Consider the following 288,358-nt stretch of genomic DNA (forward strand, 5'->3'; position numbering starts at 1 on the left):
GTTCTTTGGTTTTCAAACTCCATAATTCCCATTGTCTACTACAAATTATGGATTATATCCTTGATATATTTTCATATAAGCTCCCTCGTTTCATAGCTAGGAGTAACATGACAACATGCTTGGGGTCAAAAAATTGCTTACTATGAGAGATTTTCATATCCTCTTCCAAAATAGAACAAAAAGGAAAGACATTGATAATTTTTCTCCAATGCATGAACGGAGCTTAGAAAAACATATCATGATCTAGCATAGACATCTTCTTGGATTGACATGTACACCACTAAGGGCTTGTTTGGCTGTAAGAAATTTTGAATGCGACATTCATGTAATTTGGAATAAGCTCTCTTTTGGTATTCGTGCATTCTTAAAATAAGTTTTGGAATATCATTTGGACCTGTTTGGTTGACCTGGAAGAGTGGTCGAAATATGCATATTCTATGTTTGGTTGCAACAATAGAAATAGGAATTGGAATAAGTTTTGTTTTAAAATTTTAATAATTAAATTATTATTTTTAGTTTGGTAAAATTTTAAATAAACAAGATTTTCTATTTATAATTTTTTATTAATTTTTTAAAAGAAAAATTATTTTAATTAACTTTTATTTTATTTTTTAAATTGACTTTATAAGTGAAAGATACACCACAACCTTCGAATTTATGGAAATTCAAAGGACATATTATATTGTATATTATAAACTTAATTCTAAATTAAATCAAATTATTTAATGAGTAGAAGATCAAAACTAAAATCATTTTATTTTTATATATATTAAAGAAAATAAAAATACAAATAAGTCGAGATTACTAATATAATATTTAAATGATATTTCAACATAGTTTTAATTATAAGACTAAACACAAGATTTATTTTTAAAGATAATTTTATGAAAGTTTAGAAAATATATCAAATCTAATATTAGTCTTTTTTGTCATTAAACAAAAACACATATTAAATGTTAAATAATGTTGACCTAGTTTATATATTATTATGAAGAGAGAAAATAGTCAAAAAATGCATTTGAGTGGAAAAATACAATCAAACGACAAAGTCACGAACCCAATAACCCATCAAATTGGATTTATAAAAAACTGGAATAAGAACAAGCTATTCTTATTCCATCTTTTTTTAGAAATTCCATTATGCTCATTTTCAGGTCAAATTAGGATAGGCAAATTCTAATTCCAATTTTGTATTTTGCAAACAAACGTCAAATTGGCGAATGTGGGCATTTAGATTTTTCCATTCCCACCTAATTCCTGCAACCAAATGGGGCTTAAGTGCTTTAAAAATGATTTTGTGAAGCTAAGATGCCACATGACACACTAAATCTTCTTGAAAGATATTCTTTAGATGTCTAATAACTATTTGTGTTAGAAAATATCATTGATCGCTAAGAGGCTCACACCTAAATAAGGGCAGTCAAGAAGTTTCATAGTTACATGACAAATTGCACCTTGTGAAACAACCTTTGAAATTTTAGAAGTCGTCTCTTCATATCAATGGGTTGTAAGAAAAAGGAGAAGGGGACTTCCTTAAAATAAAACTACTAAGAGGGGTGGTGCACCAATGGAATTTTTTTACAATACTTCAAACCTTCCTAAAAGATTTTAAAGCAACTTTTTGGAGAATGTATGTCTTTTGGAGAAGAAAGACATGATAATCTATTATATTTTAATCTTCAAAAATTGAATCACAAGAACCATATATTATACTTCAATCCAATTATGAGAACCATAAAAATTTTACTTTAATCCTCATAACTTGAATAACAGGAACTATAAATCAATGCACTAAATGAACTTTAATCACAACTTTCATCAAATAGAATATTTGATAGAAAAACATAATAGAACAATTTGCAATTCAAAAAAAAATCAAGAATAAATATGTCTATGTAAAGTGAGTAGGGGAAGAGATCCAATAATTGTTTAGGCTAACTTTGGGCATCTAAATCTCCTAAGCTGTAAGTCAAATTGTGCCAATTCTTTTGGTGTACCTCTGTAGGTGATTGAAGAGCTTAAAGCTAAGGTTTTAACGCTTGAGTGTTTATGTATCTCTCTATTAAGGTCGTGGAGTGTAGAGTGGTTGAAAAGTATCACTTTAAAACACTTGTCCAATACCCGTTATGTTCATCACTCAATAGTTGCTCACCAAAAAAATAGTATGTGTGACATAAATGAACCAATCGGCAACCAAAAAAGCTAAAAATGATCAACTATTAATACATATGTATCGACTAGTACTACATGAATTATTATTTTTAGAATTTTTAAAAACAATAAGGGCCCGTTTGGTGAGCAGAATAGGAATACATATTCTGCAATACGTATTCTGGAATAGAACGTATTCCTGTTCTTCGTTTGGTTCAGCCAATATTTGATGGGAATTCGCAGACCCAAAAATTTATGTTTTCTAAAATAAAAAAAAAATGGAATAGGAATACGTATTCCAATACCACCTATTTTGGTGAAATTGCAAAACTCCATTTTTGGGCAAAAAATGAAATACGTATTCCATTTTTACTTCGTATTCCAATCCCATTTTGGTGCATCCAAATAAAAAATTCAAAATTTTTGAAATACGTATTCCTATTCCACTCACCAAACGGGCCCTAATTGAAGAATATTTCTGAAAATGAGATTGAACAAAATCAACCCCCTTGAAAAGAGGACTTAGAAAATAAAAAATATCCACCACCTATTCCTAAGATGAGGATGGCATGAAAAAGGTCAGACTTCTATACCCTTGACCACTTACGTACCCGAAAGATGGAGTGTAACACGTTTACATACATGATAGTAGACCCCACAAAGTGAAGAGAGCAGGGTAATTCCATAGTTAGGGGCTACCAGGGATAGAGCTAAGCTTCAAATTCCCGCGATATATAAAGAGTTGACAATAGAGCTGTGTATTGTTCACGAGTGCCTGAAACTGACCATCCTGGAGATGGAAGTACTTACCAGAGGATAAATATTGTGTGCGAATCCCAAAATTAAAAAGCGAGAAGGTTAAAAAATTTCGCTTTAAAGGGCTCCATACAAGCATCCGTAATGTGCGGAATTTCAATCCAGCAATGCCCGTAGGAGAATGGCCAAGATGAGGAAGTTTCCGAAAGTGTTGTATAGGATCTATGGTAACCGTATTCAAACGCTGCGGGAGCTTATTCTACAGCTCCTGGACACCTCTTTCAGTAATGCACACTGTGAATGCGGACGCTTCAAATACTGTCCAAAATGCGATCCTTCAGGTTACCTTTTAAGAGATGAAGACCACGCGGAGTATTGGAAATTGCTGGACTGCAGCTGCGGAGTGGTCTCGAACCCGGCACCTCTGCCTCATTCGTTTACGCTCGAAAACAGATGGACACAGCAGCAGGTATTTAATTTCATCGCAATATTTATCCGAGGGCTTGCATGAACCTTCCCATGTTTTTTAAAATTTGAAAATTAATGTAGTGGGGTGATTGTACGGGCATTTGTCGAGAAAGTGATTGATTTAAGGCCAATTCTCTGTTCTTTAACAACCAAGGTTTCCAGTTTTCAAAGGTCTTGTTATTTGTTGGCCTCGAGTCATTTTGAATTTATCAAGTCAGTGAAACGAAGGAAACAAAAGTTAATCTTGAAATGTGCTCAGCAAAAGGGCATATAGTTCATTTAAATTTAAAATGTCTTTCTTAAAACTGGAAGTATTTTTGTATTTGATGAATCGTCAACACCGAGTTTCTGCACCTCACATAGTTTAAGAAGTCCAATATTTTTTGCACAATGGCCCAATTGGGCACGCAATCCAGTAGGATGATTCCTCTTGAGATGAGACTATCAAGGTTTTTGCTGTTCTCAGGTTTAGGGTAATTACTCCCGAGTTTAAATGTAATTCCACGTAAGTGGCATTGCCTGGGTTACAGCAATTGCGGTGTATCCCCTTGTTGAGGGACTCTCCACAGCCGAACCCAGCTGCGGTGTAACCCAGCACTAGCACCTAAAATGCAGCAAGAATTGACGAAGCTAAAAGATAGTGGAATTATCAAACCTATTAGACATTCCATATGTGTCATAAACCCAGTGCCCATAAGAAAGAATAATGGTGACATAAGATGAAATATCTCGAACTAGGATATTTCAAATCTGATTTGGGTTTTCATTGTTCAATATTGCCATGTTTTGCTTCATTTCATTACAAAATAATGACATGCAAAATATAAACTAAACATGCAAAGGAAATGATATAGATTTCCAAGGAAATAAGCATTTACAAACACAAATAAAACATGCATGGCTGTTACATCAAATATATTGTTTAGACAACGCCAGAACATGCATAATTTTTTCTCCAAAACGTGTTTTAAACCAGTGCTACACTAGTACGGGGGTACTTTGGGATGACGGGACGAGTTTCTGGGACGTGGGGAAAATAGGCCTCATTTTTGGGATGGTGGGAGGACGGCCAGGGGATGGCGGAAAGGGGAGGACGGGCCAGAGAGGGGTATTGTATGGTATACATATAGAACTTGAAATGCTAGTTACGGAATGATGTTTAAATAGTTCACTAGAACAAACCAAATTAAAATACTTGAACATAGAAAAATTGCAACATGAATTAGAACCATTGACATTCAACATAGTAACGTTTTACATACCTAATAGTAACATTCAAAAATCAAAATTCAAATAGAAACTCAAGTACACATCCCAGCGGTGGCATGGTTGCGGTATGGCGGAGGTGGGGTTGCTTGGGTACTCAAGTACCCGGTGTAGGGACGTCTCGGGGACGGGTACTTCAAGGTTTGGGAGGGGGGTGTGAGTCTCCGGGCTACACTGTTTTAAACAGTAGAAATTTGCTCAATGATGAACCTAGAGTGAGTCCAACCTCTCTGTTGGAGTTTGTAGGTGCGATAGAGATCTTTATCTCTAGAAATATGGACGTTATTATCGTTATGGTCACCTTCAGGTGAAGAGGACACTTATGTTTAAATTGTAATGTTAAAGATAAAGACATATGTCATTTTGAAAATTCGAGGAGTTCTATTTGAAAGTAAAGAAATATGTTTTTGGAAATTAGAGAGACCTTCGGTTGTAATGTGAAGTGTCTTTCTTCTTGTTATATATATATCGCATCAAGCGAAGGACATTGTACATTTGAATTTTTATGATCAATAAAATGATATTTTGTTGTGTGGCTGGGTTTTTCCTTCATTCTAAAAGGGTTTTCCTAGGATATTTCTGGTGTTGATGTTTTCTATTTCAGTTATTCCTTATTGCTGTTTATCTCTGTTTTGTTGGGCTAAATCCAACACTCTCAAGAAGTGTTGGGTTTCCGTCCAACCTAAGAATATTTAAGGGTTTCCATCCTTTAAAATAAAATAAAAATAAATTCTAACAGAATCATTTCCAGAAACAACTTACAATTTGATGGATTTATGTCTTTAATGAAGAAATTAAATAGTTACATTGGCCTGGGGGATGCGGGATGAGGGGACAAAGGGGCCTCAATTTAGGGATGACGATGAGGGATGGGGGGTATATAGTATATACTATACATATGATACTTAAAATGCTCATTATTGAAAGATGTATAACTGTATATGACATAAATTTGAAGTATAAGTTCATCAAAATCACTATTGCTAGTTTAATTTTACATTGCATTGAACATTGAACAATGAACAATAAAAGAGATCTAAGTTCTAACTTCTAACTTGTATCAAATAAATTATATAATCAAAGATTGAAGATTCAAATTCAAAGGTCATAGATATCTATTATCAATTTAGCAAAAGTATGAATATCATTATCTCTTCAGTCATTCAATGTCACCATAAACTTAATTACATCAAGTAGCATCAACCATGATATGATCACAATGTTCAATGTTCAATGTTTCAAACTTAACATATCCAAGTCTCAGTATAAAAATCAAGTACAAACTACAAAATCAAAAGACAAAATGTTAAGTACTCAAGGTCCAAGGGCTGCCAAAATGTAGTAGAGGCTGCCTAGAGGCCTCTAATCATCCATGTCAAGCTGAGGCTCAGGCTCAACAAACTCATCATTTGAACTCTTGACCTCTTCAAGGGTAAGAGTCGTGAGAGAAACACCAACCAACCTTGCATCAGAAGTATCTGCATCCTCATTAGCTTGTGATGGCTCCTCTGGTTCTACATCCCATTGTGCTGTAGGGCTCTCCTTGTACACACGTGTCTTGCGATCTTTGGTACACAAGGCACAATGTACATCCACTAGCTGTCCTGTTTTCTTAGAGGTAAGGCTATTTCTCTTAAGAGAGTGGATGGAGCTATAAGTAGACCGGTTCCTCTTAGAAGCTGAAGAACTAAACACCTAAGATAGAAAATAAATGACCAGTATGAAAATAAAAAATATTGAACTTTAAAAGTGAAATTGAAAGTGAAAAGTAAAGGTTCTAAAGTTGAAAAACAAGAAACTTGAGACATGAGACAAATGGCTAGTGTGGTAGTTATTGATTTGGGTCCATGAGAATTCTACCAGTAGTTATTGATTTGGGTCCATGAGAATTCTACACGTGTCTTGCGATCTTTGGTACACAAGGCATAATGTACATCCACTAGCTGTCTTGCTTTCTCAGAGGTAAGGCTATTTCTCTTAAGAGAGTGGATGGAGCTATAAGTAGACTGGTTCCTCTTAGAAGTTGAAGAACTAAACACCTAAGATAGCAAATAAATGACTAGTATGAAAATAAAAAAAATTGAACTTCATAACTAAAAGTAAAAGTGAAATCGAAAGTGAAAAGTAAAGGTTCTAAAGTTGAAAAACAAGAAACTTGAGACATGAGCCAAATGGCTAGTGTGGTAGTTATTGATTTGGGTCCATGAGAATTCCACCACAAAATAGGATCCTCTTGTGCCATTGTTTTTATGTCAGCCTTTTCTCTAGCTAGATAGCCCCTAAGAGTAGGAAATTTGGTCCACTCAATGCGAACCTTCCCTACTGTTTCAATGTCATACATCCTATCAATGCACTTGAAGAATCCTTCCTTCACATGAAATTCAAATTTTAAAATTAGTAAATTAAAAAATTAAATATTCATAACTGTACTAACTTCTAACTTTTAAGTTCTAAATTTCTAAGACATGAAGATGATTGCATTGATTGGAATTACAATTGCATGATATTTGATAAATTATTAAAATTATTAAATTGATAATAGATTACCTCATCATCATTTAGTAGTGTAACTCTCCTAGGCCTAGGCATGTACCACTTCGGATTCAGTGCATAAGCAACCATGTGTAAGGGAGTGTTGAGGCTATCCCATCTACGATAAATAATAGGCCGAATGTGCGCAATGTAAAATATGTAAAATGCTAAATTAGGGTCGCTCTCTTGCACAACTGCCCTTAGCTGGCCAAGCATAGCATTAATGCACTCGTACACCTCTCCAAGGGTAGCTACATCCCCATCCCCATATTTGATGGCATGGAAAACATCTGCACATCTTTGGGGTCACTCAATACTCCCTTAATCCAGACAGTCTTCCCCATGTCCTTTAGTGCATTGTTCATGGCATGCACAAAACATGGAGTCCACCAAATATGTTTGTAAGCTATCTCAACAAGTTTCCCTGTAGCTCTACACATAGGTGTTGCATCTGTCACTACATGGACCACATTTTGTGGCCCAACCTCCTCAATAACATCCCAAAGAATATTAAACTGAAAATCAACATCCTTATAATGCTCTGAACAATCAATAGCTTTGAGAAAAAATGGCCCCTTTGTGCATGTAATGATGATATTGATGAGTGGAGGGTTCCTAATGTCAGTCCATCCATCCATGATGCTACTACAACCATACTCTTCCCAAACTGGCTTCACGTTCTCCTTCACTATACCAATCTTAGCATACTCTTTATCCAAGATTGTAGTTTGCAATTTGTGCTCACCTGGTCGTACAGATGACGACCCTCCTCCCCTTGCCACCACCTGCATCATCTCCTTATAATAAGGAGACAATGTCACATGATGAGGTATGTCATTCGAAAAAAGAAATATACCAATGACATCCTCTATTTCCTCTCTCAGGCAGGCATTAAATAAATCAGCAGTGGGGTTACTTTCGGATGACACCTTTCTTTTCCCCTTGCTAGATTATGCTTCAGGCATAACACTAGATGTAGGAGGACCCAAGGCTGCCCCTCCAAATAATGTAGCTCTTTACTGTGGTCTAGGAGTAGAAAAATGTGGCCGCCCTTGCTCATAAGCCTGTTGAAGACTCTGAACTTGTTCCCTACTTGTCAAGGTGGTAGGTACCTGTTGCCAGACTTTCAGTCCCCCTTATTTAAGCTTCTAGCTTGGAGTCAAATCAATGAAAATGTCTTTAAGTCCAAGGCTAGGTTTCCCCTTGGTAGATCTCTTCTCATCAATTGCCTTAAGCTTGCTTTGTGCGAGATGTCGAGAATTCCTTGCTTTGTCTTCTCCCTCGATCCTACATGTGGAATTCTTGCAAATCAAGTGCGCATTCACCTTTAGTAGTCATAGGTTGGGAGGGATCGTTGTAGAGTGTCTTCCCATAATGAGAAGAAAGCTATAATCAGTTGGATAATTTAATTGTATCCAAGTATGTTCAAACCAAAAAATCACCTGGTCACCTGCTTCTTCGTCGGAAGCAAAGCTCATTCAGTGAGTTTTCGAAACACAAAGAAAGGTGGCATCCAAAAGTGTAGTTTTGAAGGAATGAGGAGCAAAAATGTAAGAAGAACATAATTTTGAAGCAAAGAGGTCCCTAACATTACCTAGAAATGAAGGACTTAGTTTTTGCACTAAGTCGGAAATCCACCTTGTGACCACGCCTCCGCCAGTGGAGTATCTCGGAACCCATCTTTCTAACAGAGGAAATGGTACTCCATTTTTGGTGATGTGAATGAAGAACATGCTTATAGGGTCCTATATAAGGATGCTCAAAGGGAGAAATAGTTCCTAAGTGAAGAGATGCTAAGTAGATGAAGCCGTCGAAAACAAGCACTACTGGTTCCACCATTTTTTCGAAAGCATGGAGTCAGGTCTATTCTATGAAGCAAATGGTTTGAATTTACATTTTGAAGGTGCCTAGAGGGATCCTTAACCACAACAAACCATTTATGAAGTGCTGAAATGCTAAAGTGACAAGATTTTCCCTTTGTTAGAAAATCACCTCTGCAAGTGTGACTCTGACCGATAGAGCACCCCGGCAGGCACTTTTTTGAAAGTGCAAACATGCATCATTTTATCAAGTATGCATATGAAATTTTGCATTCTAAGGATTTTTGAAGAGATGCTGAGCGACAAGGAACCTTCTATAAGGTGTCTCAAAGGCAGAAAGGGTTGGTCAGAAATTGGCCATATTCAGTGCACTGCAGTTCTTGGAGTACATGCGACCCTAGTTTTCTGAAACAGTGGATTTGATTTGGTGCTTGATGTATATATATGAAGATTTTACTTCCTAAAAGTATTTAAAGGAGTCTTGCGCTAAAGGATCATTCAGATAAGAAAAATTCAGTCAAGTAAGAACATTGTTAGAGTTTTACCTCCGTGACTACCCCATCTCTGGAAGCGCACCTCGAGTGCCTCCTTTTCAAAAAGTAAAGTCATTTCTTTAGTGGTTCCTCAATTACAAGAAGCGAATACTTTTGAAGACGCCCATTTTATTGTTCTCAAAGGGAAAGTAACCAATCATAAAGGATATTCGAAATAGATGGAAGTGAACTTCTCCAGTTTTGGAAAAGCACCCCATGGATCACTTCTCTGACGGGCTAGGTTAAAATGCATTCTTCAATAGCAGTTGGGTTACGAAATAGAAAATTCTTTTAGAGGTGTTGCTATTTTGCTTCCCAAGCCACCCAAAGAGTAAAAAGGCCTAAGTTTGAAGGTTGTGAAAAAGTGAGAAATGAAGTTCTCCATTATCGAAATAGAAGCCCGAAGGCCACGATCCCAATAAAGGCAAAATGTTAAGTTGTTAAACTTGTTGGGAAAGCAACGAGAGTGCTTCTCCCTTGAAATAACTAAAAGGAGCATTTTGTGGAAAAGAGAAGGTAAAGCTTATTATCTGGCTTGATTAAAAGCATTGGTTTTCTTGTAAGTCAGATTCTCCCATGATGAGTTTCTCCTCCGAAGGCTTGAATATAATGGAGAATAGGAAAAATGTTTTCTCCATTACTCCAGAGTTTAAAGGCCAGATCTTATAAAATCTCTTGTACAACCTCCTATTAAAATCAAATTTGATACAAATGGCATCTAATAGAGTTGTTAACTCACTGAATTTATTGTAAATATGATTGTTATGCCCCTAAAGGTTGTTTCTGGCTTAACTCTCCACTCTTCATTCATGTGACATAGGAAATTCGAAGCCCAACGATTGGATTCAAATTCAATAAGATTGGATTCTCACTTGTTTTAGTTCTTCATGTTACAATGGGCACAATTTCATGCTAAGTGCGATTTCTCTTGCTCTGTGTGATTATATATAGCTAATGGTTGGGAGAATTGGTGGTGATGATTGTTTGCCTGGTCTTGAGAGTGAGTTAAAGAATTATATAGATACATATTTTAGATTCTACAATCTCAGAGACTTGTATAGAAGATTGAATGCCCTGCCTATTCATCCCATCACTCAGAAACTCAAGGAGAGTGGCTTAGTTGAAGCTGTTGGATTCCCAATGGTTGTTCAAGCTCCAAAATTGGTTCGAGAATGTATTGCAAGATATGATGCAAAGACTAAGCAAATCATGATGCTTGATGAATCTGTCCTCACATTCGATAGAGGTCTAATGCAGAGTGCTTTCGGGATCCCATCCAGAGACGTGTACTGTGATATTGATTTTGGGTCATCCACCTCCATGTTCAACGAGAAAAAGACCATGAGGTGAGAAGATATATTGGCGACTTGGTTCCAGTCACCTAAAAATAAGAAGAGTAAGCTTCCTAAGACTTTGTTTGGAACTAGCTCGAAGAGAGAAATCATGGACATTCTGGCTCTGCTGTTGAGACTAAAAGGATATGAGGTGGTCCTCAATTTTATTGAGCACCATTTCTTTCTGGTGCAAGCAGTTTGTGTTGATGGAGAATATATTGACTGGGCTTAAATTGTATGTGATGAGCTTACTAGTTGGATGAATCAAGCCAAGGCATTCAGGCAGTTCTGTATTTCTTCCTATCTTATATATGCTTTGGTGACCCACCACTTGTGGCCAGGCTTGCCGTGCATAGAGGATTATGATGAAACAACAAAGGTCTATGACTTTTATCCATGTCCGCAACTTGAAAGGAGTTATGAGGAGTTTGTAAAGGCGAACAATGCCTTTACTATGAGGTTGTGCATAGAGCTAAAAGGATGCCCTGAGAGGAGATTTTCGCCAGAGGCTATTTCAATAGTGACCCAATTTGGATGCTGTTTTATTCAATTCCCGACCTTCTCCTACATTAGAATTGGCGGATTCGATGGCTTCCTATGGAGATTGCCAAGGTATCTATAAGATAAAATTGTGTTAATTGAATTGTGTAAGCAAATATTGGAAGTCAATACTTTGTGCAGAGCTATTAAGAAAGCGGAAATCCCTTTCCCGGTTGTTACAGGATCATACTCATGTGCATCGAGGTTAGATGCAAAGAATCTGATCACTAAGAATGAGAAGATCGTAATTGAGGAAAACAAGCTTGAAGAATATAGTGAAGTTGAAAGAGATTTAAATGTTCATGTGTAACATGCTTGCCAGAGAAGTACTTTTTTCTGCTCTTCCTGAAAATGAGTATAGTCATGTAAAATCTTTGATGTTATCTTGTCAAATTTGAAAAGCTTTGGAATCTACTTTTGAAGGTGATAAACATGCTAAAAGGATAAAACTACAAAATGGGATATGCCTATTTCAAGAAGCTAAAATGATGGAAGATGAATCTGTATGAAGTTATATTGGTAGAATATCAGAAATTGTTGCAGGAATCAAGGCTTGTGAAGAAAGTAAAGAAGAAGATGAGATCATATGGAAAATGTTTAAGACTTTGACATCACCATTCAAGCAGACAATGAAGATGATTGAGCAAGTGATACCTTGTACTGAGAAGTTCACTAGAGAGACTCTTCTTTGAAGATTGGAAGTAACAGAAATAAATTTGAGATAGTTTTGAGATTTGCCTAGATCGGAGACTGCCTTTAGTGTACCAAGTGTTTGACCTACCCTATTTAGGAGTGCAAGCACCAGTGGAGATTATGCTAGCAAGAGTAGATCAAGATCTGAAGAAGACAGAAAGATTGAAGAAAGAATTGCCCTACTTGTGAGAAGAGAACCATATGGCAAGAAAATCTTTAAATGTTGGACTTTTGATGAATTTGGTCTTTATGCTTCTAAATGTCCTAAAAGAGTAAAGAAGTACAAAAAGAATTTCAAGTCTAGAAAGCCTAGAGAATGTTTCTATGCAAATGATGATGATGAACTAGATGAAAGAGTTTTGAGTGAAAGTGATGATGAGTTAGGATTTGTTGCTCTAAAAGAAGAAAGTCCTGAAAAATAAGTTAGAGAAGAAAGAGCTTAAGTGTCACAAGTTGAGAAGAAAGTTGATTGGATCATAGATAGTGGTTGTTCACATCATATGACTGGTGACATGAATAAATTTGTTGAGTTCAATAGTTATGATGAAGGAATCGTCAGAGTTGGAAACAATGCAACCTGTCACATAAAGGGAATAGGATCTATTACTCTTGATAGAAAGACCAACACTAGTGATGTTTACTTTGTGGATGGATTTAAACATAATCTTTTGAGTGTTGGACAACTAGTTGACAAAGGATATCAGTTGCAATTCACAGAGAAGACATGCGTTATTAAGGATAAGGATGGTAAGATGATTGGTACTAGTACAAGATCCAGAGGTAATGTTTTTCAGTTGAACCCTACCAAGATGACATGTTTAGTTGCTAAGGTTGATAATAGTTGGTTATGGCATAGAAGGTTTTGTCACATAAACTTTGATAATATTGTGAAAGCAAGCACTACATTTGTAGTAAGAGATTTGCCTCAAATTATGAAGCATACTAACGTTGTATGCAAGGAATGTGTTATGGTTAAACAGAAGAAAAGTTCCTTTCCTAGCAAGAAGTTCACTACAACAACGAGGTTGGAGATTTACACATATTTACTACAGAGACAAGAGGATTCTATGGTGAAAGGTATTTCATGATTCTTGTTGATGATTTTACTAGGATGATGTGGGTAGCATTTCTTAAAGAAAAGTCTAAAGCATTTGAGAAGTTTAAGCTGTTCAAGAATAGAGTTGAGAATGAATCTGGAATGAAAAGATTAAATGTCGAAGATCTGATAGAGGTGGAGAATTTACTTCAAATGAGTTCAACAGTTTTTGTGAAGTGAATGGTATTAAGAGACAACTTTCAGCCCCTAAAACACTTGAGCAGAATGGTATAGCTGAGAGAAAAAATGGGTTTGTAACAGAAGCAACAAGAGCTATGATGTTTGAAAATGATGTACCAAAGACATTTTGGAGAGAAGCAATAAACACATCAATGTATATGATGAATAGAGTACATATTAGAAAAGGTACAAGCAAGACTGCTGATGAGTTATGGTTTGGACATGCAAGATCAGTGAAGTATTTTTTAATTTTTGGAAGTAAGTGTTACATTACGAGAGATGATGATATTGGTAAGTATGATTCAAGAAGTGATGAAGGTATGTTTTGCCAGACTTTCAATCTCCCCCGTTTTTTTAAAAGCTTCTAGCTTGGAGTCAATACAATGCAAATATTTCAAATGTCCAAGGCCAAGTTTCCCCCTTAGGTGCTTTCTTCTCATTAGTTTCATCTTTGTCGTCACCTTGTGGGATTTCGGGATTTCACTACTTTGCCTTCTTCCCTGACACTTTGCTGCGAGATTCATGAAAATCAAGTGCATATTGGTCTTAGGTGACTTGGGATTGGATGGGAGTGTTGAGCATTTTCCCATGATGAGAAGAAAGTTAAAATCTCAAACTGGACCATCAAAAGTTGCAAAAGATTGCTCCTTTCAGAGTTTCACCAGTTCATTTGCTCCTCTATTGGAAGCGAAGCCCATACAGTGAGTTTTTGATACACGAAGACAAATTGTATCTAGAAGCGAGATCTTGAAGGAATCTGGAGCCAAAATGATAGAGTAGCGGGTTTGAAGTAAGCAAGTCCCTAACAGTACCCAAAAATGAAGGATGACTTAGTTTTAGCACTAAGTCGGAAAAGCACCTCCATCACTACGCCCCCGCTCAAGGGGTAATTTGAGAACCATTTTTTTGATAGAGGGAAATTAAACACATTTTTGGCAAAGGTAATGGAGAATATGTGTATAAGGATGCCATGTTATGTTGCTCGAAGAGGATTCACTGTCCTAAGGCTTCCTCAAGATGGAGAAGAAGTGAAGTCGGAATCAAGCCCTTTCGGGTGCACAATGAAGTTAATTCTCTCATTTTCCGAAAGCACATTCTATGAAGTATGAAGGTGAATTTCTACGTCATGAAGATGTTTGGAGCAATTTCAAGCAAGGAAGAACTATTGGCGAAGTGCCCCAGAGCTATAAATGACAAACTCTTCCTTCGTCAGGAAATCACCCCTGCAAGTGCGATTTCGAACAGTATAGCACCCCCAGAAGGCACTTTTTTGAAAGTACAGATCTTGCTTGTATTATGGAGTATGGATGTTGAATTTTGCGTCCTAATAATGTTTCAAGACATATAGAGCAAAAATGAGTCATTTTTGGAATGTCTCAAAGCCAAAGTTGACAATGTCGGAAATTGGTCGTTTCTAGTACACAGTGGCCCTTTGGAGCACTTGCGAACCTCATTTTCCGAAATAAGCATTCAATGAAGTGTATAAAGGACGCATCGAAAGTCAACACTTCTTGGAGGTGTGTAGAGGCATCCTGAGCGAGAAAGAACAATCTTTTGAGTGTCTCGAAGATAGGAATAACAATTTCAGAGTTTGGTCATCTTCAGTACGCTAGAGTACTTGCGACCTCCTTTTTTTGAAAGAGCACATTTGATCAAATGCATGAGGTATGGATATGAAGATTTCATCCTTTGAAGGTGCTTAGAGTAGGATCAAGCTAGGAATCCATTCAGATGAGCGAGTTTCAGTTAAGCTTGAGCCGTATCGGGGTTGCATCATTTTAGCTACTCCTCCACTGGAGGAGCACCTTATAAGCTACTTCTTTGACAAAGCATACTTGGAGTATACCTTTTGATAGTGGGAATGACTATTCTTTTAGAGATTCTCATACCATGCTTCTCCAAGTAAAAGTGCTTAAGTATTAAAGGATTTTGGAAGAATAGAAAACAAACTTCTCCCCACTCGGATAAGAGGCCCGAAGGCCACGATCTCGACAAAAGTAAAATGTTAAGTATTTAAGCTTTTTGGGAAAGCAGTGAAAATGCTACCCCTCCAAAATAACTAAATGGGAGTGTTGCGGAAAAGTAGAGGTAGACCTCCTTCCTGACTAAGCCAAAAGATATTGTTTTCTTAAGACTCTGATTCTAAGCTACTCCTCCAAAAGCCAATGTAAAGAAGAAGAATAAAAAATGCTCATTTTTCGTTACGCTAAAGCTTAAGGGCTAAAACCCATTCTACAACTCCCTGTTAATGGTAGATTTGATATGGAATGGAGCCGTTAACCCACTAAGCTAAATGCAAATCCGATCGTTGCACCATTAAAAAATAAATTTGAGTTAAGGGGCTGTTTTTCACTCGTGTGACGCGGGAAATGCAATGCCCAACGTTCAAATTCGAATTCAATAAGATCACATTGTTGGTAAGTTCACTTCTTCATCTTGCAACAGGCACAATTTCATGTTAAGTGCAAATTTCTCGTTCTGTGTACTATAAAGCCAATGACAGGGAGAATTGGTGGTACTGATAGATTCCCAGGTCTTGAAAGTGAGCTAAAAAGCTATACAAACACGTTTTTTAGATTTTTCAATCTCAGAGATTTGTATAGAAGACTCAATGCCCAACCCATTCATCCCATCACTCCAAAGCTAAAAGAAAGTGGGCTAGTAGAGGCTGTTGGTTTTCCAATGGCCGTCCAGGAACCAGAGCTCATTAAGGAGTGCATAACTAGATATAACCTAGCACCGAAGCAAATTATGATGCTAGAGAACTCTGTCTTGCTCACATTCAACAGAGGTTTAATGCAGAGTGCACTCGAGATTCCAAAAAGGACTAAATTTTGTGACATAGATTTCGGGTTGAACACCTCCATGTTCAACGAAAAGAAGACTTTGAGGTGAGGAGACATTCTGACAACATGGTTTTATCCACCAAAGAGCATGAAGAGTATGCTTCCCACGAACTTGTTTGGAACTAGTCTCAAGAGGGAATTGTAGACATTCTAGCCTTTTTACTAAGACTAAAAGGTTATGAGGAAGTTCTAAATTTTATGGAGCACCATTTCTTCCTGGTGCAAGCAATCTGTTTGGATGGTCAATTCATCAATTGGCCCCAGATTATTTGTGAACTCACCAGCTGGATGGGCTTGGCCAAAGCATTAAGCAATTCTATGTCTTCCTATCTCATATATGTCTTGGCAACACATCATCTGTGGCTTGGTTTGCTATTAATGAGAGATTTTGATGAGTCCACAAAAGTTTATGACTACTACCCCTACTTGCAGTTGGAGAAGAGTTATGAGGAGTTTGTAAAAGTGAATGATGCCTTCACCATGAGGCTATGCAGAGAGCTTCAAGGATGCCCAGAGAAGATTCTCATCAGAAGCCATTTCAGTAGTCACTCAATTTGGGTGTTGTTTCATTCAATTTCCAGCTTTCTCCTACATCAGAATCAATGGATTCGATGGATTCCCATGGAGGTTACCAAGGTACCCTGGAGATAAGATAATGTTAATTGAGTTATGTAGACAAGTGCTAGAAGTTAATACCTTGTGTTCAACAGTTAAGAAAGTAGGAATCCCTTTCTCAATTGTCATAGGAATATATTCATGTGCATCTAGATCTGATGCAAGGAATTTGTTAAAGGCCTTTGAGGGAAAATATAACATGAAGGATCACAGAGTGATAAGGCCTTTGTTTGATCCTGTGAATTATGTAAGGGACAGTCTTCAATTTGGTTCTAGTTTCAAGCGTGTGCTTGATATTGAAGATTACTGGGCTGATTGCTACATTGAAGTCCAAACTCGGGAAAGGTTTTGGTCGAGGCTCACAATTGAGCAAGTGAAGTTATACAAGGTCAACATTGATGTTAGTGATGTTGAAGATGATGGCTCTCATTTGCGGTCCTCTACTTATGAAAGAGGGATCAAACACAAACCTATTTTGTCTACTCCACCTGAAGGTCCAGTAATTGACAATATGGAGATTCTCATGGATGGAATCATAAAAAGGACTGATAAGTGGGTAGAGTGGACGATAGCTAGAAGAAAGAGAATGGGAGCTACGGGTTCATCTGTAGGTGTATGTGGAGGAGCTCAAATGACTTCAACACCTACTTCTACCACTGCAACTACCACTTCTGCATCCATGGGTCCTTCTTAATCAGTTGGTGGAGGAGGAGACCAGCCTCCAGAAAAGAATGTTCAAGTTACTCCTACTTATGGAGGAGGCTCTCTGCTAGACACTAGAAACGTTGGAGATACAAAGGCAAAGAAAGAAAAAGAGAAAGAAAAGGAACAATTGGCAGCCAAGGATTCCTCTACAATTCCATTCATTAACCTTGATGGGGATAGCAACCAGCCATGCGGTGGTCTTGATGGAGATCAACAAGTTAAAGAGACTCCATGGCAACAAGAAGAAGAAGGAGCAATTGATCAAGGTAATCCACCCCCTCACTCTGTAACTAAGACTGTAACGTTTCCTTTCTCTAGCAAGAAGGAGACTCCTCCAGTTGCGAGGAAGTTGTTTGATCCCTCGACACTACAATTTGCACTTAATGTCCTCACAACCAACTCTTGGTTGGAGGATACTATCGAGAGAAAGAAGAGAAGGATAGAGGACAATGCCCCATCTAAGAATCTCATAGCTCAGGCTATGCAATCACAACCCCTATCCTAGAAGGCTAAGAAGCAAAAGACATTAGCAACTCTTGCTACTGATGTCAATATAGGGCATATGATCATGGAGATAACAAAACCTTAGGAGGGAATAACTAAGGAGTTAGCCCTTGAAGACTTCCAAGTAAAGACACATGATATGGGACCTCCAATTCATGATACCATGCTCAATGTATGGAAGTACTCCAATGTCAAAACTATGCTTGGGCCCCTTGCCATTGTACCAGCACATAGTGCTCCATTGAGCACCTTTGACCCTACTGCAAAGGAAAATAAGAACCTATTGGTGAAGCCACTGTAGGAGAGACATTTTGGTCAAATAGGCTACACATGGACTAAAGACTTGAAGGCCCGAGGTCCTCCTTTAATTGAGAACTTTGCAAATCTAGTGTTAGATGTGATTACACTGAGAGAGGCTATATTGAAGCACCAAGTCTCAATGCAAGCAGAAGCTGAGAATTTAACGCAGGAATTGACCCTGTTACAGGAGGTGCTCGATATGAAGACTGATGTTGTCATCAGTCATGGCATTCTAAGGACAAGAAAAGAGCCATTGCACCATTGGAAACAATCAGTGGAGTTCAAGAAGGAGAACTCGCAGAAATCAGAGCAAGAACTAAAAAATGTATGCGGATTAGTGACAAAGGTGATTGAAAAGATATACGTGTACCTAAAAGATTTGCACATTGAATCCTAGTGGCTCCAAATAAGTAGCTGGTGGACATTGGGCTGATGAAGTCAAAATACTTAGAATTCATTGAAGAAACAATTAGTCCCACCAATTTCCAAGACTCGAAGATTTCAGAGCTCATTGCAATTGATGGCGTTCTGAAGCAAGCATTAGCCAAGCTCCAATCCAAGGTCACCACAATAGAGGAAATAACAAAAGACCATGACTATTGGGTAGTCAGATATGACATCTACATACCAGGTGTCAAACAGTTGAAAATAGTGTTGGATGCCATGAAAGCACACCAGGCTAAAACTATAACGCCCAAGAAGAAAAACTGACACATCCACAAGCGTTACAGTGTCTTCTCATGATGCTTCTTCAATCTAATTTTTGACAAGTGTCTCTTTGTCTCTCTTTGTCTCTCTTTGTCTATTGTAGCCATTTTTGGCAATTCCCCTCGTATGTATGTTGTAAAGGATGACAGTTAGTCAATACTAATTTTGGGCTATGCCTTTGCGAATGCTCTGGATTGTAATCATGAATGTAACTGGCCAAATCTCTAAGGGGGCCCATAAATGTAATTTTGAATGATGAATAAAGGATCGACAAATTTTGGTGTGAACAAACCCCTGTAGTTGTGACTACTGAGTGATACTTTGCATTTGCACTAAGATTTTGCTGTTCATGTTAGTTCAGATATGCATGATAATGGAATGCAATTATTGATGAATATGTTAAGTGATAATAATTTGTGTTGTTATCTACCTAACAATTGGTAATCTGAGCATTGCTATCTTTTTCAGTTATTTTTCATTTCCCCTGTTCTTGTATAAGTTAGATTAATTTGCATGTTCATTTCTGTGTAAGGAGTTGGGATATGGTTAATGAGAAGTTGTTAAGTTTTAAAAGTAATCTGAGTGTTGCTATAAGCTTAGTAACTCGGGCAATCTGACTGAGTGTTGTCTTGTCATTAGTTATATTTCTATCTCCCTTGCAGTTTGCATTAGTTAGTGTAGTTGAGCATATAGATGATAAAATAGATCGCATTTAGGAGTTAGAGGACAAGAATTGAAAAGCGGTTTACATGCATTCATAGTTGTCAGTGTTGTGGGCTATTATATTCATCAATTCACCTAAGTTTCTTGAGGCTTTGGGTGACTTAGTAATTTCCTCTCTTGCTCTCAGGTTAAGAGCATACCCCAAGTTAGAAGTACGATCGAATTCATTGCAAATCTTTACAGAGGGGAGCTGTATCCTTAAAAACTCAGAGGGCTGTGATATTAACTATATGCTGACCCATTTGTTGATTATAGCTTGTTATTCCACCACATTGGGCACATAAAGAGTCAAGGTATAAACCAAATATTGGAAGGACAAACTGTTAACCAATAGTATGTTCCTTGGTTATTCATTGAAAAGAAAAGCTTATAGATGTTTTAATTAGAGGATTAAGACTATTGTTGAGAGCGCAAATGTTAAAGTGGATGAGAAGTTTGGAGTTCAAGAAAGAATAGTTGATTACAATTCTATGAAGAGGCTAATCCTAAAACTAACCAAGAAAATGTTGAATTGTTTTATGAAACTGACAATGATTTGCAGAATGAGATTCAAGTTGTGGAACAGAGAGAGGAACCATGATTTGAACCTAGAGCAGAAGCAAGAGTTGAAACAGTAACACCAAACAAGAATTTGACAAAGAATCACGCTACTGAACAAATTATTGGAAGCAAGATAGAGGAGTTATGACAAGAAACAAGTACAAGTATTGATGAAGCTTGCAAAGATGATCATTGGATTCAAGCAATGAAGGAAGAATTAGAGCAGATTGAGAAGAATAACACTTGGGAATTGGTTCCAAGACCTAAAGACAAGAATATCATTGGAACTTAATGGATTTTCAAAAATAAGATGAATGAACAAGGTGAAGTTGTGAGAAGCAAAGCAAGACTGGTATGCAAAGGATATTCACAACGAGAAGGTATAGATCATGAGGAGACATTTGCATGTGTTGCCCGAATTGAAGTAGTAAGAATGTTTTTGGCTAATGCAGTTAATAAGAAATTCAAAGTGTATCAGATGGATGTGAAGTCAATGTTTCTGAACGTTGAGTTAGAAGAAGTTTACATTAGCGGCCTGAAGGTTTTCCTTTGACATAAGGAGATATGGTATGTAAGTTGAAGAAAGCATTGTATGGACTAAAACAAGCACCTAGAGCCTGGTATGCAAGATTAGACAAGCATCTTGTAAAGTTGGGATTTATTAAAGGTAATGCAGATAGTAACCTGTATTTGAAAAAAGATGATAATGGTTTATTGATTATTGTGGTATTTTTTTGATGACATAATCTTTTGAGGTAATGATGAAGGAAGTGAAGCATTTACAATAGATGTGAAGAAATAATTAGATGATCATGATTGGTGAGATGAAATATTTCTTGGGTTTACAAATTGTGCAGAATGATGAAAGTATTTTCATTTCTTTGACTAAGTATTTGAAAGACTTGTTGAGAAGATTTGGTTTAGAGAGTTGTAAGCCTGTTGGTACACCTATGATAAATGTTCACAAGCTATTTAGTGAAGATGAGATTGTTAAATTTTGTAGCTTGGATAGAGATCTTTATCTCTCGAAATTTGGACGTTATTACCGTTATTGTTATCTTCAGCTAAAAAGGACACTTAAGGTTAATTTGTAATATTAAATGTAAATGACGTGTCATTCACATGCATTGGGGCATGAATATTCGAAGAGTTGTAATTAACTATAGGAGTTATGAGAATCTCAAGAGACCTTCGGTTATAATGTGAAGAGTCTCTCCTATTGTTATATAATCGCCTCAAGCAAAGGATATTGTACACTTGAACATTTCATTATCAATAAAGATATTTTTGTGTTATGTGGCTGGGTTTTTCCCTTCATTACCAAAGGGTTTTCCCAGGATATTTATGGTGTTCTTTGTTTCAGTTTTGTCTCTTTTATTGCTAGTTATCTTCACGAATTTTTGTGCTCTAGATTTAACATGGTATCTGAGCTAGCTTAGATAACAACTTAGAAAGGTTAATGTACTTTTCTTTATTGTGTCTTCAAATCTTCATTGGCCAGATTGAAAGTTTTATGGGTTCTTGCATGGTGTTTTGAATGAAAGACAACATAAGCTAATAGGTCAAACTTGTGAGGCGTGCCGCTATCAATTGATGAGGCTATCAAATGACAGTAATGCCAAGGTGCTTTTGCAAAATCCATGCTATCAATTTTTTTTGTGTGCATGGTGATTGCTTCTTTTGAATGTTTACCTTAATCATGATCACATAGTTATGTGAAAACATATATTTCGTATTGGTAATTTAACTTATTAAATATGGATTTGAAGTTGCAGGATCACCTGTTTTATTGGTTTGCGTCAATGAATATGAAATTATCATTCTGAGTCTTTGATAATCTTTGATAGCTATCGGTGGTTTCCTTGTTCAGATCTCCCTTTGGAATCTATGTGTGTTTATTTTTATTTTTTGGCTCGAAGTTCTATTTTTTTCGCTTTCCACCTTGTTCTTTTTCACGAGATCCTACGTGCTCAAATTTTCATTCTAGTGTTTACCATATTGTGTTTCTTGTTTCCTTCGAGCATCATTTATTTACATGTTTTCCATCATGGTTTGTGTCACATCAGTTCTTGCTATTTTGAATTCTTTTAGCTTAATTTGTATAAATTTTATTAATGACTCTTCATCGGGTTAGTTAAGACTTCGCATGTTGAATGCGCTATATTCATTCTCTCTAATACTGAAGGGTCACACCTTCAGTCTAAATAACCATAGTCATCATTGTGTAATGGTTACACTATGAACTATCCAGGTTAGAGACGTTTTTGTTTGCACGGGTTAGAGATGAAGAGCAATCGATGTCAGTTTCGCTCCATAATGTTTGCATCGATTCATCTTTCGTCTCCATCAAGCACTTCACTTCTCTGTCTTGTCAACTGATATAGTCGATATATATTTCTTTTGGTTCTGCTCTTTTACGTCATTCTTATCGGGCATACTTGGACTCCACTCAGATTCTGATGTGTATGATCAATGTGGTAACGTTGGGCTGTTCGACTTTATTGTTTTTGTTTTGTTTTGATATGTACATTTTTTTCTTTTATTGCCGCCTTCATCAGGACTAATTCCATCATGTCATCTCTTGTTTGCTCATAACTGTTGTGAATTATCAAATTTCTCCATGTACACGCCAAGCTTTCTTGTTTGTGTATTAAAAGCTAGTTGTCTCAAATATCTCTTTGTATGTTGAGCTTCAAACATAAGTGGTGAATTTAGATGACAAGTGCGACTGGAGTATCTGCTTTTCAGGTCAATTATCTCTGGTCTCTGACGTTCCCATCATCGCAATGCGAATTGATATTTTGATAAGAAATATTATTTTTCATCTGGGTATTCTTTCTGCGATCAATTTTGTTGTAAATAGCAACTGATTTGTGTTATGAGGCCCTTTTTTGATCACTAAGAAATGGCTTCTTCCCTCATCACATGCAATTTGATCGCACCCTCTTCGTGTGTTTCATCCATAATTGGCGCCACAAGGTCCCGGGTTCAAATTACACATGGATGGTAAAACAGTCCACCCGATTCATGATTCTGCAATGAGGGCTTTTGCGGTGCCATTCTTTGATGAAAGGCTTATCAGGAGGAAAAGAGGGGTGTGCCTGGCTTATCACTCTTTGATATTGAATGTTGCAGTGTACAATGTGGCAATGTTCATCAATGATTGTCTCAAGGATTCAGGACGGGACAATTGTATCATTAGGTTTCTGGGAAGGATCTCATTCCAACCCCTCAAGGAGAATTCTTTGTTTGGTCCATTTACCTCAATTTTGGAGAAAATGGGAGATTATTAGTTTAAGAGGGAAGTTGTATTTCTTGGTGCACAAACTGGTCTGCAGTACATACGTTGAGTATATCTGTATTCAACTGCTCATACTGGAATCACAATCTGCCTTCTCTGAGAGTTGTTTAGCTGTCAACTTCTTATAGTCAAACTGAAGCTTGCATGATATGTTTGGAAATAAGGAAGATGGATGTAATAGGATTTTGTTTTGAGAATGTTTATTCACAGGTAAGTTTTTTTTTTGCATGTTCTTTTGTGATTTTTGCTGAGTCTTCAAATTTTGATAAAATGATCAATATTGAGAAGTAGTTTATGAGTATTTTGTGAAAAGCTCTTTTATCTAAATTTTGTGATATCTGATTTTGATTTTTTCAGCGACCTCTGCAAATATTAGGTCGAGCTATTCTAGGATGGATATTTGAGGAATCCATTTTTGGCAATAAGAGGACTGCCCTAGCTGAAAGGAGAATCACTCAGATTATTCATTTGGGATTATATTGAAATTTTCTGAAGAAATTTATTCAAGAAGATAAATATCTTTTGATAACATGCATGATGTTTTTCTTGCAATTTATTTTTGAGCTGTCCTTTCACTAGGAATAGTGAATATTCTAATATTGATTTCTATTAGAATTGTCATTAATATATACTTTCATTGTAGGAGAAAAGCAATGATTAAGAGCGAGATGTTTTAGCTTCAGAGGGAGGCTTCATAATTAAGAGGGAGTACTTATGGAATCCCCATCACTCTCATAGATGCTTGTGATGCTTGTGGTATTTATAAAATTTGAGACTTAAATGGAATCAAGTCTTAGTTTGTTAGTGTCGCTCGAATAAATGAGATTGTAAGATCAGCTATGATAACTCTTTCACTATGTGGTAGTGAACATCATGTTGAGAGAGTCCATGATGTCATCATGTTGAGAGATTCCATGATGGGAGTTGGATGTCATGTTGAGAGATTCCATGATAGTTCACGTTGAGAGACTCTGTGAATAAAGGCTTAGCTATGAGTCTTACAAATCTTTTTATGTTGAGTGATTCCATGAATATGAGTAATTGTTATTGTAACGCTTGACCAAGGGATCCAAAAGAAATAACCTAAAGTTTTATTAAGTTTGCCAAACATTTTTTTTTTTAAAACAAGAAGAATAACATACACATCATACATGAAGTAGCGGAAGCAATAACATACAATCATCTATAAGCATACGTAGCAGGTTACATTCCTTAAGGATCCCATGACGTTGAGTCACATTTAAATTTAACTAATACTAACTCTAACAACTACCACATCCATATGAAAGAATAATTAAAAGTCTAATCTCCATTTAAATAATATACCTTTGTTTCGAATGCCTCTTGGAAATAAAATTCGGAATGCTCAATCATCCACTGTACATGTCACAAGGTATGAAAGGCTAAAAGAATATACATATGTAGAACTAGAAATACATCCTCCTCCTCAGATCTATGATACAAGTACAATAAAATAAATGAAACCATCCATCATAAAAGATATAAACATCCATCATAAGATATAATCATCCATCATAATGATACAAAGATAGAATGAAAGGAAATGCAAACAAGGAAATTCCAGCCATTGTAGCAATGGACGGATCTCAATGGTAAGAGTAAAAAGCACTACCACCCGACCACGTGGAACCTAAATGGCCCACTCCCACCGCACTGAGGAGATAGTCTCAAGTCCCAAACAGGATATCAAACTAAATATCAAAACTAATCTCTAAGTCTAGGAAATCTTAAAAGTATTCTATCTCAAGGGTTCCAATATAAATTGACATCTAATCCCAGAGGCACACAAGACACGTAGGAAACCTACTATGTAAGTGGGCAAATGTCATTGCACGAATCATGCTAGAGTTACCCTGGCAGTCTCTTGGGACCCCGGCCCCCTAGTGATCCCTATGTGGCCACTAGTATCCTCTCGTATTGACAAGGCATTCTACGGATGTAAGGTCGCAACCAAGCGTTCTCTCTACTCCCATCCTAGTCTGTACTAGCACTCGAGGCATGGGCGAGAACATACAAAGACTCTTATTAGGTTCATTTTATTCCCATTTAGTGTAGTGTTTTCACTTATTAAACAACTTACAATGGGTTACCCTGGCAACCACTTAGGGCCCCGACCCCCATTGCAAGCCACTTCCCAACATTACATATAGATTACCTACCTTAAGCTCATAAAAGCACAAGTCAATATTACCTTAGTCCTATACAAGTGATTGGAAAGCATCAAAAGATAACTCATAATAACACATTAGTTCTCTATGAGCAACTGGAAAGCATCCCAAGAATACTGATCGAAGACTCAAAATGGTTAAGTCAAATATGTCATAACATGACATCACCAAGAAAAAAACAAACACCAAACACCTCAGCTTCACACATGAACACTGGAAAGCAATAACAATCAGTAGATCAATACACGTCATAGAGCATACTAGACACATTACCATGGTTGGGTTTAAAAGATCGAGATCAAATCAGCATAGCATCACAATCACATAACTCCCAAGCCTCTGGTAACATCCTAGGACTGCTCAACAATCTAGTCAACCCAAAACCAAAACACAAACAACAAACAAACAACAGTGTTGGTTGTAGTTTGGTTTAGTCTTGAAAACACACAGTTTCAGTTTATAGTAAGGTTTCAATTTTCGTTTCAGTATAAGTTTTCAAGTAGATAAGAATTATAGTTCTACCCTCGCAATTAAACCCATTCTTTTTCTTATAATTAATATCATAACATGGCTTAAAAGTAATAATAACCATCTATTAAATTATTAAAATAATAATAATTGTTGATTATTAAATAAAATAACCCCAATTTCGTTAATCATCAAATTATTAAATATTAATAACAATAAATATAATTAATATCATTAATTGATATTTATCATTAATTCAAGTTAATTCCAATAATAATTTAAATTATTGAATTAATAATAATTAATTAATTAATACCAATCTATTAACAAAATTCTTTAATAAATAATATTTGTTAATCATTACTTAATTTAATAATTAATAATAAAACAATGGATAAAATTGTTTAATAAATAATATTTACTAAACATTAATTAATTAAATAATTAATAATAAAATTATTAATTAAAAATTATTAATAATTAAGAAATTAAAATAAACTAAATTTAATTTAATTTATATTAAAAAACAATTAAATTTTTTTTTTTTGAAATGCACAATGTATAGTGTTTAAAGCTTGCCAGCTGGCCTTAAATGGCTACCGCTGTGTGGCCATCTGCGGCCACAGACGGCCTGTTGTCACAGGCAGTAGTTATTACTGCTGTTGCATACAACAGTACGTTTGCGTATGCAGAGGTATAGGACGCTGCGGGGGAAAAAGGTAAGGGGGTTGGGGGGTTGGTGGCCCCTGCCCACTGTATCATTTATTTTTTTAAATTTATAAATTTTGTTATATAAAACCAACATACCCCTCCAAAAATCATTTAATAAATTTTTTTTTTTTTTGATTGAATTCTTAGCAATTCTCTGATAGAGAAAATACGGAAAACCAATCAAATCTTCGATATAAATTTTCTATTCCATTCAAACCCTTCCCGTTTAAAACTAATTTGTAAAATTACTGAATGAGAATAATAATAGTAGTTAGCATTTATTTAAAAATGAACTCTAAATATATTATTATTAAATTACATAAATATTATCATGTTCTAATATTATTCTTATAACTTTCATCTTTAAATTTAATTCTTTTTATTTAATTAATTTCTCAATTAATTAAATATTAAAAATATCATAATAATTTTTCATTAAATTAAATCATTAATTTAATCTTTTAATTTGATTTAATTAATAGAGAAATCACCAAGGACTCATAAAACAAAATACGAAAACCCAACAAAGAAAAAGATATACAGAATCAAACTAAAGGGTTATAATCACGAATTAACGTCATTTGACGCATTCGGAAGGTAAACAACTCAGATACTTGTCTTCATTTTCTAGGACAAATGGCTTAAAGGTTTAGGATTTGGACTTAAGAATTTTCTCCCCTCTCTTACCATTGAGATAATGTGATAGGGTACGCTATCCTAACAATTCAGGGAAGTCGATACCCGGTACCTGCAACCTGCATAAAAACCACGCATGTACAAACACTATTCTAAGCTAAATAGAGGATGGCAGGAAGTGGTGCATCGTGTAGATCCCGATTAGCAGGTGACTATGACTCCCTTCATTAACTACATCAGAAATGCCATACATAAAGAAAACATATACGCACACCATACACATGCAATATGGGATAAGTATCCATAAGAAAACACATATGATAATCCATCTAACTAATCATCATCAACAATTGAAAACATTGTAATAATCATCATGCATACATAAAGTATGAAGTACCAAGTAATCTCATCGTATAATCAATTGAATGTAAAACAATATCTAATAATCTCAAAACAATACTACTAATAATCAAGCATAAAATTGGCTTAAAAGAGTTCGACAATAATAGCAAAAATGTAAACTAGGGGTGGGCACTACAGTTATAGGTTTTCATGTTGAGTGATTCCATGAATACGAGTAATTATTATAGGTTTTCATGGTGAGTGATTCCATGAATATGACTCATTGTTATAGGTTTTCATGTCGAGTAACTCCATGAATTATGTTTTGAATTCGTATGATTAGAACTTATCATTGACATTTTTTGGTTGCAACTTTGTGTGACTATTCAGCTAAAGATCTTTCTTTTGCTAAGAGGGAGTGTTAAATTTTGTAGCTGCAATAAAGATCTTTATCTCTCGAAATCTGGGCATTATTACCATTATTGTCATCTTCAGTTGGAAAGGACACTTAAGGTTAATTTGTAATATTAAATGTAAATGACACGTGTCATTCACATGCATTGAGGCATGAATATTTGAAGAGTTGTAATTAATTATAGGAGTTATGAGAATCTCAAGAGACCTTTGGTTATAATGTGAAGAGTCTCTCCTTTTGTTAATTTAATCGCATCAAGCAAAGGATCTTGCACACTTGAACATTTCATTATCAATAAAGATACTTTTGTGTTGTGTGGCTAGGTTTTTCCTTCATTACCGAAGGGTTTTCCCAGGATATTTCTAGTGTTTTTTGCTTTAGTTTAGTCTCTTTTATTGCTGGTTATCTTCATGAATTTCTGTGCTCTAGATTTAACAGAGACACCTATAGTTGAGCAACAGAAGTATAGATCTATGATTGGACGTCTGTAGTATTTGACACACTAAAAGATCCCCAATACTGGAGGTCTTGGAAATTGCTGTTTGTTTCACAATTTGAGTCTTTGGCTAGCATTTGGCATCTCTGGAAGACTTTGCTCAAATTTTTTTTTTTTTTGTTTTTGTTTTTTAGCTGGTTTTTCAATTGTTTTTGAATTTTTGAAGATATATGCAAAAATAAAAGATAACTAACAAACAAATCTGAACTACATATAATAAACAACATTGATTATTGAAAATACTTGACAATCTGGAAATGCCTCAAACCGTACTAGGCATAATAATCAGAGTTCTGCATTCGAATAGAAAGATTGTCAATGTTGATTGCTGCTGCCCACAAATGGAGTTGACGCCAATTGCGAAAGGATTTTACAATTGCAAATGATGATACTTTGCAGTTCTCAAACCCTTGTATGCACTTTCCAGTCAATGATGTGGCCTAATAATGTAGAATGATGCCCAAACACTAACCTTCCTGCCTCAAATATAGATGCCTTAGCTGCAAATAATGACCGTCCAACTCAAAATGGGTCCCCCACAAATGCAAAGCTGTCTAGGAAGAAATCAATTGCTCCTCTGATCTCATTGTTCCCAATTCTCAGAATTCAATCACCCAAGGACTTGTTGAGGTTTGCATCCCAACAATCCAGACTTGAGGGTTTTGTCCCAAGCCACAAAATCGCTCTCTCAGAGCGATTCCAAATATCATAAGCTTCAAAATGTCAAAAGATGCTCCGCAACTATTCTCTCATTTCCTTATATCTCCTCCCAAATGCAAATTGAACCCTAGAGGAGAAATATGCTTTGCACTTTATAATAAAATAATATTTTCCCAAATAAAGGCATCCAACTATAGGAAAAAATTACTTTATTAAAATATTATAACTCAGGGCACCAAAAGTTCTCCGGATAGTGAAAATAGGTTATAATAATTCGAGACCTTTCCAACAAGCTATAACACAGGCATATCTGACCAAATGAGGCAATTATCCCCTTATTGCTCCAAAATGGCTATATAAATAGCCTTATTATAATTTATTTAATAGCTAACTTAGGAAATATTTAAATATATTAAAATATTTCCCATATAGTCTCTGATAGCCCAAAACAACTAACCAAGCATGAAATTGACCCTGCCACTTGTCTGTGGTAGTCCCATCCCTAAAATCTAGGGATGCTCCTAGAAACTAGGGAACATGCCCTACCCTCCTAAAACTGAAACCAAGGAATGGTCCCGTGGAGCCTCAAATTTGGAAACCATCACAACCTCCTAAAAATTAGGGAATTCCCCTAAAATCAAGGAACTGCTCCCAACTGGCCCACAAATTGCATGAAACACCAAATCCGGTCATTGAATATTCGGTGTGTCTCTATCCACCACTGCTAGGCTACGAGACACCAATAATAGGCTAACTCACATGTCTCTGCTATACAGGCTAAGGAGGGGACATGACACACACACAAGCCTGATATAGATAATGCAGTTGGTATAGTAGCAAGATTTCAAGCTTATCGTAAGGAATCACATTATGCAGTAGTAAAAAGAATTTTCAGATATTGTAGGGTAAACTTGATTTTGGACTGTGGTATGACAAATCAAATGACTTTACTTTATGTGTATACATTGATGCGGATTGGGCAAGCAACGTGGATGATAGAAAAAGTACAAGTGGTGGAGCATTTTTTCTTGGAGGAAGATTGGTTTTTTGGCTGAGCAAGAAACAAGATTGTATTTCGCAGAGTACTGTAGAAGCAGAGTATGTTGTAGCAGCAAACAATTGCAATCAGATAATTTGGATGAAGCAAATATTGAAGGATATTGGGATAGAGTTTTCAGAACCTGTTATCATTTATTGTGATAACACAAGTATAGTGAGTATGTCAAAGAATCATATGTTACACTCGAAGACAAATCACATATCTATTAAGTATCACTTTTTGGGAGAGAAAGTTGTAGAGAAGGAAATCAGATTGGAGTATATAAACACGGAAGAGCATATTGAAGATATATTTACAAAACCTTTACCTAAGGATACATTTGAGTATTTGAGAGGTATGCTTGGGGTTATGCCCCAATCTACTTTTGAGTAATTGATGTAGAGAGTTGCATTAGTCCAGTGGTAACAGAGCACTACTTTATTATTTGGATTGAATGCTTGATGCTTCCTCTATGGGGGAGTATCTATGTTTGATCTGAGTCATGAAGAACTTTGGGTAGTTAGCATTTCAACAATGTCTTTGGACACTTGAGCTGATTGAAGATATTGATTAGAAAATTGACATAATGATGCCTTTGTCATTGATGTCAATGGGGGAGAGAATACATGAAAAACATCTCCTATGAATGGGGGAGGGAATGAACTCCTAAGTATGGGGGAGATGATGTATAAAAATTTGATGAGGAAGAGATATGTCAATGGGGGAGATGCGTTGACTGCAAGATTTGATTGATGAAGAGGATTTGGAAAGATGATTGATGAAGAGGGTTTGAAAGATGAAAGCAGCAATAATAGAGTTGTATTTGGTATTCATGGAATTTAGATGTTTTTCATCTATGTTGCCATCAATGCCAAAGGGGGAGATTGTTAGCATGAATGTTGATAATATTTCTATGTGGAGTATCCTACATTGCTAGAGCACTTGAGAGATTGTTACAGTGGTTACATGTTGCATTTATGACTGTGTTTGTCATTGATGTCAACATATTGGCAATCTTGAGAAGACTAGTAGAATAGCAGACAAAGATTGAGGCCCCATAGTAAGAAGGTGGCAGATGAGGTTATGCGAAGTTGAGGATGTGTTCTAAAGAGCGTAGTGATGATTTGGTTAAGAGCGCATGTGGAAAGTCGAAGATTGGTGACAAACATTCGTGATTTATTGAATATTGTGTTTTGACAGAGTTCTTGAGAAGCAGTTTGTGATGTTTGGATTATGTCTCCTAACAGAAATAGAATCTGGATAAGCGTAGTTAGACAGAGGTCGAAGACATGCTGAAGATGGCGTGGTTGATTGCGCTAAGTCAGATGTTGCATGTGTGAAAAGATTGAGAAGACCGTGAGTCAAATTTTTTTATAATTATGGAAATGTGATGTAATGTGTATTAATGTGGCCCTATATTGTAATTATAAATTGAGAAATGCTCAAGGCTGACTCAATAATGTAATTTAGGACCTTGTATAAATGAAGGCTTGTTTCCTTGGTTGTAAGATGTGATTTTGTGTAATCATATACGAAGTATAATGCGAGTAAGTGCTCTAAGGGATTTGTTATGTGATGCGAGTAAGCGGATTTGGTATTGAGATTTGAGAAGTATTTGGTGCAGAAGAGGTACGGTAAGAGGATAGAGAAAGAGTATGAGTTGCTGAGATCAATTGTATTTGGTATTATTCTGCAAGGGATAATACAAAGATCAGTTGGATAGTGAGTTTGGCGGTCTTGCCCCTTAAGCTATTTGGACAATGGGTCCTTCTGCCTTCTACAACTGCTATCAGGGTTGGCACAACTCCTAACAAGGTTGGAATCTCCTCACAGAGATTCAAAGTCTCCTAACTGGGATTGGTATGTACTAAATGTAATTCATTGACTCTTAACCGGGTCCATCCTTTTAAAAGGAACTTATATATTTTATATATTAGTACATCATTTTGTGGGTACCATCCTCACCGGGGTTTTCCCTGTAATCAAGGGTTTCCCTAGTTAACATATATGGTGTTATTGTGTATGGTTATCTTCTTATGGTTGTTGTTTATATTGATCACATGTTTGAAAATTAATAAGGTTAATAAAAGTTTTTTTGATCAAATAACTGATTCACTCCCCCCCAGTTATCCTGGTGGACTTCACTTTCTAACAACGATCATATCCAGTGATATCCCAACATTTTTGAAAGAATTTAGGGTTAAAACCGTCTAGTCCCGGGGCTTTATCCGTATTCATTTGAAAAACTACAACCCTAACTTCTTTAAAGGTAATAGGTTTATTAAGATTTTTATTGTCTTTCTTAGTTATAAGGTTTGGGATGGAAGAAAGCATTTTAGTTTGCACTTCTAAGTTAAAGAGTGGTCCTTCTCGTTGTAAATGTTAAGGAAGAAATTAACAATTTCACTAGATGTCTTCTGGTTTCTTGAAAACTTTGGCTTTACAATTTTTTTATAGAAATCCTATTAGCTACTCTTTTGAATTTTGTACTATTGTGGAAAAACTTAGTATTTCTATCCCCTTATGAGAGCCAAGTTTCTTTGGACTTCTGTTTCCATAAAATTTCTTCCTTAGATAGGACTTCTTCCAGATTTGGAAGCAATTGTTTTTCTTTTAGGAAATGCTCATTGTCCATACCTTCTTGAATATTGTTGTTGTTTAAATTTGCTAATTCTTCTTCAATTGCTAATTTGTCATCAAATATATTGTTAAAGTGCCCCTTATTCCAGGTAATTAATTTAAACTTTGTGTTTAAGTTTGGATATAAATTTGAACATCTTAGAGCCATCCACTTCATACTCATCCCACCAAGATTTGACCAAATTGAAGAAATCCTTATGTTCCAATCACATATTTTCAAATCTGAATGGATATTTAGCTTCAGATATAGATTCAGAAATATCGAGTCGGATTGGAAAATGATTAGATCCAAAATGATTAAGAATATCTGATTCAAGAATGAAATCAAAGTTAGCTCGGTTACCTTTGAGCAAAAATTTGTCTAATTTCTTAAAAATGTTGCTAAAATCCTTCGTTTTATTTGTCCAAGTGTATATACCATTTTTAGTTATAATTTTAGATAGGTTATTAGTAGTTATCCATTGACTAAAGTCTTTTTGTGCTTGAGAAATAAAATTACTTCCACCTTTCTTCTCTGAAGCGTCCGATATAGCATTGAAGTCACCCCCTATGATAAAATGCTCGAATGGGTCCTAGGATAATAAGGAGTTAATATGGTTCCAAACCGAAGTCTTATCCTTAGTACAAGTAGGGCTATATACATTAGTTATTGTAAAGAAAAGATTGCTATGAAAACTTCTAACTTTAGCACTAATCCAATTTTGTCCATTGGTGATATTTGACAAATTTATCCTTCTTGGATCCCAAAACATAGCAAGTCCCCCAAATGCACCCTCTGATTCAACCCAGGTAGAGTCCCAAAACCCTACTTTTTTACTAAATTTGAGATATTCTTCCTTGTTCATTTTAGTTTCTTGAATTAGGATTAAATATGATTCAAAAGTTTTAAGGCTCCTTCTTAGGAGTCGCTGTTTTTTAGGGGCATTTAGTCCCCTAACATTCCATATGGAGATATTCATTGAGGGTTGGAAGGACCCTTCCCCCTCCTAGCATTGATTAAATTGGTTATTTTTGGCTGATTTTCCGCCATTTTGTCTTTCTTCCTAAGTTCTGATAGAGACTTCCTACCTTTCTTCTTATGGTGTTTAACTATTTTTGGGTGTTCAAGACCATCCATCAAAGCAACAATGCTTAAATTTTTTGAATGTAAATTATGATTTATCCAAAGTAGAATGGTTAGAGGGAAACAAAAGTAATAGTGTTAACCAAATTCCCATATACGAAATTCATCACCCCAGAGTCAGGAACTATGCCTTGATCTTGGCTTTCACCTAATAAACATTGATCTATGTAGGGAATATCATGAACATCTGAATTTGGATCTGGATCTGCAAGGGAAGAGGAGAATAAAACATCCGAATCTAATTGGGAATCCACCCCTAATTCCTTAGTCCACTCTATAATTTCCTTAGGTTGGTTAGTTAAGGTTGTAGGATCAGACTTAGTGGGAGAAAAGATACTTGCTTCCTCAATTTGGGAATGAAATTGATGCCAAGAGAAGATTTCTTCGCAAACTTCCTCATGTGCCAACATCAAATCTTTCATTAGGTTATTAAGGATTGACATTATTTTCAACTTTGTTTATAAAGTTGTTAATATCGTCCATGCTTTTGAATTTTGGGCTCTTATCATTTAAATCCTTATCAACCAACTCCACATCTTGAACAGTGGGAATTTCCATTTCAAATCGACCAAAGGGAGGAATTACAGACACGTTTTTGTCCAAAGTTGGAAACTCTGAAGTAAAAAGGGGTTGATCCTTGTTGAAGATAGGGGAGTGTCCAGGGATAGGGTTAATAGTCTGAACAGGAGAAGTGTGAAAGTTAACTTCCTTTATATCCTTTGACAAAGGGGAGTTAAGAAGGGAAACCCCCTTGACTTAGAAATTCAAAACCTACCTCAATGTCAAGATAGACAAAGTTATAATGAACATCATAGAATTCTCTACTGAGTGGATCTTATTGATTTATTGTTCGTGTTGCAAATAAGTAATCATCTTCATAGCCTAGGTTGATTATACGGTTGCGATCAAATAAAAGAATTGCTTACTGCCTTTCTTTTTGTTTGGAGGATATCATAATTTACCATCTAAATCAAAGGTGCCCATTACATCCCAATTTTTTGACCTAATTTAAAATATAGCCATTGAGGTTCACATGAAGTCAGTCGACTGTTAAATTTGGTATAATCTTGTGAAATGGTAAGATGGTTAGTCGTTATAATTTCATGTGAAAATAACATTCTAGTTGATTATTTATCACGAATTCATGAAATTGAAAAGGCAGCTAGCCGTTATGATTATTTATAACTTGTTATGATAATATGATTTAATTGCGGAGAATTTCCTTGCAGGAAACACGTTGAAAGGGTGGAAGCATTGTTAGAAAAAATTAGGCATAGGAGCATCACCATTACTGAGAAAATGGGTTGAGGACCTAGCGACTTGAACATCATGATACAATCGATAAAACTGCATGAGCTATTTAAATAAATAATTTGAGGAACATAAAATAACTGAGTTAAAACATAAAAACATGCCTCAAGGGATTTTAATTGATCTTTCATCATATCATTATAATAAATATTTATATACTTTCATATAAATATAAAAATGAAATGACACTATTATATTATAATAATTTAATAAAGTGATGTCGCCCCCTTAATATATTTACATGTACTTATATAAATATAAAATTATAATAATATTCAAAATATAATAACATTCGAATTATAATAATATTCGAATAATAACCTTCCAACTCTTTTTCCATCTTTTATTCCTTTCTTTGTTTGTAACCGATTCAACACTTGGCAAATTTGAATTGACGAATAATCTTTTATGTTACGGAAGCCAAAAAGTCTCGACTTATTCTTTATATTGAAGCCATGAGAAGAAGGCATGATCTTTTTTCAAAATAACTGACTACTCTATTTTGGCTACGTCTTCCAGTATTCATTTCTGCCTTCCCATAATACCCGTTCTTATATTTCATGTGTCGACTTTCTTTGCTAATACGAATCTGCACTCATCTTCTCATGATTTCATACCAATTGGACATTCTGCTGGAGATTCGTGAGTGTTATTTGAAGCCGTGTGTAGTAGACGTATATTATATATTCACACCCGAACTTCTCTCTATTCAAGCAGCTTGTTTTATACACCTTGCTGTACAAGTATTTTTGGCTGAGAATAAAAGATCATATGCATCATGGTAACGCCTTCAAGCAACTGGAGGGAAACTGATTTCAAATCAATATGCAAGTTTTCAGGCAACTTCGAATTCTTATCCGGTCATGAGTTATCATTTCAGATTATGATATTCCAACGTTTAATTCAATTACTAAAGCATCCAGCTAGGCTCACAAGACTCTTTTCCTTCCAGATTTATTTCAAAGTTACACTATGAGTTTGCTGCATACTCCATATCCTTTGTTATCAATCCTCTTCTTTAACTTTAATAGTTTCCAGAATCATCATTTGAAGAGTCGAATAGTATCTTTTATGGGAGAGTTTTCCAAATGCAATAAAACCTGAAATAAAAAGTACAATAACATCGAATTTCATAGCAGCTAGTTTCAGCATTTATCATGATGATATCTTCTTTGATATATTGTTTGAATTTATAGATTGAACATCTTTTAATTTAGCCTTGTTCATGGCAAGTGATAACCAAGTAACCATAGTAAGGATCCATAAATCATTAGGCCAATAGATATTAGAATTAAACAATCAATTCTGCAATCTTTAAAGAATAAAATCTCTCAAATCATAGATTGTGATAAGCTGGAACGTATGTTAATTATAAAACAATTGAGAATCAATAGAAAGAACTGGTTGTTCTGAGAAACTCTGAACACCTTGGACTCACTCCGCTGTATAGCCAAGGAAAAGGGTGAAGAGGTGAGAAAAAAATCAGTTTTAACATGAAACAGAATCAGTTATGATATAACAATGTTTATCATTTTGTTAAAAGGAAACATTTAATAGCTCATGTATGATATTGTTTATTGTATTCTCCTGCTGTCAAATCGAGTGGTGTGTTTAGATACTAGGATGCTCAGTGGATGACAAGATGTTCCATGTTTATTACGGGTAGGGAGGGCCTTTCTTGTTAGAGATTGTGTGGTGATAAGTTATGGTCTGAGGTTGGGTGGTTAAGCCCCTGACAATGTTTCACCTCTCCTCAAGTTGTCGGACGTGCAACAGACAAAGATAAGCTATGCATTCAATTGTTTGACGAAAACAAGTATTTTTACTTTTGTGAAGTATATGCATGGAGGTAAGATTAATTGAGTTAAATCATCATTGCAGTTATTTTATACTTAGTTGCAAGAGATAGATTTATCCGATGGATTGTTATTTCAGTCTTTCATTTATATGAACATTGAATATGAGCATATCTTCTAATCTTATGTCATTGCCACAATTAAGCAATTGGAAGGAAATGAATGATACAGTGGTATCTGAAGCCCTAATTGATTTAGTGGTATCTGAATCCCTAATTGATACAGTGGTATCTGATGCCCTAAATGATCCAATAGTAATTAAAGCCCTAAGTGATACAGTTGTATTTGAAGCCCTAAATGATCCAATCATAATCGATGCCCTAATTGATATAGTGGTATGTGATGCCCTAATTTTATATAGTGGTATTTAATGGTAATCGTCATTTGATTTTGATATAGCGGTATTGGATGGTAGTCGTCATTTGATAATGTTATAGTGGTATTTGTGGACTAACTTGGGTGGTTGTAGAAGTATCCCTAGATTGATTTTGATCTCGAATTCCATGGTATGTAGATTTTAAATTCCATAGTAGATTCATTTGATGGTGTTTTTAATTTTTAGTTATGAAATTTTGTTTAACTGATTTTAACTATAGATCTCGTTCACATAAACATGACTGACATAACTGTCTTCTTGTGAAAATGAAGTAACAACTGTATTTATTTGGATATGTTAGTTTTTAACTTAAGACCCCGGAAAACTGGTTGTTACAGTGCCTGTCTCAAAATGCATTCCTAGGGCTTACTCATCACATGGCAATCCCTATCAATGGATCTTAGTTTTGATTTTCTTGAAATTTTGTGAGTTATGTGATTTTTTCATATATCGCTATAGCTACAGCGATGAAGCATCAAGCATTGATACATATTGTAGTGATAATAGCAGGGTCATTTTCAAAGTTGGGCAAGATATCGCTATAACATATAGCGATCAAGTCCATCGCTATGTGGAGAGGATATATTGCTAATATAGTGATGAGCGATAAAGAGAAGTATATCGCTATGACTTTCAGCGATCATCGATAGCTGAAGAAATGAGGTTTTGGTTTTGGTGATTAGCAATGAATTGGGTGATATCACTATATCATATAGCGATAGATGCTTTCAGTGACCAAAGAAAAGGAGTTTGTGTTGCAATGATTAGTGATAAGATTGGTTGATCACTATGTGCTACAACGATAAAGCAATATGATAACAACAGGGATCGCTATTTCCTATAGCGATAGATGGAAGTTGATCGCGGATTGCACTTGGAGAATTATGAACACAGTGATAAGCGATGGGCATTTGTTTATTGCTATGTATTATAGTGATAGGATGAAAACTTGCCACAAAGACTAAGCCTGTGATCGCTAAACTCTATAGCGACAACACCTATTAGAGGTCGCAAGTAGGGGATTTCAAATATAGTGATGAGCAATAGGGTTATTGCTATTGCAATAGCGATAAGTGTGGAAAGACAGCGATCAAAGGTGTGTGTATTTTTCACAAAAAGTCACAACGATCAAATATTTGAAAAATACTTTATGAACTGAGGAAGTAATGATAGGAAGTGACCGCTGACAATTTGTGCTATACTACAATGATCAAAAACTTAATGGCTTCGATTCATGCAGGGAAATAAATGCACGAGCACACAAGGCGTTTTGTACTAAAGAGGTAATCATTCCTTATTCCGAATTCAGAGAATTTCATAAGAGTTGTAAGGTTTTCTGTTAGTGCACAGAGTTTGCAGCGATTTGATTCAGAAAGAATTTTCAAAGAAGCATTGAGAGTTCTAGTTTGGCACCAAAGAGGAAAGTTGAGAAAGTGAAAAATAAAACTGAGAAGAAACAAAGAACGGAAGATGAAGTTCCTCCTAGAAAGCTAAATGAGGACTTGATTGAACAGATGGATTTTGTTGGGCCCAAGTCCAGAAGGAGTAAGTTTGCCTCTCTTGACAAATTGGAAGACAAATATAGTGAGGTAGGAGATGTTTGGATGAGGACGAGGGATCATGAACTATTCACATACCATTATGTTAGAAGGAATCATAAAGCACGTATTTGTCATCCATGGGAGATGAATTTAGGAAAACTGACTGTGTCCAACGTATTCATGAATGTTGAATTGCTGAAGGTTATCATCAGTAAGTATAATGCTGATGATGGGTGTATCTATGAGAATAAGGGAGAGAAATTTATGAAGATTTCAATTGATTCCTTGAATGAGGTTTTCAAATTAACGGATGTTCTCACAAAGAAATTGTCATTTACTGAGTTGAAGAATGAATATGAGAGGTCAAATATATCCTATATGCAATGGAAGCTAATGTTACACAAGATTGTCAAGGAACCATTGACTGCAGCAGACGAACCTCCATGTAACATTAATATGTTCAAGACATACCTTGATATGACATATTAATCTTGTGGGCAAGTAGGAGGAATGAGAGTTCCAGACCTAATTGAGATTGGACCCATGGTGTTAGTATCTGATATTCAAATGTTGGAGCCTAGGCTCTACGAGTATGCTGAATATGTTGATAATATTCATTCTTGTTTTGTTAATTTCAATGATGTTGAATGCCCTACTTTCAGACGTCATTCTTTACTCATGCATATGGTTTTGTATTATGGTCAATTAAGAAATTTATGGCATGAAAATTTGAAATTAAATGTGTACGAAACAAATGGTGAGGAAAGGCTAGTTCAAATGTGGACTTCAATATGGGATTATAGATACAGTGCATCTTGCTACCTCACTTTTGAGGATTATTTTGTCTAGCCCTTATATATTTTGTTTGGGCATCAAGCTTTCCTTTCCATCAGCCCTGACATTAAGAAGTTTTTAAGACCTAAGGATAATGGATTGGGGAGAAGATCAAACACAATTGGCGTGATTGGTACTCATATGATTATTTTACATGTTTTAGAGTTTTTGGGTTTGAGGGTAAGCCATACAAATTGCCAGTCTTAGTATCTGATAGGATTGCTTACTTGGAGATTGTAAGGCAAATTTTAGAGTCAAGCAAGCAACATTTTGGAGGGAAACAAAGGAAGCAAACTTTTCTCCCTGCCACTTTGTCTTTTGGAAATTTTACAATTTGTGCAACCAAATCATATGATAAAATTGGAAAAAAATTGCAGAATGAATATCATATGTACATTATGGACCCATGGAATCATTATGATCCTGAAGGTTATATCCATGCTTGTGGAAAGTCACAAAAATTGAGTGACTATGTCCATCATAGCATTGAAGATGAAGAAAATTTCAAGAATATGGAGTGGTTAGAAGTTTAGCAAAAGTTGTAGGAACAAAACAGAGAGCTGGAAGAGAAAAGACAACAAGAATTAAAACAATTAAAAAATGACTTAGAGAATTTGCCAAATTCCCCCGTTCCAGTGACTCGAACTTTAGATAGGCTAGAGATTCAAGTATTGGAGTACGATGTCCAGGTACTTGACATAGTAGATATTGAAAAAGATGAAAGAATCCTTGAATCTAGCAGGTTTGTAAATGATGATGATTATGTTAAATCAAAAGAGTTTATATATGTTCTATACAATTACAGAGGCAAGATATTAAGGCAGACTGTTCAACACATCACTCTAGAAAATGAAGAGTTGATAGCTAGCCTGAAAGAAGATATCAAAAAAGAAGCGGAGAATATGACTCCAGCTAGAGGGACTCCAGCTAGAGGGAGACAATTGCTTAATGAAGCAGGAATCATGGTTTGACTTGGGTGGGATATAAGTGCATCCTACGTATTTGATAACTTAATTAAATCTGGAAAGAAAGATATGAAATTAGATGTGCAAGGTGTAAAGGATGTGATCATTGGTTCTAAATTTGTGAAAAATGAAAGGTCTATGCTGTTATGGGCTTTCTATCCTCCAAAGAAGAGGCCATAGATTATTGATATTGATCAAGCCTTTAAACACTTGATGACATTGAAAGTGGGGGTAACAGACCCTAACAAATTAGCAACTATGCAAGTAAATATGGCCCTGTTTAATCAAGCACAAATGAAACAGGTGACATTTGAGCGAGATAATTGGAGAGCAATGTATGAGAGCTTGCTGAAAACAGGAAGGCCACAGACTCAACCTATGATTCAATTGCCTAATGATGCCTTAAAGATTGAGTTGAAGAAACTGCAGGAGGAAAATAAAAGGCTCAAGAATATCTCTTTGATAAGAAAGGAAATATTTGGTTCCATATTAAAAAATTGTTTCAAAATTTTGTTAACCAAGTTAGGGCAAGTTTGGGACTTATACAATTGATACAAGCCCTTGGTTCTCCAACATAATGGAATATATAAAAAGCTTGTCAAATAAAAGAATGATCTTGTAGAGGATGAAGGCATTGGAGAGTGCAATGTCCCCGTTTTGGTTGACATCGTTTTGCGTGCCGAATCAGTCTATCACGGACCCTCGTAGACTGGTGGTTGTGATGAGAGGGTCATTCTGGCGTTTATTTGAGGATTGGATGGCTTATTATGCTCTTGGATGTATTATTTTATCATTACTTTTTTTATATGCGGCCTACATGTTATAATTTTAAGTTGAGTTGCACTTTTTATTTTATAAAGTTATTTAGTTATAAAAGTGCATTATAATGAGTTTTTATAATGGATGCTTCTAGAAGTTCTTAGTAACTTCTTAGAAAAGTGAATAAATAGAGGGCTTGGCCTCTCATTTGCATGGATGGGATTTGATAATTCAACTACATTCTCTTTGAGCATTTGTGGCACCATCCAGGTCTGCAAATATTCAGCATAATCTTTGAGAACGATACCTCTCAAGAGATTGCATAACTGAGGAAGTGAAAGACCTTCTGAAGGGTTGCACTTTGGAAGTGGTATTCAACCATTTCAAGTTGAGCTTAATTTGTATACTCAGACTACCTGAGGGTTTGATTTCTTCGAAAAAAGCAGAACCGAAAAAAAGCAGGCCGAAAAAGCAAAGCGAAAAAGCAAATCCGAAAAAAAGAGCAAGTAGAAAAGCGCAGAATCGAAAAAGCAATCCGAAAAAGTAGGTCCGAAAAAGCAGCTCAAAAAAGCAATACGAAAAAGTAGATCCGAAAAAGCAATTCGAAAAAGCATTTCAAGTTGAGCTCCATTGAGTTTTCAGACTAGGGTTGAAAGTGAACATCTCTAGAGTCATTTTGGTGAAAAGATTGCATCATATTTGTTAGAAGGGTTTTGTAAAGTCTGGGACAATATTTATGCACAAATTTGATGCAGAACTGGTCATTTTCAAAGATCAGATTGGGAGCATATTTGGAGTCATAAATTCATCATACCTGGTTGAAATTCAAGCTGCCAATTTCTTTGCATTCCTAAGACCTGGGCGATTCAACCTATGCTTGATTTAGCACCATTTGGAGAAGGAAACAATCTATACTAAAATCAAACGGGGCCGTACAGGTACGATTGTACTTGCAAACTGTACAGTTGTTGGATTTGGGACAGATTAAGGTTGCAGCCTGATCACTGTATCTTCAGCATATAGACAACATTGTTGCATCATTCCCAGGTTCTTCTTTTAATTACAATTATCTGAATATATGTTGTATATGAGAGTTAAATGGATAAAGTCACTGCTGTATATGCGAGATGCATTTGTAAATGTCAATTGTTGTTCATGTGACAAGAAAGACTATGAATTTTGTCTCTGTTTGTACCCAGCTGCATAGGACATTGGTATATCTTGGATAGTGACACAAAAAGCATGTTTAATCCTTTGTAATCAGTCATGACAGTGCACTGTTAATTTAGTAGAAGACCATAAATTATTGGTAATCTGAAGTTGTAATTGATTGTAAGAGCAGCAACATCTTAATTGAATGCGTATATATATATTGGCACTGTTTGGGTATCATAGAGTAGGGTTAACAAATATTTCTTTCAGCATTTTATATCTCAGCAGTGTAGTTGATTGCTTGCCAAGTGTTTGATGAAATTGCTTAGCACATATTCAGTGTGTTACATTGCACAGTTCAGACTACATGCCAAGTGTTTGACGTAATTGCATAGTTCAGTGTTAGTAGTTTCTAGTGACCTTTGAGTAAGGGTCATTACAGAGAGGCAAATAAATTGATATATGATCATAATATATACACCTAGGAGTTTAAGAGTACTTTTAAGTTATTTGAAGATTTGGTAACAGAGCATAGAGTTCTATCTTGGCATGATGCAGATGGATAGACAATTGAGTGGGAAAGGTGGATAGGGATTTTCCATGCGATGTAGGAAAAGGCCTTGGGAGCAGCGAAGAATGACGATCTGGAGATGGCAAGGACCAACGAGCAGATTGAATGGATGATCGAGATGGAGATCAGGGCTTGCGAGGTGGTTGCTGACACAGACTTGCTCGAGGATGACAAATATCAGGAGCACATAGGATAGTGCAATGATTTTATTGAGGAATCGACATCAAATTCATCTCAATGAATAGTTTTCTCTTATAAAACTTGTTTTGCTTAATCAACAGTTGTTATTAGTTGGCTGATTATGATAGATTTTGTAAACAAAGGGTCAAGCCTTTTCATTTGTAACCAACTTGCTGTTTATAATTGTAAAGACCAAATTTTGATATGGACCATCATCATCATATATTTTTCATACATATATTTTATAGAGGAAGTTGATCCTTTTTACTTTGGATTGTGTCATCTGTATACACCAGCAACACATGTATTTGTGGTGAAATATTTCAACTTCAATACAAGGGTTTCATGAGCTTGATTGATTTTTTGGTGATATCATTTCTATCTCATACATTTTGTTTCCTTCGATCAAATCTCAAGTTTTCTTTAATTGATTTTTCAGTTGATTAAATGCAGCAAGTTGTTTCAGTATTTGTAAAACAATAATATTGTATTAATCGATCAATCTACATTATTATCTTATTGGGCTCTTCAGGGGATATAAATTCAATAAAGTGATAGCAATCTATCTTGAAGGGGTTTATTGTCTGTCTCTGAGAGTTACTTTAAACATTTTGAGTGATTGATAGAAAAATGATAGACTCCATCGATTAAGGCACTGGTCTTCGATTATTGTATTTAAATCTTCATGCTGATTGTAGAAAGGACATACATCCAAGTGACAAAGGTCGTCAAAATCCATTATACATTTATATATTACACCAACAAATATTTATGAACTTTTTAAATTCCTAAACACCCAAGTCTCACGAATTATCTGCTCTAAAAAGCCTCTAGGGTGTGAGGTATAGGTCTACCAGCCTTGGTTTTGCAGAGCCAGAATTGTAGAGGTTTGCATTCATTTGGAGTGGAACCTGTCAATTGGCAAATTGCTATGAGTTCCATAATTGGATCATCATTCCATAGGGAACCTAATTTGCTAATTTGGGCACCAACATACCACTAAATTCTCTCAATAAATCCCCTATCTTTTCAAGAATAGAAACATTCATTAATTCAATTGGAAAATTCATAAAATTGATACCTCAAAATGCCAAATCTATGGGGATTTTTAATAGATCAAAATCGGTCCTCTATTCAATAAAGGAAATGGAGAAACCTTTGATTATGAAAGATAACCATGATTAAAATTTATCCTTTATTTCTTTATTCAGACATTCTACAAAAATGAAACCATTTAGAAGCTCAGTAGTACACACCTCTCCTTTGTAGTGATTTGAAAGCCAAGAAGCCAGATTTAAATGGGAAAATAAAGTACCTTGCTAGAATGCCTCTAGTCCCAAATCGTGATAGTCTCACCATAGTCTCTCTGTTGTCTGATTGCTGATGATCAAATATTCAATACTTATGTCTTTAACAGGAATATAAGAAGGGCACAAGAATTGTTTTTCAGTTTATCCGCAAGGAGATTTTGCCTTATAGCCTTATCTCTATTTGTTAGGGTTTCATGATACAATCTCTCAGATTTAAAATATTTTGTCTTGTGAAAGTACAAACCCATTGGGCAAAAAAATTGGGGATTTTTGTTTTCATGTGTTAAAAAGCTGGGATGATCTTGATTAGATTTCCTGTGCTTGCGATGCTTGACCAAAATCCACCCTTCATCGTTGATGTTGGAAGATTGTCCAACTAGGTTTTCTGCATCAAAAACCTTTGGGATGTTGCCTTAAAAATCATTTGAGAAGTTATCCAGAGTTACGGAATTGAGTGGAGCCTTTCTTTGAAAAGCATATTTAGTCCTTTGAAAGTGAGCTGCTCTTCTCTTTTCCATGCAGACCATCTTGCATATTGCCGAATTCGCCGATCGACAATTGTATATATGAATTAGTAATATGTGATTAATACTAAATATTGTATTGGTATTATATTTATTGGAAAAATAAAACAAAAGATTTTAAACAGAGAGAAGGAACTTCTAGCTTAATTTTATTGAACAATAGATGCAAATTTATACAATAGCTTGACTCAACAACATTTCTAAATGACTGCTAATTAGAATGACAACAAACTACTTCATGATTGACAACACACACATAAACTTGACCGCTAATTGAAACTTATGGACACCTAACTCAACACATCTACAATAAGAACTTGATTCAAATTAAAATTCTTTCTCACACCTAAACTAGACTAATGCTGCTAGCAACTCAACAAGGTTTGCCACATGTGCAACAATTATTATTGACTACTATTGGAACATTAACTCCAACACCCCCCCTTAATGTGACAACTAAAGGAAACATTATGTAGAAATTATACTTTGAAAATATGTCACAGAGGAGTAAGAGTTTCTCATAGTTATGCAACTATCATCCTGCTTCGAAACACCATTGGACACACCATCTCCACATGAAATATCTCATAAAGGATGCCAAGCTTCTAGACTTTTAGATCGCTCCGAACTATTGGACATGCCATCTCTACATGGAATGCTTTATAACCCTCGTAAAGGTATAGCTTCTCCAATCCTATAGCACCTCAAACTATTTGAGCATCCATCTAACCTCTACTACATTCTTTCTTATTTTCAGAGCATAGACTTCTTCAAAATAAAACAAGATCTTCATTTTCAATGCTATCATCATCACTAATAACATCAGGCGATTCAGCATGAACAACTATATTTGCTGATCCTTTAATTTTACCTTTGAGAAGGTCATTTGCACATATTTTACAATTCATTGCAATATGTCCTACCTTTTTGCAATAGAAACATTCAATTTCATTCTCATCATACATTCTCTTTCACATATTGTTCTTTGAGTATAATGCATGAACGAGTTGAGTATTTTCTCTTGAATCTCCTATAACTGTTCTCTTTTCTTCAACCAAGAGTGCTGAAATCACCTCTTCTAAAGTCTGTGAAGACATTTGACTAAGAGTAAAAACAACATTGCTATATTTTGAAGCCAAACTATCTAGCAAGATAGCTTCAGCATCATATTTATCAATTACAACAAGCAAGTTGTTTGATTAGAGATCTCAAATTACTAATGTGATTAGACATAGTACTATCATCAGCCATTTTAAAACTAAATAGCTGCAACTTTAAAGAAAATTTTGCATTTGTTGTTTTTGCTCCAAACTACTTACTTAGTCCATCCCAAATTCGTTTAGATGATTTATCTAAATCAACATGATGTAGTTCTGAATTTGAAAGAGCAAAACCAATAATAGACTTAGCTTTCTCATCTCTGCTTTCCGAATCAATCTTCTTTTTAGCATTTGTAGGTACTATTTCAGTTCCATTAACGATGTCCCACAAACTTTTATTCATCAGCTGCATTTGCATTTTCACTTTCCATGTGTGAAAATTTTGACCATTATATTTTTCTACAAGTGTATCCATTTTCAGAATTTTTAAAATAAAAATATGAAGATGCCTTCCAATGTTGCACAACAACAAAATCTGCAGTAGCACAAGGTTTACATTCTCACAGCAGCAACTTCTTTTGAAACAGAGATGGCTTTGATACTATACTGGACAATTAGAACAAAAGATTTTAAACAGAGAGAAGAAACTTCTAGCTTAATTTTATTGAACAACAGATGCAAATTTATTCAATAGCTTGACTCAACAACATTCCTAAATGACTGCTAATTAGAATGATAACAAACTACTTCATGATTGACAACACACACATAAACTTGACAGCTAACTGAAACTTATGGACACCTAACTCAACACATCTATAATAAGAACTTGATTCAAATTAAACTCTTTGACTCACACCTAAACTAGACTAATGTAGCTAGCAACTCAACAAGGTTTGCCACATGTGCAACAATTATTATTGACTACTGTTGGAACATTAACTCCAAGAATATTTGTTTATTGTCAAATAATATTATATCGTTTTAATATACTATACTATAATTAATTTAATTTATTATTTCAAAGTAGGAACATCACAAGGAATCTTGAGGTTGTCTCATTTGATCACACAATTAGGTTATGAGCATACTTATTCAAGAGAGGATTGGATATTTAGTGTTTCACTTCGAAATACTAAGTATTCGATTCTGCATGTTGTAGTGGAACAAAACTCACATCAACACTTCTAGTCTCTGATTGTATAGCCAACATCACTTGTCTTTGGGTTTCCCTTTGAGGTCCCGTCAAAATTTATTTTCAGCCATCCTTGCTCCAGTTGAGTCCATTTCAAATAAATTCTTTTCCAGCTATAAGGGATTATTTGCTCTTGGCCCCTGAACGGGCCACTCGAGAAATAAATTATTCTTCATTATGACAACCAATTTTTTAAAATTTGTATTCTTTTATTCTTTATTTCTTTGCACACAAAAAAATGGGGGAGTACACTCTATTCCATTTGACTGCTAGTTCAAAGCAGACAGTGTGAGCTGCAATATTTTGCAGCTTGCCTAAACAGCAGGCATCTTTTCAAAGTCTGTTCGACCCACTAAATTCATCAAGATTAAAGATAAGGTTGATGTGGTTTGTTATGTGATCATAAAGGTAGGGTATTATAATATATGTATGAACGTACTTGGAAACGAGTGTTATGAGATAGTTGATATTCATCAATCTTCTTACACTTATGAGTCTGTTGAATACAATAAATGGAATGCAGATTTGAGCATAGTTTGAAGTATTGCTGACTCCCCCTATTCCCCCCCCCCCCCCCTCTCTCTCTCTCTCTCTCATTTGGTGTTAGGTTCTATTTCTTCCATTATAATTATCATGTTCAGATAAAAAATTAAGTTAGAAAAATACGATAGGATGATAATCGACATTCTGTACAAACTTTCAAAAAAATTTAAATCCATACATTAATTGGAAATGTACATTACTTCGCTTATGTTATCTTCGGTTAAGCATATGAAGTTTAAACATTAAAGAATTATGGAACATTTCCCTTACGTAAATCACAAAAATAATTTATATTCTAGACATAGCATTGAGATAACCTTTTGGTTTCAGATAATTGAGAGGGCTATAGAACTTCAATTTCGCCAAGCAGCAAGGCCTCTCAATGTAATTTGTTTCGGTTATGGACAGGTAAATGATCTACAACCACCCTATTTATAGCAGGCTAGCATAATCTGTTTCAACTGCTGAAAGTATTTCTGTTACAAATTTAAGTGCTAGTCTAGTAAAACTATTGATTGCTTGAGCTGAATTTATCTACAAACATGTTGGATTGCTTTAAGTCATTTGTTAAAAAATGTTGAAGGCATATCTATGAAATTTTAGTAGGTTGGAGGAGCAATTTCATGTCACACTTTTTCTTTCAAACTTTTGTTTCTATTAGGTTACTTGACAAGCAAAGTGGTTTAATGGTTTATAATTCAGCTTCATCCAAGTCACGCTGAAATGGCTTCTACATCTACACTTTATGGTTTAGAATCGACTAATTCCAACTCCGCTATAAAAATTCTCAATTCTGAAGCTTGGGTGGCTCTTTTATCTAGGGTAAGAAATCACATTTTTAAATTTAAAACTTAGATTATTAATTTGTGTTCTTACTTTATCTGTTCTATATTATTATATTCTTTGTGTGAATTATTTTCTAAATGCATCTATGATCTTGGCCTGCACAGTGATTGATCTTTCTAAATTAATTTTAATTCCTTTGGCAATCTATATAGCACCTCCATGAGGCAATTTTATGTACCATCAGACTGTATGTTTGTTATCCATAGGATATACTCTTGTAAGTTCCTTTGTGCATAGTTGACATCATTAAGAAATAACTAATTTAAAATGCAGGTGGGAGATATGTTCATGCTTCATTTGCTTATGTGCCTGTCAATATTTTATCCTCTTCCCAGTAATTCCTATGTGCAAATTGTGGGAGTTCCAATCAGCAGCTTGGTTTCATCCTCTCAGTCTCATGAATTACTGCAAATTGAGCCTGTATGCCATGATGCCACTGAAACAGGCAAAAATTCTGGTTAGTTTAACTGTTTTTACCGTTTTTGGTCTTTCTATTATCTTTTCATCTGTTTATCTGCAAGGTTACATTAGTTGTAACTATCCAGTGTCACATTAGTTGTAGGCAAGGAATATTTGAATGCTAGTTTTGGGATATACCACTTTCAGTTGGTTCAAAATTCTCATAATGGCCTATCCATTCTTATACTGCTAATTAGTTACTTTATTAAAGTGTATTTGCATTCTTGATGCTTCTGGCTGAAAAATGGACACACAATCACAATCCAGGAGCATCAAGAATACTATTATGGATTGTGGAAACCTACTAGCTGTGAGTGTATTTGCATGTTTATACCATATGCCTTGATGGACAATGAATTTTTTTTTTTTTTTTTTTTCCATTTTGTAATGTACTTTTACAGGTAATTTAATATAACTTGCCTTTCAATATATATTACATATATTAGCATTCTAATCTGTACTTTTTAGTGCAACACAAAAAATAAATAAATGTGCTATAGGTCCACTCCTTCAATTATAATGTGAAACTTAGTAGTGTACCTTTTCGGTCCATTCCAACATTATTGAAAAGTTCAATTTTTTTGGGAAAGTGCCAAATCTTTATTGGAAATAAATTTTCCAGATGCAATTATAATATTTGGAAGCTCTGCACACATCATAGAGAAGTTTGTTATTTGGAAAGCACAGATTTTTATAATGTTTGATATCGTGAAAGCTTAAGAATATTATGGGGAGGTTGGAATTCATATTTTGTCTGTTTTGTTTTTTCTGTAACTTTGGTGTTTGTGTGGAAAATAATTAAATGTTAAGTTGGTCTAAAGTGAAAAAATAATGACAACTTATGTAAATACTTGGCTCCAACATTTGGCAAAGTTTTGCAATTTTTTCAATGTTTAATGGATAGGCATATTGTCAAATATTTCATATGCTGTCTCAAAGAAGTGATTTCTGATTTCAATTTTTGTGATGATTGATTGAAGATATTTGCAATCCAATACTCCAATATAACATTCGTAAATGTAATATTCATTAACAACATGAGTACCAATTTCAAATAAGCAACTGATTGATAATAATCTGCTCTAATAATGTGAAGAAGTAAAGAGGTAAATAAAAGGCTTTATTTAAGAGCTGATAACGGTGATTAATGAGAAGACACCAAAATCCTTCAGATTGACCCAGCAGTTCCTTGGCAAGCTGATAGTGATCTCTTCCCACTTGCACAGCACCTATAAAAACTTCCCAATTGCGCATGGCCCTTCAAAGTGAGTTATTGTTTCATAGTTAACTGTTACATCTACTTGATTAAGTGCAGAAGTGCTGGATTTTAAGGTGAAATACAGAGTTTACAACCTTTCAACTCCCTTGCAATTAGAACAGGACTATTTGTGCAAGCCCACAAACACCTTGCGCGAATGCAACATGAAGATATAGATAGAAAATTCTCATTAGGACTCCATGCCATTTATAGATTGATGCCCTTATGCTCAGAAATTCCTAGTGCTTCAAACGTCTTTTGATTTAAAGGCTATGGCAGACTCCTTTAAGATGACAACTTCCCTCGTTTTTTATAGCTCTGCCAAAATCTGGCAACTTGGATTTGACTTCCATATATAGTGCTAACATCACGAGGGTCCTACATGTGCCCTATTTGATCTAATGATATTCATCTTCGAGACCTTTCCTACCTTTGAATGGAGCGATTAAATGTAGACTGGCCTTTTTTGCGATCACTTGATACAATAAATTCCTCATGCCTAACATTAATTATTTTCACTCCAATGTACAAGGAGGTAGATGCCTTTAATTTCTAATGATTAATTTCAAGGGCCACAACTATGTAAAATTCCCACTGGTTGGTATAATCGCATGATCCTCTTCAGAAATGAATTGGTTTTCTTCTAAAGATCACAAATAGTGCATTTGTGAAACCTGAATTTAACATGTACTCCACAAATTTATCATTAGCTTTGCTAATCTGTGATGTCTCCAGAGTGGGCCCCTAATGGAAGGTGACGTAGGTCTGTTCGTGCAGTTTGTCGCCACCACGTGTCCGGGGTCCTCACTAGCGAGGCTGTCCTAGGGTTGCCCTCTTAACGCGGAGAGGTGCCGTTTACTAATAGTCCGGGCTTTTGGTGCAATGACCTGTACCAATAGGCCAGTGGATTGATCAAATTGTGGAGATTGAATGCTGAAGATGATATGATGAAAGTGCAACTCCAACTGAAACTCCAAACCAGCAATTAAGCACAAGTGAAAGGACTGAAATATCCTTCCCACAGCTGCAATAATTCAGGTGATCTTTCACACCCTCAAAATTGCGTACCAATTGAGAGTTTTCGTTCTCAATGGCCAATTGTGACTACTTGCAGAAACCCTAGGCTCCACAACGCACATCAGCAAAAAGAAATAATAAATCTCAATGATAGGCAATGAGCCCTCAATGCCTATTTATTCTTTTTTCCTTGATAGGTCGGCCTCCCTTTTTAATTTTTCTCCGCTTCTTCCAGCAACCTCTAGAAGATTTTTTTTATTTAATTTATAAAGTTACCTTGTAATATATATTTTTTAATTGATAACTTTATAATTAATTCCTCCAAAAAAATGGGACATTATAGGTCCGCCCCTCCTAAAATTGCTTGGCCTCAAGCAATCTTAATGCTGGATGTTGCAAAATCGCTTCTCCCTCCCAAGTAGCATCTTCAATAGGTAAATCTTTCCACTTAACTAGATACTCTTTGATTACTCTCCTACGAAGCTGCTTCTCTCTACTATCCAGAATGGATTTTGGCACTAAGATCAATTTCCCCTCATCATCCAAGAGAGGTAATACTGCAGAAGGCATCACATTCTGACCCAATGCCTTTTTGAGGCGTGATACATGAAACACATTGTGCACTCTACTATCTGTGAGAAGCTCCAACTCATAAGCCACCTCACCAACTCGTTTGATGATCTTGAATGGTCCATAATAGCGTGGCTTGAGTTTCTCTGTACCACTCTTCTTGAGAGTGGACTGCTTATATGGCTGCAACACGAGGTAAACCATATCATTTACCTCAAAACTACGCTCAGTCCTCTTCTTGTCTGCATACTGTTTTTGCTAGTTCTGAGCTCTAGCAATGTTGTCTCTGAGTGTAGCAACTATATCCTTACTTTCCTGTAATAGTTCACCTGCATGGGGTACTTGACTGTCTCCCAACAACAAATCTAAGAAACTAGGTGCCTCATAACCGTAAAGTGCCATGAAGGGTGTCATTTGTATAGTCATATGATATGTAGTATTGTAACAATACTCACAGAGATATATCCATCTGACCCAAGCTCGCTGTTGCTCTGCCACATAATTCCTCAAATACCCTTCCACACATTTGTTTACAATCTTTGTTTGACCATCAGTTTGTGGGTGATAACTGGTACTAGGTGTAAGCTCAGTGCCGCACAACCGAAATATCTCTTGCCAAAAGTGACTCATGAAGCGGCTGTCCCTGTCACTCACAATGCTCCGAGGCATACCGTGTAATCTAAAATCTCCCTGAAGAAGACCTTTGCTACCTGAGTTGCTGAGTATGTAGTAGTGATAAGGAAGAAGTGAGCATATTTTGTCAGCCTATCCACCACCACATAGATACAATCGCGCCTTTGGGCCCTGGGCAAGCCCGTAATAAAATCCATGGAGATGCACTCCCACTTCCTGTCAGGAATAGGAAGTGGCTGTAGGAGCCCTGCTGGATAAGTGTGCTCTTGTTTGTTCTGCTGGCAAACATGACACTCACGCACATACTGCAAAACATTAGCCTTAAGTCCCTTCCAAGTGAACCGTTCCTGTACTAACCTGTAAGTCTTGAAATACCCAGGATGGCTTGCTGTAGCTGAATTATGGAATGCTCTCAAAATCAACTGCTTCACTTTCGATCTTGGGACTAAGTAAATCCTGTTCTTGTAAATGATCAAATCATCTATGAGAGTGTATCTGGTGTCGATTGTTGTCCCCTCCACTATAGCAAAGGCCCACATGTCTTTGGCATATTTTGCTACAATCAAGTGTCGCCAATCCTTTGATATCTGAATCATAGAAGTGATGTGCGGCCTACGGGATAAAGCATCTGCAACAATATTTTGTGTCCTCTTAACATATGTGATATCAAAATCATATGATTGTAACTTACCCACTTCTGCTGACAATCATTCAGGGCCTGCTGTCCCGAAAAGTGCTTCAAACTATTATGATCAGTTTTAATACAAAATTTGCTGCCCACAAGATACTGTCTGAATTTGGCCATGGCATGCATGATGGCCAACATCTCCTTATCATATATGCTGAATGATCTCGCAGCCCCTCTGAGTTTCCTACTCTCATAAGCTATAGGATGCTTGTCCTGCATGAGTACAACACCAACTTCCTCTCTAGAAGTATCACATTGAAGCCCAAATGGCTTTGTGAAATCAGGTAATGCTAATACTGGGCAGGTAGTTATTATTTCCTTGAACTGCATAAAACACTCCTGTGCCTCCCGAGTCCACACAAATGCCCCTTTCTTCAGCAAATCTATCATGGGCACTGCATGTCGTGAGTAGCCACTAACAAACCTGTGATAGAATCCACATAGACCAAGGAACCCTCTTAACTATGTAAGGTTCTCTGGTGGTGGCCAATCAACAATAGCACCGATCTTTTCAGGATCCATTCGCACTCCTTCCACACTAATGATGTGTCCAAGATACAACAATTTTGTCATCCCCAAATCACATTTGGACTCCTTGGCATACAAGGACTCACTCTGTAAAATGCTTAATACTGTCTCCAAGTCCTCTAAATGTTCCTGCCATGTCCTGCTATAGATCAAAATATCATCAAAGAACACTAGCACAAATTTTCTCAACTGATGGTGGAAGACCTTGTTCATGGTGGACTGAAAAGTGGCAGGTGCATTAGTCAAACCAAAAGGCATGACTACAAACTCGAAATGCCCGTAATGACATCTAAAAGCAGTTTTTTCAATATCCTGCTCTCGAACTCTGATCTGGTGATAGCCTGATCTCAAATCAATTTTTGTGAAATAACAAGCCCCATGCAATTCGTCTATCAACTCATCGATGTGTGGGATGGGATACTTGTTCTTTATAGTTCTTTTATTCAACACCCTGTAATCAATACACATTCGTAGAGTACCATCCTTCTTTTTTACCAAAACAACAGAAGATGCAAAGGGTGACTTACTTGGTCTGATGTGTCCCATTGCTAGCAACTCGTTGATGGTCCTCTCGATCTCATCTTTGAGTCGTTTTGGGTGCCGGTATGGTGTGATCATGACAGGCTTAGCACCTTCCTCCAACTCGATAATGTGCTCAATACCTCTGTCTGGTGGCCTGCCTGATGGAATCTCACTGAATACCTTCCCATACTTGATTCTCAATTTCTGAATATCTGGATGATATTCAGTCTTATGTTGCCCCTCCTGGGTAGGCATCAAAGCGCATATTGCCGCCCACTCTATGTTATTATGTTTGGCTAATCTCTCCAACCACCTAAATGAGATAGTCCTGACATCACCATTACGGATAGCCTTCAGCACATGAGTCCTGCCATCCACCACGAATCGTATCTCCATATCCTCCAATCTCAGGGTAACCTCCTTCAAAGAATGTAGCCATTGCATCCCAAGTACTATGTCCATGTCACCCATGTTGACCACTTGATAGTCCGCCTTAAACTCATAGTTGTTCAGGCGCAAAGGTAGATCTCGCACCGTCCTATCACAACGAAGAGTATATCCATCAGCTACCTTAACTCTTAGTCCCTCGAACTCCTCAGTAATGAGTCCACGCCTCTCCACAAATCGTGCATCAATGAAATTATGCGTGGCACCTGTATCCAACAGAGTAATAATCTTTTGTCCTGCCAAGACTCCTCGAAATCTGAAAGATCCCTCTCTTTGAATACTAGACAGACGTACCTCCTGTAAATGTATCTCTGGAGCCTCTTTTTTCTCAGCACTATCTACCTCTTGTTCACCCTCTGCCTCATCAAGATCCTCATCATGGTGCTCTGAGATATCTGAATCTGAACCTTCGTAATAAGCCCACATCACCCGGTTAATCATGACCAAACTCATAGGAACCTTTGCAAAAGAAGCATAGCTTCTTCCTACGCAGGTCATTAAGTGTTTCCTTATCCCAAGCTGCAGCTAGCTTGTCTTTTGAGTCACTAACCTTCTCTTTACCCTTGCTGAATTCCCCTTTGTTATCTCTAAATGATGAAGAACTCTTTGAACTAAACCGGTTTGCTGGAGCTACAAGTTCCATACTGCAGGCTTTCTTCATGGCTTCCTGTAATGTAGGAGGATCAAAGGCCTTTACCCACCCCTTGAGTGGTTCAGTTAATCCCTCTGTGAATAAAATAACTAGCCTCCTTTCTGAAATGTCAGGCACCATCACTGCAAGCTTTTGGAAGTCATTGATAAATTGTTCTAAGCCTCCTGACTGTCTCAATTGGGCTAACTCTCGGAAATAAACTTTAGGATTTTTTTTATCAAACCTTTCTATCAATCTATCCACAAACTCCTGATAAGTGGTTACCTGATTGTGTTGCAATGTGATCATGCCATGTGTCCACCAATCATGTGCTGCCCCATCTAAGTGTAAAGTGGCATACTTGAGTGCTTCAAATTGTGTCATTGTCTTCAAAGATAGGAAAGTATCCACCTTATGAATCTAAGCACGAGTAGTCATTTTTCCACTGCCATCAAATGTGGGTAATACCAACTTGTTGGTGACCTGTTGCAACTCACTGTGTTTATCTACTTGCTTCTGCCTGCCAACTCTATAGTTCAGGTACTTGTCAAATGTCCATCCATCCTGTACATATTCTGGTAATGAATCCTACTCATTCCTCGCTTGTCGGAGTTCATCTACAATATCTGTTACCATGGCATCAGGTGTGTGTGCTGGAGTTTCTTCTCTGAATGTAGGACATGTGGGTCTGTCAGCTGTTCCAGGCCGTGTCCTATGTTGTGATCTTGCTATGCTCCTATCATCCTGGTCATTATTATGATTATTCCTCCTATTTTCCCCAATCAAATGTTGCATCATAACCATCATTGCCTGTGTACTTGCCTCTATTGACTGTAGAAGCCTCTCCTGTTGCTGTAAAGTCTCACCATCTCACACACTTCTGGATGGGCTTTGAGAATGTCTCCCAGCCATATTCTCAGTTATGTTGGTTCTTTTGTAAACTAAATTAAATGGTGGCCGGGTAACCCTATCAGGCTGGCAGGAAACCACTCTGATACCACTGTAATGACCCGTACCAACAGGCCACTGGATTGATCAAATGGTGGAGATTGAATGTTGAAGATGATATGATGAAAGTGCAACTCCAACTAAAACTCCAAACCATCAATTAAGCACAAGTGAAAGGACTGAAATATCCTTCCCATAGCTGCAATAATTCAGGTGATCTTTCGCACCCTCAAAATTGCGTACCAATTGAGAGTTTTCATTCTCAATGGCCAATTGTGACTACTTGTAGAAACCCTAGGCTCCACAACGCACATCAGCAAAAAGAAATAATAAATCTCGATGATAGGCAATGAGCCCTCAATGCCTATTTATTCTTTTTTCCTTGATAGGTTGGCCTCCCTTTTTAATTTTTCTCCGCTTTTAATTTTTCTCCGCTTCTTCCAGCAACCTCTAGAAGATTTTTTTTATTTAATTTATAAAGTTACCTTGTAATATATATTTTTTAATTGATAACTTCATAATTAATTCCTCCAAAAAAATGGGACATTACATAATCTTGATAAATTTCCAATTTGAGGAATTTTGCAAACTCGGAAAGAAATAAACCGATTTAATTCTATAAATTTTCAAACCCTCAGCAGAATGAGAACTTCTGGATGAAAGCCTTAAAACAATATTGGAGGGTTTTTGCCCCAAAATCCCAAATCTTCAGCATGTTGTCAATTCTTGGCTAGAACTGCACTGTTTTTCAGGTTTTCATCCCTCTTGTGAGAAATTTGGCCACAGGCATAAATCTCCAAGAGAGAAGATAAACACATTGCAGAATGAATCCTTTTGCCTCAACCTTCTTTTATAATGTTCTATAGAACCTTCTAGAATTCTAAGATCACTTAAAATAATTTTTTAAAAATTCTTTTTCAGAAATGAATTGGTTTTCTTTTAAAGATCACATCTAGTGCATTTGTCAAACCTAAATTTTTCGTGTACTCCACAAATTTATCATTAGCTTGCTAATCTCGAGAAATTTTCAATTTGTGGAATTCTGCAAAATTAACCGATTTAATTCTACAATTTTCCAAACCTTCAGCACAATGAGAACTTCTGGATGGAAGCCTTCAAACAATATTTGAGGGTTTTTGTTCCCACATCCCAAATCTTCAGCATGTTGTCGTTTCCTTGCTAGAAGCACATTGCTTTTCAGGTTTTCATCCCTCTTGTGAGAAATTTGGCCATAGGCATAAATCTCCAAAAGAGAAGATAAACACTGCAGAATGAATCCTTTTGCCTAAACCTTCTTTTATTATGTTCTATAGAACCTTCTGAAATTATAAGATCACTTAAAATAATTTTTTTTTGATGGGCAATGGGACGAAGCCGAGATTAATTAATATTAGTTGTTGAGCTTGAGTAGACTCAAACCCAAGACCTCCCAGATTAGAGGCTCACAACTTACTGTTGTGTTTAGTTGTTGCCTCACTTCAAATAAAATATTATTCTTTAAAACCCATTCAATTTAATAATGAAATACTTGTTGCTTTTTATTAAGAAATATAAAATTATTTTGAGCAATTAAATATTAAATTGTTAAATTAATTAGATTGCTCGTAAAGGGAACATCATAGTCCTCCCTTCCTAGAATGAGTGACCTCTCAAGAAATCTTGGTGCTTCACTTCTGTGAGCATTGCCTAGATCCAATGAGTGCTAAGTGTTCCATTTATTATCATGAGAGATGGATTCATGTTGAATCACTACTCATGAAATATGGGTCAATGAGTTTGACTTGAAAACTACACAGTTAAATCTGTAATGTCCCCGTCATAAAATAAATGTATTTAATTAATCTGTAACGGACCGATTGTTTTAATTTATCTTGGACCCATATTTATTTTGTCTTCGTAGTTTGTGTCGCCATCAGCGATCTTTGTGTACCCTCAGAAAGTTTCCCGATGGGTATTTAAGCACAACTTGTAGGTAGTTTGTAGGGATGCTTTTTGGATTATATCTCTCTGTACTGCGGATTCCTGTTGGAGTTCGGCATTGTTCGCTATTTCGGAAGTGAAAGATCTTCCCTATTTGGCTTGTGCGGTTTTGGTGGGATTCATCCCTCACCCTATTCTATTGGTGTTTGTGTCTGTGTAGCTGGCAAATTGGAGATTCAATTGTATGTGAAAATATCAGCAATCTGTTGGTGAATCTTTTGGCTTTGCATTTGCAATTTGTTTGTCATATTCTGCATTTCAAGTAATATTGTCAATTTATCTTGCATCTTCCATCTCCATCTAAGCACGTGGGGCATTTCAGACATCCTGTACACCTTTCTGTATGGCTCCTTGGGCCATCTGCATACCACCTCCGTACACCTTATTTTTCACCCATTGTACGGCTAGCTTAGTCACCGTACGGCCAAAAAATCTCACTCACTGTACGGTAAGCTTCCCTCACAATACAAATTCCTCCTTGCAACATCTCGTATAGTTCCTGATCTCTCGTACGATCATTTCACTATTCCGTACGGCCTTTCTTGGTGTACCGTATGGCTTCTCTTGCTTGCTAACTGGCAACGTACGGACTTAGTCTGTGTTCTATCCAGGCAAGGTAATCCGTATTGTCTCCACTACATGCTTGCACGATACAGCCTCCACAACCAACAGCTATTCTATACGGACTTCACCTCCAAACACCCTATTGTACGACATTTCACCTGTGGATTTTTGGACTGCCTGTAGACATCACCGTACAGATCTGTCAATAGGAGTTAGAAAGGGCATCAGAACGTTACAAAATCCTGGCAGCAATATCACAATTTGACTTGCTGTGGAAATTATCTCCGACTTATCAATTGATGAGCTTAAGGGGCTTTCTAATGAATGGTTCATAAGGCACAACACTTGGTGATGGTTTTGCAAATGGGGTTGCAAGCAGAGTGGGTTTAACCATGTAGGAAACTCTATAGATAAGCACGCTTAAGCTGGAGTAATATTGGGATGGGTGACCTCTCGGGAAGTCCTTGTGCTTTATCTCTGTATTCCTTCGGACATTCATTTTCCTCTTCTTTCTCACCTTCATCGACCCTTAACATATTACAGCTCGGAAAGAGTTCGTAGTCCTCTATCTGCCAATGGAGTAGGCCGTTCACTGAGTCCAAGTCATCATCATTAGACTCTCCTTCCAATCTCAATACTCCCTCTTCATTAAGTTCCATTCTCTTATTCCCCTCGTCATCCCCTCCACCTTCGCCTTCAGAATCCGATGACGCTGCCTTCTCACCTACCATTTGTGTGTGCAGGTCAATTATAAATCTTTTGCCTCCGTGCTCCATTGATAGGGTATTCTTCTTCTAGTCATGCTTAACCCTTGCTTGTACAAGCATTCCTCGGCCCAAAATGGCATCATGTCCTCTCCTCTTCAGCGGGATGACGAAATCGAGTAGGAACGACTGTGTTCCAATAGTCACTGGTTGTGTCATTAGGATCCCGAGAGGTTTAATGCCGTGTTAGTAATTGGAACGTAGGTGGTCACAACGTTGGCTGTCCCAACTTCTTCCAGGTATCTTTTGGTAAGATGTTTACCCCGGAACCTCCGTCCACAATTGTGTTTGAGAGGACCGTTCCTAATATACCCATCTCTATGACTGCCAGATGCTGTCCAGATGTGAGTGCTAGTTGCATTGGGTCCGCTGCACTTGCTCCACTTTCCTTCTCCCTTCTGTGTTCTGGTAATTTAGCAGTTGGAGCGATGTTTGTGAGTGCCGATCGAAGTTGAGGCATTGTGAGCAACAGATTGTTTATTTTGACTAGTACTTCAGTTTGTAATATCTGCCTTATAATGTTCTGTTCTGCGCAGTTCCTCATAGAGGTACCCATAGTATCCTTTATTTGTGCTTTTTCTGCCTGCATCTGTTGAAACTAGAGCCCAGAAATCCATGAAAATAATGAGACATAATAAAGAGACAAAACTAGAAAAGAGAACACTAGAAATATCTTGGGAAAACCCTTCGAGAATGAAGGGAAAAACCCAGCCACACAACAAAATATATCTTTATTGATAATAAAAGTTCAAGTGTACAATGCTTATTGCTTGATGCGAATATATAACAATAGAAGAGACTCTTCATATTCTAACCGAAGATCTCGAGTTTCTCTTAACTCCTATAATTAAATATGACTCTTCGAATATTCATGCCTCAATGCATGTGAATGACACATGTCAATTACATTTATAATATTACAAATTAAACTTTAAGTGTCCTTCTCAGCTGAAGGTGACAATAACGATAATAACGTTCATATTTCCAGAGATAAAGATCTCTATCACAGCTACCATCTTCAACACTCCCTCTTAGCCAGAGAGAGATCTTTAGCTGAACAATCACACAAGACTGCAACCAAAATGTTAATGATGAAATCTTATCCCATATATCCTATAAGATTCATGAATAACAATCAATCACATTCATTGAATTGCTCAACATGAAACTTTGTAACATTTAATCTCATTCATGGAATCTCTCAACATGAAAAACCTGTAACAATCACTCAACATGAAAAGATTTGCAAGACTCACAGCTAAGCCTTTGTTCACAAACTCTCTCAACGTGAACTATAATGGAATCTCTCAATATGACATCAACTCCTATCACAGAATCTCTCAACATGATGACATCATGGACTCTCTCAACATGATGTTCACTATTGCATAGTGAAAGAGTTATCATAGCTGAGCTTACAATCTCATTTATTCACACAAAAATAGAAACATGCATAAAACAAGACTTAGTTCCATTTAAGTCTCAAATTTTACAGATATCACAATCATCACAATCATAAATGAGAATAAAGGGGATTCCATAGACACTCCCTCTTAACTATGAAGCCTTCCTCTGAAGCACAAGTTCCCTCCGAGCTTTGTATCTGAATGCAATAATATATCTTTGAAAATATCTCCATCTCAACCTATTGTTTTTTCTTGTTGCATTCTCTGCAACCATGAGAGATAAAAGATCAATCACTATTTATAATCAACATTTATAAATACTGAATGGTAACCACTCTAGTTTTTGTCTATAATAGAACTTAAAAAAAAACATAAGCAATTCATGTAATACTTATCTCTGCAACCTGTACCCATATAGAGTTTACACATATTAAGATCAAGTTCACTTATTATCATAGTCTTTTTGCTTCTTCTGTTTTAAATTTCTATTATCGGGAATAAGCCGATACAAGACTCTTTCTCACTTTTACTTTTGAATAATATAAAATTTGCTCCTCTAACCAAACTGCATGCTCTATTTGATTCAAATATCTAGTTCTCAGAAACCGCTTCATGAAAACCTGCTTAACGTTTCTTCCAAATTTTCTCTGTTATTCCCTTCATTGTGCTTTCTGAGCATGGGAAGGTTATATACGCCCACAAGCAGAAGATTCACACTAACAACAACTGCAACAATTATTTTAAGAGTCGATCTGTTACAAACTCTAGAAGCATTACAACACCCGATATTATGTTCTTTAGTATCGCCTTTGGCTACCCCATCGCTATTTTGTTTTCCCATTGTTTTGCGTTCAGAGTTACCAATGCTCACGTGAGGGCCAAGCCCCCAGGAGGTCATGCTCTGGCTTGAAGCTGAGAAAAAATGCCTCCAGTTACAATTCCTTTCTGGATATAAAAAAAATCACAGGACCAAACACCCAATGCTGAAAAATTGCCACAAGAGACTCTTCACGAGCACTCACTTCAAATCATTTAGAACATGTGAGGGCTTCAAGATTGATGCTTCTGTCTCAATCCCATGCTTAGCACTTGAAAAATGACACAAACGATAAACGCAAATAAATCTTCTCAAGAAGAAAATAACAGAAGAAGCTAGGGACAACAGAACACGACATGCAAAAATTCCTAGAAACCGATTGAGATTATCATGAACACATTTAATGTATGATGAGGAGACACGACGAAGAGGAGACAATAGCATATCGACATTACAACTGAAATGCCACACGTAAGCTTAATGGACGGTGATACCATAAAAGGTAGTTACGAAGATGAAAAAGTTCCCAATAAAAATAAATAAACTGACATAACATGATCCCTTACAATTAAAAAATTGAAGACCTGTGAAAAAAGAAAAACCCGACGGTAACAAAAGACAATAAATCTAACCGATTGCGATAATATCTTGAAACATGAACAAACTACGATAAATACATTTTGTGTTTAAATAAAAACAATGCCGAGATGGCAACACCAACGAAATCACATGATCTAGATAGTGAATTTTTTTCCTATTGAAACCAAGACTACTGCAACGAGTTCAGTACCAAAATCTTGAAGCTGCAAAAGACCGTGGTACAAAGAACATGGAACCTGTGCATGATTCCTCTCTAGATATCCAACTATTAGAAGCTTAGAAATATCTAGAGATTAGAAGCTGTTAGAACTAAAGCCAAAAGTCAACTGCACAAAAGTTAATGAAGGTGAAGTAGTACAAAGCATTCGAACAAAAATATCATGAGATTCATTCAGAAATAATTTTTAAAAAAAAGCAGGATCATCACAAATAGACAATCTATATAAAATTTAACACTTCTATATAGATGATATCATGGCTCTGATACCATGTTGAAACTAGAGAGCCCAGAAATCCATGAAAATAATCAGACATAATAAAGAGACAAAACTGGAAAAGAGAACACCAGAAATATCTTGGGAAAACCTTCTGAGAATGAAGGGAAAAACCCAGCCACACAACAAAATATATCTTTATTGATAATAAAAGTTCAAGTGTACAATGCTTATCGCTTGATGTGAATATATAACAATAGAAGAGACTCTTCATATTCTAACCGAAGATCTCTTGAGTTTCTCTTAACTCCTATAATTAAATATGACTCTTCGAATATTCATGCCTCAATGCATGTGAATGACATATGTCATTTACATTTATAATATTACAAATTAAACTTTAAGTGTCCTTCTCAGCTGAAGATGACAATAACGATAATAACATTCATATTTCCAGAGATAAAGATCTCTATCCTAGCTACCATCTTCAACAGTATCCCCTTCTTAATTTTTGCCTGTGCTTCTTCCAGTCTCTTCTTTTCCTCCGTCTGGTCTGGGTACATTTTTGCATGTTTCCGTGTGATTGCCAAAACTTCCTCTTCGTCTGTCCTGATGCTGATCAAATTTATTCCAAATTTTGATTTCGGGCACTGAGTATCTTTATGATCTCTAGGACCGCACCATCTACATAACAACTTTGGTGTGTTTGTTGATGTACAGTTTCGTGCAAAGTGGCCCCACAAATTGCATGCTCGGCATTGAACCATCGAGCAGCCGTTTGCATCATATTGAATTTGGTTGCGGCTCCCATTATTATTGTTGGTATTATTGTTTTGCCCTCTTCTATTAGTTCTGTACCCATCCGAAGTGACACCGTCATTGCTGGTGTTTCCGCTCCCTCCCGACGTGGAAGTCCCCTGTGTTAGGAGCACTTGTTGATGCCCTCTTGTTTTCATATTGAAGGGGCATTCTTTTTGTGGAATGTCCCATAATTTGACAGATATCACAGAATTGGTTTTTTGGGCAGGATCCCTTCGTGTGACCTTCTGTCTTGCATTCTGTGCACCATAGCTCATTTCCCTTCGTCTCTTTCTGCATATTCTTAAATTCCTTCATCATTTTGATCATATCCTTCTGGAGAGCTCGGACCTTCTTACTGTCATTTTCGTCACCACTGCTATCTTCTTCTGAAGACGATTTATCTAAGTTGGATGGGCTACTTTTCTTCTTCTTTTTCGTTTTCTGTTCACTCTCTAAGTCCATCGCCCGATTGTATGCTTCGGTGTATGATGATGGTGGCACAATCTTCATTTTCCTCTTTAACTCTAGGCATAGTGCTTAATTAACCATCTCTTTTTCAGCCCCTCTGCCGGCTTACTTTCCATTTTATTTACTAATTCTTTTAGTTTTTTGGCATATATATGGACTATTTCATTTTTCCCTTGCTTTGTGGTGTAAATTTCTGCTACGATCTCATTGTCATCTCGCAGCAATTGAAACTCGGTGATAGACTCCTTTTTAATTGCTGCCTAGGAAGTTAATTTTTGAGGATCGGCATCGACAAACCAATCAATTGCTACACCCCTTAGGGTTGCTGGAAATTGTTGGACCAATTCATCTGTGTTGGTTACGCCATTCGCTGTCCAAATTGTTTTGCATGTCTTACAGTGTCTGATTGGATCAGTCGTTCCATCACTATTAAACTTTGGCAATTTTTCCTTTGGTCCAACCATTACTATTCGAGTTTGAGGTATTTGTTGTGTACCCGCGCTATTTTGCACTCCCGCATTGTTTTGCTCTCCTGTGCTGTTCTACACACCCGCGCTGTTTTGCACACCTGCATTGTTGCAGACAGTTGTCTTATTTCCCATAGCCGTGTTATTTGGTGAAAAAGGGTCTTCGTTAAGTGAAGTTGTCTGTTCCGAAAGTGTATTGTGGACGAAAAGTTCACTCCATGCTCGTGCTCCTTCGGCACTCCAAGCTGTGCGAGTTAATTCCCTTCCGTCTAGATTCTCTTCCCTTAGCGTATACAGGTTAAGAAATTCCTCCCTTGTTTCTTTCTCCAAATCCAACTGCTGTTGAGTGTCTTCCAACGATTCTTCGGTGCTTTGGTGTCCATCCGCAATCTGTTGAAACCTTCGTTTGCGCTCGGCCTGTTGTGCCTAAATTAAATTCCCTTGCGCAGTGCATATTTCATCTTTTTCCTTTAGCTTATTCTTATTTTTGTTAAGCTGATTCAATATTAGTCTTTATTCCTCTGCCTTTGTTCCAGGTCCATGGGGCAATGATGCCAAATGTTTACTGTATGGGGTAAATAGTTTAATGCATACAGACAATAGACAAGAACATGTAACACAAAAATATTCCCTTTATTATTCGCATGTATGCAAAAGATACTACAATATTCGATATGCTTCCTTACAATGACGATTACAAAATCCATTCCGAATGGTGTACACATACCTTTCCGAAGGGGTGACTCAACCGTCACGTGCCCATTCGGATACTATTCTACCCGTTGGCTACAATATAGATTTTATCGACAATAGTGGAAATTATCTCCTACTTATCAATTGATGAGCTTAAGGGGCTTTCTAATGAATGGTTCATAAGGCACAACACTCGGTGAAGGTTTTGCAAATGGGGTTGTAAGCAGAGTGGCTTTAACCATGGAGAAAACTCCATAGTTAAGCGTGAAAAAGCTGGAGTAGTACTGGGATGGGCGACCTCCCAAGAAATTCTGGTGCTTCACCTCTGTGAGCATCACCTAGGTCCAATGAGTGCTAAGTGTTCCATTTATTATCATGAGAGATGGATTCATGTTGAATCACTACTAATGAAATATGGGTCAATGAGTTTCACTCAAAAACTACACATTTGAATCCTGATAGCAATATCAGAACTTGACTTGCTGTGGAAATTATCTCCTACTTATCATAATGAATAGTGTCACACAAAAAAATAAAATATCAAAACCAATAACATGCAATACATTTCAAAGTAAAGACTTCAATCTAGTACAAGGTAAAGAGTTCCCCAATTGAACAGCCAGGTTGTCCAGATACAAGTTTCTATATCCTCTATTTAAGTGAATTTGGTGGCTATTTAGACACCAGTTGCAGGACTTTTATAACAATTCAAGGAAGTTTGAAATACTATTGAAGCATTTAGCACACACTACCTTCAAATCAGCACGCACTTCTTTGAAGTATTTGAAATATTACGCTAGGAAATGTGACAACAAAGAAACAAAGAAGAAACAAGAACCGTAACGAATACTCAAAACACTGGAAGACAAGGAAGTTGTGTCACAGTATTATATTTGTTATCAAATGACAAGGAAAATATTAGAATCTAGATGCATGTCTAGAAAACTAAGCAGTGAATGATTGAATTCATTTCTAAATGGGAAGAAAAGAAAAATTAGAGATCAAATCTAGTATGAAGCTGTAGAGTCCATCAGTAGGGACATTTGTAAAAAGAGTGACACAAGATAAAATGCACCAGGCCACCACAAAGCAGCCCACAACACAGAACTAGAAGAATAAAAACTAATGCACACTTTCTTTATTACATTTGTTTATAGATGCGTACAATGTGGACTTAATTATATTAATCTGCCTGCCCTTCTCTTCATGCTACGCTCTTTCTCAATTGGAAGTGTCGTCGGTAGAAATTGTGTATCAGCCGACGGGTCCCTTCGGAAAGGAAATTGTGTATTAGCCGATGGGTTCCTTCGGAACGGTTCTTGTTATGTGGCCGACGGGTCCCTTCGGAAAGGTTTTTGTTATGTAGCGACATGTTGTATGTGGCCGACGGACTCCTTCGGGAATGTTCTTCGGAAAGTATTTATAACCCCTTCGCGAAGCATTGTAATCATCTTATGAATGAAGCATAATGTAATGTTCTGGCATATGCGAATAATAATAAGAAGAGTTCTGCTGTTCGTGTTCGTGTTCATTATCTGTGTGCAATTCTTAATTAACCTATGTGGTAAACAGGAAGCTCCATCATTGCCTCCTGATTCCAATCAGCAGCACAAAGATTCAAAAGGTGTGAACATTTGACATGGAAGGTAAAGCCATTTTGATTTTGTTAATAGGATTGGTTTCTCATCATACAGTTTTGAAAATAGTAATGAATTTATCTTTTATGTGTCTGGTTTACCTTTGTTTACATGCATTCTTTCATTGTTTTCCATGTCTGATTTTTCGAGAGCCCTCTTTGCCTACTTTGCCTATTTTCAATTTTAAAGTTACAGACAATGATGACGTCTATGAGAGTAATGTGTTGTCTTTGTTTAGAGGCAAATTTCAGAACTGCTGCAGTGTGAGGTAGAAGGCTGTAGAAGCAGAGCTTCCGACTGTACATGACAGTAAAAATTGCAGGTGGCTACTTGTTTTGTAATGCTGGATTACCTTACAGCTGAGTATGCATAGGGATCTTCTAGTTAAATAATCGCAACAGTTTGTTATGTAGAATGACATTTCTACATACAGCATACAGCCAAGACTACAATGGTTTCTGAGGTGAACTATAGAATTGTGGAAGCTTATAATATTAAAAGACAATTCATTACATTCTGTCCACAATGACAGAGGTTGCCTTTTGGCTTCACCATGGCAATGAGCTGATAGTAATATATAACGAGACTGTCGCAATGTAATGCAAGAGAAGAGAAAACTATAAACATTATACAATCATAATGAAAGGAACATCAATTAAAGGTATCTATTCATAATAGCTAAAGCTTCTACGGTTGCAATAGTGTGATAAAGTCAAAATAATGAAAGGAACCAAGAAGCAACACGATTGCTATAAATTATGATTCATTTGCATTGCTTCAAAAAGATGGTAAGTTCATAGTCTCAAAAAATAGGAGCTCCCATATCAAATATGAACCACTGCATAGATGTGATTATTCTTACAATAAACACAACCTTCTTAAAGTGAAGTGTTGGGATATCACTGAAATCCTCCAAACTTACATACTCTTCCTTCTCCACTCATCTCTAAGAACCCCCATGCTTTTGTAGGTTCAGAAGTAAAAGTATCATATGCCACAATTAGAGTCTCCCGACTAAGTACAGGTATGGCTTTGAGGGCTGCAAATGCAGCCGCTATATCTTGCTTAGTTTCCCCTATATCAACTTTGACAAGGTGCGCCTCCCTCATGCCCGTACGTATGTCTTGGATACTTTAACATATGACATCCAAAGAAGTAGCTATGCTTGCCTTCCTCTTCGTTGGCCTCCTTGATGATGATGATGGTGTGGAAGGATATTGTCTACCGGATGCACTAGAATCATTTGGATGAAGGAACTCTTCATCAAATTCAGGAGTGCCATCCATAGGCATAATGAAGACCCCAACATCCTCAAGATCAACTGACTGATCAAAAGGGTGCCCATCTTTGGTCTCTTGGGCTGTTCTAGCTACAGATCCGTCAACCATGTCATTCCCAACAATGACTGCCAAGTCATTGAAATAGAGGAATGGTTGCCTCTTGTACACTCGCATTTTTAAAATCCTTTCTCTACATGAAGGAAAAATTAAGGAATTAGATATTTGTCTTTCATTACAATTGATTAATAGATATTTTACTTACATAAAATCATTTTAAAGTACATTACTTTCAACAACTCATCCCATACACTGTCATCAGCGTCAATGCATTGAGTACTCTTATTCCATGTGAAACCGCTTGTATTTCTCAAGTCTTTCATCATTTGATAACCTACCTTCTTGTTTTTAACTTATTCTTGAAGTTGTCTCTTACTAGATTCATCTTCATTTCTTCATTAAACCTCCTTTTGATGATGGTCCAAGCTTCTGTCCAAAACCCCCCTAAAACTTTTCTTCCTAATAGGACTGGCTCAAGGAGTATATCTAATAGTTCCCACTCCATCTTTTGTGTCCAAACAACTTTGGGTTGTCTAGGCAAAGCAGCAGCAGCAGTCACACGTACCTCATCATCAATGCTCATCAAGAGATTGGTGAATGACATTTTCAGCAATCAAGTGGTAGCTGCAAAACTTCCAAGCAACTATCAAAAATGTCACCTTCACCTTCACAATATATTAATTCGAGCCTGATGACAGTAAATTACTTTTTTATACATATAGATAAATAGTTTCGTAGGACTATGAAAGGCTACACCTATAATACGTGACACAATTTGATAATTGGAAAAAAAAAAGCTAACTTCAGCAGCTGCTTTGCCAGAGAAGCTATTATCAGGGGAACAAATAAATCCCGATGACAGTAAATGACAACATTTTCTGCAATTAATATTCTTCAACATATAGTGCTGCAGTTATCAATCCTAACTATACACAGGTTGTTCATAACTTCTTCAACAGGGGATACTGAAAATGTATGATTATAGCAATTTTATTTTACCATTCTAAAACAGAGAACACACACTTTGCATTGTAGTAGAATGTGTAAGTTGCAATGTCTATACTCGACCCATCATCAATAAAAGGTTAAAGCCAATGCTTGATAATAAGCTATACTCAATGTGCACAAGCCTATTCAAAACACTATACTAACTAAACACACATGTTTGCTACTGCTACTGCATTGATAGTAAATAGCACACGTACCAATTTTTAATTCATCTGAACCTACAGAAAGAATATCTAAGAACAAGAAACATCTGAACTGGAGAACCCTTTCACGAATGAAATTTATTCAAATGGTAATACTTTCTCGTCTCCAATCTTATAAGCCAACTGAAAAAGAATTTAAAATAGCATCTAAAATCAAGAACTATACTAACTAAAATTGACAGTAACTTTTCATGAATAAAAATCTTCAATCAGTACTGCAATGATACATCTTTATAGACAATAATGCCGACATACCAATTTGACATTAAGTCTATAATATTACTTGCCATTCAACATATAGTTTAAAGAACTTTAGCATAATGTTAATAACTTAATACTATTGAACGAAAGTAACGTTTGAAAGATATCATGTCTAGCTTTGAACGAGAGTATTGTTTCATGACAAAAAAGTCTGCTAGAATGGTGTCCACACTTTACAAGAAAATTAATATACGTGTAGATCTTTTAATTTCGTTCAATTTGATGTTCTCAAATGATTGATGTATGGTGCCTAGTGCAACTAAGCCAGAGATATGACACTGTAAATTGTTGTGACTATTAACACAAAAACCCACATGAATATTTCTCAGGCACCCAGACCTACCCATAAATAGTCTATTGAGCATATTCTTGTTGCAGACCTGGTTGGTCTCATTAATAATCCGCACTGGAGAAACTCTCCAAGGATCTGCATGACTACTTTTCACGCACCCAGAGCTACCCATAAATGATCTGTTGAGAAGATCCTTGTTACAGACGTGTTGGTTTCATTACAAACTAAAGGTCTGCAATTTTGTTTGGCAGGTGTCATGCCTTGAGAGCTTGCGGTGTCCTCAAAATCTGCAGGCAAAAGATCCACTCAGCCAAGAGTGTGCTTAAGGGGTAAACAGATCTGTAATGGGGAAGAGAAAGTTTGGACTTGGTATGGGAGGATGACATGAATTGGACTGAGGTGTAGCCTCCTAAATAAGAGAAGGTTTGGAACTAAACCAGCCAAAGCCAACAAAGAGGCCAGCAATAGCACAAAGGAGCATTTATCAACTCAATGGAAGACTATCAATATACCAACTCTTTATTGGATTCATATAAACCTCAATAATGGATTGTTCCTAAATCTATTGAACAACAATACAAATCAGTACACAAAAATCCTTGATATTTAGCCAGAGTGATAGAACTGTTAAAAACAACAGGACTGTAACAAGTAATAGTACCACAACAAAAACTCATTAATGTTTAATGCAAAGTGCAAATTAATATTAATGTTTTGTGGTACAACTAAGTGCAAGAGTTGTAGTCTTCCCACATCCTTCGGGCTATTTCATCTCGAAAATTCCTATAACGCCCTGCTGGGAAACCCAAAAGAAATTAATCTAAGGTTTCACCAAGTTCGTCAAACAATTTTTTTATTTATAAAGATAACAATTAAACGACAACAGATATAATATAGCGGAAGCAATAACTCACATACATACAACCATCATAAACAGATTACATCTCTTAAGGGTCCCATGACGTTGAATCACATACATAAATAAGTCTTATTAATCTAAATCCGATACACAACAAATCCACATCAAAGAATTATTGCAAGTACAATTCCAATTCAATAATATATAATTACATAAGATGCCACTTGGCAAAATCAGAATGTATGATCATCCACTGTACAAGTCACAAGGTATGAAAAGCTCAAAGAATATATATCATCAATAAAATACATCATCTCATAAAATCTTTGATAAATCAAGTACAATATAATAGAATATAACCATCCAACAGAAATACATTATCAGAAAGAAAGGAATAACTACACAAGTACATCCAACAATGACATCTAGCTGTCATATCTCAATGTTATAAGAAAAATGCACTACCACCTGACCTCGTGGAACCTAAATGGCCCACTCCCACCGCGTTGAGGAGATAATCTCAAGTCTCATACGTATATCAATCCACAAGTCATAACCAACATCTAGGTTAAGGAAATCCTTATAGCAAACTATCTCAAAGGGTACCAAGACACCAGTATCCTCTAATCCCAGAGGCAACAAAGACACATAGGAAATCTAGTATGCAAGTGGGCAAGTGTCATCGCATGAGCCAACTCTAAGGTTACCTTGGTAGCCTCTTTTGGACTCCGACCCCCTAGTGTCTCTATGCGGCACCAGTATCCTTTCGTATAGACAAGGCATAGTAATGAAGCAAAGTCGCAACCAAGCATCGTCTCTACTCCCATCCTAGCCTGTACTAGCACTCAAGGCATGGGCGAGGAAAAACAATGACTCTTATTAATTCATTTTACTCTCATTTAATGAAATGTTATCATTTATTAAAACAACTTACAATGGGTTACCTAGGCAACCTCTTTAGGGTTCCGACCTCCATTTCAAGCCACTTCCCAACATACACAGATTACCTACCCTAGGCTCATAAAAGTACAACTCATAAAATCACAATTTTTACCACAGTCCTTTGCAAGCAATTGGTGAAAGCACCTAAAGACAAATCACAATATCACCTGTCCTGTATAAGCAACTGGAAAGCACCAAAAGATAAAACACAATAATCACCTCAGTCGTATACAAGCAACTGGAAAGCATCAAAAGATAATTGATCAAAGACTCAAAGGTTACTCCAAGAAAATCATACCATTCACCCAAGAACTGGATAGCGCTAACAAACATTGATCAGAACTCAACAAAGAAAACACGTGACACATCACCATGGTCAGGTATAAAAGATTGTGACCAAAATATAACCATAGCATCATCATTGAACAAAACCCCCAACCCTCTAGTAAACATCTTGATTGGTTAAAGAACTAAGTCAAACCCCTGAACCCAACACTAGTAAACCACACATCACATAAAGTACATAACAATGTAACTTTCATAACTCATTAGGTTTTGAAAACCCAAAAGTTCAATTTTCACTATTGGTTTTCAAGCTTTCATTTTCGTTTTCAAGTATTACAGTTGATAGGGTTTTTTGATTACAACCAAGGTTCACATTTTCGTTTATTCAAGTTTGAGATTTGCTTAACCTATTAATTCAATTCAATTTTACAAAATATATTTACAACTTTATAATTAACTATTATTAAATCATTAATAATAATAATTATCAAAATATCAATAAATAATATTTATATTTATATTAATTTATTAATATCAATATTCATTATACTAAATAATATAATCATTATTAAATAAAATAATAACAATAATTAATAATACTAATATTAATAATATTAAAATCTTTAATAAAATTATTATTAATATATTTTAAAACATAAATTAAAAAAAAATTAAATGCGATTTTAAATCGCTCACCCCTACTCGGGGAGGCCTTTGAATGGCTTGGCTGCTTTGGCAGGCCGCTGCCCTAGCAGCATCCGCTGCCTCGACAATGCTCGCTGCCTTGGCAGTGAGACCTGCCATCGCAGTTGGGGGGGGGGGACTTCATAGCCCTTCTTCTCAATTTTTATATTATTATTTTTTAATATGTTTAAGAAAAAAACATAAACACAATCACCCCCATTAAAATGAAATTTCATGATTTTCCAATTTATATTATGTGATAAAAATGATCACAATAAAATTATTTACTGTAGTAATTTTTGTTAACATATTTTTTTATAATAAATTTACGAAATAGATCTGATATGGAAAACACAAACAACCAATCAAATTTTGGTTTCTTTCCCAAACCCCCATCCCAATTTTAATCAATCAAATTAAGAACCTCTAAAATTTACCAAACAAGGGTTTCCGTAGCAATTAATAGTAAATTTATCGAGGGTTTCAACACGAATATACTCTAAAAACAATTCTATTCAGACATGGAGAAGACAAAGATTTCAAAGAAAGATTTGATGCTAAACAAATGGATGCACGGAGCTTGCAAGCAAATACCCTTTCTTTCGAAAACCCTATTCTCGGAAATTGGCTCCTCCAAATTTGTGTGGAGAAATGAGCTCTTATTTCTTAATAAAGAGCTTTCTCCAATTAGGGTTTTGGTTTTGCAATCATGTGAAACTTTTTCTTTTATTTTTTATTATATTTTAATTTCATGTGCAACCTTTTTGCAATTTAATTAAAATAAACTTTATTGAATTAATTCTCTCTCTCTTTTATTAAATCACAAGATGTCTTTAATTAAATATTTATTAATTTAACTAATAATAATATTTAGAGTTTATTATAAAAATGAAACTCCTAAATAATAATTATTAAATTAAATAAATATAATTGTGCCAAAATTAGAACTTTAATTAAATCTTTTAAATTTAATTTTTCAATTAACTAAATATAATTGAAAAGTGGTTTTTTCTTTATAAAATTTTCATTAAATTAAAATCATAAAAATTATCTTTTAATTTGATTTAATTATAACTGAAAATCACATCAGACCCACAAAACTAAATACAAAAGACCACTATAAAGAACAGAGTACTAAGTCAAACTCAAGGGTCAAAATCATGAATTCATGTCACTTAACGAATTCGGAAGGGTAAATAACTTAGATACCTTTCCTACTTTTTAGGACAATTAGTTTAAGGTTAGGATTTGGACTCGAGAATTATCTCCCCTCTTTTACCATTGAGATACTACGATAGGGCACGCTTATCTTGGCAATTTAGGGAAGTCAATGCCCGGTACCTGCAATCTGCATAAAATCCAAGCACGTACATACACATATAAACTAAACTAAACAGGCAATGGCGAGGAGTGGTGCATCATGTAGATCCCGACTAGCAGGTGACTACAACTCCCTCCCTCAACCACATTAGAAATGTCAATCATAAAGTAAAACATACAAGTACACCATACACATGCAAGTATGAGGTAAGTAACCATAGACATTGCATATAAAACATTCATCTAACTATCATCATGAAATAACCAGAAATCACTGTATACAAACATCATCATCGAAAGAATAACCATGTACACATGAAATAACTGAGTATCAAGTAGTTCATCAAATATGTCAACTGAATATGAAATAACATCTAATCAAATCCGGTAACTAAGTACCACAATCATAAAACATAATAATAAAACTGGCCTAAAAGAGTTTGGCAATAGAACATGAAAGGTAAACTAGGGGTAGGCATTACAATTCCCCCAGTCATCTCTATCTCGCTGATTCATCCCATAAGTCTCAAGAATTGGCACATTTATCGGAGCACGATCATCGTCCTCTTCAAATTCCACTTTGGATGGAACACCATCCTCTACTGTAATGAAATTGTGTAGTATGGCGCATGCTAAAAAATCTTTGTTTGGGTCGTGACATTATAGGATGTTGCATGCTTCAGGATAGGAAACCGTTACTTCAAAATACCAAACGTACGCTCTCACATTCCAAAGAGAGGAGTGTCGGTGGTTATATAACTCTTGGGGAGTGCTGATTGAATTTTCTCTACTAAACTCTTTAAGGTGGTAACACATACAAGGAGGAGCAAGAAACCTTGGTACATTTGAATATCCGACATCAACTATATAGAATTTTCCTACGCAAAATAGAAATAAAGTTATAGTAAAAAAATAGCATAAAAGTATTGATTTAATATAATCACAATATAATCATATAAAAGATGTCATAATATACAAGGGGGAACCTTAAGTGGATCTGCTTTAGAGAAAGCCGAAGCAAACACCCAACTATCTATAGCAGACCCTTCCCTACCAACAAGAACGTACTGAAATTTGTAGTCAAAAGAATAGACACCCAAAACATTCTATGACAAGTTGCCTTTTCTATTGCGATATTTTGCTTGGATGTCCACATCAACAATAACTGGCATATGGGTTCCATCAATAGCACCAATACAATTCTATAATAAGAATTTATTATCAAATACATACTAATGTAATTAAATCTCTACCAACAAAATACATGACAATAGGATATTTACCTTGAAGAAAGGATCAAAACGATCCTTCCCAACAATTTCTGGAGGAGTCGTTGAAGTAGGGGGTAAAAGATAATCTTTATGAAGCGCTAAGATAGCCTTCAAGACCTTGTGGAAGTGCCAACTCCTTGTCTCTTCCGAGTGACCAAAGTTATGGCCAATCTTACGATTCCTTAGATTGTGGCCAAGGGTATCCAGGAACATTACAAGTTGTTTTTGTAATGTTATGTTCACCGTATCTTGAATGCTCCCCTTTTGCCTTAGAATTTTGGCCAAGCGAAAGAAGGCTACTCCACTCATGTGTATCTAGTCATGGGAATCTGTGTTACTGGATTGGATAATACACTTATAAAAAGGACATGCAACTCTTCTTCGCTTACGCCTATGTATTCTAGCTTCTTGGGAAGATGCTACAATGAATACTGCAAGGCTGGAAAGCAAAACAGAAAGCATGTCCATGACCTTGATCTTCCTAAAAATGGCTCCTTGAACTTGTATATCATCAATTTAATCCATCAAATGACCTACAACCACACTATGGAGTTAATGTATTGGCAAACATTTCCCAGCACAATACAAACTAGACAGGGCCAGCACCAAAAAAAGCATAGGCTCAAAGTTGGTGACAATGTGCGGATGTATTTAAATAAGGAGAGGCTTCAAGGGCAAGCTAATTATTATATATCCATTGTACACATCAATATAATTTTTAGGAAATAATTGATTCACTGGAATATTGGACACTTAATCATTGAGAAATTAGGCGAACCTGAATGACTCTACAACAGATCAAAGTCATATCAGTAGTCAAGCCAGAATATTATCATAGATCAATACAATATCAACCAAGAGAACATTTATGTCAAAATCCTATGCATTTCAATATTGATATTATAAAAGACTTGGTTCATCAATTTCAGATTAAAAATTACATCAGAATTCTTGCTTGGAAATGTAATCCCAGCAATTTAAGTAAACATAATTTGTGTTAATATAAAGATATTTGGCAATTGTATTGCTTGATTTCTTTGTCCTCTTACAAGACATTGACTTATCAGAACTTCAAACAGATCTATATAAGAAGAATAGGTCTATTGGAGTATTGATCACTAGAAATAAAGAAAACCCTAAGTAATTGTAGAAGGCTACATTACACCCTAAGGCTATTAATTTTGTAAAGCCATCTATTTGCTATTTGCTTTTATTGATAGCCGTGTACTGCTCATCAAGAGGGTGTGTGGGATTTCCAAGAGGCGGAAGACACCAAGTTAGGAGTAAATGATTTGAATAACCTACTAAAGTTTTCAACCGATTATCTAGGTGATCTGTCATGCACACTTAATCTCCTAGTAGCAAAGCATTCTTGAAGACACAGATTAGCCATACATCATCCAAAACCAGTAAACTACTCTGCTTTAGGCATTGAACAATATAATGAACTTAAGACATTGAACCATATAATTGTCCAAGCTAAGTTGTTATACTATTTGGCAGGCTTGCCCAAAAAATAGTTGCATTTCTCAATCTTCAATATCAGGCATCCTCTGCAGTGAAATAAACAAATTTACTTATCTCCCTTCAAAATGGCCTTAGCCTATTTATTAATAAACACAGTGTGTCCTGCACCCACAAGTCAGAGCCCCTACTAAGCCATGCCAATGTAAGTATGGGTTGCGCAGCATACAGGTAAGTACCTATTCTTTATTTTTTGTAATGGCAAACTTATCATACCCTTTAATTTTACCATTTAGTATTGTCCTCATTTTGATGAGAATGTTTTAGGGCACTAACAAGCATACTTTTATGGAAGATTTAACTTAAAATCTAATCCTTATGCAATTCATTTCGTTCTCACTTTGAGCTGACTTCCTCAGATGAAAATTGATGTTTAGAATGATGTATTTAGTCTACCTGTCATACATCCACACCTACTATCATGCATCAGGTTTGAAATATTAGTTACACTAGTATACCAAGAACAGCAGCTAGTCATTTGAGTAATTGGGAGACAGGATTACACTATCCTACCAATCTATGATTAAATCATCAGATTTTTAAAATATAAAAATATCATCCAGCATAGTTTTTATTATAATATATTTAGCAATTATGAGCAAATAAGATCTCTGGCAACTTCACGATTCTAGCATTTTTTGAAAACAAGATCCATAAAGATCAGCATACAAATGATTTATTTCATGAAGTAGATTGTCAAAACTTGATCCCATCTGTTTGTGGGGAAACCTAGTAGATTGCAATCCAGAAGAGAATTCAATATTTTGACATTTGAGAATGTGGAAGAGAATCCAATATTTTCGGCATTAGGGAGCATGTTGATTCTCTTGATATTCGTAATGTTTTTGGTTTTGGTTGTGGTGTTTTATAAGAAGTGACATTCATAAATTATACATCTAATTCACTATTTCGTAATTTACATTCCTTGCCAGACATTCTGTCAAACAGTTCACTTGACTTGTTTGTGCTTTTGCATTTTGCACAAACCAGTTGCAACTAGAAGATCTAACAAAATGGTTGTTATGGATTCCAATAGTAATTCAAGGCAGATGGACACAAGCTGTTATGCAGAATGGGTGGAGAAAATTGAATGGCTGTCCATAACAGGCACATGGTTATGCATTACCTTTGCTCATTGCAGTGTCTCCCAATGGAATATTCTATTCTGAGATCTTTGTATTGATTCCAAGGACAATGCTACAATGCATATGAAGGAAACAACAAAGAAGAAAAAAGGATAAGGGAGCAGATGGAAAGCAGGGTGAGAGAGGAGGTCCTACAATTAATAAATATATCAGTGTCATGGCACCAGGCCATTGCAGGTACAAGATTTGACAAAATTGTCGTTATGGATGTCAATCCCGTATTCCATATCCCGTATTCTTGCACACAGTCCAGATTGATGCTAAGAAAATTTGCTGAATCTGGCCATCTGCCTATAACATTTGCTTGAAAATTTCAACAAATACATTCTGTTGATCTCCACTAATTGTGTCATTCAATGAAATCACATTATATTGATGTTTTTGATCACAAATAGTTAACTTGTCAATGCTTCCACATTTTGCACAGATGTCTGCTAGAGCATTTCCAACTTCCACAACAGCAACTAGATAGACAAAAATGCATTTTCTGTGCTTAACCATCACAAACTAAGCTATGATTGCTTAGTTAGGTGGCTGGTGTGGGCCCATTCCTACCCCCAAATGTATTTTGTTTTGTCCCATCTGTTCCTGTCCAAATAATCACCATTAACTTTTCTAACACTATTCCCGATTAGAATGACTAACTATTTGGACAGAAACGGACAGCATGGAACAGAACAGCCTTTTGGGAGTGAATTCTGTTGACACCATCTAGATTGAATAGCTAGTGCTACGATTTAGGTGCCTATATGACTGTAAACAATCTCCTCGAATAGCTGATGAGACATCCCATGACTTCAGTGGTCTAAAGCAAATCCCCTTGGGGTATCAGAATACCATATGTGAAAGTCTTACTCTGGAGCATGAACCTAATCTCCCCCCTTGGTTTTTCAAAACTGTTTTCATGATGCAAGTCTTAGTTTTGTAGAAAGAATTCGACTCACAAGATAAAAACTGAAATCTTAAGAGTATCATCAGAATATAAGATAAGAGAGTGCCCTACTCTGCATCAGCAGTCAGCTTCTCTCAGTTTCTTCTGAGAATAATTCGAGGGATCAATAATTGACAGTATTGGAAGAGATGTACAATTTCCAATTTCTTGTAGACTACAACAAAAGATTGAAGGGCAGAACCAGAAATTTAAACTAAAGTCTGAAAATTCCAGGAGAACCATCTCAAGATCCCATAATTGAAAAAGTAAAAGATTGGGATTACTCTCAAACACTGCAAAATTGAATGACCGGAAAGATTATTGCAGCATCAAAATTGAATGACCAGAAAGATTATTACAGCATTTTATGTTCCATAGAACAAAGGCTCAGTTCTAGAGGAGCAGAAGCGATTGGATCTTGAGATGTATGCTATTACTCTCAGTTAAACTGAAGCCTGCCTACAAAGTCGCCAGATCATGAAAGCGGGGTCAAACTCGAAATCTTCAGATATATCTTTCAACTGTTCTTTACATGACTGGTAATATTTGGGTGTCTAGACATGATTCTTGAATTCAATACATAAGACTCAAATTGTTGTATTGCGTGTTAAAAATTGGCGATGACTTTCAGCAATGAGAAGGTACGAGACTTTACTTTTATTAGTTATGATGGTGCATCTTATATGTTAGTTAACAGTCTTTCCCTAGATCTTAAATCATAAAGAGGGAAATTCTTGATAAACCAATTGATTGAATTCCCACCGAATTGCAAGGAATTCTCTGCTTAATATTACTTTGACATGTTATTTGGTGCAGCTACCATTTTTGAAAAGATATTCGTTAATTCCTCCTTCGAGGGAAAATCTTCCCAATGAGTATTTTTCAAGAAAATACTAAAGAGCTTAAACAATCAATTCATAAAAATGAAAAGAGTGTGTGGGCTGAAAAACCATTCAAATTTAACAACAAAGATCATCCACATGATTAATTATTAAACATGAAAGTAACTTAAAATTTATACTTCTTTCTCTTCCCTCGAATTCTTTCAACCTCACAAGATTTTAAATTGTAACGAGACCATGCAAAGCTTTTCACAAATGACTAATCTCCACAAGGACATAAATCATTACAGAATAGACAGCAGTCCCTATTCCAGAGAAAACTTCAAAATATAAAACTGTAGAATTTTATATTACTTGTCACAGCCAAAATTTGCATCAAAGTTCAAAGTGCAGACACCAAAAGTAGTTCTGGTTTCCCATCTACCGAGACTCGCCCCTTTTCAGAAATCAGTTATTACATATATATGCTCCTTGGGGCTGGATAACTGAATCCAAAATCAGCCCGCTAGGAGTAGGTAGTTTTTCAGTTAACTATGCTAACTGCTTGAAACAAACTAAAACAGAGAAACTAAGAGCTAGCTAACATCCAACTAGGAGAGTCTAGGTATCACGGGGCTTTGTCCATGACAGTAGCAATACTTGAGGTAACCGATTGATGAGGCAGGCCAAGATAAGCGATCCTTTGTTTCCAGACTTCCTTCTCTTTCTTTAGCTCCGTGATCTTTTCATCGTGCATCTTCAGGTGTTTCTGGTTGATTATCAGCATGGCTTCAACATGTGCAATGTTAGAAAAATCTTGTCTCACAGGCACTTTCTTTCCCTATAGAGCGATTGGATTTTGAGATGTATGCTATTACTCTCAGTTAAACTAAAGCCTGCCTACAAAGTCTCCAGATCATGAGAGCGAGGTCAAACTTGAAATCGTCAGATTTATCTTTCAATTGTTCTTTAAATGTCTGGTAATAGTTGGGTGTCTAGACATGATTCTTGAATTCAATACATAAGACTCGAATTGTTGTATTGTGTGTTAAAAATTGACGATGACTGTTGAGCGATGAGAAGGTACGAGGCTTTACTTTTATTAGTTATGATGGTGCATCTTATATGTTAGTTAACTGTTTTTCCCTAGATCTTAAATCATAAAGAGGGAAATTCTTGATAAACCAACTGATTGAATTCCCATGGAATCGCAAGGAATTCTCTGCTTAATATTACTTTGACATGTTATTTGGTGCAGCTACCATTTTTGAAAAGATATTCGTTAATTTCTCCTTTGAGGGAAAATCTTCCCAATGAGTATTTTTCAAGAAAATATTGAAAAGCTTAAACAATCAATTCATAAAAATGAACAGAATGTGCAGGCTGAAAATCCATTTAAGTTTAACAACAAAGATCATCCACATGATTAATTATTAAAGATGAAAGTAACTTAAAATTTATTCTTCTTTCTCTTCCCTTGAGTTCTTTCAACCTCACAACAAGATTTTAAACTGTAACGAGACAATGCAAAGCTTTTCGCAAATGACTAATCTCCACAAGGACATAAATCATTATAGAATAGACAACAGTACCTATTCCAGAGAAAACTTCAAAATATAAAACTGTAGAATTTTATATTATCTATCACAACCAAAATTTGCATCAAGTTCAAAGTGCAGACACTCAATCAAAATTAGTTCTGGTTTCCCATCTACCGAGAATCCCCCCTTTTTAGAAATTAGTTATTACATATATATGCTCCTCGGGGCTGGATAATTGAATCCAAAATTACCCCACCAGGAGTAGATAGTTTTTCAATTATCTAACTATGCTAATTGCTTGAAACAAACTAAAATAAAGAAACTAAGAGCTAGCTAACATCCAACTAGGAGAGTCCAGGTATCATGGGGCTTTGTCCACGCCAGTAGCAATCCTTTCGGCTTTCCAATTTTCATACGCAGCAGTAAAGGATGAGATAACCGATTGATGAGGCAGGCCGAGATAAGCGATCCTCTATTTCCAAACTTCCTTCTCTTTCTTTAGCTCCACGATTTTTGCCTCGTGCATCTCCAGGTATTTTTGGTTGATTATCAACATGGCTTCAACATGTGCAATCTTAGAAAAATCTTGTCTCATAGGCACTTTCTTTCCTTGTAGTTCTAGAAATTTCTTTTGTATCTTGATGATGTCTTCTGTAGGCACAATAGAGTTGCTCTCTTCTTTTGCACATTGCTTATGAAACCATTTCAGATTGCCAAGGATTATGTCATCTATGACCTCGAGCCCAGACAATATTTCTTTGATTTCAGCTATCCCCTATGCAATTGCTTCATTTCTCCATTCAATACTTTCCCAGATCACATAGAAAGTTTTATCATCAAGATCGACTACCAAGCACTCAGAGAGAAACTTTTGCAAACCATACTCCTGTATTTCATCAATCCACAATACCTCTTTCACCCAATCACCTTTCTCTTTCTCATATCCTTCAATGTTTGATTCAACCTTCTTGAGAATAGAAGAGGTCTCTTTTCGGGTACCACTCAGAAGATTCACTTGCTTTATTGTTTCATTTTGTACAATTTGAACCCATTCTTCAAATGTCTTAGTAGTAGCCTTGCACTTCTTTAAGTTATCTAAAAACTGTTGATTGGCTGGGGACTTAATGTCAACAATGGCAGACATCTCATTGATTGGCTTTGACTCTGGGTGCAGAATGACATTGATATATTGGGCCATACTTCCCATAGCTTCTTTCATGTCTTGCTTGTCTTTAGCGTCTTTCCACACTTGGTCAGCAATCTATTTGTTAGATACCTCAAATATTTTCATATCCACTGCTATGCTACCTTTCCCCAGGTCTACTTTTGATACTTGATAATCTTGAGGTGTCAGTTCTTCTTGAAGTTTATCCTAAGGAGGTTTGGCCATTTCTGCCAGCCACCGCCCTGTGTTCTTATCAAAGTCGATTCGAGACTCTGTTTTTGCTTTCTTAACTTTAGAAGATCTTCCAAGGCATTTACTTACTAAGTCATCCATTGGCATAGAGAGAGGTACCATACTTCGCTTCCTTTCTATAGAAGTTTCCAATCATTTAGGTTTCACAGGTTCCTTTCCAGGTATGGTAGTGGTACCAATTAGGGCCAAATTATCTATTAATGCACTTCCTCCTTTAGCCATTTTCTGATGGTCTCCTACTGTGTTAGACATATTGGGACCAACGAGTTGTTCTGTTATTGCCTCTGTTTTTGGAGAATCCAAGTCTATTGTGATTCCGCTCTTTGTTCTACTTTGTGCGGCCTTCTTGCTTCTGGTATTTGACCGAGTAGTTCTCTTAGTGTTTACTAGCTGAAGTTGAACGTAAAGTTGAACCTGAGGAACAGATGCTTCAACTTCAGCTTCCTTTTGACCTGTAATAGAATCACCAATGATATAGCTAGAGGAAACAATTAGCTCTTTGGAAAGCTTCCTTTGTCTAACTTTTGAGGGCTTTTTAGGTTTTTTCTGAGTAGACACTAGATTCATCTTTGCTTTCAACCATTTTTTTGTCCTCTTTAAAACACCTGTCATCCAAGAACATAAATCATCTTCCTCTCTTTTGTTCCAATCTAGTTCAGGAATAGGGAGACACTCAATTTGTTCAATATACAGGGGATCAACCACCTCCTCATTAACATCTTCCTCTATGCCATTGGTGTCAATATTAGTTTTGAATGCTTGTATTTGGCCTATAGTCATTCTTGACCACAATCTTTTCCTTCAAACTCATCAGAGCAATTGGTCCAATAGTCTTCTAGGTGAGGAATATGCCTGAGGGAGGACAAATGTTTGAGGTTTTGTTTGGCGAAACCCATGTAATCAAAGTTTTCTTTGTCAAAGTAGGGCTTGAGGCACAGATTGGACATCATCAACTTTGTCAGAATAGCTTGTTTAATATTGGGTCATCTGTAGTGGCCAATCTCTATAGGAAACAGAAAAGAATGAGTTAATATTCTCGGACAAATCTGTAACATTGATGAGTTGCCTACATATTTCAGATAGGATGACATTATCTAGGCAATAATGAGGCAACTTAAAAGGTTCATTAGTGAAGCATTCGACTTTGATATAAGTGAATCTAGGAAACTGGATATAATAACCATAAATCTTAATAGCCTGCATAGATTCTTCAGATATCCTACAATTCTCTTGACCTCGAAGCTCGAAAACCAATCTCCCTAGAAACACATCATTAATTCTCTAGAATTCTTTATAGGGTTCCTTAGCCTGCAAGTTTCTATAATACTGGTAAATAGTCATGTCATTTGTCCAAGGCTCATGTGGGGGACCTTCCCATTCTTTGGACATAGCTAGGATGTAAATAAAAAAGGAGGACATGAAGAATGGACCGAAGTTATTCAAACCCACAAGGCTTGTGTGCAACCCTTCTGCTATCAAGTCTGCTCAATCAATGAATTTCCCTTCAACAATTTTATGAATGAATAGATACATCCAATCATCCTAGTGAAAGGCATGTTCATTTCCTTTTATTCTATTGAGCAGAAAAACCATGTCGGTGATTTCTTTAATAAAATGCTCAATGGTCAGTGGTTTGGGTAATCTTGAGCCTCCTAGTGTTGGTCTTAAAAGCCAGGTTTGTGCTACAATAGAATCATAACCCTTCTTTTTCTCTCCATACAAGTGACCAGCCTCTTCAAATGTCCAAGGCTCGTAAGGTTCTTTGTGAGGAATCTTTAAGGATGAGCTGATTGTAACCCTATCAATTTGGGCCAAAACTTCACCTGTGACTTCTTGATACATCTGGTTTGAGGGTCGTAACGATTCACGCACTCAACAATCAATTTTGGGCATCCTATGATGATCGGGAACGTTGCGGCTTCTACCAAACCATTACTGGCGAGTTTTTGGTATATGGGTCCCCCTTGTGCATTCTTAATTCTTTCTACTAGTTTGGTTAAGTCTACATTGACTAGGAAAGTGTCCCGGATCTCAGATAATGGGCTTAACAAGCAGGGCTTTTCAGGCTTAGAGAGCTTAGGCCGAAAGAGAGTCATGGTTGTTTTACCAAAAGATTGCAAATTCAAATGCTGGAAAGAAACTTAACAAAACCAGGAGCAAGAAAACAAAACATGCAGAGAAGGCCAAATTACGCACTCACCAGTTTCTGCAAAGTGAAGCACACCAGTTCTGTTCTTACCAGCTTGATGTTTTGAGCTCCGACAAGGTAAGATAAACAATTAAACTAGGAAATGGGAGAATTTAAAGAATAAGATTTTGGGAAATCATGGACAAATATGGAGTGTGCGAAATCGTTAACATTAGCATGTGTATTTATTTGACAAGACACCTCAGTTGTTTTCAGTGAATTATCCCCGTCAAATCAGCATGCGATCTTACTTCTAATGATGCCGGACAATCATTACTTTTTACTTTCCTGAAAATAACCTGTACTTTGACACATGCCGCCTAGCTGTTGCATTTATTGCCTTTTATATCTCGGGCATCTGGCAAGAATGTGGGGCTACCTTTTAGAAAAATGAGCTTGTTTTACTTAGCAAATACCTGTGAGAAGAGAACAAGAGAAAACCGTTAGAAAAAGGGGAAACAAAGTGAAGTTGAAGCAGCACTTTCTTGTTTCAACTTCAACTTCTTCCTTGCACAGGACATGTTGGGCTGACGGGATAACCGAAAGGAGGATTTTGCGCTTTCGCGAATGATACTGACTTGAACTTGAAGTTGAAGTAAAGAAGAACAAAGGTTCAAGTTAAACTTCAACTTGGTGAAATTTGGATATAGGTAATAACAGTGGCAAGACAAATATGAGTGGTAACATTATATATATCACTATAATCTATAGTAGAATGTGATGAGCTGTTAGTTTAGCTTAAAGTCTCAATTTTAGTTTGTCTTCGTAGCTGTTCCACAGTGACCGGTGTAGATTACTTTGCAATTTCAAGATGCAGAATTGTGTCAAGAGCTGAAGATAAATGTGAAGAAGGTTACCTGCTACCACAACAAAGCAATTTTTGAATGCCATTTGTGCTGTTAAACAACTGCCCTGCCTCAACAGAATATTATTAATCTTGAAATGTGCAGCCACTGCCATTTGAGGCCGAATTTCTATCCAAGATTGTTGCATGAGAAAATGAACCAGATCTCAGTTCTGTTTCATAGTAACGCTCATCATGGAATGCATTTCTGTCCTTGAATTTGTTCTATGTCGAGAAAACCCATCTAGTCTTCAAGTAATTTTGGTAATTCAAGATATCATATAAATAAAATGGAAGGCATTTTTCCATTCTCTTTTCATAGCTCGTTTGCAGTAGCATATGGTTATAAAATTTTGTCAATTTCAAATTGCTAGGCATTCTTTTCTCATCCGGAAAAATGAAAATGGGCAAGCAATCTCAGGATCCCTGGGAAATTTGAAGAAAACTGGGTAGTTATCGTGGCTTGTAAATGCGTCAATGTTTTTGCAATCACGGGTTTATACTGGTGATTGCAAAAACATTGATGTGTTTTTAAGGCACAATTATGGAAAAAGAAACAAAATCGTAGTATAGGGCTCGACATCACAAATAAACCCTTGAAAATGCAGATGCAATATTGCAGGCAAATACATTAACTGAAAGATTTGTGCTCAAAACCCTGGATCAGACTACAACTACAGAATGGTTTAAAAAATGTAACAGTTACAAAAAAAGTCTGAAAATCATACACACAAATGTTCCAGACAAGAAGCCACGCACTCAGCAAGTTGGAAAAGCCAAGGGAAATGATCTCCCACACACTCAGCAACTAGAAGAAGCCAGTGGAAACGATCAGCAGAAACCTCGTTGCAAACTGTTGAACAGCAAAAATATCAGTGGATTCCAATATGATTAAACCCTACGCACGTAACCACCACGGACCCGACAAATTATATAATTTGGAAAAATCAGATATGGAATAGGAATGGCCTATTCTAATAACTGATATTTTTTGGCATAGACATATGCTCAATTTGGGGGCAAAATTGGAATATGTCTTTCAATTCTCAATTCCAATTTGGTGTACCAGATGGAGAATATAAAACATATTCTAATTCTTTCTTCCTATTCCCTTTGTATTCCATCAACCAAACGGGCCCTTAGTTAATATGTAGTTATCAAGGCATAGACATATGCTCAATTTGGGGGCAAAATTGGAATATGTCTTTCAATTCTCAATTCCGATTTGGCGTACTGGTGGAGAAATAAAACATATTCTTATTCTCTCTTCCTATTCCCATTGTATTCCATCAACCAAATGGGCCCTTAGTTAATATGTGGTTATCAAAGCGAAGATTATTTATTTAACTTTCAGGTTTCCAGACCAAGAGAGCACTGTCTGATCTTCAGAATCGAACTCAATTAGAGGACCTTATTCATAAAGTGATACAACTGACCCATGAAGCAAATGTTTCTAGTTTTTCTTCCTCTTTTAAGGTGTTCAGTGCTAAATTTGAATTTCCACAATTCCATAAGGAACAGGTCTAGCAAGTATGAATAGAATGATTAGTAATTATCAAGGGGCAAATTTAGCCCACATAGTATTTTCACATGATAATGGTTTGGAGAATATGAGAATAAATAATCTAAATCTGATCTTGTTCCTTGCTTTATGGAGGTTTCTACATGCTTTCTTGCATGAAGCTTTGTTGCAAAATTTTCTCTACTGTTGTTTCCTTGTGAAGCATCTTCTCTTTTCATTAGTGAAGCTATTATTGAGAATCAGTCTTAGGGCCTTTGAGTCTTCTTTTAGTGTCCTCAATCTTTTCCTGAAAATTAGAATCTCTGATTGAATAAATAGAAATCCTATATGCTTAGTTAATACGTAGTTATCGAGAGGAAGATTATTGATTTTACTTTGAGTCTTTTTTAAAATTTCAGGTTTCCAGACTAAGAGTTCATTGTCTCATCTGAGGAATCAATCTCAATTAGAGGACCTTAGTCATAAACCTGTGCAATTGATCCATGGAGCAGAAGTTTCCAGTATTCTACCTGTTACAAGTTGTGCTGGGCCCAATTTGAAGTTCCATAATCTCATAAGAAACAGACCATATGGTGATAGAAATTGCAAGGATGCATGTAAAAGGCCATTTACATCAGATCATTGGATAGGTAGGTCCAAGAAAAAGAAAGCTAACGTTGATGAGAGTCCATTGACCCCCAAAAAATTGCTCCATAATTCTTCTGTAGATTACAGATCAGAAAAAAGTGGTCATTTCTCAAAGGGTGCAGTTCCAGCTTTTCACCATGACTTGCATGAGTTAGCAGGGATGAATAAGCTGCCTGAAAGCTATTGTTGTTTGAGCAAAAGGTCACCTGTTCATTTTGGGGCTCATTCTAAATCCAAGTCAGCAGAATATCCATTTGTTCACCTAAAATCACTGGACAAAACAGACAGTGCACATAAATGCTTAAATCAGGAAGATATATCACTGAAAGTACACCACCCTTTGAGCTGTAATATTGCAAGAAGTGGAGGTAGACTGAAAAAACGTTCTAGGATTTTTAGTTGGCAGCGTCGCAAAATATACAAATCTCATGAAAGATCCTTAATCATAGAAAGCAAGGAACAACATAGCAGAGTGAAAGACAAGACAGTTGAAGATTATACGAGAAGTCAGCAACTCCAATCACATCCCTTGGACAATTATGGGAGTTTAAATTGGCTTGGTATAGGTTCGCAATATGCTTCAAAGAAACTTCTAGAAGAAAAGCCTACAAGGACAACTTCAGGTAAAACACATGTTTCTTAGCATGACTTTTTGTTAACTCTAATTTGTTGTAATTGGATATGAAAGAAGATGGTGATCGGGAATAGGATGTGCTTAAACATAATAAAGATAAAAATATTTATCTTTAAAGATAAGCTGGAAATATTGATTGTATTTGTCATGCATCATCTTGCTGTTGTGAAGAAAGAGGACAGTTGATGCCAATCTAAATATTTGTGCCATTCATGATTGTGCTTGTAACTCAAGGAGGAAATGTAGGTTAATCAAAAACATTAAATTGCAGGGAGGAAATGCATTTTTGGTGATTGTAATATGAGATCTCAGAAGGATGATAATTCGTCAGAAGCAATCTATGATTTGCAAACACAAACACACAAGGAAAACCAGCAGATGTTTTCTCTTTATAAGCCGCATGTTTCAGAGAAGCTTTGTTCACAAATAATTGTGAACCCAGTGAATGGAGGAGATGTAAATAAAAATACTATGCTAAATTACCAATGCACACTTTTACGTAACGCTAAAAAGGTAAAGCATCAATTTTTCTCTATAAAGATTCCATTCTCATGAAATTAATTGGATTTTCTCTTCACTTGCTAATATTACGCTTTTTGCAAGTTTGCTCAACAGGTATGATTTTACTTTATCTTTAAATGTAGCCAAAGTTTTCTTTTATTCTGTATTTACTATTTATATATTCAGTGCTAGTTGGATCTAAGCCTGTAGTTGAATGTTAAGTCTGGATGGGAATGTATCGAGGAAGATATAGTTGTTCTCAAATGGGGAATGGAGCTATCAATTTTGATGGTTTGTTATCTACCCTTTTTTCTGCTGAATTATATGCTTGTCGTGTATATCTGTGTGCAATTTGTGAGTATTTTTTTTTGTATTTTTGTCTCCAAAAAGTAATCTGTCAAATAACATTAGTTATTTTAATGGTAGGGAGAAAGATGGAACAAAGCACTAAGTGGCATAACACGCAATTCAAAATATGAGTCAAGATCGAGTTAGTTCAAAACACCAGATGATTTAATTGATTGGAGCTCGACCTAGTGATAACCTTTTATGTAACCTAGCTAGGCTTTGAGATCTGGAATCCAATTAATGAATTTGAAGGTTGTTAAATAATTTGATGCACAAGAATCAACTTACCTTTATGTAATTTTATGAATATAAATTTAAGTTACTTTTGAACAAGTCAAGTCAAATTATTAATTTTTTTCCCTTGTGCCATCCCATTAGGCTATGAGAAATAAAATAATGAGTGAAGGATCTTCATTGAATTTATGCTTTAGAAGGGGACATTATAGTCCTTTTCCAAAATTGCTTTCCTTGAAGCGAAATTGCAAATTTGGATGGTTAAAAATCCACTCACCTTCCCAAGTGTCATCCTTTGTTGAAAGATCCTTTCAGCAGATGAAATATTCTAAAAAGCTTTTTTTCAACAATATAGATAATCCTTGCAGAAATCGCACCATACAGTAATGCATCATTCCATTACATCAATCACCGTATACAAACACTTAAGTCACTCTATATGCCATAGCCATGTGAAAATAAACATAATGGATATTTTATTCATAGAGAAACACAACTCATTGTGGAATTAGTAGAGAGATGGGAAAAGTACGATCAGCTTAAAGGAAAAATGAGGAAATAACAGTCAGGAAATTACATCACTCAAGACCTGGCAACTTAACCATAAAAAAATCAGTTTAGTGTCATAGCTAATAGTGGGTATTGACACCAATTCAAAGATACATAATTAATATTTAATTCTATGGTTAGCATTAATGATTAGTGAGGAATGAGTGAGTGTTTTGATAATGTCCTGAGGTAGACTTATAATACGAAGGGACCCTTGCATGGCAGCCATATAGTATGTTGTAGTTTTATGGGAGACGTCAATGTCAAAAGAATCACATTTCGATTAATAACTGAAAACATAAAAAAACTAATAGATATCATTGAATATAAGACATAGAAGTGAGCAATTGTTTTAACATCCTCAACCAAGACATGGATTCATTCTGATGCTAATCGAGGATTGGTCACAAACTTACAAGAGAGAACCCATATCAACAACAATATGATATGCATTAACTAAATCTGAAGAATGGTAATGAATAATGACCAACATTGGGTAATAGTAAGAGGGATGGTAATAATCAAGAATTCTATTAGTGGTAAGTGATGCAACAATAATAAGGAAAGAAGTTATGGATTATTCATATCCACATGAAGAAATTAAGCATCATTCATTCAGTGATTACTTGATAAAAACTTACTTTTCCTAAATTCAAGTTGAAGTATTCAATTATTCCATTATGAAATAGATTATGTACAGACAGGAAAAAAGTGAACGTAATATATATAACTCAAATTAATGTGAGAACATATCTATATGAGGAATTGTTTATTATGAAAAGAATTATATACCAATTTTAGTGAGAAGAGAGAAGTTAAGATATTGGTCCTACTTTTTCCCAAGCCAAGTAAATTAGGATATTATAAGGAACAATTTTATATTATCAAATATTGTGGACTTAATTCAAGGATTAAATTAAAGCAAGGTTCCAAGTGAATCAAATACAAAGGATAGGAGAATTAAGGGGAAAATGGAAAGGAAGTTTATAAGTTGCAACATTAAGGAACAAATTCATATTCAAATTTGGAATTGTAAAGAAAGTTAATTAAAGTCAAGGAGGACATTACTCATAATCCTTTGTGCTTAAATTCATGATGGATAGGGAGTTTGTACAGGAAAGAGAGTAATTCATTCTCGCTGAGGCAATTCAGTCCCAATATGGGTGAGAACCATGAGGGAGCCTTGGGTAGATTGTTTCTTTCCTCGAGTAGCAGTAATTCTACAATCCATTATGTAATTAAACACATAAGGAGAAAGACAGAGACAAGAAAAAGAATACGAGAATATAACAAGCTACAAACGCAATAACATGAATGAATAGGAATATGAATGAAGCAAGAATTTAGAAAGAACTCTTTTTAAGTATGTAATGGGTAGGGAGTTTGCACAAGGGGAGGAGTAATTCAATCACACTAGGGCAAGAGAATCCTAATATGGATGTAAATTTGAGGGAGTCCCTAGTAAATCGTTCCAAAATCGAGCAATAGTAATTCTACCATCCATTACGAAATTAGCGAGTAGGGAGTTTGCAAAGGGGGAGGCGTAATTCAACCACGTTGGGGCAAGAGAGTGCCAATATGGATGTAAATGAGGGATTCCCAAGTAGATCGTTTCCAAACTCGAGAAGCAGTATTTCTACCATCCACTACAAAATTAAACACACAAGATAAAGTCTACAATTAAGGGAGAACTACTATGGTGCCCAATTGTAGTACTAGCTAAGGAAGTTGCTAAAAGACACATCTTCAAGAAATTTGAGTTCTAAACAAGGGGGAGGAGCATGCTATTCATGGTCAAAGATGATAAAATACTTCTTTAACCTTTGGTCATTTCAAAATATGACAAGGAATCTAACAAAGTTTTAACATGTATACTTTGTGTCTACATTGTGTCTCCATGCATTAATGTGTTTGCTTTGTGTCTTCATGCATTTGTGTGTGTACATTATGTTTGCATTGTGTCTTCATGCGATAATATTCCTACTTCATGTATGCTCCATGTATTCATTTATATGCTCGCATAAGCCATCATATATTAACATGCATACTTTTGCAAGTGTTTAATAGGTATGCAGGAAAGAGGATGAATTTGAGCTATGAATCAGTTAGGATCACATTGATTGCTTGAGGACAAGCAAATTTGAGAGGGGCAAACTTGTCATGTGCTAATTTCAAGCAGGATCTTCATAATAATTAATAATTACTATAAGAAATATGTTGGGTGGATATTTTTCAACCGACAGTTTTTTAAAATCCAATTGCAAAATAGGTAGACCAGCCATAGCGTATGAGAGAAAGTCTCTCCTACCTTAAAGGGAAGGCTCCCCCTTCTCACTTTTCCTTGGATTAACTGAAGGTAAGCAAGAAATTGAGAGATTTGTAAGGGGTGTAACCAATATTCTTTCCTCTTAACTTTTAGGAAAGAATCTACTTACTCGTAGAGCAAATAATGGGCAATATGAAATCTCAACCTACATTTCTATCTAAAAGCTTGAAACGGTGATACATGTTGAGTGGATATTTTGTAACCGACACTTTTGGGTAAAAATCCAGTGGTAAAATAGGATGACCAGCCATAGTGTGTGAGACAAAGTCTCTCCTACCTTAAAGGGAAGGCTCCCCCTTCTCACCGTTCCTTGGATCAACTCAAGGCAAGCAAGAAGTCGAGAGATTTTATAAAATGGGTGTTACCAATATCCTTTCTTCTTAACTTTCAAGAAAGAATCCACTTACTCGTGGAGTGAGTAATGGGCAAGGTGAATCTCTAACTACTCTTCTATCAAGAGCTGGAAACAGTGATACCGATAAACCTTCACTAACTCAAAGGCTAGCTGAAGATGTACCGGTTTGGCTCTCAGTCCGATCGTACTTCTATATGGAGAAACTTTACAATTAGGGCACAAAGACTCCTAAAATTAAGAATACTTAGTTATTTTGCGAATTAAGAAGAAAATATAAGCTATAGACAAAGCTTCTAGCTATACACTTTTACAATTGCTCCTGGTCAAAGCTCTGGCTTCAATTGCTTCTTAACTCTTTTCTATTCAATTTATGAGATACAATTACCAATAATACAAGATAACATGAATCAAAGACAACTTGGATGAATTATAGACAACGCTTACAATTCTCTCAAATAACAGTCTCACTTAATTAAAGTTAAGTCTCAAATGCTCCTTTGTATTCACTTTCTCTCAAAATAGTGCTTACACAAACAAAATTCTGCTGGCACAATTTCTCCAGAGCTCTCTTGCATAAAAGATAACGATGATTTTACATCAAGGGGGCACTTCTTTATATAGGCACGGGAGTTGAGAAAAAGGTGGGGGAAAAAGTGGGAGCAACTCAACCAACTTTGACCTAGTCTAACTACAGAAAATAAAGGGTTACATGCAACTGCACATGCAACTCGCATTACATCTTTTACATACACATGTAACTCGCATTACATGTAATTACACATCTTCATGTAATACATTCTTTTCAATTACAAACATGAAAGAAGAAGAAGAAGATGGTAGAGAGTTGAAACAATCCTGAAGGACCTTGTACTTGACGATGCAATCCCGAATGATCACAGGATCAAAAGTTCCTATACTTTGTACTGCTGCATTCATCTTGATAACTATGACGTTGCGTCTTTTGATAACCTCTAACTTTGATGAATTGTCTGTTGTCATTTGAAAGCTTGATGTAATGCAACTTTTCTCACTCAAGTTGTCGTAAACTCTCCTTTGTAGATCAGCACAAACTGGAGTCTTTGACAATTTGAAAGCCTTCTTGATGATGTCCGGATGTACACTTGGAACAACTTTCCATCAGCACCTTTAACTTTTTTTTTTAAAGTAAAGTGCTTGGTGCATGAGAATGCATGTAAATGGAGATTGCTGATTTCCAAAATGTGGCTTGGGCTTTCAAGATGTCATTGCATGGAAAATGGATTACATGTAAATGCAACATGTAATGGGAGATGGAAGGTGAAATGAGGTGCAAATGCGGGTGGAGGATGCAAAGATGGAAATCATGGAAATGATGCGAAAACATGTATTTGCTCACAAAAGCGCAAATGCATATGAAGGGATAGAAATGGAAAATGGAAGTGAGATAATGAATTTTATAGTCACTTTTGGTAAAAATGAGAAGTCAAAGTATATTGGAAATGAAAATGACATCCTTTTGACTTTTCAAAATGTGACTTTTAGTCAAAATCGAACCTTTTGGATGCAATTACAGGTAAGATATTTCGTGTAATCGTGCTGTGCAAAAGGAAACGAAAATTGAGATGGGTGAAAATGGAAGTGGAAAATGGGATTACATGTATGTGTGGATGGTGAATGAGATGGAAAACATGTAATTGCATTTTGTTGAGTGAGAGATGAAGTGTTGTGACATGGAAATGAAATATGAAAGATGACGATGCTTTTGCATGAAATGAAACAAGAACAAAATTTTGGGAAAAATCTTATAACTTCTCTAAGTGGAGAAAAACTGGCAAGCAAGTACAAAACACAAAATGCAAAAGAAACCACATACCTTCGGAAAATAACTCAAACATGCCAAGATGTAATGCACTTCAAAGCTCAAATTCGAAATTTGGACTTGGGAAAGAACCAAAAACATGAAAATGAATGAAAACTTCATATTTAAAGGGAAAATGCACTTTCCATGGCAAAGATCTTCACAAGTGGCAACCATCTAATAATTTCATGCATAAAATTAGCAAAGATAAGCATGAATTAAATTACAAGAAGGAAGAAGTCCACTTACATGCCAAATATGAAGGAAAAAGATGCTCTTTTGTTTGAAAAATTCTTCAAAAATGGTGAGACCTTTTCGAACCTTGCAAATTTGAATGAGAGAGGGCAGAAAACAAGGAGAATTTCTTGCAAAATGCCAAAACGTGCCCTAAACACTCTCCAACTTCCAATGTTTTTGAAGATTTATGCTCATGGGACGTTTTTAGAAAAAATGTGTTTCACCATGGATTTCCAAGTAAAACGTTTTGGTGTTTAAACACCAAAATATGAACCAAGATGCAATGTAATCACTCAAACAGAGCAAATCGATTCATCCCCATGCAAAAACGTTGGGCAAAAATGAAGATTTTTGGAGTTTTCCACAAAAACGTGCCCTAGATATGAACTCCCAAAAACAATTTTCAGCACATTAAACTCATCTTTGATGAAAGCAAAATGATCACCAAGCAAAATCGCCTTGAATGCAAAAGATTTCGTTCAAATCCATGAAGAAAATCTTGAGTTATGGCCAAAATCGGATTCTTGGGGAGCAAGAACACATTTTCTTCTCAAAATCGTACTTTTCAATGAGCATAACACATTTAAAAATATGTCTCCATGCAAAATCGGACCTTTTGAAGTGCATTAAATGTTTTAAAACATGCTCATGGGCAAAATCGGACCTTTTGAGGTCATATGCATGTTTTAAAGTGTATCTCACCTTTTTGATGCTTAAGCACAAAAACTCTATTTTTCATGTCATTGCATCAAAAAGGTCCACTTTCATGAGCTTTTGATGTAATGGCATGAAAAGTATCCTCAAAAGTGAGCTTTATATGTAATGACATGAAAAGTTTTTACTTTTCATAATTTTTACATGCAATTGCACATAAAAAGTCCACTTTTGAAGCCTTTTAGTCATGTATTTCACTTAAAATTATAAAAATGTCATCAAATGGGTCAAAAATAATATCCATTTATCATATTATTCAATATAATACATAAACATCATTTTAAAGTGACATTTAAATAAGTATTTGATTTTTAAAACCAAAAATTTAAAATGTAACTATATAGTTATATAGTTATTTTAAGTGAAAAATCAAAAAGTAACTCAACTTAAAATTATAACATAAAGTGCACTATAGTCACTTTAAGTTATAAATTTAAAGATAAAGTAACTTAAAAACATAACAAAAATCAAGTATAATGTTATATTTTTCAAAAAGTGAATGTCAAAATGAAAATATAACATCATATTTTTAATTCATGCTGTTGCACCTAAAATGTCCACTTTTGAGGTATTAAAATGGACATAACTTTTGACTGACAACTCTGATTGACCTCTAGGTTAGGTCGAATCGAAGGGAAAAATAAAAGGCATGACATGAGCAAAACCAAAGGACTAAAAAGAAGCAAACACAAACTCAAAAGCAAAGAACAAACTGTGAATGCTTCAAAAATCAAGCAAAGACTTGACAGAAAGCAAAATGGAAAAGACTTGACAAAGGTCTTCAGTAAAACAATTTGATATTTGAATTGAAATGGATCAATCGATTCACATTAAACAATTAAATATCAAATTCGAGCTTAGAGAAACACGAAGCTAGCTTGGAAAAGTTTCGTGCTGTTACCAACATTTTGTGGTGACAAAATGCAGGACAACAGTACGGATAAACCAACACCAACTCAAAGGCTAGTTGAAAGGATACTAGTTTGGCTTTAAGTCTGGTCTTAATCTATTCTATAAGAATAACCTTTACTATTGGGGCTCAAAGACTTCCAAATGTAAAGAATTCTAACTATTTTTGTGAATTGAGAAGGTAATACTAGCTATAGTCAAAGCTCCTAGTCTATGTATAACCACAATCATTCTCAATCAAAGCTTCGAATCCGATTGTTTCTTAACTCTTTATGCTTAGTTATTTAAATCACACAATAATAGCATGAATCAAAGAAGACAAACACAAATGACAGTCAAAGCCTCCAATTTGCATTTATCACAATTGCTTCCAGTCAAAGCTTCAAATTCAATTGCTTCTTATATTCACTTTTCTCCCAAATCATTACTACACGATCAAAGTTATGCTTGCACAAGTTTGGCGGAGCTCTCTTGCATACTGCAAAAGATGATATTTACAATGAGGGGGGCACTACTTATATAGGCAAAGAAGTGAGTAAAAGGAGGGAAAAGTGGGAGCAACTCAACCTACTTTGACCCGATCTAATTGGGTGAGAAGAATTATTGGATTATATGTCTAAAGGACATGTAATCGGATTGCATGCGATTGCATTACATGCATTTGAGTTACATGCGATTGGATTACATCCAATCGATTTTCTACATTTACAAAAGAGAGAACTACACTTGAAGAAAAGATGAAGAAGATGTTGAAACTGTTTATTTTGAATGAATCAATCATGTAGACTATTAGCAAAAGCCTTGTTCTTTGTGATGATCGCGGGATCAAGAATTCCTATATTCTGCACCAATGCATTTTCTTTGATGAGTTTTTAATTGTCATTTGAAAACTTGATGTGATCAAGCTTTTTCCCGTTCAAGTTGTCATGAATTCTCCTTTGTAGATTGACACATTCTGAAGTCGTTGACACTTTGAAAACCTTCTCAATGGTGTCCGGATGTAAACTAGGAACAACTTTCCATCAACACCTTTAACTCATTTTTCTTTGAAGCAAAGTGCTTGGCACATTCCAACACAAACTCAAGTTCTTGGACAACCAATGGGAAAATGGAGACCAATGCTGCTTCCTGAGAATCAAAGCATGTCTTCTTGATGGGATTTTTCTGTTCTTTAAAGAAGTTTTGACATATCTTGAAGAGTGTGTTGTAATATGAAGATGAAAACATCTTCCAATGAGCTTGGATCCATGACAATTTTGGGATTTGAGTTACAATGACGAATCCATGCGGGATAAGTGTTCGAAGTATGGATTTGATACTTATGAAACACATATGATGGCTTCAAATGAACCAAAAAAACATATGTATTTGGATGGAAAGGGCCAAAGTCAGACTTAGAAGGATGGATTGCATGTGGCCAATGATGGGTTTTTGTTGGGATGACCAAGAATGCAAGTTGGGATGTATATGAATGTGTGCAAATGGTGACTTTGGTGTTTAAAAGTGTGACCTTTTGCCAAAATTGGGTTCTCTAGATGTAATTACATTTAAAGTGATTTACATGTAATTGAGTTTGGAGGACGTAATTACATGTAAATGGGTTTGGAGGATGTAATTACATCTATAGGAAATGTATGTAATATGCATTGACATGAAAAGTTGAAAAGTGAAAGGATGTGGATGTACTTGCATTTTTGGCTAGGATTCTTCAACTTTCTTCCAAAAAAGGAAACCAAAACAAGCAAACAAACAAACAAGAAAAAAAAAAACATACCTCTTGCTTTGAGTTAAACTTTGACAAATTTCAAAATGTTCTACACACAATTTCATTTTTGGAGTTTGGAGAAGTTTGAAGCACTTTAAAAGAGAAGATTTCATCATTTTAAAGAAAATTTGCAAAATATATGGCATGACTTTAAACAAATGGACAAAGATAAGCCAAATTATGCAACAAATAGCAAAGCAAGCAAAAAAAGTTAATGTTGAAATCTTCTACTTACTTGAAGCTCAAAGAGCCAAATGTGGAAGATAGAGAAGTTGGAATGAATGACTTTCCTCCGGATTCAAACTTCCCAAACAATTCTTGACTATTTCAAAGCTTGCAAATGTGATCCTCCAAATGCAAATACATGAGGTGCTTTTACATGTAGATGCAAAAACGTGATTCTTGACACCTCCCAATGCAAAACGTTTTTGAGAAACTCATGTATTTGGGACATTTTTGGGTAAAAATGTGCCCTCCAAATGCATGTAAATGAGTCATTTTTGCATGAAAAGGTTAAAAACGTGGATTCCAAATGCATGAGTATGCATTAAAAATAAAAAAACGTGCCCTCTAGATCCAAACGCATGGGTTGGAAACACCATTTTCTGGGTGATTTTGGTAAAAACGTGGCTTCAAAATGCATATATAGTGGTCATTTTTGACTTGTGAATGCAACGACGGCTTCCCTAAATGCTAAAACATGGATCCAAATGCACAAACGTGGCTCTCTAATGGAAAAATGTGGATAGAAATCCAATTTTCTAGGCGTTTTAAACAAAAAATGCCCTAAAAATGCATTTTTTGAGCCGTTTTTGGCTTGAGAATGCAAAATCGTGTTCTCCAATAACATTTACATGCATTAAAATGCCCACACAGACTCTATGGAGGAGTTTACATGTTCAAAATGCATACATTTGAAGGTTGGGAAAGCAAATTGCACTCTCCATGGGCAAACAAATGTTTTAAAATGCATGTAAATGGAGTTGAATTAGCAAATCACACTCTTGCATGTTTTAAAATATGCAATATGTAATATGCTTTGGGTATTTTTGGCCTTGAAATGCAAAATCGTGGACTTGGGATACAATTACATGAGTTTTAAGTGCAAAATCAGATTCTTCAAGACACATCACATGTTAAGTTCATTGGTTGGAAGTGCATTTACATGTAAATGGACTCTTAGAAGTATATTACATATTTCAAATATGAATTTACACGTTTAAAATTGGACTCTAAATATGCATTTGCATATTTACATGTTCTAGTGCAAATCACACTCTTAAGTGAATTATATGTAAAGATGATTTTTCATGCGAAGTGGACTCTAGGAAGTCTATTACATGCATTTCTAGTGCAAATTGCATTCTAGGAATGCATTTGCATAAAACCATGTAAAAGACACGTAAGTTGAGTTTGCACAACTTAAAAGACCAATTAAGCACATGTTTAATTGATTTTTGAGTCAATATTGTTTAATTGGGTCAGAAATAATATTTACATTAAATAGTTTATATAGTATGTGCAAATATTATTCAAAAAGTAATATTTTACTTATATGTTTTAAAATAGAACATAGAGTAACACTCATACATAAATTAAACTATATGGTTAATAAATTCACTTAAGTTAAAAATTTAATAAGCAACTCAACATAATAATGTAACTTAAAGTGCTCTATAGTCACTTTAGCGATAAAGTAACTTTAAAACATAATATAAAGTCAATTTATGTTATATTTTTCAAAAAGTGAATGTCAACATTAAAATATAACATTGATATTTTAAATATGTGATTGTGCCTAGAGAGTCCACTTTTTGGGCACTTAAATGGTCATATCTTTTAACTACTAAATTCAAACTGAGAGCAAGAGATTGGAGAAAACAAAAAGACTAAAGAGAACTAAACACACCAAAAAATGCAAGAAGGACGTTGAAGGCTTCAAAAATAAAACATAGGCTTAATAAAATGAAAAACAAAAAGGACTTGACGAAAGCCTTCAGTGAAAGGATTAATTATATGAATTGGGGTCGATTGGTTGATCAATGTTAGTCAATTAAATAATGAATTATCTCAGAGAAATGCAAAACTAAGTTGAAAAAGTTTCGTATTGTTACTTACATTTTGTTGTAGGACCACAAAATATTAAATTATTAAAATAAGTAATATTAAACATTATTAAATTAAAAAATTAAATATTAAATGATAATATAAAAAATATAATTACATTTGCGATGGAATATACAATTAATATAAAGTATATCGATTGTCCAATAATAGATATAATAGTAAAGTAACTATATAAGCCCAATAAACTATATAAATCCAATAAATAAATATATAAATAAATAAATAATGAATAGTATTCAATTATATCAACAACTTGTATAGATATAATATGATCAATGATATAGTATTATATACTATAATTAATAAAATGAGTAAAAAAAAATATTACATACAGATTTAAATTAACTGAAGGTAATAGTATCTAATATAATCACTAATAATAATTATAATAATAGATTTAATATGAAATGAAGAGGTGGCTATGAATATGAATTCCTTTTAGGACTTATCTTATTAGGCTATATAAATGTGTAATGACCCATTTGTGGTCATTCTAAAAGAACAAAATTCTCATAAGATTTTTTATGTTCTCCCTTGATGAGAGTAACATTCCATTTATATCACCTAATAAGTTAATCCCTAAAAGACATTCCTATTCATAGCCACCTCTTCATTTCATATTAAATCTATTATTTTAATTATTATTAGTGATTATGTTAGATACTATTACATTTGTTGGTGTAAATAAGTATTCACTTATTACACTTACTTAAGTTTACTTAGGTTAATGCATTATTTAATTATATTGCATTATTTTATTTATGAGACACTTAGGAGTTTGCACACCCTTTGAGTTGTCATGTTGACAACACAGGAGTACGCAACTCTATTTAAGTACATGGTGTCTACAACACTGTTTTGCGTGTCCCACCCATGTAGACTTATCCTCACATCATCGCACTAACTTCCGTGCTTAATGGAGGATAATCCATATCTGGTGGACATGTGCTTGGTTGTATGACACATCATGATGCTAACTTCTATGCATTCTAGAAGCTCTCCTGTGGCCTTTATATTCAAGTACTCCTAGTGTACTCTGTGAACCAAGTTATTGAATACATCGTTATTCTGATCATACTCTCTCTCTTTGGTCTACTGTGTGCTTGTGTTTGAGTTCTTAGTTCCTGGGTGAATTTTTCCCTTAGGCAAATTCTTACATGGTATCAGAGCTTGGAGACTTTCTCATCACATAGTCGTTCGAGACCTCTTGCTTGCTTCTTCACCTCAGCTTGCATCCAGAGTGTTGCAGAAATTGGGAGTGTCCAGCATCAGATCTGACCTCTCCATTGCATCCGAAACACTGAACCGGTGAAAATCGGCTATAAGCACGCCTACTTTGGCTCAAAGTCGACCGTGAGGCAAATTTTTTTTGCAAATCGGAACCCGGAGGCCCCGATTTGCAGTATGGGTATGGTCATTTTTGTAGATTTATGAATTTATTTTTGGATCTGCATTTTTCATTTCTTTGTAATTTCCGTCATATTTTCATCAAATTTTCGGAATTTATTTGGCCCTTTCGGGCACACTATAGAGAAATTTTTTTGACAGACTCGGGCAGTGACACCCCGGATCTGTCGTTTGGAGGATATATTTATTTTTCGCAGGTTATATTAGGCGAAATATTTCTCCTTTATAATCCGCAGTTGGGCACACACGGCCGTAATTTTCCGGTGACCCCAACCTCCAAACGTCACCATCGGCGACCGCAAATTACACTCCCAACGGTGGGCGACAGAGTTCTTTTATTTATAACTTGTGGCAGTTCTTTTTAAACTAGTCTGCAGCCCCTCAGCCACTCAATGTGGGATTTTTATTTGTAAACCCGATGCACTGTGATTCTCGCCGGCAAATCTGTATTATCTTTCTGGCCGTCATTGTTTCCAACTTTCTCGGCAACGCTGCTGTCTACATTTTGCCTCGTCTCCATTTTTTCGGCAGTTAGCATCGATTTCGGTTTCCCGGTCGCGCGTTGAGGTTTCTAGCGCATCTCAGATCTGCAATCGCTGCTCCCCACCCGACATCGCAGACAGTGGGATATTTCGTCGGCATTTACTATACCCTGGCTTCGGCTTGGACTTTTCGGACCCCCGACGGCCGCTGCATCTTACAAATTCGGCGACGACATATTTATTCGGCGGCCCGTGCATTAATAACAGAAAACTCCGGCATCGTGTTGACCTTCTCCGGCAGCAAACAGGTTCCCGGCCTCAAATTTTAACTCCCAGCCTGCAGAGTTTGTTACCCGGCGTTGTCTGCAGTCTCCACTTGGCGACTTAACCCGCCCGCTGTGAAACCATTTCGCGGCTGATCTGCAGTTCTTCCGGCAAGAATTTTTTTTCTCCGACGGCGCTTTAAGTCTTCCCACCCAGCTTTGGACACGCGGGCAGCCACATGGACTGCGCTCTGCCACGTTTGGCTGACTCAGTCGCCACGCGTACACTTTGCCTCATCAGCATCAGGAATTGCCACGTTTGCCACGTGGACAGCCTGATCGTCTTTTTTGCTACGTCACTTTTTCCATATGTTTCGTACAATATGGAAATCCCGATCAGCGGTGACTCAACTTGCCACGTTAGCACAAGGAGCGGATTTTTTTGCTGACGTCACCAATTTGCTGTGTTAAATTTGATGGCTGTTTGACCGTCAAACCCAGGCAATTTAAAACTGCAGTGACGGCCGTTTGATCGTCAAATTTAGACTAGCAGTTTCTCCTTCAAACCCCTCTCCAGATTGCTTTTCAGTTTGGCAGCCTGACTTTGCGAGCTCCTAACTTGGACATCCGGACTCCGATTCAAGTGCAACTTTTTTTGAAATCAGGCATAATTTCCTGAATTTTCCAATGGTGGCGTTGTTTTCTGGTTTTGGTGCACAGATTTTGCAGAAATTGCATTTTTTTGGTGATTGTACCTGCATAATCTTGCTTTTTGCAACTTCAGAAGCTCCGCACATCTGGTCACTTTTACAAGTTCCACTTTTTTTGAAAGTGCATATTTTTTCGTCTTTTCCAGATCTGAAGTCAGATTCTAGGGTTGTGTGGATCAATTTCTCACTTTCAGAATTAGGCCTTCTTTGGCATTGTCAAGCTTTGGTTCTTTTCAGAATTGTTGTAAAACTAAGCTACAATGCTTAAGTGATAGATTTCAGCCTCATAAGGTAGTTGTAAAAGCAAAATGAAAAAGTCCACTTTGTTCATTTTGACAAGTGGCCCATTGTAAACACACTACTTATAAAGTGCCAATAGCATCTTTTTTGGGGGGGTCTTTTGATTGAGTGAAAAGGGAGGGTGTACAGTGTTTCTTGTGTCTCTATTTTGTGCTCTTTTCATTTCTGCATCATGGATTTTAAATGTCCTCCTCTAACTTCACACAACTATTCTACATGGAAAGATATTGCATGGAGTAGATTAATGGAAAAAGGATATAGTTTATATGTTGATGGTACAATTACCCAACCTACTGATGCTAAAGAACTCATTGATTGGAAAAGACAAGACCAACAAGCTTTAGCTGTTATCAGAAGTTGTGTACATAGCGATCTTCTCTTCCACATTAAAAATTGTTCAGAATCTAAGGAAGCTTGGGATAAACTTGAACAATTGTATGGTAAAGTGGATGAAGAAAAAGCTTGGATCCTAAAAATTATGACACAATTCAGGATTATATCATCAAAGTCAATGAGTATAGGGCACTTCTTAAAGATTGTGGAAATCCCATAAAGGATGACAGGTTAATTCATCACATCTTGAAGAAGCTACCTTCTGAGTACGCCAACTTTGTTTCGAGTTTTTATACTCATAGGTTAACCATGGGATCTGCTTACCAGAAGCCTTCCTTTGATGGATTTGCAGACATGTTGATTGTTGAACAATCTCACTTGGTGGATTTTGGCCTTCTCAAGTCATCTAAGACCAAAGCCTTAGCAGCTTGTGATGATCACACATCTAGTCAAAGGGGAAAAAGCAACAAGAAGAAGCAGCAGTGGAAGCAAAAAACACAATTTGAGACACAACATGATTCCTCTCAACAAGGCGGTTCTTCTTCAAACAAGAAAGGAAGTAATGACAAGGACAAACTCTTTTGTGCATACTGTAAAAAGCCAAATCATGACGAGCATCATTGCAAACCAAAAAGAATCGATGAGTTAAGAAAATCTACTCAAGAAGAATAAGATTCAAGTGCCAGGTACTTCCAAGGATTCTACTCCTAACTCTTCAAAGTGTAAAGGTCAAGCACTTATGGCCAACACAAGTTCTTCTTCGGAATGGATACTTGACTCAGGTGCCTCTTACCACATGGGTTCTTCAAAGCAAGACTTTTCTTCATTGAAGCAGTCACAGGTACCACACATCTTCGTGGGAGATGATGCTAAAATGGAAGTTAAAGGGAAAGGACATGTGGAAATGGAAGATGGGGAATTCAAAGATGTTCTCCATGTTCCAATTCTAAGCTCTAATCTCTTATCAGTTTACCAAATCACTCACCTTGGAGATGGTCATAAGGTTGAGTTCCTTCCCGATTCAGTGATGGTGCGAAGTCTCAAAGATGATTCATTGGTATCAGTTGGGAAAGTCAATGGTAACAGGAGGCTTTATTCCTTCTCCCATTTTGTGCCTAAGAGTCCTTCTCAAGCCTTGTTAACTCACTCTAATTCAAATAACAACTTATGGCCTGAGCGGTTTGGTCACCTTGACTTCCGCTCTCTTTAGCAACTTTGCTCAAAACACATGGTCAAAGGTCTACCCAACATCAGCTTTTCTAAGGGGGAGTGTTCATCTTGTTCAGTGGATATGCATCTCAAGGAGAAGTATGATAAAGGGAAGTCTTCTCGAGCTCCAGTTGTTCTTCAACTAGTTCACATGGTATTAGGAGGACCGTTTGCAATGACTTCAGTCAGCCAAGGCCGCTACATACTCACATTTGTTGATGACTTTTCCAGATTCACTTGGGTCTTTTTCCTTCATCACAAGAATGAAGTGTTTCAAAAGCTTAAAGACTTCAAGACTCATGTTGAACATAAGTCAAGGAAAGCCATCAAAGTATTAAGGGTGGACAATGAGAACAGATATGTTGACAGAAGACTTAAGAACTTTTGCAAAATTGAGGGGATTGATCTTCAAAACTCACTAGCATTCAGTCCGCACAAGACAAATGTTGCAACTATGAGGATTAGGACTCTCAAGACCATGGCAAGTTGCATGATAAAAGCCAAGTCTCTTGATCCTACACTTGAAGTTGAAGCCATTAACAATGCTACTCACATACTTAATAGGTCTCCTCATCTAGCTTTAGATGGCAAAACTCCTTTTGAGGCATGGTGCGGTAGAAAACCAGTTGTGAGTCACCTTAGAGTCTTTGGTTGTCCAGCATTGGCAAACCTTTCTTCCAGAAATTGCAAGGCACCGGCACCTAGGCCTTGTACCTTTATTGGTTATGAAGACAATGTGAAGGCTTACAGACTTATGGATCCAGAGACTCATGAAATTTTTGTGGAGAAGGATGTTCATTTTGAGGAAAGTTCTCCCAGCTTGTCCTCTACTCCTCTCCGCACTTCATACACAGTGGAAATTGATAGTGACACCAACGATAGTGCTTCAACAGGTTCAGACACGTGGGGTTTTATCGACAGTTGCAGTCAGAGGTCATATCAGTCCAGTCCACGTGCTTATATTGCCATAGTGAAAGGTCCATCACAGCATGGTACATCTTGTCTTCCAGCTCCAACTTCATTTGACTTGGGAGATAGACTTGAGGACACACATCTTCTCATTGAAGATGATTCTTCTACAGTTGTTGCGAGGGCTCACTCTGACCCTCAAGTCCATTCTCTACATGATCAATCTACACAGGTTGGCGTGATTGTGGATACTTATGAACAACAATTAGTGGAGGTCTCTTTGTCAGTCGAGGAGACATATGGTTCAGTGGAACAGGTTCAACAGACATCCTTGCTAGATCTACATTCATTCTTTTCAGCACAGTTGGAAGGGGTGAACTTCAGCATCAGTATAGGGAAACTTGAGCAGGTTTCGGGACCAGCATACATCTTCAGGAGTGTACCTTTGGCTTGGTGTCTTCCTAAGGGGAGGAACAACATTCTGCATTCTTGGACCAACTTCTTCATCGGAGCGGCTTTCACTTGTTGGCATTCTTCTTTTGGGGGGGAAGTCTATTCTGTCTCTCTTCCTTCTCTCATTCTCTTTTGTATATACTGGATGTATGTCGTAATGGGGGGGTCTTGATTACTCCATCCATCGATGCATCCTTATTTATCTCTCTTTTTGGGGGAGGGTTCTTCCCATGAGGTTTTCCCTCTTTCCCCACTTTATGGGAGATTGCATTTTATTATGTACATGGGTACCTAATATGGCCTAGTAGCCGGGACCCATTATGCATCTTCATCCTAGTTTGTAAGCTTAAGGGCATTCCCCTAAGTTGCACTTAAGGGGGGGTGTTGGTGTAAATAAGTATTCACTTATAACATTTACTTAAGTTTACTTAGGTTAATGCATTATTTAATTATATTGCATTATTTTATTTATGAGACACTTAGGAGTTTGCACACCCTTTGAGTTGTCATGTTGACACCACAGGAGTACACAACTCTATTTAATCACATGGTGTCTACAACACTGTTTTGCATGTCTCACCCTTGTAGACTTATCCTCACATCACCGCACTTACTTCCGTGCTTAATGGAGGATAATCCATATCTGGTGGACATGTGCTTGGTTGTATGACACATCATGATGCTAACTTCTATGCATTCTAGAAGCTCTCCTGTGGCCTTTATATTCAGGCACTCTTAGTGTACTCTGTGAACCAAGTTATTGAATACATCGTTATTTTGATCATACTCTCTCTCTTTGGTCTACTGTGTGCTTGTGTTTGAGTTCTTAGTTCTTGGGTGAATTTTGCCCTTAGGCAAATTCTTACAACATTTAATTAATTTATATTTGTATTTTAGTAACATCTTTTTTATTCATTTTATTAATTATAGTATATAATACTATTTATTAATTATAGTATATAATACTATATCATTGATCGTATATATATATATATATATATATATATATATATATATATATATATATATATATATATAAGTTGTTGATATACTTGAATACTATTCATTATTTATTTATTTATTGTTACATCCCAATTTTTGGCCCGATTTGAAATGTTCCTTTATAGTGTTCCTTAAAATTTAAAATTTCATTGAGGATGATGAAATGCAAGGGGGAGGCTATGTTACATCCCAATTTTTGGCTCAATTTAAAAATGTTCATAAAACCGTTGAGGTTTCATGTGAAGTTAGTTGACAAGTTAAATTAGTTATAATCATGTGAATGGTAAGATGGTTAATCATTATAATTTCATGTGAAGATGACATGCTAGTTAATTGTTATGATGCTATTACAATGTTACCTTGAAATCTCCGAAAGTTGGTTATTGATCATGAATTCATGGGAAGTGAAATGGTGGTTAGTCATTATGACGGTTTATGAATAATAACTTGCTATAGTAATTGTGATTATATTGAGGAATATGATATTATTATGGAGAATTTCTCCCTTGTAGGAGCACGTTGAAGGGGGGAGCATTCCCAAAAAGGAATTGGGCATGGGGACTCCACCTATCACTGGGCAAATAGGTATGAGTCTTGAACCACCATGGCTAAGGGTAAACGACTAGGCAAGAAAGAGTCTACGTTGGATGACCATGAGCTAACTAGTTAAATTATATATCACTTGATAATAAAAAGAATCACTAAGCATAAATTCAACTATGAACAAGTTACCTTTTTATCTGAGATTATTGTGGAGCCTCCTGTTATACTTTATATACCAACACCATGATATCAGGATACCTATACTTGCACACACACACACACACACACACACACACGTGTAAATCAATATAATGGTACAAAAGAAATAAATGATTAAATGTACGCACATGTATGTATATGTGTTTGTACAAAAAGAGGTGGCATAGATACCATGATGCCAATATATTTTAAAAATCATTTGGAGGGAGAACCTTTTTCATTATTATTGTTTCTAGTTGATTTTGAGCAATTGCTTATCTTTTCATTGGGCTTATATTTCTCAAATGTTTTTTTCAAAATTTCAAACCCATGGAGTTTATTCATTTTTGAGTTGATGGAAATGTAATTCTTTATGGAACCGATGCCTCGCTATGTGTCCACAACCTCGACCATTCTTGTAAGCAAAAATGCATTTGCAGACTGTTTTATATATCTTCTCCCCATAACTTTGCGAGCATTCTTCCAGATTTAGCTCTGTGATTCAATTCATTCTTTCAGCAATTTTTTATAAGTCATAGTGTGAGCACTACAGTTAGACTCATTTTCAAGCTCCTATATCTTTCAAGAACAAAAGTGTTTGTGGTTTTCAAACTGGCCAAATCTTTTTAGCATCCAACTTCTTCAAATTTCTTTTTTGTCTACCAGACGAGGATAACAATTTATACCCATACAAGGCAATGCACCTCTTTCTAGCTGTACAGTAAGGTTGTGCATTTCTTTATTCTTTTTATGCCACAATAGAAAGATCGAATGATGATATCATAGATGTGAACTTCATATGGTGTCAATGTATTACTGCAAGTAATTTTCTATGCATATGTTCCTTACAAATTTTGTGTATGATATGATGTTTTGAAGCGCCAAAGTACTTTGCTTTGCACATATTGTTTAAATATGGAGGTGTTGGCAATATGCCTTCGAGATAAGTACAATATTTTTTGTACATGAATACGATATCAGAAATGCTAATTGATACTAGAATTGAAACTTTACTCAAGGGATCTCCTAGGAAGTACCCATACGGGACCAGAATGGTCAAGATAAAGGGTGGGAGGAGAGAATATCCTTGCAAAAGCAAAAACAAGATGAATTAGTAATATATATTATATAACAACATTAAATAACTGAGTCGGCTCATGGTAGTCCAATGTATAGATCTTGTTGTCAAGATGAGTAGTGGGTTGATACTCTGACACCAGGATGCTTGGTGGCTGGGTAGTGGTGTGCTAGGTCTAATCCTAAGGTAGGGAGGGCCTTTCTTGGTTGAGATTTTGTGAGGATACATAAGGGTCCACGGTTGGGATGTTAAGCCCTTGGCAATGCTTCTCCTCTCTGCCAGATGCCAAGACTTGCACGAGACAGAGATACAATTTGCATTCAAATATCTTCTGGTAATGGATATATTTTTTCATTATATTTGTATTTAGAAGTTGAAGATGTGTTAGATGGTTAATATTGTTTATTCATATATTTCCTTCAATGCGTAGAAGTTAGTTTCCTCTTCAATGTATTAAGAAATCAGTTAAATTAGTTGATTCTTCAGTTGAACATGAAATGTAACTGCATGCATGAGATAGACTTACTTGAGGGTTGTTATAACTGTCCTTCATTCATGTCAATATAAATATGAACATATCTTTTATTAACATTTAAATTGCCATAATTAGCAATGGGAAAAAGGAGATGTTATAGTGGTTTTGCTGCTCTAAATGGTATGGGTCATTACAATACAATGGTTTAATGTTTTGTGCCCTAAGTGGTATATGTGGACTAACCTGGGTTTTGTAGATGCTGCCCTAGGCTGATTCTGGTTTCAAAACTTAGGTTATTGCAAACTTAAAACATTCAATTTAGGTTTATTTGATTACGCTTTAATTGAAATCAAGATTATTAATTAGTTGTACGGATCAAACTAAATTCTAAATAGCATTATGTTCATAGCCATGGCAGTATCTTGTTTGCTTAATTTGATTTTCAATGTTTAAACCACTTGTACTGATAGAATACTCTTTAAATGGTTAGTTATGATATTTCAGTTAAAACTGATTCCAATCGTTAATCTCTTTCATAAGGACATGTATTTTGATGATATGCTAGTTGTTAGCAAAGACCCAGGAAAAGGGGTTTTTACATTTATTATATTCATTTATCATATTTATTTATTGGATTTATATAGTTATTTTATTATTATATCTATTATTAAAATCTTTAATATACTTTATATTAATTGTTTATATTCCATTATAATTGTAATTATTTTTTTAATATTATCATTTACTATTTAATTTCATTATTTTATTATTTTTTTAATATTACTTATTTTCATAATATTAATATTTTTTATATAATTATAAATTATTATGAAGATCCTACTTGAAATTGGGACATGGCATATATACACGTATGTATGGATGTATGTATGTGACTTTAAGTCATTCAGAGAAATAAAATTAGTGCAAAGCTAGAGTGTTTGATTTATGCATATATGTATTTATGTATGTGTGTGTATGAATATATGTATATGACTTTCAGACATTCAGAGACATAAAATTACTGCAAATCTAGAATGTTTGATATGATATCAATTTGAGGTAGTCCAGATCTAATTGGTTTAAAACAGAGACTTATGGATTGACAAAAAAATTGGTTTCTTATTCTGCTACTCTTCAATTTGATCAGACTTCAGGTTTGCATCAGATTCTCAAAAGATATTTGTTTTTTAGAAAAGGTGTTTAAATATATTGATTCTATATTGTTGGGTTGGTGCTCAAAGACTGAATTGCAATCAGATTGTACAGGCAGAGTATTTGATCAGACTCCAGTTTTGCTTGAGATTCTCAAAAGATGTTTTCTGTTTAGAAAAGGCGTTTAAATCCATTAATTCTATATTGTTGAGTTGGTGCTCTCAGACTGAATTGCAATCAGATTGTACAGGCAGAGAAGTTGTTTATGCCTTGGGTTGGTGTTCTAGAAGTCATTGTAATATTTCTGATTGTGAGGCTGATTAAGATAGTATATCTTAGCAGCATGACTCACCGTGGGTTTTCCCGTGTCAAATTTTGTGCATTGTCTTTGTTATGTGGTGTTTCGTTTGAAGCAGTGTTATGGGACTCGCCGAGTCATGCCAGGACTCTGCGAGTCTGAGGCAGAGTCCATGTTTCCGATGTAGTCTGCCTCTGGACTCGGACTCGGCCGAGTCTTGGCAGAGTCCACGTGGACTCGCTGAGTCCAAGGACTCTGCCGAGTCCTGGGCGAGTCCAGAGCCCAGGACTCATGTTTTTTTTTTTTTAAATTTTTTAAATTTTTTTAAAAATTTTTTTAAAATTTTTTTTAAATTTTTTTTTTTTTAAAAAGATAGAGATTTCCGGAAGATGTTTTTTACAATGTATATGAATTCTGAAAATGATGTGGCATGTCAAGAATCTATTAAGGATTGAATCTTAAATCTTAAATCTTCAACTTTATATTATGTTATTCAATTTTTTCCTTCAAAAGTTCGTTATTATACTTGTATGATTTTCCGAGTCCTGGCTGAGTCTGGTCGCCAAGTCCGAGTCCGAGTCGGATTTTGACTTTCCGAGTCAAAGGCGAGTCCGAGTCCCGTAACACTGGTTTGAAGTCTCAGTTTGGTGGTTGTCAATTTCAGTTAAGTCAAAATCAATTTGTTAAAAAAATTCAATTGATTTGAAGGTTATAAGTTTTATGTATCTTTTAAAATAATTAGCTTTATATAAGAGGAATTTAATGTTGATTTTTTTTTCCTAATTTTTCTGTACCTATTCTGGTATTCCTATTGGCAGCTTTGGTTCTTTCCTCTGAGATGCACGTGTGAGGCTGTTTTTCCTTGTTTACACATCAAGAACAACTGTTCCAGGCTAGTTACATCAAGAAAGAATAAGATCTGTTGTGAACGGCTACAGAGTTTAATATCCTTGCTAGTTTACAGATCAGCTAGGAATCGAGCATTGCTAACATTTTTTGTAGATAGTATCTATATGAGTTGTGAGGGCAATTTGATGCTTGTGAAGGAATGGTGCTTTTTAATTTTTTGATGAGCAAAGCTAATTTGAATAATTCCAAATAGTACAGCTGAGAAATCAGTGGCCATCCTAATCTCTCTTAAAATTCTAAAAGGGGCTCATTGGATATTACAAATGAACAATCAATATATCAAATTGGTAGAGGAGAGTAGTGGGAAGGACCAGCAAATCTAAATGATAACTATCATTCATGAAGTAAGCACTGGGAGGATTGTAAGCATAAAAGCACCCTACTTACCACTCAAATCCTTGACAATTTGATTTGCAAAACTGGCCAATAAATACTATTGAAAGTGAAGGCCATAATTTTCAGTTTCACCTTAATATTAGTTACCATTTGTATTCTAGGTTTTCTTGCATTAAATTCATATCTTGGATACCATGTTAAACAGCTCTTGTGGACAATGCTATTGCAAATGACATTGAAATTGATGTTTTTTATCTGTGTAGTTTTCTTGCAGTTGTGTTTGCTGGTTGATGATACATATGAGACATATGGACAAAGCTAACATTTTGATTAATCGACGGAGTCTTTTCTACAATTCTAAATTTACTCGTCATGGTGGTTTTCCCCCAAATCGTATCCTGGATTTATGTACTTTCAATCTTATTTGTAGACAGCTTACTGTGTCTGTGGTTTTGAAAGGGATTATGTTTTCTTCCTTGATTAATTATTTGATTTTCAAAATGAAATATTGTAGGTAAGAAAAATTTCTTTGAAATAGTGAAGATAAATTCTTCAATGTGATTTCATTTGCCAAATTAATGTCTTTGATCCTTTACCTTCTTTGATGTTTCGTATGATGTACTTTATAGAAATTTCATCTGAATCGAATGCTATACCAATATGACGAAGTTCAAGCTGAACAAATAGCAAGCTTGAGAGGATCAATGCCTCGCAGCCAAGTATCTCGACGTTCCTTCTTTATTGTTTTTAGTGCTTTTTATACACATTTCTGAAATTTATAGACATCCTATCTGTACATAGTGCATTTTATGTTTATTCATTTCAATCTTTTTTAGCTTGCACCGATTATATATGTATGTTTGTATGTGTATATTAAGTTGATAATGGTGTTACTTAAAGTCTTTATCTCCAGAAATGTTCATTCTGATAATATAATGTTATGTATCTTTGCATTAAGGGCTACTAAGTTTTTAAATGATTCATTATGGAATTTCATCAAGACAGTAATGCATTATATATCATATCTATCAGAGCAAATTATATTTCGCATGTGAGCATGTATCCGAACATGTGTGTATTTGATAATGACATTGCTGAATCTCTAGAATGTACAATATGACTTTTTTTGTCACCTTTCTTTGTACTTAGGAACACCAATTTGTTTATTGACTACTATTGCCAACAAATATATAAAATTATGATAGGCAAAATGGAAAATACTGGAGGAAAAATTATTATTCATATCAAATTTGATATTGTCAACCTTAATTTTACTTCAGATATATTGAATGTTGCTACGCCGACAATTTCTGGTGCAAAACAACTTTTGGCTATTATTTTTGGGCTTCCCAATTCATGCTTAAAAGAAAACATCGCCGATAGAGTTGGTGTGTCTGAATCCTTATGCGAGTGAGTTAATTAATTCTTGTGTAGAAATGTTCAGATATCTTCTCCATATATTTACTTTGCCTTGTGTAAGTCAGTGGCAGTGAATCTTTATATATTTCATTTTTGACTAAGTCACCCCAAGTTTTTGGGATGTGGATGGTGGGGATGGATGGATGCATTTTGGGGAGGATGATTTTCCAAGCCATTTTTGGGGATGGCTATCTTAAAAATAGGCAATGTTTAAAATATATAGGGAAATTTTAAATATTCATTTGATAACTTTGATAAAGCATTTATCATATGTATAATAGATTCTTAGCACATAACAACAAATATACTAACAAGTTACAACAAAATGCACAAAGGCTGTAATTCTCACTTTGAATTACAATATAAAAATACAAAAAAAGAAAGTACACTGTTGCTTCCAATTTGCATTACCCAACACTGCATGAGAATTGGAGTCTACCTCTGAGCCACTACCACTATGAGAGACTACCTCATCCAATGGAATCTCGACCAATCTCTCTCATGCCTTATTAACCCGGGTCTCATCTTTGTTGGCTAATTCTTTTGTAAGCCATTGTGACCAAAACTTGTGAAACCGTGACTTTAGAAGTCTCACGAAATTTCTCTCTCTTAACAATAGGGGAGTCTCTCTTCTTACTATAGGTGGCTTCAATAGAAACTTAACTAAAATTAATAAAAAAGGTAGCTCTTTTAATCTATTCCAGTTTTATCAAGAATGATTTTGCAAACAACTTATGAACAACTCAAAAAGCACCTATTGCCACAATATTATCGATGGCTCGGGAGTTGATGTAAGAACAACACCAAAGACACCAATCTACTTCTTTTTGGTGGACAGTTGTAGAGACCCAAAGTCTCCTACACAAAGTCTCTTACTGAATATTCACTAATTAAAATAAAAGTACTTATAACTAAAGCATAGTAACACGGGGACAGACCTCCTCCCCACCCCCCCTTTTTGGCACACGTCTCAGAGACATGAACACACTAGGGACTTAGGGACTCCCTTTCCCCATCCCCAGCAATGCCACCAGATTTCGCCACCTCTGTCGAGGATAGGGGGACCTCCTGATGTTGACTATTTGTTGATTTGACTATTATGTTCAATGTACGATGTTCCAATTCAATGCAATGTTCAAGTATTTATTTTTTTACATCTTTGTATCTTATATTGCAATATATCTTTTCATAACTAGCATTTTAAGCACCACATGTATAATATATACAACCCCTCCCATCCTGTGGCATCAACCCCCTTCATTGTCCCTCCACCGTCCCCAAATTAAGGCCCTTTTGTCCCCCTATACCCCAAGGCGGTGTAACTATGGTTCTAAGTATTTGCAACCACAATCAACTATAACAACCTGCCTTTTGCAACACAAAGTCTTCAAAAAGCTGAAATTGGATGCTCAAGATATCATGAAAGAGAAACCACTAGGTGAAGCAAAGATATCAAGTCTTCATCCAAAATCTTCAACTGTTGGTTGAACGATGTGAGAATCTTATTCAACTTGGTGACAGTCTCCATAACATACTTTAGCACTCTAAATGCATCCGTGATCGCCTGCACACCTTATAACTCCAATTAGCTTCCCTAGTTATCTATTGTACATCTTATAACTCCAATTGGTTGCCCCATTTATCCATGGCCTTGGCCATGCGCCCAATCTGTCCTGCATATCAGATGGATTTCTTTGGAAGAGGAAGCGATTGGATAAACTCGTTGTAAAGAGTTGGTAAACTTCTCAATTGTCTCAAGTAAACAAGCATTTTCCTCATTGAGCTGATTTTTCTTCTCGCACAACTGATCATTCTTCATGGAGAGAACTGCCATTGCAATATGCACATCTTGTTGATAAATGAGCTATGTTTGCTTACCAAGTTCAATTTTCGTGAACTTGTAATCATAAGCTTGAAGTTCTTCTAGTGGTTTGTTAACCAAAGACCCAATAACTTCAACATACTTGTCTTCATTTTGATCTACTACAATTTGGGAAACCGATTTTGCCTTTTTGCTCTTAGGAGGCTTCACCTTGTTGAGTTGCTTAAAACCAACATCCTCTGGAGGAGCTTCTTGCTTGCTTCTTGCTTCATAGTGGATACTGACTCTGATTGAACAACTATTGTGATTATGGAAGAAGTCTCAGTTTGAATAGCCATTAGTGCTTGATTACTCGGTGAAGCCTTAGCCATGAAATGCTCAAATTGTGTGATAGAGGTACCGTGAGTGTCATAGATACATCTGATAGATTAGGAAAAGAATATGCATCAAATACGTTCTCCAAGCTATTTGAATGATCCTCTGAAGTGAATTTTGGAGCAACAGAGGAAATGGACATCATAGATATGTCTACTGGAGGATCCATTGAGGGAACATACACTGCGGAAAAGGAATCCACATTTGTATCAAGTGGAGACATAGGAACCTCATTGGACATTGGGGTGCAAACTCTGGTATTCCAAGCATTACAGATGTGCCTACAAGACAAGGTGCCTCTCAAATAGGTTCCTACTGCATTTCATCTTCATTGACTAGGACTTGGATCCTCTCAGGTTCTGTTATGGCAACTACCTTAGGTGCTTTGACCATGGCCTTGGCCCCTTTGATAGCGGGCTCTGAGATCCCTTTGTTCTCTTATGTAGAAGCACCATCCTTCCCTTTTCCCTAGATTTTAGATTTTAGTATGATTGGATCAATAAGATCAATGTTTTTTCTTGGCTTAATCTTGACACACCTTAGGCCTCTTTTCTTTAGCCATATGTTTGTGTTGGCTAAGATAGGCTGAAATCTATCCTAGCAAGATGTAGTTTCTTTCATTGATCAGGAGGACAATAAGATAGGTAGGCTCTAAACTTGGCTTAGTTTTTAGTATGATTGGATCAATAAGATCAATGTTTTTTCTTGGCTTAATGTTGACACACCGTAGGCCTCTTTTCTTTAGCCATATGTTTGTGTTGGCTAAGATAGGCTGAAATCTATCCTAGCAAGATGTACTTTCTTTCATTGATCAGGAGGACAATAAGGTAGGTAGGCTCTAAACTTGATGCTTACGGTAGTTAGGATCTAGAATATCATCGTCATAATCCTTATCACCATCAAGAATCTGAGCTCGCTTGAACTCTGCAATTTGCCTTAGAGTCAGTCTGTAGTAGTCCATCTTTCTAATCTCTACCTTGGTGCACATGTCCATCAAGATACCCTTAAACCGACGAATGTGTGCAAAGCTTCTTTTCATTTTATTAGTCATACCTTGATAATCAAGGTAGCTTATAGACGTGAACTTCTTAGGGTTATTTCTTGAAGTTTTGTCTCTATGCATTTAGCCTTAGGAACTATAGTCAAAGAGTATCCTTCAATTTGAAGTGGGTTATGCGAAGAAATCCCCACCCCAAGCCTATGTAGATTAGATGGGTACACTTGAACAACATGAGTTATCTTGCAAGTTCCATAATGATGATCCCTATTGACGGGGTAATGAGGAAGTGTGTATGACTCACCTCAGAAATAGCCAGTCCTTAGCTAAGTAAATTAGGAAACTTAAGAAACAACCAACAATATTCATTCATTTTTTGCCAAGCTCCATCTGATGCATAGTTCTTTGGAAGGTCTTTGTCTAACAGGCACATGCATTGCCCAAAGAGAGCATCTTGGACCCTTTTGTAGTGAACTTGACTTGGCCTTTGGGTTAACTACTCATAATATTCCCAAATTGACACTAACGATTTGTTACCCTTAGTCGAGAGACCGGAAAAGGACCCCAAAGAATCTACAGTGTAAACCAGGTATGAATTCATGTAGAAGGTGAGACTCGCATAGATCAAAATCACATAGATAAATTGGCGATAAACTAACTTCTCACTAGAAAGCACATAGCTTTCGAGCTAGAAAACAAAGCCGAGAAGTTTGAAACTTCTCGTTAAGAAGTTGGCAATATATCACCAAGAAGTTGCAAATTTCTCCCGACCACTTACTATTTTCTCTTCCTAGATTCCCTTCTCAAATAAGTTTTGCATTCTATTCATGATTTGGAGGTGGAATTTCCATCTCCACTTGTGGTTTGTTTTCAGCAATTAATATTTTGTTTTGATTCATAAAATCAATCTCCATCATGGATGAAGTGCAAGCTGAAGAATGAGCCTAATTTAATTTCTTTTTCTTGTTTGGAACCTTCTTTCTTCTTGATCTTGCTGAGGTTTTTGCTGTATCTTTTCTTTTATACTTTCAACCTTCAGGTTTCTCAACATTGTGGGTTGTTTCATTGTCATTGGAATAATGTGCTTCCATGTTACCCATCAAATAATAAGGCAATATTCTTTTCCATCAGTTTTTGAATTTTCTGATCTACCCACCAATTGTTATACTTAGTAACTAGCTTCATTAATTTTGTCAAATCTATAAATTTTAGAACTAGACCATTTTTTTGGAGGAAGATCTTCATCATTCTCTTCTTCATAGTATAGATGGATACAATCTCCATCATCTTATAGCTGGTTAGGTGTAGGGAAAAGCTCAAATATCCTGATAAATTTTACAAATATTCTTTAGCACATTCTCCTCATCTCATATTCATCTCAGCTGAATTGGCCTAGGAGTCATCAATTACTACTTTGTGCTTGAATTCTTTTCATTTACCACACCAATTTGGTCGTAGGGATCAAAGTTGGCTTTGGACTTGCTCAAATGAAAAGTTGGCTTGTAGTTTGCTTCAGAGTTTAGAGTCTGACTACATCGTCATTCCACATGAGGATGCGATTTTGTTAATTATTGCATTTTTATATATCTAAATCAGCTTGTTTGGTTTGTTTACTCATTTACTAACTCATCAGATGCATCTACTTATTGAGTTTTGCAAAAAAAAAAAAAAAAGCATTTTTAATTAAATTTATCTCATCTTTAAAATTTCTGATATTATTCGAGAAGTTACCGATTTATCTCCTATATTTGCCGAGAACTTTTTTTTTGGCTCGTTGATGTGACAGAGAACGAGATTTTGAACTATGGATGAGAGTTTTAGTGACTTTGTTTATCCTTCGGGTTAACAAGAACTAATGCATAAGTATAGAACAAGATACTGAACACAAAAATTGTAGATAATTCAAAAGCAACTTATGTATTCATTAACCATTGAATGCAAGGTTACATTTCCAATGCACAACCTATCTTTCCAATGAAGAGGATTCATTCATATAGTACCCAAGGAGGTGCGAGGTGAACCATTGCGCTCCTATAACTTCCCTCGGTTACGCCAAACTATCTAACTACCCAATTTCTTGATAACATCATCCCCACCCAAAAAGAAAGTTGTCTCTGGACAGCAAGATACAAAATGTTCAGAACAAAAAACACAAAATAGGGATGATGTTTTACATTTATACATCAAAGAAAACAATTAAGATACAATAGAGGTGGTGTCCTTGAAACTATGTTGAAGGGTTTAGCCTCGTTTGAAGCTGGTACACCTACTGTATGCGGATGTGCAAATCTGCTCGTAGCTTTGAGTTCTCCATTGCCCCTTTCAACATAACATCTTTTACTTCAGCCTCTTGCTCACATGATACTTAGGCTTCTGCTAACCGTGCCTCTGTGACACACTTCTTTTGTGTGAGCTCAACTAATTGTGTCTCTGCCGCAATCTTATCCCGTGTGACTACATCCAACTGAACCTTCAGCACCTCCCGTTCCTTTGCCCAATCTTCGTGTTCCTTTGTTCAGTCTGTGTTCTGGATAGCAATCTCCTCCCGAGGTCTTTGTGCAGCTACTCTATCTGCCTCCACATGCTGCCAAGCATAGTAAGCGTCCTTATACACATGGACTATCTTGCGCATGATCCTCTCAATGTAGCTACTCACTCCTATTGAATCCTCCTCAATAGTCCATTGCGCCATCATCTCTGACATCTCAATTGTGGGCCATCCTCATGCCTCAAAACAAGTCTGGAAGACTAAGGGGCATCCCATCCTCACATATGACAAAACCTTCTTCATTTCCCTCGTCTTCGACTGTGCCCTGGATGCAATCTGTTGGCCTCGCTCGACCACATCATTAAGAGAAATAATATATGAGAAAACTTCCACATTTTTCTAGAATCATATGACTTCCTCTACCGTGGGTAACTACCTGTTCTGGCTCTTCCACCACAGTTTGCCTCATGGCTTCTGTAGTCTCTCTAAATGGATGTCCTTCGGCTACATTGTCTGTCGTAGCTTCCTTCTCCTTCGCTTCTTCCACATCACCCAACATCGGTATGGCTACCTTGCCCGGTGCAGTATCATCCACTGCCATCACCTAAAGATGGGAATCCTCCCTCATGGGAGACTAAATAGAGGGTCCAAATGTCATAGGTATGAGCTGGAACCCCCGCTCAAGTATTCACTGGCTTGGCTCATTTCTTGATTCAGATTGACAAAATGTTGTTCAATTGAGGCATCTAGGAGTGCATCATCAATAGTGACCATGATATCAGAGTCAATTTCCTCAAGCCAGATCTGTGGCTTTTGCGATGTGCTGCCTTTGATCTCTTGGATCTCTATCTCTTGAGCCATGTCTATAGATGTTCCTATCGGAACTATGTCAACTAAAACTGCATCAATCTGAACTATAGGCATCTCACTCTCTTGCTCTTGAACTGCCACCAAGGCTTCCTCTCTAGTCTCATTCTCGGTTGCCTCTGCAGGAACTGTCTTAGCTATCACCATCTTCTCAGTCTCAGCTACGATGAAAACACTCTCCGTTGTTACAACTGGTGGCGTCATAATCACCGGTGCCTGATTTTGGCCAAACGCAGGGATGGGGATCGTGCTTGTAGTAGGCACCAAGTGCGCTGAATTACACAACATAGAGGGGGTGAATAACGACTGAGGTGCCGACTTTGTCTCTATCTCCTCCTCCTTAGGTTGGTGCTGTCCTCCTTCGAGGCACTCTCACTCTCTATGGTATCTTGTTGTCCACTATCCGTGTCCCCATGTGTATCCATGTAACATACCATTTTTCATATACAAGAAAAAGAGATTAATTCTAGAGATAAACATATCCTTCATAATTGAATGACATAAAATAGCTATATCTGTTACTTCTTGTAGAAGAAAAACTAATGACTATTTCCAATGTACAAGAAATGTAAACAACAATTAAGAAACAATCCTTTTACTAGTTACATGAAAAAAAAACTAATATAACTTCGATAACTACTTCTAACATAATCATTTGATACTATGATGATCATAACTAAATACACTTCAAGGAATAACATGAAAATAAGATAAGAAAACATATACAAGTTCTAGAATCATACAAGTGTCAATATTTGATACTGTGTTGTGCAAGCCTCGGCATTTGGTGAAGAGAAGCATTGGCATAGACTTAACCTCCCAACCGCGGACCTTAACTTATCCCCACACAATCTTAATGAGAAAAGCCTTCCCTACCTTGGTTTTAGGCTTGGGGCACCATGGTCTTGCCATCTGAGCATCTCGGTGTTAGAGTGTTGGCTAAGCAACAAACAAGGTAGTGGATATCCTCCATCAACCTTCCCCTCTGCTAGCAAGCACCTAGACCTTTGGTGATCAAATGCGGCGAGCATGCCTCTACCTACCTTGGCCAAGGATTTAGATGGGTAGTGTATAAGTCCGATCACCCACTGCTCGACTTACCAACTAGAATATTTATACATTTGGACAATCATGAGCTGACCCGACATATACAGTTTTAAATTTTTTATTTGTTCCCATACTGACATTTAAAATTATTTTTGTAGGGGTACTTCTTCTCCTCACCCATTCGTACTTGACCTTTCCTGGTCTAAGGTGTACCCTGAGAGGTTTTAAAAAATACAATGCATTTCAGTATAGAAATCAGAATTCTCTTCTCGAGTCTGGTTCTCATCTCTATGGTATATAGACTATACCACTGTATAATCCAGATCTCATAATTAATATCAGAATAAGCTCTGCATATTTATTTGTTGTTCACAATACACATTTGGCTGTGATTACCAAGCAAAAGTAATATAAGTGAAGAGTGACAATTATCGAGTTTGTACATTCTGTATGACATCCATCACCCAATATACATAATAAAATATGAAAAGAAAAAATAGAGTAGCTCCCATGCTCTCTAATTTATTATTCAAGGCTTTCAGATAATGCCAGTGTTTCTAATCCATGAATTGTGAATGCAAGACATCAATATCATCATTCATTTACAATGATATGTCTGAAAAAAAAGGCTAAATGCATGTAAAAGTGAAACATGGCGGATGGTAGCATGACTTGAGAATTGATATTCACATTGGTGATTGCAGCATGTCACCAAAAGCTTCAGTCACAAACTTGCTTTCTGAACTATGAGCAATCATTGATTATTTTGCAGTACGGGATGCCATAATGCAAAAAAAATGGTGATATATCAATACTGCATATATTTCTTTGATCAGTTTTCAGTGCTTTTATGATTTTGAAAAGAGATAGGTGCGCGAAAGAGGAAGCACCCTTTGGTAGTAGAATGCTCACATATAACACTGCTCGCTCCCTCCGTTACAAGAAAGGGAATCGTGTAGCATGATCGTCCATCGATCATTAGTAACTCCTCATAAATTTTTAAATGAATTTTTACAAGATTATAGCCGATATGTAGGTGGCAATATCTCAATGTCATGGAACCGATCAGGGACATATGAGTATAATTACGCAAGGTTGATATATATACAAAATATATTTATATATTGACATCATGTTATTTGATGTCACCTATGATTGTATGTACACCTATGCCTATGTATATATACATATGTGTGTGTAATTTAAATCTTGTGGCTCTCTCCTTTTTCCTTTCAATATGTTATTTAGACACACATATGTACGTATGTATGGCCATGTGCATATATATGGCCATACATGTAGTTGCAATTATAGGTGTTAAAATACCATGGTGTCAATAAACAGATTCACATACTAACAACAATTTAATGCCACAACAAAATTAAAAGAATGTAACATCTCCCTTCCCAATAATTATTTAAATGTTTACTTGTTTTAAGAACTGATTGTGTAGCTCATGATTGTCCAAGGTACATTCTGTGTTGCCTAGTCGTTAAATCTTTCATCAAGTTGGTTAGAGCTCATATTTGATAATTTGTTGATGGACCTTTTTGTTTTTGGGTGCCCCATTCCTTAAATCTCGTTTAGCAATGCTTCCCCACTTCATCTGCTCATGCATCCAAAATAATATTTCCTTGATAACATATTCCTTCCTTTTAAATCAGGATAGCTAAAAACAACAATAACTCATGTGTCACAATGGTTAACCACCATTACCACTAACATTTATCTTAAAATATAAGCATTCATTTTTAGTTTAAATAGAAATGAACAACTAACAAGTCATTTTCACATGAATCAAAATGGTTAACCGTAACTTCCGTTTCACAAGATCATGGCATTTCAGAGTTTTAACTAACCATTATAACAACTATAATATTATTTTAAAAGATAAAATTTTTGGTGGCCGCCTGGGGTACCAAATGCCTCCATCTCATATTGGGGGGCTCACCAAGTGCCAATGGCCCACCTCGAATCTCCTTGGACAACTTATCGTTTGATACTTGTCTCACTATAGCATCAAAAAGAAATCCAATAGCATAATGCAACATGTTGAACATTTTGTGCTGCAGTGTTATAAACTCGTACATGCACTAAGCTAGCAATGTAGCCCAATCATATATCCCACCTCCCATCAAATTATTCATTAAAGATACATGTGGAAAAGAGATGTCGAATGCATGGTTGGAGCCTATCACCCGACTTTTCACCACATCCTTCAAACACCTCCAATGCTCCTCACAAATAAATGTTTTCTTAATTCCTTTGTGATGTGACAAGCTATATGGAGAGATGCCTTCTCTGAATCTATAAATTCCTCTCGACAAATCATGTTAATGTAAAAATCCTTTGTCTCTAATGACAACTTTGGAGGCTTTAACTCATTCTTATGTCCCTTCTTTGGTAGCTCGAATACCCTACGAAACTCTACTGCGGTGAAGGAAATAACTACCTTATGGTGTAAATACATGACTGCGCTCCTAGAAATTGTGTCAAATGATTCTATCATCTTCCTTAAGGAGTCTTCCAATTTCTTGATGCAAAAGATTGACATTTGTATCACCCAATGAATCTGAGCTCTTCGGAAGTGATCTTTGATCAACCTATTATCTCGAGTGTTGGGACCATCAAACCACCATTTCCTGTAGTCAAGGCTGTTCAGACCTTCAAAAGTGATTGTTTGAGTTGTTATAGGATCTTTTGAAGCATTTGTGGATGCCATCTTTATTCTTGGTCTCACCTTCTTCTTATTGGAATTGGTGCCTCCTGTAATTCACACACCTGAGGACAAGGTTTGGGCATGCATATTTGCGTTCATACTTTGGCTACAAGAATCGTTTGCCTATAATTGTGTTTTCAATGCCTCTTCCTAGGAGACTGCATAATAACTTTATCTTGTTTTGTCCTTTGGAAAAATTGTTAGGGTTGTATGCTCTTGGTCTTCACCTTTAATAACTGTTATACGACTTCCACTTCCCAAGTGCGTCCTTTCCAATGCATCCTTTCTCAAGCGTGCGACTATGCCTTTATTTCACTTGTAACACCTATTCCCTCTTTATGTACCCCTCGATGTACGGTTTTTAGACAGTAGGAGGTGTTGATTGCTGCTAGTCTATGTAACCACACCGATGCTGCTCTCTTGTTGCTTGCACGGCTTTTATGCATCTTTCAACTTCTTAATGATTGCATAATAGTATATTTCCGCAATTCCCTAGCTGTATAGAATGGATTTGTTATCCATGGTGCCCTTGCCTCATCCGCACGATGTCTCCTTGTCTTGCCTACATGGGATGAAGGTTGTATGACAAGATTGTCTCTCCTAATGCGTTTGAGAAAGATGTATGGTGGCGCCGATTTATCCCCGAATCCGCTGTATGACGCACTTTTCATCCCACCTCCCGTACTTCGTTGAACAAAACGTATGGTGCCTTTAGTGGGACAACTTGTTCCTTTGTGAATGCCAACGATGACCATCCTTGTGCCTCAAACTATTGTCGTACGCTATATAGTGTTGAAGTTTTTTTTCCTTTTTGGGTTGGTGGACTACGTTTAATGGATTATACTGTTGTACGACAATATCAGAGTATCTCCAAGATTGCTGTACATTTTCCTCTATTGCCGTATGATGCTCTGATATTGTCGTATGGTACTCTGATATTGCCATACTGTGCACTTCCTCTAATACGTGAAGTTACATGTAACCGGGTGGTCTTAATTTACTTGCAATTTTATTATTATTATTTTTGAAATTTTCAAATATATATATATTTTTAATAATTTTGTCCTAAGCCTAAGGTATTCGACCTTCTAGGGTCCTCGAGTTGGTGATGGTAAATCTTCAAATTCAAACCATTAACTAGGTCCGCAATCTCTCATCCATCGAGAGTTTGCAACTTGATTGACCCATTATCACCAACTTCCCTTATTGTGTATGGTCCCAACCATTTCACTTTGAACTTACCCAACTTAATCTCATTTCTGCCGTTGTACTTGAGCACTAATTGGTTGGTTGAAACCTTGTGCTCTTCAAATGTTTATCGTGCCATGCTGTACGAGGAGTTTGTGTTACCTCTATTGCCTATTGCACCATTAGTCTTCGCTTATCCAACTTGTTCAATCTATATAACCTTTCGCGAAGGCTTTCCATATCACTAAGTCTATTCTCAATTGCTATTCAGAGGTTTGGGACCATAAACTTAGCCAGTACCATAGCTTCTTGCCCGAACTTCAATCAGAATGATGTCTATCCGGTTATCACCTTGTATGTTGTGCGATAGGCTCATAATGTTGATGACAACTTCTCCTAGTCGACCTGCTCTACCTCACATGACTTGTAAATTATGGATACAAGGATCTTATTTGTTGCCTTCGCTTGACCATTAGCTCTGATGTTGTACAGAGTCAAGAGGGAGTGGAAGATTTTAAATTCAGTTTGTTGCAGTTAGATAACATGATTGACAAAGTGACCTTCCCTATCACTAGTCAACTGGATAGAGATGCTATACTGTGTGATGATCTACTCGTAAATAAATTTTGCCGTACTTATGGGCAAGTTGTCTTGTGATGCTGTGCTTCCACTCATTTAGTGAGATACTCCATTACTACCACCACATACCGACATCTCTGAGTCTTGCTTACGTTGAGTGGTCCAACAAAGTCCAAGCCCCATTGTTCAAATAGTTCTTGGGCTTGTGAGGGGTTATGTGGCATAAAATCTCATTTTAGGGGTTTTCCTGCTCATTAGTAAGTGTCCTAGTTAGTTACCCATTCTCTGGCATCACTGTATAGTGTAGGCCACCATAGTACTGCTAGGAGGACTTCTCGTGCCGTTGTGTCTGGTCCCATATGCCCCCCTATCTATCCTTCATGTGCTTCGCAATAGACATTGTGCACTTCCTCTTCCATTACACAGCTTCGTAGTACCTAGTCTAGGCCCATTTTCTATAGGAGTCAAATGATGAGTTGGAATGTTTTGCTTCACAACACAAGCTTTTGTCGCTCTCCTGGCGGCATCTCCCTTACAAACTACAAAGTTGACAGATAATCCCCAAAACTTTTGTACCACTCAGGAAGGATCGAAATCTGAAATAGATGTGCATTAGGAAAGTCATCATTGATACTTTTTGGTGGCTCTCCTGACTTGATTCGAGAAAGTTGGTCTGTGGTAACATGGCTCTTCCCCTATCTTACGACAATGGTGAAAGTGAACTCCTGTAGCAGTGGCAACCATTTGCTTACACTGCCTTGTATAATGGGTTTGTTCACCTTGTACATCAATGCCTAGTGGTCCACGTAGAATGTTAACGTGGCCAACAGAGTGTCTAAACTTTTGTACCACTTATACCATCGGTAGGGCTTCTTGCTTTGTTGTAGTATAATTCTTCTTAGCCTTGGACAACAACCGGATTGCAAAATAGATAGGATGATTTAGGCCAGGATCACCTATTTGTGCGAGAGTTGCACCTATTGCAAAGTTAGACACATCTACATGCACGTGAAATTCTTTATCCCGATTCAGTTATGCCAGGATTGGTGCCCCTAGCATTCAGGTCTTCAACTCTTTAAAAGAAGTGTCTTGCTCTGTACCCCAGACATAGGGTTTCCCTTTTCTTGTTAATCTATCGAGAGGAAACGACACTTGGGCAAAATTCTTTATGAATCATCTATAATAACCAATATGCCTGAGGAATGATTTGATTCCGCTCATATCAGTTGGAGCCTCCACTTCAACTATCGCCCATACCTTATCTAGATCGATCTTTAGTCCCGTCTTACACACAATGTGCCCCAACAACTTGCCCTGAGGGACCATAAATCTGCACTTCTTTGGGTTAAGTGCTAGCTTGGCCCATCGACACCTTTCCATACACTCCCCCAGTGACGCTAAGTGTGCGTCTTGCCCATTAAAAATAGACCAATCGTCCTAGAATGCTCAAAAGGACTCCACAAGCATTTTATCAAAGATACGGAGAATTATTCTCTGGAAGGTTGCTGGTGCATTGCACAATTTGAAGGACATCCAATTATATGCGTTGACTCCATCTGCTACTACGAATGTTTTCAATTTGTCCTCTACAATCGAAATATGTTTATAACTAGAAAACCCATCCATAAATGAATACATTTCGTGCTCTACCACCTCTTCCAGTATTGTGTATGCGAACGGGATTAGAAATAGATCTTTTATAGTAATTGCGTTCAAGCATCGAAAATCAACATAGATTTAGATTTGGTTTGCGTCGTTTTTCATTGATATGACAATGGGCGAGACCCATTCACTTGTCTAGATCTTGAATATTATCCCTGGCTCGAGCATACGTTGGATCTCTTCATCAACCTTGGCAGCATAACTCTTGTTCATTCTGGACGATCTTTTCTGCATAGGTGAGGCTCCAGGTTCTAGAGGGATGCAGTGTACGCATATCTTTGGGGGTATGCCCTTTAGATCCTTATAAGTCCAAGCGAACACATCTTTATATTTTGTGAAGATTTTAAATGCTGCCGCTTTCAGTATAGGATCCCAATTGTCACCAGCTAAAATGTTCGCAGGTTCTCTACGTTAGTGAGATTAGTAACCCGTACAGATGGTTCCTTGTACTTAATTGGCCTTCCAACATCAAAATTGTGGGTGAGACTTTCATTCACCTCGACTTCACCTTCTTTATATTCTCCGAACTCCTATGGAAATACATCCTTCTTAGCGCCTTGGTCAAATTACTCCATCCTTAGCATATAGCTATGAAAAAGTTCATAATCTTCCCTTTGCCAATGGAAGAGGCCGTTCATTGAACTTATATCATCCTTTGAGCATTCTTCTAGTTCCAATACGGCCTCCTTGTTGGGCTCCATTTGATTTCTTCCTTAATCTATCCGACCATGCTCTCCGTTTGACTTGGACTTTGAAGCCGAGGTAATCTCCTCGCTCACCATTTGTGTAGGGAAATTAGTATCAAACTTTCATCCCCCACTTTCCATCGATAATGTATTCTTCTTCCAATTGTGGTTTGCCTTCGCTAACACCAGCCATTCTCTGTCGAGAATGGCCTCATACCCCTTCTTTGGCGGGATCACAATGAAGTCCAATATGAACGGTTGTGTCCCAATGATTACTTGCTGCTCCATGAGCGTCCCAAGGGGTTTTATTCCTTGTTGATCTGCACCAAGTAGGTTGAAGGTGGGGGGCCATAGGGTCGGCTTCCCAAGCATTTTCCATGTCACCTTCGGCAAGACATTTACTCCTGACCCTCCGTCAACTGTAGTGTTCGTCATAGTAGTTCCCAGAACCCCCATTTCAACTACAGTCAGATGTCGGTCATTGTTTATTGCCAATAGCATGGTGTCCAAAGTGGACTCTGGCAATGTAGGTCTATTGTGCAGAACTTGTTTGAGGAGTGGTGTTGGTATTCAATAGCGTCGTTCTTAGTTGAGGTACAGTCTCGAGAAGATCTTTGATTTTGATTGGTACCTAGCTTTGTAATATCTACCTCAATATGTTGTTTTCAGCCTTTGTCCGTCTGGAGGTACTTGCGGCCATATGTGTATCTTTCTTTCCCTTTATAGCCTTCTCAATTTCTTCGTTTGCTTCGTATACCCTTGGCTTCTCCGTACGGGGGTTCAGATACACGACTTGCTTTGCTTGATTCTAGGTGATCACAAGTACCTTATCTTATCTAATATTGAGTAAATTTACGCCCATCTTTGGACAATTGGCACCTTCATGGTCTCTGGGACCACACCATCGACACAATTTCTGAGGTGTGCCATTCTTTGTACAATCTCTGGCAAAGTGACCCCATTGGCTACATGCCCAATATTGAATCATAGGCCAACCCTTGGAATCATACTGTATTCGGCTTCTGTTCTCATTCCCTTCTCTGCATCACCGACAATTGTTATAATATATACTAGATGATGCATTGTTGGTTGGTTGGGTCAGGTTGGTCGTCCTGGAGGTAGATGGTTGCTCTTGGGTAAAGAGCACTTGTTGACTACAGTTCTTCATGTTGTATGGGCATTACTTAGTGGAATGGACCATCGCCTGGTAGATGTCGCAGACTAAATTTTTTGGGCATGATCCCTTCGTGTGCCCCTTCTCTTTGCATTCTGTGCACCATATCTCGCCTTAGTCATTTTGGCCTACGCTCCCTTTTATTGTTTTGGACTCCTTTAACATTCTCTCTATGTCCTTTTGGAGTGCCTAAACGTTTTTGTTTGGTTCATCCTTACTTTCACTACTGTTCCCTTCTGTAACAAACGAATTTTCTGAACTAAAATGATAAAGCTATATTCTGAAATAAGAACAGATATGAAAGCAATACTTCAACCAATTTACCGAGGTGAACATCTTTAATTCCATTTCATGTGAAACTAACTGAATTGACATTCAACTGAAACAACAACCAACTGAAATAACTGATTTCTATCATATCTACTGAAAGAACTTTAATTATTACATTAATTCTATAATATTCGATATTTACAAGAGAGAATAAATGCATTGAAAAGAATGGTAAGAGAACATACAAAATTTAACTGGAGAGTCTCGTAAAGGTTGTGCAAGCCTCGACTTTCAGATAAGAGGAGAAGCATTAGCTTGGGCTTAACCTCCCAACTGCGGACCATATCAATCCCCACACAATCTTTTGATAAGAAAGCCCTCCCTACCTCGGGGCTAGGCTTGGGGCACTATTAGTCTAGCCATTTGAGCAATACCAATGTTTAGAATGTCCTCTTAGCTAAAGACGGACATGTCTGATTAATTGGTGCCACCAATATCATGTGATCTATAGAAGGCAAGCATGCCTTTAATGACCTTGGCCAAGGTTTTTGGATGGGTTCTAATACCCGATCACCACCGCTCGACTTGACAACAGGGTAAATTGAATGGACATGCATGAGCTATTAAATGGTTCTTTAAAAGCAATAAAATTATTATATCAAATCTGATTCTATTTTCTTTTTCTTGCATAACTTTCTTCCACCTCTTCACCCTCTTTCTTGGCCAACCAGCTGGATGAGTCCTGGGTGTCTAATCATAGAGGATATCAATTCATTTGCTGAAACTCAACTGATGGAAAATACAGTACAGTCCTTAAGACTCAAGAACTTCACTTAAGAAACTTCAGAGGATATAACTCAAATCTGAAAGACCAATTGAAACAAAGAGGAAACCATAGCATGACATGTGTTCAGACTTAACATGGTGAAATAACTTGGTGTGCTTGATTGAATGTACTATTCGATAGACTTAAATTACATCAAAACCAAGCATCATTATTTGGAAATCCTTGAAACCATTCTTGCATCTATACTTTTGAATGTAGTACATATACCAAAATAAGATTAGGAAAACTGATCACATAACCTGATCAATGAAAGAAATGGATCTTTTCTTAACTCCGAATGGCCAGCTCTCGTAGTCTGCTTTTCAAATGCGGAATTCAGATTCAAAGACCATTCAAATAACAAGAACAAAAGCTTGGATTTTCTTCAATATTAGTCACAGGAAAAAGGAAAAGAAAAAGGAAGAGGGAATAAAAGTACGAACTACAGAATCGGGTGCTTGGTCTCCAACTTATGTTTGAATATAAAAACATATTGAAATAATATAGAAGGCTTAAAGGAAGCCACGACTCTTGGTAGCAGCTATAAAAAGATAACCAACTTCTTGGTACACCGATTTTAAAAGAAGATGCCAAGTGTACTCCTCGTCTCTTATAGAGACTTATAATTATGAGGAAAGAATTCAAAGGTCTCCTAATCAAAAGAATTATATATATATTTGCACATATAAATGTTATTTTCGGATGGTGACATCATATTATTATTTTATCCAAGGTTATACCTATTAGGATATGCATATCTAACTATGTGTATACTTGAGAGATTATTTTATCTTCATATCCTCTCAAGGTATACGCATATTTATGTATACATATATTAATAGAATTGAGCTTGTATAATTTAATAATATGGTGGCACCATACTCTTATACTTATGTGCACATACATATATGACATTACTCGATGCCCCTAAATCTATCAAACAATTATGAAGAAGCTTCCCAAATATCCTTACTGAGAGCAGGAATGGGGCTGGCTCATCTTTCCCTTGATATAATACCACTGGTGTCTTATGTACTTGCTTCGGCTTCACTTGAAAATCTTTCGGTTGAACTACCTCTTCTACCTTCACTGTTTCCTTATTATTTACCGAGTTTTGGCTCCTTTGAGTCTGTTGTTCCATCGGCGTTGATCCTTGAACCACATAAACTAGTTGAGGCCTTGGCTGTCTATTGAAATTACTAATGTCGCCATATGCAATCTCTTGTGTAGAGTTCTCTATCTCACCGTATGAAATCCCGTGAGATGAATTCATTGTGTTCCCACCTGGAATGTCTTGGATCACATGTACTGAGTTAGGAGGAAGTCTCGATTGAGTATGTGTTATTGCACTTTGAGTGTGAGACCCTTGTGATTTGTTATGCTTCAAACTGTTAAGGAATGTATCTCTAATTTCTGTTACCTTCAACAATTCAAACAAAGGGAGATTGATTTTGATCTTTTTCATCTCATCTGTTACACTTTGTCCTAATTTTTTCAACTCATCATTATTCACGACATTGCTCTCTGTTCTTCCTCTATTTGTTTCTTGTGTTTATTGGACACTTTGTGATCTTTGAACATCCTGATTGTTCTGTTGCACACTTTGTTGAGAACTTTGTTGTCCAGTTCCATTGTTATGGTTGCCTTGTTTGTACTCGGGTGCATCCTTTGAAGGATTTGGTACATTACTTGCATTGGGATGTGGAGGCGTATTGAAATTGTTCAGAGGTATGGAGGACGTGAAAGGTCCATCATTTCTCTTATTGTTTCTTTGATAAAACCTTTCATTGCTAGCCGATTGTTAAAATGTTTGGTTCCCCCCTATTCCTTGAACTAGAACAGTGTCACCCAAAGGTGGGAAAGAAAAATCTGACCCATTGCTATACCCATTTTGATCTATTACCTCACTAACTAGCCCTTTGGATGACTCGGGAGGAAATCTCCCGTGGTGTTCTTCATATGCTTCAAATTTTGGTGGAAATGAAATCTCCTCAAAAATCAAGCATTGATCATATCTTGAGGATGGGACAATTTCATACCCCGTGACCTTAATATCTTCTTGATTGATTGACTCATCTACTATGTTCTGAAATAGGTTAGATGCCCTCTTGAACTTTGCACATCCTAACTCCGAATGTTGATCAATCTCAAGGAATCTGCAATATTTAGACAAGGTAGGCTCAGCTAGAAATATTCTGTCCACAGGCCTACTATCCGCTGAGGCTTGATTATCAAGTGGCGACACCACATTTCCATTGTTTGGGCCTGTGTTCCATGTCCTCTTTTGGTTATATTGATTGTTATATCCTTGATCTTGTGACTGGCCATTACCTTGATGATTGTAATTTTGATTGTTCCTTTGATAACCACCACCTTGGTTGTTTCTTTGATAGTCTTTGTTTTGAAAGTTCCTTTGGTACCAACCCTCTTGATGATTTCTCTGATACCCTCCTTGATAACTTCCACCTCGATTTTGATAATTATTTCCTTGATTGTTCCTTTGGAAGGCTTGGAGTTGATTGTTTTGATTTCTCAAATAAGTAACTTTTGTAAACAACTTCTTGACTTGTTCAATCAATTCTTTTATTTCATCCTTTTCTTCTTGCATTCTCGTGGATGAACTTGCACTTTGCAGATAAACTGGCATTGGTGGTGGTGCCTGAGACAATAGAGGTCCTGGATGTACCACCAGTTGATTTATAGGTGTCCTGTATGTAAGTTGTGGAACTGGATTGTTCGGATACCTAGCACTTGGGGGTTCCATTCCTTGTTGGCCCAGTTGCTTCCCTATTTCAATTGCTTTAGTGTAAGCTCCATTCAACGTTGTGGGAGTGGGATTCGCTATCCTTGTAAACATAGCTGTTTGACTATCTAAGGCATTGTAATATGCTTCCAAAGCACCCGCCTCTTGCATTGCGTAAGGGGCTTGCAATCTCGTGTAAGCCTTGTGGAAACGTTTGTTGAAGGAACTTATTGATTCTTTATCGTGTCTCCTAATGTCCACAAACATCCTATGTAACTCCAATGGTGTGGTGGGCATGCCAAATTTTCCAATAAACGCTTCTCTGAGCTGAACTCGTCCTGTTATAGATGACATCGATAGATTGACGAACTAGTAATAGGGTTCTTCCCCCAATGAGTAAGGGAAAGGCCTACATGCTACATCCTCATGTAGAATCCTTCTGTTGTACAATGCATCTTCAAATACTTTGATATGCTCCTCTGTTGTATGGTTGAGGTCATTTACAAAGAACTTGGAGCAGAATCCCACCGGATTCTTCGGTAAGTCATGATATTGTTGAAACAAAATGGGTGAGGCATTGTTTTGAATCCATGGTCATTGAGCCATCGTTGCTTGATTGACTTGAACTTGAAATAGCTGAATTGAGGAGCTAGCCAAACTTGAAGTATTAGCTACCCAATGATTCCTTGCTTTCCTGTGAAATTGCAACTCAACTAAATCCTCTTCTTGGTGTGATTTAGATCTTAGTACCCTTTGCCTCTTATCTGATTGTAATTTCTCAAACCTTTTGGGGGAGAAAGACCCAATTCTTCTATTTAACTTGACTACAGTTCAGACCTGATTGATTTTCCTAATATAAATTTTCCTCAAGAGCGGGCTAAGCTTATCTTTGTGCTTTCCTTTCTCTTTCAAGCTTCCTTTCTAGTTCTCTTTGACGTTCCAACCTTTTCTGAATTCTGCTTTTAATAGCTCGTGTTTTTCTTTCCTCTTGATTCAATGCATCAACGGTGTCCAGATATTCTCTAGTATTCTTACTTTCCTCCCAAGCAGTTGAGCACAAAGTGGCTACAATATGATCTTGAAGTGTTCCCCAAGTTGCTCTAGGTTGATTTGATCTAGGAAGCACCATCCTTCATCATAGTTAAATACCAAGAAGTCCTCAAAAAAGAAACACTATCAGCGCTCCTTCTAGTGCCAAATAATGTTGATGTCAATTTTGTACTACTACATAACATATAGGAATTGAATACTTGATACGAAATATCAAACACTCAACCCTCTCTTGAAAAGTAAATACTTATGAAGAACATGAGAAAAACTCCAAGGTTCCTTACACTTGTGGATACTAAATTAGTTATATTAATGTGATTTGCTGGTTAATCACATAGGTGGGCTTACGTTGTTCTTTCAAGGATGTTGAACTTTTGTTGTGATGATGATGAAATCTAGCTTTGCAATGTATACTAGTGCCAAATGATATTGATAACGATGATGGAGGGTACATGCTCAAATGACTTATACCTTTGATGATCCTTCTAATTTTCAAAGTTGTTCTAAGAATGAAATCCAGCTACTAAACTACTTGCTGTTTTACTTCTACTCCTATGAATGGAAAGATTAGCAAATGGACAGGAATCAAATCTGATGAAAGCTTTCTAGCGGCTCTACCTCCATAGATGCAATGATTCAAGGGAAAAAAGACTAGATTACCATGCAAGGCTTCCTAACAAGCCACTAGGATGCTAGTGGCCTAGTTTATGGATCTCTATCAAACATCCACTAATATCACTATACAACTATCCATCTATTCTTACTCTTGCCTAACAACTTTTTTGAATTAAAATTTACTTCAACAACTTCAATGAAATTTAACTCTAACTATTAGAAGTAGAAACTAGGCAATAACACCAAGTGTTCTTAATCACCATGCAAGTCACAACAATGATAAGAGAAGCAATTTTGGTATTATCTTAAGCAACAATTTTCTCCAACCCTTCTTTTTAACTTTCTATTGGAAGTAGAAACCATGCAATAACACCAAGTGTTCTTAATCACCATGCAAGTCACAACAATGATAAGAGAAGCAATTTTGGTATTATCTTAAGCAACAATTTTCTTAAACCCCTTTTTAACTTTCTATTGGAGGTAGAAACCATGCAATAACACCAAGTGTTCTTAATCACCATGCAAGACACAACAATGATAAGAGAAACAATTTTGGTATTATCTTAAGCAACAATTTTATTCAACCCTTTACAAATGAGCGCAAATGATCTTATATAAGAGCCAAAATTACAACCAACGGTAGAGATTAAGAGGCAAACTCAAGGGCCAAGATTAAACTTTACAAACCCTAATTAGGGTTACCATCATTTAACCATTTACATGAGGGCACCAACTATGTGAGCCAATGAGAAAATTACAATAATTTGTCAGCCAATGAGAACATATGACACTTGGCATGATTTGATTGCATGCACAGGAAATTGCCACCTCATCAACCTTATCTTATAAATTTATTTAATCTTTGAGATGAGGTGAAGCCTTGGATGCTTGAACTCGTCCTTAGAAACTTTCTCATCACCACTTGAACTTGCTTGTACTTGATGTCTTGACCTTGAAAGGGTGAGGTCTCCATGCACTTGGGGTAATCTTGCCTTGGCCCCGGTGGCTTGCCTAGATGTGAACCTCCTTGCAATTTGAGAGTCTTGCTCTTGGCCACCACCCTGAAATCGAACTTGACCTCTTTCAACCTTTCGTCTCGCTTTCCTCCTTCATTATCCTTGCCTTCCTTAACCCTCCTGGTCTTTCCTAACCTTCCTATTCGATTTGGTTTGCATGAATAGCCAAGCCTTGCCTAGCCTTAAATATTTCTTCCTTGAAATTCACTCTTCCTTGAGATTCACTTTTCAATTTTCACCGCCTCTAAATCAAATATAAGAGGTGGGACCCCATATAAAATTGCTTTTGATTTTGCATTGTCCTAAGTTGCAATTCTAAATTTTCACTTATAATTCTAGCCCAATCAGATTTTCTTTTTCCATTTTCAATTTCATCAATAAAATAGTACGTCCAGTTCTCAAATTGCATACCTTGAGCCATGTCCATGATCTGGTTGAGAAGCACAATAAGGTCGCCATACTCCGACTTGAAATCTGACCGGGTGAACTTTGACGGCCTAGTAACTCCTCTCTTGCCTTTGTGTAACCATTTTTTCTTTAGATGAATGAAGTGGGCCTCTTGATTATCCTGAAAGAACTTGGTTGCTTGATCCATCATGACCACTGTCATGCCTTTATGCTGGGGAATATTGAATACTTCTTCAACCACTTATCTATTGATGTTAGCCAACACTCTCTTCCCTTCATAAAAAATGATGGACTTGGTCACAATATCAAATCGGGATGCACACTCCATTACCAATTTCGGAGAAGGCAAGGTAGGAGGAAAAGCTGCTGCGTGTACAATTCCGCTCTTGTAGATCTTTTTCGCCATGGGGGATTGTCCTTCCTTCAATATATCCTTCAACTGTACCATGTTTACCGTGCCAATGTTGGTATCACTTATCCGCCTCACTTTCGAGAAGAAGGTGGTCTTAGGCATCCTGTCTTCCTTGTCTTTTTTGGTATTCGTTCCCTTTGTTTCCTGCTTGCACTAACATCTACCATCCTAAACACTTATTTCTGCTCCTTCATTCTAAATGATATGGACTGCACTTATCAATCTCCAAACTTCTTTTATCGATGGAATCTAGCTTATTTCTGCCTCTCCAAATCCTATCTCTACACTTATCAATCTCCAAACTTCAATCCTAAGAGTGGGACTATCACTTATTTCTGCCTCTTTGTTACCTTAGGATGAACTACACTAATATCCCTCAACTTCAATCCTAGGGTGGTCTAGCTTATTTCTACCTCTCCAAGTGTCCTATCATGAAATCTACACTTATATCTCCCAACTTCAGCCTATCAATGGAAATGATAAAGTGGTGGATGAATAGTGCAAGAGGAAGATAAGGGAATGAACCAAGCAAGAACTAGGAATAAAATCTGCCTTTAAAACCAAACTTTACCTTTAAAAATGAATGAGAATCTTACCTTAAATCTGCCTTCTGCCAACAATCTGGCCTCTTCAAGTTCAGATCTGATCTTAGAAATTTCAATCCTCCCCCAAAATGTGATGCCCTAGCAAATGAATTGCTTGCAAAAATCTGCTCCTTTTTTCAAATTTCTACCTCCTTGCCAAAATCATCCAACTTGAAGGAAAATCGCTGCGCTAGGGCAGAAAAGTCTGCTCCAAATCAGAATTTCAACCTTCTAAAATCGCCCACACTTGCCAAAAATCAGATCTCAAATTGCCTTGCCTCTCCACTAAATAAAATTGCCATAGCTGGAGGAAAAAATCGCTACCCTAGGAGGAAAAATCAAACCCCAAAATTGCTTCCAATCTTGCAAAAAATCAGAGCTTCTCCCAACAAAATTGCCTTAGGGAAAAAATCGCCCAACCAAGGAAGAAATTGCTGCCAAGGAGAAAAAATATCAGACATCCAAAAATCGATGCCAAGGAGAAAATCGCTCAACTGGAGGAAAAATCACTCAACCAAGCAAGAGGAGGTGGAAATGAATGAGGAAATAAGAGGGGGGAAGCCCCTTCTTATATACTCTTGTTGAGGTCTGGAGTGGGCCGACCTGCTTGGAAGGAAATAAAATTTAAGTTAAACCCCCAAAGATGGCCCAATTTTAAATAAAACATGAAAATAACTAAGCCCCATAGTGAAATTGGCCCATTTAATTGCCAATTTAATTCAGAATTGCAAAATAGAAACAGAGTAAGCCTAGGAGATGTCAAAATTTTCATTGAAGAACATTTTGGCAATTAAAATCAAATCTAGCAAGCCAAAATCAATTTTCAATTCCAAATTATCGATTTCCTTTAACATTTCGAAAATCCTCTAGGCAAAATTTCAACCAAATTAATGAGATTTTGCAATTTAATCCAATTTCAATTTTGCAATACAATTTCAATTTTTTTAACAAAATAGATCCTTTTCCTAGCAATTGAAAATCAAACTCTAAATCCAATTTCACTATCAAAAATTTCCTTTCACCGAAAAAGTTCAAGATTTCCAAAATGGCTAAATCTAAAATTCATTTTGAAAATGCTCAAGCTTATACAATTATATCAAATTTTCAAAATTTGTCCAAGTCCAAAATTTGCAAATTTGTCCTACCAGATATTGTTTTAAGTTTAACCATCGAAAAAATGTTGTTGTTGAATTTTGTTTGGCCTAAGGAAAAAATTAAATGTTTCAGAAAATCAAGTTTAGCACCAGGTGAAATAAACCAAATCCCTCGTGGCCTGAAGCCGTCCAAGGTGTAAAATTACCAATTCGGAAACCTCTGGACAACTCCAAATTTTGCTAAAGCAACCAAAAAAAAATCCCAACACCTGTGAAAATTGCCAAGGCTTGCTCGAAAAAAAAGGGGGCCCTCAAAAATTTTGGGACGATCGTGTGAAACCTCAGAACAATACTCTTTTCTAAGATTGTCCTAGGTACTTATTTTTCTTTTGTTCACGTCCGAGTACCAATCCACAACAACTCGTCACAGAGTAGCCGAAATTTGCTGTACCCATAAGTCCTTGTCCGTAACTGCATTGTTTGTCCATATTGTTTCACACGTATGACAATATCTGACAGGATCTTCCTTCCCGTCTCCAATAAATTTTGGTATTTTTTTTTCTGAGACATGATTCTTCTCGTTGGTTGATGTGGACTAGTTGATCGTGTACCAATTGATTGGATTCCCAAACTTATAGGATTAGATCCCACTGGGTTGCTTTTACCACCGTGTTGTTGTGTCCCGCTGACACTTGTCCTTGCCTCGGTGTCTTGACCTTCCCTTGGCTCTTCACCGCCTTCATCTTGGTTTTCCTCCCTTCGCTGTGTGCAAGAGAAATTCATGAATTGTTCTGATGTCTCTTCAATTCAAGTTCAACCTCTGTTGTGTCTCTTTGAGCTCTTTGAGAAATTCCTTGCTGCTTTTCACTCGTCGGTGTCTGGCGAACTGTGGTCTTCGCCTTTGGTGTTTTCTGCACCTCCCAAGGCACCCCTTTGGTCACCTTTTGTGACACCTCCGAGGTCCCCTTCAGACAACCCTTCAACTGGTTCTCCCTCGGCGAGTTTCCTTAACCTCTGCATTCGTTCGACTTGCTGCGTGAGAATTAAAGGTTCATGTGTGGCTTGCAAATCATCCATTTTCTCCTTTCTCCTTTCTATTTCTATTTTTATTTAGTAAATTGGGCATTAATTTAAACAACTGTCATAAGTAATATACATAACACTATTTATTTATATATCCATACATACGGTTCAACTATGTGACCATTACATTTGCCACTCCCAAGGCTTAAAGCTCATGGTTGGCCTCCGTCCAGTTTCATCACGTTCCTACTCCTGGCAGTTGTTTCCAGCAAAGTGCCTCAAGATCTATTGGCATCATTGCTCCCTCTCCATTTCCTCCCTTCGCCTCGCTTGTGCGAGAAACGCTTGCATGAAGAGACGGGGAAACTGATGCAATAGCCTATTTTCTGCGAGGCTCACGTTAAAGGCATCCTAGATGGTGTCCTCAGGAACTTCCATGTGTACAACTTATCTCCTTACAAAGGTTTCGATAGTTGCTCGAAACAAAATGTGAAAGCTCTCCGTTGAAGCATGTTCACCTTCAAAGAGCTCCGTCTCTCTATCATCATTGGTTCTGACATTCTCAGGAATGGGTATTCCCATTTATCCTTCAAGTTCCATTTGCTGTGTTGTTCCTAGTTTCAAGCGACAACGACGGCAAATGTTTACCCTCTAGGGTAACAAAAAATAATGGATAAGTATAGAACAAGATATTGAATACAAGAATTGTAGATAATTCGGAAGCAACTTATGTATTCATTAACCATTGAATGCAAGGTTACATTACCAATGCACAACCTATCCTTTAAGTAAAGTGGATTCATACATATAGTATAATTGCACCCATATAACTTCCCTCGGTTATGCCAAACTGTCTAACTACCCAATTTTTCGATAACAAACTTGGGACAATTACTCTCAAATTGTGTAACTAATCAACTCACCCAAGAAGACCTTTCTATCTGTGTCTCACAATCAAAGATATGAACTTGTACATCTATGGTTCAAAATCATTGGACTTCCTAAGGCCTCCAATTCTATTGAGTAAGGTGATCAAGTCACTGATCTTCTCCCTAAAGTCTGACTTGTGATCACCTTGGGCCATCTTGTCAAAGAAGCTCTTTGTTCATCGTTTATGAATCGTATGCAATCTAGCTTCTGCTAGTTCCTTCTTTTTTAGGCCTTCTCTTTTGTCATATTAATGCACATTGGAACCTTGAAGATTTTGTGTTGGTATCCAAACTGATAATAGTGTTCCCATAAACCAACCCTTATGATTTTAGACTTAATCAAAATGCTGATGCAGGCCATCATGAACTCGGTTAAAGAGCAGCTATTGGAAATGTGGAAACCAAGTTAATATGACTCTGAATAATAGGAACCTTCACTTTCTTTGTGGAGGCTTCCACTCTTTTGAGGAATTCAGCCATGTCTAGGTGTGCAAGTTCAGTGACTTTGATTTCATAAACGTATGAGGTCACCTTTGACAGGGAGATAGAGTTTTGAAATTTTTCATATCAACATTTCTTTTTTTTTCTTGTCTTTTGGAGGGACTGACTCTTCTGACATAGCAAGAATACCTGTGGGTGAAGCTGTAACATGAAAATCTCAAAATGTAAGAGAATCTTCATGTGGCATGGATGAATCCATAAGACACTATTAGAGGCTCAAACTTTGCAGATCTCGAAGCATACTTGTACTGGATATAATGGAAGGTCTTTGAGCAATGGAAAATGAAGCAGTTTGGATGAAATCAGTTATATGGATGGGAGAAAACCAGAGAGCGAGATATTTTTGGAGCATTGCAGGTGGATGGAAAGCAAGTATTGAGTATGGAAATGAGGTGCGTAAGCGTATATATACAGATGGGAACACTTTTCACTCTGAAGGGGGGTTTTTAATTTCCATTACAAGTCATTAAGAGGGTACTTGCTGTTTGCAGACGGGTTTCTAAATTCCATTTGTAGCTTGGAAAGAGAATTCAAAAGTGCTTGGAAGACACTTGCAAGTGAGCTTTTTAGTTCCAGTTACAAGTAGGGGAAAAACTTAGCTCTTTTTTGGCATGACAAGCTCACAGATGGGATTTTAGTTCTGTCTGCAATTAGTGAAAATGACTCATTGCTTGAATTATTTCTCTGTCGGTAAAACTTGTTTTAGAATTTGGGGGAAGAACTCATATTGTTTTGGAAAACAATACACTCATGCAAAGATTATCTATCTGAAAACGATTTGTAATTCAAAAACCTATATACAAAAACAAAGCAAAAGAAACCATAGCTTGCACCAAAAAGAATTCCAAAATTAAAAGCATACCTCTTCTTGAGAATCTCTAACGCAATGGAGAAGTCGTCTTGGAAATGTGAAGAAGAAGTCTTGGAAAGGTGAAGAAGTTGGATTCAAAAATTGGCGTTCCAAGTCAAAAATCCTCTTTCCAAGTTTGAGGCGAGTTTGAGTCCTGTAACTATGAGAAAAATACATGAAAACAAGTTCTTAAGCTATTAGATGAAGAAGGGTTTCTATTTCATAAAAATATTTAATTTGCTTTGCGCAACAAATTCTCTTTCTTTTATATGTTCCTTTTTAGTCCTTTTAATTTGAACTTCCTTTTCCCTCATAATACTCCCTTCATAAGTGTTCAGAAACACTTATTAGTTAAGCTTTATAATGTTCTGTTAGATTGCCATTTACTAAAATAATAATAATAATATTTAAGTTGTTATTTTACAATGTTTTGAAATAAAGCTATCAAGCCAAGATAAACTATTATTATTAAAATATTTCCCAAATTTTATGTTCTTAGCTCATGGGAAACAAATAAATGGGTCCCCATTTCTTTTGATTAGAAAATGGACTTGAGAAGTGATACAATGTTGCTAATGGTATAGTTTTGTATTGGATTATTTTGATTTTGTGCTGGTAATGCTTAGGTCTTAGACACACACCACATGCTTTCTTCACTTTCCCATGTTCCTACCTTAGCTACTAGATTTTCATTGTGCTCTAGCAGCATGATGCAAACCCTAGTGGGTAACTATGCACCAGTGCTCTAAAGTCATCTTAGTTAACAAAGAACAATTGAAGTTGCAGGAGGAATCATTATTTCCCTATCAATGGTAAATGACAATAGTCTCATGTCTGAGTATTTTGAAAAGGGTTTGCCTTAGCAATTTGGGTATTGATAGAGGGGAGGGAAAGGGGCTGAAATAAAGAAGTTACCAAATTGATGTGATTTCAACTTGAGCTTACCATTTGGCTAGTGTGAGACATTAAAATTTGATTTCCTAAAAAGGTAATTTAGTACATAATGATTCTAGCAGAATATATATTGATTTGTAAAATTTATTGTTTTTGCATAATTTGTTTTCTTCTTTATGCAGAAATTGGAGTCTCCTATCAACTCTAAAATGTATTATCAGAAATGCTCAACGTTGCCAGTATGCAAAACTTCTTACACGCCATTGCCCAATACAAATCAAGCGACCAATTGAAGCTTCTACTGTGCCATCATCAGAGGTGAGGGTTGAAAGTAATCTTAGGAATTGTGGCATTGTCTTGTAATTACATTTGCTGTTGCATTCTTAGATTTTTGCAGTATAGACCAAAATGATATTAGAGAATTTTGTATTTTGTTATCAACATCTTGATTTCTATTGACGTCTTGAATTTAGTTGTCCTTCTAATGTATTTAGAAAGCAATTGTTGTGTATTGGTCGTCCTTGACATGGATTCAAGTGGGCAGCCATGGACATGGAAGATAACACAACAGAACTTACTTCTAGTTGGGTTAGGGAATCAATAGTTCTAAATTTTGATACACCAAGATTATATAATGTGCCTGAAAGGATGGAAAAAGAGACGGTGTATCTCTTAAAGGGATAGAGAGGGGCCTGAGGAGGACAAAAGAAAGATTTGTGCAGGTCAAAACTTAGAAATTGTGCAGTGACTAGTGGAAGCATGGCAGAAGAGGAACCTAAGATGTAGGTTTACTCAAGATAGCATTGATGTAATTGCTCTAATATCCCGAATGTATATTTTCCCAATTCTCTCACCAATCAAATTTCAGAATGCAAGCAAATAGCTCATGCAATAAACTTTCAGATTAAAATGAAAAATGCTCATATAGAATACCTCCAAAATTACAACTTTATTATGATTTTAGCAACATGATATCATAACCAGCGAATCCATATAAAATCCTCAAAAATATGTTATTGCATTATACATCAGCAATGCAGTAACAAACATCAAGCAAAAATACAGTCGAATTGAAAATAAACAATAAAATGCACCTATAGTCTCAAATGTGAATTCTGATTTGAATCTGCAATGGATATTGAATTGGGGCTATGTTCAGTCCACCTAGAAATTGTCCTGAAGGTTGGCGTCCTTGGGTCTGAAATGGAAGATGTAATCTCTCCCAATGTTTCTCCAAGAGAATCTCAAATTGTCCAAACAAACAATAATCCAAGCATGCTAAAAATGAACTTCTCATCCTTCTTTTATGGTCAAAACGGTGACCCTTCAATTTCCTTCTCCCGTCCTTTTGTCTTATTCCTTCTTGGCACCTTTAACCCACTTTATAATATTAAGTCGACCCATTTTATAAATTTGCATTAAGCTCCCTTAAGACAATTAATATTTAATGAGTTTTGCTTCAGAATTCCCGATGTCCCAAAAATGGGACATTACATGTCCTTGCTCCTTGAGATTGCTCGTTCTAAAGCAATCGGTACCAGGATCCCATATAAATCTGCAAGTGGCCCTATAGTCCAATCTGAAAATTACTGCTATGCCCATTTGTTGCACTACTCTGATTAACCTACGAGTCATAAAATAACTTAACATGAACCCCAACACCAATCAACAGGATATTTGACGTCCAAAACATCTTGTGTATACTCAATTGGGACAACTTGCCATGTGCTACTGTCATAAAAGGAATTGTTGGCTACCCAACTGAGTACCTTACTCCAATTGTAACTGCATACACCTCACGAGGTGGTGGGAGCTCAACAATATACCAATCTCCACCAAGAATGGAGTGCAACAAATCACTTATCCCAACTCCCTGTTTCCATAACGCATGTGGATGCCCTACTTGGGTCCCAAGTGAAGACCTGTGTGATGTCCCCAATATCACCCACTAACTCTTGTAATACTTGTGCTGTAGTGCCCCTTTCTCTGCTTTTATATGATATTTCAAGCCTCAAATCACATCTTTAAAATCAAATAACCAATATTTCAAAGATCCACCAATTTCTCAATAAACCCCAAATCGGGTATGCCAGAAATAGTGCCAAAAACTTCACAGCTTCACCTATTATTAATAAATCTGAAAGTGGAAATTTTTACAGAAATTTGAGCAGCATAACAGCCTATAAAATGACATTTCCAGATCTGTATAACATGCACACAATAGCTCCCAAACGGAGGACAAAAACAATGCTCATCGGGCTCCCGAAAATAGCACAAAATAGCTCGAAATCACCACAAAAACTTAATAATCTATCACAAAAGTATAATCATATCCAAATACATATATTCAGCTCTATTTTAACATTTAAAAGTTTGATATACAGCAGCAACCCAAACTGATATGAAATACTCAACTGGAAACACCAAACTCTTACAAAAAATACACCCGAAAACTCACAAATCTGCACTGTTCAACACAAAGGCAAACTCTGCATGAGCATGCACATGGAATGGCTTCAAACTCCCGTCCTTAGCCTTCCTGGAAACTTGCAAACTCCCGTTCTTGGGTCTCCTTCTTCACAGGTTTGGCAGCCTCTGAAGAACAACAAAGCAATGCGCAAAAAATCAAGTTCTGGATTGAGCCCAAAATGCCTCCAAACCCCTTAAAAGAGGGCATAACCCTAACTCACGTCCAAGAGGGGTTAATAAAACATATTTTAATAATAATTTTCATTTATTAGTCCATTAGCTTCCAAAGATTATCCCCTTTTTCCGAAACTTCACCTTTTTGGGCCTGCCTGCCTTAGCAAAGATTATTATTTTTAATTATTTGAAAAGGGGACATGACAAGTCCTCCCCTTCCAAATATTGCTTGTCCTCAAGCAATGGCTGAACAATAGACCAATCAATCTACCTGGATCCCAAATGTAGTCATGAACTATACTATTATCAATTAACACAGGCTCCTGCAATATCCTCTGCAATATAACCAAGAGGAATCCATAATCAAACTGACAATTACTGCTCAACCAAACTCCAAAGTCACAACTTCCACAGTTAGAAACCCACGAGACACAAACTCTTAGAACATCAAAACTCAAGTAAAGTGGACAAATTAAATTGCCAACATAGTAAATACCATCAACGTATCCCACTGGCCTATACGAAATGTACAATCCAACTTTGCAACAATGGTGAACGCTCCCGAATGAAACCGTACCAAGTATGGAGAATCCACACACTGTACAACTCCTGCAGTCAACACAACTCTGCAGATCACCGGCCACTATCTCATAACCATAACTCCCATGCACCCTTGATGGTGAAAAGCCATCACAAGATAAACAACAAGAAATGGAACCCAAACCAAGTTTGTCTGCCATCAACTCCTCAGCACAAGGATCAAATGCTAACTGATGTACATACCCTGCAATATAATGTTGATAAAAAAAACCAACCTCAGTCAACAACTCACCATGAACAAGTGATACAACCCACTATGATTGATCACCAGCTAAGTCAGGAGATGTCATAGCCAAAGGAGTAGAATCAATAACAACACCCACTGAAGCATCACTCCAAAACTCCTGCTCTAAGTCATGTATTATCAAGCTGTCAACTGCAGGACCTATCGCCATGTCGTGCCCATCGCAACTTTCATCCCGAGGCATCAAACTATCCCATAATTGATGATAAGCACTAGGAACCAAAGTACATCTCTGTATCATCATCTCATCAACATGGTCATCAAAGGTGAATTGATGAGCATACCTCACAATGTAATGTTGATAGAATGCGCCAATCTCAGTCAGTGGCTCAGACTGCAATCCAGATGTAACTAACTGCAATTGATCACTAGCAGGAACCATGCCAACTGTTGGCTCACCAACATCACACGTGGTCTTTGATACATCATCTCTAGTCTTTGTGCCATTAGTACTAGAGGTCACCACCATGTCAGGCATACCACAACAATCTGTTGCAGCACCCAACTCAACTGAACCTGACTCTAGTGGGGACAAACCCGATATGCCAATGTTAGTATCAAGGATGGATGCATCCCCATCTCCACTGTCTTTGACAATCTCGACCATGGACATCCTCGGATCACCAGACACCATAGCTTGTGACTGTATAGAATCTGGTAAAGACTGTAGTTGCTCTAACTCCATGGTCACCTTAGCCAAATGAAATTGTGACTCCTTGAAAGCCAACTGTGTACTCTCAAGAATCTCAAAAGTCAGCTCAAGCTGCTGAGTAAGCTCGCTCACCTCATCTTCCTTGGCCAACAATACATCCTATGCTATACTGCCCCACTCCATAAGATAATCTCTATCGGCTACCAACTGCATATAATCCTGTCTCAGAATCTGGATAGCCTCCCATAAAGAGTGGAACTCTGTCAAGGAAAGGTAACTGCCTCCCTGCTCATCACTAGTAGGAGAACCCCATCCATAAATTGCTAACAACTGATGAGCAGCATCAAAATGCTAGCAAGCGATAGCAATGTCATGCTCACTAACTCTCAACTGATTAGACACATGATGGCACTGGCTAGACTGTCTCCTACAAACCTCCTCTGATGCACTATCTAAAGGAGTATCCTCAAAGTTACTAGTCTCTAGAGTATTACCATCCATATCCTGTGAATCAACTCCAAAGCTCATATCAACATATGGAGTATCAAAAACTGTAGCACTGATGTCTAACTCCTTTGTACCAAAAGAAACTGCCAAGGAAACTAAGTCTTCAAAACTACCCACTGCATCCTCCTGGATGTCATCAATGCCAATATGATCCTGGGACTCATCTATACACACTGCCAAATATGAAAGATCATCAGCACATTCCAGCAAGTATGGTCGACTGGATATATGAACAAAGCCCAACACCGGTGTATAAAAGCTACTACTAGCATCAGACAAGCTGCTGGCACAAGAAAAGACAACACCGTGCAATCTGCTAATCAAATCCATGATAGCACCCAAACAAACACTGCTGCCAAAAAGTGTTAAAGATCTCCAGTCAACTGAATCCCAAACGCCAATATAACAATCTCGAGTCCATATCTGTAAACTAGAATCAGCTGGTAACTCAAGAAAACTCCTCACCTGAGTAATATGACCAATACCAACTAACTCCACATACCTGTCATGATGAGATAATGAAGTCACAATACTGTCTTTGTTCACTTTTAGCTGGCTGGACAAATCATGTGAAGTACTACCAGCCTCAACCTCATGTGTTGAAGCATCTAACTGTGCCTGGTACTCTCTCTTAGCAAAGTCATGAATGCTCAATGTCTGCTCATCTCTACCAGGTATCTCACCATCATGCACAACAACATCCTCATAATCATCATCTGAACCCACTACGCTATAGTCACTACCTATTGTAACTATACCATCATGAATACCTGTGACATCACCCTTTGACGACCTGTATACAATTGTCTCAATTTGAGTATCAAGTTGACCATTACTATCAATCTGCGTAATATCCTTTCTCACTACCTCTTGTGGCAGAGTAGAATTTGAGACCTCAGCCTAGCTATAAGCTAGTTTCTCAAATTCCTCATGCAAGTTCTTGGTAATTGTGTCATCTGCCCTGTGAGAAAATCTGCCAAATAGAAATCCAATCAACTTATCCACCTTAGCTGGGTCGGACAACATGTCATTCATTATACGGTGGTGCTCAACCAACTGTTCAGACATGTCATGGCTTATTTTCCTAAATTTATCTCAAATGTTTAAATAACCATCCTTTCTACTGTTCTGACTCTGGATATCAATTGTCCAAGATCGTGTCCTCTGAGACTCTGTACTATACCTGTCCATTCTGGATAAAGTAGAGTGTAACCCCAATAGGTTATAACTTCTTCAAACACCAAGAACTAACATGCAATTGATTAGAAGTAGCATGCAACCATAGATTTTGACATGCAGCTAATTAGAAGCAACATGCAACCACCAAATTCACTAGGAACTAACATGCAAATGATTAGAAGTAGCATGCAACATTAGATTTTGACATGCAGCTGATTAGAAGCAACATGCAACCACCAAATTCACCAAGAACTAACATGCAAATGATTAGAAATAGCATGCAACCATAAATTTTGACATGCAAGATTTGGGTAGTTGTCAAAACTGACATGCAAACTTCTACAAACCCTTAGGCTGGCAAGATCATAGCTCTGATACCACTGTAGTGTCCTTTTCTCTGCTTTTATATGATATTTCAAGCCTCAAATCAGATCTTTAAAATCAAACAACCAATATTTCAAAGATCCACCAATTTCTCAATAAACCCCAAATTAGGTATGCCAGAAATAGTTCCAAAAGCTTCACAGCTTCACCTATTATTAATAAATCTGAAAGTGAAAATTTTTACAGAAATTTGAGCAGCATAATAGCCTATAAAATGACATTTTCAGATCTGTATAACATGCACACAATAGCTCCCAAACGGAGGACAAAAACAATGCTCATTGGGCTCCCAGAAATAGCACAAAATAGCTCGAAATCACCACAAAAACTTAATAATCTATCACAGAAGTATAATCATATCCAAATACATATATTCAGCTCTATTTTAACATTTAAAAGTCTGATATACAGCAGCAACCCAAACTGATATGAAATACTCAACCGGAAACACCAAACTGTTACAAAAAATACATCCGAAAACTCACAAATCTGTATTGTTTAGCACAAAGGAAAACTTTGCATGAGCATGCACATGGAATGGCTTCAAACTCCCGTCCTTAGCCTTCTTGGAAACCTGCAAACTCCCGTTCTTGGGTCTCCTTCACAGGTTTGGCAACCTCTGAAGAACAACAAAGCAATGCGCAAAAAATCAAGTTCTGAAATGAGTCCAAAATGCCTCCAAACCCGTTTAAAGAGGGCATAACCCTAACTCACGTCCAAGAGGGGTTAATAAAACATATTTTAATAATAATTTTCATTTATTAGTCCATTAGCTTCCAAAGATTATCCCCTTTTTCCGAAACTTCACCTTTTTGGGCCTGCCTGCCTTAGCAAAGATTATTATTTTTAATTATTTGAAAAGGGGACATGACATGTGCCCATAAAGAGGATGATATTTGCTAGACTAGCTCATAAACTTTTCCACCATCAGACAATAATGGAGTAATCCAAAATAGGTGTCGCAAGAGTGAACACCTCAAAAGAGAGCATCTCAGAAAGCCATCCTATCTTGCCTCCCTCAATTGTGTAAGGACATACATCACACCAACTCTCGAAATTCTACACACAAGAGGAATCCATCAAAATCAAAATCTATCCAAGAAGATCGTCAAACTCCTGTTGTACAATTTTGACTTCATCTTCACCATACCTGGATTGGTGAAGTCGATCAGTGGAATCCAACCAAGCTATACTGCTATTTCTGTCAATACTTGGGTCCCAAAGAAAACAACTCTCACATCCATTGTCCATAAGGAGATACAAACCACTGAAGGGATCTCCAACCTCATAACTACAATTGACCTCTCTAAGACCCTTATGGATGTGCCGACTTTGCAAGTAATCTAGCTGGTGCAACTGACATCATAATCACCCTGTAAACTTGTATCCGCATGACACCCCTGTGACATCGAAGTAAGCAAGGCATTCGGATACGTATCACTATAATGAAAAACTGATTAGGTCCCCTATAAGTAATCTCCAATCACCACTTGATTCAAATACTTGCAGCCTCTAAATTCATCTTTCGAAGATAGCAGACTTTCATCCTAGAATGAATGATACAATCTTTGAGTCAACCCGCACTTGGGTCTCATCAAGTCCTCTACATGTAGGTCAAATGAAAAGTGATGAGCACTATGGCTCATCATCAATAACTCCAATCTCCATCTATGGCTCATCATATAGTAAAACTTGCCCACTGGTAGTTGATGAATCCTGACCAACCTAATCAATCCTTGTGCTAGCATCACTAACAACCTCCTCAACAACCATATCTAAATGTTGGGCCAAATTTAGAGCATGCCACATCTAATTCCCGATTTAATTCAGCAGTCTGATTTTATGCTTCATGAAATGCCACTGAAGTAGCCTCAAGGGTGTCCTTGGCATTCATGAGCTCACATATACATACATCTACTTCTACTTCCTTCTTCATTAGTGCTTCCGATTAAATCTGTGTAGGGTCAAGGAGATGATCACGATCTGAAAGAAGGTGTAGGTAATCTGATTTCATAGTTTTCAACCCTTTTTGTATTATTAATAGCTGTGGAAATTCCTCTTTAACTCCCCTTTGTCTCCCCTCCACCTATTCCTTTCAAAGGTGTTTTTCAAACATCCCATAAATGTCATCAAAGTGTGATAAAGCTGGAACAATCTTATGTTCAGTTACTTTCATTTGACACTCCAAATGAGGTGAACTAGTAGGTGTATGAGCTAAGTCAAATGCATGTGAGGTGGGAGAAACTGCTTTATCATACATATCCATATCATTTGTAGAGACCTGTAGGTTTGAATCAAAATCAACATCAACACTAACAAAAAATGTTGAGTCTTTATTATTGGTTGATTGGACAATCTTCTCCAACGTGTTATTAACATGGCCATCAAGAGCACTAGTGTTGGAAGCCCTGTAAGAGACCTCTACCTCATACTACCAATCAATAATCCTTTACCATGTTTAACATCTTCTACATGATTATGCGAAGGCTGTCAATTAGTGGCAGTTGGCTGCTCTTCTTTTTCAAGACTACCAGTAAGACGATTATTGTCTTCCTCATACAAATTTCTGCACCCGTCTTTTGCAAGGAGATCTTAGGCCAATTCATAATATTTCTTCTTTGCCATATCAGCCTTGTTTTGAAGCTTTGAATGGAAATCTATGTAATCAATGAAGGGTAATTCTTTTGAACTTGTGGAGGAAGTTTGATGCACTCATCATATATGCTGAGTAATTCAATTCTTGCATCAGGTGGGAAATTTTTGGCTAATTGTTGCTGTAATTTAACATGATCTTGTTTGACTTTTTCCATGTCATGTACTTTTCTCATGACTAGATACTACTTGTCTCTGGAGGCAAATGCGCAACTTTAATGCAAATCTTGTCTGGACCAAATAAATACAAATAGTTGATGATTATAGCAGTATACAAACTCTCAACAAATGTTTAGATTCTATTAATTGTCTCCAGCTGTAATCTGGGCAAACACTTCTCAAGGTTTGAGTTTGATACCAGTGAAATATTCTCTAGTGGTTCTGTTTTGTTATTTTAGCAAGCAACTTGCGTGAACGCTGGTTATAAATTTCAACAACAAAGAATGCAGTCATTCTCACAGATATGCAAAAAACACAGGATATTAAATCAAGCACATTTTGCCAAGCAATTAACATTCAAAGACTGTTCTCACAGATGCACAACTTTAAAGCAAATCTGGTCTGGACCAAATAAATACAAATAGTTGATGATTATAGCAGTATACAAACTCTCAACAAATGTTTAGATTCTATTAATTGTCTCCAGCTGTAATCTGGGCAAACACTTCTCAAGGTTTGAGTTTGATACCAACGAAATATCCTCTAGTGGTTCTGTTTTGTTATTTTAGCAATCAACTTGCGTGAATGCTGGTTATAAATTTCAACAACAAAGAATGCAGTCATTCTCACAGATATGCAAAAAGCACAGGATATTAAATCAAGCACATTTCGCCAAGCAATTAACATTCAAAGACTGTTCTTGCAGAATACAACTGCCCAGATTGCTCCACAAATACGATGAGTATTCTTAATTTTCCAAACCTGCACCACCTTGATTTCTTCATAGTAGATTTAAGAGTCCAAAGTATAGTATATGCAGACCAGGCCACTTCCAGCATTAGCAAAATAATTCTCAGGTTCCAAATAATTATTCCCAGAATTAATGTAGTTTGCAACCTTAGCTCACAAAAAATTCTTAGGAAAACTTCCCAGTGAGTAATCCTCTGTATCAGTAGTTCTTAACCTTGCAATACAAAATCAGTTGGTCGCTACGATGAGTATATTTAACAGACCGACGCTTCCTTGTATTGCTAAATTCCAAGTCAATTAGTATTTTATATTCAACGTCTTGTATGGAACCTCTGCCACTATGGAAACTACAAACATAATCACCCCACATTAAAACTCACGGCAAATAATGTATGCAGGTTGTTTAGTAACAATAGGAGGTTGGCATAGTATTATATCTCTGCGTTTTCATAATGTCATGAGCTATTAAAGCCTGCAATGAATCAACATGATAACTCACTAAATTTTGGTGTTTGATTCTCAATTCAATTATACTGCAGTCGCTAAGCTCTAGTAACGGGGAGGGGGTCTTGCACCTGTTACTACCCTGCAAGATTCTCTGCTCACTGCAACATAATGCTGAGAGTGATTTTTCTTTCAACAGCTCCCATACGAACTGTTTTCTGGTTCCCCCCTAATGTCTCCAGCCAATACCGTGAATGAATAGAATAAGCTCGAAAACATAAATATATTCAACAAAACAAAGGCCTGACACAAGATATTCCAAAATTTTAAAGCCTGAATAATCCACTCGCTTGCTCGACAGGGATGGTCACAGACAATTAATATCTCTTATTTATTGCACGTGATGAAATCAAGTGTGTGTCCTGCTAGCTTAGAACTAACTGTAAAGTGTCGGCAGAACAACTTTATACAGTTTCCAAAATTGATAAGACCCAATATTTATCTCCACAAACATTCACGACAATTAAAACATTTAATGCCTTGCGTGTATGCCTGCCTTAGACCTTAGAATGATCTCTCAACAATATAACTTTGAATGAATGTATTGAACCAGATGAAATTTCAACAACTTGATAAAGTTTCAATGGTCAATTTTACAGGGTTTCACTGCTCTAATAGTATTGAGAATAATAATAATGTTCTGCTCATATCCTGTACTTTGCTTTCTGCCACATTTTTGTTTTTGCCTAATAATCATCGATGACACTGGAATTGTATGTAACACCTCCTAGTAGTAACGACACTCCAAGAGATTGTGTATGACAAAACAACTGTAGACGAGTTAAACCAAATACTCATTACCCAGCAAGCCAGTGGTAATGCTTCTCCAATATTGTGATTCTCAAAACTATTCCCTTCTGCTACTTCATAATCGTCTGTTCTACTAATTCACAATTGCCCAGTATTATTCTTCCCACTATATGAGGACAACAAATATTCAACCTTACATTCCGTTATTCACGACAACGCCAATATTTTAAATAGTTTACCAAGCATATATTATATGAATAAGGGGCCTGCAAAAATTGCCAATAACTTATAAGTGAACCATATAACATCAATAGACGCGTTATAATAATTTGGTTTCCTCTTTAATTTATTGCAGGTTCCCAACAAAACCAGACTCTCCCAACAACGACAATGACCATTTGCGGCGCTCATACACTATAGTCGTCTAAAACAATTTTGATAGTTCAATCTTATGACAAAACATAACATCTTCATTTAAGAACCAGCCACCTCTTAATTTTACGGATTCAGTCCTATACACAAAGCAATACATTCTGTGGAAGGTATTCTTTGTAAACAATAGCCACAGCCAATACCATTCTCCCTCAGCTATAATTATTCAACATGGGATTTAGCAAGCTTGAGCAAATATATTAAAGGCCTCCATTATAAGTTTAGACATCTGCTATAATAAAGATGGGTTCAACAATCTTTACCTCCATGTCAATATTTAATTTCACGAAGACTGTGATCCCACCAATGTATTTCCGCAGGATTATTCTTCATGCCCAGATTAATATTGCCAAACACCTTCATATTAAAGTAATATTTCCCACTTAACCATTCACAGGAATAAATCTTTTCCAAGTAATAACTTCACAAGAAATTTCCTGTAGCTATAGACGGCTGGAATAATATTTGGTCTTTAAATGTATTTTGATGAACTTTCGATTATATTCAACAAGATGACAGGTTCAATGCTCTGATACCATTGTAATATCCTGAATGGATATTTTCCTAGTTTTTCTCACCAATAAAATTTCAGAATGCAAGCAGATAGCTCAAGCCTCATGCAATAACTTCGAGATTAAAATGAAATGCTCATATAGAAGACCTCCAAAATTACTACTTGTAATGTCCCCATGTCTAAGATGGATTTTAATAATAATTAGAAAATATAAATATAATTGTAATTGTAATAATAATAATATTGAATAAAATAATAATAACAATATCAAGATATAAATAAAAATAAATAAAAATTATTAATATAATATCGAATATGAGATTAGATAAATAATAACTTAAAATTATGTATATTATAACTAAATAAGTTTAAATTAAAGATTTAAACTTATTTAATAAAAATTAAATCTTATGGATGTGACCATTCAAGAATAGATCTTATGGACGCGACCATTCAAGAATAGATCTTAGAAGAGATATAAAAAGAAGAAACAAAAAAATAGAAGAAAAGATACAGATTTAATATATGAATTTGCAAAATCAGATATAGATTTCTTATACTAAACAAGCATAAGAAGAAACTAAATTGAAATTAAGAAGATAAAGATATCCATGGATAATATGCATATAATAGAGAGACTTCAATGTAAGCGACCGACATATATTGATATAGTGACCAAGTGAATATTTTAGCAAGGAACGAATACAAAGACAACGAAGAGATGCAATGTTCAAGTGGAGAGTCAACAATAATAAGAGCAAATAGAAATTATTTCACAACAGATCATCGCATAATTCTCCTGCCTTCTTATTTACCCATACCAGATTACACATGCAGTCAGCAACTGTGAAAGGAGAAGTTGAAACACCGTCCACTCAGCAAAGGTGAAAGTTCAATAAATATTATAACATCCACGGAGGAGTAATACAGAAGACCATGAAGAATATATGATGAAAATAATGATGAAAGTGGGAAGATAAAAAGTGACGCAATAGAGATAACAAACCACAGGTCAACCACTGTCCAAAGCAAAGTAACGTGAATCGGAATCGACAAGGCCGAATCGAATCGTGAATCGGCAATGAATCGGTGATGAATCGGCAAATTTGAAAAAATCTTTCAAATTTAAAGATTTTAACAAGTTAAAACTTATTTCATGCACCCTTTATTGAATATAACTTAAACACACTATAACATCATCAAATAGAAGTTAAAACTTAACATACATAAACATGGAACATAAACTCCATCACATATGTAACTATGTTATCTAAAATGTAAATTGTAGGCTAGCTGAAGTAAATAGAAATCAAATGATCATAACGATTTAAATCATAGAATGTATGTAAGATGATCCATAAGACATCAAATCATAAATGTGTGTAAGAATCTAAGATGAAGATCCATGAAAGTTTGAAACATATGTCTATCAATGATTCAGTATCAATATCTGTAAACAAAATATAAAAGCAAGGCTCCAGCTCAAGCCTCAGGCTCATAGTCATCATCAAACCGATTTTTGGAGATACCCGATGGCGATTTTGGCGATTTTTGCCATGAATCGCTGATTTGGGTGATTCAGGCAATTCAAAAGAAAAAATTGCCACCAGTGATTTCTGATCCCAAAAAAATCGGGAGTCATGAATCTGATCGCCAAATCGGCGATTTCGGCAATTTCAAGGCGATTTTTGGAACTATGGTCCAAAGTATTAAATGACATCAGTATCTTCAACAACAAAGATCTCTGAAACTAGAGTCTCTAGCAGCGATCCTGTGTCTTCTTGTTTATATATTGGTCAGATAGTAAGCAGAGGCGAGATAAGCAATGGTTATTGTTGAGGCAAATAGCTTTGGTTGAAAAAATTGCACTGATCTCATGAGACCATACTCATGTATATATACATGTCGATATGTATATGTACATGAAAATCATCGGAATATTTTAATGAAGATCGCAACATTCAGAACTGCCAATGCAAGTTATTATTGAAGTAATATCTCAGATTTGAATTCTGGAAACAATCGTATTTATACTGATTGTTATCAATTGCAAATAGACTTAGTTAAAGTCTTAAATGGAATTAGTTCTTGTTATGACTAATCATCAGGTGTGACCATTCCACTGGTCAGGCACATCGGTGAACGGACATGTCTCCAAATGGAGACATGCCCATTCACCCATGTACCTATCCACATCATATATAATGTATATGCTGCCCGATATTGCAACATAGTAATTGATTAATGTGTGTAGATCGAAGGCATCTCAGATGCCAATCTTGAATAATATTTATCATCATTTTGCATTGAATTTTTATATATACTATATAACACTTGAACACTTCATTGGCATTGACTGTACCTGCAAGAAATAGACATAATTCAGCAGCTAAAAGGAAATTTGTAAGTAAACTTTACATGGTATCAGAGCTTGGCTAAGGAAAGATCACACTAAGTTTATTGAAACAGATTTTTCCTTTGAGACAAACAATTCTCTTTCCCTTCAAAATGACAAATACAATGAGACTCGAACATCACCTTGGAAGTGCTGATAACTTTGAATCTTGGAAACTTCGAGTAATGATGTTGTTAAAAGAAAACAAACTGGAATCATTTATAAAGGAGGACAAAGAGGAACCTAAAAATGATCCTGAAAAATTAGAATGGATTGAGAAGAGTGAAAAGGCAATGAAGATAATTGTTGATATTGTTCGAGACCACATAGTACCTATTGTGGCAAAACATACCACAGCTTATCGTATGTTTTGAGCTCTTGAAAATGCATTTATAATCAATAATATTGGCAGAAAACTTGTTCTTAAAATGCAGATGAATAGTATAAGTATGAATAAAGGAGAAACTATAAATGCTTTCTTTATGAGAATCATGGACTTAAGAGATTAGTTATCTACACTTGGTTATGAGATTGAAAATCAAGAGTTATCCTTAATAGCATTAGGAGGACTTCCAAACTCGTGGGAATCCTTTGTACAAGGCATAAGTGCTAGGTCTAAAATCCCTAAAATGGATCATTTAAGATCAGATTGTCTTCAAGAAGAATCGAGATTAATGTTTAAGGGAAAACACAAAACCCTAGATGAAGATGTTCAAGTTCTTAATACAAATGCTCGTAAGAAAGGAAAGAAGAAAAACAAGAAAAGGAAAAGAAATTTTCATGGAAAAGGACAATCCAAACTAAAGAAAACTTTTTCCAAAATCCAATGCTTTAGATGTGATCTATATGGACATTATGCAATAAATTGTCCTGATGGATGTAAACCTCAAGCATCTTTTGCAAAATCTAAGAAGTCAAATGAAGGAAATGAACAAGAGAAATATGCTTTCTATTCTGTATTATCCAGCCAAATATCAACTAAAGGGAATACATGAATAGTTGACAGTGGGTCTTCCAGACACATCACTGGATATCAAGATAACCTAGAAAGCATGGAAATAGAAATAGATGAAGAAGTTACAATGGGTGATGACTCTGGGCACTCGGTAAAAGGAATTAGGACCTGCACCATAAAATTGAAATTTGGAAATTCTATTCAACTTTCTGGTGTTCTCTATGTGCCAGGTATTAAGAGGAATTTAATATCTATATCCGCTCTTGAAGATGATGGTTATAAAATTGCTTTCATGGAAGGGAAAGTACTAACATGGCCTAAAAATTCAACCATTAAAAGGGCTCTAACAATAGGAGTAAAACAAGGGCTCCTATATGAGCTATGTGCTAAGACAAACCTTGCACTTGTACATAAGACCTCTAATTCAAATGAAATATGGCACCAAAGACTAGGTCATATTAACTTTTGTGCCCTAACATCAATGGAGAAGATAGTAACTAGAATGCCCAAGTTAAAACATATTCACAATGAATCATATAAAGGTTGTGCCTTAGGAAAAAACACTAAAAGCCATTTCCTAATAGTTTGAGCAAAACTAAAGAAGTGTTGGAACTAGTACATTTTGATCTATGTGGGCCCATGTCTATACCATCTATAGGAGGATACTTGTAATATTTGATATTTGTTGATGATTTCTCAAGGAAGACATGGATATACTTCCTTAAATGCAAAGAATCTAAAGAAATTCTCTCTAAATTTAAAGAATTCAAAACTATCACTGAGAACTCCTTCGGTAAGAACATTAAAATTCTGAGAACAGATAATGGGAAGGAGTATATTTTTGAAATATTTAAAGAGTTCTGCAAACTAACTGGGATTAAGAGGGAGTTCATAGTTCCTTACAATCCTCAACAAAATGGGGTTGCTGAAAGAAAGAACGGAACTATTGTAGAAGCTGCTTGGGCCATGATTTTTGATCAAAACTTGAGTATGTCTTTCTGGGCTGAAGCATCCAACACAACAATCTATATTCAAAACAGATGTCCTCACTCACATTTGGACAATAAAATTCCTGAAGAAGCATTTTCTGGAAAGAAACCTAACATTAGTCACCTAAGGATATTTGGATATCCTATATATGTGCATGTACCTAAGGAGAAAAGGACTAAGTTAGAACCTTCTGGAAGAAAGGGTATTCTCATTGGTTTTAGTGAAACAGTAAAAGGATACATAGTCTACATTTCTGGATAGAAACAAATAGAACTAAGCAGAGATGTCATCTTTGAGGAAGACATTGCTTTCAGAAGAGCCAAAACCACCGATGAATTAGATACATTTAATGTATCTCCAGAAGAGACTCCTGCTCCTGAGATTCAAAGGGAGTTTTCTGAAGAGACTACAACTGAAACTGAAATCCTTCCATAGACTCAAGAAGAGAGTTTTGATCACTTTAAAAGGCCACTTTGGGCAAGGTAAATAATATAGGAAGGAGATGGATTTGCAGCCCCTTCAGGAACCTTCCGAGAAAGCAAGAGACCTAGAAAATTGACGTATAATGCTTTCGTATGTGAGAGCTTGAATCCCGAACCTTCTGGCACTTTTGAAGCACTTAAACATCAAGCTTGGAAAGATGCCATGGTGGAAGAATACTAGTCTATATTGAAAAATGATGTTTGGGACATAGTTCTAAGACCTAAGGAAAAATCCGTTGTGTCTTCAAAATGGCTCTTCAAAGTCAAGTATGTTGCAGATGGCAGCATTGAAAAACATAAAGCTCGTTTTGTGGCTAGAGGTTTTTCTCAAAAGGAAGGAATTGATTTTGAAGAGACTTTTGCACTAGTTGCTAGGTACACTTTTGTTAGAGTTGTAATAGCCATTACAGTAGCCAAAGGTTGGAAAATCCATTAAATGGATGTAAAAACTTCTTTTCTTAATGGAAAGATAGAGGAAGAAGTATACCTGGAACAACCAGAAGGATTTGTAACTCATGATGCTGCTTCTCATGTGTGTAAATTGAAGAAGGCTCTATATGGACTTAAATAGACTCCACAAGTCTGGTATGAAAGGATTGACAAATACCTCTTAAGTCTTGGATTCACCAAGAATGTGTCTGATCCAAATCTCTACTGCAAAGTAACTAAAGGTGATATGTTAATTCTAATTCTTTATGTTGATGATCTTTTGATTATAGGGGAAGAACACCTTATTGATCAATGTAAGAAAGATTTGGCTTTTGAATTTGAAATGAAGGATTTAGGAATTCTCCATTACTTGGTTTGAAAGTACATCAAAAGTCTCATAATATTTTTCTATATCAAAAGAAGTACACTATTGACATTTTGAAAAGATTTGGAATGTGGGACTGTCGACCCATGTCTACACCTATGGAAACCAATCTTCACAAGCTAAAGAAAACAAGTGCCAAATCCAGACTAGTTGATCCCACCTTATACAGATAGATAATTGGGTCCTTGATGTAGCTTATAAATACTTGACTTGGTATTTGCTATGTAGTGAATGCATTAAGTCAGTTCATGTGTGAACCTCGTGAGATTCATCTTGTAGCTTTGAAGCACATATTGAGGTATCTTCAAGGTACTATTGGATATGAACTTAAATATGAGAATACCAACTTGGAATTACATGGATATACTGATTCTGATTGGGCCAGAATGTAAAAGACCGAAAAAACACATTATGATGTTGCTTTAGTTTAGGATTAGCCATGATCTCTTGGATATGTAGAAAACAAGCTTCTATTGCTCAAAGTTCTACTGAGGCAGAGTATATTGCAGAAACTATGGGAGCACAAGAAGCAGTGTGGCTTTGGAAGTTGCTTTCAAACTTGTTCGGTGAACCTTTGAAACCTACTACGGCTTATTTTAATAATCAAAGTTGTATTAAGTTATCTATGAATCTGGTATTTCATGATAGATCCAAGCATATCGAGATTCCTTACCACTACCTGAGAGACATGGTGGAAAGAAGAGCTATTCAATTAGAATATATTAATATAGGTGATCAAACTGTTGATATTCTCACCAAGGCTGTCCCTAAAGTGAAAGTTGATCATTTCAGAAAGAAACTTGGCTTAATTGAAATATAAGTTTATGAGATTGAGTCTCAACCTTGTAAAATTTGTTTAATTAATTAAAGATGTTTAAAGTGTAAACTCTTTCGTCGTATGTGTGACTCTATGACTCATGGGCCTACCCTATGTTCATTATTTAAGGAGATAATCTTTTATAATGGAATATTGATTTTGATAATATGAGGTGACGACTTTATTATTATTAGATTACTATGATGATGAATATCATGCGACTTGATATTCAAGGAAAGGTCATGTTAGTTAAAAGAGCATGTTGATGGATATCATGTGACTTGATATCTATTGAAGATCAATATGTTCAAATTCATGGGGGATATTATGTGACTTAATATCTATGGATATACCATGAACTGGTATGGTGTATATCATGTGACTTGATATATTTATACTCACCATAATTGATAAGAATATCATGAGACTTGATTTTCTTATATATATCTTGAGGATATTACTTCTTATAATGAGAATATTCATATGCACTTTGTCTTCCCTAGCTAAGAGGGAATGTTGAGGCAAATAGCTTTGGTTCAGAAAATTGCACTGATCTCATGAGACCATACTCATGTATTTATAATGTCGATATGCAGAATATCGATATGTATATGTACATGAATATCGTTTGAATATTTTAATGAAGATCGTAACATTCAGAACTGCCGATGCATGTTATTATTGAAGTAATATCTCAGATTTGAATTCTAGAAACAATCGTATTTATCTTGATTGTTATCAATTGCAAATAGACTTAGTTAAAGTCTTAAATAGAATTAGTTCTTGTTATGACTAATCATCAGGTGTGACCATTACACCGATCAGGCACATCGGTGAATGTATATGTCTCCAAATGGAGACATGCCCATTAACCCATGTACCCGTCCACGTCATATATAATGTATATGCTGCTTGATATTGCAACATAGTAATTGATTAATGTGTGCAGATCGAAGGCATCGCAGATGCCGATCTTGAATAATTTTTATCATCATTTTGCATTGAATTTTTATATATACTGTACAGCACTTGTATATTTCATTGGCATTGACTGTACCTGCAGGAAATAGACATAATTCAGCAGCTAAAAGGAAATCTGTAAGTAAACTTTACAGTTATATTATCACAAGGGGTCGTATATTGCTGAAAAGATCATGTTAACTTGTTATAGAGTTATTACTTAGTTTTCGGATTAGATTGTGTAACAATTTTTGCCATCAATGTTTCAAATCACACTATGTGATCCATCAACTTACACTGTTTTACATCTCTTGCTCTTTCATCTTGATGATGGATCACGTAATGTGATTCGAAACGTTGATGGGAAAAATCATTACACAATCTAATCCAGAAACTAAGTAATAACTACTATGGATTGTGGAAATCTGATTGCATTAATTGTTATAGAGTTACCGTGGGAACACATTAAATCAAAATATCAATGAACACTAAAGACATCATTTGAAGGAGGAAAGAAAATATTAATAATCAGCAGCCTATGTTCCAGTAGATTTATTTCATCCATCAAGCTATGGAGTAATAGCTTCACAATAACTCTATCGGAAGTAATATATATATATATATATAACATAAAGAGAAATGAATAATTGATTTGGATGAAGAAAGCCATTATAATTTAATGAATAATTGATTTGGATGAAGAAAGCCAATATAAATTATTACAATACCCTTAGATCATGATATTTTTTCTTTAGTGGAAGTCACAAGAGATTAGAAAATATTATTCAATCAATCTGAAAGAAATGGAAAAACTGGATACATTTCAAATGGAAATAAGAGATCAAGAAAATAGATGAAAAGGGAACCGAGATTATTTGTTATTCATAATGGAAGGAATAATGTTTTGAATCAAGATTTATTTTGTTAAGAGGCTTTTTTAATGTGTAAAGCTATATATCGAGTTATTCCACAATTCTTATTTAATAGGATCTATGAATCAAGGGTAAAAATTGGGACATTCCCAACTGGGAACACTACACTACTGTATTATGATTTTCAGCAACACAATATCATAACATGCAAATCCATACAAATTCCTCAGAAAAATGTTTTACTGTATTATACATCAGCAATGCAGTAACAAACATCAAGTTCAATTTTAAAAATAAAAATACAGTCAGAATGGAAATAAACAATAAAATGCACTTGTAGTTTCAAATGGGAATTCTGATTTGAATCCCCCAAAATGTTGAATTGGGGCTACATCCGAACCACCTAGAAAATGGTTCGAAGGTTGGCATCCTCAGTTCTGAAATGGAAGATGTAATCTCTTCCAATGTTTCTCCAAGAGAAACTCAAGTTTTCCAAACAAACAATAATCCAAGTATGTGGAAAATGAATTCCTCATCCTTCTATTATGCTCAAAATGGCGACCCTTCAGTTTCCATCTGTTATCTTTTTCTCTTTTTCCTTCTTGTCACCTTTAACCCACTATAATATTAATTTGACTCATTTTATAAATTTGCATTAAGCTCCCTTAAGCTAAAATTTATATTTATGAATTTGATTTCAGAATTCCTTATGTGCCAAAAAGGGGACATTACAATTGCTCAGCTAAGTTCATCCCTATTGTCTGATATGTTAGTGAATTGAAGATGCAGTGAGGCAAGGAGCCTGTTGAGTCCTTCACTATGAAAAGGGATAATGATCTCTCTCTCTCTCTCTCTCTCTCTCTCTCTCTCTCTCTCTCTCTCTACACACACACACACACACACACACACACATTGGCATTATCATGGTAGCTTACAGGGTCAGCCAAGTCAGATTGACTTATTGGTGGCAACCATACACGTAAAAAAACATAAATGTACAACAGCAAGAATTCATTTATCTATATCATGCAACAGATTGTATATATCATATATACATGACCGATGCTTGTTGGCATTATGATGGTAACTTACAGGGGCCAACCATGTCAGATTGGCTTATTGGTGTAGTGGTAGACAGAAACTAGAAATGTACAACAGTATCTATAACAAAGGAATTCATTAATTTATATCACTGAACAGATTTCCAGTCATCAACATTAAATGTCCTTTCAAGTCCAGAGGTCCAATGCCTGCCAAATAGTTAAGTTTCCTGTTCTTGATGTCACATCTGTTGGTTTTTATGTTTGTACTCAGCATAAATTAATTATTGTCATAGCTGTAATCAACTAATTAATAAACAATCCCTGATCAATGCTTGTCGAAGATATCTGTGCTGATTTAAGCTCTCAATTACTTCGATTTAAATTGATAAATTAGCAATTTTTGGTATAAATCGCTTTCTGTTTCTCTGATGGAACTATCAAGCATTTTTAATCCACATTTTACTAGTTGCAGCCATGAAATAATAATTGTGTAATTCATTTATACCAGCTCATTATGTACTGCATTACGTTTAGTTGCTCTTGTTGCATGCTTATCATGCTGATGGTTTCAATTGATGCAGATAATGGATTCTTTTTCTTTCATGGAAGGCCATGAAATATGTGACAAAGAAACGTTGTCCATTCTTAATGGAACCTCTGATAGAGTCAATAATCTTATGGCTGTTCACTTGGCTTCTAGTTGTCAAAGTGTATCAAGAAATTGCGATCAACATGCAGAGAATGGCTGTTCTATTTATTTTGAGCATTTAAATGGCAGACACTTATTCAAGGATGGTATTATCTCAGGAACTCAGCATTCAACTGCTTCAGATTCTATAGATTATGAAATGAATACAAACTGTTCTTTTCTAGAACATTCTGGCATGCATAGGCTAAGGATGAAAAGAAAGCATGAAGATCATTGTAATTCAGGAGAAAATGATTACACAGACAGATGTGATTCCGAACAGTTAAAATCATTTTTGCACAGGTCCAATGAATCATCAAATGTTTCACAAAGTCAACTTGTTAACTCATATTGCACCCATAAAGAAGTTGTTTCTTTTGTATGGGCTGTTTGCAGAAGGATTATACCTGAATCTTTACTTGGATCCAAGCATAATTGGAGAGCATTAAGAAGCAATATTGGGAAATTTGTGAGGCTAAGGAGATTTGAATGTTTTACTCTGCAGCATTGCTTGCACAAGCTCAAAACAACTCACTTATCTTGGTTGAATGGGGCTACTTTATCTTGTGAATGTTGGGCTTCTCTGAATAGTGGGAATGGAGTATGCCCAATATTTCTTTGCAAGTCTTTGGAAGACAGTAAGCAACAAGCATATCATCATTGTAGAGATACAAACAGAGATGGGACAGGTTCTCACTATTTATTCTCACATGAAAATTTATTAGCAAACTGGATATTCTGGCTTTTCTCAGGCATGATAGTTCCACTGATTCGAGCTCACTTTTATGTTACTGAAACACAGAATGGAAAGAAAAATGTATATTACTACAGGAAAAATATTTGGGCTAAGATATTGAATGGAGCAGTAAAAAGTCTTACCAGAAACAATTACAAGCAATTAAATGCTGAATCATTGGCAAACATCTTACAGAAGGGGTCTCTTGGATTTTCACGTGTTAGAATTCTACCGAAGGAAAAGGGAGTCCGACCGATTGCAAATTTTGGTGCACAATCTACAATATGTCTTCAGCTTACCTCAGATTCAGGACAAACTGTTAAAAAAAGAAAAACAACTAGATTGGCAGATAACTTCTTGATATCAGATGAAAATAAGAAGGATAAATGTTGGAAGAAAATAGGTCTTATTGAGAAAAATGACCAAGTTCCTTTACATAGTTTACCAAGCAAAGATAACAAGGATACAGATGTAGATGATAAACATGAATGTTTTGCTTCTGATCGATTAATCTCTGATAAGTCAAACAAGGAAAGTGAATATTTGTGTGGATCTGACTCTAAAATCAAGGTGTCTTTTAGATCTATAAATTCAGTTCTTTGTGATGTACATCACTGTTTAAAATTTGAGAAAGAAAAAAATCCAGATGCTTTAGGGTGTTCAGTCTTTGACTACAATGACATTTATCTAAAACTTAAGCCCTTTGTTTTAAGCATGAAGGATTCTCCCATGGGTCTGCCAAAATTATATATTGCAGTATGTGATGTGGCACAAGCATTTGATACTGTTGACCAAGATAAGCTTCTTGATGTGATGCAAAACATTGTACAAAAAGAGGAATATTTTATAAAGAGATATGCACGGGTTTCATGCACAGCGAAATCTGTTAAAGTTTCATATGAAAGGGATTCTGTTGAAGAGAAGGGTGTAAACTTTGCAAAATTTTCAATGAACAATTCTCCCAAGCATTCACAAGGAATTCTCGTTGATCAGGTTTTATTCATCCATGTGTTTTCTTGTATGTTTTGATAAGTAGACTAACAACAGCACAATACCTTTATATATCCTTATGCAGTGTTTTCTTCTGAATGTATAGTCTTGTGCGGTTGAGATAAACATTGTAGTTGATAGCATTGTAATCACGCTTTCCAGTGCAAAATAAACTGAAATAGATGTGGAGTAGAATTGCTTTTATTATTAGAAGCAATAGATCACTATAAAGAAAGGTCAAGGTAATTTAAACAATATATAATTGCTATTTACAATTTGTACAAATTTTACTGGAAACTCTTTGACAGAAAAAAACCCCTGCAATTACTACATATTTATGCTGTTCAGTTAAAGGCAGAGATTTTGACAGTGCAACTGCACATTATGTTTCAATAGGTTCAAACAGAAATGCAGATGGTAGGTTAATAGACGAACATAAAGCCACTGCTGAACATTGAGTAAAAATTGCAGTACAAAGATTGCAGCATGTTAAAACCAATTTGATCTACCTCAACATACATAACAAATAATTAAAAAACATTTCAATAACAATTCATAAGCAAGATAGGCATTACTAGATCTTATTGAATTATGGATCAACATTGTTCAAACCTAAGCTAAGTACAAAAAGCACCTATTTATAAGAGTTTAGACTACTTTGCATGGGAAAATGATAAAAAAAAGTTAGCCACTTGTTATACTTTAATAATAGACTGTTTGCACGCAATGCAAGTTTATTGCATAAGTTTTTTGTTCACTTGTTGAACAGTAGTGTTATTAATGACAAGAACACATTAAGAAAACTTGCAGAAATAATACATTCAAAAATACCTGCAGTACATGTTGATAGCAACCAGAGCACAGAGTTGATTCCAACCCGAATATGAAGCACAGACTCCCAGTAATGATGAAAGTGGAAATTTTGTTGTGCAGGATTTGTATTCTCAAGATTAAATACAGATAATGGTAATTTCATATACAGACTGGGTAAACAATGTTTATTGGATTTTTGTCTTGAGCACAAACAGTAACTTCCATTAGAGTCTACTTTGTTATATTATGGATAGATCAGGACAGATCGTTGCAGGTATTCAATTAATAATTGGTTCTTCATGTCTCTTCCATAATCACACAGGCAATGATGAAAGTCTGTATGTAGCGACTTTGTTTTTGAAAAGTTTTGATAATTTCCAAAAATACACGACAATGTGAAAATATTGATTTTTCTTGTATCAAGTTGCTCCTGACAAAACTATCTCCTCAGCGATACACATAAAAAGTCCTTTGCTGTTAGCCAATATATTCATCAGGCATCATACAAACAGATCTATTACAATCCAAACAGAACTAATGGATTTTTGAGCAATAAATTGGTGAATAATTTGAAGCGGCAGTTGACCTGTCAAACATGTGTGAATTCAGACTACAAGACAAATAAATATTCTTGTCTATATACGTAAGTAACAAAATCAGGATTGCTGACAAATGCTGAAGGTTATGTTTTGAAAGGAGGATATCCGGCAGACAAACATACAGGTTATTTGTGAAGAACTATGACTTTTTTAATAGTCTATCGGAACAAGTTTTTAATACCTGTTTAAAGCGAAACATAAAAGACATTGTGGTAATAAAAAGTTTTGTCAGGCATAAAAGACAAATTCTTCTTTTTCTCTTATATGATGGGAGTTGTTTGGGTGTTTGATACTAAAAGACAAATTACTTTAGTTATCTTGTTTTGGAATGCTTACGGTGAGTTTTGGAAGGAAGTTGTTCTGCAGTTGCCACATCATGAGGGTCAGTTTGTGAGTTACAAACTGCATTTTAACTATCCAGCCGATAGTTAGTAATATTAAAGAAGCACAAAGATGAAGGAATTGTCAATCACGAAAAAGAAAATTCCAAGACAAATTTTCTGATCAGTGAGTTGTGTGGTCCAGTTTGCTACAGGAATTCAGACATTATTTTATATCAGATTTAAAACATGTAATCAAGGTTGAACCATTGAATATGAATCACTTTGTGCTTATGTCTGATCAGAAAGCAGTAAAACTTTATTTGGATAATTGTTTTAAGATGTTGCTCATATAAGGCTTTTGATGTTGTTTTGGGTTGGCGCTCATGAAAGGTTGTTGGGTTGAAGCTCAGATTATGTAAGTTGATACTAAAGGTGTTGATGCTCTCAAAAAGAGAGGGGTTGTTGGTCCTTAGGGTTGAAGCCCTTGAAGTTGTAAGTAGACAGATTGTTCTGAGACTGGATTAAGACAGTAGCTCCTAGCAGTCTTTATGTTGGTGGTTTTTCCCGCATTGGGTTTCCATGTTACATTGTGTGCATTGTATCTTGTGCATTACTTTTGCTGTTGATATCATGTTAAAGTGAGATGCTTAGAACAATGGAGTAAACAACAAAATTAAATTCTACATCACTAACTCTAAATTTGAACTTAGGAAAGCCCTCAGCTAGATTTTTGGTAAAGGTTATTCCAAACTAATTAGAACCACGGTTACGGGGAGACCCATCTCCCCCCTAAAAGACACGTTTTAGAGACGGAGATGCGTCTCGGAGACTTTTTGCGTCTCTGGAGCCCTAAAAAAAGGCTGGAGACTTCATGACAAAGTCTCCTGAAGTCTCCTAAAGTCTCCCAGTTGTACTACCATTAGAGGAACCTGAGTTGGAGAGTGATGATTTTTCTGGATAGCATGATAGTTGAAGACCTTGAGATGGAAGATCACAACTTTGTGGAGTAGATGATAGTACCATCAACATACTAGTACTAGATAGATTTCTAGTTTTTGTTTACTGTACTAAGTTTGTTCATTTGTGTTTGCATATCGGAAATTTAGCATCAAACTATACTTTTATGAATTTAAAATTCGAATATGTAATGATAATCTCAGCGATTATCAATCTGATATGATGATGATCACATGCAATATTCGAAAAACAAGTATGACTATGAGATATAATAATGTGATTATGTGAGTTTTGAAATATTTGACTCTATATTAATGTGACATTACTATTATTATTTACTTAAGTCTTTTAGCTTTACAATATTAATATTTTGTATTTAGTATTAGACTCTTAAAACTATTAAAAAACAATTTGCCGTCTCCAAGTACCTCTGTCTCCTATTTTTGAAAAATTGCTGAAGCAGTACCAGTACCAGTGACCTCCAAGTCTCCCCGTCTCTTGGTGACCTTGATTAGAACTCATATCTCTTGCATGATAGGAGATCAAATAGTGACAAAAAAAGAGACCCTAAAAAAGTACATTGAGCCAAGATAAGATATGGTTAAAAATAGTGGGATATAAATATTCCAACTGAAAATATTAACATTTGTAATATGTTTTTCAATTGAAAACAGTGATAATGAGCTAAAAATAGGCTCTACTCACAGGCAGCTCTAGAGTTGATTGTGTTGAATCTTTTCCTCTGTTCTAATCATGGTTGCTTCTTTGACAAGACGATGAGTATTTGACAGTTTACCTCGATGTTATCTTTGCTTGATGATCTTTTTGTTCCAAACTTAAATGATATAATGTAGTCAATCTTGTAGTAAAACCTCTTTGAAACTTTGTATTCACCTTTGTGAATTATGTCTTTAACTATATAGAATTATTGACATAGCTGGGACAGGTTTCCACGATGGGGGGATAGAGGTCCTAAATTTGAGGATGGCGGAGGGGAGGGAGCGACGGTGTGAGGTGGAGAGCGATGCTATATATACTATACATATGATACTTGAAATACTTGTTATGAAAAGACGTATAATAGTATAGGAAGTAAAATAGGAAAATTGCAAATGCCAAATACAAAATATAGTAACACTAATACTTGAACAGTGAATTTCATATTATTGATTACTAATTATTGAGCTTATAACATTTCAATTTGACAAATGAATTTTTTGAATCAATGAATGGAAGATTTCTATTGTAGCAAAAATATCACAAAGATGATCACAATAAGTAGCATGATATCAAAACAAGTACAAAACATGAAAATATAGTGAAGGGAGGCTTCTAATCATCCCTCAAGGAAAACTCCTCATTAGTGGAGCTACTATTCTTCTCATGGTTAAGATACACCAAACGAACACCAACCAACCTTACATCTATACTCATTGCATCCTCATCTTCTTAACATGTGATGACTCCTTTAGTTCTTCTTCCCATGGTGCAGTTGGGCTCTCCTTGTACACGTGTCTTGCTGCCCATGATACTCAAGGCACTATGTGCAATCACTAGCTTCTCTGCTCTCTTAAAGGTAATTTTGTTCCTCTTAAGAGAGTGGATGAATCTATAAGTAGACCAGTTCCTCTTTGTAACTGAAGAACTATAAACCTGAGATAGCAGCTGAATGACTAGTATGGTAGTCTTTGATTTTTGTACTCCGTGATAGTTCCACCACAAAATCAGGTCCTTCGGTGTCATAGCTCTGATATCCATCTTTGTCGTATCCAAATAACCCAAGTTGTGACAAATTCCATGCACTCAGTGTGAATCTAGCCACTAGTGTCAACATCATACATCTTATCAATGCACCTGAAAGACCCTACCTTCACCTCATCATCCTGAATCGGTGTAACCTTATCAGGATAACACATGTATGGCTTCAAAATTAATTCATAAGTAGCCATGTGCAAGGCAGTGTTCAAGTTGTCCCATGTCCATTGAATGATTGGCCAAAGGTGCTCATTGTAGAATGCTAAAGTAGAGTCCTTCACTTTCTCAACAACCCTCATCTGGTTAATCATAGAATTGATGCACTGATACACCTCTCCAAGGGTAGGTGCATCCCCATTGCCATACTTAATGACCTGGAAAATTGGAGCAATGATAGGTGCTATGTATTTTGCATCGCTCCAAAATGCATCGCTCTTCAAATCTTTTTCGCTCTCTTCCCTTTCTCTATTTTGGCCTTGGCCCACTGATTCTAATCATTTGTCATAACCATGAGGTGCAGTGGCTTTTGCATCACAAGGTTTCTCCAAGAGAATGATATAGGATGCATATTTGGACTCAACTGGTTTCAGGAACTCCTTTACAAAGCTCTTGAAAAGTGCATGTGAAGTGTGGTGGTTGTAGATAATCATTGGCACACCTCTTGCGTCACTGACCACTCCTCTACTCTAATCAATTTTCCACGTCCTTGAAGGCATTCTTCATGGCATGCATGCAGCGTGGAGTCCACATATGTCTATTGGCTACCTCCATAAACTTTTTTGCAGCTCTACCCACACATGTATTGCATCTTTCACCACTTGGACCACATTTTGTGGCCAACCTCCTCAATAACCTTTATGAGGACCTCAATTATGCCCATGTTGCTAATTTTGGCAATGCACTTGGACTTGGTATTAGCATACTTCATCAGTTGATTAAGTGGGATAAGTTTATTTTCTCAAGTTCAAGGTATTAGTTAATAATAAAGGATTCTTCTATTAATAATCAATTATTAAAAGTTATAGTATAAAGTTTTTAAGTAAATGGAGACAATTGACCTAGAAGTGCATTGAATGAATGTGATAATATGGGGAGCCATTTATTTATTATCCCAAGTCAATGTGGGGTTTGAAGAAGCACATATATTAATGTTTTTAAGTCCAATTCAATAGCAATTGGTTTTGGTATCATGTATCTAGAAGGGAATTACAAAGTTTATAACTGTAATTGGGCCTAAGTCATTATTAAATGTTTATTTAAAATTGGCCCAAACTTTGGAGGGGAATGCAATTAAATATCATATTCAAATGCAACAAAAACAAATACACTAACAAGTAATGTGAAGTGTAATCAAGAGGACACTTGATCGATTTCCTAATTGAGAAATGTAAAAAGCCAAATGGTAAAGAAATGGAACCATTATATGGCATTGCTTTTGCTTGACTTGGTGAAATAATTTGTGCAAGGGTTTGCAACAGTATTTTCCTGGAGAATTGTGAATCTTTCTAGTTATTGGTACTGTGAGTTGGTGAGATACTCAGTGAAATTGTGCAATGACAATGGCTTTATATCAGAAGCCATGATTGTGTTCTCAAGTGATGGAATTGTGGTTTGTGGTTTGCAAACATAAATCACAGCCTTGTAAGACCTGCATTAGAATCCAATAAGGAAACTGCAGGCTTTTATTGAAGCCATGTGAGGCAAAAGGACGGGTGACTTTGGAAGCTAAGGGCACCCTTAGAATAATTTTGGACCTTCAGATTGCACAACTATCTCGGCACCAAGGAATTCTGTCTTTCTACATAGCAGAGTCTAACTTTGTTGCCTACAGTCAAAGTTGTGATAATATTCCAGGTTTTAGATTGCAATTAAATTTATGTTTTCAATGCTTTTTCTTTTCATGGTAAACATTTCAATTTGCTGAATTGAAATAAGAGGAATTCTTGTAAATAGTTTGCAGCAATTAGTTTGTATGCAAACTGTATTACGAAATGCCTTTGAGTATGCAAACTATATTACAAAATGCCTTTGAATAGCTCGGTGCGAATGTGAAGCCTCTTGACTGAAAAGTGTCTTCATTAAGCCACGTGTTAGAAAGTTATTTATTTAAACGAATTAGATGGAAGTTTCTAATTAAAAGGTGTGTTGATGAAGCAACTTTAATGAAAGATGTACGAGTGAATCCAAATTGCATTATCCTTCTTCATGAAGCAATTAGATCATCCAACTTCGTTCAGTTATTCCTGTATCTTGAAGGGTGAATTAAATATGCTATTTGGAGCATTCATCTACCCTGGTTGGTACTGTTGGTTTCACAGTTTACATTCTATGCTGTAACGATCATTGACTGGAAATTTAGGGGTTAACTTGGATTTTGGGGTCCTGTTTGAGAGGGTAACGTGGGTTATTTCTGGAGCAGCATTTTCAATATCTGCAACTGCATTTGTTTATTAAAGAATTATTTTGTTGTTGATATTCTTCCTTTTAGATGGTTTCAAGGCATGTCTTACCTGCAAGTTCATGGATTGTTACTTCTAATTTTTTTTGGTTTTGTTGATTTTGCTAATAGGGGATATTTTATCAACTAGGTTAATATTTTGTGAAATAATGAGTATGTAGGTTGATATTAAAATCTGGAATTTTCAGTTGTATATTCCCTTTGTAATTGTTGCAGGGGCACAAGCTGAGAATCAGGTTCAAGCCAAAGATGAAATTCTAAATCAGAGCATATAAGGCATAAAAATTCATTTAAAAGATTAAGTTATAGGTGTGTGAATTTTTTTTTACAATTGTGTTTTGTTTTCAATAAAATCCTATGTGTGGTGGCAAAGACAAGGTGACATCCCTATAAGATCACTTTATCTTTAGCCACTTAGGACTTGTTTTTTTTTCATTTTATTTATAAATTTGTGTTATGTCTATAGAGGTAGGCATGATTATAAGTTTGGAAAGAGGGCCAAAGAAAAACAAAGCTGATGTTAAGTGCAACATGTCATCAAAGTTGCCAAAAAGGAGAATCTTGCATGATTTCTTTATGCAACTTGTGGGCAACTATGCAAATTTGTGTCTTTTGTGAAAGAACTCAATGGAAACTGATCCAAGAACGTTTTGATACTTTCTTGGATGTTTCAGACCTGAAATCCTCAAAAAGAACGAGGTCCATAGTTGTAGCATTAAGTTTGGAGAAAAACAATCAATTTTCACAACTTTTTTCTGCATTTTTTGCTGTTGCAGGCCATTGTACAGATCTGTATCGTTGCTTTATTGCAGGAAGTTTTATGCATGTCATAGATAATGTTTTTTGCTTTCATTTTAGAAGTGGTTTGATGTTTTTGAGTGAAAGGAGCTGAAAGTTATTGAGATTTTGGTCACAGTAGGTTCAGACAACCCGTAGCAAGGGTTTTGTTCAAAATTAATAGCTTGATATCCCAGGTGCTCCCAGCCATGTCCCTTGATGACAATTAAGGTAGTAGGATGTACTATAGGATTTTTGTAATTGTTTTTGCAGCCATGCAGGTAGAAAACATAAAATTGATGCCCTAGGTGGACATCTTTATGTGTCGACCTAGGAAATTTATGAAATCAGCAACATATCTTTTGATTCAAGGTGTTCTAGAAGCTGAGAGTTGGGATTGGGAGTTCTTTAGGATCCCTAAGATGACCCAATTGGTTAGGAGTGAAGATCATACCTGTTGCTGGCACTTACTTCATTAACCAAGTTGTTTTAACCCTTGTGAAACACACACAAATGGTGTGAACAGTCATATCATCCTTCAGATTGAGAATTCGATACTTTGGGGTCTTCAATAACCCTAAAATGGTACCCATATCTATAATTTGATTGTACGGTCATTTGGGGAATTTAAGAGAAAACTGAGAAAATCAGAAATAGAAATACTAATTTGAGTGCCAGGCCTAAAAATTTGAGGTTGCTGATCCATCATGCAGGGATCTTGAGGCTTACAAGATTTAAAGAAGTCCGAAAAGGGTACTCTAAACTGCCCTTAGTTTCCATAAATTCTTCCTTGATCAAAAAATATAGGCAGGACACCAATTTCATAAGACTACTAGGAACCAAGGCAACTGGAAAGCTATACACACATTTAGAAAGTTGTGGGTCTGTATTGATGGCTCTAACATGTTGTTATGAAGTCCTTATTAACATCTCTCAACTTAGTTCATCAGTTCTAAACATTTCCCAAGTCTTGCCCATGTGAGAAGAATTGAGCCTGTAGGATCATCCAGGATGTGCCATGTCAGAAGTTACTATGAATGTAACCAGAAATTAGTTGGTTGTTTGAATTCAAGGTGAGACAAGAATAAGGATCCAGAGGAAGTATACTAGTTCAGATATTCACCTTAACTGGTGTATTGGTCCCTTGATGCATCTCAGTTGAGTGAGTTAGCCTCCTGAGATTTCCAAGGTTTGATCTCTGCATCATTTGTGGTATCAAAGCTTAGGAGAGTTGTTTTATGTCATCTCAGAATTCATCAGTAGGAAGCAACATTATGGTGACAAATTCTGAATTAGCTAAAGACGTTGAAGATCAAGACGAGTTTTATCAGAGAAAGAATAGGGAGTTGAGAGAGAAGTTGGCAGAATTGGCAAATAAGTTGGAACAAATGGAAAGTGTGGTTGAGAAGAGAGTAGTGAAAGAAGAGGAAGATGAGGAAGAAGTCCCTGAGGATGAAGAGGACAAAGGGCCTGAACACGAGAGGTCATTCATTAAAGCTTTAAAGGCTTTGGGAGGAAAATCCAGTGAGTTACCTATCCTGACTGGGAAAATGGATGCAGAAGCATAGGAATATAAGAGTCATCCTGTTGTGCTTAAAGGGGGAGGAGGAGATCATTTTCGGCATGCATGGATTTGGGATTTGATTTTAGATATCTCTTGGTGAGATTTGGGTAGCTTGAACTTCTATTCGGATTCGAGGACGGAAACCCTTAAGTTCTTCATGGTTGGATTGGACGTAGCACCTGATTCATCATCTGTGGTGGATTCACATCATAATTCACATATGTAGTTTCTTTCCAGTCTGAATGTTGGCATTATATTTGAGTTTGGATTGGATGTTATTCATGTTATTGTATTGCTGGTTTATAATGTAATGAGTATTTTTTGGTTAATATTGCTAGTTATTATTGCATAAATTCTTTGTTCTATGCCTGTAATATATTTGTGAATTTTTTTGGAAACAATATCCATCCATATATTACACTGGTATTAGAGCTAAAAAACCTGCCATCCCGTGAAGTTTATCTGAAAAAATTGCAGGATATTATTAGAGTTTTTGCTCAGACCTGTCAATTATTTATCAGAGATTTTATCAGAGACATATTGTAAACTGTGTTTTGGGATCTGATATTTTTTAGTGGGTTCAGAGTATTTACAGTAGCACTGCGAATTACTTTTTGCTTGAGTTTGCAGATACTAAAGACTTGGGTACTTGCACATGTACAAAGTTTTTGCTGAATTAATTTATGGGAAGTAGCTCATTGGTTTTGACAAAAATATTAAATGGCCTTTTCATTACTAGCGATTAATATGGTAAAACTCTGAGTTAACCAGTGGTTGAGGTCCAAACCATATGGTGGGAATAGAAAATACTCTCGATTTTTGTCGTAGCCAAAATACTTGAGGTTTAATGTTATTGTTTGAATATTTTTATAAGGAATGGTGGGCCGTGAAATATTAATATTGAAAATCTTGCAAGCTTCATTATTATCTCGCAGACCATACATATCATCTGTAGCAAGATATTAGAATAATTATTTGGTGCTGTGATATATTTCTGGAGATGAGAAGGCAAGTCTTTTAATTATATTAAGGCATTCAATATTTCCCTAAGCTGAATTAATTTTGGTGGGCTAGAAATATAAACATATTGAGTTGAGATTCTCCATATAATATCGCTCCATATTCTTTCTTTTTGAGCAAATATTTGATCGGCTACGCTAAAGTTCTTGACTTAATTTTGTTCCCTTATTTGTCAACGGGTATCCAAGAAATGTTATTGGGTTTGGAAATTATTTTGGTGTAATTTCTTGGCATGAAACTTTATTTATGTAATATCAATAGTATAAAAATTGTTGTCTCAAGTACAACACTTGGATTTCCAGCAGTTCCAGAAATATGTTGCAAATATTAAAGCAAGGAGTTAGAAGTCTGAAGCGTTCCATTTCTGCTGAAATGTATACAGGAGTGAAGGTGAAAAGTTGTTGGTTTCTTTATATTAATTTGGAACATGAATATTATTTGTTGCGACTTACGAAATAAGCATTGCACAACTTGATCGTTGCAGAAGATTATACTTGTTTAAACACACAAATCTTTGGAAGAAGAAACAAATTCGACGTTTTGGACAAACAATGTGCTTGGAGAATCACAATTGGTGCGAATGACATTGGTCATGTTCAATTTTCTGCATACTGTTATGAATGTTATGAGCCACGAAGGAACTTGGCAATAGTTGTGATAGTAGTATTGTCCCAGGTCACCGGTTGTTTGAGCCACATCCGCACAGCTTTGTTTTGTTTACTGGCAGTGCTTAACTATTCCTGGTCCATCATTTTTGATTGGAGAATTGAATGCTTATTCAGAAGATCATTATCATTGTACTGGATGCTATAGTAGAGTTTGTATTATTTGTTGCTACCGGTTGCCTTTCTACTGTCTAACTTAGACATACAGATGACATCCCAAAATATTTGAAGTTATTGCTACGTGGAAGAGTATGGACACCAGCTTGATATGGTTGGTTAAACTTATAGTAAGATGGCAGGTTGTGGATATTGAGACACTGAATACAGTTCGTCGGGGAGTCTGTAATCTTAATTGTGCAGTTTCCTGTCATCACTAGACAGAGTTTTTAAAGATGTGGAGTTGTGGTCAGATTAGTAGTAGTGCAAAGAGTGTCCAAGGCAGTCTATTCATTGCTGAATTTGAAGCAGCCAGAATGTGAGGTTTTGTTGGTTAAGTGACTCAAATCTATGCATATCCTTGAGTATAGTTAGCTGCTACTTCTTGCTTGGTGTTGACAGGGAGGTTTGACTTTGAATTTCCTTGTGGTTGTAGTCCTCTGTAATTATCAGAAATTGGTGAAGTGTTTGTTGTAGTTTCTATTAAGGGAAGGATTTGTATTCTCTGTAAAGCATGTCAGAGTTTACCAATAAAATAGATTGTGAATATGTCATCTATGTTTATTATCTTGAATATTTATATTGTGAACATATGGCATTGCAAGTTAGCATCTAATACTTGCAACAGAATTTTAAGACAATGAACAAACTTAATATCCTCAGTCAGAAACCAGCAACCATAATGCAAGCAAATTGTTGTTGAAGTTACCCCACAAATTTGTATCTTCTTATTGTGACTGTAATTTATTGCAGCAAATACAGTGAAAGTGCAGAAATTTTCAGTAGTAAACAAAACAAACTAGAACTTTAACACATATAGGGGTGCATTCCGGTAGTTTGAAAAATTTCTTTAGAAAGACAAAAAAATTGAGAACAGTGATATTTAGTCAGGCAGAAACTGGCAAACAATATTTCGTGACAAGAGATGAACATGTTTAGATAGTTACCAAAATTTATTGTTAAAGATAAGGAACAAGTCCTTGAAGAAATGCTCTATAAAATGGAAAGTAAACTTATAGATTTTGCCTCAAGCAAAGTATGAATTAAATCACAGTTTGGGAGCAATAGAGAGTTTTTTTTCCACAATAGAACAACTAAGTTCTGAAAGTAAGCAAGTGAACATCCTTCTTGCTGTAATTCCTATAATGTCCCCACTCCTTAGGACAAATTTACATATATTAGCAACATAGTCTATTAATATCTAGGAATGTCACTATTTCTACACATCCTTAAGGAATCCTTCAATCAGGCTTCCTAACCCTCTGGGAGGATCCTTTGTGTTCCTGAGGAATAACCCTCAATTATTTGGCCTTCTTTCTGGAAACTACCTTTCAAGTCGGGCTTCATAATCCTCTATGAAGACCCCCTGTGTTCCTTAGAATGATCCTCAATTAGTTAAACATAATATTTGAAGTTCATCTCTAAAAGATGTACAAGATTTTCTTAACAAATTCACTACATTTCCTTTCTAAAGGTTCATATTATATTGATACTATTCACTACATTTAAAATGGTCTACATTTTTTTACTATAACTATCTATTTCTACTATAAATCCTACTTGTGGTCCTTAAGAATTCTTAAATTATAAATTATATAAACTAAGTAATAATAACATCACTCCATTTAAAAATACTACCAATACTAAATATTCCTTACAATTAATTATCCTCAAGTGTAACTAACTATGACTAAATAGTCCTATTAATATCATTACTATGACATACGTGCCTGCTGACCGTGGGTGACATAGGACCCTAACTCACCATATGGTGGTTCCTTTTCCACGTAGTTGTTACCAATTGTTGATCACCCTTATATAAGGAAAGTGCCTGACGTGACCAATGTGAACCCTCCTTGATGCTTGTGTTCATTCTCACCCTTGGATATATGTGGATTGATGTGGCAATGAGTGTCACGGTATTTATTTCCTTAGTCCTATTTGTTTATGTCGATCATTGTGTATATATGAATGGAAATACTAATTCTTGGTTTCTATTTTATTTGTCCTATCACATGGGTCCTCCAATATTTACAATCCTAGATTCTCATGACACTCCACCTATTATTTTTTCTTTTTCCCCTTTGTATATGTCTTTGTGTGATTATGTGTATCCCATTTTATACATGGCAAGGGTTATGGATCACAACCATTAGGTTTTGAACAGGCCCTCTGTTTGTCTAATTAATGTTTTAATATTTTATTATTAGTATTATTATTCATTTAGATTATTGTTTATTTGCATCATTATTATTATTGCATTGTTTATTGTGATCATTGTTTATTATTCATATTGATTAACTTCACAATAGAATAGACTAATTATTATTTTTCAATATTGACAATTATAGCATACCACTTTCTTTGATTAATCTAATATATATATATATATATATATATATATATATATATATATATATATATATATATATATATATATATATATATATATAATTTTTTTTAATTGTTTATTGTACGAAACCTTTTATCAATTTGGGCTCATGACAATTCCTTGGCTATCATGTGACTGTCAAAGAATATACTAAGGAATTCTACAAGTTGGACATCAGATTTGGACATGTAGATGACAAGGTTGAGAAGGTGGCTAGATACCTGGCTTGAGGAGAACAATTAAGGATGATCTTAGCTATGTTAAGATGGACAGTGTGGAAGTAGCATATTATTATGCCTTGAAGGCTAAAGAAAGATTGGCAAAGAAACATGATTAGAGACAAAGAGGAAGAGTGTCATCTGTAAATATTGTGTAGCCGACAGGGTGTTGTCATCGGTAAAGATTTTCTAGCCGATGGGTTCATGTTGTCGGTAAAGATTGTGTAGTCGACGGGTAGATTAGCATTGTCATGTAGCTGATGGACCCTTTCGGGAAAGTTTGGCGGGAAGTATTTATACACCATTTGGGATCATTGTAAATCATCTTATCAAGCATAATGTAATGTCTTGGCAAATGCGAATAATATAAGGAGTTCTACTATTCTTATCTATTGCCTGTATGCATTAATTTCTTTACCCTAGTACGGTAAACATTTGGTGCCGTTGCTTGATGGACCTGGAACAAAGGCTAAGGAATGACGACTAATGCCGAATTAGTTAAACAAAAATAAGAATAAGCTGAAGGACAAAGATGAAATCCGCACAGCTCAAGGAAATTTAATTTTGGCACAGCAGGCCGAACGCAGACGGAGGTTTCAGAAGATTACCGACGGACACCAAAACGCTGAGGAATTGTTGGAGGCGACTCGACAGTGGGTGGAATTGGTGGAAGAAGCCAGGGAGGAATTTTTGAACCTGTATTCGCTGAGGGAAGAGAATCTAGACGAAAGGGAATTAACTTGCATGGCTTGGAGTGCCGAGGGAGCATGAGTGTGGAGTGAACTCTTCGTCCGCAATACACTTCCGAAACGGGAAGAACCTTCTTCACTAGAGAACATAGCTGTTGGAGATGAGACAACTGTTGGAGAGAGCGTCCGTGTGGGAGTGCAGACTGCCGGTGTGGGAGTGCAGATCGCCAGTGTGGGAGTGTAGAGCACCAGTGTGGGAGTGAACAACGCCAATGTTGCAGGATCGAACAACGCCCGTGCACAAAATCCAGTACTGATGGCAGGACCAAAGGAAAAGTTGCCAAAGTTTGATGGTGATGGTCCGGCTAATCCAATTCGACACTGTAAAACATGTGAAACGATTTGGAGGGTGAATGGCATAACAGTTACAAATGAATGGGTCCGACAATTTTCGGCAACCTTAAAGGGTGTCGCAATCGATTGGTTTGCTGATGCAAATCCCCAAAAATTAACCACTTGGGACAACCTTAAGGAGTTTACCACCGAATTTCAACTGCTCCGCAATGACAATGAGATCGTAGCCAAGATATACAACACAAAACAAGGGAAAAATAAAACAGTTCGAGTCTACGTCAGGAAATTAAAAGACTTGATAAATAAAATGGAAAATAAGCCAGCTGATGTGCTACAGAAAAGATGGTTCGTTGAAGGCCTATGTTCGAAATTGCAGAAGAAGATGAAGATTGTGCCACCATCGTCATACACTGAAGCATACAATTGAACAATGAACTTAGAAAGTGAGCAGAATACAAAAAAGAAAAAGAAGAGTAGTTCATCCGATTCAGATGATGATGCGTCCTCGGGAGAAGATAGTAGCGATGATGAAAACAGCAGCAAAAAGGTCCGAGCTCTCCAGAAGGACATGATTCCCATGATGAAGGAATTTAAGAACATGCAGAAAGAAATGAAAGGAAGTGAACTATGGTGCACTGAATGTAAGGCCGAAGGTCACACAAAGGGATCCTGTATAAAGAACCAGTTTTGCGAGATTTGCCAGATCATGGGACATTCCATAAAAGAATGCCCCTTCAATATGAAAACCAGAGGACCTCAACAAGTGCTCCTGACACAGGCAGATTCCACGTCAGGAGGGAACGGAAACACAAACATTGATGGTGCCACTTTGGGTGGGTACAAAAATAATAGCAGAGGGCGAAACAACAACAACAATGCAAATATGGTAGCCGAAGTTGAATTCAGTACGATGCAAACAGCCGACTGATGGTTCAATGCCTAGCATGTAATTTGTGGGGCCATTTTGCCAGAGACTGTACAACGACAAATACATCGAAATTATTATGCAGATTGTGCGGACTCAGTGATCATGAAGATGCCAAGTGCCCGAAGTCTAAGGTGAATTTGATCATCGTCGGGACGGACGAAGAGGAGGTGCTGGCAATTACATGGAAACAAGCAAAACTATAGCCGGACCCGGTGGAAGAAAAGAAGAGGTTGGAGGAAGTACGGAAGGAAATTGAGAAAGTGACACAAGTGGAGAGTGCACACTTGAGGGACACCATAGGTACCTCAACAAGGAACTACGCGGAACAAAACATTGTATGGCAGATACTACAAACAGAGGTACCCGTCAAAATCAACGATTTGTTGATCACAATGCCTCAGCTCTGATCAACACTCACAAATATCGCGCCAACTGCTAAGTTACTAGGAGAACTAGGAAGAGGGGAGGAAATTGCTGTAGGTGGAGAAGACCCAATGCTGCTAGCACTCACATCCGGATGGCATCCGACGGTCGTCGAGATGGGGATTCTCGAAAATGTGCTGACAGACACAATTGTCAACAGAGGGTTCGGTGTGAATGTCTTACCCGAGGATACCTGGAAGAGGTTGGTATAGCTGATGTTGTGGCCACCTACATTCCAGTTGCTGACAACAGACCAACATGGCATTAAACCTCTCGGTGTCTTGATGGCACAACTGGTGACGATTGGCACACAACCATTCCTGCTCGACTTCGTCATGATCCTACTGAAGAGAAAAGGATACGACGCCATTCTGGGCCACGGATGGCTTATTCAAGCCAAAGTTAAACACGACTGGAAGAAAAACACTTTATCACTTGAGAGCAAAGGGCAGAAATTCATCATTGATTTACACACCCAAATGGTGGGGGAAGAAGCTCTGTCATCAGATTTTGAAGAAGAAGATGAAGGGAGGCAACGTATGGAACTAGATCAGGAGGGAGTCCTGCGGTTGGAAGGAGGATCAACAGACGACGATTTGGATTCTGTCAACGATCTTTATCACTGGCAGATAGAGGACTATGAACTCTTTTTGAGCTGTAATATGTTAAGGGTGGACGAAGGTGAGAAAGAAGAAAATGAATGTCCAAAGGAATACAGAGAAGCAGAAGAAGGAAAGGCGGTTATGGCTAAAGTTGAGGGGAAGAACATATAGTACAAACCCAAAAAAAGGAAAGATCCCATCGTATGTCGGCATAGAAAGAAAATGTTACGATGAACCACTGATATATTAGAAGGGTGCCGACAACAAGGAAAACACATCACACGGTCTGCACAGGAAACAAAGAGAACAAGCTTAATAAAAGCTTCAGCAATACAGAGTGAAGGCTCTAAAATCAAGAATACAGTTATTAATGGCAAGGGATGGCAGCCGATGAAATTGCAGGCACAATGGGCCACAGAGGTGACACAGAATAGACGCAAGGCGTGGCATGATAAACATCTGAAGCTAAACAGGTTTCAACCGGGCCAGTGGGTGTTGAAGTATGACGGACGAAATGAGATCAAACCAAGAAAGTTTAAGGTCAGATGGGTCGGGCCATACTAGATCCGGGAGGTAGGTGACAATGGAGCAATAAAATTGTGGACTTTGGACGGACAAGAAGTGCCTCAGGCAGTGAATGGGTCGAAGTTGAAGATGTATCATGCCAGGAAGACTCCCTCGTCGTCAAAGGACAAAGTTCGAATGACTCCCTTGTTGTCGCAGAATGGCGAAGTCTGGAGGGAAAATTGAGTTTGTTGTATTTTTGTTGAAAAAAAAAAAGAGATTAAAAAAAAAAAACGAAAACTCAACTTGAAGGATGGTTGCGGACACCTGTCACATGGACAGGGTGTTCTGCGGACTATTCCGTCGATAACCTCCCCGTGGGTATGGTGCTGTGGGCGGCCCTTTTTTCAGCGGTGGTTTTATTTCTCCTGCGGATTGTCTTCTTTCGCGGACTCTCTTCAAGCCCCTGGCTTCCCTTTTTCGCGGCCTTAGCTTTTTTGTTTGCGGCCTCATCATGTTCTTCCGTGGCTCCAGCTCCTCTCCTCAGGTTATTTTATCCATCCGCGGATTGCATTGGCCATTACATGTCGAAAGTTTGGAGAGACCAAAAATTAGATGCCTGTACAATCCAGCTTCTTCAAGTGGTCGTTGAAATCATATTATTATTAAGTCAGCGGTTTCATTCTTGTATCCTGCGACCTCAAATTTCTTTCCTCCTGCAGTCGTGGCATTGTGATTGGTTTTTATTCCCGCAGGTTCTTTTTTCTTTCCCCGTAGTGTGAGATTTCTTTTCTTCCACGTCGTGGCATACTTTTTTATCCCCATGGAGAAAGGGTGTTTGCTCTCGGAGTAGTCATAAAGTGTTTGCCACGATGAGATATGTACCAATGCTGTGGAAAGGAGACCATGTTGAGTGCACCGTCGAGGAGAGTAGGGAGTTCGTGGAGAAATTGTATTTGTGTTGCACGAAGAAGATTTTTATAACCTATGAGTTTTTTATTGTGCTCTCTTGAGCAATTCATAAGCGATTAAAAACTGAATGTAGAAAAATGGAGTTGTTGTAGCACGGATCTAACTAGAGGAGATAATATCAAAGACAGTGGACGAGCAAAGGAAGCAGACAAAAAAAAAAAAAAAAAAACCAACAACAGATTGAAACACTTCGCAATGAGTAACGCTTGATGCCAAAGAGAAGAGAAAACATCAGTGGTTGCCAGAATGAGTGTGGGATCAGAAGAAAATCACAAAAATGGTGTGTTCCATGTAGTTTGTGTGAGTTAATCAGTCGTGGGAAGTATGACCAGTTGATGAGACCTGAAGCTGTTGCAGGAATAGTGTATCAGAGGTGGAGAGAGCTCTGGAGTAAGCCTTTCGAGAAGGGATGTTACACTTTGTGGCACTTGGATTAGGTGTTGGACATGAGGCTGTCTTGGTGGATGCATAGAGAGCTCAGGAGGAGCTGATCATCCAGTTGAAGGCAGTTCAACGACACTTGGCTTAGGGTACCTAGGAGTTGGAAGCAGAGAAAGCAACACGGGTGGCTATCAAGGTCAGCTTGATTAAGGCGACAGTATTGTGTTAGCAGAGGCTGCCGATGCAACGTGGTTTGGAGACCAGTTTGGTGCAGGCATGGGACGAATGTGAAAGTGATGTGACAAAAACAGATCTATCTTGTTGTACTTAGTTAATGTATTTTATTTGTTGATTTGTCTCGGATATTTTGTAATTGTTGTCCGGAGATGACTTTTTCTTTTGGGGGGGGGGATGATGTCGTTTGTAAATATTGTGTAGCCGACAGGGTGTTGTCGTCGGTAAAGATTTTGTAGCCGACAGGTTCATGTCATCGGTAAAGATTGTGTAGCTGACGGGTAGATTAACATTGTCATGTAGCCGACGGATCCCTTCGGGAAGGTTCAGCAGGACGTATTTATACCCCATCTGGGATCATTATAAATCATCTTATCAAGCATAATGTAATGTCTTGGCATATGTAAATAATATAAGGAGTTCTACTGTTCTTATCTATTGCCTATATGCATTAATTTCTTTACCCCAGTACGGTAAACAAAGAGGTGGTAGATTTCAAAGAAGCAGAGGCAAATTCTTTGGAGAAAGTAGCAAATTTGACAATGCAATGTAAGATAAGGGGAGGATTGAATGGAAACAAGAACTTGCTGGTAAGAGAGGTAATTACACTAGATGTAGCTATGCTGGTTGCTCTAGGAATAATGGTGGTGGTAAGAGAGAAGAAAGGTCTTGGTTTAAGGGAACTTGTTTCAAGTGTGGAGGAGGACACAGGGCCTTTGAATGTACTAATTCAGGAAGAAGATTGGAGGTAGTAGCATAAATGCTTTGGCTTGTGAAGAAGTTGTTGAATAAACTAATGAACCTGAGCTTGGTGAGAACTTGATGTTGAGACGATTCTTGTGGAATGAGGAAGCTGATGAACAACTTGTTCTGATAATTTTTTTATTCAAGACTAAGTGTAAGGTCACTGGAAAACGATGCAAAGTAATCATTGACAATGGAAGTTAAGATAATTTGGCATTAGAGGAGCTGGTTAACAAGTTGCAGTTGCAGAGATTGAGACATCCTAAACCTTATCATGTTGCTTGGATCCAGAAGGAGCATAAGTTACTAGTAAGTGAACAATGCCTTGTTAAATTCAAGATTGGAAATTATTATGATGAAGTCTTATGTGATATTATGCCTATGGATTGTTGTCATATTCTATTGGGTAGACCTTGGTAGTATGATAGACAAGCTTTGCATGATGGGAGATTGAATCAGTATACTATTTGGGTTGGTGGGAAGTAACAAGTATTGTTGCCTCTGGTAAAGAAACCCGATGAGAATAATTGTACCACAACAAGAGTATGTTTGGTTGACGGAAATTTGTTTGTTAAAGATGTTTGTTTTGCCTTGATTCCTAGGAAGACTGAAAAACAAGATGTACTTAAGCATGCACTTGAGATTAAATCCTTATTGGCTGAATTTCAAGATATCATTTCTGATAATGTACTTGATGGTTTACCTCTTGTAAGAAGTATTAGTCATTGTATGGATCTGATACCTGGAGCTGGTTTGCCTAATAAGGCACCACATAGGCTAACACCTGCTGAAAATGCTGAATTGAATAGACGAGTGCAAGAATTGCTTGATAAATGTTTGATTAGAGAAAGCTTGAGTGCTTGTGTTGTACCTTTTGTACTAGCACTTAAGAAGAATGGAGAATGGAGAATGTGCACTGATTCTAGAGCTATAAACAAGATAACAATTTGAAGTATAAGTTTCGTTTGCCTAGGATGGATGACATAATGGATTGTCTGAGTGGAGCAAAGTATTTTACCAAGATTGATTTGAAAAGTGGCTATCATCAAATCAAAATTAGAGAAGGAGATGAATGGAAAATGACTTTTAATACTAATAAAGGTTTGTATGAATGGTTGGTTATGCCTTTTGGTTTAACTAATGCACCTAGTACTTTGATGAGGTTGAGGAATGAAGTTTTGAAGAAATTTTTGGGTAAGTTTGTGATTGTGTATCTTGATGATATTCTAATATTCCGTAAGACTAAGGAAGAACACCTTGGGCATATTGGACAAGTGTTTACCGTATGGATTAATTAAGCAACGCACACAAACAAAGAATACGAACATGAACAGCAACCAGCAGAACTCTTCTTATTATCGCATATGCCAACAGTACATTATGCTTTTCTCCTATGATATGATAATGATAAGATAATTACAATGCTTCCTGAAGGGGTTATAAATACTTTCCGACGAACCTTCCCGAAGGTATCCGTCGGCTAAGTACATTATACCCGTTACAAACTGTTCACCGTCGGCTACATAACAAGAACTTTCCCGAAGGAACTTGTCGGCCGATACAAAGAACTTTCCCGAAGGAACCCGTAGGCCGATACACAATTTCTACCGACGACATCATTCCCCCCAAAAAAGAAAAGTCGTCTCCCGACGACTATTACAAAATCTCTGAGACAAATCAACAACCAAAATATAATGATTGACCCAACACTGTCACCTTAGCCAATCTGACATCTGACCCTGATAGCCACCTGTGCCGCTTTCTGCCTTCCAATGCCGAGTACACTGAACCAAGTGTCGCTGCACTGCCTCCAACTGGATGATCAGCTCCTCTCGAGCTCTCTACACATCCACCAAGACAGCCTCATGGCCAACACCTACGCTCAGTGCCTCTGATACACAGACACTCCATGCCTGCCGCAGCTCCAAATCTTCTCACTGGTCAGACTCCCACGACTGATATCCGCAACGACTGGGGGTCCAGGGGGCAACGCCCCCGGCGGGGTCGAGGGGCAGCGCCCTCGCGGGGTCCTGGGGCAGCGCGGCGCCAAATGTTTACCGTATGGATTAATTAAGCAACGCACACAAACAAAGAATACGAACATGAACAGCAACCAGCAGAACTCTTCTTATTATCGCATATGCCAACAGTACATTATGCTTTTCTCCTATGATATGATAATGATAAGATAATTACAATGCTTCCCGAAGGGGTTATAAATACTTTCCGATGAACCTTCCCGAAGGTATCCGTCGGCTAAGTACATTATACCCGTTACAAACTGTTCACCGTCGGCTACATAACAAGAACTTTCCCGAAGGAACTCGTCCGCCGATACAAAGAACTTTCCCGAAGGAACCCGTCGGCCGATACACAATTTCTACCGACGACATCAAGTATTGCAGAGATTGAAAGAATAAAAGTTGTTGATTAACTTGAAGAAGTGTTCATTCATGAATGAGGAAATTGTGTATCTTGGTTTTGTGATTTCAGTTGATGGTTTGAACATGGCTCTTGAAAAGGTGAAAGTTATTCTTGATTGGCCTATATCTAAAAATGTTGGAGAAGTTTAGATCATTTCATGGATTGGTGAGTTTCTATAGAAAGTTTGATTAGAAATTTCAGTTCAGTTTGTAATGCCATGAAAGAGACTATGAGAGCAGATAAAAAGGATTTCAAGTGCACCCATGGAGTACACAAGGGTTTTCAAACATTGAAACAAAAGATTGTAGGATTTCTTGTGCTTGTTGTACTTGATTTTAACAAGGTTTTTCAAGTTGATTGTGATGCTAGTGGAAGTGCCATTGGAGTTGTTTTGAGTCAAGAAGGAAGACCTGTAGCTTTCTTTAGCAAAAAGTTAATGATGCTAAGAAAAAGTATTTAGTTTATGGTAAAAATTCTATGCTATTTTTCAAGCTTTGAAGAAATGGAGACATTATTTGATGCCTAAAGATTTTGTGTTGTACACTCACCATAAAGCTTTGTTGTATTTGGGAAGTTAGAATAAATTGAATCAAAGACATGAATTGGGTAGAGTATTTGCAAAACTTGTCCTTTGTGTTGAAACATAAGAGTGGACGATCAAATAAAGTTGCCAATGCTTTGAGTAGAAGGAATTTGTTGACAGAAATGAGAGTTGAGTTCATGGTTTTGATGATTTGAAATATTTGTATGAAACTGATCCTGATTTTGCAGAACATTGGAAAGCTTGTAAGAATCAATTAATAAAGGAGCAAGATAAGTGGACTGACTATTTCATTCAGGAAGACATGTTGTTCAAAGGAATTCAATTATGCATACCGAGAGGATCTATCAGAGACAACATCATGATGGAGAAACATAGTGGAGGACTTGTTGGGCACTTTGGGATTGACAAAACAGTAAAGTTGATTTTTGATAAGTATTTTTGGCCTCAGATTTTTAGGGACATGCAGAAGATGGTTAGGGGTTGGAGAATTTGTCAAACGACAAAAGGAACTAGTTAGAATTTGGGATTGTATTCACCATTGCCTGAACCAAATAAGCCTTGGGAAGATATCAGTATGGACTTTGTTCTTGGTTTGCCTAGAACTCAGAGAGGTAATGATTCTATTCTAATAGTGGTTGACAAATTTTCAAAAATGGCTCATTTCATACCTTGTAAGAAGACATCTGATGCAGTGCATGTGACTAAATTATTCTTTAAAGAAGTGGCGAGATTACATGGATTCCCTGACACCATTTTTTCAAGTAGAGATACTAAGTTCACTGGTTGTTTCTAGAGAACACTTTGGAAGAAATTGGATACAGAGCTGAATTTTAGTTATACATTCCATCTGCAAACAGATGGGCAAACTGAAGTTATGAATAGAAGTATGGGTAATTTGTTGAGATGTTTACTTGGAGATAAGCCTGCTCATTGAGATTTGATTTTTAGCACAAGTAGAATTTGTATATAATAATTCTATGAATAGAAGTACCAAGAAGACATCTTTTGAGATTGTTAATGGATTGAATCCTAAAGGGACTACTGAATTAAGAGATTTGCATACTAAGATGAAGAGAAGTGCTGAAGCAGAGGAGCTTACAGATTTCTTGAAGACTTTGCATGAGGAAGTAAACAAGAACCTGAAAGATAGTAATCTTGAGTATAAGCAAAGAACGGATACAGGAAGAAGACATAAATCTTTTGAGGTTGGAGATGATGTTATGGTTCATTTCAAGAATAGATTTCTAGTTGGTACCTACAGTAAGCTGAAAGTGAAGAAATTTGGTCCTTGAAATTTTTTGAGGAAGTTTGACAGTGAAAATGCTTTTGAAGTAGAATTACCAGAAGATATGGATATTTCACCAATATTCAATAACGCAGACATCTTTCAGTACTTTGAATTAGATGAGGAATTAAAAGAGAACCTAGGTCATCCCAAAAGGAAGGTTGACAACATTGAGAAGGTTTTGGATAGTAGAGTAAGTAGGAATACCAGTGGAAAAGACTACATGGAATATCTAGTTCAGTGGAAGGATAAACCAGTTGAAGACAGTTCATGGATAATACAAGCTGAGTTGGATCATTATGATTCAAATCAAAATATCAAAGTTTCTTGATGTGGACATCAGTTCTTTACATACCCCAGGTGTCTGATGTAAGAGCATCTTGGGTCAATGAGCAATTTTGCATCAACCAAAAGCATTTTCTATTTTCTATACTTGACTGCTGTTCATGAAGTAGTTGTTGCTGCTTTTGGTTTCGAGTTAAGTGTGGTTGACATCATGTCCAAGACCTATTTTAGATCCTTATCCTAAGAGCGCATAAGCTTTTGTGCCTTGTGCGGCAAGTTCTGTGTCATTTTTTTTGGTCTCTGTTTCCTGTGATTTCATCTAGTTTGGCGTGTTATTTCTTTTGGCATAGTTTCCTATGTTAGCGTGGCGTCTTGCATGGTTGCAAGTTGATTCCTTGGTCAAGTTTGGATCTTTCCTTAGGAGCACGTGTACAATTGATACTCATTGCTTGGGTTATGGTTTACACCTCCAAGGCAAGATCTATATTGTAATTAAATGCCTGACAGGCCGACTTGTGATCTAGCTAGCTATATATGATCTTGGATTTGATGTAGGAGAATAACATGATAGACAAAAGAAAGAAGATCAATAGAAGAAACCTCAGATTCAGAGCTTTAAGCTCTGATGTTATAAATGATGAATATTGTCATTGGTGTCAAAGTAAGAAGTATCATACTAAAGAACAAAGATATGTAAGATTGTCTCAAGTCATAGAGGGCGCTTGTCTATATAAGTTGTTTAAGCAAGAGTAAATACTTGGAGAAGTGCACTTACATGATAATAAACTAAGGAATATCAGATTAATATGGTGCATGTGATATAGTGCCATCCATAAAACCCCAAATTGAATAAAAAACCATCACCATGAGTATTGTTGTGAATCAAGGATGAGTCACTGTGAGTATTCTAGATGAGTCACTCTACTTTGTAAAGGAAGAAAATACATGAATAATAGAGGTAATACTATGATCAGAATGTGTAAGTAATATTCAAACTTGGAGCAGCGAACAAATCATCGGAGTCAATGGAAGATAATGGGAAGCTGACAAATATAATGGAAAATTGTATACCGCCAACGGGAGACAAGACTTGTATAAACCAAGACAAATAAATTTGAAAGAATTCAGAAAAAATTAAAGAAGTAGTTATCGAGGGAGATTGAAAAGGGAAGATGAGCAATATTCAATAAACACATGGATAACAACAACGATGAATTGTTCCATTGATAAGGAGCGAACATGACAATTATGACTCAATTTGTAGAGTCACATACAAAGGCAATTTTAAAATCTCGTTGGAAGCATTTAAGAAAGTAGCAACATATGCAATGTTGTTAATATTCAAATAAAACCAGCAGACCTCATTGATGGAAATAAAAACGATTGTTGGCTAACAAAGATATATCCAAATGTCATCAAAACATGAGTCAACGATAGAGAAGTATGCTTGGACTGAAAGCGTCACCTATCGAATTTGTAGCATTCCATCAGGTTGAACACATCACGTAGCCTCATATGTATGGGTCATCGTTGAATAAATATAAAGGGTAGCGTTGAAGAATATGAAGGGTAGAATCTGCAATTAGCCTTTGAATTAAAGTGATTATGTATATACAAAAATTGAACCTGCAGAGAATGTTAATCCACTTGGACTATTGGATCATTGACCAATACATGTGTACAATTCGATATTGAAGTAGTTGAATAAATAGGAGGAGAGAATGATATGTGGTAACTAAAAATCAAATCTGTCATATCAGTAAAGCAATGCAAACCAAACAAATTGATTAGAGATTTGATTCCATTCAAAAGAGATACGATTACATTGGTAAATCCAACGTTCAAAAGAATATGTGATTACACCTTTCTCATAAGCATATGTAGACAAAGTTCAAGAAATTGTCAAGAGGAGTGAGTTTGTGATGAGAACAAATAAATTTATCAACCTCTTGGAGCTATGTAGAAGAATCAATGGCATACATGTACCCAAATAACATAAGGTATAAAAAATGATTATTAAGATGGGTCAAGCATTGGCGTAGACGGCAATCAGAGAATATTGAAATATAAATCAAGATGTTATAAAAAATGTATAGATGGGATCCACCAAACAAAATTAGATTGGTAAGACATAATTAAAATAAAGTTGGGTTCAACTTACAAGTATTATTTTAATTAAGAAAAGACTCGACTTTTAAATTTTGAGAAGTCACGATTCCTCATATTTACAAGTATAAAAGATGACACAATTCAAAAAGAGCAACATGAGATGAGCTGTATGGAGTGAAAAACAAGAGGTCACTAGTAAGAGCAGAACAGTGGAAAGAAGATAAAAATAAAGTGGAATATTAATAAAGAGTGGGTAGTTGAAGAAATGTGCCGTGGTGAATGAAGAATAAAAGGAGTGAAGTATGGTAAAGAAATATATATATATATATATATATATATATAAATCTGATTTATATAGATGTATAAATATATTAGAATTTTAAAGTAAGAAGTAAAATAAAGAAGAATATATAGTTAGATTTTTAATCTAATTTATATATTTATATAGAAAAGATGTAAGGAAGATAAAATAAATATATTCAGATTCTTTCTATCAGAGATATAAGTGCAAAAAGAAGAGTATAGATTTTGGCTGGCTTCAAATCAAGATATAGTGCATCCATCATCAGCTGAGTTAGCAACATCATCAAGGTGGAAGAACGGTTTGTGTGCAGTAGGTTGGTGCTCACAAAGACAACAGTGGGAGTTGGTGGTTCCAGTAGGTCGAAGCCTGCGAAGTGTGGGGGTGGGAGCTTCCAGAGAGTCGGTGCTCATAAACATAAGGGTTGGAGCCTCTAGTAGGTTGGAGCCTACAAACCATTGTAAAAGAACAGTTTATATATAAACCAATCATTTTGCCGTGGTTTTCTCCTGCATTGGGTTTCCACGTAAATCTTGTGTTATTGTGTCCGTGTGCACAATTGTTCATTTCAGCATTCAAAGTTAATTATTTGGCTAATAGTTTTAAATTAGCAAATTTGTTATTATACTGATTCACTCCCCCACCCCCCTGGTATAATCGTGCGCTCTTCAGTAAATTCATTGTTATGGCCGCAACCCAGAAGGCCTCACAACCGAGCATGTTGGTTACTTGTTGATGGCATATTTTATCATCAGTAAATCTATGAATTTTTCTATCTCTTTGCTGCGATTCTGTGTTCATTTCCATGTGTACTTTTGGCAAGCTGTTAGATGATTGGATCTGGTCCTTGATTGACTTCCTTTCCCCTTCCAGCCTTGCGTCAACTAACTAGGTTTTGCTAGGGGGTAATTATGAGTTTCAACATAGGAACCTTCATTTTCAGGCAGATGAGAGTTGAGATAGTAGGGGATTTTGATACTATTTATAGTAAGTTAGCTGGGTTCACTTTTCCATGTTTGCAGTATTGGACTTCAAGCATCTCGCCTAGAGCTTTCTGGCAAGCTATTATACATGGCTTTTAAGGCTTTCAGAGTTCAACAGGATATTTATGTTAATGTCTGAAGATTCACTTGTTTTAATAAAGCGACTTTAAAATTAAAAAGGGGAATTAATAAGTCACTTTAGCTTATGAAGTTATATTATTCTCTTGAATGGGGAAAAGACAATTAAAAGAGAAAAGAGAATAGAAAAAATGAAAGAAGGAAATCATTTTCAGCATGCTTGGATCTGGGATTTGATTTCAATTCTCCTTTGGAGATATTTGGGAAGTTTCAACTTCTAGTTAGGATTCGAGGATGAAAACCCTCATTCATCATTTGTGGTGATTCGCATCATAATTCACATCTGAGATTACAGATGCATTTATAGTTTCTTTCCACTCTGACTATAGGCACTGCATTTGAGATTGGATTGGATGTTATTCATTTTATTGTATTGCTGGTTATAATCCAATAACGAATTCTGGAGTATTTTAATGAGTATTTTCTGGTTATTTATTGGTTAATATTTCTGGTTATTATTGCATAAATTCTATCTTGTATGCTTGGAATATATTTGTGAAAAAATTTGGAAACAATATCCATCCGAGATATTTCAAATAGCTTCTTGTGAGATACTGAACTGGGATGGTAGGAGTTTATTGAACATATGCATCTTTTGTGAGAAACAACCAGCTTAGCTCCCTGTAAGTGGTATTAGAGAAGGTTAATAAGTTTGAATCCCCTTGGGTAATGCTGAGTGGGAGATAGTTGGAATGTGTCCAGTATATCCACTTGGGATTTTTGACATAGTCTAATAGCTTCCTAAGAGATCCTTAATTGTGATGGTAGTAGTTTCTTGAACAGATGCATCTTTCAGTAGAAACAACCAGCTCAACTCCCTATAGGAAACCATTGGGTTTGGGTGGATTGGACTAAAACCCAATTCCATCTTTAGGGTGAATTCATTGTTGGATTCACAGTATGGCTTCATTGTCTACAGTGCATCACTTTGAGAAATTCAGCTTTTGCTAGACCACAGAGAATAACATTAAAGGCTTTTGTATTATTTTTACTAGCCTTCTTTCTAGTCTGATGTGTATGTGGGGTTGTTGGAGGTTGATAACAATTCATAACTGATTTCCAAATATAAATGCCTACAATCATCAGATAATCTTGTATTCTTATACTCTGTACTGTATAGTTTGTTGAGTCAAACAATGGGGCTCTATTTGAGGAGAAACCTTCTTAACAAGCCATGTGTGGTCCTGAGATATACCTTCTGGTGGTTAGGCTATTTTTGAAGGAACTTGCTTTGATAGCAATTGATGAGCACACACTTATATTGAGAGGGGGGTAGGTGTATCAATATAAGACGAACTTTTACTTTTCTACAATTTGACAACCACAATAATTGGAAACACACAAGATGCACACATTTAAGAACACAACATTTTGTGGAAACTGTTTCAAGGAAAAACTATTGAGAAAGATTGCTTGGATTAACTGTCCAACTCCAACCACAACAAAAACAAAATGATCTTACAATATTTGTTTGCACCAACCCACTGTATTCACCCTTCCCTGCTTACAAAATTTGTATGCACCTACCTACTGGAGAGAACAGTCCCCAAACTGTACCACACGCTTAGGAATAGACACCAACATCTCTTTTAGGAGCTTCCAAACTCTTCAACAAAATTTTACCTTCTGGATGTTGCTTCTTCTATAGGCGATGAACATATTATTGTGCACTTTTACACATCATAAGATCTGCTTTATTTGAAATCTTCTTTGCACTAAATTTTTGGTATTCTGTATTAGAAGGATGAAAAATTTTCTCACATGTGATAGTCCTCAAATACTTCACTATTTTATACCTCCTTGTGCACAAAAAACTAATTACACAACACATATTCAGGCCCTATAAAGTCAAATCATAATAATAAAATTCCAATAGTTAGACTCCAATTACACCTCATTTAAAATAATAAAATTCCATGAGTCGGCCTCCAATTTTACAAAGTCGAACAATCTCCCAAACTTTGACATCAACCACCTTGTCATCAGGGACAATATTTCCAACAATCTCACTCTCATTAATGACCATATTTCCAACAATCTCCCTTGAATAAAACACACTTTTGACATCAATGCCAAGATTTACAACTGTATACTTTCACAAGTGGCCAATAGATATTATGTACATCCTTACCTCAAAATGGTACGTAAAGAAATCAACAATTGACTGAATGTTTTTATTATCCTTATTTTTATTTTTATTTTGGCAAATTCTATATTATGCCCTCATGAATACTAGTTTGATGAGTTCATGATGCATTTGAAAACTATCTCACATGAATTGTATTTTATGTTTCAGGCATTCTTTAAAAGTATCAAGCGGGACAAACTATTGTGCCTTTTGTATGAGCATATTAAGAGAAATATCCTACAAATAGGTTGTCACTTCTTTATACAGAAAGTGGGTATACCACAAGGAAGTGTGCTTTCCTCTTTGCTTTGTTCATTTTACTATGGAGATCTGGATATGAATGAGATTTTTCCCCTAATTAATCATACATGCAAGAAAAAAGCCATTATTTCATCAAAGAAAGCACTTGAAAATTGCTTAGTTAATGGAAAACTGTCAAGTGGTAAGGCATGCAGTAAAGATTTTGTTGGTGGAGATGCCACAACCACTTTATTTAAAGAAATGGATAAGATCTTCAATATCACTGGGAAACAAACAAAACTAACTAGAATTGAGCGAGAGGGTTTAGATGCAGAACTATATGTATGTGCTAGTGATGTACCGATTCATAGCTGTTCCAAAGACATCAATGAGTTCAAAATTGGAAATTCAATATCTGCTCTGTCACATTCCTTATTACTAAGGTTAATTGATGACACACTCTTCATATCTACATCAAAGGAAAAAGCATATTGTTTTGTTGCATCTATGCATAGAGGATTCGAAGAGTATAATTCTTATGCAAATAAATGCAAAACCTCTCTCAATTTTAAGATGGATCTTGAAGGAAAAAAAATGTCCAAAAATGTCTACAAGAGCATGGACGGTTCTTGCTTCCTACGATGGAGTGGTTTATTAATCAACTGTTATACTCTGGAAATCCAAGCAGACTATACCAGGTTAATTCCTCTAATTCTCTTTTTGTGAATTTTTGATCTTGTGGCATAAGATTTTAAAATTTAAACTTAACTTTTTGTATCACATTTCTTTCTCTATTTCCTTTTTCCGATTATCATGAACTTATCCATTTTGCAACTGTCTTATGATAAAATATTATTACCTGTAATTAGTTAGAATGCCATGCATTGATTTCTAATCTAAAGTTATGTTCTTTATTTTTTCTTTTCATTTAATGATTTGATGGGATTGAATAGCTTTTTATTTATGGTGGTTCAGAATTTGTGCACTTGATTCTATATTAATTATACTTCAATTAGGTTTTGTTCTTGTTGGTAAAAATATTTGCGAGTCAATAGCATCTTAATTACATTGGAATTGGCTCATATAAATCAGTGTGCAATGTTTGAATAGGTACTGTGCATCTCATATCCGGTCAACGCTCACTGTTTGGAGAAAGGAACGCCCAGGTTACCATCTCTTGGTTAAGTTATGCCAGTTCATGCGACCAAAGTGTCATCCTATATTCTATGATTCTGAGATGAACTCACCAACTACCATACGGCTGAATGTCTACCAAGCATTTTTGCTCTGTGCAATGAAATTCCATGTGTATGCATGTTCAGTGCCATCTGTGGGAGCATTTAGTCCACAATATGCTTTTCAGGCAATAATGAAATCAACAAGGTTTGAAGAGCTTTATCTTTTAAGGGCAAATTCTTGTGTTCCTTTTGTTAAATTGAATAGATGTAGAAGCGCACCAACGTTCTTATGTCCTGTAAATAAGTAATAGATTGTTTTGTTTGTCCCTTTAATTCAGACCAGATTGTAAGTTCTTAAAGGCTTTGCAGTTGTACTATTGTCACATACTAATTTGAACAAGATAAATATGGCAGTAAATTCATTACATCAGGCTTTTTCACCTGTTCTGCAAGAAAATTGACCTTCTATCTTAGAATCAAGATGCTTTTGTGGATGTTATTATTCTAGCCTTTCCATGTTTACCACTATATTCTTTCCCTTTTGCTTTATGTGTTAAACTGGAAACGGAGAGTGACTTCATTAATAAAGCATCATATATTTAGTTCTATTTAATTGGAATCCACATGTATTGAGCTGCAATCATATGCACCTCAAGCCAATGAATCTAATGCATGCTTCTGGTAGCACAGACTGTTGATGTTTTGTAGTTTCTGTCGGATAAATCCTATGAGACTATTGAAGATATATATCTTATGTGAGATATAGTATATATGTAGATATATATCTAAATTCTATTAGGAAAAATTAATATAATAACATACATACCTACATACGTACGTACATACATACATACATATATATAGTTTACATTATCAATTATTATTAAATTAATCTCACAATAATGAATAGACATGATCCATGAAGGGACACGTCTCTCTTCTTACCTCATTCTCAATATAAATGCAAGATAGATTACTGCATTTGAAAAAAACATACCGAATCGGTAGTGCTATTACGTTTGCAGCAATCCTAGAATTAACATGGTGTCAGAGCCAGTTGCAAATGTAGTAGTTATCAGAGCACGGTTAAAATTTATCTCAGATGAAAGATCAGAGACTCTTTCATTGAATCATTACGAGATCTAATTGGAGAAACTTGGAAATCCACGTAAAGATTATGTAATTTGAAGAGATTGATCTGTATCTTCATTGTAATCTGATTTATAAAAATGGCAGTACAGTGATGAATAAACTGAGGAAACCCACAGATAAGGCACTGAAATAGACCAGCAAGCGACTCGAGAAAAGAAAGATTTTTTTTGCTGTGCTAAATAAACACATCGATCATGGGTTCATGTTGGAAATTGTAGAGGCTGTAGGTGAAAGCAGAAGTAGACGACGAGTTATGGTGATGTTGGAGATATTCACACGAATCTACAACCTGACTATCACAAAACGAAAGCAACTATCATTTTGAATAAGGGCTTCGACCTAATTGCAGAGTTAACCATGGCTCACCCTAAATACAAAGCATCTATATATATATATATATATACACACACACACATTCGATAATGACAGCAACGACGAAGTGCCACAATAGACAAAAAAAAGGAAAGGAGACGTATTACAAAGGGCGACACATAACTCAACCCATGTTGTAAGGTTTGAGAGCGGTGATATAAAGAGCCTGATCCAATGTGCCACAACAATTGGAAAATGTTAAAGTAATAAAGGGAAGGAGAACAAAACATATGTTATAATAACAAAGCATTGGAGCCCAAAATTACTAAGGGTGCATTTGGTCCATGCAAGCATGTGAGTTATAGTGAATAGTAAATATAAAATAATTCAAATATGGTGGACCCACCAAGAAGCATGTTAAAGAGATAATAATCATAAGGGATACAAAGTGATTTAAGGGATGTACAAGGAGGAAATAAACTATATCCTGCTTAAATTACTGAGATTAGTACGAATGGATTGTACTTACTTTGACTTCACCACTCATGAAGTGTTGTCCACATCAGCTACTTATAAAGTTGAGATTGTGGGACACATAAAATAGACCCGCCAACAAGGAATTGAAATTATGTTAATAGTTATTTAATAATTTGAATTATTAGTAATATTATGATTTTTCTAATATTGTTATTAAGAATATAAAATGGAATAGAACTCAAGTATAATTATAAACATTGAATATGATTAGTTATAAATAAGAATGTCACTTGAACATTCAAATAATTATATTGTTTCGAGGGAAGAGACAATATTACACTATTATGATAATTACGAATAACTAATTATTCCCAATATCATCCTTGAGTATTATATTAGTCTCTCTCTTATTTCTTATTTCAATATGTACTATAAAAGCTAAATGCCTTGATCTTTCCTTTCTCTCCGAGGATGTTCTTGCAGGGAAAGGAAGATTGATATTAAATTCAGAGGAAGTTTGACACTTCATCAAAGACAACATTGGATGAGGACCTTAGAATATTGATATTCAGAGGGAGTTTGCAAATCCATGAGTGTGACTACATGATTTTAATAGGCCTAACCCTTGTGTACATTATGAGGAATTGAGAACTTCCAAATGATTATCGCTTGTATCTATTGAAGTTATTGAAAGGTGATGATCTTTCAATAACTTTATCTTCTATTATGATAGACATTTTATTATGTCTGAATTAGATCATAATAGATTATAACTTAAATGGTGGATTGAGTTCCTTAAATGGACCATGGCCTTCTACGACATTTTATGTCTGAAATAGATACATAATAGATTATATCTTGCGTGGTGGATTAAGTTCCTTAAAGGGACCATGGGCCCTTCTATTGTGATGGACATCTTATGATGTCTAAGTAGATCATGATAGATTATATCTCGTAAACCAATAACTAAGTGATAGATGTGATTGCATTGACGTTCTATGAGTTGTTTGTATAGATTTGTTGTAGGTACTTGGTGAATATTAGGTGATTCGATATTCAGGAGGCCATTACCTTATAACTATTGAAGTACTTGGTGATTGTCATGTGACTTGAGGTTCAGGAGGCCATTACTCTTGATATCATGAGATGATATCTAAATGGTGGATATCTCTTGATCAAGGATATCCTTAAAACTTGCCATGCTTGATATTATGCAGAGGTAACATCATATCATGTGTTTATCCTCCCTAGCTAAGAGGAAGTGTTGATGTTTTATAGCTTCTGTTGGGTAAGTTCCATGAGACTATTTTGTGTGTATATATATGCATGTATGTATATATATATATATGTATGCATATATATATATATATATGTGTGTGTGTGTGTGTGTGTGTGTGTATATATATATATGTATATATATATATATGTATATATATATATATATATGTATATATATATATATACAGTAGACACACACTATTAGGAGAAATTAATATACTAATATATATAATACATACATAGTTTATGTAATCAATTATTATTATATTAATCTCACAATAATAAATAGACATGTCCCATGAAGGGACATGTTGTTCTTCTTACCTCATTCTCAATATAAATGCAAGATAGATTGATGCATTTGAAAAACGCATACCGAACAAGCAGTGCTATTTCATTTGTAGTGATCCTAAAATTAACTTAGACACCTCTTGTCATGGATTGTATGATCTTGGCTAACATAAAGGGTAAGAACTTCCTTTGGAAATTGATTGATCTCTGGCACGTCATAGAATTTTTTGATGTAAACAATAATAGCAATGAAATTCCCAATTCTACCTAGCTATGATTGGAAATCAACAACCTTTTTAGATACGAATACTATGATTATTGTAACTGACAAAATCTTGAAGGATATGGATGCCATAGAAGTTTGCAACAAAATAATTATATCTCAAAAATGACCAAAATGTTGGTTCTAAGGGCATTTGTAGGCTACAGTAGCTTGCAATTGCATTGACAACTGGTATGGACAACGAGTTAGTATACTTTTCGGAGCAGCAGTAGTGCAGCAATTACTCTAACTGGAATTACCAATTTCTTTGCCAATGCTCCAAAATACTCTTGTAAACTAACACTGGAAACTGCAAATTTATTAGCACAAACATAATTTTTGCATGAGACCACCTCAAAAGATAAGGTTTTTTATCTTCTAATTTTGCATTCCAATAGTTTTGGTCCTCTCACACAAGAGATGAACACAAATTCTCAAGCAATATAAACGATTCAATTTCATAAGTAATCGATGATTTCCTTTGAACAATTCTTTTCCTTTTATAAACTTTATTTTGCCCTCTTTTGATTTGGATTCTCTGTTCTCTCCAAATATGCCCTCCAAAAGTGTTAAGTTAAAGCACTTCAGTAAAACGTTACATAAGACTTCATTATGTCCCATTTGGAAAGCTCACTTTAGGAGAATAATATTTAAGTTGTGAAAGATCCCTGATGGATCTTTTCTGTTGATCTGCTGTAATTTTATTATTTTTAAATTTGTTTTCCCTATTTATTAAATTTTTTTTGTAGAACTAGATGGAAGTTGCAGAAGAGTTTGATTGTTTTATGTTTTTGATAATTTTTCAATAAGTAATAATAGAAGTACAATAACATGAACCAATTCTGAAAATATATTCCAAATACAATTAAAACAATTTCGCTTCAAGCAGATTTTTGAATATAAAACCTAATTTGTACCCTGAAGAAGATTTACAATAATATCTAGATGATTACAACCAAGGATAAACCCAACCTGAAGGCATAAAGGAGAAATACGAGCCTAGAAGGAAGCTACGGCCAGGTTCCAGCTCTCTAATGCTGCATGTGGGAAGGAATATGGCTGCCAGGTGCTGCCGTACAGCTGCAAATATGGCTGCCAGGTGCTGTCATACAATTGCAAAGTGGCCACACATGGATAGAATGCCCAAACCCCAACTAAAACGCTGACTCAATACTGTGTTCTCCAGAAGAGACAATGCACAATCTCCAAGATGCTTCTAACTACAACAAATCCAAACCATTGTTTTGGGGGCTATGTCCCAAACAGGCAAAGCAAGTGGGGTTGGCATCCCAAGTGCTGAAAGCTCAAGCAGAGCCTAGAACTCAAATCCAAGATGTAATATGTCAATAATGCCTTCGAACTTTGTCTTTACCTCCTTATAACCCACCAAACTTAGCTTGAACCCTAAAAGTGTCCCCATGTGGCATTGGGTTATAAAATAATATATTTCTCATTTTTAAAGTGGTCAAGTATCCAGAAAATGACCGTTTTCCCAATAGAAAGAAATCCCTTCACCGAAATGCTTTGAGTCAAAAGAGAAATATTTAGAAAAGTTCAAGACCTTTCCAACGAGCTATTACACCAAGGGATATTGACCCAAATGAGGCCAAAAAACCCCTTATTACTCCAAAATGGCTATAACTTAGTCTTATTTAAATTATTAAAATGCTAACTTAGGAGAATATTTAAATATATTAAAATATTTCCCAAATAGCGAACTGATAGCCAAAACACTTCTACAAGGTGAAACTGAACTCGTCACCTCCTGTGACTGATGTCGGATAATCTAAAATAACTGTCTCATCCCTCAAAATTAGGGATACTCCTAAAAAATAAGAATGTCTCCGACTCTCCTGAAATTGAAACCATAGAATGATCTCGTAGAGACTCAAGAATGTAACCCATCTCCACCTCCTAAAATGTACGAAACTCCTCCCACAATTAAGGAACTGCTCTCAACTGCTCTCCTAGTGTCTAAAAGTCCAGATCCGAACACTGTGTACCTTGACTAAGTCCCTAAACACCACTGCTAGCCTACAAGACTCTAATGATAAGCCAACTCTACCGTTTCTGATGTCCACTCTAGAAAGGGGACATGACAATCCTCGCTTCCCGGAGATTGCTTATCCACAAGCAATGAACAAACTCCTGTTGCGCCACTCTGATATACACTCCTGGGTGTGTGATATGAAGCAACACATCAAGGATCGCCCAATCAAATGCACTACATAGCATAATACTAGGATCCCGCACTGGATGAGAGTGTTCCCACAACCAAGGTGGTAACAGACTGGAATCCCTATGAGACAAGGCATCAAACAAAACAACACTCGAATTCCAACACCATCTGAACCAACACCCGTCCATCAGGTATAAACAGGGATAAATGGAAACCTCTATCATGCCATATCTCTCTGCAACAACTATGATACCACCACGAAAGTAATAATCGTCCAAAGCATCATGTCTGCTAATACTCACATCATCCTGTAACCATGATCCCAGATGAAGTCTCTATGATATAGATGTGATAGCCCATGTCGAAAACTGCTTGACATAATGCTGGATCATTTGCTGGTCCCACCAACCAATCCTCCCAAACTGCTGAGTCAATTGCCTACAGTCAATAACTCTATCCCCTGAAGATGGGAGCGCACTATCGCAACATAGATAGTATAAGTCTTGCTTCAATATCCTCTTAGCCTTATGAAGAGCATGGAAATCTGCCATGGAAAATCTTCCACTATCCTGCTCATCAGTCATAAGAGCACTCCAACTGAATGTAGATAACATCTATCGAGTGACATCAAAGTGCTCAACCACTATGTCTACCCTCCTGTCATCAACCCTGAGTTGTCTAATCAAGTGATGAGGAGTTTGAAAATGATAGTTTTCAGGCATGTGTACTACCTCTGAATCTGCGCTATGGAAGAATATTGTGTCAGAGTCATGTACATTGCTATAAGGAGTATCTAGTATGCATTCACTAATGCATGTATCCTCATTTATAGTACTGCAACTTTGTACCTCTGAGACCACCTCCTCTGTCAATGATGAAACTGTTGTCACCACACTATGCTCACTCTCATCAACTGCCCATGTGTTTGCACATACAACCGAATCATGATCTTGGGATTCAGTGTCACTATGAGTACACACTACTTTGATTTCTACAGTATGGTCTAAGAAATCAGACTCATCATGACATGAAGTCTCATCACCTAATGCCTCTAAAATACCTATGTCCGGATTACTCTCTTGTGCAAACTCACCAAAATAATCCTGACCCTCTGTATTACTTGTTGTTCCATCCAAATCAACGCTGGCCTCTTCTTCCGTTGGAAGAAATAAAGATCTAATGGATGATTCCCTTTGTTTCCTTGCATCATCTATCTGATTATGGCATTCTTTGACTCTTTGGAGACGTTGTCTTGCTTGGGCAGCAAGTATCTTTGCTTGCATAGCTCTATCTAACCAATATTTATTCAACCTTTAACAATGTTTTATATCATCTACCCCAAAGTACACAAAATCAGGCTTATGATGACTTGTACCATTCCGATCATCACGTCCCCTGCTTGGACCATGTGTACCCTCAAATATAGAATACAAATCATTGTTCTCTTCTTGACCAAAGGATGCCACATCTTGAGGTAACGAAGTTGTGTCACTACTGTTATGAACTTCAGAATTATTATGATGTGTTCTAGTTATATTTTTGACCCCTTTAAGTGTATTATCATAGAAAGCCTCATGGCCACCACTTGCATACGGGCCTTCATGACTATTCCCAAGTGAAAGAGTTACCATATTACAAGAAGGAGGGTGTAAGTTATCGCTGCCCCAAATCAGAGTTGCGGGAGCCTCCTCCATGCTTCCATTCCAATCATCAAACAACACCCCATCTTGATTCTTCACATGCTTAGATAGAAGTGGCTCAAAGAAGTCTTCAACTTGGCTTCTATGAGATTCAAAATCAGACTGCTTGCATACTAAACTTGTCATCCCATTCTTAGTTGAATACCATCATCAACATCATTACCTCCATTTGAAATAAATGTTACCTCATGATTTGAACTGCTGTTGCAAATTTCAGAATAGGCCTCACACCTTGGTGTCACATTTCCAACATCTCTAATGGTTTGTTCCCTGATTGTAATCTCTTCCAATTTGTGACCAATGGCTTCTTTATTATCATTTAATATTTCTTTCTCTTTTTGCTACTGAAAGGAGCTTATAGATACCCAGTTATCATCTGCTTCAGGTACGCCCATAAATTTTGTAAAGGAAAGGAGGCTGCGTATCTCCTTAGGAAGAGAACAATACTGATGGTAGCTGTTCATAACTGCAACATTGAATGTCTTGGCAAGAGGCAATCTTACTTGTGCTTGTTAACGAAGATGAAACCTGGGAGTACCCATTTTTATTTCTAGCCATGGTATTTGCCTGTAACTGAACTAATTTCTTTTCCAATAGGTTGGCAGGTTCTAAGCTCTAATACCACTGAAAGATCCCTGACGGATCTCTTCTGCTGATCTGCTGTAATTTTATTATTTTTAAATTTGTTTTCCCTGTTTATTAAAATTTTCTTGTAGAACTAGATGGAAGTTGTAGAAGAGTTTGATTGTTTTATGTTTTTGATGATTTTTCAATAAGTAATAAAAGAAGTACAATAACATGAACCAGTTCTAAAAATATATTCCAAATACAATTAAACCAATTTCGTTTCAAGCATATTTTTGAATATAAAACCTAATTTGTAACTCTATAAAGATTTACAATAATATCTAGTTGATTACAACCAAGGATAGACCCAACCTGAAGGCGTGAAGGAGAAAAAACGAGCCCAGAAGGAAGCTATGGCCAGGTTCTAGCTCTCTAATGCTGCGCGTGGGAAGGAATATGGCTGCCAGGTGCTGCCGTACAGCTGCAAATATGGCTGCCAGGTGCTGCCGTACAGCTGCAAATATGGCTGCCAGGTGCTGCCGTACAGCTGCAAATATGGCTGCCAGGTGCTGTTGTACAACTGCAAAGTGCCCACACGTGGATAGAATGCCCAAACCCTAGCTAAAACATTGACTCAATACTGTGTTCTCCAGAAGAAACAATGCACAATCTCCAAGATTCTTCTGAGTGCAACAAATCCAAACCACTATTTTGGGGGCTACGTCCCAAACAGGCAAAGCAAGTGGAGTTGACGTCCCAAGTGCTGAAAGCTCAATCAGAGCCCAAAACTCAAATCCAAGATGTAATATGTCCATAATGCCTTCGAACTTTGTCTTTACCTCCTTATAACCCACCAAACTTAGCTCGAACCCTAAAAGTGTCTCCATGTGGCGTTGGGTTATAAAATAATATATTTCTCATTTTTAAAGTGGTCAAGTATCCAGAAAATGACCTTTTTCCCAATAGAAAGAAATCCGTTCATTGAAATGCTCTGAGTCAAAAGAGAAGTATTTAGAAAAGTTAAAGACCTTTCCAACGAGCTATTACACCAAGGGATATTCACCCAGATGAGGCCAAAAAACCCCTTATTACTCCAAAATGGCTATAACTTAGTCTTATTTAAATTATTAAAATGCTAACTTAGGAGAATATTTGTATATATTAAAATACTTCTCCAATAGTGAACTGAAAGCCAAAACACCTCTACAAGGTGAAACTGAACTCGTCACCTCCTATGACTGATGCTAGATAATTTGAAATAACTGACAGTCTCATCCCTCAAAATTAGGGATACTCCTAAAAGATAGGAATGTCTCTGACTCTCCCGAAACTGAAACCATAGACTGGTCTTGTAGAGACTTAGGAATGTAACCGATCTCCACCTCCTAAAATGTACGAAACTCCTCCTATAATTAAGGAATTGCTCTCAACTACTCTCCTACTGTCTGAAACTCTAGATCTGAACACTGTGTACCCTGACTAAGTCCTTAGACACCACTGCTAGCCTATGAGAGTCTAATGATAGGCCAACTCTATCGTCTCTGATGTCCACTCTAGAAAGGGGACATGACAAGTTGTCCCTTTCTAATGTTTTAAAATAAAATTACTATAACTAACTTAAAGTATTTTTATTGAATTACTTCCCTAATTTTATTCCTTGGGCCCTGGGAATAAAGAAATAGGCTAGGAGTCTACAATTATTTAAATTTTGAAAGGGGACATGACAATATTCATAAACCCTACATATTTTGTGTATCTTCTAATTTGTGCAATGCTTGAATATTATGGACTAACAACTAACAGAAGGAATGACAATAGTCGATACTATAATGTCCTCATCAATATTATAATTTATTGATATTTTAGCAATTTAAACATTGATTAAATGTTCATATAAAAAAATATTGTCATAACCAGTGAACAGGGAAAAATGTCATGATAAGATCAATTGATTTGTTTATATGCATCAAAGCACTCACAATATCTCCAGCAATTGGGCATCCAAATGATATATCAACTTTCAAATAATGCCGTGTTTGAAACTCACATATAAATTGGAGAGCTTGGGTATATTTGTATGACAGACCCTTGCAAATCTTGAATGGTACAGCTTATTGTGGTATTAATATGATGTCAAGAGATGTATGGTTCTCTGTAGATATACAGGAGCATAGTTGGAAAACTCGCCAAATCCAAAAACTCGCCGAGCCCCCCAAAAGTTTAATCGGGAAAAACTCGGCCATTTAAAAAAAAAACTCGGGAACCTAAAAATCCGCTAAAATTTAATTCAAAATACATTTTTTTGCAAATTTCAATGAGAAGATGCATCTAATGAGTTCATTATAGAGAACACAAAAGAAAGAAGCAGGAGTTTAGATATATATAAATGCATAGTGGGTACAAAATCACATTCTCATGCTGAATGCTGATGGCGGGAAGCATAATAGTAAATAATTTGTGTCAAACTAGAAGTAAAAACATCATTACAATCACATTTTCCTCTTCCTAGCTCTACTAGCATATTTTAACTCTCTATCTTACATAATATATATAGGCTTTTTGCCTTTTGTTTTTATAAATTTTTTTTTTTATATTAAATTTCAAGAAAAAAAAAAAAAAAAAAAATTAAAAAAAAAGAGTTTTTCTGAAAAACTAGTCGGCAATTTTTTCACAAAAACTCGGCAATTTTTCTTGCGATTAAATTTGGGAAAAACTCGCCAGTCCCAAAAACTCGGCGATTAGTAGAAACTTGCCGATTATTCGGCAATTATGCCAACTATGTACAGGAGAATTAAACTGAAACTAGAAATGACTTAAATATCTCAGTACAAATGTAATTTTTGGATGAAATCAACTCAAAGAAAACAAGAGGTTTTTCATTCTCCAATTGTAATTGGAAACCAAGAGGCTTTTTTATCCTCCTAAATTATAGTTGGCTCCAATATTTGATGAAAAAAGGAGCATTTGCAGTCACACTGGTATACAATCTTGCTGATCCTTTGCAAAGGACTTGGCCCTCTACATTTGCCACTTAACCCCCTCTGAATCTTAATTTGTCTTCTTAGGAGAATCTTATATCTGTTCTTTCTAGCAACATTCCTACAAATAGTGGTACCTGTTTGATTGACAATGATGCGTCTTGTCGTGTTATTTGTTACAAAGAGCATCTTCTCAATTTGAAAGAAAAGGACTCTCATTGGCAAAGTATAATTGGTAATGATGTAAGTTATTCAGTGAATAGTGCTGGTTCTACTTCTTTTAAATTAGATTCATCAATGAGTTTGTCTTTGGGTAAGAAGATGAATACAAGTGGAGAAATGTAAGATCCCACTTATATTTATTTAATAATATAATAAATTTTGGCTCAGAATAATAGCCAACACAATTTAATATAAATATGAGATTAACCCAAATCTGCTGTGAACTTTCTTAATTGAAATGCCTCCTGAATCCTTTTCAATCAGGGGTTCTGTCCAGTAACTGAGCAATGCAAGTTAAGGGGCTATTTGTTGTCTAATTTATAGCCTAGAAGGGTTTCTTCCTTGGGTTGTTTGAACCACAGTCCATCCTTTACAAGGAGTACTGACTGGATATAAAAGTGTTCCCAATTATGATCCCTTCTTGTTACTTGACCACCTTTAAATTGAATTTTCCCTCGTTAGATACACCAGTCCAAATGTCCTGTGATTGAAAATAAACTTAGGTATCAGTTTAAACTTTATTCTATTTTAACCTTGTTTGAAATCACATTTTCCCTTGTTCTGAGTTACCTGAAGGTTATCAGTGAAGTATCCTTTTATCAAATGCTAGTGCTTAGTAAACTCCAATTACATATTAGACTTGCATATTAGTTTTGTGAGGATTTATTCACATTTTTCAGCACCTAGCACCCACCAATATTATCTATTGTGGATCCCGATTTAACAATAAATGAAGCCCATGCCAAATTCCTAAGACCTGTGGAAATGGTGTAGTGGGTGTCCAGTTTTAAGTCTAAGGAGGCGGCTTTACATCAAGCTCTAAAAAGGGTTTTGATTTCAATAAACCATGGATGATTTTCTATGAACAATTCTTTTTTCTTTATAAGTTCCTTTTTTGTCCCTTTTAATTTGAATAAATTCCAAGGCCCCTTTGTGGATAATTATAATAGAGTGGTGTTTGGCTTCATTTAACATTTTCAACTGGAGCATTTTTATTCAACTTTATAACCGAGGATGAATTGGTGTTAAATTTGGGTACTTTCTTGCAAGATTTCAAAGTCTGTGTAGTAAGGATTTGCAAACAAATGACTTGACATCATCAAGTGGAGTTCAACATTTCATTTTCCAGATTTAGATCTATTTTTTAACACTTAAAATAATAGATGCACATGTGCTTTTTTTAATATTTAATGATATTTCTTATTTACCTTAAGATGGTTTTATCTACAATGTACAAGTTCCATGACTTGTTTTGGAAAGCTTTAATAAGGTGGTGTTTGGCTCCATTTGACATTTTCACTTGGAGAGTTTTGTTCAATTTCACAGCCGAGGATGAGAATTCTTGGCTGCTCAAATGTCTTGGAGGAGAAAACTCTCCTGAATTTTATTTTTCAAATTGAGGGGGAAAACCCTCATTTCTATCTAGGGTATCCTTATAAAGAGGCTGTATTGGAGCTGAATCTGGGCAATTTTGTGCAATATTTAGAGTCTGGGCAATAAAGATTCACACGAAAATGACCTGACATCATCAAGTGAGGTTGAACATTGCATTTCTGATTTTTCTACACTATTGGGTGCTGATCTGTAATCTATCATAGGCACACCAGATTGAAGGCTATTCCATACCAATTAAGGCAGTGGCTGTAGAGATTTAGGGTATCATTTTTGGGTGATCAATATTTCTGTCTTTGGATCTGGGTGCTAGCAGTGAGGAGATCTTATTTACATTAATTTGCCTCTGGTTTAGACCTTTCACTATTTGTACCAATCCGAGCTATAGCAACACACACCTTTGCAGTTGTACAACATCCATACAGGACATAACAACACAATTGCTGTTCTAAGAAGGCGTGATATTAGGACTGATAAATTATGCCTATGGGTAATTACCAGCACTGCATAATAGAAGTGTTTCAAATCTTCTGTTACCAGATTGCTAGGAAGGCTGCAGACAACTGTGAAGATTAATCGCAATAGAAATAGGTTAGTAGGAGTTGGCAAAATCGGTGATATTCATGAATATTAAGGACTAATTGCAAACATACCAGTTATAATGAATACCCAAGAGCCACCTCTTGACTGCAGTCCTTTAGGAGAAATGTTCTAGGCGGATCACAGCAGTTTAGGGTTCTAATACACTTCCAGATCTGATTGCAGACCTCTTTGTTATATCAGTTTTATGTTATACCCTTCTCTACAACATTAGTGAAGGCTTCCATCACTGCAAATGTTGCTGTTTAAAATGACATATTGCCGATTCATTGCAATTTACCAAAGTAACGAGAATTGGAATCGGTAAGGCCGAATCGAATCGCGAATCGACCATGAATTGGAATCAAATCGGCCACGAATCGAAAAATTAAAAAAACCCTTGAAATTTAGAGATTTTAACAATTTAAAACTTATTTCATACACTCTTTATTGAATATAACTTAAACACACTATAACATCATCAAATAGAAGTTAACATGCATAAACATGGAATATAAATGATAAATCCATCACATACATAACTATGTTACACGTAAAATGTAAATTGTAGGCTGTAGCTGAAGTAAATAGAAATCATAGGATCATAATGATTCAAATCATAAAATGTATGTAAGATGAAGATCCATAAGACATCAAATCATAAATGTATGTAAGAATCTAAGATGGAGATCCATGAAACATATGTCTATCAATATTTGTAAACAAAATGAAAAAACAAGGCTCTAGCTCAAGCCTTGTCATCATCCTCAAGCTCGGTCGTAGCCTCAACCTCAACCTCTGAGTATCCAGTTTTCTTTCTAGAAAGGAGTCTAAGGTAGGTCCTAAAGGAATGTTGAGCCATAGCCCCTGCATATAAGATGGGCTCATAGACAACATCACTAGGGCACTTGTTTGTATGTGTGTGCGTGCGTCTACCAGTGCCTGAACATGCTCTAGCTGCCTCCTCTACCATGGCCATAGCCTCAGCCTCTCTATCCATCTAGTCAACCCACTCATGGTCTTCCTCAGTGAAGACTAGGCCCACAACCTCAACAAGCGACTTTGATTTTGAATCAATCTCCTCTAGAATGATTGGAGAGGAGTTAGTGCCCAAAATCTGTCTAATCCTAAGATGAAGGTTGTAATGAACAAAGACAAGATCATTCAACCTCTGCATGGTCAACTTATTTCTCCTCTTTGAGTCGATGTGCTCAAACATGGACTAACTGTGCTCACATCTAGAAATGCTGCTTGGCTGACTCAGAATACAGATGGCAATTTTTTTAAGTTTTGGGGTTGTGGGCCCAAACATTTGCCACCATCTATCTGAAATAAGGGAAAACAAAATCAATTAGTCTCATTTACAACTTTAAAATTACATAATCAAAAATTAAAATGCACAACTTATAAGTCATAAACTTAAGATTCATGAATATATTATTTTTAGCTAGCTGTATTGTTGTTCGAGCATCTATGGCCATCCTGTCAGAGAAAATTGGTCCTTCTTTATTATTGAATTTGTCTAGCTCAATAGTTGTAGCTGCACTATCCTCATCACTACTCAACCTCTGGATCACTGTAAATAGGTCGGTGAGAACCTCCTCATCCACCTTGAAGTTAGAACAGAAAGAAAACGTTGGATTCAGATAGTAAGCTGCTGCATGGATGGGTCAGTGGAGCTGATTCTGCCATCTCCTATCAATGATCTCCCAAATAGGGGCATACTTCTCCTGCACTCCAGCATATTGGGCTCTAATGGTCTTTTTGGTTCTATCCATGCCCTCATATATGTAGCCCATAGAGGGTTTCTTCCCATCAGCAGTTCATAGGAGAGATATAAGGGGCTTAGTGACCTGCATATAATGTAAAAAAAAACATTTGAGTCAAAACTTAAATATAAAATAATAAAACTAAAACTAACACTAAATCATTAAACAATTAAGACAAATATTAAATGCTAAATAGTAAAATACTAAATGTTAAATTGTAAGAAATTTACCTTAAGGATTTCTTTAGCAGGTTTCCAAAAACCATCATCATCAAAGATGCAATTCACCACATCTACCCATGCAATGGTGTAGCATAGGAAGATGTAATCCACTCCCGCCCAACAAACATACTCCTTAAATCGTTCCTTGATGTCAACAAGGATTGCAGTGTGATAAAATTCGAGTCAAACCTCGTGATGCCTAGACGAGATAACTCCCTGCCTCTTGTGTAGTTCCTCATTGTGCTAATGATGAATGAATGATTGTAGATAAACTGGCATATAAGTTTTTCCTTTTTGATACATGATTTGACCACTCAAGCTTTGCCAATTTCCTCCAACATGAGGTCAAGGCAGTGTGTCACACAAGGAGACCAAAATATGTTGGGGTGCCTCTTCATCAAAAGTTTACCTACAACAATTTTAAGTTAATTAGAAATTCAAACATGTTAAGAAACTTAGAATTAGAAAAAGTTCAAAATTGAAATAAATTTATTTTCAAAACTTGAGAAGTTAAAAGTTTACCTGCAACAACATAACTTGCTACATTATCCATCACCACCTGCACCAAATGTTGTTCCCCCACCTCTACTATGACTTACTCAATAACCTCACATAAGTATGTGACGCTTTTGATATGAGCGGACGCATCAATGGATTTGAGGAACATGGTATATCCTACAAAATAATGAATTATCATGGGTCATCAACAAATTAGCAATCAACAAATCAAAATTTGAAATATTCAATCACGATTCACAATTCACAATGTATGTAGGAAAGTAGAATGATCAATCACTTCTACAGGAAACAAAAAATTGAAGAGTGTTCTATTCCTCCTATCTGTCCAACCATCAGTCATGATAGTGCAACCCTTTTTGATCCACTCCTTTCAGTGGTCCTCAAGCTCAACCTTAATATCCTCTCCCATTTCATCTAAGAGGTATCCACTTAACTCAGCCTCAGTTGGGTCTTTAAACCTCAGACCACAAATAGCAACTACATCTATCATGTTTTGCCAAAAAGGAGCTCTATCACAAATAGCTTATGATTAAAAATTTAGATGACAAATCATTATGTAAGCTTATAAAGTGAATCTATGATTAATCAATGAATCATAAAACAAGTAGATATAATTAAAATTTTACTTTAACCTTAAAGAAAACAAATAAAAAAGAATCAATTACTTGGCTGCAACAAATAGAGTGTTGCAAAAGTATCAAAATTTTAAAATTTCTTTTTTGGCAACATCATGAATCTCTTTGTTCAAACCCATGCCCTCAAGTGTGGGTTGTGAGCCAGGAGTAGTGCAGGGCACAAAGTAACTATCCAATCTATTCTTCCGCTTTCCACGCTGCAATAGGTTGGACTCAATCTCAGTATAAGACTGACTAGCACTAGCACGAGCACTAGAACTAGGATGAAAAGGAGGCATGGAAGAACCCTCTCCAACACAACTTACAGATGCAGATGCAGATGCGGCTACGGGAGAATGAGAACCAATAGCCCTTAACCCTTCAAGTTGCCTTTTCTTATTCAATTTCTCTTGTACATATTTTTCTAATGCCACTAAACAAGTTCGTTTTGCCTCAGCAGTTTGTTGAGTGCAAATTGTAATATCATGTCCAGGTATAGCAGCAATGTGGTATTTGAATCCATAAATACCACCAGAATTTATTTCTTTACAATACATACATTTCGTTTGAAATTTGGATCTTCCAAGAAAGTCTTCGGTATATTTCTAACATTCATCTTTTTTACCCATTGTGGAAAATGAAAGTTAAGGCTACTGCATTAAGACAATTCAAGTAAAACCTCAAAGTTTGAAACCAATAAACAAAAGTTACAAAACAACAAACCCTACTTTGCAATTTAGTAAACCTAAAGAACATTCAAGATTTGCAAATGCAAACAAAAAAAATTTAACAAAAAATGCAGAATACGCTAACATGCAAAGAAAAATCAACACTTACCTCTTGCAAATGAGTTGAGTGTTACTATTGACTCCTTAATGCTCCCAATGCAATTTTATGGCCTCCCCAAATGGACTTTTGATCTCTTTGGTGCTCTTCCTTCTTGCTGGTTGCAAAGCTATGGTTTTTCTTTTCTCTTCTTCTCTCTCACTTTTCCTCTCTTCTACTCATGCTAAACAATTAGAAGGCCCTTTAGGGTTAAAACACAAAGGAAAGGCAAAAGAAAAAAGATTTAAAAAACATGTTTTTTTATTAAAAATTGAGTTCACTTTTTGGCTTACCACGGGGCCGATTCATGCGATTTTTTGCATGAATCGGCGATTCACAACATAAAATTGGTGATTCAATTCACCAGCTTTAAAAAAATTGCTATGCATGAATCAAATTGCCAAACTGGCTATTCTTGTGATTTTAGGATGATTCTTGGAACTTTGCAATTTACAAACATGTTACAAAACCTAATTTCTGTAAATTTACCCTTGCTTTTGTAATGCAATTAATCATGGAGGGTGTTTTTAAAGTTGTTGAGGTTTTTTTTTCATTTTCTAGTTTACTATTTTCTTTACCAGAAAAGTACGAAAGAAATCATATATTTCTAAAAACTCTAGATCAAGGACATTACATTGCCCCCTGTGTCTTGAAACTCCATGGAACATAGCTTTTTAGCATACCTCAAAATCTACAATATCAAGTGCACACCTTGTCATCAGACTTGTTTGAAATCCCCTTTGAAAATTTGTGCCCTTGATTATGTTTTTTTGGTTTTTAAATTTGAATTTACTTTTCCTCATATGAGTCAACCCCTATGAACATGAATTCAAACTTGAAACTCACCTTCAAATGTGCCCCTCTACAAGGAATTTAATTTTCTCTCAAGAGTGTGCAACTTTTGAAACTCCTCTTTTAGTTGCACCCCAAGACAAAGAAGCATCCACTTTGAATGTCACCTCTTTTAGGCATGCACCTCACAACTAGACTTTAGAAAATTCTGTGATTTTGAATGTCATTTTTAGACAAGTGTACCCCTATCTTTTGTAGTGCTAACTTTGAAGTTTGAAATCAAATTCTCTAATTGAGGTGCACACTTTGTAGTATAATTTGTGTAATGTCCCTCCAGAAGTTAAATAAAGCATATATATATATATATATATATATATATATATATATATATATATATATATATATATATATATATATATATATATATATATATATATATATATATATGCTATATTAATTATTTTATATTAGTTTTAATATTCAATGAACTACTTAATAATATATTTGAGAATATAAAATAAGTGAATAATAAAGTGATTAAAGTAATACTCATTTAATGAGTATAGTTTTGGGGAGTTCACAGAATTTTTACCATATTATTTCAATTTAAATATATGTCGTGTGAAGATTGAAAGGCAGACTGTAATGAATACAAACTTATTGAATTTGAAGTATTCGGTGTCAGAATAATCCTTTCGTCAATTCCTTGAGACTAGCCTAGTGGAAGGTAGTAAACAAAGACTTACGGAAGAAGACAAAAATGAAGTTGTTTGCCTTGTGTGGAATAGTGCTCTATCGTAGGTGGAATTAATATTAATCGAATGAAAGGGTAGGGATAATCAACAGAAGAGTTTGGACATATATGGTAGAATGTTATGAATTGTATAAATTCAATCGCAGTTGTTAGGATTCTATTGTTTACAACTTGAAGAGGATGATTGTTGCATGAGGTTCACTCAGGAAGATCAAAGCTAGACAATAAACTACTTGCTCATGTGCACTGCAAGAAATGAAGTTGTGATAATATTGGATGGTGCATGGGTAGTTCCTAGCAAGTTTTATGAACTATTGTGCATTCCCTCTAAGCCGACAGAATGAAGATATTGGCGTGAACTTTAGATTGTTCTTCTATCATTGCCTATAACCAGTGATTTATACAGAAGCACCATTAGCGTTGGCTGTAATCTGCACAATTACATAGGATTATTTTTGTGCGTGGATTGGAATCACTATGATGATACAGGTGCATTGTTTTGTACTACGGTTATCTTAATTACAATTAATCAATAAAGCCATTGCCATGTTTATATTAATTTTATTTGATAAAGAAGTGTGTACAATTGAATAAATTCTGAGGAAGTACAAATAATGCTTTCATGATACAGTTGATAAATTTAAATAAAGATTAGCATTTAGAATTCACAATTGTATTCGATATCACTATGGAGTTTTTTATTTAGAAGTATTTTTAGAACTTGGAATTTATAGTGGTATCACAGACTTCAGTCTTGCTAGCCTATGGGTACAAACATATAATCCAAACATATGCACAAGGGAAATTACAATTTTTGGAATACCCGAGTCAGACAGAACAGGGAGACTAACACTCTAATAGAGTCATCTAGTTCTTCCATACAGGTTGAATTTGAAGATAGCCATACTGAGTCAGAAGAAGATATAATCTTTGAGCAAAACAATAACACGGGGGAAGCAAATGATACTAGGAATCTTATTGTAGCCTTACTTAGGAGCCAACAGGATATACAGAAGAATGTAACTTGAATGACTAATTTGATGACTCAATTCATGACTCACAATCTCAATCAAAATTAAAAAAATTTAGGGAGAAATGGTGGATGGGAAGATCATTCAGTAAATAACTAGCTTGAGGGTTATACAACCTCAAGATGTTCCATGCCTACTTTCACCTCTATGAATCCTCAGCCTAAAAGAGAGCCTTCCATTATAGAATTACAAGAAGAAAATATTAGGATTGGTTAGAATCAGGGGATGAATTTAGAGCATCAATGACATTCAGGGAATACTTGGATGTTAGAATGAAACATAGACCTAAGGGGCAGCGGGGTTACAATAATAAATTATAGAGAAAAATTGGTAAGATGTATATTCCTTATTTTGATGGAACACATATTTCCAATTGAATCCTATGATGGGAGATGAAGGAATCAAGTATGCAACTTTAAATTTAGAGCGAGTGACACATGAATGGTGGCACCATGGAAAAATAACATTGGGTCATGATCAGATGAGCACATATGTTACTTTTACTGAGAGACTCATAGGTAGGTTTGATTCTAAAGATCTTGAGTTTCATCGTAAGGATTTAACCTAACTTAAACAAACAGGGACATTGGAACACTATATTTTTGAATTTGAAAATTAGCAGTCTTAGTAATTGAGAACGCAGAGAGACAAAAAACAATGATATTCATAGATGGGTTATCTGATGCTCTCAAAGGTTGGGTCAAAAACCTAAACCCTCCTTTACAGCCAGCCATTACAAATGCAAGGGAATTGGAACCCTCTTCAAAAGGGAGAACTTTTAAAGGACTGCCACCAAAGCCTAATAATGACAAGAAACCCTTTTATAGAGACATGCCTCCTAGAGCCAAGTTAGATAAAGAAGAACATGATGAACTCAGAGGGAAAAAATTGTGTTTCAATCGTAAAGAAGCATGGACACTATGTCATAGATGTTTAGGAAAAGGGAAAAGGGAAACTTCACTACATTGAGGTAGTATCAGATAGTGAAGATGAGGAAAACATAGACCCAAATTAGGAACAAGATCCTAAAATTGCAAAATACGCTTAGGAAGATTCACCAAGAAGCAGCAATGTTAGGAACTCCGTACTACAATATTTTCAGAGTAAGAGGGGTTTTACAAGGGCAACGAGTTATTGTTATGATTGATAGGGGTTCTACCCATAATTTCATTGATACTGCTCTTGTTAAAAAAGTGGTTTACATATGGAGAAGCATGAAGGATTTGATGTTTGAGTAGTATGTGATACTACTTTAGTAAGCACCCATAAGGTCCCTCAGTTACGTATTGCTCTTGGTAATTATATAGTAACACATTATTTTTATGTGGTTGATTTGGCTAACTCTAATGTTATGTTGGGAATTCAATGGTTGGAGAATTTGGATAACTACTCACAGAGTTCCAAGTGCATGGAGTACTCTTTCAAAATTGATGGAAAAAAGGTGATTATTAGGGGAATGTCAAATAGTGGACCCAGAGTCATGTTTGCTCATAGAATGGAGGCCATTTTCGATCATGGTGATGTTGCTTGGTCAACGTTGTGCCTTATATCTACTAAGGTAATAGGTTTTGAATCTAAACATTATCAAGATGATTTGTTGCAGATTTTAGATTCACATAGTGTGTTTTCAGTGACATACCTCCAGGAGTACCTCCAAATAGAGGTTTTGAACGTACTATTGAATTGGAAGAAATGGCAAAGCCAGTCATCACTAATCCATACAGGCATCTTAAGACATCCAAAGATGAAATAGAAAAAGCTATTAAGGAATAATTGGATATGGGACATATCAGGCCCAATTTGAGTCCATTTGCTTCATTGGTAGTGCTGGTCAAAAAGAAAGATGAGACTCTATGCATGTGTATAGATTACTGTGCCCTCAATAAAAAGACCATAAGAAACAAGGATTTGATTCCTCAAATTGATGAGTTGTTAGATGAATTACATGGTGCTATGTATTTTTCTAAAATTGATTTGAGGTCAGGGTATCATCAGATAAAGTTAAGGGAACAAGATATTCATAAAATTGCTTTCCATTGTCATTATAGTCACTACAAATTTTTAGTCATGCCTTTTGGACTAAGAAATGCTCCATCAACATTTTAGTCTTGTATGAATCATATTTTTAATAAACCATTGAGGAAATTTTTGCTGGTTTTCTTTGATGATATTTTGATTTACAGCAAGACTTGGGAGGAACACTTGCGTCATATTGATGAGATATTGGGTATAATAGAATGACAATCGCTATACGCAAAAGCATCTAAATGTGAATTTTCTATGACAAATTTTATATTTGGGTCACATGATCAATGCCAAAGGTGTGCAGGTACATCAGGAGAAGATTAGAACCATTTTGGATTGGCCAACTCCACAAAATCTTTCATATTTAAGACGTTCCTTTAGGTCTATGCAATTATTACAGGAGATTTTTTATGGGATTTTCACAGCATGGAGCACCATTAACAAATCTCACCAAAAAGGGGGCATTGAGGTGGACTGAAGAAGCACAACGGTTATTTGACAAACTCAAAGAGGTAATGAGTTCTTGTCTAGTTCTTGCACTTCCAGATTTCAATCAGTCTTTTGTATTAGAATGTGATGCTTTTGGTGAAGGAATATGAGTAGTTTTAATGCATAATAAACATCCTATAGCCTATGAGAGTAGGAAGCTCAATAGTGCTGAAAGATTGTACTCCATATATGATAAGAAAATGTTGGCAATTATGCACACCTTAGCTAAATTTAGATAGTATTTAGTTGGTGGTAAGAATTGATCATAATAGCTCGAAATATTTCTTAAGCCAAAAAGATTTGAATGACAGGCAACAGAAGTGGATTGGTAAGATCCAAGCCTATGATTTTGAGATTGAATATGTCAAAGGTAAGAACAATGTTGTCAATGCATTATCCAGGAAATCTAAAATAAATGCTATATCAAGAGTAATAGTTGATTGGAAATTTCTATTGTTAGTGGAAACACTAAGAATGCATTTGCATGTGATTTAATGGATGGGAATGTAGAGAATGACAGATGTAAGATTGCGAATGATATTATTTACTACAAAGTAGAATCTTTCCTGTACATGGTTCTAAATTAGAATTAAGAATTATGTTGGCTGTTCATGATCTTCCTTTGGCAGGACGTTCTGGTTATTTCAAAACTTATAGGCAAATTCATGAATGGTTCACATGGAAAGGGCTAAAAAATGATGTATTACGGTATGTGAAGGAATGCATGACATGCTAGCAAAATAAAGCTGAGCATTCATATCTAGCAGGACTATTTCAACATTTATCCATTCTAGAATAGAAATGTGAAAGTGTTTCTATGGATTTCATTACCGGGTTGCCCTGAGTACAAGGTAAAGATTGTATTTTTGTTGTGGTTGATAGATTGACAAAATTTGCACATTTCTTTGCTATCACTATAGAGTCCATAGTGGTTCAAGTTGCTGAACTATTTTTCAAGGAGGTGTTTTGCTAACGTGGTTTGCCAAAAAACATCATCAGGGATAGAGATAGTAGATTTTTGAGCATCTTCTAGGAAGAATTGTTTAGATTAACAAATAGAGAGTTGAACTACAACACTAGCTACCATCCACAAATAGATGGGCAAATGTAAATTGTGAATAAATGGATTGAAGGTCACCTTTGCAATTATGTGGCGGGGCATCAAAGGGCTTGGATTCGGTGGTTGTATTTAGGGGAATATTGTTACAACACGACATATCATATGTCTATTGGTATGACTCCATTCAAGGCTTTGTATGGATACGATGCTTTATCTTTTGTTGATCTTGCTTTTGCCAATAGTAATGTACCCAAAGCTTAGAACTGGCTTCAAGAAAGTCAAGATATTTTAAAAACACTCAAGGAAAACTTACAATCTACGCAGAATCAACAAAACAATAACGCCGACAAGAAATGTACGAAGTACATTTTGATGAAGGTGAGTTGGTGTATCTCAAGTTACAACCCTATTGGCAGTCTTCACTCAAATGCAGTGGAATTGAAAAATTGAAGCCCCATTTTTATTACCAAATTATCAGAAAAATTGGTGCAGTCGATTATGAACGGAATCTACCAGAGGGCAGTCGTATACATAATGTCTTGCATGTTTCTTGCCTCAAAAAGGCATTGGGCAAAATGTTAGAAACAATAGTCCACCAAGATAACTGAGCGAGAGAGGGTGGTGGTGGGGCGGGGGGGAGTGAATCAATTATCCAATAAATAAAACATTTGTCAACCTTAAATAATTTCAACCATTCAATCAAATTAACAGAAACCATCCTAAGATGCACATACACAATTACACCAGATATGTTAACTAGGGAAACCCTTGATCAGAGTGAAAACTCTGGGGGGAATGATGCCCACAAGATGATGTACTAATATAAATATTCCTTGTTAGAGGATGGACCTTGTTAGGAGTCTATTACAACATTTAGTACATATGAGTCCGTGTTAGAAGATTTTGAATCCTTGTTAGGAGTTGTGCCCACCCTGTTATGTGGAAGGCAGAAGGACCCACTGTCCAAACAACTTCTGGGGAAAGACCACTGAACTCACTGTCCAATTGATTTTTCAACTATTCCTTGCAGAATAATTGGCTGTACTATACTTTAACTTCTTTCCTCTATCATGTCAACCAGACCAATCACTGTTAAACCTTGTAGACCAGGTCACGAACCTCGGATCCAAATATCAAACTTCGGATCTCATAAGAAAATCTCGGCAATGAATTTTTCTCCAACTTCGCTCTGCTCTGCTTATCGTTGCATTCCACTCTTCGTGCTTCTTTTAATCACTCATTCATTGCATACATGATAAAGGAAAATGTCCTTCCTTTATACCGAATCCATAAAACAATTCCCTGAGTCGGCTATTACACCTCAATTAATTATTATAGGACTTCGTTAAGAACACATTGCACTTTACACCTTCTCAATTAATTATTAGAGGACTTCGTTAAGAACACATTGCACTTAGTGATAACATTAATCTTTCGCCTTGTAACTTGAATAACTTTCCATACGTGTAACATTATGATGAGCGAGCTTAGCCACGTTATTTCCAACATGTCTTCTACACATCTTTAACTTAGGCTTCTTAGAATAACAACTCTGCTAAGAGATATAACAAGTTTACCAAACATGCTTCTGTAAACTCTATCTCAGAATAATCTTCATTGAAACTTGCATTCCTTCTTCTAGTTTAAGGATCACTGACAGAGTAAAACTATTATATCAAAATGTAACAATTGTAATTATCCTTACTTGATATCTTTGTACTATAAAAGGAATGATCCACACCCGTGTCTTTGTATTTCAGATAATGCAATCTTCAGATCTGACTGCTGTCTAGTAATCTTCAAAATTATTCACCAATTGAGTATCAACAATTTAATTGCTATAATCTGCACAGAGGAGAAGTAGATCGTTGGGACTTGTATGCCTTAGATTGATATAGTTCCCAGCTATCTCTTGACACATATATATAAACATGAGAAGTCACGTTTCCGTAGAGACATGACTCTGTGACCAAAAGTCACGTAGGGTCATGCCTCTACGTAGGCATGACTAACTAATCATAAACATAACCAATCACTGCCTAATGTAATCCATGGCAGTTGGCAGCAATTATAATAAGTTAATTAGTAATCAATGGCAGATACAAAGCCCCAATAATCTCCAATGCATAAGCTCGATAGGAATGGAGTCCATTTTGTGAATATCTGAAAACATACACATATATATATATATATATATATATTTCATTGATGAATGTACATAATTCATTAAATCATAATTGTATGTATACAATATTACTTCAACTGATGCTATACATCAACACTCCCTCTTAGCAAGGGTGAAGTAATAAAACTCTTTAGTAGACACTAGAGTACAAAAATTTGTACTTAACACATTATCTGACTTTAACACTCTAAAATAGTGACTTGTCAAATAATTTAAATCACCATGCTATGAACACTACCATAACATATATTATGATCTCTAATTGTTTGAAACAATATCTAGAGTAATCATAATGCATTCATTATCAAATATTTTTAATTGCACAAAACAATATCTAGAATTTTCATGATAACAAGCCTATCATTTGCAAGATTGTCACCGCACAAATGATTACCTTTTGAATATATATGTCTATGAAAGATTGTCACCTTTCATTACATATCTAATGCAATTAAACAACAATAGAAGCATAAACGCATATAAATTGAAAATTTAAATTCAATATCCAATATTACAATTTGATCATACTAAGTTTTCCTCTGAAGTATTCCAACTTCACTTTAGCAAGAAGCTTAGTAAAGATATCTGCTGTTTTCTCATTAGTACTAATGTAATCCAGTTGAATAACTCCTCGATCCACTATTATCTCTAATGTAGTGATAAGGAATTTCAATATGCTTGGAATGATTGTGAAAGACTAGATTAGCTGAGAGCTTGATACAACTCTGATTGTTGCAATGAATCATAGTGGGCTTCAAAGGTCTTTTGAACAAATCAATTAGCAACTTTCGTAATCATACAACTTCTCTAGCTCTCAAAGAAGAGGCAATCTATTCTGCTTCGGCAGAATTTAATGCAACTGAAGACTGTTTTTTGCTGAACCAAGAAACCATTCCAAATCCAAGACTGAAGCAACATCCAGAAGTACTCTTACGTTCAGTAGAGCTGCCTGCCCAATCAGAATTAGAATATCCATGAAGATTGATGTTTACTTGATCATATCTGACTGCCATGGCAATAGTGCCTTTTAGATATCTCAATATGTATTTATCTACATGTAGATGTATCTTCTTCGGTGCACACATAAACTGGCTTAAGGTGTTAGTCGCATAACATATGTTAGGACGAGTATTCACTAAGTACATTATGGATCCAATAATTTGCTTTTAGTAAGTAGGATTCGTAAATTTAGATTTGATCATATCATCCTTCAGCTTGTGTAGATCGACTTCCATAGGAGTACTAGCTAGTTTACATTCCATCATCCCAAATTTTGTGAAAATATCAATGGTATATTTTCCCTGATTCAGAAAAATGTAGTTACCCTTTTGCCAGACTTCCAGTCCTAAGAAGTAGTGTAGAAGACCTAAATCTTTCATATCAAACTCTACTGTTAGTTCTTGTTTGCACTTATTTATGAGATGTTCTTCACCTGTTATCAACAAATCATCAACATATAACACAAAAATAATCATACCATCACCATCGATTTTGAAGTATAAGTTTGGATCAGCTTCATTTATAGAGTATCATAACTTTGTTAGATAGTTGTCTATTCTTTCATACCACGCTTTGGAAGCTTGTTCGAGACCATATAATGCTTTCTTTAACTTACATACATGGGATTTACCGTCATGAGTGTAGAACCCTTCTGGTTGCTTGATATAAACTTCTTCAATTTTCCCATTTAGGAATGTTGTTTTAACATCCATTTGATGAATTTTCCATCCTTTGGATGCTGTGATAGTTAAGATAGTTCTAACTGAAGTGTATCTAGTAACTAGAGCAAATTTTCTTCATAATTGATACCTTCTTTCTGTGAGAAACCTTGTGCTATAAATTTGGCTTTGTACTTTTCAATGCTGCCGTCAGGTGCATGCTTAATTTTGAACAACCACTTAGAAGAAACAATTGATTTGTTTTTAGGTCTAGGTACAACATCCCATACATCATTTTTTAGTATGGAATAATATTCTTCGACCATTGCTTCTTTCCAAAGTTGGCTTGATAGTGCTTCTTTAACATTTGAAGGTTCTGTTTTAAAAGTTCAGTTAATAATGCTACATAGCATGACTGGTTTCTTGTTCTTTTACTTTCTTAAATCACTTCATTAGGCTCAACATGATTCTCTTCTATCATTTTCCTAGCCCAAAGTGGCCTCTTTTTATTCTTAACATTTTTAGAATCTTCATAATTTGATGTAGTGGTAGAAGATTGTTCAATATCATTCTCCCTCTCAATTTTTGTTGTGTGATTTTCATCTATCTCAGGGACAGGTTTTGTAAATGATTTATCACTATTTTTAGAAATATTGATGGCAATATCTTTTTCAAATTTCACATCTCTATTAATCTCAATTGTTCTTTGACCCGAAACAAAAGCCCTGTAGCCTTTGGTTGTTTCAGTGTATCCAATGAGTATCCCCTTCTAGCCGGATGGTTCTAGTTTTGTTCTTTTCTCTTTAGGAATGTGAATATAAACAGGGCAGCCAAATATTCTTAGGTGACTTAGATCTAGTTTAGTACCTATAAATACTTCTTCAGGAGTGGTGTTCTCTAACACTGAGTGTGGACATCTATTTTGAATGTAGACTGTAGTGTGAGATGCTTCAGCCTAGAAGGAAGTATGAAGGTTTTGATTGTGCATCATTGCTTTGGCTGATTCAACAATTGATCTATTTTTACATTCTGCAACTCCATTCTGTTGAGGATTATATGGTACAAAAAACTCCCTTTTAATCCCAATAGTAACGCAAAAGTTTTTGAAAATTTCGGAGATGCATTCATCTCCATTGTTTGACCTTAGTATTTTTATTTTCAATCATGATTGGTTTTTAACTGGAGCTTTGAATTGCTTGAATTTTGATAATACTTCAGCTGATTCCTTCTATTTTAGGAAGTAGATCCAAGTTCTTCTAGAATAGTCATCAATAAAGATTACATAAAAGAGACACCTGTTTAGTGAAGGTACAAACATAGGATCGCAAAGGTCAGTGTGGATAAGTTCAAGAATAGATTTTGATTTGTGAACACTTTTAGGAAATGATTCCTTTGTGTTTTTGCCTAGGGCACATCCTTTGCAGATGCTTAAGTGATCAGTTTTGAGATTAGGTAATCTTTTTACAATTTTTTCTATAGATGATAATGCACGATAGTGAAGATGACCTAGCCTCCTATGCCAAATTTGGTAGAATTTGAGGTTTCATGACATAGGGATAAGTTTTGATTATTACAAAGTTTATATAGACTTTGGTCTCTAAATTTAATAGAAATAGCTTTCTTGATATTAGAGTTCTTTGGCCAAGATAAAACTTTGTCCTCTTGAAGAGTGACTTTGAATCCTTTATCAGAAAAATAAAAAATAAAGACTAAATTCCTTTTTATACCAAGTACATAAACATTTTTAAGTTGGAGAGTAATTCCTGAATTTAGGTGAATTGAGTAGGAGCCAATACCTTTGATAGGATGAGTAGAATTATTTCCAATGGTGATTTCTTCTGAGGATTATTCTGATAAGTTTTCAAATTTGTCTCTAAAACCTGTTATATGCCAAGATGCTCCACTGTTTATAATCCAAGTGTTCTTGTCTAAGTTTAATTCACTTGAAAGAGCTAAATAAAATGCAAGATTTTTTTTTTCTCTTTCTCTACTTTCTCTTTTTTGATTTTTGCTAGGGCTTCTTGGATTCTCTTCCATTCAAGGCAGAAGTTATGAGAGTGACCAAATTTATCACATTTGAGACATCTTACTTTGGACCAATCACGTTTCTTATATGGTTTGTCAAATTCCTTTTTATTATGTTTGAATTTCCTTTTCTTGTTTGGATTTGCATGAAGAGCTTGAATATCTCCCTCTTGATTTATATTTAGTCCTGTTGAGACTAATCTTGATTCTTCTTGCGTGCATTTATTTTTTAGTAATTCAAATTTAGGAAGCTCAAGTCAAGAGCTTAGACCTTGAATAAATGTTTTCCAAGATAGAGGAAGTCCTCTTAATGCTATCATGTTAAGTTATTTGTCATCAACTCGATTTTCCATTGTTGCAAATTGATCTTTTAATTCAAAAATTCTTAGAAAATAGGATGGAATTGATTCCCCATTGTTCATCTTTATGTATATTAGATCTTGTTTTAGGGTTAGTAGTCTACTAGTGTTGTTGATTTCAAATGTGTCTTTGATAGTAGAGAACATCTCAAATGTAGTCTTAAGACTGGATATAGAGGGAAGAATATGATCTTTTACGGAGCCTATTCTAATTTTCATTGTCTTGTTATTATGTCTTTTCCATGTTTTATCTGGATCATTTTCAGGCATGGATTTGTTTGTTTCTATGTACTCCTCTAATTCCATTTCTCTTAATATTATCATAACTCGAATTTTCCATGATGAAAAATTTGATGCTCCCTCAAGTCTGTCCTCTAACCTTACGTGATTCACCATTTTGATTTAAGGATATAATTTAAATTTTATAAATCTGAGATTTTGGATTTAATTCTGAATAATATAGTTTCTTATCAGAATGGTTTTGATACCATGTTAAGTTTAAGGATCGTTGATAGAGTAAAACTATTATATCAGAATGTAACAATTGTAATTATCCTTACTTGATATCTTTGTACTATAAAAGGAATCATCCACACCTGTGTCTTTGTATTTCAGATAATGCAATCTTCAGATCTGACTGCTGTCTAGTAATCTTCAAAATTATTCACTAATTGAGTATCAACAATTTAATTGCTATAATCTGCAGAGAGGAGAAGTAGATCGTTGGGACTTGTATGCCTTAGATTGATATAGTTCCCAGCTATCTCTTGACACATATATATAAACATGAGAAGTCACGTTTCCGTAGAGACATGACTCTATGTGACCAAAAGTCACGTTGCGTCATGCCTCTACATGGGCATGACTAACTAATCATAAACATAACCAATCATTGCCTAATGTAATCCACGATAGTCGGCGGCAATCATAATAAGTTAATTAGTAATCGCTGGCAGATACAAAGCTCTGATAATCTCCAATGCATAAGCCTGATATGAATGAAGCCCATTTTGTGAATATCTGAAAACATATGTATATATTTTTCACTAATGAATGTATAGAATTCATTAAATCATAATTGCATGTATACAATATTACTTCAACTGATGCTATACATCAAGAAGTTGCATATACCAGACACTTAGTATTATCTCCCTTTAACCTCGCTTAGTGAAAGTACTCAACTATCTATCCGTACCAACTTGATCTTTACAACTGTTCTTCTGTTATATATCACAAAAAATTGCTATGTTGACATCAATGACAAACACAATCATGAATGTAACATATCATCATGATAATGATCTAATCATGTTTCTACAATACTCCCCCATAGAAATATCATCACCATTCATGCTTACAACAATCTCCTCCTTTGGCATTGATGACAACATAGTTGAAAAACTTCTAGTGCTGAAAATACCAACTGTGAAAGACTGTTAAACTTTCTTTTCAAATCCTCTTTATCAATCATTCTCCTCCATTGATATACCTCAATGTGCTCTATATCAGCTCCAATCTCTCCCTTCAATGTACTCTATATCAAACTATTTTTCATGCTGTAATCTCTCCCCCATTGACATCAATGTCAAAGGTTTTAGTAACCATCGATCTTTGCGACAACTGTCTCTGACTTGCTCAAGTGTCCAACGACACTGTTCAAAATAACATTCAACAAGAGTCCTAGATGACTCTGTCCATCACAGATACTCCCCCATATAGGAAGCATCAGCATTCAATCCAGACAAACAATAGTGCTTTGTTACACTGGACTGATGAACTCTTGCATCATCTACTTTGATGTAGGAAGGGGCATAACCCCTACTATGCCTCACAAATACTCAAAAGTCTCTTTGGGAAGAGGCTTGGTGAAAATATCTGCAATTCGCTCTTTGGTGCTTACATACTCCAATCTAATTTTCTTTTTTGCAACTTTCTCTCTCAACATGTGATACTTGATAGAAATGTTTTTAGTCTTAGAATGCAACACTAGATTCTTAGACATGTTCACTGTGCTTGTGTTATCAGAATGCATGACAACAGGTTCACTGAATTCCATCCTTATATCCTTTAGCATTTGCTTCATCCAAACAACTTGATTACAATTGTTTGCTACTACAACATATTTTTCCTCTGCTGTACTCTATGAGATATAATCCTGCTTCTTGCTTAATCAAGAAACCAATCTTCCTCCATGAAAGAAGGTTGGACTACTGGTGCTCTTTCTATCATCCATACTACCTGCCCAATCAGCATCAATATAAGCATATAAAGTGAAATCATTAGACCTATCATACCATAATCTGAACTCTAGTGTTCCTTTAAGGTACCTAAATATCCTTTTGTCTACTGCATAGTGTGCTTCTCTGGGATCAACTTGAAATCTTGCAACAATTCCAACTGCATTTGCTATATCTGGGCTTGTGTGAGTCAGATAGTGCAACCTTCCAATCATAGATTTGTACTTCTTCTGCTCAATAGTAGGTGTCTCATCCTTTGTAGATAATTTATGTCCAGTTACCATAGGTGTTCCAACTAGTTTACATGTTTCCAAACCAAACCTTTTCAGTAGATCTTTCAAGTACTTAGTCTGAGAAATAAAGATTCCTTCTTTGTCCTTCACAATCTATAATCGTAGGAAGTATTTCATCTCTCCTATCATAGTCATTTCAGATTTCTTTTTCATTTCTTCTGTAAACTTGTCACTTTTATCATCATTTCCTCCAAATATGATATCATCAACAAATATTACCAAAATCATCAATCCATCATCTATTTCTTTCTAGTATAGATTACTATTTTCCATACGTTTGCTAAATCCAAGCTTTGTCAAATGCTTGTCCAACTTTGCGTACCAAGTTCTGGGTGCTTGCTTCAAGCCATACAATGCTTTTTTCAATCTGCATACTACATCCTTATCACGTGTTAAGAAAAATCCTTCAGGTCGTTCTATGTGTACCTCTTCTTCAAGTTCTCCATTCAAAAGTGCTGACTTGACATCCATTTGGTACACTTCGAATTTCTTATGTGTTGCATAGGCTAAGAATAACATTACTGCTTCTATTCTTGCCACAGGAGCATAGGTTTCGTCATAGTCTATTCCTTTTTGCTGTGAGTAACCTTTACATACCAATCTTGTTTTGTTTCTTACAACTTCACCTTGCTCATTCATTTTGTTCCTGAATACCCATTTTGTTCCTATCACATTCTTGTCTGCTAGTCTAGGAACCAATTCCCATGTCTCATTCTTCACTATCTAATCCAATTCTTCTTTTATAACTTGCTTCCAATAGTCATCTTTACATACTTATCTGCATTCTTTGGTTCAACTTGAGATATCATACATAGTTCTTCATTGATTCTGCTTCTTGTCATCACACCTTTATCTCTGCTTCGGATGATCTGCTCTAGTGGATGATGCTTTGTCATATTCTTGCTAGAAGCAGGAGTTGTTATCTCAACTCTTAGCTCTGTTGAAGATTCCGAGCTTTTTTCATGCCTTTGCTCTCTTTCATTCTGCAAATCATTGTTAGTCTCAAAGAATACTTCATCATTCCTTGGTTTAGTAAGAACATTCTCATCATTAGAATTGTAATCAACTGCTCTTTTTTGTATCCTAAATTTCTCATCAACTCTTACATTTGCACTTTCAACAATAGTCTTAGTTCTTAGATTATAACATCTATAGGCTTTTCTTTTCAATGAATAACCAAGAAACATACCTTCATCACTTCTAGCATCAAACTTACCAAATATCATCATCTCTTTTGATATAACACTTGCTATCAAAATTTTTGAAATACTAACTGTAGGTGAGTGACCAAACCACAGTTCATAAGGGGTCTTGTTTGTGTCTTTCTTGACTTGCACTCTGTTCATAGTGTAGATTTTTGTATTCACAACTTCTCTCCAAACATCTTGGATACATCATTCTCAGCTAACATAACTTTTGTTGCTTTTATTACTGACCTGTTTCTTCTCTTTGCAATGCCATTTTTTTCAAGGGTTCTCGGAGCTGATAATTGTTTTTTGATTCCATTAGCTTCACAAAAGATGTCAAACTCATTTGAAGTAAACTCTCCTCCTCTATTTGATCTTAAACATTTTATCTTCATACCTAATTCATTCTCAACTCTACTCTTGAATATTTTGAACTTATCAAATGCCTCAGATTTTTCTTTAAGAAATGCAACCCACATCATTTTAGAAAATTCATTAATTAAAATCATGAAATACCTTTCACCATAAAATCCTTTAGTCTTTGTAGGACCACTAAGATCTGTATGTACAATCTTCAATTTTGTTGTAGTAGTGAACTTGTTAGAATTTTGTTGTAGTAGTGAACTTGTTAGGAAAAGAAGTTCTGGTATGCTTTGCCAATACACATTCCTTGCAAATTGTGTTAGTAGGCTTAACAATCTTGAGCAAATCTCTAACTACAAACATACTACTATTTTTCACAATGTTGTCAAAGTTTATATGACAAAATATCTTATGCCATAACCAACTATTATCTATCTTAGCAACCAAACATGTCATTTTAGTTGGATTCATCTGAAATACATTACCTCTAGATCTGGTTCCTGTTGTAATTACCTTTCCATCTTTGTCTCTGATCGTGCATGTCTTCTCTGTGAACTATAACTGATAACCTTTATCCACTAGTTGTCCAACACTCAGAAGATTGTGTTTCAAACCATCAACAAAATATACATCCTCAGTGTTAGTCTTACCATCAAGAGTTATAGATCCAATACCTTTAACTTGGCACGCTGCATTGTTTCCAATTTTGACAATGTCTCCATCATGACTTTTGAAGTCAACAAACTTGTTCATATCACCAGTCATATGATGTGAACAACTACTGTCAATTATCCAATCAAATTTCTTTTCAACCTATGATACCAAAGCCATTTTCTCTAGACTTTCTTTATTAATAGCTACAAATCCTATTTCATCATCACTAGCACTTACTGCTTGTTCATCAGAATCATCTTCTTCATTTACATACAAACACTCTCTATCTCTTTTAGGTTTGAACTTTTCCTTTATATTTTTTCTCTCTCTTTTAGGGCACTTAGATGCATAATGACCAAACTCATTACAAGTCCAACATTTAAAAAATTTCTTACCATCCTTTTCTCTTCTTACCAGAAGGGCTACTCCTATCTTTCTGTCCTCAGCAAAGTCTCCTTTAGCACTTGTGCTCCTTGATAAACTAGGTTGAATATTTAGGGCATTGAAGGCTGTTTTTGTTTTAGTCAATTCTCCGGATTGTCTAAGCTCATTCTCAACTGCTTCGAGTCTCCCAAGTAATGTTTCCTTTGTGAAATCTTTGGTACAAGAGATCAACAATTGTATCATTTGAATTGCTTGCTTAAATGGTGGCATTAAGCTCTTTAATATCTTCCAGATCACTTCATCATCGTCCTTGGTTCCTCCTTGAGATCTGATACCTGTAGTAATTTTTGATATCCTGCCTACATATGTTCTTATAGATTCATCTTCCATCATTTTAGCATCTTGAAATGCACAAATCCAACTTTGTAGCCTCAATTTCTTAGAATGTTCATCACCTTCAAAACTATTTTCCAAAGCTTTCCAAATCTTATGAGGAGTATCAAGTGATCTTACCTAGTTGTACTCAGTTTTAGGAAGTGCAGATAGTAGTGCTTCTCTAGCTCTCATGTCACACATGAAAAGTTCTCTCATCCTCGGTACAAGTCTCCAATGAACTTTCAGCAATAATTGTCTTTTCTGGTTTTGTCAAGATCCAATATCTTGGACCCATACACAGCAGACGTGTCTTCATCTTTTCCTTCCAGCTGTCATAATTTCTTCCTTCGAACTTCGGACTATCCTTTTTGAATATGTTTTCCATGGATCTTCCAAAGTTGTTAAACTTTATCTTCAAGGACTTGACGCTTTGAAACCAATTGTTAGAAACAATAGTCCACCAAGATAACTGGGGGGGGGCGGGAATCAGTTATCCAATAATTAAAACATTTGTCAACTTTAAATAATCTTAACCATTCAATCAAAGTAAACAACAACTATGCTAAGATGCACATACACAATTACACCATATATGTTATCTAGGGAAACCCTTGATTAGAGGGAAAACCTAGGGGGAATGATGCCCACAAGATGATGTATTAATATAAATATTTCTTGTTAGAGGATGGACCTTGTTGGGAGTCTATTACAACATTTAGTACATATGAGTCCCTATTAGGAGACTTTGAATTCCTATTAGGAGATTCAAGTTGTGCCAACCTTGTTAGGAGTTGTGGAAGACAGAAGGACCCACTGTCCAAATAACTTTTGGGGCAAGACCACCGAACTCATTGTCCAACTGATTTTTCAAGTATTCCTTGGAGAATAATTGTCTATACTATACTTTAACTTCTTTCCTTTGTTTTGTCAACTAGACCAATCACTGTCAGGCCTTGTAAACTAGGTCACGAACCTCAGATCCAAATATCAAACTTCGGATCTCATAATAAAACCTCGGCAATTAAGTTTTCTCCAACTTCGCTTTGCTCTGCTCATCTTCGCATTCTGCTCTTCATGCTTCTTTTAATCACTCATTCATTGCATACATGATAAAGGAAAATGTCCTTCCTTTATACCGAATCCATAAAACAATTTCCTGAGTCGGCTATTGCACCTTCTCAATTAATTATTATAGGACCTCATTAAGAACACGTTACACTTAGCGATAACATTAATCTTTTGCCTTGTAATTTGAATAACTTTTTGTACATGTAACATTATGACGCTCGAGCTTAGCCACGCCATCTCCAACATGTCTTCTACACATCTTTAACTTCGGCTTCTCAGAATAACAACTCTGCTAAGAGATATAACAAGTTTACTAGAACATGCTTCTGTAAACTCTATCTCACAACAATCTTCACCCAAACTTGCATAACTTCTTCCAGACTTACTATCTTATGCTTTTGAGGTTAGTTGCATATACTAGACACTTAGTATTATCTCCCTTGAACCTCGCTTAGTGAAAGTACTTAACTATCTATTTGTACCAACTTGATCTTTACCGTTGTTCTTCTGTTAGATACCACAAAAAACTGCTATTTTGACATCAATGACAAATACAATCATGAATGTAACATATCATCATGATAATGATCTAATCATGTTTTTACAATACTCCCCCATAGAAGTATCATCAACATTCATGCTTCCAACACAAACAAGTGACACTATCTAAAGAATTACCAACCTTCGATTCAGAAGGAAAATTGGCAACTACACCTAAAAAAGTTCTGGATGTACGCGAATGACAATTGCGTAGTCATTCCATCAAGTAATATTTAATACAATGGAAGAATTTGCTAGAGGATGATGCTACACGGGAAGGTGAACAAATACTCCAACATCCAAATTTATAGTTGCTTGTGGGCAAGCAACATAGGGAAGGGGAAATTTGTAGTGTCTCTCTAGAAGTTAAATAAACCATATATATATATATATATATGCTATAGTAATTTTTTTACATTAGTTTTAATATTCAATGAACTAATATAAACTAATTAATAAGATATTTGAGAATATAAAATAAGTGAATACTAAAGTGATTAAAGTAATACTCATTTAATTGAAAACAGTTTTGGGGAGTTTACTGGATTTTTACCAGATTATTTCCATTTAAATATATGCCGTGTGAAGAGTGAAAGGCAGACTGGAATGAATACAAACTTATTGAATTTGAGACTGGGTTAGTGGAAAGCAGTAAACAAAGACCGCTGGAAGAAGACAAATAGAAGTTGCGTGCCCCATGTGGAATAGCGCTCTATTGTAGGTGGATTTAATATTAATCGAATGAAAGGTCAGGGATAATCAGCGGAAGAGTTTGGACATAGATGGCAGAATGTTATCAGCATGTATAAATTCAATCACAGTTATAAGGAGTCTATTGTTTACAACTTGAAGAGGATGATCGTTGCATGAGGTCCGCCCAGGAAGATCGAAGCCAGACAATAAACTACCTGTTCATGTGCACTGCAAGAAATGAAGTGATAATATTGGATGGTGTGTGGGTGATTCCTAGCAAGTTTTCTGAACTGTTGCGCATTCCCTCTAAGCCAACAGAGTGAAGATATTGGCGCGAACTTCAGATTGTTCTTCTATCATTGCCTGAAACCAATGATTTATACAGAAGCACCTTTAGCATTGGTTGTAATCTGCACCATTACACAGGAATATCTTTCCGCATGGACTGGAATCACTATGATGATACAGGTGCATTGTTCTCTACTACGGTTATCTTAATTACAATTAATCAATAAAGCCATTGTCATGTTTATATCAATTTTATTTGATAAATAAGTGTGTACGATTGGACAAATTCTGAGGAAGTAAGTACAAATAATGCTTTCATAATACAGTTGATAAATTTAAACAAAGATTATCATTCAGAATTCACAACTGTATTCAATATCACTACTGTTGGAGTTTTCTGTTCTGAAGTACATTTAGAACTTGGTATTTTACAATTTGTGAATTTGTTTATGTAAATTAATTTCTTTCATATAGTTACAAATTATTATACACGAATTCAGAACTCACTTTAATTAAGAATTTTCCCTTGTTAGGTTTGCATTTAATAATTGCAATTTTGATTCCAAAGTCCATTGTTCATTTTCCCTTTCTCAGGTGCTCACCTGACTGTGATTTTGCATTTTGGGAGAGCAAACTCATTCCTCCTTAAATAGGTGTGCACTTGCATCTGTCAATGGAAATCCATTCTCATAACAAGTCAGCCTAAATTTTTCCTTATTAAGTGCGCACACGACCTCATGCTTTGGCCATTTCCTGACAAAAACTATCTTCATCTTTTTCTTTCTGAAAGTGTCCAAATGTAATTTTCACTTTTCCTATGTTGAAACAGAGTAAGATAGCTAAAACAAAATAGACTAATAGGGCAAGACTGAAATATGACTGCTTCAATGGATAGAAAGTCAAGATTTTAGCTTTGAATCTTCACATAACACAAAAGTTTCATGTGGGTAGAACAAACCTTTTGATGCTTCTTTCTATCCTCAAATCCAAATTTTAATGATATATTTTTTAATTTGTGAAAATAAGGACCCTGTTTGTATAGGACTATTGTTTCTAAAGAACCATAACTTTCACTAATTTAGAATGTGTTTTTCTCCTGCAGATATATGTATAAACTTTTGAAGAAAAGAATGTATAATATAGGTGTCAAGAGTATCGCTCGACCAATCTTTTCACTGCACCAAAAGGAAATTGAATGGCTTGGCTTATATGCCTACAGGAAAGCTCTACAGAGAAAGCAATCTAGGTACAGACAATTACTTTCTTTCTTGAAAGCTGAATTGCGTAGTCTGAAGTACCAAGATCTTGTTGAGTCGATAGACTTGCATTCTGCTGTTGATGACTGCCATTCTTCTATATTCTGGCAAATAAAATATTAGGCAACATAACTCTAAGATGCCCTTGCAAGGAAATTAATATCATTTTTGGATGCACTCAAAAATTTAAAAGCTAGAAACAATCTATAAGCTCCTAAGCTTATAATCTGTTGATATTCTGTACATAATGCATATTGCAAATTTTTATTGTCAAAGGGACCAGTATACATTATTGTGTATCAATATTATATTTTTGTAAGGCCTTTCTCCAAATCAACATGGTAAACCATCTTTTGATTACAAATGTTTTTCTTCTATTTCCCCATAGTGTTGGAACTGCAGTTATTCCTCAATTCCCTTTGAAGCATTAAATCTACTCTAGCATAATCTTATCAAACAAAAGACGGAATAAGACCAAGAGGATGTCATGCTTTTTGGTTCCTTCCATTTCTTGTCAAAACTTCTTTTATTATAATACTTATTCCTGGGATCAAGGTAACTTTCATATTATTAGTCTGTGTTCTCCAATTTGATACTTGAACAAAGAAAGCATTTGAAATTGCTTTCTATCATCTGTGCATGTTTCCTTCAATTACGTAAGAAAAATGATGTTGCAACAAACCAAGAAATTTCATCATCTCACAATCTTTTAGAATAACCTCTGTTTCTCAGTGAAAATTTAAAGTATTAAGCATTGCTTGATTTATAAACAAAGGATGTTTTCTCCTTTGCATATGCTAACATGGAATATGTTTGGTTTAGTTTGAACAGGCTGGTTAAAATGACAGAGGTGAATCAGTTTTCTGATTTATAATTTGCTTCCAATTGGTTTGCTTTGTGGATTTCACTATGAGTATAATAGGACAAAAGATTAACTAAATTTACACGATGTCAGAGATAGGAAAGATCCATTACATTTTTAGATTTGATTTTTGTGCCAGATTACTTTAGGTCCAGAATTCTGTACAGAACAACATTTCTATCACTTTTTTGTGCATTATATCTTGAAAAATCAAATAGTCAACAAAAATGTAAACTGAACTATGATGTCTTAGTTGCGTTTTGTTCTTGATCTGGGGAAAAACAGGTTTTAAAGGGGTCCTTGAAACCCATTACATTAAAACATAGAGCAACAAAAGCACAATAAAATGTTTTCTCAACTAACATTCAGTAGACTAGACATAACAACAAAGACAAGAAGGCAAACTAGACCAACTAGAGGATTGTTAGAGTCTCTACAACTTGCATTTCCTACAAGTATAAGCCCTCATGAAGCTTGGTGAAATCAACGGGCTCGTTTTTCTGGGCTTCTAAAGACTTTCTTGTACTAGCCCATGTCTTCATACTTTGACCAGCATAATATTTTTGTTCTCAACTTCCATATCCTACTTGACCTACCTTTTGTAGAAGTCTTTAAACTTATCAGTAAGAATTTGACACATGGTGTTGTTTTTGCCGGAACAACTACCAACTTGCATCATCCTCCTGATTCTCATTTATAGACTTCAAATCTTTGTAACATGTCAATTTATCTCAATATAAATAACAGCCAAAAATTTTCTCTATAAAATTAATTACAACTGATAAGATAAGGCTTGCACTTTTCATTACTTCTAAAAACTGAAATAGAATCGAAATCCTTTTTGCATGAACATGAATTTACCAAATAACAGATTGAACTGCTATTTTTCTTAGAAAGAAATCCATTAACAAGGAGAGAAAAAGTGGATTGCTGTTTCGTTCTTCCATTCGGATTTTCTTACAAGCTTCAACATAACTGAGAGAGGGAGAATATTGTCAGGTGCTTTATCTCCAAACTATAGACCTGTGGTCCCCTGCACAACTTCCTACTGGAAGCAGTCCTACTCTACATGAGGGCATTAACACGAGGCTAGGTCTATTTATCATTAGAGCCTGGTGTTTAGTACTTGCACAACTGGTAGTTGGTAACACACTATAGGTTCCTACTAACTTGTGCAACTCTTCTGACTACATATATCAGGTTCATGTGAACTGATGGCTGCATGCAAAGCACTGCACAACCTTGGTCAAGGTTTTGAACTTGCAAGTACTATTTTTGTGCTGTCACTGTTCACCACCTTTGCTTGACTTATATCTCCATTCTTGAGTTCATTTGACTTAATGGTTTGCAATTCAACAGATAAAGGCAACTACCATATGTCTAGTGACACAAATGGTCATTAAAAACCTTAAAGGGACTGAAACCCACTATCAAACCAATTACGTACATGTCAATTGACTCAAATAGACATTACTGACCTTTAAGGGAAAGAAACTCACTAAGAGTCCCTTGTTTATACTTCTATATTTTCACATTTTGTTAAACAGTTCATGTACCTTGTTTTTGCTTGCATATTTTTGCATATGTATTTGCCAGAGAATTTCTAGGGATAGTTTTTGATAAATATCCAATTTCTTTATGCCTTGATGCATGTCCATACATTGTTTAAAAGAATACCTTTGACACAGGTAGAAAGGATGTTGAAAAGGGTCAAAGAATTTATCTTTACACCTGCCTAATGTATTATCTTTTATTTCGTAAAGTCCTCGATTTTAGAGCAGGAAAGGCATTATATTTGCCAGTCCATTTCCTACAAATCTTGTGAGCATTTCATTCCATTTAGATAATGTGTCCTTGAAGCATTCTAAAAGAACAAATCAACAAATGACTACCCCTTGTTTTGAAGATCTTGACTCTTATATTACAACCCTACTTTAGGAGGAAAAGAGAATCATATAAATTGATTCTATGATTTGTTTTTGTTTTTCTTAAGAAAGGAGATATTAAAACTATTTTTATTTTAATATGTGGCTAGATTTATTTATTCTCTCCATTTTGTTTTTCCTTGCTTCAAGCCTCTTGCCTTCAAAAAAATTCCATGTAAGACAAATATTAGGGTCTAAAAACTTTTATAGATTGATTCTTAAGTTAGAAGCATGGACAAGGATGATGAATGGCTACCAAAATGCTTCAAGGAGACATTATCTAAATGGAATGCAATGCTCACAAGATTCCTAGTAAATGAATTGGCAGATATAATGTCCTTTCTGCTCTAAAATTGAGGACTTTAGGAATTGAAAGATAATGCATCCATTAGGTATAAAGTTTAAATCTTTGACCTTTTTCAATGTCCTCCTTCCCAACGTCAAGATAATCTTTAGAACAATGTATGGACATGCGTCAAGGCATAAAGAAGTTATATATTTGATAAGTAGGAGATAAACTTAGCAAGTCAAATTGTGATATTGCTATCAAGATTTAGCTGTGATTTTTTGAGTCAAACTCATTGACCCATGTTTCATGAGTAGTGATTCAACATGAATCCATCTCTCATGAGAATAAAAGGAACACTTAGCACTGATTGGATCTAGGTGATGCTTGTAGAGGTGAAGCACCGAGACTTCCTGAGAGGTCACCCATCCCAGTACTACTCTAGCTTGAGCCCGCTTAACTACGGAGTTTCCTCCATGGTTAAACCCAAAGCTTGCAACCCCATTTGCAAAACCTTCACCAAGTGTTGTGCCTTATGAAGCATTCATTAAAAAGCCCCTTAAGCTCATCAATTGATAAGTAGGAGATAATTTCCATAGCAAGTCAAATTGTGATATTGCTATCAAGATTTAACTGTGTGATTTTTTGAGTCGAAGTCATTGACCCATGTTTCATGAGTAGTGATTCAACATGAATCCATCTCTCATGAGAATAAATGGAACACTTAGCACTCATTGGATCTAGGTGATGCTCATAGGGGTGAAGCACCGAGACTTCCCGAGAGGTCACCCATCCCAATACTACTCCAGCTTGAGCGCACTTAATTACGAAGTTTTCTCCATGGTTAAACCCACAGCTTGCAACCCCATTTGCAAAACCTTCACCAAGTGTTATGCCTTATGAACCATTCATTAGAAAACCCCTTAAGCTCATCAATTGGTAAGTAGGAGATAATTTCCACAACAAGTTAATATATAAAGCAACCAATATATAGTGCAGAAGGTTAGATTATGGTGTATACATTAAGAGATGCCAAAACATGCCAAAGACAAGGAGGCAAATATAGCAACCTATATATATATATATAGTGGAGAAAGTTAGATTATGGTGTATAAATTAAGAGATGCCAGAACATGCCAAAGACAAGGAGTAAAATATAGGTCTGATATGGACGCGGTAAACAAACATCAAACATGAAGTGAATTAAACAAGCATCAATCATAGTAAAAGTACAACAAACCCTATCTGTGCATGTTACATAGGTCAATCACCAAACGAAACATGAGGAGGAAAGATATAAGCATAGGGGACATCATGGATCCATAAGGACACCAATCGGGGTATGGGCCCCACATTTTTTTTGGGGTTACTATATCAACATGTAACTAATTTTAACCCTAAAGCAACAAAAATACTTGTATAAAAGGGCCTAGAGTTAGGGATTGTTTCTTAAGGTGTGATGCAAAAATTGCTTCTTGCAGCGATATTGTGTTGTAAGGGATTATAGATTGTAATCAGGTTGTAATCACTAGATCGTAATAACGTTGGACTTGCTGTTTGGTGGAGATTGCCTAGGGATTGGGTGAACTGCATTAAATATTGGTGTCTTGTGTTCTCTTCTGTGTGATCTATTATTTTCTAACACTGTTTATATTTGAATGTAATTGTTATTTTTGTCCGTGATTTTATCCTAACATTCCGGTCTTGCAAGATCTTGTCATGCGTACTTGCACATGCTCGTGTGTGAGCACAACCAACTTGACAAAATAAAGAACTAGCAAGGGTTGGATGAGAAAAAAATAAGAAACACCAAGTGTAAAGACACACTGAATCAAGCATAATTGTGGGAGTATGGATTCAACCCAAATCCCAACAAAGACAAAGTAAAACCATGGTGAGATTGGAGACATAGCATACATTCTAAATCCATGACCAGAATTAGTGCAAAGAATTACACGAGCAATTTGGGCGACATACAAAATACGGTGATGCAAAATTCTCTAAAAAATGAAGGTTGTCAAAAATCAACAAAATTAAAACATATTTCCCAAATGGGGGTCAAACACCCAAACTTCAAATACAAATTAAGTGTCAAGTTTTTATGCAAAAACAACCAACATGACACCATGAAACCTACAATTTAGAACATCAAAAGGCCTCAAATATGCATTCCCACACAACCAAGCATAATTATGTTGTCTAAAAAGAAAGTGCACCTGACCCTATAGGCTATGCACTATGACTCTGTGAACCTGATCTACTGCGAAACCCTCTATCCATCTTGCTCTCGATAATCTTCACCTTCTTGGTAGCAGAGGAAAGTTTCCTCAGCTAATGTATACATACATTTCTAATTATGGAATCCTTAAGACCCCTTAAAAAGTGCCAAGTAAGGAGTGCCTCATCATGGTTATAGCTCACATACTGATTCATTTCAAAGAGCCTCATCTCTTACTACTCCATTGAGATGTTCCCTTGATAATCTTATGGAACTCATCAATTGTGCCTCTCTATACTGAGGAGATAGGAACTTCTCTATGAAGCTCTCCTCAAAGATCTTCTTGGTGAGATCTACTATAGTGATTTGGAGCTTCTACTCCTTAATGTTCCACCAAATAAATGCATGGTCTCTCAGTTGCATTATAGCACAATAGGCTCTTAGGTTTCTTTCATAAGGATTCATAGAAAAGAAACACCCCAAATCAAGTAACCAAGTCTCATCCTTGAGGCCACATCCTCTACCATCAAAGTATGATGGTTTAGACCACTAAAGATCTCTCGTCATGTCAATCTAGATGACATCCTTATCATCATGGTCTCATCCTATCCTACGGTATTCTTTCTCACTAGGGTTTGTGCAAGAATTCTTAGACTTGTGCACTCACTTCTCCCTATCCTCACACATTGACTTTTGGGAGTATGTGCCCTGTGATCACTCTCCCTATCCACCATCTTATTGAGAACCCTCAACTTGAGGTCCCAACCAAGCTATAAGGTCTCATAGAAAAGGCACCAATTGCTTGACTCCACCTCAATTATTTTCATTTCATTCCCGTTCTTGAGATTTCTCCCCATGATTTTCTTCATTCTATTCCTCTCTACGGTTACTATATCAAGTATTCCTTTGAGCACATAGTCTACATTCAAGGGGCATTATTAAAGGGACAACAAGAAAAGAGTCGGATTCTTATGAAAGCGTAGAAGAATATCAAGTCACAAACCATTAATTATGATATCAATACATAATAAATTCAATTTCCACTATCATAGTGGGAGCATAACATAAAGATCCCAATGTTGAAATATGGGCTTTGATACTGGATATAATGCCTTACCTAGAGATCTTTGGAACAAGGAAAAACAAAAGCCAATACATATGTGTGTGTGTGTGTGTGTGTGTGTGTGTGTGTGTGTGTGTGTGTGTGTGTTCTATTAAGATGTAACAACAAAAAAAAAAAAAACAAGAATGCAACATAAGAATAACATAAACCAACTGCCAAAGATCCCCAAACATTACTACTAACCAACACATTCATTAACCAACTACATAAGTTAAGCATATGATTTTCATTCCAATTTACATCTAAAATTCAATTATGATATTCATTTTATATTCGACATCCAAAATTATTAAGTGTTTAATCCATACAAGTAAATTTACAATTTTAAGATGATGCAACAATTGTCAAGAATAACACATGAACCCTAAACATCCTATAACTGAATAGTCAAGGTATAGAGAGAAAGAAATCTCAAAAGGGTATCCAAATCACCTTCTAGAACTTACCAAATGAGTCGAAAAGTGCTAGTTGATTGGCCAAGAAGGTCTTCTAGAAGACCCCAAGAAATACTTCACAATAGTGCTAGATGTTAGACTATCTAAAGACATTACAATATACCCTATAAAGGTAGTACAATACTTTAGTAGTATTATATGATATACGATAAAAAGGTGGTACGATACTTAGTATCATATGACATACCATAAAAATATAGTATGATACTTAGCCAGTATCGTACAATGATATAAATTATCACCCAGATTAACTCACAAGGCTCAGCCAACTCAGAAAGACAAGTAGGGTTAGAACCTCCACATTGGGGAGTACCAAAACCACCAAAGTTGAGGAGAGATCACTTTAAAGCATAAAAGTAGATCAAATAACCTTAACATACTAGAGTGCATATAACAATAATATCTATCCATCTAAACCACTACATCAAGAAACATCCTAGTTAAATGGAGTGTGGAACCATAAGATACTATCTCAGAACATGATTTCAAATAAGAACATAAATCACGAGGAAAAAAACTCTAGAATCCATAGAGAACCAAGTGAAGCATCAAGATCTAGACCTTACTAGAATAAGGCCAACTTTGTATACCAACCCCCAATAGTAGTATAGATAACTACTTCTCCCAACCATGTGGAACCTATTGATGGAGATAGTGGTCCAACCCAAAACACAAAGAGAAATCATCCAAGGCTAACACTCATGAAAATCAAAACAAGGGACTAAAACCAAGATCATGAGACAATGCAATACAATAAGTCTTGGTCAAACACTCTATGGGATAACTATGTAGGGGCTTTAGCAAAGGAGTGTATGTCGGTTGGCCTTGGGAAGTCCAATCTATATTTGGTGCAGAATGAATTTCTCAAGAAACCATCACACCATGTTCTGGGATTAATCGTGCATGCACACACCCTAAGATTAACAATACATGTGTTCTCTTATCTTATAATTAAGTTTTATTACCCATTTATTAATTTTGGTTATCACTTGTTAGAACCTCTTCAAATTTCCTTGTCAAAATACTACTAAGCTCGGGGTATATGAGAGAATCCACTCCACACGTCCACCCTACATAACCATGTTCCTTACATGATGAGTGCTCGAAGGCAATGCAATTTCCCAAACCAACCTAGATGAATCATAAGTCAACCGACCTAAATTTGCAAGTTTGCGTCTCACAAAATCCTATCATATAGACACACATGTACTTATGTGTGGGTACAACCAACTTCACAAAATCAGGAACTAGTAAGGGTTGGATGAGGAAAAACAAGAAACACAAAGTGTAAAAATATACTCAACCGATCATAATGTTAGTAGTAGGGATTCAACACAAATCCCAATGAGGACAAAGTAAAACTATGGTTGAATAGAGAACCTAGCACACATTTTGAATCCATGAGCAAACTTGGTGCCAAGAATTACCTAAGATAATCGGGTGGCACGAAATTGAGGTGATGCAAAAGTCGCTAAAAATGAAGGTTATAAAAAATCAACAAAATTAAAACCCATTTCCCAAATGGGGGTCAAACACCCAAAAGTCAAATAAAAATCAAGTTTCAATTTTTTATGCAAGAATGGCCAACATAACACCACACCTTACAATTTAAAACATCAAAAGGCCCTAATTACTCATTCACACTCAATTGGGCTAAATTACCATATGAAAATGGAGGGGAACACTAGTTCTCAACTTGCAACCATAAAGAAAAAAAAAGTTAAAATGAACCAAAACCATTAAACGAAAAAGCCCAACCTCACATCCAAAAGGGCAAAAATGGAAACAGACACAAAAAAAATGGGGACACTAAAAGTGATGAAACATTCAACAAAGGAGGAGTTTCCCACCATGAACCCAACAAGCCTATTCTTGCGGTGAGCCCACAAGCACAACTCACACAATGAACGCAAGATCAAAATGCTGACAAGAGGTTTTATAGGATCTGCTCCAACATCCTAAATTTTGAAAATGAGAACTGAGAATAAACTCACTTTTGGCCAATAAATGAACTTTTTCAAAGTGACATATAAATTAGATTATTTAAAAATAAAATATCTAATTAGCTCCCTTAGAGCAAATAAAGTTGACAATCCTAATTGCATGGGATTAGGGTGTTTTTAGTGGTGAATATTTATAATTTTGCAAATTTTAGAAATTTTTGCCTAGTAATTTGGCTAATAATTTAAGATTTAATGCAACTTAAATTGTCACATGTTTATTAAATTTAGTTCTAGAATATTTAAAATTGTTCAATAATTTATTTTATTAAAAAAATTGAACTCAAAGATTCACCACAATATTCGATACATGATTAGATTTGATTCACCTTAATATTATATATTATCAAAGAAATTAAAATTAATTCACCAATAATTATCATAATTATTAGTTACTTTAGAGATATATTACCAATATTTAATTTTCACTATTGATTTAAAATATAATGTAATTATCCTCATAATTTCCATGGGATAAAAGATGTTCAATTTTGATTTGTAATATTCCATGATGATTAGCGAACTTCCTATTATTATTTAGATTTGCCAATATTTTCTACTCAAAAATTATAAATCCAAAATAATTGACGATGTAAATAATATTTAAAATAAAAAAATTGAGAGACACGCTAATAAAAATAATTTGGTTTTTCAAAATAATGAAAGATTCGCCAATAATTTATATCTTTTTCTAGGGGGGGGGGGGGGGATGTTTCCTAATGTGTACCCTACATGGGATTTAACTACGACAAATTAGTCTGTAATAGAAATTAAGTTTAAATAATTTTTTTTTCCCTTCAATAATTAAATTATAATATTTAATAACTTTCACAACCACTACAGATTCCTAAATCCATAGACACACTCATGTGTCTAATTACAAATCCATAATGAATTTGGATTTACCAGTTAACCAAAGTTTATGATTTTAATTAACACAAATACATCGGCCATACATGGATGACATTGTCTCAGTATGAACAACTAAATCACTAACTCCACATGCCTCTGCTAGGGATATAAGTCACACACAATAAACAACCTGATCAAGTATAGATGCACAATAATAATATAGCTGAAGCAATGATGCACATAATCAAATAAATAATCATTTAATTAATTTCATTAAAATAATCTATTTAAATCATTAATTTGCATCGTAATAAGGGTCTAAATGTAAGAATCATGTAAATATTTGTAGCACAAACACATCGACAATATATTCAATAACATCCATCATATAACCATTAATAGAATATCTATTTGAATACAAAACAACCAGATATCATCACAAAGCATTACATCACATCACTAGCATCATCATGTTGACGTGATCAAATTGAACAATGTAGCATCTAACATTTGTTAGCTATGGTATTTGGAGAGTGGCCATAGCCTTAGTAACATGGTTGGTCTTTGATCCCAAGGGGAGAGACACCACTGCAATACTTCGGCCAAAATGGTTTCTTATCACTCCCCCACACCCAAAAAACCCTAGATTTCCTTTGGCATCACATGCTATTGTTCTTTTGCAAACATACTCAAAATATTATTCAATTGATTATTCAATTCATGAGGAGGGTCTTCATTCTTTGTTTGTCCTATTTTGTGATTCAACTAGATTTATTTCCTCTTCTTCTTGATGTCCATACCTACTCCTTGTATTCTATCTATATTTTTCAACCCCTATAGGATGCATAGAACCTTGGTACATTAAGATGCAACAAGAAAATGTGAAAAATACACAAAAATATAGAATGGAATCCTACAAGTAGGTAGGGTTTGTGGCTCTAATACCACTAAAATATCCTTTCTAATATATTCAAATTCAAAAACAAATGATTGCACACTAGCTTGAATCAAAATTCGTAGTCCTTTTAGACAATGAAACAGTTGATGATATTCTCAAAACAACAAAGGAGTTCTCTTCCCTCACTGCCATCTTTTGCTTTTGGGGTTTTTGGCCCTCTCTAGTTGATCTCCATGCTTGGATCTCCAAGCTATGGGAACCAATTTTAGACCATGGTGTCTAGATATTTCCAAATGCCAAAGGTTTTCTCATTGTAAAGTTTGAAAGTGCTAAGGACAGGAAGACCATTTTGTGTCATAGCAGTTTTTCATGGCAAGATAGATACCCACTTATGGACAAACCATGGCATATGGATTTTAATCCACTTACTGAATCCTTTAATAAGTTTCCTATTTGGTCCAACTCCCGAACCTCCTGATGCATCTCTAGATAGACTCTATTTTGGAAACTATCAGGGACTCTCTTGGAATTTTTTTATGTGGACTCAACCACTTTTGATGTTCTCCATTTGACATGTGCATGAATTCTTGTTGAGATGGATGTTTCAAAGGGCCTTCCAGAAGAGATTTTTTTGGACTCTTTGCGGGGCTCTTGGACCTAAACGTTGGATTATGAAGGTATTCCTTTCCGCTACAGAAAATGTCATAAGACATGTCACATTGTTGCTCGTTGTGCTATGGGGAAGACTAAACCAAGGCTTCCACCTTCCTCATGGTCTGGGGCATCCCCTAAGCACTACATGGTGTTTAAGTCCTTGGATGTGTCCTTGGAAGGTTCCTCAGTGGTTGCGGATGTTTCTGGCTCACCCCACGCTGTTGACATCCCAAAGCCTGTGGTTGCTGAGGACGTTAGGTCCTCTCCCCCTATTGATGATTCAATGTTAGTGGTTGCTGAGGAAGGCCAATGTCTGGCCCCTGGTCCCTCTCCTACCCCTATCCCTGTCTTGGCTGATCTTCATGCTCTTGTTGGAGGCCATCCCTCTACGAATTCTCTTGGGGAGTTTTTTGTTGCTCCTGCTCCCCTTGGCTTCCACTCTTCAGCTTTTCCTAGGGATTGGATTAGTGAGACAACTAAGGTGGAGGATGGTTGGACTGTGGTAAAAAGAAAGAAAACTAAGCCCTCTGCTCCTCCTTTAGAAATGAATCTTCGATTGAGCAAGGGAGACTCTAAATCAAAGGGTGTATCGTGAGCTCCCTTGTTGTGCCTAGTTTTTTGGAGGTAGATCCTTCCATTCAGATCTTTGCTTCCTAGTTGGTTATTTTGTTTTGACTGGTGATAGGCTTTTCTGTCACCACGGTTACCCCTTTTTGGGGGGTGACTAGCTCCTTTTTGGTTTGTTGTATTTTTGTCTCTGTGCTTATTATATATCTAAAGTTGTGTACAGGGTTTCAAGCACCCTTCAAAACTTGTTTTCCTTAATAAAAAATAATAGAGCCTATCTAATTTCTTAGTCAAGCTTTTTAGAAATTAACTCATTCATTCAAAGTTCTTACTGAAAAGAGATAGAAGAGGGCTATCTAAGAACTAAATAATATTTCCAAAAGAGAGAAAATAGAATAAAATACCCTAATCAACTATTGCAATTTAGATGCCTCTTACTATATGTGGCTATGAAATTTGTCTATGAACATAACCTAAATAACTACTTACAAATTAATAAATGACGAGGACTTCACTATTTTATTTGAGAACTCCTCCTAAACTTACAATACCTTTCTCTTAATACTTAGCTAATTTTTCATGCCTACAATTCCTCTTAGAACAATAATCTACACAATTGTGAGTCTATTCTAGTGCTTGTGGTATTCCATTCTTCTTAGACATAACTCAAGTAGGTCCAAGTTCTTGACTACCAAGGGTTTTGTCTTGGTATATCTATGAACCTTTCTGCAAAAGAAATATAAAAATTAAGAACATAAAAAAGATACCAAAAAACTTAGCATTTCTACCTTATAAAGACTCAACACCCCAAAAAGATCCAACAACCAAGAAAGCCTAGATTTTAGATGATTTATTTGAAGATTAGTTTGTCAAATTAAATATAAGATTCCATTTTCCTTTATTGAATTAAATCACCTAAGGATAAGTGAATCTATCCCTATATACATGCCTCCTTTTATTTCATAAAATCAACTAAGATTAGGAGATATACAATTAAAAAGACTTAGCAATATGATTATTGTAGTTTCATACTTCATTTGAGGGGGTACATTATAGATAACTTAGAGCTAGATTTCATATCACTTATCTCCAAAATATAATATGCATGTTATCTTTCAAAGAATATTTTTATGACATATAAAATGATTATGCTTTAAAAATGAATCTTAATGGCGATCTTGCTTTGCAAATGCATCTCTAGAGATTGTGCTAAAGACTAATTGAATTACACAAATGCTTGAATGATGTATTTAGGACTAAAATTGTCATTTGAAACAAGGTCATTGAGTGTCTGCTTGAGGCACACACCCATCGTGGATTGCTTATACAACTTAAAAGTTACTATTACTAGTAAATGAGTACCTCTTCTGGCTTGATTAAAGTAACTTCTTTCAACATCTCCATGTCATCCTCCATTTCTATATTGTACAAAAAATTTATTGGTAATGGGATGACGACCATATCAATATGGAGCTCAAGTAGAGTGATCCCAAGACCTCCCAAATGAGAGGCTTGCAACTTACCATTGTACCATAGGTTATTCCATATATTGTACAAATTTAGCTCAAATGTCTTCAACCATTATCACTTAGTTCCTAATCTATGAGATTTATTTCCTTTGTTATTTCTATATACATGCTCCCCATCCTCAATCTGAAATATTTTCCTAAAAATACATGGAATACCATATTTTTAATGTTTAATAACAACCTTGAAAAATCATAACAACTTTCAAGGGATTGGGACCCGTTAATAGACAACTATTCTTTCTTAAATCAGATTAATAATGTGCTATACATGAATTCATTTTATTTGTGTTAACATGATATTAAGGTTAGTTAAGAACTTTGGAACTACATGGGTCTTGACTATTTTTCTTCTCTACTTTGTCTTTGTTTTAGCTTATTGTATCTCTAAGCTTAATCAGTAATTGTTTCCCTTGGTGTGAAACATATTTAAAACACATTCTTGATCTTCTAATTTTTTTACTTCTTTTTTGCTTTCACTTGATCTAAATAGTTATGGGATGTAAATCTCTCTCTCTCTCTCTCTCTCTCTCTCTCTCTCACACACACACACACACACACACACACACACACACACACACACACACACACACACACACACAAACACTTAATCAGTAATTGTTGCCCTTGGTGTGAAACATATTTAAAACAAATTCTTGGTCTTCTATTTTTTTACTTATTTTTTGCTTTCACTTGATCTAAATAGTGTTATGGGATGTAAATATCAGTCACATGCACACGCACGCACGCACGCACGCGCACACACACACACACACACACACACACACACACACACACACACACACACACACACACACACACACACACACACACACACACACACACACACAGAGCTATTGAAAGACAAGGGAGGAGTGTTTATAGTACAACTTGGTAGATTAATAACAACAATAATGACTTCAAACTTCCAAGCTTATTATTTGTATACCAATACTTATGAAATACATTAGTTGCATATTATTACAATGCTAAATATAAATTAACAACAATCTTCTAATGTATTGGGAACACAATATATTGTTACTACAACCTAATTATCTTCCAAACCCTTATCATTGCACCTTAGATATGCATGTGCCACAAATTCTAGTAAATACAACTCATTACACTTGGTTGAAAACTTGTATGACATCCCCAGTGATCATTTTTATGACTTGTATGGCCCTATAGTAGGTATCTTGAGGAATATAGAGATTTCTACAAATTACATTAGACTAAAATAACATCAAATATTACCCCAAACTTGTGTGTGTGTGTGTGTGTGCACACACGTGCACATGTGCGTGTCTATGTATATATAAAAATGTATGTGTGTGTGTGTGTGGGTGCATGTGCGTTCATGTGCGTGTCTATGTATATATATAAATGTATATGTGTGTGTGTGTGTGTAATAATGACTAGCATAGGTAAGTTGACTACATTAGTATTAACCCAAAAAAAACTTTACCTTTTCAAATTGACCCCCTTGAAAGTCTGCAACTCCTTTGAATAAAAATAAAAAACTAAATAATAAAATCAAAATTTACCTTGGTCCTCAAACAAATCCCTATATTGTATCTTCTAACATCATAGAGTTTGTTAGTAAAGACATATTTCATCCTCCATGTTGGTTCCCAAAACCACAGATTGGAAATCCAATAGTTTGGCTAATTCTCCAATAGGATTACCTAATCAATTTTTTCCAAAAAACATGAAGGACTTTAATTCCCTTACACTTTAGGATTCACTACACCTAGGTGGGTAAACGTTTGCTCCAAATCTGATCACCTGGTTGAAAGCTTTTCTAAAGTGAATTTAGACTTTTTGAATTCTTTAGGTTGGTGAAAATAAAGTTGTATGGATGCTTGATGTGTTTATTAATGAATTGAATATTATTTGAATGAAGGTAATAGTGTTTATGAGTTGCGGATATGATGGAATATCAAACTTGAATACTTTAAACATTAACCCATTTTCTTAATATAAAATGCAGACCAATCTCTTATTTCACATTGGGAAAATAGAGTCAAACTTCTTCAAATCCTTATATATAACCCTGAGATGACAATACCTACACCATCCACTACTTTATAGGCTAAAGCTTCAATTAGAAGTATAAACCTTAGTCTAGTTGAATTTAATTTCTTTAGGAAAACCAACTAGACAAAACTTACAAAAATAATAGTTAGTATGAAACTTTTGATGATCAAAGATTTTTTTTTTCAAATTTAGTAGCAATTTATTTATAGTAAATAATCATAGGGGATACATCTGAAAGAATATTCTGATTTTCAATTTTCAAGACAAATAAGAAAAACAGGGCTCTTGCATTAAATTTATAAAAATGGGTACAAATGATCTTTACATATTTACAATATTTGGTATATCATAACTGCATAAAAATGTTTTATTCTTTCTTATATTGTATTGAATTATCATTCACTACTCGTAATTTCTTATTACTTCTCAAAGTTGTTTTTTTTTTGTTATTTCTTGTTGCTTTCCTATTTTATATCTTGTCTTTGTTGTTATGTGGATCCTAATTAGACTCAAAGGTTATTTTTCCCCACTTTATTCGGTGTAGTTTCCTCCTAGATTTTACTATAGGGGTTTGGGGGCAGTGCCCGTTGCTGGGTCTTGGGGTAGAGCCCTAGGTGCACTCTCTATAACAATATAAGGTGGGGTCAAGGGGCAATGCCCCCATGCAGGTTTTTGGGGGATGTGCTCCCAGAAGCTCAACTAAGTTTATTTTTGTGAAAGGTATTAACTATTATTTTTCTATTGGATGACTTATTCTAGCCTAATTTTGTAAGCAACAAAAAACTTGTATAAAATGGCTTAGGGTTAGGGATTTCATAATGTATAATGAGATTGTAGCTTCTTGTGGTAGTATTGAGTTGTGAGGGATTACATATTGTAATCAAGTTGTAATCACTAGATAATGAGAATATTGGACTCACTATTGGTGGATGCAGCCCACAGATTGGGTGAACCATGTTAAATCTTTGTGTCTTGTGTTCTCTTCTATGTGATTTAGCATGTAATTCTTATTTATGTCTCTTTACTACTAACAATCTTATATATCTTTATATGTAAGAGGACTTTACCTTTCATAATGAAAAGTCATCTCTTTTTAAACAAGATTTTCTAATCAAATCTTGTAATTAAATTCTTGTACTGATCATCGATAGACCATGTCAAATGTTATTATCCACATGATATCATTTGAAAAGGCTATCGTAGACTTAGGGACCCATGATATGATTTGTTTTTGAATTGTTTTAAAATTCAAATGCTTCCATGTAAGGTTAATATTTGTTAACTATTCAATATTTGATAGGCTTATTTTGGGTTTCCTTCATTTCCATCGATTTTCATAACATTTATTAGACATGTATGCTCCTACCTTTGTATGATGGGGTACCTTTCTTATTGTTATAGAACTCTTCCACAAAGACACTATACATAGTATATATTAAAAAAAAGAACCCAACACTCTTGACATTATTTTCTCTATGCATATTCATCTTTATTTATAAATATTTATTCTTCCTATGATGATTGGAGTATAGCGTATACTACGATCAAGTCTTTATGGCTTGATTCCAGCAAACACATAGATATTCAAACTATCGTCCTTTTATATCCTTTGCTGTAGGCTTCTACTTAGGTATTATCGATAGTGGTGATGCCATTAGAACTTAGTATATATGACCATTTTGAATTATGAATTGGGCAAGTTATTAAACCCCATCAAGTTCATACTAGAGCCATCTCTGTCTTTGTGTTATTCTATGTTACAGATGGTTGCTCAAGTTATGGTAAAAAAATTCAAAAAAGTCTACTAACTTGAGAGATGACTGACTAATAGGGGGCACCGAGCTTGGCATGAATAAGGAGCCAAGTGACAACAAGGAGCGTCGAGTTAGCTCGACACCTATAGTGGCCGAGTAAGATCAATCAACACTGAGACTCGATGGACACTAAGCTGAGTTAACTCGGTTAACAAAGGAACCAAGTGAGCTTAGACAACTAAGTCAGGTAAGGACCGAGTGAGCTCAGTCAATATAGTGACCAAGTGAACTCAGTCAACACTACTAGGTGGAATACTCAATTAGTACACAAATAGGACAAAGGACTGAGCTAGGATTGGAACTCATTTTCAAGGGGACCGAGCAAGAATGAAGAGCTTGCTTTGCAAGGTGACCAAGGTAGAAGAAAATTGACTAACAATTTGGTTTATCCACCATTAAAACACAAAAACAAGAACAGAGACTTACAACTCTATTTTGCACAAATACTAAATACAATGCAGAATAGATAGAAATGGAGACAACTAGAAGAATACAATGAGTTGGAGATAAACAAATATGCTTTTTTTCTTTCTATTTTAGAAATGATTCAATGTATTATAGATCTAGGAGCATATGGCTTCAAAATAGAACCAAAATACATTAAACTACTTCTCCTATTTATAAAATAAACTTGCAGCTATAAAGGGTTACATACAATAAAGGCTTGGAGCAATAACTATTTCAACATGAACATTCACTTGTAGAATACAGAAAGAGATCCAACCTTGTTGCTGTGAACTCTATTATTCTTCTACTCTTGCTACTCTGCAACTTTCTCCTTCTACTATCCTATCTGCTTTACTATAACTTCTCTATCTCTAACTTCTAAAATGGAAGACATTCCTTATATTTGTCTCCTCACAAAATTTTTCCCTCTCATTTTGAATTTGAACTTACCTACCAAGATAAATGCTCTACTAGGTAGGTGTGTAGTTGGCTCAAGGGGCAAAATAATAGTTTAATATTTCAACACTCCCCCTTTGTCTCGAGCCAAGAAAAAAGGATCACTACTGATCCAAATCAATAATGCCAAGACTTCTTCTTAGGTGCACATAACTTGCAATGCCCAATGGCTTAGTGAAAATGACTGCTAACTCTTGCTTAGACTTACAATATTCCATCTTGATTTCTCCATTTTCCACTATTTGATGAAATGATATATGATCTCCATGTGCTTTCTTCTCCTATGGAAGACTAGATTCTTTGTCAATGCAATTGAGGAAATATTGTCACAAAAGATTATGGTCCCATCCTCTTATTTTTTATTCAAATCTGCCAAGATTCTTCTTAGCCAAATAGTTTGATATGCTACTGCATTTTTTGCTATGTATTCAACCTCTTCTATAGATTGAATAACAACTGGTTACTTCTTGGATGCCCATGAAATTTCACCCAAGCCTATATGAAACATATAACAAGAAGTGCTCTTCCTATCATGTAAACTTCTAGCCAAATCACTAGTAGTGTAACCAACCAACCTAAATTGACTATCAATAGTATACAAAATGCCAAATCCCATGGTGCCATTCACATACCTTAGGATCCTCTTTCCTACTTGCCAATGGGAATCCTTTGGAGTTTCCATGAATCTGAAAATCAAACTTACCTCATGCATCATGTCAGGCCAAGTTGCTGTCATATACATCAAGCTTCCAACCATGCTTTTGTATAATGTTGGATTCACATTTTTGCTGCAATCTTCCTTACCCAACTTTTAGACCTATTGATCTTGGTGTTGGGGCTGCCTTACTATTTTGCATTTTGAATCTCTCCAATATTTGATTTGCATATTTTTCTTGAGAGATAAAAATCCCCTCATGCATTTGTTTTAGTTCTATGCCTAGAAAGTACTTCAAGAGACCTAAATTTGTCATCTCAAATTCACTCTTCATGGCCTCTTTGAACTCACCAATTAAGAAATCACCATTTCTAGTGAAGATTAAGTCATCTATATAGAAGAGGACAATGAAAACCTTACCATTTTCTGCCTTGATGTAGAGAGTGGGCTTACCATCACTTTTTGTAAAGCCATTGCTCATCAAGTATGAGTCAATCATGCTATACCATGCCTGTGGAGCTTTCTTGAGACCATAAAGAGCTCTCCACAACTTCATAACTAGGTGTCTACTCTATATATACCTCTTCTTTAAATACTCCATTCAAGAAGGTGGACTTCACATCCATTTGTGTTGGGCTATAATTACTATGACAACATGCATAGTTTCCACTCTAGCAATTGGAGCATAAGTCTCATCATAATCTCTACCATACTATTTATTGTACCTGTTGACCATTAATCGTGCTTTATGCCTATCTATTTTTCCTTCAGAATTGCACTTGGTCTTGTAAACCCATTTAACTCCAATAAATTGCTTCTTGGGAGGTAGATTAGTTTACTCCCATGTTTCATTTCTCTCTATAGCATCTATTTCCTCATCCATGGAATTACACCATTTCTTTTCTTTCATGGCTTCTTCAAAATAGATTGGATCACTATGAGAAAATAATGTAAAATTGACACTCTCATCATAGTCTTCATCATACCTTTGATCTTGGTATATCTCACTTAGACTCTTAGTCTTTCTTGGCAAAAGGGAGGCGAGAGTGGGATTAGAATTTTTAGTATTGTTGCTACTACTATTTTGCAGACCAATTTAGGGTTATCTCAAGTTGCTAGGAATTGATTCTTTGCATGTTTGAGGCTGCTTTCCTTTTTGCCTATCTAGATCTATCTATAACTACTATTCATCATCTTGATAATCACCAAATTCATCTTCTTCATCAATAGTCGACACTTTACTTGAAGTGCTTGAATTCACCAAGCCATCCCATGACAGATTTTCAAGAAACTCCACATCTCTTGAAATGATGATCTTCTGGGTGATTGGATGATACAATCTATAGGTCTTTGATTCCAAACTATAACCTATAAAGATGCACTTCACACCTTTTTCATCCAACTTTTTCCTTTTCTCCTTTGGTGCATGTGCATATGCTACTAAGTGCTCAACTATCCATCTATGTCTTGCCCATGCCTCTAGAGGAATCTTGTCATAGATTGCCATTGTAGGACACCTATTTATGAAGTATACTATTGTTGCTACAATCTCTCCCTAATATTCAGTTGAGAGTCCCTTTTCTTTCATCATGCTCCTTGCCATCTCAAAAATGGTCCTATCCTTCCTCTCAACCACTACATTTTGCTACAGAGTATAACTGGCTATAAGCTTCTTCTTGATGCCATTTTTCGTGCAAAAATTTGCAAAAGAGTTGGAGGTATACTCCCCCCCTCTATTTGACCTTAGCACTTTTACATAGTTTCTACATTCCTTTACAACTTGGGCTTTAAATTTAACAAATTTATCAAATGCTTCATATTTTTTTTAAAAATATACACCCATGTCATATGACTGAAATCATCTATGAATGTCATAAAATAAGTACTCCCCCCAGTAGAAGTGATTTGCATAGGGCCAAGTAAATCAGAATGCACCAACTATAATGGTGCCCTTGCTCTTCTAGAATTACCAAAACTAAAGGGAAGCCTATGTTGCTTACCCAAAATACAAGCCTTGCACTTGTCACATGAAGTTACAATATTTGGCAAACCTTCTACCATTCTTTTCTTGGACAATAAATTTAAACCAACAAAGTCAAGATGTCCATACTTGAGATGCCATAGCTTGGAGGGGTCTTTAATCATGCTCTTTAGAGATGATTGCTGATGTACTGTTGTACATGCATGCTTGGGAGGTGCATCAATGGCTTGAGAAGAGAAACATGTCTCTATTTTCAATGGCAACATATGATTCTTTGTCATTTAGATAGCTACAAGTATCTTCCTACTCCCATCCTTCTCATGAATGAAACACTTGTCATTTTCCATCAACACTTTGTAACTATTTTGAATGAGCTATCCAATAGTCATCAAATTATGCTTCATACGTGGGGAAAAATATTTTTTTTTTATCTCTTTCTTCTCACCTTGCTTGGTGCAAACCATGGTAGATCCTTTTCCCACAATGGGAATGGTTCTAGTGCTTTCCATTTAAATTTCAAACTTGAAATTTCTATTAGTGAATGAAAATAAGCTTTCATTACCACTCATGTGGTTGCTGCAACCACTATCCAAATAACATACCTTAGGGCTGCCTTATTCACCAATGTTACACATGATGAAGGTTGTGGGATTGTTTATATTTCCCATATTCACATCAGCCACATTTGCACTCTTCTTTGATTGATCACTTTGCCTCTTCCAACATTCACTTGCATAATGCCCAAATTTATGACAGTAATAACATTCTACATTACTCTTGTTGGAGTTGTAGTTCATCTTACCTCCTTTAGAGTTATTTTGAGAGTCGCTTGCTCCCTCTTGATTTCCTACTTGTCCTCATCTTTCTCCTCTAGAATTCCTCTGACCATTTATTCTATGACCTCTACTTCTTGAGCCTCTACCAGAGCCATTTTTTCCTCTCCCCCCACCTCTTGAATTTTCTTGAGCTTTGAAATCTTACTCTTGGGAAGATTTAGTTGACCTATTAATCCGATGCTCATGGGTTTTAAGGGTACCCATCAACTCATCCATTTTCAATGTGGTGAGGTCCTTTTCTTCCTCTATGGTCATCACAAGATTGTCATACTTTTGAGGTAGACTCCTCAATATCTTCTCCACTATCTTTTTTTCATCATACTCTTCTCCATTTGATTTGAGTTGGTTTATTAAATTAGAGATTCTTGAGCCAAAATCTGTAATAGGTTCATTATCCTTCATTTGAAGTTTCTCAAACTCCCTTCTAATCATCTGTAGCTTCATTACTCAAACTTTATCAGTTCCTTTGAAGTTTGTCTCAAGGATATCCCATGCTTCCTTTGAATAGTTAGCTATTGCTATCTTAGGAAAAATTGTTTCTATCATGGCTGCCTCAATCAAGTTTAATGTTTTTGTATCCCTTTCTCTTGACTCCTTCAACTAAGTCTTTTGATGTTTGGTGAGGGCAACATACTATGTTGGGTCAGTTACATCATTAAAACCATTCACCACAAACTTCCACAAGTCATTTGCAAGCATAATGGTTCTCATTTTCTTTGCCCAAGTGTCATAACTTTGTCCATTAAAAGATGGTGGCTGCTACCATGTCTTTCCTACATCTCCTACCATGTGAAACACCCAAAAAAATATGCCCAAACTCATGAGGATGTAGGGCCTTATAGTTTTGATACCATGTAAAAGCTTTCAAAAAAAATTTGCCAACTCAAGAGATGACCGACCAGTACGGGGCATTGATCTCAACAAGAAAAAGGAGCTGAGTGATAGCAAGGAGTGTCAAGTTAGCTTGCTACCTATAGTGACTGAGTAAGCTTGGTCAACACTAAAACTTGGTGGACACTAAGTCGAGTTAACTTGGTTAACAAAGGAACTGAGTAAGCTTGGAAATTTTGGTCAGGTAAGGATTGAGTGAGCTTGGTTAACATAATGGCCAAGTGAAATCGATCAACACTACTAGGTGGAATACTCAGTCAACACAAAAATAAGACAAAGGACTAAGCTAGGATTAGAACCCATTTTCAAGGGGACTAAGAAATAATGAAGAGCTTAGTTTGCAAGGGGACCAAGCTAGAAGAAAACCGACTAACAATCTGGTTTATCCACCATTAAAACACAATGACAAGAATAGGGACTTGCAACTCTATTTTGCACAAATACCAAATACAATGCAGAATATGTAGAAATGGAGACAACTGGAAGAATACAATGAGTTGGAGATAAACAAATATGCTTGTTTTCTTTTTATTTTAGAAATGATTCAACTTATTACAGATTTGGGAGCGTATGGCTTCAAACCATAACCAAAATACATTAAACTAGTACTCCTATTGATAAAATAAACTTGCAGCTATAAAGGGTTGCATACAATAAAGTCTTGGATCAATAACTACTTTAATAGGATGACATTCGCTTGTAGAATATAGAAATAGATCCAACCTTGTTGCTACAAACTCTACTATTCCTCTATTGTTGCTGCTGTACAACTTTCTCCTTCCACTCTACTCTAACTTCTCTATCTCTAACTTCTAAAATGGAAGACATTCCTTCTATTTGTTTCACAAAATTTTTCTCTCATTTCAAATTTGAACTTACCTACCAAGATAACTGTTGTACTTGGTAGGTGAGCAGTTGGCTCAAGGGCCAAAATAATATTTTAATATTTCACATTTATACAATATACAATTTTCATATTATTTCCTTGATTTTTTAAAATTCTAATGCTTAGCTCTTTATATAGGGTGACAATATGGATCGATTGAAGTTAGAGGTCAATCATTCCTCAATTCTTGGGCTTTTGAATGATCTTTCTCATTTTGAAAGTTGTCTGTGTCCCTGCATCAAGAAAATTTGAGTACACAAAATGAACGATTACTTCAATTTATAATATTTCTTTAATAAATATTTTATAAAGTCCAACAAAAAAAATGTAATGGGACAACATATAAAATGATTTAATTAATTTTATAATATTTGCTAGTCTTCCCTTATTGAATTGGCTTCCAAGGTTTGCCCAAACTCACTCTTTGCATGAAAATATAATACTCTCAAACTTCTAAATCTATGCAATCTCCATTATGAGTTCAAATGAATAATTTGGATGACTTTTTCTCCTCCACCATCTCTCCTTTTGTTTGTGCAGTTGTACATATAATCCATGTTCCTATACAATATATGTGTTAACATAATTATTTATCTTTCACTTGACTTGCCATCCCATATCTATGCTAGATAGAAACTTTTCCATGTAACATTGTAGAAATTATGACTCTTTTGTATATTTCTACTCAACTTATTTAATATCTATTAGGTTCTAGACAGGATGGTGTATGATGTGTGAAACATGTATTTTTGTTGTTGCAAGCCCAAACTCAAATATTACCATCCACCATATAAATTTCTTCTATATTGTGCCTTTGTTCTTTTCTTTTCTTTTTATTCATGTTTTGGAAAAGTTCTACTTTTCTACTAATTATAGCATAAATATTTTCGTGATATAGAACTCACTTTCATCTTTGCCACTATTTTAAATCCTTTATAGAATCTTTAGGATAGTCTATAATAATATCAAATAGTTGATCAACCTTGTAAAGTTTTATATGCAAAATAGAACAACAATATTGATCATAGGATGAAAAGATTAGGGATAGTGCATAAATGGAGACCCTAAAAATTAGGGCTCCATCACTCCAATCCCTTAGAGATTAACTCTCCAAACAATTCTGCAAACCTCTTACATTTTGTATCATGTCAAAAGTGATCTCTTGGAAATATTTTTTTATGCTCTCATAAGAATTTATTCATAGATCTTTACGAATTTGGGATAAATAAAACTCATTTTTCCTCTTCACTTTTGACTTTCCCTATTTTTTAAGGGATTTTTCCTTTTCTCTCATTTTATAGTGATTCTTTTCCTTTGGAATTTTCCCATGTCACTTAAAATAACTTCAAGATTAAGTTGGAAATTACAATTGAAACTATTATTATATTTCCATTAATGTCAAATATATTGATGAGACATGTTGCTATCTAATCTAAATTTCATATCTATTTTATTGATGAAGAGGATTTGAGAAGTTGCTCATAAAAAAAGCACCTAGAGGAAAGGTTGAGTTATAGAAAAGAAGCTACAATGGAAATTTGATTCGTTAGACTTTGACAAGATAATTTGATTGTTTACATTATGAAGACATGAGAAAAGACTGATTGTTTCTTAAGCTTGATCAAGGAAGACAATAGAAGATTAAGGAACTTGAAGTTCATGCCGAGTGATGCTAGTGTCAATTGAGCCACAGTAAGTATCGAGCAAATTCAGTGTTGACCAAATATCAATATCAATTGAGTAACAATGTTGATGTAAGGCTAGAAGTCTATTATGATTGAGTAAATAAGTGATCACTGAGTGTCAGAACCTAGTAATGATCAAGTGAAATTATTTTGAATGCATACAAGAAATCATGATATCTAGTTGACTCAGTTGATTTCCTGAGTTATGGAAAGCGTGTTGAAGATAAGATTGATGAGTTGGATCATTTAATTTAGGGAGACGATTAGGTAAGATATCTAATGAATGAATTTGATGAGAAGTTTCTAGAAAAGAAGAGATAAATAGAATGGTTATTAGATAAAATGAATCTGTTGGATCAAATCGCAATCTTAAGAACTATGATGATTGTGAGAAATAACAAAGGACTAGAATTACCCATTTAAGTAGGCATACAGATGAACTATAGTGAGAGTGTAAAAGAGATGACACAAAGAAGAGAACATAGTAGAGAGGCATGTTTGAGAGACTTCCAGTAAGATGGAACAACACTGCTAAGGTTGATAAGAAAATCTAAGCATATAAGGCTTAAGTTTGTTGTGAATTGAAGGGTGAATTCTTGAAGGGTTGCCAAAAAAATCAACGACAGAGGTGACAAGGAAGACTTATCAGGGAATCATCACATGAATTAAACATAGATATGAAACTGTAAAGTGAGTTGTAATCATACATATCAAACCCTACTATTTTCTTTCTAATCATTGTAAAAAATTTGTATTGAAATCCATTTTATTAAAGGTTGACTTAACAGTCATTAAGGACTTAACAGTTTATGTAAATCCTTTAATTGGGTGATATTCTAATGGAATTTTTTTAAGTCCTCTAACAAGGCCACTCCTAATAGAGTGATTAGGTCCTCTAACCATCTCACATTTAATAGTGTGTATTGTAACCTGTAATGGGGTTGGCTCCTAATAAGGCTCACTCTAGAAGAGTGAAAAAGTAGTAACATGTTGCTGGTGGTTTTTCCCAAATTGGGTTTCCACATTAAATCCTAGTGTCAAACTTGTGTTGAATGTTTTATGGTGTTTTATATTTCAAATGTTTACATTCAGCAAGTCTGTTATATTAGGTTAGTGAACTACTAGTTAATATTATTATTCAAATTACAGTAGAGATTGAGCAACAAGATAAGTAAGACAAAAAATTGTTTCAGTGTTTTGTTTGTTCAATTGGTACTAGCTGACCTTGAGTAACTGATTCACCCCTTGGTTATTCTACAAAATTCTAACAATTGGTATTAGAGCACCATTTCTTATAAAGATAAGTTTGAAGGTACTCAAAACTAAAGATCATGACGCACAAAAGGGGGGCACCAAAGTTGAACAAGGAGAACTTTATTGCATGGAAAATGTTGACGAGGCTGCATATATCTAGTATTGGTGATGCTAAAATAAATTTTGTGGATAATGAATATGTGAAAATAACAACTATTCCTCTGACTTCTCAGTAGCTAAAAGTGTTGGAGATTGCTTCATCCCTAAGCTATGTTGAGTTCAATGACATAAAAGGTTGTGATAGCACAAAAAAAATGTGGGACAAACTAAAGATCATATATGCAGGAGATGAAAATGTCTTAATAGCCAAATCAGAGATCCTAAGAGGTAAATTTGATGAAATGAGAATGATAGAAGGTGAGAACAAAGTGTAGTATTATACAAGAATCAAGGAAGTTTTCAATGCTATTTGAGGTGCAAATGGAAATATTAAAGAGGAAACAATGATAAGAAAGGTATGAAGAAATCTACTTCCTAGATATACCATTACGGTTTCTACAATACAACAGTTGAGATGCACTCTAGGTAAAAATTTGACTTTGGAATGCATAATTGGTAGACTTACTACTTTTGAAATGTCTAATTTTGATAACTACACACCTGCTACCATTGAATCTTCTTTTAAGTCACAATTAATTCTTAGCAAGAGAAAAGGAAAACATGTGAAGAGTGATAATGACACTTCTGATGATGAGCTTGATGAACTTGAAGCACTTATAGCGAAAATATTTGGAAGAGGTAGAGGTAAATACAAAGTAAAATTACCTATAATTTGTTTTTCATGAAACAAGGTTGGTCATATTGCTACAAGGTGTCTTGAAAGAGAAGACAAGGATGAGAGAAAGGAAAAAAAGTACAAAGAAAGAAGAGATGAATGAGACTACAAGAAAGCCAAGGATGACAAAGGTAAGAAATCTTGTTACATTGTAAAAGAAGAAACTAACACTAAATCTAAAAGTAATGATGATGAAGTTGTATATGTTGCTGTGAAAGAAGATTCTGATGAAGCCAAGAAAAGTGCTTTAATTTCATAAATGAACAAAAGTGACAGATGGATAATTGATAATGGTTTTCTCTAATCATATGACTGGTGATATAAATAAATTTGAGGACATTGGACCATACAAGGGTGGCTGTATTAAATTTGGTAATGATATTCTATGTATTGTGAAAGGTAAAGGTACAATTCAATTGACAAACAAAATCAAGTGTGACAATGTTTATTGGTTTGAATGACTTAACTATAATTTTTTGAGTGTTTCACAGCTAAATAGATCAAGTTATAAAGTTGAATTCTATCACAAAAAGGCCAAGATATATGATGTTGATGACAAGCTAATTGGAAGTGCTGATAAGACAAGATGTAACTTGTTCTATCTAGATTTATCTAATGAGACATGTTTGCTTGCACAACAAGATGTTTGGTTATGTCATGTAAACATTGACAATTTTTTGAACATTAGTAAAATGAAGAAAGTAAGAGGATTGCCAAAACTAATGAAGTTGGAAAATGCTATGTGTAAACAATGTCAATTGGGCAAAATGACAAAGTCTAGTTTCAAGAGAAAAACATACACATCCAATGATATTTTGGAATTGGTTCATATTGACCTATGTGGGCATATTAATGTTCAAAGCTATTATGGAGATAAGAATTTGATTATGTTTTTTGATGATTACTCTAGGATGATGATTGTGATGTTTCTCAAAGATAAATATAATGCTTTTCAATTACTTAAGTGGCATTTGGCCAAAGTTCAAAAAGAAACAAGGAAGAGTTTGAAGTGTCTAAGATTTGAAAAAGGTGGTGAATTTATTTCCAATGAGTTCAACACATTATGCAATGATAGAGGAATTAAAAGCTAGATGTTAACACCAAAGACCCCTCCTTAGAATGGGATAGCTGAAAGGAGAAATAGATCAATAATGGATTGTACTAAAACATTGATGATGGAGAAGAATGTATCATAGAAATATAAGATGGAAGCTATTAGTATTGTTGCCTATACCTTAAACATAGTATAAGTCAAGAAAGGTATAAATGGTACACCTTTTGAACTATGGTATGGTTATGGTTCTAATGTGAAATATTTTAAAATCTATGGAAGCAAATGCTACACATTTAAAGATAATAGGAATAGAAAATTTGATGCGAAGAGTGATGAAAGTATATTCCTAGGATATTCCACCAAGAGTAAAGCTTAAAAGTGTTTAAAATCTAACACTAACAAAGTTGTGGAAAGTGTAAATGTGAAAGTTGATGAATTTGAAAAAAGAAATGATGTTGAATGTAAGAAAGAACTTGAAGATTATAGTGCATTCACATATGTCGATATTGGTGCACCCAACACTCCTACTGAGCAAGAAAGTAAAGGTACAGTCTCCCAATAGATAGGGAATGATGAGGTGCAATAATAGGTTACCGAACAACAGATAATGGGTGTTGAGAAACTAATAGAAGATTCCAAGTCACAGTTCGAAAATGTTGAGTAAGTAGAACTTGAAACATACCCTAAACAAGAAAGAGATAATGAGCTTGAGATTATTTTTCAAGATGTACCTATTGAAGAACAAAGAAGGAGACCACTTGTGCTAGATAGGTATGTATGAAGACATCATAAACTTGAACAAATTGTTGGAGATGCAAAATCTAGTATTATGACAAGAAAGAGACTTAGAAGTGATACATTCTTACTTTGTGAATTTGAGACCAAATCAATGAAAGATGATCTAGATAATGAAGATTGAATCCATGCAATGAATGTAGAAATTGAATAGATTGAGAAGAACAACACTTGGACCCTAGTACCTAGACCAAAGGACAAAAATGTTATTGGAACAAAGTGGGTTTTGATGAATAAGCTGATTGAAAAAGGTGTTCACTTACAAGAAATAAGGCAAGATTGGTATGAGAAGGATATTCTCAAGAAGGAGTTGACTATAGAGAAAATTTCACTCTTGTAGCAAGATTGGAAGGAGTTAGAACACTGCTTGCATATTTAGCCTACATTTTTTTAAAGGTATATCAGATGAATTTCAAATCCACATTTTTGAATGGTATACTTGAGGAAGAAGTGTACATAGAATAACCTAAAGAATTTGTGGACCTAGATAAGAAGAATATGGTATGTAAACTAAACAAAACTCTATATGGATTGAAACAAGCTCCAAGAGCATGGTATGAAAGACTACACAATTACTTGGTGAAGATTGGTTTTGAAAGGATAGATGATAACAATAATCTATACCTAAAGACTAGTAAGAACAATGAGATACTACTATCTAAAATCTTTTCTGATGACATAATATTTGGAGTAACAGAAGCATTATGAAAATCATTTTCTGATGAAATGAAGAAGGAATTTGAAATGTTAATGTTTGGTGAAATCAATTTTTTTGTTGGTTTGCAAGTATATCAATGAAATCTAGTATTTTCATTACTCAGTCCAAATATATCAAGGAGATACTAATTTTTTTTTAATGGAAAATTCAAGACCAATGAGCACACCTATTGTTGAAAATAGATTGATACAAGTATGAAAATAGGTTTGAATCATTTTTTTGCCACTGATGTCAAACCTGCTACTTACTAGTAAGATAAATTTTTAGATGATTTGAGTACTATCATTTTTTTGATTAATGAACAAGATTTGATCAAATGAGGTAACAATAACACCTAGAGGAAAGGTTGAGTTATGGTATGGAAAATGAGTACAAGGATTAGTTAAGACAATGATATTACAGTGCATTGATAATCTACTTAAGGTTACAAAGGATGAATACATTGATTAAGTTCAGAAGAACAAGTTAAACAAAGTATGTCAACCAAGCTTAATAATGTGCATAGTAGGTGCTGAACAAAGTTAGTGTAAGCTGAGCAGAAAATTAGTTGGAGCTGAGAAAAGTCAATTTTAGTATAATCTAAGTGATACAGTGTAAGCCAAGTAAAGTTTAGTTGATGCCGAGCACCAATAAACTATAGTTCATGCTAAGTTTTTTGATAGTGGATGCTGATAAATGCTATATGTGCCAAGCATCAGAAGCAAGTTAATGCCAAGTGTTAACATTATGAGAAAGCTCATGAATTCGATGAATTTGAGCTGACAAGTTTGATTTCTTGGATTGTGTGAATCATGTGGAAGATAAGCTTGATGACTTGGTGGTATAGAATTCAAGATGAACCATTTTGAGGCAAATTCAAAGAGGATTAAAGGCGAAGCTACTAGAAAGAAATGAAATGAAATGATGGGTAAATTTATTGAATCCTACCTAATTTGACCTAACCCTAAAATGGACAAAGGAGTATGAATGACAAAAGATCTTAATTTTCTATTTATAGAGATGGTTGGTCAGAAGAAAAAGTTGTCATGTGCAAGAACCTAAGGAAAACAAGTAGTCTAGGGTATTGCTTCATTCAGTGATCTAAGATAAGAGACTACATTGGCATGCAAAGTAAGAAGACTTAAGGGTATGAATGGTTGAAGGGTGAACAAGCTATCATAGCTGAAGTGTGTGAAAGCCAAGAAGAATGTCTAGGACTAAAGTAGAGATTTGTAATTTGCAAGTGTGTTGTAAGTTGTTATTAGATCAAGCCTTACTGTTACTTTCTAATCATTGTACCTGTCTAGGATAAATCCTTTAGATTAAAGTTGAGCTAATAATCATTTGTAAATCATTTAACTGGGTGAGATTCCAGGTGAATGATTTGAAGTCCTCTAACAAGGCTCACTCCTAATAGGGTGATTGAAATCCTCTAACTAGGTCACATTTAATAGTGTACATTATAACCTTTAACAGGGTTGGCCTTTCATAGGGCATCACTTTAGAAGAGTGAGAATGGGTAGCATGCTACTAATGATTTTTTGCAAATTGGGTTTCCAATGTGTTATTGAATCTGTTATGTTTCATGCTTACATTTTTGCAAAGTTGATTTGATAGTAACCTACAAGTTTAAGTGATTGTATGATCTAATGGATATATACATGATGAAAATGATTTATAGATATGGGTTCACTAAGTTGTGAAAAGTTTTAATTGTACATCTAGACCTTGGATAACTAATTCATTCTCCCTCTTAGTTATTCTAAAGAATTCCAACACCTGTCTAAGGAAATAAGTTATCTAAAAATAATGAATCTACTGATGTGAACCAAACACCATACAAATCAATGATTAGAAAATTGCAATATGTTGTTCACAACATACTTGATATTGCATTAGTTGTTGAGATAGTTGCTAGATTTTTAGAAAATCCTAAGGTGAATAATATGATGGTAATGAAAAGGATATTGAGACATCTAAAATGTATAGAAGGCTATGGATTGTATTACAAAAGGAGTGATAGTTTTGAATCGAATGTATTCATTGACTTTGATTGGATAGGAAATAGTGGTTGTATTGAAAGCACTAGTGAAGGTGCATTATTTCTAGGAAAGAGATTGGTTTTATGGACAAGAAAGAAACATAATTGTATATCCCAATCCATAGTTGAGGATGAGTATGTGGCAGTTGTAGTGAACTATTCAAAGATCATGTGCATCAAGCAATTACTGAAAGGATTGGAGGAAGAAATTATAGATCTAGTGGTCATGATCTATTATGATAACACAAGTGCTATCAACATATCAAAGAATCCTATGATGCACACAAAAATAAAGTACATTTCTATCAAGTATCACTTCTTGAGAGAACTAGTTCAAGACAAAGAAGTGAAGTTAGAATATATATACACCAAAGGAAAAATTGCTGACATATTCAATAAAGCCTTACCTAAAGATGCTCATGAATATCTTAGACATAAACTAGGGATGATTCCCCTAAGAAAAGATACTTAAGCTACAAAGAGGCATTGCATCAAATGTGTTAATAAGAATACCTTACACATTGAATCATACAGTTCTACTTTAGGAGGTGCCTAAGGTATTAGTGTAGAAGAAGAACATATAAGTCATAGATAGATGCCAAATGATATAATGTTGGAATTAACAAGTGGGAAGATTTACTTCTAAGAAGTTGGGGGGGGTGTGGAATTGGAAGTAACTAACTTTAACCCTTTTAAATTATTTTAACTAAAACCATTCACATGCATTCAATCTATCTAATGAACATGAAAGTAAAGACATGCATGAAAATAGACAACACACAAATTTGGTAACCCAGAAACCCTCCAAAATGAGAAGGTAAAACTAGGGTGGGGATGACACCCACAAAATATCACTGCAACAATGTGTAACTATTCAAGGTTACAATGTTTGACCACTTCCAATGGTCTACCCTATGAAAGGCCTATCCTATTAAAGACTTTACATTGTCAAAAGTGACCTAGTTAAAGGATTTCACTACCTTGCTAAAAGTAGGTCTGGTTAAAGGACTTAGTACATTCACTTGGAATGCCACCCTATTAAAGGATTTACAAATGGCTGCTAGGAAAACCTAAGTCCATAGGATTTTCATATCTAATACAATTGCTAGAGAGTATTAGAAAGTATTTGACTTTATAGCTTTGCAATCTCCAATTATTGATTCTAGATCCTTGTTCTGCTCTGATTCACCTGATCCTTGCTTGATTTTATATATCACTCTTCGATATTCTGATACTTTGTTCTTCTTCAACTAGATACTGCAATGCTGCTCTATTCTTCTAAGTCTCTTCACACTTCCCTCTGAATTTCGCTATAGTTTACCCATACACTTCATTCATCCATGCATATAATGGGATTTTTTCCTCCTCTTAAAGATTTTGAAGACTTAGGGTTAGGTATGAATCTACAATCCATATTAAATCTTCATTTCCCACTCATTCCTTGCACTTTTCTTATTAGTTGCATGTCTTCTCCATTTTTCTTATTGGCTGCATGCTCATTGCATAGGTAATGCAAAAGATTCATTCTTATCCTTAATATCCTTCAAGATTCTTCTATGTTAGCTCAAAAAATGGTTTACATAGGTGTTTATGCAATTACAAACAACTATGTCCAATCTGTGTTACTCAACACTTGTTATCTTTGATGCTCGACTCACATAGAAAAATTGTCTCACTTGACACCTAAAGCAATTCTATTCCACTTAGTTTCTATAATGACTCGGCACCTAAACTTTTCTTGTCACTTGATCTTCACTCGACGCTTGAAGATTTCTTAGCACCTAAAGTTTGCTCGGCACCTGAAGTTCACTCGGCACCTGAAGATTGCTCGACACTTGAAGTTCTGTCTGGCTCGACATACATTGTAGCTCGACATCAACTGTTTACTCGACATCTATACATATTTTACTCGGCATGTGTTACTAGCTCGACATGAACTTAGTAAACATCTTAAGTGTGTTGACATGAAATAGTCAAAACCAATCTTAGATTCAACAATCTCCCCCTTTGACATGAGTGTCAAAAACACTTAGTAGTATATCAAAGTCTAATCTCCTCGAGTAAAATATGCATACAGTTCAGAATATATACAAAACTTCAAAACTTTTGTAAAAACTATATATATACCTCAAAAGTTTTGTAACTCCCCCTAAGCTAGTGTGCCATTTCTATTCCTATAACTGTAACAAAACTATATATATATATATATAGATTCAACAATCTCCCCATTTGACATGAGTGTCAAAAACACTTAGTAGTATATCAAAGTCTAATCTCCTCGAGTAAAATATGCATACAGTTCAGAATATATACAAAACTTCAAAACTTTTGTAAAAACTATATATATATATATATACCTCAAAAGTTTTGTAACTCCCCCTGAGCTAGTGTGCCATTTCTATTCCTGTAACTGTAACCAAAATTCTTGTGCTCCCCTTGAGCTGATGTATATGTGTTTCCTTCCATTCTTATTTACAACTCCCCAAAAAATTATATCTCCTTCTCAATTATTTCTCCCCCTTATCTATATCTCTCCCTTTTTGACACTTATGTCAAAGGGTTCTAAGGATTAAGACCATATTTTTTCACAAAAAATTTATTGACCTCCATAATCATCTTGAGAGATGCATCCCAATTATCCAAAGCAATTTCTAATGATTTATGTTGGATAGTTGTCTCTGCTACAAGATGAATAAGTCCTTCCAAAGTAGAAAGATTAGGATATTTCTTGAGAACATTCTCTGCATAGGCTTGTTCTTTATGGAGTACTTCCAAATGTGGGGTTATGGAAGATTGTATTTACATCAATTTGGCCTTGATGTTGGCCTCCTCTATTGTCAACACAACTAGTTCCTTCTGTGTGTGAAGCGTTTGAGAAAAATGCCTCTTACTTTGAGCTGGATCTTTTGGCAACTGAGTGTTGGAAATCTTTAGATTTCTCTCCAAGCTCATTATTCTTTGGCTTGCCTCCTGTGTGAAATATGAGAAATCACACAACTTTTTGTACAATGAGAATACATTCTCAAGTACCTTTTTCACTTTTTCAATTTTTTTTGTCAATTCAACTTGTGAAAGTGTTATTTCATTGGATATTTTCTTATTAAATTTTCCTTGAAATTTCTTGTCAAACCATTCCATGAGTTTCACGTTGGTTTCCTAGTCTTCATTAGTCACCTGTTCTACAAGATCTGTCAGTTTTTCCAATATAGGCTTGGTTTCATCAGGTGTCTACAAGCTGAATGCATCAAGAAATATTTCTTTTATTTCTACCAATTCTTGTTGCTACTTGTACTCATTTTTGAGTATCTCTTATCTTTTCCTTCTTTCTAGTGCCTCTTGCACTTCATTTATTTGTTGCAGGTTCATTGTCCTTGAGTCGTAGCTTGGTATGACTATTTCTTCATCAAGAGTAGGGTCTCCATAGTGAAGTACCCTGGCAACCTTGGTAATGCTCGAGTCTAGTGCTGATATTTGCAATGGCATTGTATCAGTGCTCAACTTCTTCTGAGGAGTCCTTGAAATAGGCAAGTTTACCAATGTTTGTATTGCCTCTTGCTCCTTAGGGGTTTTCTCTACTTCTTTCTCCTCTCCTCTACTACCTTGGTCAATGATGATAACTTGAGGAGGTGCACCTTGTGTTTGTGCTATAGGAACATCTTGTCCTATTTGTTCCTTTGATTGCTCCTCGATAGTAGTTGTCACCTTTTTTGTAGAGTCAACCTTAACAATTTTTTCTTGTACCTATTGCTCTTTAGATTGCTCTAGTGTAGTTGTGGTAGGTTGTTTTGATAGTTCTTGTGTGGTTTCCTTATCCCTTGTTATTTCTGGTACAATTTTTTGTAGCTCATCAACACTCACCAATACTGGGTTTGTCCATAATTGTGCTTGCAGTGTTGATTGGTGAAAGATCTTCTTGAGATCCTCTATAGTTAAGGGGTTGATGTTCTGAGCTAAAGTTTCAGGAACATCCTTTACAATGACCATAACTATAGGTGCTATATGTGGAGGACTAGGAGGTGGCAATTGTGTATCTTGTACATTTTGTTCAGTTTGTTGCTCCTTTTTAGCTGTTGCCATTTCATCTTCTTTTTCTGTATCCTCCTCCACTGTTTCTTTTTCTGGCTCTTGTTCTCCTTCATCCTTTTCTTGTTCTCTTTCTTCTTCTTTCTTATTGGCCTCAGCCTTATTTGCATCTTTATCCTTTTCAGTGTTTTTTCCCTCAAAGGGATCTTCTTCTCCATCCTTGATAGTAGTCAAGCCATATATCAACTTCCACATTTTTGTTGATTTCTGGACAACATCTTCAACTTTATTTTGCAAGATGTTAAAGGCTCTATATTTTGGTGCAAACTTGCTCCCATATTTCTTATTCACCTTAGTTATTTTTCCTTTACTCAATTCTGGCATTACTTGTGCCAATGTGGATTCTCTTATCTCTTTTTCCATTTTCAAACAATAATGCCACTTATTTTCAAAAATTTCATATAATTCCTTGGGTATTGTATTGTCAAATTCAAGAGGAGTGTTCTTGAATTCTACCATCATGGCATATATTGATTCTTCAACTTTATTTTGATCTTCTCTACTCAATTTCTTGAAATCAATATTTTTCAATTCAAAAAAATCTACATTCTTTCTAACATTTTCACAAATTTTGTCAATATTTGACTTGGGAGCATAGCTTACCACTCTAAATTGTATGATATATTCAAATTCTATCCTTTCCTCATCATCTAACTCAAGTTGTGCAACATATTTTCTCCTTGGTTTCTTCTGTATAGGACCAATCTACTCAGTAGCCTTCTCCTTTTCTTTGTCTAGCTCCTTGGCCTTTTGAGTTGAGGCACTTGTGGTGGCTCTTATTACTAGTATAGTTGGCTTGGCTTGGGTTGGCTTTGTAACCTTCTTTGTTTTATGTTGGGCTATAGGCTGAGCTTTGGCCTTTCTCTTCTTGGGCTTAGCTTGAGCTAGTGCTTCCTTGGCTTCTTCTTCCTCGAAAAATTCTTCCTTTTCTTCATCTTCACCTAAGCCTTGTGTCTATGCAAGAGGTTGATGTTCCTCTTCTTCATCATCATCATCTTCCTCTTCCTTGGCTTCAACACCTTCACCTTTAGCTTCTTCTGCAGTGCCTTCTCCAAACATTGCTTTCAACTTCTTCACAAACTTATCTTTCTTCTTTAAAGTGGAGGTAGTCTTCAGCTCCATATCTAGCTTGGATCTCACCACATCATATGTTCCAAAGTGTGGTGCATCCTTTTCAATTTCCTCTGCAAGCAGTGTTGTGATTGTTGCTAATGCTTCATCAATGTTTAGCTCATATCCTAATGGTCTAGCCATTTGACCCTTTGAATTGTTGCTTGGATATAAGTATAATCAATATCAACTAGGAAACATATATCATTGATGTGCTATTCCACTAGGGAAACTAGTATCCTCAGTCTTTGCTTCATGGATTTCTTGAAATCCTTAAAGTAACTGGTCATTAGAGACTCAAAGTTGTCTCCCATTTGCTGAATGTACTCATTGATTTGAGTAATAGATGACTTATCTGATTTCCAATCTATTTTGCCAAGAGAGGGAAATTCTTCTAGAACATAGAAAAATATACAGATCAGAACTGATCCAAACTTACACTAACCACCATTTGATCTTATTATTGCTCCTAGATTCTCCATGATCTACTGTAATAACAATTCTGCTAGATCATATTAATGATCTTTCTTGACAATTTTGTAGGCCACATCCACAACAATGCATGGAACACTATTCAATTTGCTTGATTGATAAAACTTGTGAGATATGATTCTTATTGCAAAGTCCAAAAGTGGATCTATGATTGTATCAATAGTCATGCCCCTTTTGTTCCATTTTGCCTCGATGTCCTTTTCAATAGCTTCCTTGGAATCACTTCATAGGGTCTTATACCGATCTACGGTCGGAAAACCTATAACCCTATGCACAATTCTCTTTTGTTATCTTGATAGGTCCTCCTTCTAACCATAAACAACCATAATGTATTCTACTTAGAACAATTCTTATCCATTCAATTTTAAAAATTGTGGGGAAAACTAGGGCATAGGTTAAGCCCTTCTTCTCAACTATTTGAAATTCTTCCTTAAGCACTCCATTTTGACACAATTTATCATACACTTGATGAATCTCCATGTGTCCTACTACTCCTACCTTGCAATTGTAACATTTCCTAACATCTTGCACCATTACAACTTTGGATGGAATAATGGATAGTGCACTGATAGGGTCATTCTTATATGCAACTTTTGGAATTGGCCTAAAATCTAGTTGTGTAACCTCATTGCTAACTAACTAAACCTCAAAACCTTCCTTTTCCTTAGCGTTTTTAGAGCTAGAAGCCATATTGCAAATCTAGGGTTTCAAAAGATATTAAACTTTATAACTGCGCAACTTGACACTTGAGGAATACCTTAGGTCAATGAAAATGGTGCTTGATCTTTGTTGAAATCTATGCAAAAGGTTCAATTGTTGTTCATCAATCACTTCTATGCTCTTCTCATTCTTGCTCTGTGATCAAAATGATGATAAATGATCGAAAAAGAAACCTTATACTCTTCAAAACATAGCATTAAATGCTTAGTGCATATATCGCTATACACTCAACTCCTTAAGGATTTCAGCATAACTCAACTTCAATTGACTTTCCATCACTCAACTCCAACTAGATTTCCTCTTTGCTCGAATTCCATTACCAACTCGGCTATGATCAATCACTCAGCTCCTACTAGTAGCTCGACATAAACTAATATCCACTCAACATTTAAGGACAACTCAACAACACTGGTGAAAACTTTCAATTTCAACTTTGCATCTCTAATCATGCTGATATCTTCTTTTTCAGTACTATCTTATTTAGGAATTGATATATGATAAAGCTTTGTAAATTAATCCCTCATGCTTTTTATCTGCTTAGTTTGATGAAGTGTGATCACTTGACTTATTAGGTGAAGTGATCCCTTCATTTGATGAGCTACACTCATCTTTCTTCTTTCATGTCTTACTCATTTCTCCTTTGATGTGTTCAACATTTACCTTCTCTTTTCCTTTGTTGACTTTTGACTTGGGTGCCTTTGACTTTGTTGAAAAATTCCTACTGATATGACCAGTCTTCAAGCAACTGAAACATGTGGTTTAACTTAACCATCTACTGTAGTTCCCTTTGAAATGTGTCCTTATGCAATTTTTAGGAATGTGTCCACACTTCTAAAAGTAATAACAGTTATACCTGGTGTTGTAGTCCAATTGTAGTGATGACCATGGTTATTTCTCTTTGCACGCTGATTAGGTGTCCACATAGGCTTTGATCTACACTCAAAAGCTCTATGTCCATACTTCTTGCAATTGTAGCAGTGACCTTCAAATTTTGGTGTTATGATAGTCTTAGTCCTGCATTCATGTGCCTGATGTCCTTGATTTTTACACTTGTGATAGTAGCTTGCATTCTTAGGCTTATCATGCTGATGGGCATTCTTGCTCCTACATACATTAGAAGTATGTCCCTTTTTACCACAAAAATGACAAGTGGGTTTAGTGTTTTTACCTTTGTTACTCCTTTCTTCTTCAATCTTGGATGATTCTCCTTGTTCAGTGCTAGTGTAACCAAGTCCTGAAGTATCATTACTAGACCTTGGTGATTTTAGTAGTTTCTTAAAGTACTTGATTACCTCATTGGGTTTATTGAAGCTCTTTGTAATCTCCTTTTCTCTTTTAAGGTCATTTTATAATTTTTCATTCTGCATCTTCAATGTAGAGATCTCAATGTCCTTCATATTTAGCTCATGATGTGCATTCATCATCTGGCTTAAAGTATCTAACTGCATGTTAGAAATTCTTTTAAACTCAATTGTCTTTTCCTCCAATCTATTGGTAAGATTTCTCTTGTTATCTTCTAGCATAGCCTTGTCTTCAATGGCCCCTTTCTTCTATTCATTTACCTCACAAAGCATTATGGTTTGTGATTCTTGTTCAAGCTTGAGTGTTCTAATTTCTTTTGCTTGAGCTCCATTCTTCTCCATCAGGTTTGCTATTACTACATCAAACTCTTTGGAATCTCTATTCAAAAATAGATTTGAGGTGTCAATCTCCTTGTACTGTGTGTCATTCTCAGCTATAGCAATCTCTTTTCTTCTTTTTAAGGATTTCCTCAATTGTCCTCTAGCTTCTTCCAAAGCATGTAAAGAAAGTTGTATGTCAGTTGCCTGATTCTCTATGATCTTCCCAAGTTTGTATACTTCCATTTCTAGATCTTTTCTCCAAGCTGTAAGCCTCCTTCTTGTGAGAACTTAGCTTTAATACCAATTGTTGAAATTAACAAGTGGGAAGATTTACTTCTGGGGGGGGGGGGGGGGGGTTGAATTAGAAGTAACTAACTTTAACCCTTTTAAATTCTTTTAACTAAAACCATTCACATGAATTCAATCTATATAATGAACATGAAAGTAAAGACATGCATGAAAATAAACAACACACAAATTTGGTAACCCAGAAACCCTCCAAAATGAGAAGGCAAAACTAGGGTGGGGATGACATCCACAAAATATCATTGCAACAATGTGTAACTATTCAAGGTTATAATGTTTGACCACTTCCAATGGTCTACCCTATGAAAGGCCTATCTTGTTAAAGACTTTACACTCTGTCAAAAGTGACCTAGTTAAAGGATTTCACTACCCTATTAAAAGTAGGCCTGGTTAAAGGACTTTAGTACATTCACTTGGAATGCCACCCTGTTAAAAGATTTAGAAATGGCTGCTAGGCCAACCTAAGTCCATAGGATTTCCATATCTAATACAATTGCTAGAGAGTATTAGAAAGTCTTTGACCTGATAGCTTTGCAATCTCCAATTGTTGATTCCAGATCATTTTTCTACTTTGATTGACTTGATCCTCACTTGATCTGATATGTTACTCTTCAATATTCTAATGCTTTGTTCTTCTCAAATGGATACTGCAATGTTGCTCTATTCTTCTAAGTCTCTTAACACTCCCCTTTGAATTTCACCATAGTTTATCCATACACTTCATTCATCCACACATACAATGAAATTTTGGCTTCCTTTTAAAGATTTTGAAGACTTAGGGTTAGGTATGAATCTACAATCCATATTAAATCTTCATTTCCCACTCATTCCTTGTACTTTTCTTATTGGTTGCATGCCTTCTCCATTTTTCTTATTGGATGCATGCTGATTGCATAGGTAATGCAAAAGATTAATTCTTATTCTTAATATCCTTCGAGATTCTTCTATGTCAGCTCAAAAAATTGTTTCAATAGGTGTTTGTGCAATTACAAACAACTATATCCAATCTGTGTTAATTGGCACTTGTTACCTCTGATGCTCAGCTCACATAAAAAAATTGGCTCACTTGGTACCTAAAGAAATTTTGTTCCACTCGACTTCTATAGTGACTCGACACCTAAAATTTTCTTGGCACTTGATCGTCACTTGGCACCTAAAGATTGCTCGGCACCTAAAGTTATTCAGCACCTAAAGGTTTCTTGGCACCTGAAGTTCTATCTGGCTTGGCATACATTGTAGCTCGACATCAACTATTTACATGGCATCTATACATATTTTACTCAGCATGTGTTACTAGCTTGGCATGAACTTAGTAAACATCTTAAGTGTGTTGACAGGAAATAGTCAAAATAATTTTAGATTCAACATAGAATTCAAACTTGACATGCCCCTATCTACATAATCAAGATGTATGAAGTATCAATATAGTGTCTTTGACATTGTTGTCAAAGAGGGATAGTATGTATAACAATGTAAGAGGGAGAGATTGATGCTAGAGGGGGAGCATGTATACAAGAAATAAAATAATCAAAATGAAACTAAGGATATTGGTTACTCATGGAAGTTAAATCTTTTGGATTGTATGGTAAGAAAGAGGGAGATTGTATTCAAATAAGAAAATATTTGAAGTATTTTCATCAATGACAAAGAGGGAGATTACTAGAAACTACAATTGAAATAATTGTTATATTGTCATTGATGTCAAATCTATTGATGAGACATGTTGCTATTTGATCTAAATGTCATATCCATTTGATTAATGAAGAGGATTTGAGAAGTTTCTCATAACAAAAGGACCTAGAGGAAAGGTTGAGTTATGAAAAGGAAGCTGCAATGGACATTTGATTAGTTAGACTTTGACAAGATAATTTGATTTTTTACATTATGAAGACATTAGAAAAGACTGACAGTTTGCTTAAGCTTGATCGAGGAATACAACAAAAGATTAAGGAACTTAATGTTCATGCTAAGTGATGTTAGTGTCACCTGAGTCATAGTAAGTACCAAGAAAATTTAGTGTTGACTTAGAATCAATATAGATAAAAAAAAAAATGTTCATGCCAGGCTAGAATATCTATTGTGACTAAGTAAATCAATGATGACTAAGTGTCAGAATCTAGTAATGACTAAGTGACAATATTTTGAATGCATATGAGAAATCATGATTCCCAATCAACTCAATTGATTTCTTGGGTTATGGAAAGCATGTTGAAGATAATATTGATGAGTTGTATTATTTCATTCAAGGAGAGGATTAGGTAAGATATCAAATGAATGAATTTGATGAGAATTTTTTTAGAAAATAAGAGAGAAATAGAATGATGATTAGATGCAATGAATTTATTGGATCAAATTACAAACCCTAAGATATATGATGACTATGAGAAATGACAGAGGACCTAAGTTACCTATTTAAGAAGGCATAGAGATGAGCTTTAGTGAGAGCGTGATAGAGATGATGTGAAGAAGATAACATAGGAGAGAGGTTGTATGTGTTAGAGGGATTTCTAGTAAGATGAAACAAAGTTGTTAAGGTTGATAAGAAAATCTAAGAAGAAGGCTTAAGTTTTTGAGAAGTGATGAGTGAATGCTTGAAGGGTTTCCAGGAAAATAAAGGACAAAGGTGACAAGGAACATTTATCAAGGAATCAACACATGAAGTGAATAGAGATCTAAAACTGCAAAGTGAGTTATAATCATATAGATCAAGCCCTACTATTTTACTTCTAATCATTATAAAAAATTTGTATTGAAGTCCTTTTTATAAAAGGTTGACTTAATAGTCATTAAGGACTAAACATTTTCTGTAATCCTTTAACTAGGTGACATTCTAATGGAATGCTTTAAAGTCCTTTGACAAAGCCACTCCTAATAGGGTGATTAAATCCTTTAACTAGGTCACATTTAATAGTGTATATTGTAATATTTAACAAGGTTGGCTCCTAATAGGGCTCACTTTAGAAGAGTGAAAAAGTGGTGACATGTTGCTAGTGGTTTTTTCTAAAATTGGGTTTCTACGTTAAATCATAGTGTCAAACTTGTGTTGAACATTTTATGGTGTTTTACATTTCAAATGTTTACATTTAGAAAGTCTATTATATAGGACAATAAAATACTAGTTAATATTGTTATTCAAATTACAATAGAGATTGAGCAATAGGATAAGTAAGACAAAAAAATGTTTGAGTGTTTTGTTTGTTCAATTGGTACTAATGGACCTTGAGTAACTAATTCACCCCCCTCTTAGTTATTCTAAAAATTCTAACTGATTATCCCCCAAAAAATCCTTTTCTATATCATTTTTGTTTTTATGTGGGAGAGGATTTTCATTTATATTAATGCAAATTTCTTTAGTGAATCGAAAATTAAGGTTGTAAACGTTTCCTTGGAAATAATCAATCTTTCCTATCTCCTCTAGTGCCTCTCCCATTTGATTTTTGTAAGTCATCCTTATGGATGCAACCTTGATGATCTTGTTTCTAGGTGATCTTGTTAGAACCCATGAGTAGTCTACACCTTTAGTGTGATTGGATTTATGTTATGGTTTTAGTAAGTTATTTATATTTTCTATCAGATTCATTGGTTTATTGTGCTATGGATAATTACCTTGTCTCTTTAGTAATTTATGTAAAATGGTGTGTTTAATGATTATTTCAATAGAACTAATTAGATGGTTTAATTACATAACCTTGCACACTTGTTGCTTCAGCTATGATACATTGTGCATCTACACTTGATTATGTTGTTTACTGTAAAGGATTTATATCCCTGGTAGTGGCTCATGTACTTATTGATTTGACTATTCATACCAAGCCAATGGCGTCCCTTTATGGAGGTTGCATCTATGCTAATTAAAATAATAAATCCTCTAGTTAGTTGGTAAATCTTGATTCATTATGCATTTGTGATTGGACCTGTGAGCATGTCTATGCATTTAGAAATTTGTAGTGGTCACATAAGTTATTACAATATTATGATTTAATAGTTTAATGAGAATTTTATATTTAATTTAGTTTATTTTAATTTATTGGCTAATTTTCCATAATTGAATTCCAAGAAATTGGAATCGCCAGAGTTATTTGGATTAAGGGAGCTAATTAGATTATTTAATTTAAATAATCTAATTTATATGTCATGTTGTAATGTTCATATAGTGGCTAAAAGTGAGTTTATTCTCACTTCTCACTTTTGAGATTCATGATTTTGGAGCAAAACCTGCAAAACCCTCTTGTGAGCATTTGGGAGATTTGTTCGCGGGATGAGCTATGCTTGTGGGATTGTCATTAGAATAGGCTTGTTGGATTTGCAGCAAGAAGCTCATCCTTTTCTGATCATCTAGTCAACTTTGGCAACTCCATTATTTTCTAGTGTTAATTCTTATATCTACCATTAGTACATTTCCCTTTGTTTTTCAACCAAAGGCCATGTTTGCCAATGATTTTTTCTAATGCCCAATTTGGTTGAAATGTCAACCAAATAAGGGTTTCCCAATTTGGTCAAAATTTTGACCAAATTAGTTTCATAATGAAAAAATAAAATCATGATTTCATCATTTGCATATGGCATTGTTTGGGATGGTCCATGTGGGAGCCATTTTAGGTTAGTGTTGATGGCTCAACTAATAGTTTTGACTCAATTAATCTTGTATTGTGTAGATTCAACACTAGACATGTCTTGCCATTCAATATAGTTCTCAGTAGGTTATTTCAAATTGCTAGAGAAACCATTATTTTTGCAGCATTGACTAATGTGTACCATTTTTTAGTGATATCTCTTATTAGGGCATCAAATTTAAGAGAATTTTTATACTTGTTACCTAAAGTTTCAAAACCCCAAGTTTTCCCTCTCACTCAACAATGCAAGAAACAAAAACAAAAATTAATAAAGCTTTCAAGCATTATTATAAATAATTTTGCATTAAATAGTATTTAATTCATTAAAGAATTAAATATTGCTGCATTCAAATGTAAAATAATTAAATATCAATTAATTTAAAGTTACACTAATTTCTCGCATAATTAATTTTACAAAGAAATTAAATATTATCATATAAGGGTGAAAGTAAAAGAAGTGAAAAGGGAAAGTTGATAAACATGTAGTAAGTTAATTCATTTAGAATTAACATTATTGTAAAGTAAAGAGATAAAATTAAAAATTGATTTGGTAAGAAGTTGTAGTAGTTGCCAAATTTTTTTGGGGAATTTCCTTAAAATGGGGAAAAACTATTGTAAAAGGGTTCTTCTTCTTCTCAGGTTTTGGCATGCTTGTGCATTTTTCAAGAAAGGGAAGGCATTTTTAGTTTTCAAATTTGTAACAAAGAAAGGGAAAGGGATTGAATTTTTAATTGCAAGTTCATTTATGGTGCAAGAACAAAGTAATCATATGGTTATTTTGTTTATTTGGAATAAAGAGAGATTTACTTTGATTTGAAATTATTTTTCTCAGGTTGGAAGTGATCTTATGGTTGCTTTGATCACATTTGAAATAACATCTTGCTCTCATTTATTGAGGATTTTTGGCATGTAATGAAATCAGTTGGTTTTATTCATCTAAATATGCAAAACGAATATTAGATTCCCATTTCATTTATCTATAGAGGGAAGATTGATTAGATGGTTTGTGTGCCATAGATTCAATTTTCTTTCAAAGTTATTTAAATCAAACTTCACATTCATATCAAGTTGATGAATAGATGTTAGTGTTCCTTCTTTGCCTTCTGGTTAAAGGCATATATTTGAAAATTATTTATTATAAATCAAAAGGAGGGAGTTGTACCTTCATTCCAAAATTCATAGAGCACTTGGCAAAATAATTGCAAGTGACTCAACTATTGGTTTTAGAGTTTTTCTTTCAGTTTGGGCATTTGAGAGTTATTTGTGAAGGACTTTGGAAGAAGGAAAATATGTTTACTAACATATTTTTTGCAAATCTTCTAGGGAATATTAGACTGCCTTGCATACTTGATTTGTAAAATTTTTGAGGTACCTCCCCAAGGATGGAGGTTGGCGGCTCTATTGAAGTTGAATATCATAAAATATTTCATAAAAATACTAAAATTTTCAAAGATTGGATTCCTGCAAGAAATGAAGATGCTATAGATATATTTCTCTTTGTACCACCATTTAGAGAGAATCTGATCCAAGAAATCATAGAGGATTTAGCAAAACAAGTAGCATTTTTAAAGTGTTTTTATGGTGCTATGCTCATACAAAGAAGATCTCCTGTGAAGGAGCCAAAAAAAGTTGAGAAAATGTGTGAAAGAGAAGAAATTGGTGGAATGATACATGAACAAGAAAATGCTCTTGAAAAGGAATTAGACGATGATCAAGATGAAGAAAAGATTCATGCATTTTTCAGCCCCTTGCAAACATTTTTCCCTCTCTTCCTTTGGAAGAATTGGTGCAAAAATTTACAGTGGAAATATCACATGAGAAATCAAAAAGTCAAGAGACTCAAGGTATACAAAAAGCTATTGACATTTCGTCTATCTTTGTGAAAGATAACGTTGTTTTCAAAAATGTTGAAGGAAATATTGAATTTGTATTTATTTACCCTCATCTGCATTCATTTTCCATACATGAGTTAAAGATTATATTGGCCATGTTGCTCACTTGTGTACAAAAGATTCCTCCATTTTTATCAAAAAATGGTTTGAAAAAGGCTCATATTTTTCTAGCCTGTAAATGGTCACATTTAGTTTTTAGGGTTTCCCCCCATTCCATTGTAAAAAACTACCCCATTTTGCAAATCTTGTCTTGGTTTCTTTTTGTTTAGTTTTGTTTTTTGTTTCCCTTCAATAAAGGTTATCTTAGATTTGAACCATGTCTCTTCCTTAGTTAAGTGCATATTCTGTTTTTTTTTTTTTAAAGGGTGGGGCCCTCTTCATTGATTGAAAGACATCAAGTGACTAGTGTAATCTTAGATGAAGGTGGAATTTGATTTTGGAAATGGTTTTTAACATGTGATTTGATAGAAACTCCAAAAAAAAATTGGGGCAGGTATAACAGTTGTTTTCAGGGAATGAGATATTTTTCCAAGGTGGATTTTCAAATAATGATGTACATGAACTACAATTTTTTTCGTATTTGTATTTGGAGGTGCTAGAGCTTTTGAAAATATTTAGGGTTGAGGTTCTCATCGTAAAACTATATTGAAATTTTAAAAGTACTTCATTGTAAGTTACATGGTATTCATCAATTTGTCCAATTAACAAACAAATCATGGCACATCTAAAGCATCAAAAGGTAGAGTAGAAGTAGTGATTCACAATGATGGGAGATAATGTTATAGATGTTTATATGCTAGTGACTATAGAAATATCGATATAGGTTTCCATTATCCAATCCGTAGTAGGAAGATGTCATTAAACTTGGAGGGATTCCTTATCTTCATCAAGCTATGTGATATCATCATGCTAGTATGAGTTTATGATCTTTGGCAATATCCACCAATCTTGTTGATAAAAAGAGCAACATTGCACATGAAAGAAGTTTGATATAGATGCTCGACATGTGTGAGTGCAATATTGCCATGATACATTATATTACCCAATGGGGTTTACATTACTTTGCAAAATGTTGAGATTCCAATGTACGTTGGGAGCATGAGGGTTCAAAAAGGAATAATGTTAATAAATAGGGTAGATGAATTATAGGTTTTAAAAAAGAAGAAGAAGAAAAAAGACTATGGAACATACAATAGTGTGAGCGAACCTCTTGAAGAAAAGGTGGTGAATACAATGATAGATGTTCTACTTAAGTGTCTGTCATAGCAAATAACATAAATGGTTATGCATATCCATCAAATACAAGGGTGCAAAATTAAAATTTTCAATCTCTATTGATATCATACATGCCCGCATGAGTATTGGAGTGGTTCAAAATTGAGATTACTCTTGTAAACATTCCTACAAATTGTGAAGCATCGATGTAGCAAGGTTCTAACTTTTCTAGAGTGTGGTTAAGTGAGTGGCAAACATTTTGGCTTCTGAAGATCTCCTTATTCGTAGTGTTGGTGGCACTCTACCATTGAGGTACTAGTGAACCACATTCTTTGACTTCACCTGAGTATTGTTTCTAGCTCAACAATATTGAGATGGAGGCAAAGAACATTGCCAATAATCCTCATCATCACCAAAAGGAATAGATGGAAATTATTGATAGCAGATATTATTGGGCAACATGCATAGTTTCATCAACATGCAAAATCATATGATGTGAAAATTGATACTGATAAGAATATCTATGCAGTCCAATGTTAAAAATACTCTAGCCATATGCACTCTCCCATATCTAATTTTTTGCCAGTGAGATAAGAGATATCCAAATGTTGCAAGTTTTATGAAGTCTTCTTGTGTTAACAAGAGTTAACTTTCAACCACAATATTTTTGATGCAGCAATAGAACTTGCCCAAGGAAGGTGCCCAATCTATTACATGCCTATTTTTCCTTGAGATATTTGACCAATACATCAATGAGATTTTGACCATAGTTTGCAATCATTCTTTCCATTCTAGTTGTATGTCAAAATGGATAGATTCATCATGCTTGGTTAGTAGACATTGTCAATAGTAGCTTGAGAACTCAACATGTTCTATTTGTTGAACATCAAAAAATCTATAGATATGTGTCATCTATGGATTTTTAGGATGTAGAGGATACAAATCAGCTCATGCATTTACTCACTGGAAAGAAACCCAACATTGCTATTTGCTTGAGTTGGAGATTCCACATGTCTGGGATAGTGTTGGGGATAACTATGTTCATCGGCTTATTGAGTCAGAGACTGATGAAAAATTGGTTGAATTAAATACTCATTATAGATATTTTAGTGATGTTTGTGGAAGGTGTGAGTGTAGTCATGACTCTAGTTTCAAGAGTATCCAAGTAAGAGGCAAGCCATGATCAAGCCAGATAAGAGGAGAACTTAGGGCTTGTATGAGTATTGAAGTTGATAGTTTTCTATGGTGCTACCTATAGTATTAATAAGGATATCTAAACAAAATTCATAAGAGAAGACTCAACAAATATATTTACTAGATTATTGAAGTAGTGAAGGTCAAATCATTCCCTTTGATGTGGGATGTAGTTGACATTATTTGCAAAAATGAGTCTTTACAATTGATTTTGAAGCACCTCCTTGTTTTTTGAGAAATGTCGATATAAATAATTATGCCTTCATTATTTTCAAATACATAGTGTCACCTATGAGTTGTTAAGGACTGGGCCCATGTTTAAAAATGGGGTTTCTCTAGAAAGTTTTTCAATTCTAAAATGCTAGTATTGGGGTGCTTGGTCAAATTAAATAGAAAGCAGTATCAACATGGCATGATATGACATCAACACATAAATAATAGAGTAGTCCAAAATATGGAAAAAGAATTACTTGTAGACCATTTGATCCATGAGAAAAATGCTAAATAATGGTTCTTCAATTATATTTGGTATGAAATTTTGGTTCTGAGCATGTAGGTTGGCTTTGACATTGAGAACATTCAATGGGACAGATCCTATTAGCATGCAATGATGAAAATTGAATGACTCCCAACTTGTTGAGGACATTTGAGCAGTATCTAAGTAGTTTGGAGAGTTTATCAGGCATGTACTCTTGTACAGAAGCAAAGAGTACAAAGTATAAAGAATGAGTGGAAAGTTGTTAGACATGAAGAAAGTGGTTAGTATTTTTATCGGAACATTAGAACTATAGAAACCACATGGGTAATCCCTTCTACATTGGTTCAAGAAGTTGTAGTAGTTCATGAAGATAAAGATGCGTTGATGTTAGAAAGCCCTTGAAGGGACTAATGATTTTGTTTGAGCTCCAAGCTTGCAACCAAGAGGCATAAATTTTATTCTTACAAAGAAGAATTGAGTTAGAAGTAGTGTTAAATGGAAAATATGGTATTCAATATGAAGCTATACATCAAGAAGCATATAAATTGATAAATAAAATTTTACCATGAAGGAGAGAAGATTGATTAATGACTCTACAACCCAAGGCATACATTGGATAGTGACAACAAAAGATTCCATACTTCTTTCTATCCTGGCATAGAATACAATCCCCAATTAGAGCCACTATTACCTAGGGTTTCAAAACCCTAAGTTTTCCCCCTCACTCAACAATGCAAGAAACAAAAACAAAAATTAAATAAAGCTTTCAAGCAATATTATAAATTATTTTGCATTAAATGTTATTTAATTCCTTAAAGAACTAAATATTGCTACATTTAAATGCAAAATAATTAAATATCATTTAATTTAAAGTTACATTAATTTCTCACATAATTAATTTTACAAAGAAATTAAATGTTATCATATAAGGGTGAAAGTAAAAGAAGTGAAATGCAAAAGTTGATAAACATGAAGTAAGTTAATTCTTTTAAAATTAACATTATTGTAAAGTGAAGCGATAAAATTAAAAATTGGTTCAATAAGAAGTTGTGGTAGTTGCCAAACTTCTTTGGGGAATTTCTTTAAAATAGGGAAAAACTATTGTAAAAGGGTTTTTCTTCTTCTCGGGTTTTGACATGCCTGCACATTTTTCAACAAAGGGAAGGCATTTTTAGTTTTCAAATTTGTAATAGAAAAAGGGAAAGGTATTGAATTTTTAATTGCAAGTTAATTTATGGTGCAAGGACAAAGTAATGATATGGTTATTTTAAAAAAAATTGAAATAAAGAGATATTTACTTTGAGATCTTTTGATTTGAAATTATTTTTCTTGGGTTGGAAGTGATCTTATGGTTTCTCTGATCGCATTTGAAATAATATCTTTCTCTCATTTATTAAGGCTTTTTGGCATG

General features: G+C 35.7%; 1 protein-coding gene across 2 annotated transcripts; it reads left to right on the plus strand.

Annotated features, from left to right (window-relative positions):
• Positions 1 to 2,815: 2,815 nt before the first annotated feature.
• Positions 2,816 to 237,874, plus strand: TERT (telomerase reverse transcriptase). 2 transcript variants are annotated; one of them, XM_089792665.1, is made up of 13 exons: positions 2,816 to 3,376; positions 48,878 to 48,955; positions 49,250 to 49,369; positions 49,667 to 49,850; positions 88,519 to 89,370; positions 89,653 to 89,894; positions 113,604 to 113,733; positions 114,621 to 114,750; positions 143,761 to 143,896; positions 165,458 to 167,293; positions 197,184 to 197,953; positions 198,366 to 198,638; positions 237,336 to 237,874. In XM_089792665.1, exons 1-13 carry the CDS (start codon positions 3,089 to 3,091, stop codon positions 237,610 to 237,612), a joined length of 5,316 nt encoding a protein of 1,771 aa, XP_089648791.1. In that variant the 5' UTR covers positions 2,816 to 3,088; the 3' UTR covers positions 237,613 to 237,874. The 2 variants fall into 2 exon arrangements, with proteins under 2 accessions (XP_089648791.1, XP_089648792.1); XM_089792666.1 differs by lacking the exons at positions 48,878 to 48,955; positions 49,250 to 49,369 and having other exon boundaries at positions 2,818 to 3,376.
• Positions 237,875 to 288,358: the final 50,484 nt, after the last annotated feature.

The sequence above is a fragment of the Cupressus sempervirens genome, chromosome 7 (assembly GCF_028749045.1).
Source record: "Cupressus sempervirens isolate cs-2001-9-10 chromosome 7, ASM2874904v1, whole genome shotgun sequence".
Classification (NCBI taxonomy): Eukaryota; Viridiplantae; Streptophyta; class Pinopsida; order Cupressales; family Cupressaceae; genus Cupressus; species Cupressus sempervirens.

Coding starts and splice junctions, on each gene's coding strand:
- TERT (XM_089792665.1), top strand. CDS start 3,089: ATGGCCAAGATGAGGAAGTTTCCGAAAGTGTTGTATAGGATCTATGGT. Junction 49,370..49,666: donor GGGTGGCTCTTTTATCTAGG/GTAAGAAATCAC, acceptor TTTAAAATGCAG/GTGGGAGATATGTTCATGCT. Junction 89,895..113,603: donor TTTTACGTAACGCTAAAAAG/GTAAAGCATCAA, acceptor TTATCTGTGTAG/TTTTCTTGCAGTTGTGTTTG.